Source organism: Ciconia boyciana, chromosome 8 (genome assembly GCF_034638445.1).
Source record: "Ciconia boyciana chromosome 8, ASM3463844v1, whole genome shotgun sequence".
In the NCBI taxonomy this organism is placed as follows: domain Eukaryota; kingdom Metazoa; phylum Chordata; class Aves; order Ciconiiformes; family Ciconiidae; genus Ciconia; species Ciconia boyciana.
The window spans coordinates 28,748,699-29,025,790 of NC_132941.1; the positions used below are offsets into that span (position 1 = coordinate 28,748,699).

At 48.3% G+C, this 277,092-nt stretch overlaps 13 protein-coding genes and 1 non-coding gene across 20 annotated transcripts; 6 read left to right on the plus strand and 8 right to left on the minus strand.

The window, feature by feature from the left end:
• Positions 1-5,819: 5,819 nt before the first annotated feature.
• MICU1 (mitochondrial calcium uptake 1) lies at positions 5,820-116,950 on the plus strand. Of its 2 annotated transcripts, XM_072869636.1 has the most exons (14): positions 5,820-5,902; positions 7,035-7,125; positions 18,444-18,605; positions 33,643-33,826; positions 40,760-40,922; positions 50,585-50,628; positions 63,945-64,010; positions 65,220-65,334; positions 76,115-76,197; positions 81,221-81,418; positions 100,176-100,313; positions 106,564-106,672; positions 114,594-114,683; positions 116,731-116,950. In XM_072869636.1, exons 3-14 carry the CDS (start codon positions 18,445-18,447, stop codon positions 116,889-116,891), a joined length of 1,512 nt encoding a protein of 503 aa, XP_072725737.1. In that variant the 5' UTR covers positions 5,820-5,902; positions 7,035-7,125; position 18,444; the 3' UTR covers positions 116,892-116,950. The 2 variants fall into 2 exon arrangements, with proteins under 2 accessions (XP_072725737.1, XP_072725738.1); XM_072869637.1 differs by lacking the exon at positions 63,945-64,010.
• A 1,422-nt stretch (positions 116,951-118,372) lies between these two features.
• DNAJB12 (DnaJ heat shock protein family (Hsp40) member B12) lies at positions 118,373-139,311 on the plus strand. Of its 3 annotated transcripts, none has more exons than XM_072870119.1 (9): positions 118,373-118,559; positions 123,009-123,183; positions 124,668-124,813; positions 127,945-128,130; positions 130,142-130,221; positions 131,406-131,515; positions 134,657-134,829; positions 135,854-136,005; positions 137,355-139,311. In XM_072870119.1, exons 1-8 carry the CDS (start codon positions 118,388-118,390, stop codon positions 135,973-135,975), a joined length of 1,164 nt encoding a protein of 387 aa, XP_072726220.1. In that variant the 5' UTR covers positions 118,373-118,387; the 3' UTR covers positions 135,976-136,005; positions 137,355-139,311. The 3 variants fall into 3 exon arrangements, with proteins under 3 accessions (XP_072726220.1, XP_072726222.1, XP_072726223.1); XM_072870121.1 differs by lacking the exon at positions 118,373-118,559 and adding an exon at positions 118,893-119,047 and having other exon boundaries at positions 137,355-139,310; XM_072870122.1 differs by lacking the exon at positions 118,373-118,559 and adding an exon at positions 119,263-122,412.
• A 2,993-nt stretch (positions 139,312-142,304) lies between these two features.
• DDIT4 (DNA damage inducible transcript 4) lies at positions 142,305-143,848 on the minus strand. Its single transcript, XM_072871225.1, has 2 exons — positions 143,732-143,848; positions 142,305-143,460 (listed from the first exon to the last, which is right to left on the minus strand). Exons 1-2 carry the CDS (start codon positions 143,826-143,828, stop codon positions 142,985-142,987), a joined length of 573 nt encoding a protein of 190 aa, XP_072727326.1. The 5' UTR covers positions 143,829-143,848; the 3' UTR covers positions 142,305-142,984.
• Positions 143,849-149,614: 5,766 nt separating this feature from the next.
• Positions 149,615-156,666, minus strand: ANAPC16 (anaphase promoting complex subunit 16). Of its 2 annotated transcripts, none has more exons than XM_072869721.1 (4): positions 155,979-156,161; positions 154,654-154,811; positions 152,395-152,469; positions 149,615-150,530 (listed from the first exon to the last, which is right to left on the minus strand). In XM_072869721.1, the coding sequence occupies exons 2-4, from the start codon at positions 154,793-154,795 to the stop codon at positions 150,415-150,417; spliced, it is 333 nt and encodes a 110-aa protein (XP_072725822.1). In that variant the 5' UTR covers positions 154,796-154,811; positions 155,979-156,161; the 3' UTR covers positions 149,615-150,414. The 2 variants fall into 2 exon arrangements, with proteins under 2 accessions (XP_072725822.1, XP_072725821.1); XM_072869720.1 differs by lacking the exon at positions 155,979-156,161 and adding an exon at positions 156,532-156,666 and having other exon boundaries at positions 149,622-150,530.
• Positions 156,280-195,013, plus strand: ASCC1 (activating signal cointegrator 1 complex subunit 1). 2 transcript variants are annotated; one of them, XM_072869718.1, is made up of 11 exons: positions 156,284-156,415; positions 158,437-158,558; positions 159,801-159,900; positions 160,831-160,928; positions 162,368-162,546; positions 169,813-169,949; positions 172,192-172,311; positions 176,266-176,390; positions 178,273-178,352; positions 194,383-194,424; positions 194,556-195,013. In XM_072869718.1, the coding sequence occupies exons 2-11, from the start codon at positions 158,450-158,452 to the stop codon at positions 194,724-194,726; spliced, it is 1,161 nt and encodes a 386-aa protein (XP_072725819.1). In that variant the 5' UTR covers positions 156,284-156,415; positions 158,437-158,449; the 3' UTR covers positions 194,727-195,013. The 2 variants fall into 2 exon arrangements, with proteins under 2 accessions (XP_072725820.1, XP_072725819.1); XM_072869719.1 differs by lacking the exons at positions 194,383-194,424; positions 194,556-195,013 and adding an exon at positions 192,320-193,042 and having other exon boundaries at positions 156,280-156,415.
• Positions 195,014-198,245: 3,232 nt separating this feature from the next.
• Positions 198,246-204,162, plus strand: SPOCK2 (SPARC (osteonectin), cwcv and kazal like domains proteoglycan 2). The gene is made up of 10 exons (XM_072871247.1): positions 198,246-198,603; positions 201,210-201,255; positions 201,551-201,665; positions 201,760-201,862; positions 201,946-202,054; positions 202,132-202,251; positions 202,337-202,555; positions 203,233-203,295; positions 203,427-203,564; positions 203,650-204,162. The coding sequence occupies exons 1-10, from the start codon at positions 198,373-198,375 to the stop codon at positions 203,793-203,795; spliced, it is 1,290 nt and encodes a 429-aa protein (XP_072727348.1). The 5' UTR covers positions 198,246-198,372; the 3' UTR covers positions 203,796-204,162.
• Positions 204,163-205,233: 1,071 nt separating this feature from the next.
• TYSND1 (trypsin like peroxisomal matrix peptidase 1) lies at positions 205,234-207,478 on the minus strand. 2 transcript variants are annotated; one of them, XM_072870125.1, is made up of 4 exons: positions 206,281-207,474; positions 206,033-206,166; positions 205,768-205,953; positions 205,234-205,674 (listed from the first exon to the last, which is right to left on the minus strand). In XM_072870125.1, the coding sequence occupies exons 1-4, from the start codon at positions 207,384-207,386 to the stop codon at positions 205,463-205,465; spliced, it is 1,638 nt and encodes a 545-aa protein (XP_072726226.1). In that variant the 5' UTR covers positions 207,387-207,474; the 3' UTR covers positions 205,234-205,462. The 2 variants fall into 2 exon arrangements, with proteins under 2 accessions (XP_072726226.1, XP_072726227.1); XM_072870126.1 differs by lacking the exon at positions 205,768-205,953 and having other exon boundaries at positions 206,281-207,478.
• A 1,238-nt stretch (positions 207,479-208,716) lies between these two features.
• Positions 208,717-214,648, minus strand: SAR1A (secretion associated Ras related GTPase 1A). The gene is made up of 7 exons (XM_072870127.1): positions 214,544-214,648; positions 213,956-214,030; positions 212,554-212,673; positions 211,940-212,005; positions 211,205-211,308; positions 210,576-210,707; positions 208,717-209,845 (listed from the first exon to the last, which is right to left on the minus strand). Exons 2-7 carry the CDS (start codon positions 214,011-214,013, stop codon positions 209,729-209,731), a joined length of 597 nt encoding a protein of 198 aa, XP_072726228.1. The 5' UTR covers positions 214,014-214,030; positions 214,544-214,648; the 3' UTR covers positions 208,717-209,728.
• Positions 214,649-214,948: 300 nt separating this feature from the next.
• PPA1 (inorganic pyrophosphatase 1) lies at positions 214,949-226,488 on the minus strand. Its single transcript, XM_072871042.1, has 11 exons — positions 226,368-226,488; positions 226,118-226,182; positions 223,226-223,279; positions 222,660-222,779; positions 220,585-220,671; positions 220,148-220,274; positions 219,499-219,626; positions 217,878-217,963; positions 217,582-217,651; positions 216,404-216,443; positions 214,949-215,287 (listed from the first exon to the last, which is right to left on the minus strand). Exons 1-11 carry the CDS (start codon positions 226,429-226,431, stop codon positions 215,256-215,258), a joined length of 873 nt encoding a protein of 290 aa, XP_072727143.1. The 5' UTR covers positions 226,432-226,488; the 3' UTR covers positions 214,949-215,255.
• A 783-nt stretch (positions 226,489-227,271) lies between these two features.
• NPFFR1 (neuropeptide FF receptor 1) lies at positions 227,272-231,507 on the minus strand. The gene is given in 5 exon segments (XM_072870958.1): positions 227,272-228,073; positions 228,423-228,522; positions 229,382-229,678; positions 231,284-231,383; positions 231,385-231,507. Coding segments are annotated over 5 exon segments (1,422 nt in total).
• A 1,470-nt stretch (positions 231,508-232,977) lies between these two features.
• Positions 232,978-241,127, minus strand: LRRC20 (leucine rich repeat containing 20). Its single transcript, XM_072870739.1, has 4 exons — positions 241,046-241,127; positions 239,757-239,906; positions 237,925-238,092; positions 232,978-233,129 (listed from the first exon to the last, which is right to left on the minus strand). The coding sequence occupies exons 1-4, from the start codon at positions 241,125-241,127 to the stop codon at positions 232,978-232,980; spliced, it is 552 nt and encodes a 183-aa protein (XP_072726840.1).
• Positions 241,128-241,794: 667 nt separating this feature from the next.
• TRNAE-UUC (transfer RNA glutamic acid (anticodon UUC)) lies at positions 241,795-241,866 on the minus strand. Its single transcript has one exon. It is a non-coding gene; the product is annotated as a tRNA-Glu (tRNA).
• Positions 241,867-241,973: 107 nt separating this feature from the next.
• Positions 241,974-245,475, plus strand: EIF4EBP2 (eukaryotic translation initiation factor 4E binding protein 2). The gene is made up of 3 exons (XM_072870740.1): positions 241,974-242,152; positions 242,863-243,039; positions 243,123-245,475. The coding sequence occupies exons 1-3, from the start codon at positions 242,014-242,016 to the stop codon at positions 243,152-243,154; spliced, it is 348 nt and encodes a 115-aa protein (XP_072726841.1). The 5' UTR covers positions 241,974-242,013; the 3' UTR covers positions 243,155-245,475.
• A 4,573-nt stretch (positions 245,476-250,048) lies between these two features.
• PALD1 (phosphatase domain containing paladin 1) lies at positions 250,049-272,307 on the plus strand. Its single transcript, XM_072871185.1, has 20 exons — positions 250,049-250,182; positions 257,729-257,926; positions 258,067-258,169; positions 258,355-258,534; positions 258,608-258,772; positions 258,912-259,072; positions 259,230-259,305; positions 259,973-260,121; positions 260,207-260,303; positions 260,410-260,514; positions 263,551-263,646; positions 263,843-263,977; positions 264,609-264,725; positions 264,811-264,990; positions 265,707-265,904; positions 266,233-266,373; positions 266,852-266,923; positions 267,098-267,238; positions 270,398-270,553; positions 271,982-272,307. Exons 2-20 carry the CDS (start codon positions 257,742-257,744, stop codon positions 272,129-272,131), a joined length of 2,607 nt encoding a protein of 868 aa, XP_072727286.1. The 5' UTR covers positions 250,049-250,182; positions 257,729-257,741; the 3' UTR covers positions 272,132-272,307.
• The last annotated feature ends 4,785 nt before the right edge of the window (positions 272,308-277,092 follow it).

Genomic DNA, 277,092 nt, shown 5'->3' on the forward strand with positions numbered 1-277,092 from the left:
AAGACACCAATGTTCCTGAGATGGGCAGGTGACAGCCAGTCCCGAGGGCACACAGCCTAAGTGCCTGCAAAGACAAATTTGGACGGAACCTTTGCTCAACCCCTGCTTGTGGTATTTCCCTCTCCTTCCACACTGAAAATTGACAGCAGGAGGAAAAATACTTTAAAATAAGGATTTTGTGCAGCACAGCCCTCTGCAATGACCCTGGGAGCGTCCACACTGGAAGATGCTCCTGCACACATCTCAGCTGAAGAGCCACCTCATGGACCACAGATGGGGCGTCCCTCTCCGGGGACATCAGTCTCTCCCTGGTATGGTTTGCAGCATCCCCCCACAATGGGATTAAGAGCCTCAAAATGGCAAAGCTGGGGTTAATGCAGCCCGGAGGAGCTGGAAAAGGGAGATTAGAAAGGCAGGAAAGGGGGAGGACGGAAGTCCCCAGGATGGGGAAGGTCCTGGGGAGGGCAGAGGATGCAGCCCCAGCAGTGCTTCGGGGCAGAGCCATCTCTTTGTGCCATAAACTACCCAAGTAGTTTTTTTTGGCTGGATGAGCAGAGATGCATTTGGGACGAGCCCGAGCCCTTGCTGCCCTCCCGTAGGGTTTCCTATGGGGGCTTGGTGCCAGCAGCTCCAGGGGACGGCAGGGATGCGCACATACAGCAGACCCTGGGCTGCTGGACCTGCCCCAACCACTCTCTCCTATTCCCTACTCCTCCAGCCATTCAGATTATATATTTAGATATTTATTTCTATTTAAAGAGGAGCTGGAAGTGCTCACCTGAAGTCATATTTTAGGCAGAGTTTAAACATTTCCAGGGAGTATTTGACAGAGGTGGGGGAAGACAGGCTGCGAGCAAAGGCTGAGTGCGGCAGAAAGGCCAATAATTCATTAGCAAACCTGTGCTGAGCATGTCGGCACTCATTACAGTGCATAGAAATGGGAATTAAGCACGAGCCCTGAGATCAGTGCCCTGTGCAATTAAAGGAGCCAGCAGGGAACAGCTTCCCAAGAGTGCAGGGGCCAAAAGGGGAGAGGATATCAGCACCAAAATGAAACCCCATCTTTTTAGGTCAAATAGCTCCCGGTACCCTGCTAGAAGCATCTTCCTCTCGAGTTTACAAAAGTAAACCAAAGCTGTGCTGAGACAGCACGTGGGCATGTTCATGTTGCTAGAAGGACTCTTCCCCCCCACCCTGAAGACACAAATAGTCCCATGGGAAGCCATAGAAAGAGACCAGATAAAATAACCGTTTCCCTGTTGTGCAGCCCAGAGGCTGATAAATGGCCACAGGATGAGCTGGAGCCTCCCCGTCCTCCCAGCAAAAAAAGCAATGATAAAATGCTGCTGGTCCTCCTTGCTTTTTCTTGGCAAGGTTTTTTCCAGCACAGATGCACTCCAGGCATCAGAGTAAGGCGGACGATACCTGCGCCTTCCCTTTGCTGTGTGCAGAGCAATAAAAGGAAAAACAGGTATTTAATGAGGCCTTCTCCTGGTGCTTATAATCAGAATATTGGAAAGCTGCTCCCAAGAAGAATTGATGGGGAAAAGCATGCCAGTGTTCGCAATTAATATTATTGCCATGGGAAAGACTGAAGTGGAAAACTAAAGCCTCAAACCCCCATCAACCATCCCGACACTGCCGATGGAGGCATGTTTGCTGTTCTCCTGCAAATAAAACACTGACTTAAGAGAAAGCGAGTGTGTGATAAGCCACAGGCAAACCCAACACTTTGGCTCAGATCTGAGCAAGCCCCAAAGTGCTTGGATTAAATAAGCTTGCTAGGAACAAAAAACCCCAAAGGGTCTCAGTCCACAGGCTCATCACTTTCTTTGTGTTATTTAAATTAGGATTTACCCTATTTTATTCCTATAGATGTCCAGGGCTGTGATACTTGCAAAATCCTGCATGCGGAGGTCGATGCATGTGCAAAATCCTGCAGGTGCATCGGGCATGGGTGGATGGGGAAATTCAGGAGGATACTGGGTCCAAGTGCATCTTATCCTCTTTATTTAGAGGAAAGGTTGGGGCTTTCAGACTAATGCAGATAACACAGCACAGCCCTGAGATAGGGGGGCAGAGTCTACCTGCTGATAAAGGAATGACGCTGGCCATTTTCTGTAAGCTGAGCACTGCAACGGCTGCTTGTGGAGCAATAGGATATGATGGAGAAATGTACCTGGGCTAGGCAGGATGATGGTCCATGTCCCATTGCAGGACCTTGGCCATAAACCCTGAATTACCCGAACACGCCAGCATTTGCTCGCTGCGGTATGTTCTCCTCCCATCTCCTTTCGGGGTCCGGCCAGACCTCTGCGTACCGCTGCACCCCAGCCCCGCAGCGACACCTCCAAGTCTCTGGCATCACCTTAAGCCTTGCCAAAAGGTTAATCCTAGAAATCCCTGCAGCATTTTCACTGCAGGAGGGCAGTGGCAGGATTCAGCAGCCTCCTGTGTTCCTGAAGAGCAATTGCTCTCTATTTATGCCTCCGGAAAATGTATTTTTTAATGGGGGGTTCATTAAAGCCTGAAGAGAGCCAACCTAACAGGCATGTGGAAGCAACTAAAATTAAAATACCTAAAATTAGCCTCCCCAGCAGCGAATCCTCCCTCTGATCTAGATGCCAAGGCGCACATGACCCAGGCGTGCCTTTCTCATTTTCCCTTCCCGGTGCCATCCAATTCCTGAGCTGCCAGGCATGGCCACAGGAGCCGACGTCCCTACCCACAACCCCATAAAAAATAGCATCCCTCCACCAGGTTTGCTGGGGTCCCTCCCTTGGTTCAAAAATCAGCCTCCAAGTTTACACTTTGGGACTGTCCCATCTGAGAGATGGCTAAAAAATATGATGTTCCCCTGTTGCCGTGGGAACCATTTGAGACAGGGACTCCCAGGCATTGCTCTGTCCTGGGAGAGCAACACTTATTCCCCCAAATACCGGTCGTTGATGACACCTGGCTGCATTTATTTTCGAGGCGTCTCATTTCCTTCCCAGCTCCTTTGCCATCCAAAAAAGTCCCTTTCGGGTGAGGTGCTCAGGCATGCGCTTTCCTGATGGTTAAATCTTATTAGTGCATGAGATTAATTGAAATCACAGCACTGCTGGGCTGGCGTGATGCCCTTGGTGCTGCTTTCCTCTCCGATGAATTGTGCATGGAAAGGTTTATCGCGTTTTGTGTCTCTGGGCAGCACCCATCACTGACAGCAGGTGGGTGCTGTGGGAGGGATGCGCTTCTGCTGGACCCCCGTGTTGTTGCAGGGTCTCCCCGAGCCCGGACAAGCCCTGGGGCTTGCGGAGGCGTTTGACCCCCGGGGAGGTCCCTGCCCCACATGCGCAGGGGAAAGCCCCTGGAAAGATGAATAAAACCATTGCTGCTTTGCAGCCTGCTTCTTCTCAGAGGCAGGAGCGTTTGCTGTTGCCCTCATTCTCATAAAAAGGAGATGCCAAGTTCCCTGCAGTGCTAAAGCACCCCAAATAAGAAATTAAGGCATTTTCAAAGACAGGGTTGAAAGAGCAACACAAGCCTCACAGGGATTTTTGGAAGTCAGTTATTGATGTTGAAATCACCACCGGCCTGCAACAGCTGCTGCTCCACCGTAGCATCCCCTCTGCCCCCATGCCCCCTCCCAGCTCTGCAGCCAGTGCCGGTTTGGGCACTGGATTCAGGGAATGCAGGACGGGACGCTGCATCCAGGATCCAGGCATCTTCATATTCATTGGCAGAAGATGAAACCACTCTGGGGAGTGTTTCCATGTGAAAATGTGCTGCACATGTAATTTTCCTTCCTTTTCTCCTTTTCTTTTATCTTTTCTTTTCCTCTCTTTCTTTTCTTTTTTCTTTTCTTTTCTTTTCTTTTCTTTTCTTTTCTTTTCTTTTCTTTTCTTTTCTTTTCTTTTCTTTTCTTTTCTTTTCTTTTCTTTTCTCTTCTCTTCTCTTCTCTTCTCTTCTCTTCTCTTTTATTCTTCTTTTTTTTTCTTTTTTCTTCTTTCCTATTTTCTTTCTTCTTCTTTCCCTCCCTCCCTCCCTCCCTTCCCTCCTCCCTCCCTCCTTTCCTTCCTTCCTTCCTCTTTCTCTCTTTCCTCTTTCTCTCCTCTCATGATGCTTTTCTCCACCCAGGTTCCATGTCTGTGCATTCCAGGGGCAGGCAGCCCTTTCCATTTGGGGAGGAGCACTGCAGGCAGTATGAAGGACATGCTGTCACGGCAGCAGCAGGGCACAAATATCTTTTCTATCTTGATTAAGGAGAGGTTTTCCTACCTGTGGGCATTGTCCTGAGCCCTTCCCTGCCCTCCCCAGTACTGAAAAATTTGTGGTGGTGGGAGGTGTCAAGCTGGCAGCTCAGTGGAAATATTTCCCCTAGTGTTTTGTAAATATTATGGTCAATGGGAACGATAAAGCCTCCCATGAAGATTTTGTTTGTAAATTCGATAGGCTAGGGAGGAAACCCATGCAGAAATAGGAGGACATGGTTAATACTGCCTGGCCAGGCTTGCGGGCACAGATCAGAGGGTGAGGGATGGTTATAACAGGCCATGATTTCTATTTAATTGCTAATTCAGGCTGTGCCACGCTACAGCAGTGCTGGCTCTCCTCGCCATGGGTCTGGAGCTGAGCAACTGTCCTGGACCCCACAGAATGACCTGCTCACAAGATACATTTCTCATGAGATAATCCCTTTGGTTTTTAAAGTGAATTATCATTAGAAACACACAGAAATGCTCAACCAGGTATGCCAGGGGGAAAAAGAAAAAGCAAGCAAAAGCAGTTCAGTCCATATACTGCTAAGAAACTTGCAGTTTAAGTGATCGGCACCTGAAAAGTCAAGTTTTCTGCATTTCTACAGTGATGGAAGAGCTCCCTTTTCCTTCTCGTGGTGGGTTTGTAGATCTCATAGAACTTTTTTCAGTGCCAAGGGCACCTCCATCACCTGTCTGCTCCGGGTACAGATGTGGGTGAGCAGGAACCCCTCTGGCGTGTGAAGTGTTTGTCTGGAGGGAGAGAATTACTTATTCCAGAAATAAAACTGGGTAGATTTAGTAGGGTATGGCAGGAATAGCCGGGGCTTGCAGCCCTCTCAGACCCTATAGGGTCTAACCCTAACCCTAACCCTAACCCTAACCCTGACCGTAACCCTGACCCTAACCCTAAGACCTAAGTCCCAGCTTTAGCCCCAGGACATATTACGCTGGTGCCTTAAACCTACACATAGGTACCTCAGGCTCTGCATATAAACCCCTCAAACCCTGTGTATAGGCCCTTTCAGGCCCTGTTTATATAGGTTGCTCAGACCCTATATATACACACCCCTGAGACCCTTTTCAGGACCTATATATAAGCCCCTGACACCTTATATACAAGGCCCTCAGACCCTATATACAGGCCCTTCAGGCCCTATAGATATGCTCATCATACTCTATACAAAAGCCTTTCAGGACCTATATATATGGGCCCCAAGAGCCTATATACAGACCTTTCAGAACTTATATATAAGCTCCTGAGACCCCATATACAGATCTTTCAGGCCTTATATACAAGCCTCTCAGACCCTATATACAAGACCTATAGAAACGCTCCTCATACAGTATATACATGCATTTCAGGACCTATGCATGTAGGTCCCTGAGACCCCACACACAGGACTTTCAGGACCTGTATATAAGACCCTGAGACCCTACACAAGGGCGTTCCAGGACACGTATAGACGCCTCTCAGATCCCCCACACCGGCCCCTCGGACCCTACACGGCTCCAGGCCGCCACAGACGCCCCGCCCCTCCTGCGCCAGGCACCGCCCTGCTCCCCTCCCCCTTCCGTCGTGCCACCGCCCGCGGAAGCGCCGCTGTGGTGGGCGGGGCTTGTGTGCGCTCCGGAGGGGCGGCGGGGCTGGCGGCGGGGCTGAGGTGAGTGTGGTGTGGCCGGGCCGGGCCGGGCCGGGCGGGGACTCCTGCCCGCTCCCCCGCAGCCGTCGGCAAGAGCCCGGCCGGGCGTGGTGCCTCTGCTCGGGATGGCTCTTCCCTTCCCCGCGCCCCGGCGGGAGTGGGCTGTGGGCACGTAGGCGGGTGCTCACTGTGAAATGGGCTGAGGCGGGGGCCGGGCCCAGGGGCAGAGGGAGAGCAGCTGTCCGGGGAACCCGGGCTGTCCGGGTCACAGGGGGCTCGGGGTGCCGTGTTATGGCTTCTCCATCGCCCGGGCCCCTGCAGTAATACTGTAATTTCTTCTCTGTGAAATAAACCTTAGGGTCTGTGTCTCCATTATAGCGTTCAGCTTCTCCTGCTGGGAAAGCTGCAGGAGAAGGAAGGATCCCCTTCGGCGTGCCTGGGCCAAGGGGGGGCCTGCAAGGAGTGTTTTGGGGAGCTGTCATGCAGTGCGAGGTGTTGAGTCCCCTGCTCCCTGGTTTTGGTTTATTTTTCTTGTTGCTGTAGGGGATTGCTTACGGCATTGCCAGGGTTGTGTGAATTATTGCTGTGTGTTATAGCTAATGTCAAAGCAATTTTTCTTCATAGCGGTTTGTTAAACAGCTTTAACTTCACTAAATAGCCAGACTGTATTTGATGTGCAGTTTGTCTTTGGAAAAACCTTTAGGGTGAATTTGGGTTAGTGAACTACTGAGAGTATAGAAAGGCCTGATCTTTAACATTACATGATTTATATGTACCCTGTTTGCCTTTAGTTTAATGAGCCGCTTGGGAAAGGTAGTAAATCTGAGTCTGTTTAGTGGGGGCTGCTGACCAGGGGAGGAAGGTCAAACAGGGCAGGATTTTTTGAGGCTTTCTCTTCTGGAAACTTGAGTGCCAGCTTGGACTTGACTTAAAGTAAAGGCCTGGCTGGCTTTTTTTTTTTTTTTTTTCATCAGCTGCGTGACCATTTTTTCCTTTCTGGTTTTATTTGGCGGGCAGTCTGAGATGTAAGTACTGAGGTCGATATGTGTGAGCACTACTACGCAGAACATGACTGCCAGAAGGGAGACTGCGTGCAGCACATTGCTGGCAGCAGAGAGTTACAATCTTTATTATGTTTTTTTCTTGTTTTTAGAACACAGCCCTGCAATTGCTGAGAAATAATTCCCAGCATTCTTTGTGACGGCCTGACCTGCGAGCTGGGAGCAAATACGCTTGTGCTACAGGTAAGGATGGTATTGCTGCTTGCTGGGGTGTGCAACTCACAGCATAATGTGGCCCTGCTCTCAGGTACTTTTAACTCTGCTGAACTAATCATCTGGCTGATATTTACCCGTAAATCTGCCCTGTTTGGAACTATTCTTGTTCTGAAGTGTTCACCCAGGATTTTTCCTAAAGCTGTAGGAAAATAGATTGCCTTTTTGCAGTGTGAGAAGTTGTGCTGACTTTTCTGTTGGAAGGCTTGGGTAGTGCTGTGTGATTTGGAAGGAGGAGCAAAGCAGGCATGGGAGCAAGCTGTGGAAGAAGGCTGCTGCCTGGAGCTTCCTGTCAACCCAACCTCAGTTGTGCCATTTTCATAAAATATCACACCCAGACCCCCCCAAACCCAATGCAACTCACTGTTTCTATGCACTCAGTAAAAATGTATTTGAATATGGGGAGGTATCTTAAAAACAAACAAACAACCAAAACTAACGAAAGACGCTTAAACTATGCATGCTTGTCCATCAGGAGTAACAAAGCATTTCTTGGCCAATCCAAGGGTGCAAGGGAAATGTGTTCTAGCGTCATCACTGCCCACTTCTCTGGGACTCTAGAAGGGGGTCGAGGTGGGCACCAGTTTCATGCAGCAGCTTCTTTAGCCAATATAGCTGCTGCCAGAAGAGGGCATGGAGGGTCCTGTGGCTTATAACCACCCTCTCAAATTTTTTAGTATTCATTGGTACGTTAGAAAGAGTATAATGTGTGTATTCAGCAGTTTGTCTTAAGCTCATGTAACCCCTGTTCTTTGTTTAATTGTGGAAGCAGCTTGTTCTCCAAATGGCCCATTTTCTGCAGAAACTTTTGTGATATTCATTATGCTTCCTGAACTAAAGAAGTTGAAATTTCATGCTCTGGAGGAAAAAGAATGGTGTGCCTTGCTTATATCATTAATGTCTGCCTACTGGGGGCTCTCTGGAGCTCCCTGTGCCTTATTAGTCATTGTGTAACTTCTCTGTATAGGTTCCTGTTGTGCCTCTCAGGCTGAGAAGTCAGGTTCCCAGGTAAGCTTGCAGTAGTGTTTTCAGAGGAGATTGTACCATTGTCCTCAGGCAGTTTAACAGGACAAACTGCAAGACTTGCAAATCCTTTGAAGTCTCAGGAGGGCTTTGAAGCAGGAGCCCATAAGCATTACATTTTTCAGGTGATATTTGAGGGAGCCATCAGCTATCTTCAGATCTAGAATGTGGATACAACTGTTTTTGCATTTCTTGAGCAAAATAAGTTATGTAGTAGTCATGTTAGGTTTATTATAAAAACACGTTGCTGCATGCTATTCCATTTGCTGTGGTAACGCTTCTTGAAATGGACTGAGCTGGGATATAGAGATAGTTGTTTTATTCTTCCTAAGTTTCCAGTGGCCTTGCTGGTGTGCAGTATTTTAACACAGCGCAAGGCAGTAGGGCTGAGGATGCTTGTGACAATAGTAAAAAATGTATTTGTTAATTTTCCAGATGCTGTGCCTTCCTGCTGGGACATTGCCGGGGTGTTAGTAAAAACTTATTTTGGTGTAGATGTGACTTTGAGTGTGATGATGCTGTTTGAGATAATTCAGTAGGAAACAGTTACCCAGGGTTGTTGAGTATTGTAGCCAGCATTGTATGCCTTTGAGAAGAATATTTTGACTTTTTTTAAAGCAGATGATTTTGAGAAAGGTGTGTTGCAAATGGTATGGCTATCTCTTAATCAGGAGGATGGCTATATATCTCTTTAAGGTGATGTGTTTGACACTTTTAGTAACAAATGCAAGGACTCAGTAAAATCTAAGTCGAAATGCACTTTGTCTGCCTAAGCACATACCATCCGAAAGTCTTTGGCAGGGTTGTCCCTTAGTGAAAGTTTTAAGATACTATAAAACAGAAAAAATAGACAGCTTGACTGTTCAGATGATGCATTGTTCTACTGCAGCTTCTGTAGCATTATCTGAAAAGTCCTTGGCTAGTAAATTCTGGGTTATCTTTGCCTGCTACCTTCTCTGTGAGTGCAGTGACTATTTTTTTCCCCAAAGAAACCTGCCATGGAGTTTCTTTTCATGCATTCTGGATTTAACCTCTGTCAAGAGCAGCTTTTAATTGCAGTCCCACCATCGCTTGGAGCTGGCAGTACCGCCACGTGAAGAGATCTTCTTGTCTGGGGTGGCACTACTGTGGTTGTGGAGCAGGAGAAGGTTAAGTGGATCAAAGTGCTGATCCTTGTAACTGGGAATTTTGCGTAGCCAGGTGTGTAGAAATACACAGCCGGGGGCAGGCCAGCTACTCATGCTGGTTTATAATAGCTGTGAAGGTGTGGCCTTAAATGCTTTGCATAAACAGCCTTTGATTCATTACAGGGTTTCCTTTCTGTCCCTGCAGCCTGTGACAGCTTGTCACTCTTCCTCTACCCACCACAAAACAAATCAGTGGTGTAAAGTAATGGTTTTCAGATTTGTTTTTTTAAATAGAAAATAGTTGGCTTCTCTGGTGTGGAGGTTTCTTTTAAGTCTCCAGGGTCCCTGAATCTCAAAGTCTTGGGTTTTTCTGTTACTGTTAGAGTTTATAGTTCTTTGAAGTGAAACCCAAGATCCTCATGCAGACAGCAAGGAAGAAGATCATGGTTTGAGATGAGCAATGCTGCAGCTGACCTGTGCTTGAAACATGAGACCTGTGAATCCGTGTAGCTTCATAATTTGTAGTGTGTCAATCTGTGATGCAGACAGAGCCAACAGGGCAACATTGAAATCAGACCCAGTATCTGTATAGACTAGTTATGTTATGTACCACCACTTTAACATCTGTGTTTTCATTAGTTTGATGCAAACTTTCCATCTCTGCCATTTTTGCTTCAAGAGATAGAAGAGTAGTTGTATTTTTTTACTGAAATCTTAGCTGTGATCCAAACACAAGGAATATCTGCAAGAAATATGCCAGTTGATGTTAAAGAATACAGGAGGATTGTCACGGTCTTGGATGCTCTGTGTGCAGCTGCCCAGTGCGTGCACCAGGTATGTGCTTGCTGTATATTGGAGTTGGCTGGGAGTTTGCCCCTGCCTCTGTTAAGTGAAACCCTAACAGCACTGATATGCAGAGGTGTTTCTTTACACCTCTTCTTACAGTCTGTAACTATGGGTTACTATTTCCATTAATATAATCCCCCTTTTTTTTTTCTGTTGGCTGACGTTTTGGTGGACTGCGAAGTAAAACTCCTTCATCTGCTAATGGATATTTTGCTTTTTGGTTTTGTGGCTGCAGGGAGGGAGGTGGTGGGTGGTAGTAGTCAGGCACCGTGACTCATCTGGTCCTCTGCTTGGTGGGGCGTTTGCTCCAGATCAGCATGTGAGCACAGGCATGCTATCTGCCTGGCCACCTTGGATGGAGCCAAGTATTTGTTGCTGGCTTGTACATGCTGAAAGCGAGCTCCTCAGGTCGTGTTCTAAAACCACAAGGCACTAGCCAGGCTTATCTGTATCCTTTTTTCCCTCTGAAGTTCAAGTTAATGTGTTGCTGGAAAAGCAATGGCAGCAGCTGAGACTTGCTTTTCCTTTTTTTGGGGGAAACAGCGCTCTTCTCTTGAATTCCCATGAAATTGCCATCTGGTAGATGAAATGCAGATGCTGTAACTTTTTTGTTTGTTTCAGTAAGATTTTTATTTAAAATTTCTTTGGATATGTGCCATCAAAGTGTGGCTCTTTAGGCAGGAGAGGCATTTTCTAAAGAAGCCAAGTGGCTGTGGCTGGGGTAGGTGATGTTTCTGTTTAAAAGACAGAATGGGAAAGGAGGAAATAACTGTACAATGATATTCAAGTTCTTGGTGGGTTCACAAATCTTTTTCCTCCTAGTCAGAGAGGAAAAGTGGTATGGACTTGGCCATGTCAAATTCTGAAATGATTCTCTGCTGCCTACCTGCAAAAAAGAAACCTGTCTTTTTCTGGAGCTGGACATGTATCTGCAGATAACTCAAGTCTGTTGAATTGTCACCTTCACGGCCTAGAGAGGCTTTTGGTTTCTTAGCAGAATACTTAGGTTTTTTTCTTCCAGCATTATTTTCTTGTAAAACACATGTTTATTCATTAAGAATTAACACCAGTTTTCTTGGAGCCAAGGCATAAGCACCTTGTAAATCTACTTTAACTGCTCTAGGATTTTTTTGTTGCCAAATAAAATCAAATTTTGTTTGATTTTATTGCAAGGTACACGCTGTTGGCTGGAGAAAGGGCAGGAGCTTCAAGGAGGGTCTTTGTATTTGTGGTGTGAAAGTTAGGAATTTTCAGGAAGATCACATCCCATCTACACAGATTGTGCAAGGCAAGTTAACTCAGGTCATTAAGCAGCCATATTCCTGCTGACCATAACTTTCTACAGAAAAAGGCTGGAGTGTTATGTTTTCTACCCCTCTGTCAACAGTTCTCTGATACACCTTTGCTCTTCAAATCAGTGTCATTTTATTCCTCCTGCAAAAATTTCTCCACTCTGGTGCACCTGCTCTTGTGGCTGGTTTGCAAAGACAGCCTGATTATTTGGGAATAGTGATTGGAAAAAGAAAATTTCACATTGGACTGATTAAGGTAGAAGTAGCTCATGAAACAGGGTCATTATCCTTCATAAAGGATGAGGTAAGTTTTTTGTTTGGTTTTTGTTTTTACAGCTTCACTAGTTACCAACTGGCTTCTATGGAAATGCTTCTAAGGAGTTTGTCAGTGCTGGGTTTTACTAAAATATTTTATAGGTAGAAAAGCCCAAGGAATAGGCTGCATTTTGGGGGGAGGGGAAAGGCAAACTTTAACCAGGAAAAAGCAGCATTTAGCATCACAAGTCCTCTAGCAACTCAGCTAGCAGGTTAGATTTGGGGTTGCTGTTGAGCTTGCCAAGCGATGCTGCTTCTGCCATTTTAGTTGGCACCAAAGTCTTTATCCTAAATAGACTTTAAATGTTTGAAGGTGTGGGGGCAAAGATCTTTCCCCAGTGAGTACACATTCCTGTCTCCCTTTCAAGTTCCCAAGGGACCAAGACCAAGCTAGCTACTGACCTATACCCTTATAAATAATCCAGTTGCAATTACTAATAATGCTTTATTAAAGCTAAATCGAAAGTCTTGTGTGTGTCTTCACAACACATCGTATTCTCTACTTAGCACTGAAGATCAGTAAAATTATTTTGTCTTGTAGGTTTTAATCTAGGCTCTGTGCGGCAGTGTTTGGGGTTTGTGACTCTTCTCTGGCCAGTTTGCTTGAGTCTAAGGCAAAGCTCCTGTGGCAGCAGGCTTGGTAGAAATCAGCATGGGTGACTTGTACAGCCCAAGGACAGATGGTTATTTATTCTCTACAGTACTTGCTATCTCAGGATGATCTGCAGTTCCTAGCAGACTATTTGTTTGCAAGCAGTGAGAGCCCAGGTGTGGGCATGTGGAGCTTAAAAATAGGGGAGGGATTAGAGCAACTGATAGTAACAGAGAAACATACATTTTCCTTAATTTAAATATAGCTAATAATAAGGATGTATGCATTAAATTGAGGAGGAGAACACGTGTGTGTAAAAGTGGTAGTTTAACAAGCTGGATTCCAACTAGCCATGGTTTTTCTATTTTAATTTCACTTTGTGTCTTATGATGCTAAATTATCAATTTGTCAGAATAAGGCAACTTGTGAGATGAGGATGGCATAAATAATGGAGTCTTAATGGATATCATCCCAGTAAGTCATTATACTAAATAAGCTGCGTTAATGGCGAGGTGGTTGCAGAACACCAAAACATGTTGGTAGTGCAATATTAGACTGAATTTTTAAACACGTTATGAAATGCAATAGTATGGCTTTAATAGCAGCTGCATTCAGAGCAGAACAAAGTTTAATACTAAATCCTGACTATTTGAGAGATGGCACTGATTGTCCCCAAGGGGAGGACGAGTGATGGTTGGGTGTAGAAAGCTGCAGAGTTGGGAAGTGTGCAGTTTCAGGGCTGAGGATTTTAGGAAGAGGTGAACCCTTACTGCATTGGCAGTTAAAAAGAAATTGCCAGGCTATGGCTTAGGTTTCTGCTAAAGACCTGGCAGCGTGTTAGAGATTGATGATTCATAGGCTCTCCATCAATTTGAATCGTGCTGCGAAACAAATGTGGCTCCCCTCTCTAGCGAAATTCATGTGATCAGATATTTCCCCAATCTCATACCTGAGAAGAAATTACTTTTGCTGCTAGATTTCATTTTCCTTCTCGAAACTGATTTATGCGTCTTAGTAAGCTAATAACTTCAGTAATGTGAGTAATCCTTTATCTGAAAATTGCACTGGGTAAGGTGAAAATTTGGAGTTACAGGAGGGGAAAAGAGCAGGAGTGGTTTGGTCTCTCTTAGGGATGGGGAAAGGAGTGGATCCAGATGCCTCTGTAGCTGGAATCCACCTCTGGGCACTCTTTGTATGAATTACCCTTGTAGAAATCTCTCTTGCTAGTACCAGTTTGTAAATGGAATGTATGGACAACTGGGGGGACGAGAAGCCAAAATTAATAACTTAATTTTGGTGGAGGCAGGTTTGCTGAGAGTCCCCCGTCCCACCCGGTTTATGTATCTCAGGTTATTTTAAGTAGCTCTATATTAGTGTTGACAGTGAAACTTCTCTCCCAATTGCTTTGCCCTTTCCCTTGTGTCTTGACTCTTCCTTCCTGTTGATTTATTTGTTGTACTTTTTTCCCCATTGCAATTTTTCCTTCCCCTCTTCCCAATAATCCTCTTGAGAAGACAGAGGCAGGAGAGCTGGGAGCCGAGACCCCCATTCTGCTGCTGCTAGCTCTCTGATTCAGGGCACTCCACACCTTCTGAAGCTGATGTCGCTGGCTTTGGTGAGCAGGGATGAGGTATAACTGACAGTCGGGGCTGAGATGGAGATAGGTGAGGAATTTTCCTACAGCGGCTGCTGGGTCAGGATGTCTTGGTGTGCTCTGGCAATATCAAACTTTGCTTTTTAATAAACATATGGCTCCAGAAAGCTCTTTCAGTTCTTAGTGACCACATCTCAGCCAGTCCCTGCAGAAGTCTTTATGCCCTAAGCAGTGCCTCATAAATGCAAATCTTTTCTTGAGAAGATCTTAGTACATAACAATATTTTTCATTTAAATTTACAATTTACATTCTGTGCTAATGCGCAAGCTTACTGTGTCCTAGTAATTATTTTACTGCCTTCTTATTTGAGCAATTTTTAATCAGAGAAGGCTTCACAGGTACTTTTTATTTAAAGTGCCTGTGAACCCTTCTCTGATTAAAAATAAAACACCTATCAGCTTATTCAGTTACTGTTTTCCTGCTCGTGTGCTTGTGCCACCGAGGCCAGCTTTGACATCAAAAAGCTGCTTTAAGTGTGTTTCATCCTAAAAACTGAGGCTGTTCTGGATTGCCAAACAGGACTACAAAAAGTTCAGTGCTGGGGGGTACCCGAGTGTGAAGAAGTCCCTTTTGCCTGGGCTGGGCTACTTAGTGCTTTCAGTCTTGAAACCATCATCTAATTAGGGTGCTGGAAAAACAGGAGCAAGTCTTTTTGTTCTTTCTTTTGGTATCTGAAAAAGGATGCAAGAGAGATGGGATCTGCCAGTTCACTGAAAAATCCAGGGCTGGTCTGTCAATGCTCTGGATGTGGTGGGGGGAGAAGCAGAGAGCCTGTCTGAATTTCCTTGCAAAACAGGTTAGTGGACAGAGGATGATTGTTTGGGGAAATAAAACATCCACATCAAGCAAGAATGTATGTAACTTGAAATAATTTTCAATTTCTTCTTTTAAAACAATCTGGATGTCCTCGGTTTGAATGATGCCCATTGTGTCTTGGATCGGAAGTGGTACTTTCCTAATGGGTTTGTGGGTTTCCTGGATGTCGAAGACGGTAACGCTTTTAATGTTAAATTACAAATATATGAGGCTTTATGCTGTTCCCGCTTGCTGGTGGCATGTACCTGTAGAGCAGGGCCCTGAGTGCTTACCTGATGGCAGTGAGAGCAGTTGCAGCAGCTGGGGCAGAAACACAGCTTAAACCACGGAGCTGGAGCACAAAAACATGGTGCCGAAATGGACAGAGAGAACCAGGTACCACGATGGGTTGTCAGATCTCTTTTGGTGAGGGGATTGGGGTGAGGTGGATGTTTCTGTTGGGTTATGTTGTGTTTTTTGAACGTTTGGGCCTCAAGGAATGGGTTTTGTTGTAGCAGACAGTAAACAAAACTTTGGTTTTAAATCTTCAAGTCTGTCAGTTGATTCTTCTGCTTAAAAAAAAAAATACCTGTGTCTTGTGGCACAAATAAAAGCAGATATGTCATTCTTTTCGAGAAAAAAAAAAAAAGTGTTTCTTTTGTCCAAGGATATTGATACAACCTCTGAAAGTAACTGTAGAGCTGTTCCGAGCAAGAACTTAAGACTGGCTTATCTCTTAGAAACAAAAGTATGATCTACAGATTCCTTGTAGCAGTCTTGCTAGAACATCATAACCTTTTGCATTTGATCCTTATTTTCAGTATTTTAGAGTTGAGTTTTTTTCTCTGAGCTACTTTGTTGTATCTTGGAAAAAAAAAAATATAGCGTTAAATCATGCAAGAATTGAGGTTGTTTCTTATTGTAACCTGTAATCCCATCAGTTCTTGGGAGTTATATACTTTATCTCAGTTTTATTCCTTATTCTACTGCAGAATGTGGTGTTAAGCTTTTCATTGCTACAGTCAGGGCAAGATGCTTATTTTTAATCTTTTAAAAACTGAGCACCAGCTTTCTCGAGTGATCTTGACTTAAGTGCCTGGAGCTTTTAACAAAACATACCAAATAGTAAGGTATGGTGCATCTCTGCATATGGCGCTTTTGATTTAAAAAAAAAAAATTAATACATTATGAGAGATTGTAAAATTGCAGATGGAAAGCATGCAAAATATAGCTTCCAAAGTGGTTTTTTTGTTCTGAGGTAAGGATACTCTTTTATTTTAGGCTTATTATGGGAACTGCCAGCTTTCAGCTCTCTTGGGCAATTGCTACTAAGTGAGGACTGTCTGGGTGAACATCCCGGAACCATCAAGAATGGAGATTACTTGGACAAAGCAGATAATTTAGTGTTTCTTAGGGCTCAGACAGCGAAAACATTTATGCAGTACATTTATGCCAACAATCTGAAATGTTGTAAAAATCTCTTCAAGCTCAGAAGTAAGCACTGTGGGGCTTGATTTTCATTTTGACTGATTAAATGATACTGGCAACACTTCCCTTACCCATCACATCTTATGCATATAAAGCTGTAATTAGGACAGGGAACCCAAGTAAGGGCAACATTAGCTTCTTGGTGAAAATAACACTTGCAGATTTTTCTCTGCATATGTAACAGAAATTCATCCCTGGAGATGAAATGGGAACATGAGGTTTGTGTAGGATGGAAATAATTATAAATTTGAAATAAGAGCTGTTTTTCGTAACAAAAATCTTCTATTGTTCAGAGATGGAGAAGATTGGAGAATAGGCACTGTTGGCTGGCTGTATTCCATTAAAACTTTAAGCCTATTTATTTTTAAAGGAATAAACAAAATGGTAATGCTGACTGCAACTTGGTTTTTAATATGCGCACCGATGGATATAAGATGGATGCTGTTCAGCTGCACTAGCTGTGAGGAGCAGAATATGTGGGTTTTACCCATAAACTGGGGTGGCGAGGGATAGACACCCCGTGGCTTTGCCCTACCCATCAAGAGCAGTATTGCCACCTCTGTCCCAGCCTGCTGTCGCTTGCTGGTGTTCCATCCCATCTCGCTTGCCCCAGGACCATGCAAAAGCCTTAGATCTGATACAAAAAATCACTGATAAGGGATTTGGTAATGGCTTTTCATTATCTATGCTTTTCTTCTCCTTGCCACGTATTTCTTGATTGTACTGTGAAGTCTTCAGATGCATCTCCACCACCTCTTGCCTTAAAAGATACTGAACTCCGGCACTCAAAATTATCTGCTGAATATTTTACGTGTGTCTTCCCTCCTCCTTCCTCTCTTCCCCTCCCTACGTTCACATCACCAGTTTGTGTTATGAAATCCTGAGTGGTGTGTTGCTTTAATCGGTGGAAAAGGGCAGTAATACATTTAACTCTTTATAGCTGAAGTGGGATAACGTACCACACATGTAAGATGTGTTTGTGCAAAATGGTCCCAAGATTCTCATTGTTGGAAGTTAATGGTTTAGCAAAACAGCATGGTGACATCTTGTGTTGTAAAAGCAAACACAAAGCACTAGAAGTGACTTTTTTATTCTGTGGTTATTCACTAGCTGGGAATATTTGAATAGAACAGCAAAAATGGTGAACAAAAGGAAAAAATCAGGCCCCTGCTCCCTGTTCTTGACTTCCAATGTTTTTGCTGGCCTTGGGAGTTCTCTCTTTTACCATTCTGCTCCCAATTTCTTTTTTTTTGTTTAAGGCTCACCCCATGATTGGAAAACTGAATTTGCATCCATTAAAAATAAAACCTTTCTTCCATGAAAAGGTACAGCACCTTTTCAAAGGGAATGTTTACCCTTCACCTTCAATCTGGTGAGCTAGCAAAAATTGCTCTGTCTCCTGTAGCTGGTGTGTGTGATGAGGTGACATTTTTGCAGTTCAGATTTCTCCATTGTGATAATGTTTAGATTTGTAGCTCTGGTTTCCCAGTTGTCTCTGTACTGTTGTCTGTTTAACAGCATATGGATTGTATTTTACAAGTTTTGACACTCTGAAACTTGACTTATACTTGAATATAAATTGAAGTTGAATATAAATGTTTTTGCTCCAGGCTACCTAAAAAAGTGATTTAAGAACAGTAGGGTTTTCTTAAGGAAATTTAAAATGACTGGGTTGGGTTTTTGTTTGGTTGGTTTGCTTGTATTTAGTTTAATTTGCCTTTTAAAATCTAGCTGTGCCTTTCCCTCTGGCCAAATGGCTCTTATTTGCTGTAGTTGCTTGTAAGATCTACCTGCATCTTCCATGCCTTGGCACTTGAGCGGGAGTGTGCAAATATTTCCTGTTAATGAAGCGTGCTGGGGAAAGTCTGAAGAGGAATTTAGAAAATGCTGTAAGAGCAGCTGAGTAGGTAGTTGGGATGTGACAGTAAGGTGTGTCAGCCAGGTGTATGCCAATATGTAATACTCATAATTTGCTATTTATTATACAGGTTACATGCCTATTTCAGAACAGCTAATAAACATCTGTGACAGTTATTTTCTATAACTTTTCCTATTTTAGAAAAAATGCAAGGAAATATCTGGTTGAGAGTCAGCGTGAGAGTCCACAACTGAAAAATGTTTGTTACTTCACTAATGTGTTCTTCTTATTCGACAGGATGTTTCGCCTTCGATTTCTTCCCGTTGCAGCAGGACTGTCTGCTGTTTTGCGGCATTACCATGGGACAGCACATCACCCCAGGACCAGGCGTAGGCTCGTGGTGGTGGCTTTCATAGGGACAACTGCAGCAACAGCAAGTGCCAGATTCCTTTGGCAGAGGTATATATTGGGGGGGGGGGGGGGGGGGGTGTTGTTGTTGTTTTATTTTTTGCCTGAAACCTCATGCTACTTAACTTCTGTGGTAAGTACTGGCAGATGGGTTTAAGATCTGCAAAGGGTAACTGCTTGTCCTGCTTTTGCCACATGGAAGGAATGGCTCTTGCTGACTCCCTGTGGAGCTGCTTTGCTGCTGTCGGTAGCCAGAGAGGTGTGAAAAAGCTCAGGGCTGAAGGGTTTTCCTCTGTAGCCGTCCTATTTATGGGCTGTTTGCTCTTGGTGGGGTTTGCTGCCCAGCTGCCCCCTGTGTGGTGATGCTGCATGGGTCTGTGGTGGTGTGCAAAGAGAAATCTGTTGACTCTACCATCCCGGGTGAAAATGTTGTGCTTTGAGCTTCTGGGAGGGCTGCTAGGGACAGCACGCTTGGCTGGGGGATGCTACTCTGCTTTTCTTTGTGTTCTGCTGACTGCTTCACATAAAAAACATAGCAGAGGAGCAGAGGGGGACAGTCCATCTTTCGGTGGTAAGGTAGCTGCACACAAGACTCATGAGGTTTTTAAGGGCCAGAGTCTGAGCAATGAAGCTCAAAGCTTGTTTCCATAACTGTAAGGAGAAAGGGGATATTTGTGCTAGCCTGAGGTGACCCTCACTGAACCCTGGGACCATGACACATTTGAAATAAATCAAGGACTCCCTTCTCTTCCCTCAAAATGTGGAAGCAGTGTGGCACCAGCAGTGTCACTCAAGCTCATGGCTGCAATAAGAGTCTGAAAATAAGGTCTTTGCTGAAAACCCATCCTATTTCCATTCCAATATTTAGGTGATTTATTGGTGGCTCTCCTCTCACCTGCATTGTGGCTAGAAGGCTCTAGTTTTACTGTAACAGGAGGAAGATGATGGTAATTGTTCTGGCTGTTCCTAGAGCTGTCAAACATCTATGTCTGCTAAAAGGAGTTGCTCAGGCAGAGGAAGAACACAATGATCCAGCACAGTGTCATCTTATGCTGCATTTTGCTAATAATCTGCACTTACATAGTGCCTCTTTATGCACAGGACCTGAATGCCTCTGCAGGGATGGCCAGGATAACACCTCGTTTCAGGCAGGGGAGTGAGCAGGGGTTTTTTTCTCTTAAAACATCCTCGGTGATTGTAAAGTAGGTAGGACATCATGTCCTACGTAAAGCTGTCCGAAAGACACACAGAGTTAATACCTCTGTCTTGTAGCAGATTCACCCCTGCTTTTAACAACAGCCAAATTGTCAGTTGTTAGCTTTGCCTTTTATCAGGAGGAAGGTTCTTCCTGCAGTAAAGAGCTGCTAAGGGTATGCAGAGTGCTAGGTCTGGGGTGATTTCAGGGACTGATGTTTGGCTCCTGGAGTACTTTGCTGTTTTTTGGAGGCTGCTGGGCACTGTGGCCAGGCTTGACCTTGCTCTGCTGAGAGCGCTGATAGAAATCATATTAAAGGAGACAGCAGCCTCTTTGGTCTAGCGTGGTCTGTAATCTCCCCAGTCCTCATCAGTCTGGAGAGACTGGCTTGCTGTGGTTTTTATTTTTTATTTTTTTTTCTGTCCTTGCTCAGTCTCCTTTGTCTGTTATAAATTTGTAAAGCACTAAATAGAATTGTACAGATTTAAGTATTCCTTTCTTATATGAGCCATAAAATAAATCCACAATATCTGTAACTGTAAAATAAAAGTACATCCAGGCTTATGGTGTTATTTTAATTATTTGCATACAGCACTTGAATAAGAGGAGGAACAAAACTGATATGTTTGGTGTAGAAAATACTTCATACTGACATCTGTAGGAGTTTTAAACAGACTCTCAAATAGGCATTTTAAAATTGTGTTTAAATAAACGAGGGATGAGAAACTGCAAATTTCCTTTTGTCTTTCACAATATATAAATCAAGTGATTACTTGAGTTGAAGAATAAGCATAGGTGAATAAAAAATGTTTGTAATGACATCCTGGGTTATTCAGGTAGTTACATCCTGGGTTATTACAGTAAGTAGCAGTAAGTATAATACATGAGTTATAAAAGGTAAATATGCAATAAATGTAGCCAGGGCACAGGGATTGAATAAGCCAAGTGTCACTTAAAATGTAATTTATATACCACAGAGAGAAGTGTCCGTGTGCATCTGAGTATTTACACTTACTAGTAAGCAATTTTGATTTATTATACGTTGCAGCAGTATTTAAATGGGAAGCAGGTTAGGGAGGTCCTTTGTGTAACCAGTTCTGTTGGTGCAGTTAGTCTGTCATAGGGCTGACCTATAATGCTTGTTTTCCTTCAGTTAGTGAAGCAACTGTGCTTTTGTTGTGATATGAAACTCTCCTGTGCTGCACAGTTAGTCTCCAATGGGTCCAGCAGGTCCTAAGTGTGGCTCTCTTAGCATCGCAAAGAATTACTGTCCCTTTAATGGCAGATGACTCTTAAGAGGAATGTGTGCCTGCTAATATTCTGCTTAACCTTGGATGGTCTGTCAATGAAGCTGAGGCACTCCATTGCCCTTTGAGTAAGGAATGGAGTAAGGGATGCTCTCCTGCAGGCTGTCAGTGAAGTTTTCTTTTAAGAAGAGGGATGTCTCCCTCTTTTTGTTTTCTTATAATTATTTTTCTTTATAGTTAAGACATTAAAGATGTAAAATTGGGCTAGGTAGGTAAGAGTTGTTGCAGTGTTAGAGGAAGAGCAATAATAAAAGGAAAAGGGTGTTTGACTTGGATTTCTTTTTGTCATCTGCATAGAGCCTTGTGTAAATGCCCCAACTCTTCTCAACTGACATGTGGGAAGCAGCACTGCATCTCTTATCAATACTTAAAACCCCAACCTTTTTATTTCAAAACAGATTTCTTGTACTTCTGATGATGAGGAAACTTGCAAAAAGGGACTAATATGGTCGTGCCTGTATGTGAATTTACCGTTTCCGCTACTTAGCATGAAGACAGGACTTCTCAGCTGGTTTCTGACTGTCATGTGCAGCCTGAAACCAGTGTATTTCAGGTCGATTCTGTAGGATGTGCTTTGAGCAGCATCAGAAGCCAGTGCTGAGGTAAGGAAGCTCACACAAAGGTAGAGAAGTCAAGGATTGAAAAGATGTATATAAAAACCCCAGTGGTTGTATGATGCGAGATAGGAAAGACTTATTTTGTGTCTTCCTAAGATTGGAGGTGGGTTGATGGGTTCTTCACGTTTGATCTGCATCTGTGTGTAGTTTTCTGCATAGCTGTTCCTTGCAGGTGAGTGTTGGTCTTGTTGTCTTCACTGTCCTCCAGGAGCTCTTGCTGCCTGCTTTTGGTGGAATATATCTCATCTAAATAATTACAGGAGTAGCTAATTCTGCTCTCTTCTGCTGTGGTGAAGAATACGTCAGCAATGCAAATGACTGAGCTTAGAAGACTAATGAAGTTTACCCTTGTTAAGCAGTAACTTAAACCCTGAGGATTTCCATCTGGCAACAGAAGCAGTTGAGTATCTGGGCATTGGTATAAAGAACTGAATTAATTAATTGAAATAAATCTTGGTGCAGTCATTGGCTAATCTAAATGAGGTATTAATATATGAGAAGTACTGAACCTCACAGTTTGCAGCAAGTTTGTAAAAAATATTCTGTTACTGTTACTCGTGTAAAACTTGTATTCTCTATTTGTAGTTCCAAATACTGATTTAGTGTATTATTAAATGGCCACAGATACTTTTTTTATGTCACAAACCTTCCTGGCCCTGTCTGTGGGTGGTGGGCATGTGAAAGCACTTGAATTGGTGTTTCAGTGCTGAAGCTTGTCACTTAATCAACCTAATATTGAATGAAATAAGGGAGCAAGTGTACCTTTGGGGAGCACAGAAGGATCTCTGTAAGCAGAGTCCTACCAGTGCTGTTCCTGATCAACTGGTAGTATTTGGTTATGCTTAATTTCTTATCCTTTTGCAAATATATTAGCAGTAGGAATAAGAGCAAGACATCTGTGTTGCTCTGGAAGTTGGTTAACAAGGTCTTTGCTACTGGTATGTTTGTGTCTAACATTGTACTTGGTCTTATTTTGATGCATCCCCTTAGCCTTATTCTGTCCTCTTTTGGTTCTTGCCCCATCCTATGTGTAAGTTGAAGCAATTAAGATCAGGATACCCATCTCCCAGCCCTGACAGTATATTCTCACTCTGTTACAAGCTCTTCTTTTTCACCCTCCACTCCTCACCAGCAAGCTGAGCTGTTTTGGTGCTGGCTACCCCTACTGCAGATTTCATTCTGTCTCTACCATTTCTTCCTCTCTTCCTCCACCCTTTTTTCCTTTGGCCATCCTGTATCAAGTGCCCAGTTGCTTTACTGGAAGATCCTCTGTAGGAAAGACCCTTCGGCTTCCTTGCTTTGGTGACCTTCACTGCTTTTTGTGTTTGGCTTTTCTCCATCACCACTTCTGAAATTAATTTTGAAGCCTAGATCAGCCCTTGGCTAACTCTGTTTAAGAGTGCATTGCTTTTTTGCATCAGTGTCTTAGGGGCTTTAGAGTAATTTGCTTAGAGTACATTTTTAATGGAAGAATTACTGGAAATATCTTATGCCAGCTGAAACTGAGACTTTAAAAATCTTTGTTCTAGCAAAACAAAGGAAACCACATAAATCATAGTCAAGAGGGGAGAAACGCGTTTTATAGCTATAGATGTGTCAGATACTACTTAACCTGATGTCGGAGAGAAAAGATGAAAAATGTAGGTATTATCCATGTTACGTTATTTTTGAGAGCTCTGCTCCATTTTTTTTTAATTCTTTGAGAGGTGACAGACTTAAGAGACTATCCTTGGGATTGCTGTGCTGAGGGTTTTCTCCTAAGGCTTGAAGACACATTGATCTATGAGTGGTGTCTTGAAGGAGCACTGTGTCCTTTCAGGTGGCTTTTGGCTTCATATTATTTTTACCCATGAGCATCAGGGGAAGGAAAGAATCTGTTGCCAAGGAATGAGCCAAAGTCAAAACTGGAGTCAATTAGGAAAACATCTAAACTGCCCTGGGGGGAAGTAACCTCAGCTGACCTGCAGAGCTTAAAGCACAGGTATTTCCCTAAGCCTGCAGGGCCCTGGGGTTTGATCAGTGGATATTCATAATATCTTATTTAAATGTTGCATAGCAAATCAGAGCTAGGATTTGTGCAGAGAAGCCAGGTGGAAATGAAAGAAACTGCTTCCTGAGTCGTCTTGATTTGCTGCCACTTTACGGGGACTACACTGTGAATTCTCTGTCTCTTAACAGGATAAGTGTTGTTTGAACCCAGGGTCTTCAATGTCACTGGAAACGGCAGTTTTAAATCTTTTTTTAAAAATACGGATGCCCTCTGGTGGCCAAGTTCATGCCTGCTTCCTCCCCTTTGCACCGAATAACTAAAAATACCTGCTCACCTTGCCCTCATCCCCAAGAGCATGTTGGCCATCTCGAAAGCAACATCTCTCCAAGAAGTCACATCGTTTGGGAATGGAGTAGGGGAAATGACTTCCTGGCTCAATAGAGGAAGCGCAGAAGCTGTAATTATCACTTAGTTTTGATTAGTTCCTGATTTGGAAGTAAAGTGCCAATGCAGTCATTGAGTGTCACCCCTCTAGGGTCTAGTGTCATCATGGCTGTCACTTTCTTAGGATGTTCAGTGTCCACCACCACCTGATGGCCTAGCTGCCTTCTGGGCTGTGCTGAAAGTTGGATCTGCAGGGAGGAAGCAAGGGAGAAAACTAGGGATGGGCATAATGTTCATTAATTAAGGCTTTAAAACAGAAGTTAGCCTAACCTTGGGGTTTTTTATAGCTTTTTACTTTGGCAAACTTCTACAGCTTCAGCTGTCTCCTGCAGTTGGCTGCTGCTGAGACTTGCTGGTGGAAGCTATATGCTCTTTTTTTTTTTTTGGTGTCTAGACCACATGGGATCATGTATTATTGCTGCTGGTGGAGCCAGCTGAAGAGAACAAAATGCTTGTGAGGTTGAGGAGGCTTTGTTTAATGTGACACAGCCCATCTGTTTTCAGTCTGACAGAATGGCTGAGGTCCTGGCTGGGAAAGGACTAATGTGATTAAATACCCTAGAGTTTATGTTAGAGCAGAACAATTTTTAACTGGTATTAATATAGGCATAGCAGGGAATTGCTCCCTCCTTGACTTGCAGCTGAATTGGTTGGGGCTTTTAACCCAAGAGCATGAGACCAAATTCTCAGAAGCATGCAGCTGTGTAAATGCATCCCAGGCTGGAGAGCAAAAAATGGTGCCAGCAATGACCTTCTCTCTTCTTCCAGTTGTGAACAGCAGTATGGCCTGAAAGCTGTGATGTTGGACATGTCTCTGACCTCCCGTGATCTTCCTCTGCTGTCTGCTTTTACCTAAAAACCAAGTTTCATGGGAATTAAGAAATCTGAAGGGATCTCGTTTCCCCCACAAGGGATCTTGTAGTCCATGTACCTTTTCCCATAAGTCAATTAAAGGTTTCACACTCCTTTGGGTACCCAAAGCAAGATGATGTTCCCTGCATTTAAACAACTCTGTCTTGCATGTTCCACCTGTGAGAGTAGGTGGTCAGATGCTCGGAGCACTCTTCCTTTCTTCTTCCCCACTGACCTGCTCAAGTTCCTATCTATTTCTAGATAATTATTTTATATAACTTTAGTCCGCTAGCAACACCACTTATTGTAGCTCTACATTTGCTCTCTTGTGTTCTCATGTCCTCAATGGAAATGAAGATCGATTGAGTCGCACAGTCAGGTAGACAAACACTGCTTGTTGGGAGCCTATAAAATGCTCTGGTGTGGAAACACCTGCTTTGCTCTATGCATGTGAATAGGCTCACCCATTTCTTATTGCCTTGCAGGACTGAGCCTGTAGTTTGCACGACAAAACCAGATGCTGCAGTGATTAATATTGTAGCACATCTTCACTTAATGGCTTCTTACGTTATTGCAGATGGTCTGGGGAAGGGAACAGATGCTCATGAGAATTCATGTTCCTTCCCTGCCAGGTAACTGGGTGCTGGGGCTGCTCTCTCTTAAAAGTTCTTCTCGATGCTTAATTATAGATACAGGCTAGTTAAACTAGATGGAGAATAGTGTGTTTTGGAATAATGAACTCGTGTTCACATTTTATATTAGTATAGAGACCTGATTTGTCTGTCCTTACAGAGAAACTAAATATTTTCAAGGAACTTGGAGAAAATAAATATTGGAAGTCACAATTCGCCTGAGTTTTTCTTTAGTTGACATTTGATGTGTATAACATCACATATACACGCTTGATGTGTGTAACATGCCTGGTAAGTGAATAGTGCTTCAGTGCAAATTAACTCCTTGATTGCTGAAGGTGCAAGTAGACATAATACAGATAACTTCCTAGCATTACTGCTTGCCTTGGCTAAGCTCTGCTTGAGCTAGAGCTTATCTCCTGCTGCTTCAGTGGAAAGAGCCCACTCAATTTTGATTTTTTAGAAACCATTGGGGGAAGAGAATCTGTAAATCAGGGAAATTGTTAATTATCTGTACTGTGAACAAGGCTCTATGTTATTCTCAGCCTCAGTGTATGCTAGTGCCTACTTTCAGCCATTTCTTGGTTTTGTTATTAGGCTACAGAGCTTTCCAGCTTGTTCCTCTACCAGGAACACAGCCTATGATCAATTTACTCCTTTATCTCAGTCCGGGAGGAGTAAGCTCTCTGACTCTGAAAAACTTACCTTACTAAATATTTAATTTGTGGCTTTTGATTGGGTAGGATTTAGAGAAAAAAGATGCTAAAAAAGCTGAAGAGCTTGAGCACAGTAGCAAGGAGGGCTGCATCAGTGCCAACCAGGAGCATTATTTAATATTTAGACTTGATTTGAGATTCCTGTACTTGAACATACAAGGTTTGCATTTGACCTTAAGACTGCGACGATTCACTGGGAGTTATGATCAACTGACGATCCACTAAAGCACAAGGGGGCTTTCACAGGCATTAATGTCTAGTATGGATGAAACTAGTCATGTAAACACATCTGTGTTTGTGCCTAGATGTTCCCCTCGCTTTTTGGCTGTCTTGATGGGTATTGTGTGCTTGCTTGTGCTTAGCTTACCGAGCAAGTGAGACCATAATTTCTAGTGCTACCTGAATATTTACTGATAGATATCAGGGGACCCAGGGACTTTATCCTCTAGCTCATTAATAAAAGAGGTGGTGTAGGGCCAGGAACTTACCCTTGTCAGGGCTTGGGAGAAGCTTAGCCACTTGTTGATGATCAAATGCTCATATTTTGAAGCATGTTACTAACCATGCTACTAACCATTGAATGTTTCGTGTTGATTTTTGTGTTGCTCTAGCTTACTAATCACAATATCATTTAGTGGCAAGTGGACTAATACAGTGTGAGAACTTGCATCTATTAAGTGAATGCTACTGCAGTTATCAATAACACTGGTAATTTCATCAAGAAATGACATCTATTTAGCATAAGACTTATTTTCCATAAGGCCTTGTTGACTGTCATGAAATTCTTCTTTACCCTCCTTTAATTAGAAAGCCTAGATCATCTTGTCTCCTCTGTCCAACATCAGTCTTTGTCTAAATAAGAGGTCTGTGATAACACCTATTGCCCTGCTTTACACTTTTTAAATATTAATAGCAATGAGTTCAGGCTTACTGAATACCAACAGCAGCTGGGCAGAGAGTCTCAGACAACTCTTATTAAAACTAAACCTCAGACTTCTGCGAAAAGTTTTATAAAGACTTGAGTAGAAAATACATCTTTATAGTGTTGCTGTGTTATATAGACCTTCACTACGTTCAAGTGGAGAGAGTCTGTCTGTGTTCTCTCTTGAGAAGATCAGGATATATAGAATACAAAGCATTGTAAGCAGAGTAAGCGTTCACTTGGAAATATATAGTTCTGTCACTTCCAGTAACATGGTAAACAATCTCAATTTATTACATGCTCCTTGGTTTTTTTTGATAACTCAAACAATAAAAAGATCATGTTCTCTTGGTCATTGCCTCTTCCTTGGGTGCTTCTGTGTCCTTTATCAATTTTCTACAGTACTAGCTTTCAATTTATATGGATTACATTTAACTTTATCTTCCCATCTTTTCTTTTTCCTTGTTTCTACAAGGATGGTTTCTTCTGAACTAAAGTTGTGAGTTTTTTCACTTGTATTTTTTAGCAGTTATGGCATCCTTCTCACTCTTGGGTATAAGCTTTGAATACCCAATATTCAAATATACCAATCTTCAGCAGTTGGTAGTTGTCATCCTAAGTCAGACTTATTTGTATCCGTTGGTCTGGCTCATAATTTCAAACCGATAAAGCCAGGCTCATACAAACCTGCCAGTATTGTAAAAAATAATAATAAAACAAGGGGAAAAAGATTACTTTCTGTGTTTGAGGCACCTTAAAAAGGTTGTAGCATCAGAGGCTCTGCTTTGCCTCCCTTACTCTTGCAACCTAAGGTATTTTTTTCTTGAAAACAAACACTGGTGAGTGACAGTGGTGAAGGGTGATGAGCTTTCTGTCTTTTGGGGGGACAAGGGATAGAGAATGGGATGCCAGCTGTCATCTTACTGGGTTCATGTGGTCCATGTGGTCATCCTACCTTGTGCTTCTTGCTATCTCTGCCAGCCTCACTGTTCTATTTGGTTACCTTCCCTTTCTGTACAGTCTGCATGCCCAGAAGCAGATACAAGGGGAGTTGTAGCAGTGACTGAAAGCAAATGCCGTTTTCTTGGGGGGGAAAAAAGAAGCTATCGAGCCTGTCAGCCTTCAAAAGTACAGTTCGGATTAAGAGAAGTTCAAGTGAGCAGCGTGCTTGGGAGGTGAGGAGCACAGGCTTGTGGCTCTGTGTATGGCGGATGTTAACAGAGTTGTGGCTGCATGCATCTGTCAGGGCTGTGGCTTGGGGATATGGTCCTGTACCCCACTTGGGGTGAGCTCTGTTTGGCAATGTAAGCAGCGTTTCCTGGATTAAGAAATTAACAGATTTATACTTTACAAGCATATAAGGGTAATGTCAGTAGGGTGCCTCCAGCATGTGTCATTGGGGTTGACAACCTTCATGAAGCAATTATTTTCCTCTGCAGACTATCGGTGAGTCATCTCTAAGGAGCGTCATGTTATCCCACATGACCCAAGTTAGCTGGTAAGACTGACCTAAAACTATTCAGGTTCGTCTTCTTCAGAGTACTCCATTTCAAGCAGCTTGAAGCAGATGTCCTCACGCTCTGGCCTGTCCATCTGCACCCACGTGCTGGTGCCAATGCCTGAACTGGGCTGCGTCAGAGGCGAGTGGGAGGGAGCGTGAGAAATCAGCTAGTCTGCTGCTGAGGCAGGTCTGGGTGCCTCCAAACTAGTCCTGACAGGCAGCTGTCTTGCCTATTTTTAGCAATTTGCTGGTGATAGAGAGAGCAGTGATGGAATAAATTCTCCCTGGCAGCTGATTCCAGTGTTCCCCTGTCAACATTAAACGCTTTCTGTGTATGTATATGTATGTATGCACAGGATTCTCCTTCTTTCCCTGGTGTATAAGTCTCTTCCCTTATGATGTCCTTAAGCACATGTCCTGTGTCTTGTCCTGTCCTTGCTGGACCAAGAGAACAGTCCTGCAGCAACTGTTTTATATATGTTACAGTTATCTCACCTTCCTCTTTTCCATCTTTCTTACAGTAATCTGACTTATTTAGGTCAGTTTTTCCCACAGTGTGTTCTAGACCCTTAACCATTCCTGCTGCTCCCTGTCGGATCTTCTCTGGTTGGATCAGCTCTTCTTGAAGTGCACTGTCAGTAGCTGAAGGCGCTTTCTGCAGGGACGTTCCTGCTGTTGGCTGGGGTGGAAGGAAGGACATGCACATCTCTGACTATGCCACGGTCTCCTTATGTTCTTGGACCTATTTTAGGCTATGGCTGGTATCCAGAGCTGTCTCTTCAATCTAATTGCTCGCATTCATTTCTAGAATCTGTCTTAATTTTGGTGTGTTCGTTGCAGTTCTTGCCACAAATTCATTGTGCTCATTTACGTCAGTGTCATGTACTGTGAAAGATGAGGAAGGAAGCAAAGTAGTAAAAAGTCCTGTGAGTGGCATGACATCCTGAAAAATTGGGCTGTGGATCTTCATAATTTCTGGTTAATTTCATATTAAAGTTCCAGGTAACTAATTTAGTTGCTGAACATGGTTGAGCTGAGGATGAGACAGAGCTCCTCACTTATAATACTCCCCATTCCTGGAGGTTACCTATTCTTATGAACATTGTGTCCAAGCTTGCTTTTGCATTTCAATATAAAGACCTGAAGTTTTAAGTGACTTTTAAACCTCACTTGGGTGTCTCCAGGTGTTTACATGCAAGGGGAGTGGCAACTCTATTCAATTGAAGAACACATCTGTCAGGCAGGATTCCTCTCTCCAGCTTTTTTGTTTGGTGGCAAGGTCTTTGCTGACTCCTGAGTGCCCAGCTTCTTGTTAGACCTCCTATGTTTCCTTCTGAGATTAAATAGCATCTGATAGCTAAGTACTTTTCTACTGTCTTCAGGATTACAATAACTGAGGACTGTTATCTCTGGCACAAAGCTTTGTTGTTTTAGCACACTGTTCTGCTTCTCTCTCAAAGAAGAAGAAAAATACTTTTAAGTGACGGATTGTGATTTCTTTAATTGGAAAACCTGCAACTGTGGACTATCTTGCCAATGCCTGGTGTGAGTCCAGGGATCCTTACTGGATGTATGTCCTATGGTTGCATGTGTTTGCCTTTCTCAAAGAACGATTTGCTAAGTGGCAATTTAGCATTGAGTAGCATTGAGTCCTCTGTGGTAGCTGGGTGGTTTTCTTTAGGGATGATGAACCTAATCTTATGCTTGATTGTTGGCTTTCTCCAAGGATTAAAAGAAGAGTTTAAGTAGGTAGGGAATAAGGTCTTTGCCTCAAATTGAATTCACTGGGGGGAAAAAAAACCCTGAAGAGTCTGGGAGGGTTGAATCTTGGCAGCTAGGATCTGGGGCAGGCACGCTCCATGGAGAGAGGCTGGCAGCTAGTCTTGGCACACAGTGAAGGGAGTCTTTGTATTTTCATTTCCCTTTTGTGCAGAAGCTGTAGCAACAGGCATGCCACTGGAAAGTCAGTCTCATCAAAAAAGGAGAGGGAGAGTCTTCCCTTGCTGATGGCAGTCCATCAGGGTGGATATTTCTGGAGCTATGGGGTTTTTCCAGCTTTACTCTAACATCTGCACTGAAAGACTGCTTTATGTGGGTGCAGTATGGAAGTTGCAGGGGATGGAAGCCAAGAATTTCAGCAGAGGATGGTTGTGCAGGATGTAAAATACACAGACCAGTAGGTGTACATAGAGAGCGGATCATTCAGTGGTTAATTCAGTGAGTAGTTTGGACCGTGGCCTGAAGGTGAGCAATAGCAGGTACTGTTTAAAACCTTGTTTGCTAAGCAGACTACAACTTCTGCTTTTATTCTCATAGCCCATTTTGCTTGTATGCTGGGAAGGTGATCTAACTGTAGAGCAGAGTTAATTACCTAGATAAACTAGAGGGGTGGAAAAAAGCTGACTGTATTCAAACAGCCAACATCTGTATCGCTGTAGCCAACTGGCTTGACGGCATGATGGATTGAAGGAATGCGTAGGATTTGCTGAAAATGTTTGATTTTGAATTTCTTTTATCCTTTCCCTGGTTTGCTAGCTGTCAGTCAAGCATTACAGGAGCAAATCTTCACTGATACAGCTATTCTCTGGCATGTTTCATACAGACTAGCTTGGTTGTGTAGATAAGCAATCAATTTTCTACTGCTTTTTTGTCCCCAGGCCTTTCTCCCAAGAGGTTCTCTCAGAGCTACTTGAGACTGGTGTCCTGCCTACACAAGGGCTTTCCTTGTCAGTGCTGCTGTTGTAGCCTCAGCTGGCAACAGCTTATTCTAGCAAACCGTGTATTGGCCAAAACCACAACTCCGCAAGGATGTGTCAGTGCTGATTAAACTTTCAGGAAAGGCTTCAGGAGAGGTGCCAGCGTGGACTTCATGCTCAAAGAGACAGATCAGCTGCCTGGCTCTTCTGGGGAGATAATTTCCCTATCTTAAGATGCTTGTGGAAGACTCAGGTTTGGATCCTGTCTTGGAAAGTTTGGTTCAGGGGAAGTCTTAAAGGTGGTGGTTTGCTATAAGACTTAAATATATTGGCAGGTAAAGGCTCAGGACCTTTTCAGAAAGGGACAGCTGGCATGTTAGACTCCATTTTGCATGAAAAGGCTTGGCGAGTACTGCTCTTCACCAAGCATTTGTGTATTTTATTAAATCAAACCCTTGTAATGGAGTTGTATTCTGTCCTAGCGTGGACTAGAAACCTCTGAACTGTTTTAACCCAGCCGTAGTGCCATGGGTTATCACATTTCAAAGCAATGCTGGGAACTTGGTGGTGGTTGTTCAAGTGCTTTCAGTAGTTTGCTGAAGTAGTTATCACAATATGAACAAAAGTTAATTTGCTTTTGTCATGATTCGCTCTACTATTAAGTATGCTCTTTGAGAGTTTATTCTAGAATAATAAAGTTTTTGCTTCCTGCCAGTACTGTGGAAGGATTTGAGTTCTTTAGCCCTTCCCCACTTATCCAGTATGTTGACTGTTAGTGAATTATTGGATGTTGGTAAGGAGTGAGTTGTCTTTTATTTCGGAAGCATTTAAATTAATTGAAGGAGCACCTACCCTCATTTCTTCTCTTTGGAAGATGATGCGCTGAGATTGCTGCAAAGCAGTGTATTGCTGGGGAGACAGGCACAGACTCTTCTCTGTTAATTTTGCATTCCACATCTGTGTTTTCCAGGAAACTGGTAGGATGAAATATGCATAGCCTTTTGCTTAGAGCTTGGAAGACTTAAAAAATCTTGGTTTGTTTTTGTTTTTCTCCCAAGGCAACCTTTCTTGAATAAACTCATGCAGCTGTAAATGAACACGTTCACAGTTACAGGGAGTACCAAAGTACCAGCCTTCATCTGAAAGCTGCTGGCTAGTGAGCGGCACCTAACTGTGTGCGAGCCCTGTACCCTGTTATTAGTCCAAAATAAATCACCAGGAATGCAAAGTAAAGGTGGCTCCGCTCAAGTTACAGGCAGGCTAGGATGTTTGCCTGAGCTGTTTGGGTCTTTTACAAAGAGAAATAATTTGGTAAAACTGTTTGCTTTGTTGCTTGTGACAGGTTAACATATCCTTAGAGATTATAATTTCACTGGTGTTAATGTGGTCTAAGCTCTGTCTGGTTATAAACCGCTTTACAGGTACAGCGTAGGAAAGCCATAGCATTGTTTGGCTTATGGATTTATCCCGCTTTTTATTTAACCACCCTATTGCCAGTTGCAATTCTGTGAGTTGCTCACGGCTTAGACTGAGCAATTTTGAGTATTGAGTCTTGGTCTACAAACAGGGTTGCTGAAGATCTTTGTATTTGAACAGCAAGGGACAGGGGTCCTTTGCTCTGCCAGAGTTGTATTTCCAGCTTGAGGATAAACAACTCCAGTTTTTGTTGTCACAAATCCTGTAGCACTGGAGTTTAGAAGAGTCATTGGTGGAAGAGGGAAATAAAACAGCCTGTCACCTGCTGGAGATAGAAAATAAATCAGTTGAGCTGAAACAAAGGCTATTCTTTCTGAATCTTGCAGTGCTGATGGTAAAACACATTTCTGTCACTTTATATAATCTTTTTTGGGGCAGCGGGGGTGGAATTAGCAGTAGAGGAGGTATGGTATGCCCTTCCCAATCTTTCTTGCATGTGTAGTTTTTGGGAGAGGGTATGATAATTCACTGAGTGATTTGCTCTGGTGTTCTTGGACTGGGAAAACTTACTGTGATTATTAGTTTGGTTTTTGGGGTGGGGGGGTGGAAATTTGATTACAGCAGGGAAAAGCACACAATATTCCAAGGAGACTGATCACTTCTTTGCTTTTGCTTTGCAGTCCTCCATGCTGAACTGTAAGAAGTGTTTCATTCAGGGAGAGCCTTGCAGGGCCATCTTTGTAGCCCTAGGACTCCTCTCAATAATTTCCTAAACCGGTGTTTTCTTTTCCCTTATACAGGGCCTACGCAGAAGACTCGTCCTCTGTAAAACACGATCCGAGGACAGAGCCAAACGAGAAGGTGAAGCATGAGGAGGAGGAGGAGAGCAGTGGCAGTGAGGGTAGAAAGGCTGTTGCATCAGGTGACGAGGAGGCTCAGCCGGAAGGGAAGAAGAAGAAGCGTTCTGGGTTCAGGGACCGTAAGGTACAAAACTTGGGTGTGTTACACCTGCAGCCGTTGCACTGCAGTGGAAAAAGGGGAAAACTTGCAGAACATTTTATTCAGGTTGTGGTAAAGCACGTGTGTGGAGCCTGGCTTTTGCTCTGTACTTGTCTTCATTTCCTAAGGGACCTTACTGTTTTGGGAACCTACTTTCTTGGCATGCTACCTTGACTTTCTTTAGGTTGAAACTTTTTTACTTGGAAGGCACAGTACACTGGTCCTCTGAAATGGAGATCTCTCTTCCCATCTCCAGTTGGATGTCCAAAAAGTGGCTTGCTGAGAAGTTGAGGCTCCTGCCTTGATGGCTGTTAGGATGGTGCATGCAAAGTAGAGAATCAGTGCAAAAGCTTTAAAACCATCTAGGGCATCCAGCATATGTGTGTCTGTGAGTCCTTCCTTTTGCCCGTTTGCCTGTGAACATACACAGTGTATGTAGGAAGAAGTAGAGGATGTGTGGAAGGCAGAGTTATAGGAAAGGTGTACTTTAATTTTTCCTTTAATTATTCCTGGTCAACGTAGTTGTTGAAATACAGCCTCCCTCCCTATTGATGGTTAGTCGTGTGTCTCTCTTGATGCTTATGCCCATTTAATTTTCCTATCAGGCACATTTTCAAGAGGAGGAAAGCTTGAGTAATAAACTATATTGTCAACGTGTGACCTGCTGTTCACTGTTGGGCAATCCTGAGAGCTTTGGGCTCCTCAGAACTGTCTGACAGCCAGTTTGGTACTATCTGTAACCGCTGTTATTACAAGATGTGTGATTTGGTCTGATGGAGAGTCCTGTAACTGAGAGATGGCAGGCAGCAGTATTTTATTTTTTAAACCTGTCTGGATGTCGGTTTTATTGGGCTGTGTTTGATGATTTAATATCTTTGCAGTGCCAAAGAGGAGAATGGGAGTATATGCTCTTCACAATTCCTTTCTGTATGATTTGCTTCTGATAATTATTTTTAAGTTTGTATCCTGGAGGCTGCATCTCATTAGCTGTTAAATTGTGGATAGTCGTATACAGTGGCTTAACAGCTTTTCATAAATAATTAAGAGCTCTTTCGTTTGAAGTTGCTGAATCATATTCTGTTCTTGGTTAGAGTACATTACACAACTTGACATTTCAAGTGCCTTGTGGTAATTGAGGCTCCAAACTCTCCCTGTTGTTACATGCTGGTGGCAGCTCAGTGAAGTTATGTTGTAAGATACTATGCTGAGATATTCAGAATTGTCCAGGAATGTGGGTTCTTGGCTTCTGCTAATTTTCTTGGCAACTGGGTGTCAGGCACTCTGACAGTTTCAGCAAAACTTCAATTCTTGCCAGTACCACTCAAGAAAAACGGGTTATTTTTTCTAGTGTCAGCAGATGGAGGCAGGTTGCAAAGAGCAAAGAAACAGTTCACCTTCATCCACACTCTTATTTTTAAAAATGAACTTTTGTTGATACAGCAAATGTAATGATTGATTTTTGTCTTATGTGGCTGGTTGCTTCTGGCTAGGGAAGCCAGAAAACATTTGTTTGCAAGTGAGGACTTTTATTCCAGTTGTTAGGAGACGTGCCTATGTTGACCAGCTCTTTCCTTCCCATACTCGGCAGGGAGGAATGCGGCCACACTTTCCAAATAAGATTCAAGCCAGGCACGGAGGGTGCCCAAGAGGTCTGGGGGGAACAACGTGCAGTCTGGATCCGTTCTCAGTCCATGGCCTGCCTTCCTTCTACAGTGCTTGACTCAGGAGTGGCAATTTCAGCAGGAAGAGCACTGTTGAAAACAGACCTCACTATATCTTTGCCAACATAAGCCCTTTTCTCTTCAGCCTTAAGATGGAGTGTACCTTCTGTGACTTGAATGCCAGTGTTGCTTTTGCTTTGTGTAATGCAGGATATAATGGGTAGTCTCCCAGGTGCCAGGTTCCGTGTTTATATTTGAACGGCTCGATTGCGGGCTTGGCATTTGATCAGCAGTTGCCCTAGTGAGTCATCTCAGGCTGTATGTTTGAATGTTTCTAGCTCAGATGACAGAGGAAGGTGTGCCCAACTCCTGACTCAAAATCAGGGCTGCTCCCAGGATGTGCTGCTCCCCTAATCAGTTGGGTAGCACCTAGGGAATTCCTGACTCTTCTGTATGTTTTTTTAAAAAAACAAACACCAAAACCCACAGTAAAAACCCTTTCCAACTCTTCTCATAATTAATTGAATATAGTGTAGGATTTTCCTTGAGAAAAAAATTAAGCTTAATTGAACGTGTTTAACACTTGTTTGTTATCCCAATGTTGCTTTTAATGAAGTTGATGATTAACGATGAAATAATAAATTAGGCAAGGCATTGCTATTTTGGGTAGTGATTCAGTGAAGAGGAATTTGAAACGTAAATCACTTGGCATCTGCTGGGGCTGGGATCGTGTGTGGCTGGTTCCAGGCCATGTGTTGTCTTGCAACCTATGCAATGTATAGGTCCTGACTGCATAAGGGAGGAAAAGAAAAGGTTCTGTGAGTGCTTTTACAGTTCGAAGGCTAATGAGCGGTAATACATGATGCGAGTGGGCTGACATGTTAATTAATTTGCTAAAAGAGTTTGCATGCAGCATTGGGACTGCTTTATCAAGATCTGCTTGTAGTGTTTGCTGGGTCCTGCAGGTATGCTGCCTTAGGAGTGTGAGTTGTGCTAAGACTTGGTTTTAGTGTGCATTACAGTAGGAAACCCAAAGAAAATGAATTCTAAGTAATTTACCCTGCTAAGATGTGTGTGGTGGAGCTGGACTGCCAGAGTTCCTGTTCTGGCACACGGTCAGGGAGGCCCTGGTGATGCTCTGGAAGTGAATTGGGATGTTAATTTAGAGCTTTATTTTCATGTCTGCACAGGATTTAATTTTTTTTCCTTTTAACCTGAAGCTTAGCATAAACGTTGACTGTCTCAACAGCAGCTTCACTCTTGTAGAGCAATAGGGATTACTTGCTCATCTTTCTCCTCCAGTACCTACTCTATTAATAAATGCCAAACGACTTTTTCCTTTTGGTGACGTAATATCTTTCTGGAGGCTCCTGATTACATGAGGCTGCAGTTCTGGGGGTGAGATGAGAGTTTTTGGTTGGTGTCCACTGCATCTTGGACTGGTGTGTACTGGGGGGGAACGCAACTGCCTGGGTGTGTGCTTTGCCAGGAAAGTATTTTTGAAGTATTTCATAGGCGAGAGGTTGTGGGATGAGAGACTTGTCTGGGCTGGTTTTATGTCCAGATTGTTTAGAAGTAGTGTAAAAACCTCACAAATGGTGGTGTGCACACCCAAATACATACACATGCACTTTTTATCTCTGCATTTGTATAGAGAGATCAGGGCACCCATATTATTGCCCACTTTGTGTTTAGCACCCAGTCTTGAATAAGTGAGTTGTTCCTGTTTGTAGGGTCTCAGCTGTTCCTTTCTTGATCTGGCTTCGTGTTCAAGCCAGTCTTGAAGTTTAGAAGGATGGGTTGTACCATGTTTGTTAGTTTTTGCCAGCTGATTAGATCATGTTAGCAAAAATGAGGTAACTGTGAGTTCAGCTGCGGGCAAAAGGGAAGATGTGTTGCTGCATTTGCTGACTTCTTATAGGGAAGTTTGAGGAAGAAGTGTGATTTCAGTTGTGATGAAAACAGCCTGTGAGATGCTAAACAAGTGTTTTAAATTCTGCTTTTTTGGTCTAGGCTGTGAGTTATTCAAGGTGGTTGTTCCTCATTTTTCAGGAATATATTTGTCCTGAAAATTGTGGGGTTTGTGTATGTCACAGCTAATTTCTGGAACTCAAAAGGTTGCAAATAATTAAAGCTAACAGTAGCTTCCCATAAAAGTTTGAGCAGTTCCACATAATCACATTCCCTTCTGGATTTGAAACTCAAATCACTTAACAGGTAATACCCATTCCTCATACTGCAGTGGGCTTAGAGGGGCTGCTTTGAGCTTTCGTGGAGATGGTAGGTCAGCTTAGCTGTCTTCGTCCATACATGGCAAACTGTGTCAGAAGAAGATGGTCATTAAAAATCCTTAACTGCCCATTTTGCTGTCTGATGCTGCTCTGAGACCTAATGCAAAAGGAGACTATCAGCTCCCCACCTGCTGCACCCTTAGGTCCTGTCTTTGCAAGGGCGTTCAGCTGCTTTTGTTGGAGGAGGGAAAGCCCCAAACGTCTCTTATATTTCTCATGAAACCACAGACTGCATGTGGACCAACCTCTGGGTTTGCAGATCTGTGGGGAGTTGTTGTGTTGCATGCTGAGACACGAGACCTCTTTTTAGCCTGTATTGTCATTAGGCTTTTGTGAGCCACGCCACATTGCTTTGGGAGCTGTACATGGCTTTTGAGTAACAGATGACCCTCCCTGCTCTAGAGCTGCGTATTCAAAATTGCATCCTCTTGAGTGTCTGGCAGTCATCTGAGGAAGCTTTTCATTTTGCAGTGTGTGTGGATAGAAAGCAGGATGGTAAATGATCTAGGAAAGGGCCACGTACTAAATGGACAGGTTGCTTCTGTTGCAAGGGATGATCGTGGTGGACTTGAAGGTGCAGCCTGGATCTGAATGTGGTGTTTGAAAATTGCTGTTCCCAAAGTCAAAGCAAAATGTAGACTGATTAACATCAATAAAGCTGGGGCCTTGAGGATCACACTGAGCTTGGGATAAGAAAAAGTTGGCAGTGAAGTTGCTGGAGCGGTAAGGAGGATTCCTGGTAGAGATGTCAGGCGAGGAACAACGGCAATGCCCGTACTCCAAAAATGAGAAGAAAAGTACCTGACAGCAACAGGCCTGTCAGTAGCACCTTAGTAAGATCTTAAAACAGATACAGAGGAAAAATCCATTGCAGATGTGAATTTGAATGGGATGCACCATGGTTTTGCTGGCAGAAATGTCAAGACTAATGTTTGTGGTGCAGCAGCGGAGTTCTTTAGTAAAAGAGATGCAACTTGCCTAGCTGGGTTGAAGGAAAGCATTTGATAGTACCTTGCAAGACATTATTCCACCAGCTTGGAAAATCAGGAGTGATGTAAAGCCTCAGGCAGACAAGTGTTTTAGCTAGAAAGCAGGCTGTGTTGAAAGGGTGTCATGGATGGAAGGGAGCTGTTGGTTGTGATCTACGGTGTCTGCTCTTGGCTCCAGTCCTGGGCTTGACACTGTAGCTGGTTTTAGCTGCCTTGCTTGAATGTAGAAGTACTTAACTATGTTTTTTGGCTGATCATGTTGAGTGGGGTGTATTCATAATGAGATCAGGTAATGCTACAGAAACGTGTGAGGTATGGGCCTGCAATCACAAGTCAAAAGATTGCTTTGGCATAACAAGTTACCACCTGCCAGGTGGGAGCTGTAGACAAAGGCATATTGCAGCTTTGCAGCTGGAAAGAGCTGGGAAAGTGCGTATTGTTGTTTACTGTGGTTCAGCTGATAGACAGCGACTTGTAACTTTGCAATAAAACAATTGCTTTTGATACAATGGCTTTATCTTTGGAGAACCTTGTGGACTGAAGCAATAAAAATGGGACGAAGTTTGATTCTAGGTGCAAAGGCTAGTGACAAAAGTGAGTAGTGACAAAGATTTTCTTCTATGCAGGTGGCTACAGGAAAGAGGGAGCTGGTTGTATCGGTTGATGCAAGGACACTTCTGTGTTCCTGATGGGCTTGATTATAAAAAAAGTTATGGTGATGCGAAGAAGAATAGGGAGAATGCTTCAGATAATGTCAAAGCCATATCAGTGGGACCTTCTGCTGCATGTTGCTTGTCCCCTGGTAGCATTTGCCAGAGAGCTGAGCTGGAACAAGTGTGGAGGAGAGAGGCTCTGTTTTCCCTAGCTACTTTACCCAAGCCTGGGTTGGGGGATTAAAAGCCAAAGGCTTTGTTTTATCCTAGAAATATGAAAAATTAGAGAGGGTGTTTTCTTTCTGAGAAACATCAGAGTGGAGAAGTTGTTCGAGTTAAAGGACAAGGCTGAAACAGGACCAAAGCCATAAATGATCTATAGATGCCTTGGCAGTACCTTTGATCTTGCCTGTTCTCTTCCAGCAGATCATTGGTTGATGGTGGTTTTTTTTTTCCTCCTGTGGCTCTTGGCCAGAAGTACTAAAGGTTTCAAGTATATTATGGGCTGTTAAACATGGTGTATAATGCAGGAATGAAAAGGTCAACTAAGAAGGAAAGTTTTCTGCTCTAATACATAATGAAGTGTAGCTCTTTGTGCCTTTTTCCTCCCTTGTGGCCTTATGTTGTGATTTTTGTTTATAAAGGCTTTCCGATCTCTTTGATTAATTCTGTGTGTTGGGGAAAACAGTTCTAGGTACAAAATAATCGCTACTGGCAGAGTTAGCAAGTGGCAGATTGGTGGGGAGAAGAGGACTGAGTAAAGAATGTTTCTGCAGAATTTTGTCTATGTGATAAAAAAGAGGAAAAAATGAGGTTGTGTGACTGAGCAACCAGCTGTGGCTCCAAGTAGTTTTTTCCAAGACTTGGCTTGAAAGTAAAGGTTTCTCCCAGCTCTCCAAGACTTTTCTTTTACTTCATTTATTAATCATAAATCAGACACTTCAACACTGTGATTAAAATGTTGAGCTGCTTTAGATTCACCCATGTGATACTAGTGCTTTTTTATGTTTGTGTTTAAAAGTGCTTTCAGGGATTTTGTTAATTTATTTTTTCTCTGTCATCATGAAGAGTCAAAATTTACCAATAGTGAAGACTTTTAGTGTTCTTAATTCTGGGGCATCAGGTGTTGATACTTCCAATTTTCCTGGTAGTTCAAAGGCTGAGGATAGGAAGGATTTTGACCCTTTCAGCACTATTTCTTTAATGGATTTTGTTGCTGCACACAGCTTTGTCATGTGGCAAAACCTTCAGAGGACTAGGGTGCTAATGTAGGTGTTGGGGGAGGAACTGTGCACACCTAATGCCAGTTAAATTTTATTTCCAGGTGATGGAATATGAGAACAGGATCAGAGCCTACTCCACGCCAGACAAAATCTTCAGATACTTTGCCACTTTGAAAGTCATAAATGAGCACGGTGAATCGGAGGTTTTTATGACACCGCAGGATTTCGTGAGATCGATAACACCTAATGAAAAACAACCAGAAAGTAAGTGATGTGTATGTAGTAATTGGAGAAACTAATACAGTCAAGGGGAATAAACTCTCCAGTATCTGCTTACCTGATGTTTATATTTCCCATCAAACAGTTTTGTTGGGTATTGTCTGTCTTATGTTGAGAGGTACAGCACAAAAAGGGGGTTGCTGTCTGATTAGGGTGCTGCCACAGTCAACACAAGTGCTGTTCTCAACCCACGCATTATGGCAATGCAGCGATGTGCAGAAGGGTAACAGAGATCTAACAAATGCAGGAGCGAGGCAGAAAGCTGCCAGTGCAGCTGTGCAGGAGCCATGCTGGTCTCTCCAGCAGAGCCTGCAACGTGTCTGTGCCAGCTTGAACCCGGCTGACTGGCAGCAGCACAGTGGTGACAAATAACTGTGGTCATTCAGGTTCAGAACTGTTGGTCGCAGTATGCTTCTTGGGAGCTCTGAACCTGGGATTGCTAGGGCTAGAAAGCACCTCCTGAAGCTATCTATTCCATCTCCATGCTCCAAACCCAAAATTAGTCTCATCCCTTCCATGTTGCCTGAAGCGTTATTGCAGCATAGTAGATCTCGTTGGTATGAGCCCTTGAAGAGCAGATGAGACGACTTTCTTGTGTATTTACTAGTGAAAGATTACCTTCAACTGAAACACTTTAAGAACTGTTCATAAACCTTCAAAAGGAAGATGCTTTGACAAGGAAAACCTTAGCACTAAAGCGGTCCAGGCAGCCCTGTGTGCCTGGCTGAGCTGTGATGCTGCTGGCCAGGGTGGGACTTGCCTCTGCTGGCTTTGAATTCCCTGTGGATTGCAGGGAAGCATGTCAGCTGTGGTACCTGTGGGGGTCTGGCAGGCAACAGGCGGGAGAGCAGATGCTGTTTTTTTCTGGTCTGGAAAGCTGTGACCTGAGCATTTGGTAAGAGGTTGGTTTTTGTGGGGTGGCAGGAGGATTTTGCCTGTCTTCTGTTTTGGAGGAGATGTGTGTTTTGGGTGAGACATGGGAAATTGGGTTTCTTGGTCTCCCACAGTGTATCTCAAATAATGAAACAGGCTCTTGTCAAATTAAAACTCCTTTTCTCTCTGCAGGCATTAATGAAGAACCTCAGCCCTCAAATGTTAACTTCTTGAGAGTGTGGTTTCTGTACAAACTGTGAGACTGTTTTGATGTCCTACGTGACAGCTGCTAAATAAATACCATTATGCTAGTGCTTAGAAAACAACAATATGAAGTGTGTGCAGGAGGGAAGGAAAAATGATCCTGACATTAGTGTTAAAAGCATATTGGTGAATTGATGTTTAGGTTTTCATCAAGTCCTGAAAATGGCTGTAGTTTTTGTATGGATCACATGGTTCCATCTTGAGTGAAGTAGTTTGAGCAATAAACAGAAGATAATGTTCACAGATGCTGAAACTGTGTGTGCTATCTTATATATCTAAAGTTCCTTCAATTAGTAATTTGAAAAGCAGTAGCACCTGGTTGAATGCAAGTCTTCCCATGTAAGTCTTTTTTTTTTGTCAGCCAGCTTAAAAATAGAAAACATCCTATGTTTAATTTCAACACATCTGATTCTCTTTTACTTCTTCCATGCAATATATGTGCTTGGTGCATTTTTAAAGTGTGCACAGAAAATAGGTGGAAGAGTGCTCAGAAAACACCTACTTTGGAGACAAGCGAAGGTGACTAATGGGAAATAATTTGTCAGTCTTAGCAACTAACTTTACACTGTAACTATTATTATCCTGGCTAGGTGAGCAGCTTAAATGGTGCCATGAAGCCTGTTGTGCCTTTAAGCGTCTGCAAATCCTGCCAGTTGGTGACACAAAGCAGCCTATAAGGGAAGAAAATTGCCTTAGTGATACTTACAGGTGCTCTTGCAAAGTGGAATGAGATGGAAATTGAGTTTTGGCTGCTCATCAGCAGACAAAGTAGGAGTGGGGGCATCTTCTACCTTGTTGGTTTGAAAATCTGTCTTGAGGACCATGGTGGTCGTGGACTTGCTTCTAGACAAAGCTGCTACTAGGATGGTTGTTCCTTATGCGTGCTGTACATAATGACAATCATGGTAAATTTTTTTTCAATACATAATGAACAGTAGAAGAGTAAAATGCTTAATGCTACGGTGAAGTCAAACCAGCCATAACCTTGTTCCCAAATGTTTTAAAAGTTGGTAGTAAAAAAAAAAAAAAGTGTGATATTAAAACCAGACATTAAAGACTAAGACTGCTACCTGCTGGCCATTTTATTTCTGTACTTTACATCTGTTTGGTATTTCTGACTCATAGGATAATCTAGATTATAGATTAGTAGGGAAATGCCGGGGCTGCTTTCCCCCTTAGTCATGACCCGGGTGTGCGCTCTGCCAGGGCTGGAGCATCCTGCCTTTGTCACAGGGAGCTTCTTCCTTCGGGTAGTGACGTAGCCCTGAGCGCTCCTTGGAAATGTCCTTCAGGTAGTGATGTAGCCCGCTGTAATCATACTAGCTAGGTAGGTTAATGCTTGAACTGAATTATGGATTACTTTCTGCAGGCCCACTGACCCAAGGTTTTCTATGAGTGGTATTTGTTGATAGGTTTGTGTGGCGAAGCAATCACCTTCTGGTCCTGTGAATTAATATGGTTCTTCATAAGCAGTCCAAGACATGAGCAGGGCCCAGCATGCTCTGAATGCTCAAGATGCTGTTCATAATTTCAGTGAGTAACTTCTTGTTAATGTGTCTGCTATTTTATGGAGAGGAAATACTGTGGAATATAAGTGATATGGAGTAATGAGGTATCTAAGTCCCTGTTGTATTTATTTTTAAACCACTAGTCTACTGCGAGGTATCATATGCCTGATTCATTTTTATGGATTACACAGGGGAAAGTTTGATTTATTATCAATAAAGCATCAACTGAATTCTAGCCTGCGTTTTGCTATCTTGGGGAAAATGAATGCCAATTCATTAACTCCTGTAGATTGCGTTCTCTTAATAGTTCAGTAAAACTTTCTGCTGTAGCTTTCCCAAGCAGGCAAGCTGTGCTTAAGGTGTGACACACTCTTGCTGAGCTTGGAAGTGTCTGTCAGAATAAGCTAAGGAATGGCATTAAACTTGGAAGCTGCTTTAAAAAAAAAAAAAAAAAGGATGAAAAATTCTTTATGTGCTATCTGGAAAGTCCAAGCACCAACAGAAGCGTGGGCAGTGATATCTACTCTCTGCAGTCCTGTGTTGTTTTTTCCTCCCACCTCCTCTGGTACCCAAGAGGTAGTTTGTCTCCAAGGCTGGATGAACGGCGATGGCTGCTTCGTACCTGGTGCTTACTTGGTAACCCAGCCCCAAACCAGCTGAAAATACTACCTCTCAGTCTCTGATGGGAAGGGTAAGGGTTTGCAAAAAACCCATTTTAGATGTTGCAGCTCTTCGAAGACAGCATGGGCTTTTGCTGAAAAAGGTGTATAAAGCCATGACACTTCACAGGAGCCGTAACTGTGCCTGATACTTGCAGGTCATTGCTGCCACTTTCTCTGTAGTCCTACATGAATGTTTCCGAGTGCTTGGACCTGCTTGGTGGTGGCCTGCCAAGTCCTCCTCCCTTTCCTAGCCCCTAAGTTTCCTCCATTTCCCCAAGTTTCTCTGTTTCCATTCTGCATTGATTGTGTTCTTGGGGGAAGCGAGTGCTTTGGGGCATCCTGGACTAAAAAGGACCTGTGGCATACTAAGCCAGTACCAGGGTTTTTTTGGGCCTTTGTAGTAAAGATTAAAAGAAGTAAAAAAAGGCTTCATATCTCATCACAGCACGCTGTAACGGAGACAGGTTACACCTAAACCAGTCTTGCTCTTCAATCCCAGTGTTAACCTCCCTGGTTAACCCAAACTCCTGCCGCATAAAAGATGCTTTTCAAGATTCATCATGCTCTGCAGCAGCTCAAATATCTGAAGTATTGGAAATGCCCTGGAAGGTGGGGGTTTTTCTTTGTGTGTGTGTAAGAAAGCATGAACATGCTATTGAAGCTCAGCCAAAAGCAGCAGCTGTGCCCCTGCAGCCTCTGCGCGCAGGACAGCATCAGAGGAAAGGAGCTGTGAAGGACGGAGCCGATGTCTGGTGACTTGATCAGACCATATAGCTTGATTCTTGGTTTTTAAATGTTGGGTTTTTTTATCTCTGGACTTCATGACCAGCTGAGCACCAGCTGGGTTCTGGAATGTTGCAGTGCTTGAGTGATTATTTGTTATTTTGAGTTAAGTTTGTAAAATATGTATCTGATCTTCTGTAAAACCAGCAGTCATGAGCTGTGACAAGCACTCACCTGGTCTGGTGGGGTGGGAGAGGACTCCCTAGGCTTGTACAGATCCCTAAAGTTGCACAAAGTGTTCCACTGGGATATTTAAGACCCAGAAGGAAACTAGAGATGCTGAACTTGTCTTCTGGGTTTTGATGGGGACTTATTTCTTTGTTCTCCCCCAAATATATCTGCTGGAGAGGCCTTCAGGGAAAGGGTGTGAGTAAGAAGGGGAGGTAACTTGGTGGTTATCTTCCAGAACCAGGAGGGTGAATAGTTGTGGGGGTTTTTCTGTGAAAATGTCATTGCTAAGCAAGGATCATCTTTGATATGATCATGCCTGAGATGAGACTCCAGGAACCTAGCCAAGGAGGAGTGAGAGATGTGTTTATGTGCATATTTATGTGATAGTCATCAGAAGAAACAAATAATTGGGGCTTCCAGTATAGATGACAGATTGGTATGGCTGATCTGTTGTGTTATGAATGCACATCTCGTAGAGGGACTGACTTGCCTGTTGGAGGAGAGGGAGACAGATGAGAGCAAAGTAGTTCCTTGGACAAAATTATTCTGGACTTTAACACAAACCTGCAAGTGTTGACCCCTGAGAAATCTCAGGCAGCTTGCTGTTTGCTTGCAGATTTCATTTTAAATTCAGGGGAAAATACTCATACAAAAATCAGAAGCTGGGTTACAGTTCTGGAGTGGGAAACTTGGTCCAGCATTTTCTCCTCCCATAATGTAGCATGTTGCATGCATGGTTAGCAGGCTCTTCAGTCTTGGTAATTAGCCCTTTTGCTAATCTACTTGCAAGGAAAAGAGTCCATGTTATATATCAAGCAATGGGAAAGGAAAAGCAGATGATGACTAAATGTTACCCAAATAATGTGGAAAAATATGACAAGAATATAAAGACTGGAAGGAGTTGAAAAGGTTTTTCCATCAGTGGAAAACTGCTGGCCTCCCAGGGGAAATCATGATGGTTTCTAATTGATCTCAACTTTGTTCTTGGCATAATATAATCATTCTTTTGGAAGCCTGTTTGTTACATATTTTTTAAAACTGCAATCTATAATCTGCTGCCCATGCCTTTTTTACAGGATATCATGAAGAGCTTAGTAATTGTTTAGATATTTAGCAAGTGTGGTAATTAGCTAGCTTTGAGCAAATCTGTGGCATGTATGTTGTTGTTAATCAATAGAAATACAATAAGCATTCGACTTTAGGTTTGATTAGAGCTGAATGAGAGTAACAGCAGATTATTCTGTTTTTTGCCTTTACATAAATAATTCCTTCTCCATTAAAACATCCTCCCCAGCCCCAAAAGAAAGAAGTAAAAACAGAGAATATGGTTCTCCTGTTGAACGCCCTCTTTTCCCCATTGTGGCAGGCAGTGAGTGTAGGTAATTTTGATTTATTTTGAAACATTTTTATTTTTAGAGTGCTGTGAATGTACAATCACATAAATAAGAGTGGGGGCCTTTATTCTTAGTATTGGTCAGTAAGTGGTGTCAGTCTAATCTGATCTAATCTTTTAGTGATGCTACTTTCTTAGCTACCCCACGGCAGTGCTGCTGTTTCTTTTGGTCCCCTGATGGTACTTTAGGTGGTATCAGAATTTGTAGGAGTAATACACAGTGGTACTTAAAGATGACAAGCAAGGTGGCTGTGGTGAGCAAATTTGGAAATTGCTGCAGGTCACCATTGGTGCTGCTCAAGGTGAGCAGCTGGTGCAGGACCCTCAGCTGGGTGAGCAAAAGAGGCTTCGATAATCCAGATGTGTAGTGAAAGGTGAGGTGTTGTACAGTGTTTCATGCAAATTAAAGGCGTATTGTGGGGCAGGTCATGATGAAAGCTTTGGGTTTGTTTGAGCAGAAACAAACACCAAAGCCCAGCTGCTCTGGGTTGTCACTATGCAACCTGGAGTAGCTGTGGTGGACATTGTGCTGCCTTCGGTCCCGGGGAGGCTTCGTGAAGCAGCCAGGTATCCTCCTGAAACGACTTTTGGATTTCATTGCTGTCTCTCTTGAAGGAAATCCTTTAATCTATTTCTGGGAGAATGGTATTTTGGCCCCTGCTTTTCAGTTAAAGGTAGAAAAGCTCTTTTTTTTATTGTTAAGCATGCCTATTAGCTTGTGTTCCTGCAGCTTGTCAGCAATAGCCCAGCCAGGGGATATTTGTTTCATGAGCGTATCACTTACAGACAATCCTGTGGTAGCTTTAACTTAGCATGCTGCCTTTTGAGTAACGGAGATGTAATAACTAACATTCTTTCCTTTCCTTGTTCAGATGTGATTGTCCTCATTCATGCAGTATTTCCATTAGCTCTCCAGCCTGTGCAAATGCTGAATTCCTATTGTAATGTCTTGGAGGAAAAACGTTTTGGGGTTTTTATGTAATGTAAAGGAAGAAGAACACAGGCATCAGGCAACAGTCCCTCTTTTTTCTTGGTTTCCTTTTGTCAACTTTTAAGATTAAAGACTTGTGGAAAAACACATAGCTAAGTCCATAGAAAAGCAAATAAACTGTATTGAAAAAAGGAAAACATATTGAGTAAAACTGTATGCCTTGAACATATAAATGCCCTTTTTCAGCTTTTGAATTGGCTTATTCTGTCGGGAGCTATGGTAAGGGGAATTTTATAGAGGGACTTAAGCGTGCAGCTTAGTTAATGCAGCAGAGCAGAGAGGATACTGTTGTGCATGGGCTGGGAGAAAGGGCAAGCATAAAACACTGATGTGAACCAATGTGCTTGTGCTTGCAATAGGTAGTGCTGTCTTCCATGGCGTGCTGATACAGTGACATGAAAAAAGGCAGCAGCACAACTGACAAATTTTTGTGCTGCACTTTCATATAAATGTCTCTCCCTGATCTCAGTGACATGCATAAACCAGGGTTATATACTTCTCATCAGATGTGATTGGGTCAAAGGAGGCTGACATGATATAGGTAATGATAACTACATTTCTGTAACAGCTATGGTGCTGTAAGCAGTTTCTTCAGCGAATAATGAAATGCTCAGAGCTCTTAAGCTTGAGGACAGACCTGGCAGCTTCTACACCTAGCATAAGGGTTTGGATGCTGTTACAGAAAAGCTAGGTGTATCTCAAAGTCGATTGCTCTGTCCTGCGCAGGACAGAAGTTACCCAGATGTTTTGTTTTCCTGTGTCTTTTCGTTACATGCCATAGCAATTGAGGAAACACATGGAAATAAACATCTCTGTGCTTAGGTGAATGCAGCTGGACCAAACCCCAGTCCAGAGGCAAATTACCCTATATTCAAAACTCCTGATTTCACCAGTGTGTTTTTCTTTCGTTGACTCCGTCACTATTGTAATCTATTGCTGTTAACTCTTGTGCTTTTTAGTCCCCTCCAGTCATACCCAACTTCACCTCCCCTTTTCCCTACCTCATGTTACATCTGTGGAGAGCACAAGGTTTATATTATTAGCTTTTTCCTTTAACATAAGTGCTGGTATTCTGCCTTTTTAGGTGTCATTTGATTGTTTTAAATAACTTTTCTGTATGTACATACAAACTTGTATAATAATTATTAATTATTTACTATATTTAGATATATAATATATACATACTATTTCTTTTATATATTTATATATAAAAGAAAACAGTTGTTAGTTCATCTTCTTCTTGCTGTTCATCTGCATGAGCATCCATTCATTTTGGGTCTTCTTTGAAATCTGTTTGCTTTCCCAATAGTAGTGTCCAGTTGGGGGAATTGCCATTAAGACATACTTTCACTTGCTATTTTTAACCTGTGTCCTTTTTTAGCTTTCCATGAGTATCTGTGTAACGTTGGGCTGTATAGCACTATTTCCTGGCATGGGAACAGGAGGTGTGCTTGAGAAATGATACTATTGCAACACATGGACATAGAGCTAAGCTTGTCTTAGCAGTTAGCATCCAGATGGATGGTCAGGGGTGAGCTCCAACCAGATAATGTGTCTCTGGTAAAATAAGCACATTTATTAAATGAATCCTGCCTCTAAATGTGACAATACTTAATGTACTGCTTTTATACCCACAACTTTGAGGAGGACAACATTATTCATAAGATGGTTAAAGTCTGAAAATGTGTATGAATATGCAATTTTCACTCTATTGTCAGGCACACAAAATAGTGAGAAGGTGCTTTCTGGCTTGAATATTCACAAATCCAGAAAGCCTCTGATAATTGCCTTGACCTTTGAAATTGGGGATGGAGGAGTTTTAGCTGCTTTGGTCCAGAAGGGTTGAGGGGGTCATCCTGGAGTGATTAATAACTCAATTTTCTGCACTGTAACCATTACAAACCTTTCCAGTAGATGGGAAAGGGTTTATCATCCTCCTTCATAAGCATATGACGCAGCAGGCATGGGAGAGGTTTATTTTGGTTTTTTCCATCTTTTTTCTAATTTAAATTGGAATGAGGATGTGATAATTATCATAAACAGTGGCAGAAAATGCATGGGACGTAGCTCTGCTGAGGGAGTTTTATTCTTCAGAGAACCAAAAATCAGCCCATGCTCTCCTGAATTACTGGAAGTGCTCGCTTTGAGTTCTGCTTAATCTTTTCTCAGGGTGCATCTTCCCACCTTTGGATTGCAAAGCTCAGATAATTAATCTTCCTCAATATTTTTGTCATGTTGCTTATATGTGCATTCATCAGTGTACGTATAGCCTGTTGGGCATTGCGGATTAGATTGAGAGCTCTGTGCCTTTACGTCTGCAAATGCTGGGATTTTTTTCCCCCCTCTTCAGGATAGAAAAAACATTTTGTAATGGTATGAGAGATTGAATTTACTAGTGTAAATAACCCCTCTCCCTGGCTTTCTCCAAAATACCCTTCAAGCACTTACCTTCTTATGAATGCAGCTACAGCTGATTTCCTTTAAAACCTATTTATGAGCAATTTTGTACTAAAGTTTGAACAAGTTTTGGATTTATTTGGGGATAACCCAGTTAATTATGGGAACAGTTCTTTGTTTTCCCATTTGTGAGCCAGTCAAAAGGTGGTGTAAGAAACAAAATAAGGGTGTTATGAATATGCACGAATAGGGGGCATCACAGGCGAAATATTTGTCTGGTAATAGTGCAGAAATCTTCTGCTTTGGGATGGATGTTTCAGGCTTTTGAGAGATGCTGGCAACTGTGCTCCTATTGTCCCTGCTAGAAGGAGGTTTTCTTCTGTGATGCCTTGAGTTTGTTGTCTTTCATGATCAAAATACAAAGTACAAAATGCATGAATCCCAAAAAATTTTCCTTCTCTGTCCTTATACTTTCTTCTGATGTTATTCAGACAGTGCATTTTACTTTGTAATCCCCAGTCGAACAAAAAACCCAAGAAATTATTACTTTTACACTCTAAGAGCATATTTTTTGAAGTATCTCTTTTTTTTTTTTTCTCTTTCAGACCTGGGCCTGGATCAGTTTATAGTGAAACGCTATGATGGGAAGGTGAGTGCATTAGACTATTAAGTGTATTATTCAATGGCTTTTTTTTAACCTAGATTCCTTTAGTTATTACCTGCATGTGGGTGTAAGTTAAATGAAATATTTGAAGTATTCTCTTCTGAGCTTTTTGTTGTTTAGTAGCATTGCAGTACTTTTTACTTAATGACAGTGAATGAGAATTTTTTTTTTTTTAAAGGGGTGTTAATGTTTGCAGACAAAATATTACCTCTTCTTATATACTGCTAGGCCAGGAAATGATAGGTTGTAATCACGTTTTCTTGCTGCTTCTTTATGACTGTGAGAGCTGGATAAGCTACACTGTTTTGGGGAAAACTCACTTGACCTTTCCCTTCCAGACTCATCTCCAGATTCCTAAAGGAAGGAGACACTCTCGTGTTTTTATCTGCATCCTGAGCATGTATTTCCCCCCTTAGCAAACACCCTTACTCCATTCCCCTTTTGAACCCTAGGTCCTTCCTACAGTAGTACATGACTGTTCTGGATATTTGTGCTGTCATGATACGTGTTGGTAAAATGTTGAGCATGCTCTGATCTAGTTTTGTCTGCCTGCGTAAGTGGAGCCGTGCAGTATCCTACCTGTTGTTATGCAAATCAGAGACCCAATTAACAGCACCGTAAATCCCACCAGTATGGAGGAATACCGTAAAGGCAGCTCTGGCCCTAGGACTAGCAACTCATATCGACTTCTTGATGCAGATAACTGCAGGTTAGTTAATTTTCCATCATATCACCATGGGCACAGAATGGTAATCCAGCTTTTAGCTATATTTTCATTTCACCTGCATTATCTGAAAGTAAAGCTTCTGTTTTTTCCAAAGGGAAGTCAGCATCTGAGCCCTTCCTTGCTGGGTGATGTACCTGACACAGTGTCACGCGTTTCCAGAAAGCCTCGACACTGGAAAAAATGCTTTTAAAGCTTTATATAAACACAGTGTGGGCTGTACACATGCAGTTCCCTGTCTTGTTTTGTGTTTAGTAGGGAAAGGTGAAGACAGAAGGTGATCGAATACCTGGGGTCCCTGTCATCAGCAGTGTACAAGTGTTCTGGTTACCCAGGCAGCAGAGTGAGATTTTGCTTGAAAACAGACAATTGGAAGTACTATTTTGGTAGTTAGTTTTGATGCATAAAACTACAAAGCATGTTGTGAACACTTGTTTTCATCTCCCCCTGCCACAAACCCAATGTCTGCTTTTCATGATTAAAAAAAAAAAAAACAAACCACAAACAAAAATGTACATACATTCTTTGCAAAATATCAAATGTTTCTCCCTCTGGTTTATGACAGTCTATTTTGCATCTGCTCACTTTCATAATTTTGTCTTGTCAAGCTATCACACTCATCCCTTAGGCTTTACATGTACAAGATTTGTTTGTAGGGAAGAAATGCTCAATCCCACATTATTTTTGCTAATCATTCCTCTGCTCCTGAGCACTCTGCAGTCGGTTCCTATCACATTGGATAAAGGATCCAAAGGCAATCCTTTTGCTGAACTTAATTTTCTGTTCCTCTGCCCCTCAGCACTGAGGGCTTGAATTGCACCGCATTTGGATGTGATGGACACAGTCACCACACCAGGGGTGTTGAAAACTCGCATTTGGTGTTTGAGGTACCATGCTCGACTGTGCATCATCATCCATGCTCTTAGGATCTTGCATTCAGCGTGGCGAATATCTATGCTGGCTGAAGGGTGGAGAACAGATAGCCTTTGCCTTACGCACTAACCACCTTTTGCTCTGACCTGTAGCAGAGTGAAATTGCTTTTTATATAACTTCGAGATGTCGGTGCTGCACTTGGATGTCTACGTCCTGTGGTCTGGATAATCTGAAAGTGAGGCAGTAGATTTAGGGTACTGCAATGGACTTTTCTTCATTGTTATCTTCTTCTGGGACCTATTTTTTCCACAGTTTAATAACACCCTAGAAGCAGTTTGCTCTGTTGAAAATGAAGAAATAGAGGTTCTTGTTTGCTTGGCTGTCTGCTTTAAGACACCTTGGGACTGGCTAAATCTGGCTGTCGCTATTAGGGTAGTGGTAATGTCCAGGTGAGAGGATAATTTGAGGACAGTATAAAAATTCAAGGAGAGTATAAAATAAGCTGGCCTTGGCTCTCCCCGACAGTAGATTGATCTGTCTGATAGCATCTTGGCCTCATTTTATTGCTTACTTTGGGTTTCAGTTCAAAAAACAACACTGTCTTTACTCAAGCACCAACTGAGGTGCTACAGAGCTGACCTTACTCATTCAAGTTTCACTTGCATAGTAGCACCCAAAGGATAAAACCCATCTCTGCTTCCTTGCCTGTTTCTGACTACGTATTCCTCTTGGGTTATCAAAGCATCCTCTACCTGGAGACGACTTTCTGGTGCTTTCCCTTTGTGCGTTGGCAGAGCTGATGAGCTCAAGCAGAAGGGTAAGAGGTCCATCGTTCCCCTAAGCATCCTTACGAATGTCACGCAGAGGTAATGGGACTCGTGGTACAGGCATGCGCTCAAAAAGTAATAGGCCTGTTCACTGGAAATTTCCTCTTCATTTTTAAGGTGAAAGGAGTTTGTGAGCAGTCAGACACAAGCAAGCTGTGGTACTGAAAAGTACTGACAATCTGCAGGCTAGATCCTGGCTGAAGAGTAGAAAAGAGAATTAATTTTAGTTCCAAGCAAAGATGTATACCCAGGGTGGCATACAAGTAATGATTTAGAAGGAGATTCAGTTAAAAGAATAGAACCAGCTGTGCAGTCAGTTGCATTTTAATTACATATTACAGGACAATGTTTAAAGTATTGGTGTGAATTTTGAGCATGTATGTTTGAGATGTAAATGCTACACCATTAGTAAGCAGATGTATGGTCTGCCCTTTCCCAGAACCAATTTTATTTACATAAAACTACCATCTAAACAACTAATCGGCTGCCGTGTGGTGGTCGGGACTGATCTTGCCACAGGATTTTGTGGAGTGATGTGCCTCTGTATTGTAATTGTGTTGGGTTTCTGAAGCATCTTGCTGTGCAGGTGATTGAATGCTGTGGTGCGAGGACAATACCTGCTTTTTTTTCTTCTTCCTGCCCCTCCTTCTTCCTAGTGATAATTTATAGAGTTGATGGAGAGGGAGGTAAATGTTACTGCCTTATTAATGGGAACAATGCTCTTGTAATTTGAGCCTAAATGCTTTTTCTTCACTCATTGTGAGACCAAAAACCCTGGAGACATTCATCCAGTAAAAACCCTTGGTCAGATCTGTTTGCCAACATGAAATCATACTTTTCTTTGACCTGCTGCTGGGCTGAGTGTGTAGGGAGGCAACTCTGTCCCTGGCTCCGTTTTTGTCTAAGTGTGGTGGTTTTTCCCCCAGGGAAGCAAGCTCTGGAAAGTAGAGGAAAAAAGGCATTGATTACTATTCATTCAGAGTAGAAAAAAAATTAATCAGTCTGCAGACATTTCAAAGTGTTCATATTGAACCTGAAAAAAAGGCTGATGTGAGAATAGACACAGTCTAATGTGTAGCTCAGGGTGCTGTGGCATGAAGGTGTCCAGACCACAACTGTTCATCTGTTCCATTTCCACTGTGTCTCTTTCCTCTTGCATTTTGGTGGTAGGAAAGCAAATGCTTTTTTAACCTGTCTGTAGGAGAAATATCTCATATTGTCCCTTCTCTCATCCTGCCATCTTGAAAAGCATGCCTCTGGTTAGGAGGAGTGAAGTCCTATTTAATTTAAGATGTGCTGTTCCCCTGCTGCATAATGTTTGTTAGGGCTTAAGAAAGGCTGCTTTTGAGAGTGGTGTGGAGATGTTCTTTGTACATCTGATTTTCAAACTGAGGCATTATGCTGTTTCATCGCTTGCTGCTCGCATCTTCCTTAGCAAGATGATAGTGATGAATAAGCTCTCACTAAGTAGAAGTATATATCTTAGCACATGTAATGTGGTATAAGCTTCATTAATGTTACATGAGTTGTAATACAGATTTTGTTTAAAATTTTCTTTTTTCATGCCCACTGTGTTTACTTGATGGGATTCTTTTGGCTTATGCATTAATGATTGACAAGCTTAATCTCTCAAAGAAAAAAAGAAGCAGTGCTGTTAGTGATGTTCCTATAAAGTGTGAGCTGCACATCCACCTTGTTCAGAGCATAATCAGGCCCTGTCACCTGGGTCCTTTGGTGTGGTGCCTGTCCTGGTGAGCCACTGCAGGGGAGCTCCCAGGTGTCCCGCAGCTGAGCTTTCAGCAGTGCAGCCTGGTGTAAAGGTGGGAGCAGAGCCAGAAAATGGATATGGTGGGTGCACAGCATAGATCCGTCTTTGTGCGGTTGGGTGTTCACAACAAAGGCAAGCTGTAGTGCTTTTAAGAGACCTCTAGCCTAATTAGGGAAAGAAAAAACCTAGATGGCTTATTAGTTTAATACAGAATACACTTGACTTGCTCTTTTTGTTCTCCAGTGGGGAAAATTTCTTGCTACTGCTTAATATGAACAAAAGCCTTTGAGCTACCAGCAACAGCTTACCCTCCTGCTACTGTTGCTGCAGTAAGTAATTATAGAGGCTTTCAATGCTATCTAATTAAATTTATGAATTAAGTATTTCCTGCCAGCATTTATATTTACATCTCTAGATGTTTTGGGATGCCTGAGAGTAATGCAGAGCAATAGCAAAATGAAAAGAAAAATACTCCAGATGGTTTATGTGCCTTTTCCTTGCAGGGTATTGTCCCTCTCTGGTTAGCAAGAAGTCAGTCCCTACCAGAGGCAGTAGGGTTGCTTGTGGCCAGGAGGGTCTGCAGACATTCAGTTCCAGTCCTCATCACTTCACAAAAGGAAAGGCAGTTTGTACCTAAGCATGCCCACGTGTTCTGGCTACTAACTTAACATTACAGGTTTGTTTTCTGTTTTATCCTGGCAATTTGTTCAAAACTACATGTGCTTTTTTGTTGGCTTCTTTCATGTCCTCCAGTGAGCTTGAAGTGTAAGAAGGGAAGAATCAGGTAAGGGCCAGGAAAATATCTGAAACTCACTTCTGCTGTATAATGCAGGCTTATATCATGGACCAGTAGAATGATTAGCTTAAGCTACACTTATCTGCTAAGGCCCTGTAACTGGAGGTGTGTATCCATTAAAGAGCAGCTGCTGGGACTCAGCTCAGGAGGAAGATTTCTTGCCAGATGATTTGAAGAGCATCTCAGGAGTGCAGGAGCGTGAAAAAATGTGCTCAGGAAGGATCCCCATGAAAAGGACTTGGAGGTAGATGGACCATCCGTAGTACATGCTTTTCTGGTGGATTGAAGGATCTTGCTGCCACGTTTGAAAGGGGGGGAAAAGGGGTCCTTTATTCATTAGCCTGAATTTCTGGGGTCCTTTGCTTTGTGTAAGAGCTAAGGCTGGAGCATAAGATTTCCACCAGAGTGGTGTAAGGTGCCGTAGACCCAAGCTTGCAGCAAGCGAGACAAGCTCAAAGTCCTGCTGTCATTCAAGAGTCAAACATTGGATCAGAGCTCTGAGCTGCTGTGATCTTTAAGTGCCTCTGAAACCTTCATTCAAGAGGAGGATGCGACTCTAAATGATACCTTAACAAAAGCAAGCTATTGCAATTCAGTAAATAGTGTAAAGCGCATGTGCAGTTGATTTACTGAACCCATTAACTGAGAAGGATACTCAGTACTTTCTCTAGCTTAGACACAATGAAAACAGGTGAGGAGTCTTCTAAATCCAATTGTATGAGGTCCTGCCAATGTCTGTTGTAAGAGTTTGAAATAAATGAGTCCCCAGCGTCAGCAGTTTGAACTGTTGAGTCTAGGTTATGGCTTGCTTGGCGATACCTTGAAGCATTCAGCTATATCCTGGTCCATAATCCGTGTAGAACATCTCTGTCTAATTTCAGATTTCCTGCTTTAAATTCCTTCAGCTTCTGATCTTAGTGCAGGTAGTTTTTTACATAATAACAAGGAGGCATCTTCTTACTTACATTCATCTACACAAAAGTTCCTCTGCCATCCCCAAAAGTGTCCTCACAAACTGGAGGGAGATAATTCTTGCCTGGGACCTTTTGTGGAACAAGCAGAGATGCAGTTTATTGCAGATAATCAGCAAATCTGAGCTGAGGTGACATGATTTTTCTCTTCTTGACTTTCTTTGACACCAATGTCTGTGTTTGTGGGTTTCTTTGCTCGCTAGCTTTCTCCTCCCAGCCAAACTTGGTCCTCCCATTTGCTCTGGTTAGCAGTTTTGAGTTACTTCCGTGTTCCTCACCGCTTTTTCATGCATGTGGTTCACTGGGACCTGTGCGGACACTGAACTGCAGTTTCTTCTCTTGGCTTGTTTTTAATAAAAATTTCATCAAAGAAAATGCTTAGTTGCTTCTAACACAGGTAAATGCATGGTGCACCAACATCCTGGTGGACACCTGGGTTGCTTTACGTCCATGTACAGAACATACTTCATCCTTTCCTACGTCCTCTACCAAACGTTCGTGGCATATTTCAATTTTGACAGAGCTCTACGTGCTGTTATCTTTTTGTACCACTAATTCTGTTGCTTTTTTTTCACAGGGCTAGTTTGGCAGATAGTACTAAAATGCTCTGGTTGCTGTATGTCCTCTTTTATTCTGATTTTTAGGTACCCAGTGGATGTTTCTTCCAGCTACTAATATCGCTGATACTTGTGTCTTTATTCTAATTATGGTTTGGTTTTTTGGTGTAACCAAGCATTCCCTCATTTTCTTCCCTTTTCTAACCTTCTCCCCTTCCACCAGGATTTCTGGCAGGTACAAAGCAGACAGCATGTGCTTTGATTAGTTTGTGCTTCAGACCTCATAATATGCACTTTTCATGTAAAAGGGACAGTGTACGCTCACCCCTTCTCCCCGTTCCTTTAATAAATAATCCTGAATCCTCTCCTTGATCCTCAGCGTAAAGGATTTATTTCAGAATACTTGATAATTTGGCCTGTTAAGAGTACAGTCCTCAGGGTAACTGTTAATATGTGGCTTTATTAATGGGAACATCTTTGAGCAAAGCTCAAATGTGTATCTCTGTCCTCCTATTTTCACAGTGTCTTTTGAGGCTTCTGACTCATTTTGCAGCTTGATGAGACTGCGATAGAGCTGGCTCTGTTGGAAAATTACATTTTCCGCTCAAGGCCACAACGTTAGTTTTATTCTGTGAGAAAGGACAGCTGTTTCGCTGGCCAAATGCCATGGGGAAACATCATGTATTTGGATGTGTGTAAGTTTGGGGAGGGTTATTTATGCAAACTTTCTTGAGGTTTTCAAGTTACAGAACTGTGTAGGGTGAACTTTATTAAATAATATTTTAGGAATAATATATTTTGATGCTATAGTTCATAAGATGGTTTCTAGGAAAAGGAACTAGAAAGTAGAAGGAAGTTAATTTAGTATTAGTAAGTAAAGAGGGAAATGTACTCCAAATGCTTTGTTTGCCTGGTAGCTTTGTGATGTTAATGAAATCCATAGGGGAAGTTAGCAAAAAATAAGCAGCTTTGTGACAAAGTGCCCTTTTTGTGGGTGTATGCAGTCTTTTAATCAGGAAGTGGTTTATGGGGTCATTTTTGGCTTTAATTTATTTGATAGTTTTGCTGGCATTAGATTAATGCTTAATAGTTAAGGGATACAAAACTGAGCTCTGAAAACTGTCCTTGGGTAATGTGGAGTTAGTAGGGAGAAGGGGAAAGGGGAGAGGGAAGGAGGATGGATCGAGCAGGATGGGAGGGAATGTTTTAGGAGATGCTTGACCACACTGACTACAGAAGGAGGGCAGGTCTGGATGGGAGAAGCAGGTGAAGAAGAAAGGAGGAGTGAGAAAGTGGAAGGGAATGGCAAGATTTTTAGTTGTATCTTAATTTGGTTCCTTAAACCATCTGTGAGTGTGATTACAATCTCTAATTAAATGATTATGTGCAGTTTTTCCCCAAACCCCGTTCTCATTTGGTGAGTGATTAGTACTGAGTGTGTGGCCCCAACCTCATTGTCTGAGCCAATGCTTAACACTTGCTTTCTATACAGAATTATTATTTTCCTTGTGTACTTTCACATTGGAATTTTTATCGGAGAAAACAGGCAGTGTGCATTATCAACATAATGAATTCATCTTGGTAATGTGGGCTGAGATGAGGGAAAGCGGTATCCCAATTTCCATCTGCAGACCTAAACAGCCATTTAAATTCAAAGGTGTCAAAAGTCAACTAATTTTAGAAGCATGATTTGGGACATCAAGGACCTAATTTTAATCTTCCCCCATAAAATTCCCATGATGAATGCTGCTGTGGTCCTATAGGTTGTGTTTTCATTACCCTACAGAGGACCGAAACGGCACAGCGGAGGGAAGCAGAAGTGTAGACTGTCCCTTTTCAGAGGCATTTCCTATTTGCTTTTCCAGCAGGGGTTTCTCCCTTGCATGAGTGGGTCTGCTGCCTGCGAAGGGTCGGGAAAGTCTGTGTCATTTTTTTTTTCTTGGTTGTACAGAATGCTGGCCTTGCGTTTCAGGTGCCGTTTGTTTTAAAGGTGATGAATATTTACAGCCTTGCTGGAAGGAGGGAATGCAGATTTCTCTTTCCAGTCTCAGGAGACCACCTATAGTAATAATTGCTGCCTAATTTTTGATTCTCTGTACGTGTCCAAATTCAAATTCAGAGGGAAAGAGTATGCAGAACACCTTCATCCATATCCAGCTCTGTATTTTTGTCAACCTGTGTATATATACAGATAAAATAACCCCCAAATCAAAGGTTTTAAAAACCTCTTTATTAAAATATACTCCTGAAAGGTCATAAGCTGCAGTATTTATCTACCAGCAGTAAATTTTAAGCATTTACCTATGCTAACACTCACCCACCACGATTTGCCATGCAGAATCTGTTTGTGTTTGCCTGTGTTAGTATGTAGACTTCATAGTAAATTATCTAGAGCCACTAGGAATGATACTGTAAACTTTCCACTGCAAAAAGAGGTTTGAGTTTCAGAAAGTTCTTGTGCTGTTTCTATCACAACCATAAACACTTTTCTTATTTAGTGATGTATAAACAAGTGATATAAAAAATCCTATGCGGCGCATCTAAAATGACTTATTTTGCATCCACGTTATAAAGCTAGCCTGAAAAAAACTAAATTCCTCCACTCTCCCCCAAGTCCTTGTTTGGCTTTGTTTCACAGTGTGGAGGGACCTCCCCTGCCTCTCTTTCCCTAAAGTGCTTTTGAACATCTGGGCTGAAAGACTCAATTTTTAAATCTGATTCTGAAAGCCTTTTTATTTCTTTATTTCAGTTTTCTTAATGTAGGTAGTGAGGTGCCAACAAGAGTTGTCATTAAACCTCTAAATACATGGCTTAGGTTCTTTGAAGTTTATATCTTAAAAAAAATGAACAAAAATTTAAAATCTCCCTCATTTCAGAGCCTCCAGTTCAGCATTTTGATGGAGACAGAGTTCAAAGCATTAATATTTTTAGTTACCATAGCAGGCTGCATTGCCTGCAGTTCTCACTGGCATTTCTTAAGGGTTTTCCCTTATCCATCTTGTGTGATAGACTAATACAGAGCATCTGCTTCAAACACATTAGTCAGCAAATGTCTCTGTATATATTTCCCCAGACTTTCAACAGCTCTGCTTGGGGAAGAGCTGTAGTAGTCTGTGCCAGCACGATGCTGTCCTGCAGGCTCTGCTGGACCAGGCAAATAGGAGCCACCTCGCTGCACATTAAAATGTTGCATAGTGCTAATGAGATGGCAGATGCCAGCTAATATTCCTAAAGATGTCAAACAATACGCGTGATAGGTGCTAAAGAGTGTTTAAAATGCATTAATTAAATGGATTGTCCAATAAATTTTACAAAAAGATTTGTTTTCCTATCCTTAGACGGATTCATAATAACTTTTTATTTATAGGGGTGCTGCCTACTGATTTAAGCCCAAGGTATCAAGCCGTGTGCGAGCAGGACTAATCACGCATCATGTCTATGCGTACTGCTTAATGTTATGTGCATAAGTACTAATGTAGGGGATTCTTCTCTTGTTAGAGAGATTTCAATTGTAAAGAGACATGTATCTCAAAATTGCAATAATATGGAGGGTCATCTTTACCTTCTAAAGCCAGAAAACTCAGAAACAAGGAAAGAAATTGTCTGTATTAGGCAAACTTGCAACACAAATTTTTTTGGAAACTTCTACTGTGGAAAAGAGAATATTTCTTTTTAACACTGAACATAAGGCATTTGAACTTATTTTCCTGTATGTCTACGGCTAACCATAAAAGACAGACGTTAATAGATGTCTTTTAAATGGTTTGCATAGCTGAAGGTGGTCAGTTGGGACTGAAAGAGAATTGCTTTGCAGCAAGGTGACTTAACTGTTTTGAAACACTCATGGTTTTGTATTTGCTTACACAATATGGGTAACCTTAAAGTATTTCTTTTAAAAAGGAACAAACTGAGTATGATGACATTTGTCAATAAAAGATGGTTATGGTTCATCTAAAATTCCCTACTAATATACAAAATTACTTTCTGGTTCTGGAGAAATACTCATTATCTTGCATGCACGTTGATATTTATTTTGTTGTTGTTTTGGAAGGCATAAGTCACTGTCGAGTGGTCACATAAGGCTGATAAATTCCTGAAGCTTTGGTGTATATAAGTACAATGGTGATGTGAAACATAAACAAGTTGTGTGAATAAATGTGCTGAAAGTGTGTTTTCTCCTCCAGATTGAAACACAGACTTTTGACTCTTAAGTGACTTACCAGGAATGTGTTCTGCCCAAAGTGGCAAATTAAATGCTGCTCATTAGGTAGTTTCTGAAATGCAAAATGTAGTGGAGCTGCAAGGATTTAGCTGACAAGGCTTTTCTAAATGTGCGTTAAGAATGCAGGCAAACACCAGCGCTGCACCTTGTGTTCGTCTCTGCCTTTGCAGAGAGGGGATCCCTTAATTTGCAGAAATACATCTTTCTTTCAGGTTTGCATAATTAAGTATTAATATGTTTCACTCTTCACTCAGCACTGGGAAAACAATTTTTAAATCCAAAATAAAGGTCATGTTTGGCAAGGAATGGAAGGAGTGGGTTTTTTTCACTGAAATCCTTTGTACCTGGGAGCTGTACCATGTAGTTGGCTCGAGGGAGGCTCCAGCAATAGATCAGTTTTGGGATAGAATATGTGAAGTTCATGCTATCTCTTTGGGTGCTTTGCTTGCTTGCAGCCAGCCTGTAACACAGGTCTGGGGAGTTGCCTGCATATGGCATGCAACTTGGTTTTCTACAGCACACGGATCTGGGGGGGAGGTTGGTCACTGTTATTGGTATGTTCAACCCATGTTCTGGTGCTGTTTGTTGGGCTTGGAGCCTGAGTTGGAAAGGGCAAACCAAGCTTTGTATTTTGAAATTCAATTACATTATTTTTTTTACCTGTCATCGATGTCTGGTATTGTAAGATAATCTGCCTGAATGCCTGTGAAAGGTTTTATTTCACTGAGACTGGACTGGTGGCTTTTCACTGAACTTACATAGCCATGCTTGTGCTGAAAGTAATGGTACATTTGGATTTCTCTGCCTTTTTACATGTTAATTTGGATGCTTGCTCATTTGTGTGCTTGTTTAATATGAATCTACTGCTTGATTGAAAATACCTCATACTTGTAAACTGTTTCCTGTGGCTTGCTCACTTGTGAATGCTCAGTTTTGAATGTTTTTCGGGCGTGCTGAATGATCTTAATTACTGTAGTTTTGGGAATGGATTTAACATAGAAAAAAATTATTAAATGGAAGACATTCATCTGTTTTAACTGAGCACTTTGAGAATGAGTTTGTGTTCAGATACAGAAGGGTGTGAAATGTGAAAGTTCTGAAATTGTGTGTATAACTAATTCGTGAAGATGACATATCTCTAAAAGAGGATGGAGGCTTGGAAAGGGGTTTCTCCCTACATTTTCTGATCCCATGCATTACCTTTCTGGCTAGAAGGGATGGTATAGTATGCTGGAAGGAAAGTAGGATGTGGAAAAGAAACTTGAGCTCTGTAGACAGTGGTTTTAGGTGTTAGTGAGGACTGACTTTGGGTTTCTTCACCTTGAACTTTGAGGGATTGCAGCAGGCCATGTTATGCTTTGTAAAGTAGGTAGATTGATTCTTTTATTTTATTTTATTCTTTTTTCCTGGGGATTATAATATAATTCTGTAGAATACAATGTTTAATAGTGGGGAACAACACCTGAGAAGGATGCTTTCAGCCTTTCCTGTAGTGGGGCGAGCTTCCTACGTACTTTGTGGAAAGCAAACACGCAGCTTCGCAGTGAGCCAGAAGAAAATAAATGGAAGAGTTGTAGATTTTTTTTTTTTTAACTTCTGTGCTCCTACTGCTGAGAGCCTGAAAATCTTATTCATCAGGTCAGTTGTTATTGTAGCAACTTAGCTGTGTGGTTTTTTCTCTCTATTAAGATCAGTGGGAGAAATTCCCTTTCCTGTTAGCTGCAGGCAGGCTGGGCACCATAGTGACAGCATATGTTCCCCTTCCCCAGGTTTCTGACAAGTAGATGCTTGTTTAAAATAAATAAATAAAAATTTGTACTTTGTTTGCTCAAAGTAAGATGCAAATGAGTAAATGCTTCTCCCTCCCATCTGTCTAAACCTTTGTATTTCAGAGAGCAATTAATATCTTTTTTTATTGTTAGTCTATGGATGTGATTTTCAGCTTATGAGGAATAGTTTGAGCTGTTTGCTGACTATGAATTTTAGGTGCAGAAAAGAAACCTATAAAAATTAATAAACTGACCTCTGGAACTTTTTCACGGGATCCTTCAAGCGGGTAAAGCATGCTGCTAATAGCTAGTTTATGATAAAAGCTGCTGAGGAAGGGGCAATAAATCACACAAGCAGGTGAGATGTTGCTGGCAACACCACTGGCAGCAATCACAGAAAACTGCTTTCTCCACAAATCCTGCCTTCAGTTTAAAGGAAAACCAGACATGGTTTACTTGTCCTTAACGTAAGCATCAGTGTAATTTTGCTTCAGATCCATTTTAATGGGAAGGGAAGCAAAAGCATTTTTTTCAGTACATAATACTTCAACCTGGTATTCCGTAAGCATAAATAGCGCTTATCTTGCATGAAATGAATGCCTTTAGCATGTTGTCTGTTGTTAGTGATTCACCTCTTACTAAATTCCTGATGCTCTCCAGATGGTAAAGGACGAGTTATGGGGAAGAGTTTTATTTGATCAGTAGAGCTGAACTTATTTTTTTTCCTGAAAACTGTATTTTTTTGTGATCTATATGATTATTTTTGTCTCTTTTCTTGTGGTTTCCGAGCCAGATACGGGTTAAATTTTCATCTAAATTATTAGCTGAGCTCATCCCCACTCTGCAGCCACATACAATGGTGAGTTCTCTCAAAAAAACCCCTGAGGTGGATGAGAGACATCAGCTGCAGACAGTGGGTCTGACCCAGAGAGGCTATGTGCTAACTCTTGCTGGGATGTCTACTCAGGCTTCTTAGCGGCACCCAGTCAAAGCAACGACCTGGTTGCTTCAAAACTTTCTTGCTCTTTGCAAGTCTAACCGTTCAACTTGATGTTATGTTTTGCCTGCTTATTTTATTGTTGGTTAACCAGTTTTCTTTCCTTTGTCTTGTATATGATGGGATCTCCGCTAGACAGAGGTAACGGTGGGGGACAGTTGTGTAGCTGGACCCTCGTGTGGTGGTGTTTGTCAGCGGTTTTTTCCTAAAACCGTTCCTAAATTGAGCCTTGCTTTCACCATGCTTCTGAGCTTGCATGACCTGGTTTCTGTGGAATAATCTCATCCACGCCTACTCTCCTTTATATTAATTTAATTTTTTTCTGTGTGTGTGTGTGCCGCCTCCTGCTATGTTCTTAAAATGGGTCACCAGTGTGGATTTCCTAACAGTTTTATGGATCCTTTTCAGTCTTTGAAGCTTCAGCAGATCAAAGGGACTTGGATTTTTAACTTACTAAGGGAGATTAGCTGATAAAACACATGGTATTTTCTATTAAAACAAGTTGTTGAAAAAGAACTGGAGCAAGAGATTGAGATTGGTATTGGTCCTGGTCCTCCTAGTGAGCTTGCTAAACACACTCCTGAATTGTGTGCTTCGGTTAACTACACATTTTTTATAACTTTGATCATACTTTATATTCATGTGATATAGTTCTTTCTTGATTGCTGCCACAACAGAGAAAACTGAAGTGCTATTAGTGAAATATAATAATTACCTGTTTGAATCCTCTATTAAAAATCTGGTTTTCATAATCTGATTGTCAGATTCAGACAGTATTAGGCAAAATGGACATAGTTTTATTTATCTGTATTTCAGCTAGGCTAAAACAACTAATTATTGTTGTGCAATTCCTTACCCCTGATTTGAGATGGGGAAGCACTGACCTTTGCAGAGCATTTCTGACAGATTTGAAGGCTGGAAAAGGTCCACTGAATATGAATGGAGATACTAGGGGCGTGTGTATGTGGAATGGCTTGTTGGTGGTAACGATACAAATAAAGCCTTCTGTGTCTCCATTTAATAAACTGCTTTATTTTCTCTTTTTGGGGTGCGGGTTGGATGAATAAATAGAAATTATCCCAGGAGAGAGAGAAGTTTGCTGATGAAGACAGCATATTTTATGCACTTGGAGAATGTGGACTCATTTCTTTTTCCGACTACATCTTCCTCACAACAGTCCTTTCCAGTAAGTACGGGGTTTTTTTCTCTGCAGTTACTTCTTTTTTAATGTTTTGAAGGTTTACAAGCAATGAGTTTGCTATTGTTGTCTACATACATTTCCCTAAAAGGAACTCTTGATTCCTTGAAACTCGAGCTGAGTGAATAATTGCTCTTGCTTCATCTGGTTTAGTCTTAACTTCAAGTGGTTCAGAAAGATAAGTGATGACTTCTGAAGACTTATTTTAAAATGTGGCAAAATTTTTTTTTAATTAGTCTTGACCTGCTGTTCAAAACTGTAAATGGAGATGTGTTGTTAAGTTGTGTTCATATGTTATTCTTGTGTTTGAATGAATATTGCTTTCCAGCTCTTCACTGGTTACTGTTCAAACTCTCTTCTCCAGCTGTATTTTCACTTTGGTAAGCTCAGGCTTGTGCGTGATGTAATCCACTGAGGAGACAAGTTAAGCTGTTTACATTTCAACAAGTATCATTAGATACCTTCTGTCTTTTCACCCTGCTGCACTTGACTAGCATTTGTGATATTTCTGTGATCTGCTAATCTGTTCCAGCAGAATCTTCTGCACTCGAAGTGCTGGCACTTAAAAGTTTGCTTTGTTGGCAAGAAACAGTGAAACTGAAGTCTTTGGTTCTGTGAAACGGCACTTCTAGACTTTCTTCATGGGGGAAAGCAAGCTCAAAACCTCATTTGCAGAGCTTCTCTAGCCGCTTGGAAGGTGCTGCATCACAAACAGGAAAGTCAGCAGAAATTGCAGTTATTTTTCAGCCCCATTAGAAAATGTGGGGTAATGGGGAATATGCCACTGTCCAAATGAACTTGAGACATTTTGGTTTTAGACTTTCAAAAAACAAACAAAAAAAAGAGAAAGAAAACTTGGCCATCTGATCTTGTAAGTATCTGTTTCATGATGACCTGATTACAGGAATTAAAAAGCTGGACTCTTCCCAGTTTACTGTAGACCCCCCATTGCTACCTGCTCTGTGCTGTTCAGGGAGTCAGCTGGGTAATTCTCACTGATGTTTTGTAAAAGCAACAGGTGCTTTATTTTTTTGCCTGTGTTCTTGCATGCTGTAACATGGACAAATTAAAGAGGCAGCTCTTAATTTACTGTGGATCTATTACTGGGGAGAAGCACTGTTCAAGGTCTTGTTTGTTGTCAAATGGATGTGATGGGGGGAAGATGTGTGTGACCTTCACATTGTGAAAACAAACACTGAGAGATAAAGCTAGTTCAAGCCAGGCAATTTGTTTTATGATTTTAATCCGCTTTTTTGTTTGAGTCTCAGAACTGACTCTCTTAAGGCTTTTGCTGTTCCTTTCTTATAGTCTGTGCTGAAATTATCTAAGATATTTTCACTTGTGTAGCAAGGGCTTTTCATCTGAGTCTCCACAGATGACAATGAACACTCAAACCCATAGTATTGCATTACTGAATGTGCTTTAGAAAACGCTTGTGCCCTTGGCTTTATGGCTGTGCTGGTTGGCGAACAACCCCCTAATCAAGTATGCAGGGCGCAAAATTAACTTCATGTGCTTGCACAGGCAGCCATAAGAGAAATTGTTCTTGCTTTGGTTCCTTTGTTGTGAGAATAAAAGAAAAGGGACCACCTTGTGTTAGAGTAGCAGCCAGCCTTGTTTTGGAGGACTACGCGGGAGGGAGGGTTTTTTTTCCTCTTGTTCTTGGGCTTTTAAATGTGTTTGCAATTACTGGCAAATCAGACTAACAAGAGAAGAGAGAATTGTGTGGTGTGTGCTTTGAGGAACGATGTGAAGGGTGGGCAATGCAGGAGCTTTCAAAAAGGAAAAATAAAAAAAGAGAAAAAAAGTGTTCCAGGACTTTTAGGCTGACTTTTAGGTATTTTGGGAGTTTGCTGAATGGTTATTGAAGATGGAGAGATGTCTCTGGAGCTTCTGTCAAACAGTGATTCTCCAGAAGAAGAGTTTTGGTTTAAATTTTAAAGCATTTGCTTTTATAAAAAAATAAAACTCCCAAACAAACCTTGCCCTGTGGCTAGATAGAAAATTCGCTGTTATGCCATGCTGGTTTACTTTCCTACTAGTAAACAGGAATCCAGTAGTTTCTTGCAGGAATCCAGTAGTTTCTTTTTTTTTTTCCCCTGAAAATAAATAAAATAGAATGAGGAAGGTACATCTTAAACCTGACAGTTCAATATTGGTTTTCTCACTGTGTTGTTTAAATCACCCAAACATTATGAAGATATCTGGACAAGAGCTAGCTGTAGATTAAATCAAATAGCTAAAAGCCACTAAATGTTGAGAAAGGAAGGTGGTGTATTGAGCACTAAAGCAGGATAATCAGAAGGGGAGTGTGAGATCAGGTCTGGGGGTAAGAAGCAGGAGGGAGAGGTACTCCTCTGCTGTGCTCAGAAGTGATGGGGAGAGATCAGTCGTGGTCTGGTCTGGCTTATTGAACTCAAAACTGATGAATGATAACCTCTGAAAACAAGAAACCTGAAAGCCTTTGTGTATTGTGGTCCTCAGGAGGGTTGTGCCCAGCAAGTCTGCTGAGATGGCTCCTGCCCATCTCCCTGGCTCTACCAAAAGCACTGCTGGGCTTTGAGAGTGCTTCCCAAAGCTTTTTATTTAATTTGTCTTTGCAGTTTCAGCTTCAGTTCACTTCAGTTATATTATCTGAAATGCAGACTGAGGCAGCTGCTGGGGAGGGAGAGGAGGAGAAGAGGACTGAAGGCTTGATCTGTATGTTGCTTGCAGAGAGCTGTTTGCATATTGCACAGAAAATGAAGTCTGTCACCATATTTTATTTACAAGTGATTTCTTGCTCTAGCACTGTCTGTTCTTGTCAGTTGCTGTGTCTCTGTGAAAATGTATTTTTAAAACAACTAATAAAGTAGTATTTAACTGCTTCAGAAAGTCATCCTTCTATTAAAGGCAATGAGAGCTGAGTGGCCTTGAGGATACCCCATGGTTCTGGTTGCTTCAGCTGCTCCATGTGTTTTGGGGCAGAGGTGGAAAGACAAGTAAAGTACAGGCTAAGCAAAATGTTGGGATTTCCCCTGCGTTCTTCAAATGTTATAGGGAAGCAATGTCTTTGCTTTCTTAAACATAAGAGGTTTATGCTTTTGGACTTGCAGAACAGGTGGAGAAAGGGGAGAAAGAGCTTCTCCATCACCAGCAACTGCAATTTCAGAGCAAACATGGTCCATTGTGCAGGCGTGCTAATGCCTACTTGATTAATGGATACTGAAGGGAGCTGGACATTAAAATAATAAGTCGGTGTTGTTTCCATAATTGGACTGTCACTGTGTCTGGATTTACTCCTCCTGGAAGGAGGATTAAACAGTGTTGGCTCAAGCCAAACGAATCATTCTCTTGCCAGGGCTCTTGTAGCAGACCCGCAGCTCCTTCTTCCATCTCGTGTGGGCTCTTTCTAGGGCAGTGTGCTGCCATCCCTTATGGGTGCTCTCACCTGGGATAGATTGACCTTGTTTTTTATTTTTTCCCCTGTGTAGAAAATAAATCCCAAATCATCTAGCTCTGGAAATTATTTTCTGGCTGGATCTCGAGTGCTGCACAGGTCCCTGCAATAGAGGTGGTGTGGCATGTTCTCCTGCACCGCTGCATGCAGGCAGCGTGATCTCTGGGGTCTGTTTGTGCTGTGGTCACTTTGAATATGTATTGCTGGCTGACACGAATGTCCTCAGCCTCCTCCCTGCCATGAGTGAGATCACCACCATACTGGCAGTGTTTTAATCCTGCAAAGCAGCACTAAGTGCCATAGGGCTCATTTCTACAAGAAAAGGAGATACAAGGTTGCTTTGAGTTTATAGGAATATTTTTGTTTGTGGTCCTATTCATGCTAATTTTATCTTTACTCTAAACTTTCAAGACCCTCTGTTTACCTACATGCATATATGTGGGTCTGTGTCATCTGCACTATGTGGTGCAGGGATGCTTTCAATACTTCTCTGCCGGCCCAGTCACTGCTGCGTGGGATTTCCAAGATGTGTCTGAGCAGCACAGAGATCCCCTCCCAAGGGATGTCCCAACTTTTGAACGTAAGCCTGGTTGCTTCACGTCAGACCGAGAGCGCTCTGGCTCAGTGTCCCACTTCTGCCATGGGCTGCTAGCTGTGCTGAAGGACAGGAGGACAGAAACGGGACAGAATGCTCGCAATTGGTGGCAATTGGCGCTTGAACACTCCATTTTGAAAACTGATGCTGGGGCGTGGGAGCCTCTACCAGCCTCTCCGCCTGCAGTCTTCACTTGGTCTTTCTCTGTTCATCTCTTCATCCCTTGCATTTGCATAGTGCGATGGGCTGATGGATCTCCACCAACCTCCTGTATCACAGAGGGCAGTAAATTTGCGGTGGGGAAGGACTATTCTGTGTGCAGCACCTCTTAGCCTGATTGAGAAGTTACAGAAATTTACTCATTATTTCTATAGAAGTGGGAAATAGAGTAATTTTGTGTTGCTCATAGCAATATCCTAGAACCTGCAGAGGTTTGAGGTGTCCTCTTTCCTTGGGGGTTCCTGGGAGAGCGCAGCTTCTAATGACCTTTGTCTGGAGCTGCCATTTCCACATCTTGTTTCCAGGTCCTTATTTTGGAGAGGCATTTAAGAGGGAATCTTGATTTCCAGCAATGATCTGTGAGTCATGTGGTAACTGATGAGAAGTTGTTGAAAGGTGAGTCTTGTACTCCAGCCGAGGTGCTGTCACATTCTCTCAAGTCTCTGAAACTGAGGCATATGTTTGTCATTGACATTAAAATCAAAATACATAATTTGGTGTCAAAATTACATGGTCTCTTTAACAAGCAAAATAGAAAAGTGAAACAGCAATAATTTTTTTCTTTAATTGATTTTTTTAATTGATTAAATAGAAGAAATGTTAAAAATAGGGTCCCCTGGGACATCACTCTAAGGAAGAGCGTACTGCACGCTTGGCGTGCATTTCTGTATCTGAAGGTGGCACGTTCTCATGGTACAGCTTTCCAAAGGGTGGATCGGAGCATCCATTCACGTGACACATCCTTTAGCTGTTCCTTACGCATGTGTCCGATCTATATGTTTCTGTACAAGACGACAGTTTATTTGTGATTTTACCTGTCAACTGTACTAGTTAACCCCTTCTTTGCTTTCTTGTTGGGCACCTCTCACTGTCTCTGGTGGCAACATGGGCATGTGCAGCTCAGTAGCTTTGAAGCTTGGTCCTCAAGTAGGGCTTGAATCCATGTGCCTGAGTTCAGACATGTGAACCACTAGTGTGGATTTAGAGTGAGGAGCTAACAAAACCTTCGTTTCTCTTGGTCTAGGTTGTTTAGGGCTTTTCTAACTATTAGTAGTCGTGGTATTTTTACTTTGCATGATGGCAGGTTCCTTATCAGCCACTTCCTACCCTTTTCCCCGTGTGTGGAGCTGCACTGGTGAGCCAGGTGTGACAGTTCAGCCAACGTGATCCAGCTCATGCTGTTGGGAAATAACACCTACCCCAAACATGTGCCTGTAATAGAAATAGGGTGTACTTCTGCCAGGTATAAAAGACATGTTTTCCACTCGTGAAAGCGGCCTTGTGTTTTAGATTTTAACTGGAATTTGAAAATAAAATGAAAACTTGATTTTCTGGGTGCTAGACTGCTTTACAGCTTCAGTCAGTATTTTAGTGGGATTGGTATGCTTAGGTTTTAAAAAGATGCATTTGTATTACTTCAGAGGTAATTCTGATTCTTCCTTGTGATAAGAAATAACTCTTAGCTATTTAAAGATATTTTACCTTTAGAACCAATGATATTGTGGCTAAGTCTCCATGCAGTGGTCTAGGTTATTTTAGCTGCCTGTTATTTACATTTCTGGATTGATTAACATAAAAAAAGTTGGTGGGATTTGGATTCATTTTCTGAAATAGTGGAATGATTTGAAAGGAAAATATCTGCAATGTTAGGACATTTTCATGTTTTGGGTTCTCTCTCCTCCCTCCCCCCATTTATTGCAGCTGAAGCTCAGCCATCTATATTCTATGGATAATTGCTTCCCTATAAGCTGTAACTCTGTTCTCAAAAAAATATTACAGCATTTGGAGATGCATTATGTGAAAGTGCATAATCTAGCTCTTCCCCATTACCAGTGCAGTCGCTTACAATGAACTAGATACCAGTGCTGGACTGCTGGCTGCGGTCTTGTAAGGATGAGATTGTCTATGACCCTGTTTCTTTCCTTCAGACAAAATGTTCCAAATCAAACACGTACAGAAAAATTTCTCGGCTAAAATACCGCTGTGCGGAGTCAGACAGAATAATGGCTATGCTGATTCATGTAACTTAAGGGGTGGGGGAGGAATCTTGATTAATCTTTGGCTCGAGGAATAAGGTAAGCTTTTGTAATGTTGTGGCCTGAAAAAAGGAAAAGAAAAAATAGTAAAGCTGCAAGACTTGAAGAGCCATTTCTCTAGATGAAAATCTGTCTCTACCTTAGGAGGACTGTGTTCATTTTGGATTGATTATGAAGATTTTTTTCAGCTTCAGGGTACTATGGCCTTTGTACATATATTTTTAATTTTGGGATAGATGGGGAAGAGGCAATCATAGGTTATTTAACTCCTAATGACTAATTTTTCTTCAAGTAACTCCCCAGCTGAATTCATGATCTTTCGTCCCATGTTGGAGTTGCTTGGAGAGTTACTAGGCTTCAGGATGAATATTGAAGTCCTGAGCTGCTTTGTGTTTAGATTCAGACGAAGAAATTTTCAACTACATCTGAAAGGAGCAATGTTTATTTTCCAAAAGTGTGTTCAAAATATTTTTCCTAAAAAGCAGTACCTCCTCTTGAGGTGGATGCTCTACAGACACTTAATTTTTTTGACTGGAGCCATGTAGTGCATGAGTTGCAAGAGGAATCAGCAGGAAGACCTTGTTGAGAGGTATCTCCAAGTGTGGAGCATTGTGTTTGGGGGAAAGAGAAGATCGAATGAGCACAAAAATAGTAAAATGTGGCCTTTCTCATCAGTGAGAATTTATTGTCTTTCAGAGTGCATTGCTTCTGATGAGAGTAAATGGCAATAAAAAGCAATTGAGTGCTGCAAATTGGTCCATTGAATAATTCAAAATAGTTAAAAATTACATAATTGGCTTAAAGATGCCTAATCAACCCATATAATGCCTCAGAGGTTCCCTGGGGCTTTATATGGATGGATCGGGTGGATTTTTCAGTGTGGTCAGTGCTGCTGCTCGTCAGCTGTTTGGTGGAGGTTACTCATCTTTGTAATGCTACTGTGTGTGGTTTTTGGTTTTCTTATTGCCTTTCTGTTCCCAAATATTTGATTTGAACAAATGGGTCAAGAAAAATGTTGATTGCCCTTTGCACTAACTCCCAGGCTAGTTGAAAAAGCAACTTGGTGTGTAGAGCTGGAGCTATGCATCTACAGCATAATTTCAACCTGATCTTTCTAGATATATGTGCATATATCTTAAAGCAGGGAATAGGTAACTCATGAATTGGTATTGGTGTGGGCTCCAGTACCATGTTTTCATTTGTGTTAATGATTTGGAGGAATCATTAGGGAGTTGTTGTATCCTCCTGAACACCTAAAGACTAGAAATAAAGCTGGAAAAGAAACTGCGGCTGCTCTGACCAGTTCCTGACTTGTTGCCCAAGGGAAATTAGTTGCAATGAAAAAATCTTGATTCTGAATAATGTCAAAAAGTATGGTGAGGAGTTAGGTCAAAATCAGAGCAAGCTGGAAATGCAGCTCAGCACTTGAGGAAATCCAGAAATGGTTTTCCCTTGTAAAGACAGGCATTGTGCCGTATTAAAAGCAAACAGTCGTTTAAATGGTTTTGGTAACTATTGCAGGAGGAATATTGCATTCATTTGAGGCATCTTAATTAAGGAGGCAGTGGGGAAATTTAGAGAAGCTGCAGTTGAGAATGGTGAAATTGGGGAGCATAATAAAAGGGGGGGGGGGGAGGCTAAGTTTAGCTAGGCAAACCAGTATCTGCTGCTTTTATGGTCTGCAAGTTTCTGAAGTACAAGAGGAAGAGAAATGGAGGTTGCACAGGCTGATGTAACCACGAGTAATGGGGCAGGGTGTGCAAGGGGGCTTAGCTGCCATCAGAATGACTCTTCCCCAATAAATCCTGGTCAGAAACATCATGCCCAAGAGGTGAGGCAGAAATCATCTCACTCAGGACTAATAAATTCAGGCTGCCCGGAGATCAGGGACATACATCTTAATGAACATTTCTTCCTGAGCAGGAACAGGATGAGCTAATTGTCTTTAGTGCCCTCTGGTTTCCCTGGCTCGGATTCACGTTTGTTGGATTTAAGTGTCGTTACAAGTAATTGGAGTTAGATACGCAGATCAGAGGAAGAAACGGGCTTTGTTGCTTATCAGCTAAAGAAATGAAATAATTAAATTTGCCAATTTAAAGACACTTTCCCTCCTTGTCCTTAGAAAATACTGACCCTGCAGATTTTTGATGCTGAACTGTTCATTTTAATTTTGCAAGTGATGGTCTCCTCTGGGGCTTTGATAAACTGCACTTGAAAATGTGTGTTTAGAGAAGGGAAAGGAAGGAAACGGCCTTTGCGAGGGGTAAGTTAAGTACCTTGCTTTCTCTGTTCACCCTCTGTCTGCGCGAATGGGACATGGAATTACATTTTTCCTTAAAGAAAGGGGGCAGGGGGGACCAAACACCAACTTGTAACAAGGGGTAACAAATTTTCCAATCTCAGAATATACATCGTTGTACCCTGGCAGGGAAAATGGAGGAAGAAAGATGAGATGTGTTAATTGCTCTTTTTCTAGCTTCTTGTAACTCGATTAGAGCTTTGTATAGTCCCCTATTTCCTCATAGAGGAAACAACTCTTTTGCTAGATTTTGGGGCTAATAAGGGCAAATTGCATCCAGGCTTTCAATGCAGTACATGCAATTAAAGTGAATAAAACTGGATGTGTTATTTAAACAATAGGAGGGTAGTTGGAAGGTGCTTAATATTGTTGCTCTCAAGGAAACGGGGAATTAATCACTGGAAATGATGCATGGATACAGAGGAGGCTTTTTGTATAAATCTCTTAATTAGATTGCATCGTTGAAAAGATTATGAGGTTGGTGTTGGGGACGACTGGTCCACCTGAGTACATCTCAGCTGACGCTGAAATAACGAGGGATGGAGAGCAAAGGTCTCCCCATCCCAGCAGGCAGGACAGAAGTTGGGTAGAGGCATCGCTTCTGCTGCAGGGTTGTGTATGAAATAACACACCACGTGCTGCTGGTGATTGCCATGGTTATAGGAGATATCGTTTATGCACGTGGTGTTTGGAATTTAAAGCGTGATAATTGGCACGAGGAAATTGGAAATCCAGAGATGGTAACAGCAGGACTGTATGTGCTGTATATATCAAGTGGCTAGTGACAGGCCGTTCCTGCCATCGAGTTTAATGTTGTCATACATCTGTTTAAGGCACAAAGTGACTGGAAAAAGTGATCTCATTAACATGTTTGCTGAATCTTTTAGTGATGAAGTGCTACAGTTTATTATAGCAAGGGGAAAACACGATGTAAAAGTCTCCTGGCCCTAAATTGAAGCTGTAGCTAATGTACAAAATCCAGTTCAGTTAATTCCATATTAATTTCCTTTTGTTTGAGTGATTCCTCTTTGCGCTCCCCCTCCCACCCCCATCTGGGAGATGCCTTAATGCAGAACGCTGGTTGCAGAAACTCATTACTTTTTGAGCATCTGCAAGAAATATTAAAAGTTGATTGCAACAGATGAGGTTAAAGGGGGATGAGCCTCACCAGTGATCCACATCCTGCTGCCAGATTTGGGTGGGGAAGAGCCATCTTCAGAACAAAAAAAGGGGCTAAGTTTTAAATGGTCATTTAAGATGACAACCTAAGCACTAATTATAGCCTGGAGGATTCCTTAGAAATCCCAGCAAACACCAAAATTCCTGTAGGTGGTATGTATTTGAAAGTAGCAGAGCAAGATAAATTCTCATATATTAGCTTAATTCGGAAAAAAATTGTGGCACTATGTTGTAGCTTTAAATGATAATGGGTTACAGAGCCCAAAATGGAAACATACTGAAATTCTTTGGTGGGATGCAGGGGAAAGAGCGTGGTTTTGCTGTGATGGGTGGTTGTGAAGCAATGCTTTTGCAGAGTTCTGGCTAAATAAACCATGACAACATAGACTAAATGCAATGAAAAATAAGGTACCACACTGTCTTGGGTGCATCTCAGCTGGTAAGCTCCAGCTCGTGTGTTATCTCAATATCTTAACTGGACTGAGACAGAGCTGGTAATGACTTGTTTAAATTTGCACAGTGAGACAAGAGCTGAGTCTGGAAGAGAATTACCCAAAGTCCAGGTCTGCTTCTCATCCACCAGCTGCTTCACAAAGCACAGAGTTCTCTGCAGTGCCAGAGGACCATCCTCTGCCCAAATTGGTGTTATACTGTACGGAGCAGGCTGGAGCTCTTGCTACAGTGTCATTTTCTGTTGATTGTCATTAGAAATATCAGATGGTGTCTTGGTTTTGTGCTTTTTCTATCTGTAAATGGAATAAGTTTTGTTCAAGAAACATCTCCTCCGCCCAACCTCCTTGTTGAGACCTTTGGTGAAAGGAGCACCATGAAGCTCGTAGCTAGAGATTCCCGAGAGCTGCGTTTTCTTCTTAAAATTGCAAGAATTATGGAAAATTGTTTTTGGATAGAGTCATTTTGAACTTGTGCATTTTTTAAATTGAGCTTTTGTATCTTTAACTGGTCTTTGTTTTTTATTGTGTGTTTGGTTTTTTTTTATGTAGCTCCCCAGAGGAATTTCGAAATCGCCTTTAAGATGTTTGATCTGAATGGTGATGGCGAGGTGGACATGGAAGAGTTTGAGCAGGCAAGTTGAATGACAGGTTGACTTCTTAATGCTATGGCATCTTAGTCATAAGTGCAGCACTCCTCTACGATGTTACTGTGATTTATATTTGTGGTTACTGCTGGTTGACGTCTTTTCCTTCTGTGCTCAGCTGTTGCCTCACTGCCTGCTTTTTTTTGTTTGGTTTTGTTTTTTTTTTCCCCTGGGTATTTCAAGTCATAATTTTTCATTCAACCAGGACAACTGTAAGTATAAACTCCGATTTCCTGTGACTTTGTCATGAAGGTATCTTTACAAGATGTCACCTCCAAAGTAGATAAAGAATTTTTTTCACTGTACTGGTATCATAGGATTTTGATCCTGCTTTCTCCCACAGCTTTTATTGCATTCCTTAATTTTGTTTGTCTTCAGAGGACAACCAAGGCGAGTCTGCTTCAAAGAAGAATTTATCCATTAATTTCAATGTAATCTAAAAACGTGTTTGAGAATGTATTTCATTAGTTTCTTTCCCCTACTTCTTACACTTCATCAGCAAGGAGTTTGATGCAGACTTTTTAATGAGCTTAGCCTGCATGTTTGATGCTGGTGAGGTCCTCCTATGAGCTATGGTTTGTGATTGTGTTAGAGTGAGAATAGATTCAAGACTTGAGCTGTCAGTGGGGAAAACATCTGACCTCCTCAGGCAGAATTGTATGGTTTTCTTGCCTTTGTAGAAAACAGCCTTAAGGCTTTGGAAACTCATAAACACTCTGAAGTCGCTGTATATTAGCAAAGCTCCGTGTGTGTGCTACTTGTGAAAGGAAAAGTGAATGGGTTTGCAAAGAAGGGAACTGGCCGGTTGGATGAGGAATCACTACCTCTGTTATCAAAGAACAAGGTAGAGGAGATACATGACTAATCTACCTAATATTCATGTGGCCCCTGGCACTTCTTCTGTGACCCCACATCCCTCAGGGCTGTATGTTTCATGGGCAAGTGGAAGCTGCTGCTTCTGGGCAAAGGAAGTGACACTCTGGTCAAAAAAATAACCTGCCCTTGTGGTGTTCTTTTTTAATGTTGGAGGACACACGTGTTTGGAGATGGTGAAAAGCTGTGTACTGATATCTGAGAACAAAGCAGCCCTGAATAATCTAGTTAGAAATTCTTACTCATTGGTTGATCGAATAATTAGTCCACTTCAGAATAGTTTGTAAGAGGTCATGTTTGGGGCACTTGCTATAAATGGGAAGAACTAGTGGCGAAGCAGGTCTGTTAAATTAATTCCCCCCCTTCTAATCTTTTGCTGTCATCCTCTTTAAATTATTACTTGTGGACATGATGTCATTATTATGAGTTTGCTCCAGAGCTGTGTAATATATCTGGTTAACTGTACATCTTTAAATGCAAATTTTGGACTAGCAGGAGAATGGGAGTATATTTATCTCCAATATGATATCCCTTCACGTGACAGTTTGTAACGTAAATCCAGGAGTTTATTCATTTTCCTTCAAGTGCAAATTTGAATACACTGCTGTGTCCAGGTTATTGTGCTGTTTGGCACTGCATTCCTACAAACTACTGATTTTAGCTATGAAAAATTCCAAGTTTCCTATTTTCCCAAGTAAAAAATACTGCTCTTCCTTCTATTTGCATAGTGCATGAATATAGCACTCCACTGCAGCTATCTGATAAAATGCCTTTTGAATTGTTAAATATTACAGTAGTTACTAATGTTCTAGATTGAAATCAATTATGGAGATAAATGAATTTAAGAAAAGTAGAGAATGGTTAGCCACCTACTAAAAATGCAGTGATGCCGAGGTACTAACACAGGTGTCATGTTTGACTTTTTTATTAGACGTGTAAACTAACAGAATGTTTCTTGAGGATGAATGTTTCAGAAGCACTATGAAGATGAAAGCACAAAATTGAATTAAATTATTTCAAATCATCCAATAGGCAAAGGGAAGTTATATGTGCATTAAGTCACATAAAAATCCTTAGGAAGAGGGACATATTTTTAAGCTTGTTACATGCATCACTGCCTCTATATAAAGGAGTAAAATTCCTGGTTAGCATCAGAGTATTGTGGTGAAGGCTGGTCTTTCAGAGCTTTCAAGTCAGAGGGTGAAGGAGCTGTTTTGGAAAGTGAGAAGAAGCTGACAATATCTTTGTAGATATCACTACAACTGATTTGCTGGACTTTGCAAACAGAATTAAAGCAAAGGGAGGCACACATATAACATTGTACACATATAACACACACAATAATTTATATGATAAATACTCTTTTTTCACTCTTTATGGAAATGCCTCAGTAAGAGCATGAAGGATGGCAGGGTTTGCAGATCTGTACCATAAACATCTTACCTGGCAGGGGCAGCTGGACCTGGCCCTTCCAGGGTAATATACTACTAGAGGTGGAATAAGTTTAAAAGAGCAACATCATTTTGGGGAGAATGGGTAGAAAAAGAAGGGAAAGGAAAGGGTCACCACAGAAGCATTGTACCATCACCACACTGGCTGTGAGCAGGTGGGAATTACTTTCTTACTCCTTTTTCACATATTATCTTTGGAGACAGCCAACAGCAGGTCTCTTCTCATTAATGTCTGACAAACCTTAAGAGTATTCATCAAGAAAGAAAATGACTTGTTGTAATTTAGCTAATATGTGAGTAACTCGGAGGCTTTAACTACCTAATAAGAAAATACTGAATTTCTTCAGGCCTCTAATTTTTTTTCCACTTGATGCATGTGGTTAGTGCATAGTGCTAAATAGTTTGCTGCCTGCATCAGTATCATCTTCAACTTTTCATCTTTCAGCATGTAAATCGTTAGTTTACTCTTCTATTTTTAATTAAAAAGCCAGATGAAAAGCAGTAAACTCTCAGGCAGTGTTACTTGTGGTTTCTCTTCAAACCATTAACTATTTTCATTGATTTCTTTTTTTTTTTCTCTTGACTGGTGCAAAAGATGAAACATCGCACACACTTAGGCTGAAATACGTACAAAACACAGTGAAGCATCTTTGTGCTTCCCATCCTCATATGATCAATGAGCTGTGGGGGCAGACAGCACTGGTTGGGCTGGAGGACAACTTCTTGCAGTGGTTCCCTGCCTTTCTGGGTATTAGAAGGATTACCAGAAATAGGGACCAGCTGAATAATTTTGGCTTCAATTCCCACAGATGGATTTTCAAACTGTCTGATACTTATTATAGATGGGGAGAGAAGAGGGGTGTAGGATGCCTTATAAATAACACCTGGGTAAAGATGCTCTCAGACTGCAGTGTGGTAAACACTTGCTTCTGCAGAAACAGGGGCAGCTTTCCAAGCTGGTCATAAACTGCATTGCTTCAGACAGTTTATAAATATTTGCCTCCAAAATGTGCATGCAGAGCTCGCAGTTAGTGGAGCACAAAGCAAAATAAGGAGTTGCTATTTACAGTGCAAAAATCCTTCCTCACATCACAGTGCGTATTTCAAAGAAAAAAAAACCCAAACCTTTCTTCTGTATTTTTTTTTTCCTCTGACTTGGTTTTCCTTGTAGTGGAAGAATAGCCAGTAGTCTGTGGTTCGGAGGCAACGTTTCAAGTGAGGTGAGCCCAGCAGTGATACTTGGCGTCCTCCTCCAGAGCAGCCCCTTTGGGGTTGTTCCAGCACTCACTCTGTTGTTAGGAAAAAAACTGAACACTCCGTATACCATGATAACGAGGTTCTGGTGTCCTTTTGACAGCTGGAGCTGTTGGCAGCTGTTCTTCTTCCTCCCTTCCAACTTGTGTCAGCAGGAGGAAGAGGCTGAAAGCAACGCAGTGGTGTTTGCTGGAGCTTCGGGAAGCCTGTGCTGTTGAGGCTGAGTGCTGGGCAGCACGTCGGGTGGCTTATGTTCCCCTCCTTTCTCACATTTGTCCTTAATATGAATCCTCTGCCTTGTTGGAAGAGATGGGCTATTATGCAGAGAATAACCCTGGCTTCTCATATCACTGTGATAGTCATTCAGATGGGCGAGTGTTGGGAAGGGGTAGTGGGATACTTGGGGATGGAGAGAGGAGGCGAGTGTGCATTTGGCTTGGCTGCCCCCTTAAATTAGCACAGGACCCTTAAACTATTGGATTTTTCAGGCTGTCGCATCCTTCAAGTTCAACCTTTTGCCATATTATAGGGGGTAGGGAAGTTGTCCTGCACATCCTTGTCCTGTTCTGTAGCATCCACTCAAGATGAGCGGTGCCTTCAGGAAGGTATGGGGCGCTGCTGAGAGCTCAGGGGAGGAGGAGGATGCTGTTTGCCAGCATGGCTTGTTAAAAACATTGAGAAATTGCTGTTATAACGTGTGCTTTCACACTTGCCTGTCTTCATGCAAATATCCCGGTCTGCTGGTAACTCAGGTACTTCTGCATTACTTGTTATTCTGCTGGCGCTGCCTCTGGGGTTGTATTTGGGCTGATGCAGCCTGCAGTACTTTTGGAGAGCCCTTTGCTCTGGGTGGGTCAGCCCCTCCCTGGAGCTCAGCTTGCTGCATAGCACAAGGGATGGAGGAGCTTCTAGCCATGGCAGAGAGCGGCAGGCAGCAAGGAGGGCATGCCCTTGGGTAGAAAACCCCTGATTTTGTGCACAAGGCAAAAGGAAACACGATGTGAGCTAACTGGGGTTGGTGTGAACTAACAAGGATGGTCAGTAAATAGGAGTGGAAGCTCCATAACATGTGCAGGCTTTTTTCTTCCCCACGGTTGCCTCAGCTTTCTCTTCTCCTGCGACTTCACTGGGAACAAGCTGCTTTCTGCTGACCAGGCGTAGGATCAGTGCTAAAATGCTTATCTGCAAACTGGGTGAATTGTTTCTTAAAACTCATTTTAAGCATTTTACACTCTTCTTTCTTTGAAGAAGACTGAAAAAAACAAAGCCTAAGTTCAGCCAAATTTTTGAATTTTCATGTCTTTTAAGAATTATTTCGGGGAAAAAAAAAATAGAGGATGACACGTCTGAGCCTGTAGTACTTTGTACTGACACTTGACTAACATGAGTCCCAGTGGTGTTTTTGATGCTAACATCCTTTGGCTTAATTTTAGGTCCAGAGCATCATTCGCTCCCAAACCAGCATGGGTATGCGCCACAGAGACCGGTCTACAACGGGGAACACCCTGAAAACTGGCTTCAGCTCTGCGCTGACAACATACTTCTTTGGGGCAGATCTGAAGGGGAAGCTGACCATCTCCCACTTCCTTGACTTCCAGCGCAAACTGCAGCACGATATTCTGAAGCTCGAGGTTTGGGTTATTTTTTACGTATGGTGGTGAGGGCAGTGCAGCATGAACAGTGCTGCATGATATGGTTTCTGGAGGAAGAACCAAAAGCATGGGAGGGGTTTGGAGGGACTTACTATGGCTGTGGTTCATAGCACTCACAGATCAAACCTGTTGTTGAATTTCTGATGAGCATTTTTGTGCCTGTGGCACTCCCCAGGAACATATCCAGCTTTTGTCAGTAGCCGCTCTTGTGGAGTTGCAGCAGCAGCCAGCACATCCTGGGTGCGTATCCCTCCACGTGGTGCTTACCTTGTCAATGCCTTGGCACAGCCGATGGAGATGATTAGGAGATGCTTTAGAAAAAGACAAAAGATTTTGTGAGCAGTCTGTTGCTACCTTCCGAAGGAAGGTTTGTCTCATTCCTGGTGAGCAAGCTGTGCCCTGAAGGACCAGGGTTCATAACCATCCCAAAACTCTTCATCTCTGCTTTTGTCCCCACCTTCTTGTTTGCCTCACTATTCTGAATATTGTGGCTGTGTAAGTGTTCAAGCCTTGTGTGAATCCTGTTAAATAGGTGGTCTCTGTTATGTGATCTCCATTGTTCACTCTTGGGTTAACGTGCGTTATAAGAAATATCCATATATTCAGACCCTTCAATTGAATTGAAGGTCTCCTTTTTTCTTTGCATTACCAGGAGTTAACAGCAGCTCCCAATCTCCCTCCTCTTAGTCACACAGCCAGAATTTAAGCATCAAGTTTCAAAATTTGGTTCTTTTGACTAAAGCGAGTACAAGAATAGCAATGGGGATCTCTCTGGTCTGTGTCTCAGCTCCAAAGTTGAGCTGACTCAAAAATGGTACCCTTCTCTGGAGCAGCCTCAAGGGTTTGACCTGGCTTGAGCAAAGCCAGGCTTTTATTTGCATCAGAAATGAAGATTTTGTGCATAAGAAGATTAACCCACAACCATAACCTGTTAAGACAACAGTATTCGGAGCTCGCTACTGCTTCAGTCTGATGTGTGCATGTCCGCATGCTCAGGTTGTGAGATCCAGCTAATGGACAGCATTTTATTAAGTTCCTATTAAGTCAGTCGTTGCGAACTTAACCTGAATTTATTCCCTTTTTTATTTGGAGTTTTACAAATCTAAGTAAGAAACTGACCCAAAGACTAATTTTTTGTTGAAGGTAATTGTCCAGTTTGCTGATTTCATTTAACTGGTCATTAAAGTGGGTGGTGTGACCCTACATTTGCAGGGGGAATAGTTTGGTTGAAGAAAATGTTCTTCATGAAGTGGAAAGTGTCAGTTCCTCAGTGCCTCTACAATTGAAAATGAATGCAATACTTTTTAAGGTTAAGAAACATAAGCTGCAACTCAAATGCAAAGGGAAGAGAAATAGAGGTGGTTATATCCTTGTTTGCCGTCCTGCTCTGGTTTCCCACTGCCACGTTTGTTCCAGGGACAGGCAACGAGGAGGCACTGAAGTGTTATTCCTGACCCTGTGCTAGAGTCCTCCACGGGTCCCCACTTACCTCATTAAGAAGCAATGGGGTTTTTTTCAGTTTCATGGTACTTGTTCTTCTTTTCCTCCTGCAACAGTTTAGTATTAATTTAGTCTTTAGTGATTTCAGTCAATGGTATGTCTTTCTGGTGAATGTTAATTGCCTTTCTAACAAGTTATTAATTGGGGACAGTACAAGATATGTGTGTCTTGGTAACTTAATGAATATCATAAATGCATCATTACTGAATTCCTGATGGCACCCTTGAGCACAGTACCATGCTGTGCTTAGCATTTTTGATACTCGTTTTAACTGAAAAATTGACCTGTGCAAAGGTAACAGTTCTGTTCTGCCCAACTTAATTTTTTCCTGAGTTCATGATACTGATTTTTCTGTTCATAGTTCTCATCGATTTAGGCAATACAGGCCTATTTCTGTCCTCAGCATTATGTAATGTGGCCTCTCTCCTCTTCTGCTTTTCTCTCTTTTGACGTGATCTTCCACCTTTTCTCCTTGCTTCACATTTGATGTGTTCATGGTTAAGCAGCTTTTCACACAAGTGTCTAGTGAGTTTGCATTGCTCCTTTTCCAGGGAGTGCTCTAATCAACTCAGCCATTTAAAAAACATGGTAATTCAGAGAAGAGACATCCCTCAAGTATTTACCTTGATCCATGCAAATCAGAAGAACATAAGAAGTGGCGCTAGGAAATACTGTACTACAGGTAACTTGTGTAGCTGATTTTTAACGGCTTCCCTTGTTTTATGTGTCTGTTTGGGTAATGAGCCTGTGAACATAGTGGTCCCTCATCAGCCTCGTGCTTGACTGCCCATGTGGGTCATCTCTGGATCCTTCTCTTGGCGTGGCTAGTGTTACCAGTGGACAAGAAGGAGCAGAAAAGAGCTGGTGGCAGATCTGCCAGTGGCTTAGCTGAATTCTTGTACCCTCATCTACTCATCCCTGGCTGGCTTAGCAAAATTAGTACATGGACTGAAGCTGGGATGTTAATTTGAAAACCAGTTTTTGTTCATGCTCGGTGTCTGAACTCCAGAAAAGGCTTTGGGGAAATGCACTGTCAGCAGGTCTGAAGAATAATTCCTGGGGCTGGTGCAGCCCCTGAGTGACATGGTGCCTCTGGTCTCAAACTGGGATGCTTGCTTTCTCTCTTCCAAAAGATATCTACTTTAAGTAAGACCTTTTTTAAAGCTGTTTTCCTTTTGGCTTAGGATCCAGGCATATCTGCAGTTAATACACTTGAGAGCTGGTTTCTTCTGCTGACTGTGAGGGTGGAACAATAGTTTCTGACCATCTGAACCCACGTTCCTCTTACTGATTTTTGGTTCATTTTTTTTCTTACCAAAATATTAATGCGTATTTCTTGATAAGATCGCGCAGAAACTTTCTCAGAGGAATTAGATCAGACAAAGCCCTGAACATTGCAATGTTCCTTGTGGCTGAAGTGCTGACAGTGTGTTTAAGTAACCTGGTGTTTTCTTCTTCCCTTCTGCTTAGTTTTTTGACGAAAGTACATTTTCCATCATTTTACGGAAACTCAGCAATCAGCTCCGTTGCTGGAAGGGAAGGATGAGAGAAGTAACCACAGCCAGAGGAAGAGGAGAAGCTTTTCATGGCTTATTACAACTTTTTGTGGTTTGGCTACTTTGAGGAAGCTGTGGCCTCCTTGTTGCGTTGCGGGGTGGCCCTGGCTTAGCTAAGGCTGAGCCCTGGGAACCAACGCACTGAATGGGGCAGTCTCCTGGCAAAAGTCCTCACCGTTTTCTTACTGCATTCATGCTGCCTTGGATTAGCGCCTATGGAAGGACTTCCTTTCTTCTTGTTGCTTAGTGTGGCAAACAGTGACGAGTTTGTCTGGACAGGCTCTGCAGCTATAATGTGTCCTGTTAGGACAGGCAGTATTGGGCTCAAACGGTGCTGCTTTTTTTGAGTGGAAGTATTCTGCGAGTTAGGAAGATGAATAGGACTTGACATCATTGTTTATGCTGTTTCTGCTTGTTAGTGTCTGTCCTAGATATTCCTGTGTCCTTGGTGGACCAAGAGGAGTCCCAGCCAGCCCGTGGTTCTCTTCCAGCCTAAATTTTTCTATGAATCTGTAAGTGTATGTAGAAAAGTTGTGTTAGCCCTTTGTTCTCCACATTTGTGTCACCCCTGAAAGGCAACCCAAAACCTGCTAATAGCAGTGATTTAATCTCCGTATTTAGTCATTTTTTATTTCCCCAGGTCTCTTTCTGCCAGCAGTGGGATATGTGCCTATGGTGTAAGACCTTAGTAAAGAGGGTTTTTTTCGGTTTGCCTGCAGTGAAATTTCTATAGCACATTGTTTCCCTGACAGTTACTTACAGAGGGCATTTGCTCTCATCTGAATGGGTGAAGCAGGTACTAATCCAGCTCTACGCCTTCTAGGTGTGGGGCTGTCTTCCTGGCGGGAGATGCCACAGCTGGAGAGGTAAGGTTGTGCTTGCACGACTTTGAGCAACCCCACGTCTCAGTCTGGTGTGATCTGGGGTCTATGCTTTGAAGTGGTGGGATGCAGCGTCCCATGGAGGAGCTTGCCAGATAGGTTGAAGAGTCAGATCGTTGTGCAGATGTGTATCCTTATGCTTAAACGTAGGGATCTTTGCAGATTGTTGTTTACCCAGGGATGTGCCAATAGCGGTCCCTCCCAAGCAAAAGGTCTTCCAAGCGCTGGAGCGAAGAGAAGTAAAATGGGATTCTGTGAGAATATGGCAAAGGTACCACACGTCATTGCTGCCGTCTGGAAAAATCACACAGTGTCTGTTCTGTGGCAGGTGATGTGAGAGTACCTTCTTTACCCTGGAAACTCCTGTTTTCATGACCAATGCCGATACGATTGCTGCTTGGTTTGGTTTTCATGAAGAAGGGGTGATGGATGCTCTTCCATCTGCACATATCTTGTTAGAAAGTCCTAGATCTTTATGGATCTCAAGCCTGTCTTAATGTATATTCTGGTTTCAGAAACCATTTCTAATGCTTTGCGATCTGGTTTTAGGGTAGTAACTTGAGTCCGTAAGTGCCTTTCTGTTCTGAGTCCCAGTGCTGGGGTAGTTGGTATCTAAGTAATCCTGTACCAAGTATTAAAAACTAGTGTGTTGTTACCAGCTTACTCAAGATTTTTTGGGTTCTGCCTTGTTTTTATCTGGGCTTGCAGACCAATACAGATTTTCAGTGATTTGTTAACATAGGCAACAAAGTTTGCAGTAGAGAGCTGCATATCTTTGTATCTGCTGCAGTGATTTAGGTGAAAGAAAAGAGTAACTTAAATAAATTGTTTTGACTGTTCTGAAAAACGAAGTCTGGCAGTGTCAGATTGGCTAAGCTTTGTAAGGAAGGGCCCAAAACTTGGACTTTTTGGAGGTCAATTTGGTATTGAACTTATACGAGATGTTTTTATTTTAAGTCACCCTTATGGCAGTCTCTGTCATGGTTAGCTGTGTTGTCTCACCAAGTTGTCCTTTCCTGCTGATTTGCTCACCGACAGCTTCACTGCTGGCCTGGCCACTGTGGGAACAATGATGGGGGATGTAAAGTTTTCCCTTTTATCTTATGAATTCCTCCTTCTCTGCGTCCTGTAATGGGTTTTGTATACTTACATAGTTTTGTCAGTTCTATATCTAGTTCTGTATCTTCTGTATCTTCTCCTTTAGTCCCCTACTTGCTTTGTCTTCCTTACATATGAAAAGCCAAACCAGCACTTGTGAAGTTGTCTCTTTAATGGGGCAATTAATGGCAGATACAAAATTTGCTTGGGTTCTTCGTTAGTGATTTCCTGACCTGGTTGGCAGCACTTATCCGAGGTGTCTGTCACTGTGGCATCTCTGATGTGCAAACGTATTAAGGAACGGTTTGAGTCACCTGGGATGCACCAGTGAGGCTGTGGTATGAGGTATTAAAAGATACACTTTGAAACCATTCAGTATGCCATGGTGAAGGACGGGAGGACAGGCTGATCGTTAAACATAGAAAGCCTAAATTGTGCCTCATGGGTCCTCTGTTTATCCCAGAGGATGAGCGATTCAGTGGGAGGGTGAGGGGGGGATGCAGCATCAGGAGGACCCAGGCTCAGTAACGTGTGCCGCATGCCTTGAGAGCTCCTGCCCTGGGGACCACAAGCGCTGTAGCTGGGTCATGAGCAGTGGGAGGGAGGCAGTCCAAGCCCTGAGGGTGGTGAAGGGCAAACAATGGCTGCTGTGAGAGGCAACAGGTAAAGCACAGAATTAGAGCAGGGAGAAGAATATTAATAAGCTGAAAATACAATTAAAAAGCAGCTGCTTTTTAGGCAACCAAAGAAAAACCTGGAGCAGCTTGGCTTTTACGTTTGTGTTCTGGTGTGTTGCCTAGGAGCTTCTTCTCTGCTCAGACAACAGACCAAATGTGTGCTTATGGACTGCCTGTGCAGCTGCAGGTTGGATGCTATGGAGCCGAGAGACATGGGAGACGTCGGTGGAGGATCAGATCTGTTTACCGAGGGGAGACCTCCTGCGGTGATTCTCTGCTACCCAGTTGTCCCTTTGTGCTATTACATACCAAATTCAGCCTGAGCCTTTTTCTCTTGGTCAATCCCAGCTGGCAGAGGCATATTGGGAATGAAGGGGTGAGCGGATGGGATGTCTTGGAGATGATACCTGTCTCTATCAGAGTCTGAGAGCACACGCTCTGGGTCTGCGTCGCTATTGTCATCCCCTGACTCTAGCTTCAAGGTATGAAACAGCTCTTGAAGGGAAGAGGAACTTGACAACAAGGCTTTTCCCCCCGAGAAGTCCTTACTAGAGTCAGGGGTGGACAAAGCCATGATGGGTTTACTGCCAAGGAGACTTATTCCCACAGATCTATCTACTCCCTCTTCTGTGTTTAATGTGTTAGAAGTTTTAGGGAATAGAAATAAGGCTGATGACTCTGACTTTGATGGATAGCCATGAAGGTGTTGTGGATGACAGAATTTTGCAACATCTCCAATTAAAAATGGGATCATCTGACCACCATGAATAGTTTCATGTCAGGGAACTCTGTAGTTAAGGAGTCACAGCCCAGCGTATACATATGTAAGCTGGGAATTTCTAGGTAGGCAGTTGAAATGATTTGGATAGCTTATCATGTTTTTGATGGCATTCAGAGCTTCTGGCAGCCTGCTTTTGCCTTGGCATGTGAATGGAAAGGGTCATGTGAAGATTTCAGGTTGACCATACTGTCTCAGTTAGGGTTTGGAGAAAAGCTGGCGTTCAGTTTTTGTCCAGTGTTGGCCAAAGACTTGGTAAGAATTCAGAGTGGGATGTTAGTATGGAAAAAAAAATCTGGAAAGTAGGAATAAGTTACGAGGCCATGGCATGAGCAACTTAAAGGAAAGACAGAAGGGAGATACAACTGTCTCAGTAAACATGAGAAGTCACTATAAAGAAGACTGAGGCAAGTAATTTTCATCAATCAGTAATGGCAGAGCAGGTAATGAAAGGCTTAAGTGTGCACCAGGGAAAGTTTAGTTTAAATACAAGACAGGTTGAATTTCAGTCCCTTTTTTCATTAAGAAGGGAGAGTGCCGGTGGGTGAGTGGTTCACTGTCACAGGTGAGGTACTGAAAGCTGTGTTTCGTGCCTCTATCGGAAGATGCCGTAAACACTATTCCTTCCTAATTCCTGCTCAGTACAGGCTGCAAAAGCAAGTGAGGAAATCATCTGTGCCAGAGAAATCAAACCCTTCCAGTGCCTTACCCTGAAAGGTGGAGGAAGAGTCAGGTATCAGCTGTGGGGTGGTGTAGGGGGGCTGAGGATCATAAGAGCACATCAAGCATGTGCATGTCAGCTGTGAAATGCTTGGTGAGACATCCTAGGGGTGCTAACCGGTGTGCTTCAAGGAGTGATGGGTGCACTGGCCCCTGGGCTCTGCTTCAGTCAACTCTGTACTCAGCCTATGTGAGAAGAGGAAGACTGTGTCTGGCTGTGTAGTCGTCGTCAGCATACTTGTCAAATTAAAATCAAGTAAACACACTCAGGCAGCCACTTTTTAAATTGTATCTTAGCTGTAACTTGGGTCCGCTCCATCAGCAGTGACAAGTGAGCAGTTGCAGTGCTACGACTGGCACTGACACGCTGAGGTTAAGGGCAGTGACACGAAGCAGGTACCCAGCGTCAAGCTGAGAACATCCCGTGGTCAGCAGACCGAAATAGCCAGCAGTTCAGAAGCATGCCAGCAAAGCTGGCATGGGTGTGACAATACATGTGCATTGAGGTGCTGCAGCTGCTTGTGAGCACTGCTGGGACATTGCTCAAACACACAGGAGCAGCTTTGCCATCGCCTCATTTGGGATGGGTGCTTCATGGACTGATGAAAGCAACCATTGCAATGCCTAATGAGAAAACACCCACTATGGTATATGCTGCTGATTTGCTTGTATTTGAACCGGGTGACTTAAATGTGGTTGATGCAGCGGCTCTGCAGGGGAAGCCATTTGAAGATTTTATTGGTATTTCTGTTTATTGCATCGTTAGTAGCAGTAGAGGGTTTTGCTCTGTAACAACGGGCTCCTTTGGTTTATGAAGTGTGTGTAAATCCACTCCTGAGCTCCCACAGTGCAGCACACTGAGCCCTGCGCTCATGCAGGCAGCAGAGCCTTTTGTAGGACCCCTGCAAATAAAATCTCAACAGTGGTATTTTGGTTAATTACGTTGCCATGAGAGTGTGTGTGGAGATTTGTATCACCAAGTCCATAAAGTAGAAGGGATAAGCTAGTTAGCATAGATGCTTTTTGTTTGTGTGTGCACAATTCAGTTAACCAAGAGCCAGGTAGTCCCAAAAGTTGATGGGCAAGAGGCCAGGGACATCTGCGTGAACATGTTGGGACTGCAGTCGTATGGCTGCATTAGGTGGGTGACGTACCTGGGCGTGTAAGCCCCATACAGAGGAAGACTTTGAACCAATGCTAGCTCATGCCTGGCAAGCTTAGCACACGCACGGGATTTCGTGCTTGTGGTGGTTTTGTGCTGTTAGCGAGGTGGGAAAGGCAGGAACCATTTCGGAAGCTTCTGCAGCTTTGTTTTGTTATTGCGGAGCTGTTGCTGAGGCGTTTGCTATCTCCCAGTTAGCTGTCAGAAATCAAAGCAGATGTTTAGGGCTGCGTGTTTTCCATCTTCCTGTGGACCCTCAAGTACAGTGACTGTGGGAGTGTGGGCAATGTGTTTTATTACTCCCAAAACCCAAAATGTTTATCACCCAATGGGTTTGCTGTGCTTCCTTGGGTGAGAATGTCAGCCAGCTTAAGCACAACCCAAAGTAAATACAAATTGAGTGCTGCACGATAACAGCATGCTAAAATCACTGGTTGGGAAGTTTCCAGTGAGCCATTCTTGTAGTAGGTATCTGACTTCTGCTTTGTCCTGCTACATGAACAAAGGCTTTAGTCCTCTTGCTCTTTTTTCCCCTTTCAAGCTCCGAAGACAGACCTGTTCTGCACCTCCACGTGTTGCTGTCTGTGCTTCAGCTCCTGATTTTGCTTCTGTTGGTGCATTAAGGACATGGGAGCAGGATGCAGGCACTCCCTTTTCCCTTCTAGGCTGAATCAAACTGCTGCCAATTTGTTTTGGTTGGCAAATTGAGTGCCAAGGTCAAGCAGAAACAGCGTAAACTCTAACAGGCAGTACAAGAGCTATATTTCTTAATAAAATTGTGTATATAAGTTCCATGGAGATTTTTATTTGTGTTTTTCAGAGTAACGGTTTGGCTCTGGTACTTGTGGCTCTGCTGTCCTGTGGGTATCCCTGCAGGGGTGCTGGTAACTCATACTGCTTCTGAACTTTGCTCTTTTTCTCATTCAGTGAGTGTATAGGATGGAAAAGCTGCTCTGTTCCTTGTGCTGAGGTACCAGGAGCATTGTCAAGGGCAGGAATGGCAGTAATGGAGCCAGGTCTGGTGAGCAGCAGTGGGAGGGGGCTGCTCATCTCTTCCCCCTCTCCATCCTGGTAGTCAGGAGAGTGCTTCCCTTTATCAGACGTTTCCTTTCCCCTTACTATTACTGATTCCTCTCCTTTATGTTTCCTTCCTTTCATTCCTCCACAGCATGAAATTTCAAAATGCAAATCTCTTCAGAGCTGGCAAGAAGTTATTTTGATTCATGAGGATGAATTTCAGGTGCGGCCATCTTTACATAACCTTTTTTAATTGCTCATTAAAGTGTAACAAGTTGCTGGTGATTGGAATTAATTTTTTCACCTTGCAGGTAGTGGTAGCATGCCAAGGTCAATGAAACCTCAAAAGCATCTATCAAACACCTGGTCTGCTGGGATTGCACTGCTGCTGACAGATGTACCTTTTTAACCTGGCTGCTATATATTCACTTAAGCTGCTCTTGGAGAGCAGAGGGAATGTGTGAACAGGGAAAGCATTTGGAAGATTGGGTTTTTCTTGTGTGAAAATAGCTCCCTTTTCTTTCATATGTTTTCTTTTAAGATAAAAAAGAGAAGCAAGCTGCTGCTGGTAGCATTGGGAGTGTTTTTCCTGACCTGATCCAGCCATACAACCCATGCTTGAGTCCAGGGAATCAGGTAGGGGAGGGAGTTAATGGGCAGTTAAATAATTTGGATGCTCTGGCTAGTTTTACAAGGCTCAGAAGTGGTTTCCAGACCTGAGGACTTCATGGTGCTGTCTGCCCATCCCCGGTGGAGCAGGGACCACCATCAGCAGTAGGCAGTGTGCCAGCTCGGTGCAGCCAGTGTTGCAGCATGCCAGGGCAGGAGCTGCTGCAGTGCTGCAGGCAGGGAGCCTCTCAGCCTGCTCCAGGGATTGGAAGTGTGTTGTGGTGGTCGTAGTTTGCTTCTCTGTACAGGTTATCCAGCTCTGGACCGACTTTCTTGGGCAGCCTGGGTTTGTGCTGCCCGGCATTGCCAGGGTGATGCCCAGAACAGCTTGTGCACGATGGTTCAGGCTGGGTTTGGCATTTCCTCCTCTGCATCGTCCTCATTTGCATTTCTCCCACTGTTGGTAGCTCTGATAATCTTTAGAGTTGTTTCTTTGACTGTTTTTTACCAAATAATGTAATTGGTCCTATCCAGTAGCTCTTTACAGGCTGCCAGCACAGTATGTCGGGCTGTATCTGGAGCAGGCTGGGTTTCACCTTGCAAAACCCAGTGTTTTAGATCCATGTGCACTGAAACCTTTCAGCATAACTAACAACAACAACAACAAATTAATATTTTGAAACTTTTGATCTTTCCAAATAAAAAATTGTTAGAAACTTTTGTCTTGCTTTCGTTGCAATAATTTGGTGCCTGTGCAAACACTAGAGCTTACTCCCAAATAGATTAATTTTTTTTGGATGGAGGTGGTTGGTGGGGTTTAGGAAGATGTACACATTTTTTGTATGTACACAACACCCCCCCCCCTTTTTTTTTCTTCCTCTGTCACAGTTGTATATGCAACTTGACAAGAGATCCTGGCAGCCTGCTTCTCTGGAACAGTAAACAGAGCCAGTGCTGCAGTAGTTTGCAGATAAATAATGTATTACAGCCTGTCAAATAAAGCTTTGAGCAAATACCACTTTAAGGGGTCATATATTGTGAATCTGAATATTACCCTACAAATCATTATTTCCCAGGCCCTTTTGATTCCTTATTTTGCACACCGCAGCTCTTGGAACAGGTCACCTTTTTCAAGTACCCCTAAACCTGACAGAATTAGTATTAGCAATATTTCTGCTATTGGTGTTTGTTTAGCCAGCATAAATAAGCTCAAAAATCATCCCTCAACACTTTTCTATCCATCCAAAAGTCCTTGTAGATTTTTTTTTTTGCGATCTCAATTGGAAATAAGAAGTGGTGCGCACATGTTTATATTTTAGATGCTTGCTGTGAGATTTTAGGGAATACATAGTTGGTTTGATTGGTTTTTAGGAGAAGCCTTCCTAGAAATTTAAGAGCCTGTTAAAATATAGCTAGGGTTTTTGCTAATATAAGTGTTTAAAGAGGATAGAAATTATATTGCTGGGACGCCTGGTTTGCAGTTAGTTTGAAGTTCAAGAATATCTACATCAAATTTACAGAAGATAGGTTTAGGAGTATTTCCAAAAAATAAAAACCTAATAAGTTGAAGATGCTGATTCTTGCACAGCAGAATTACTATGCTTTGTGGTATCTGTGTTTAATATCCCTTTTAAAACTGTGATTTTACCATGTTTCATATTCTTTCAATGGTGTTTATAGACTAGCAAGGCCATGCAGTAACTCTTGAATAAGCCCGTGCACTGATAGGTATGGGCATAATTGCAGAAAAAGCAGTGCAGGGTATTGCTTCTTCCATGTAGCTCAGCAGTTGGTACTTCCATTGCAGGATAAGTCCGGGGAATATCGATTCAAGTCCCAAAGCACAGACTGAGCTGATTTGCTCATCCCATCACCCCAGGGCTGCATTAAGGGTTGCACCATAGAGGTAATTGGCAAACAGCATGGGAGGTGCCACTGCTTTTTCTTTTGGTGTTGCTTTAGGAAAAGTCTGAGCTGTGTTTTTCATTGTGCTGCATCGCGTTACAGCTGGGTGTTTCCCCCTCATGTCGATGGGCTTCGAGGCCCTCGCTGGTTTGGGTTGATCTTAAACGCTGTTTGAACCTATGCCGAGTGCAGCCACTGGAAGGGCATGATGGTTATTTTAGCAATCTTCTTCAGCAAACAAAGCAAGCAAAATAAAATAAGCCACCGTTCAGTGTACAGACCAAAAATGTGATGCCAGGTTAGGAAGGAGAAGAAATCCCATTTTTCAAGTGTGAGGTTTTTACACCCCTTTGTGGTTGTACGGTGATGCTAAGCCCTCTCTGAGGGTTTTGGTGCTCTGGTATCCCTCCCTGGGCAATTGCAGAGCTGGTGTTGCTCTCTTGGGTGTAGTTCAGTCTGGTGGCAGCAATGACAATACACTGCTCCCTGGTTTTTAAGCAGTTTTTTATACTTGCAGTCTCCGATTAGGTGGGGTTTCAGCACTGGGGTTTTAGGTAGAAATTTCCCATGTTAATGCTATTCGTTGTGACAAATCGAATGAGGAGGGAGGAGAGTCAGCTGAAATAGAGAGTCTTCCCCTGAGGAGTGTCTGGTACCCAAGCTTGACCTTTTTCTGAAGGAGGGATGTCCTGGGGATGAGTTAAAATTTCATCTTACACTTTCTTTCTGAAACAGTGCCGTGTCTCAGCTGAAGCCGCATGTCCTGCCACACTGAGCCTGAACTGGGAGGGGCAGTTCAGCCCTTACCCCGTGACGTACGGCATGCCAGGGCTGCAGGTCTGTGCTCATAGAGGCACAATGCTGTTTTACCCTAAACCTTCGGTTTAAATGACTTTTCCTGGTTTCCCCATTGTTTCTCAGATTGGAAATTTACGAGGTGGATGGTCTGAGTCCACGGTGGCATTTGCAATGTTGCATCTCCACGGTTAAGGAGGACCCAGAGGCGGTCCTCCTGCCTGTGCCAGATGGCTTCTTAGCTGTCAGAGATGCTTTATTTCCCAGCAATGAGCCTTGCAGCTGGTGGTGGCAGGAGGAGAGATGAAAGGTAACCACTGTCTATGTTTAACTTAAAGTTCTAGCGATTGATTTTTTTTTTTTTTCTTTTTAAATCAAGATGTTTCTTGTGGTGGTGTGTCTGAATTGGTTCAGGCTGGATGCTTCTCAGAAGCTGGCATTTGATTTCCCACAGGAGAAGGTGGATTGAGCTAGTGGGGAAAAAAAAGAGTGAAGTCTGGAAGCAGAAGGATTATGGGTCTCTTGTTTTATGGTTGATCCTTGTATTGCCTTTCTATGAAGTTATGCAATGAAGGGGATGTGGAAGCAGAGAAAATTGTCTATTTGCCTTCTGCTCTCCTCATGTGATCAAGCCTTTCCTCCATGCATTGAAGAAAAGAGAGTGAGGTTATTTATTCAGAAAACTAAGCTAGAAGGAAGTTTACCCATATTTCAGCTTATAGAGGAACATGAAGTTGTTCATCCTGTCTGATGGGGCTTTTTGGGGTGTGGATGGGAGTATTTAACACATGTTTAAGATCATGGGTAGTCTTTTAAATGATCGTAGAAAGTATCCTAATGTGGTGTATGGACTGGCTACTGGGACTGGGCTACTGAAGCTGGGTCAAGTTGGCAGTGGGAGAGTCAAGTCCTGTGCCCCATTTCTCCTGCCTTCTTACCCTCCCATAAACATCTTTGATTTCCTTGCACATCATGTTGGCTTTTAATGAATTTCAAAATACTCCCTATTATATTTTAGGCTAATTTCTTCAGCATCTCAGGCGTCCTGGCTTGCGGGAAGAACACTGGAGAGTGTTACATTTAATTATTTACTGTATCCTTGTTGGTGTGTGGATGCGGAATCCGCTGCTGGCACCAAGTGGCTGCGGGTGGAAGCTGCTCCAGAGGTGTTGGACTCGCCGGCCATCTGTGGTGTGTGCGTAGATTTTGAGGCTGCAGTTCGGAGGGGGTTAGGACCCCCTTATTCCCAGTTTCCCCAGTGGTGGGTGTCACGCACCGGAGCCACTCCATCCTGTGCTGGCTGGTGCCCTGCGATGCCGGCTGAGCGATTGCCTTGGCTGTGCTTTGCCTTTGAAATACGAAAGGGATATATCAAAGGGAAAAAGGCTGTCAGAGGACTCGTTTGCTTGTAATAATCCCATCTTTGTGGGTTCCCCACCCCCCCAAGTGACTGGAAAAATAACCTGTACAGTAACATCACATGCATGAAGGCAAAGGATCATGATTACCTGGGAAAGGACACTATTTTTCTTGCCTTTTCAAATACCTGGGGGATTTTAACACTTCACACTGTTCATAGACTGTGTATTGAGTACCAAAAGAAAAATTACTGTAGGCTTTGCATCCTCCTTCATTCTCAAGTAGAGACAACTGGTGAGCTGTGTTTGGTTGGCTAGAAGACATGCAAGAAGGCAGGAGAGCACAGATGTGGCACCTCTGCTTCCAGACAGGGAGGGGGGAAAGGGGGTGTCAGGGGTAGCTGGTTTCTTTTTTTTTTTTTTTAAAAGCTGAAATCAAGGTTTTTCCACTCTCAAATCATTTGAAGCCAAGTTTCTTTATGAATAAACACAATTGCTAACATATTGGAAAAAATAGGCAGAATTCTCTCACCAAAATTTTTCTTTTTCTGCATCGTCTTTAAATGACATCTGCCACTCATCCCTTCTGTAATCAATTTAAATGTATCTGACACTAGCTTGGAGGCAAGTTTTGAACTTTCTTTACCCATCACCATGATTTCATTGCTTTTTCTCAGTTCAGTGGTGATTATATTTGAATTTGGAAACTGGTTGACCAGCTTTCGCTTGCCAGCAGCTTTTTAGGCTGGCCTTTGCAATGAACACCTCTGTGTGCCTGTGTATGGGAGAGCATAATGCTTGGCTGCCAGGAATTGACTTTGGGCATCTGTGAGTGTTTCGGTTTAATGTTAGAGGTGTTCATTTTAAAGTGAGATAAACCCAGAATAATTCCATGGTTTTCAGGCTTTCTTATTTCTTGTGAATAATATTTGTATCGCGTTTTGACTCATCACTGCACCTGATGACCACCTGCAGAAATTAAAAGTTGAAACCAGTTCGGAGCCCACTGGGAGGGGGAATGAGTTGGTTTATTCACAGGGTCTCAGAATGATTTTGTACTTTAAATATATTTGTATAAATAAGTTATTTTAGTTCCTTCATCTTAGATTTGTTTTATCTTTATTTTGTCCTTTAACACAAACTCCCAACTGTGCAATAAATCAAAAGACTAAAGCTCTTTCATCTCATGCAGTGGGTCTGCTGCAGGTGAGGCTCTTGCTACTGCTGTGATCAAGACTCGGGCTATGGCAGTAGAATGGGCGCTCTACTTTATTTTCAATAAATTTTGCAAGATGCCAAAAATACCACAAGCATCAACATGTTAATTGTGCTCCATGTTTTCATACTTCTGCTCAGAACTGGTGAGATCCTCATATTTGAATATTTGAGTTATTTTTAACAGACGCTGTGGAAAGGTTTTCCTCCAGAAGGGCTTTCCCCGCCTGCCTTGGCTCATGTCTTTGACAGCCGATGCAATAGCACTTGTTGATTTTTATATTCCCTGTAGTACAGAAGAATCCCCGGTGCCCGGTCTAGACCAGATTGCCCAAACCCAGAGTCTACGTGTTTTGCTACACCTCTGTCCATCCTTTCCTTGCATGAGTGATGATTGAAAGCGTTCCAGTAGTACCTGCCGGGAAACTTCTGGGCCAGTACACTTTGTTTTCGTAACATAAAAGGATTAGCGGGTGCTAAGTGGCATCAGGCAACCTCTTGGAGGAAAAATTTGTCGTGTGGCTATTTAGACATATCATCCAGCTGCAGCTTCCCACCAAGGAAGTCCCTAAAACCCTGAGGACCAGAAGCTGCAAAGGTGAATCACAGGAGGAATAAGCATTTTTCCCCATTGCTTATTCTGTAGCTATAAACATTTAGTAATAGGTGCCACTAAATAAGATAACTTAGTTTATCGGTTTTCAATAGTGACATTTGAGATGCAGAAGTTAGTTTGCACTGAATTTTACAAGTAATCCTGCTTAAGGTGTGCTTGTCTGCCTTTCTCCCAGCTGCATGGCTGCAAACATTGATTGCAAGTTACAGCGTTATTCTTAATGTACCAACTTTCCCCAGGTAATCCTTTAAACTGTAGGTGTGTTTCATAGTCTTTTATTTGGGAAAGCCCGAGTGAGGGGAGCTGAAGGGCTTGCTGAGACCCTTTGCAGCAGCAGTGGGCCAATTGCTTTGAACATCTTGGGGTCATGGCTGAAAATGGGAAAGAAAGAGGAAAGCTGGGCTGAAACGGTGTGTTTCATCATTTTGCTCCTGTTAAGACTTCTTCAGCGTGGTGTTTGGGGAATAATCCTTCTTTCTTATCTTAAAGTTGACATGAAAAGGCTTTGTGTGAGACACATCAGGAGAAAAATGAAGATGATAAGTTTTTTTAATTTTTCCTTTCTAGTCTTTTTTGCATCTGGTAATGCAAACCTGACTGCTATCTGAATGCTTATTTACAAAAAAACTGTGATGAATTGGCCCTTTTTTCTTTCCCCATCTGCAAGACTGCAGGGAGGTGAGCTGCTTCTGTTACCCCGTGGAGCTGCACAATGCCCGCTCCTTAATGCAGGGTGGGGGGAGAGGACTGGTGGGCTTTTAGATACTGACTCAAGACTTTTCTAAGCATATTCACCACTTACGAGGTTGATTTGAGATAGTTGGATCTGCTTCTGATCTTTTAATAAAAGATGCTGTCTCATGCTTTGCTAAAACTTGGGATATTTGAACATGGTTGGTAGAAAAATACTGGTTTGTGTCTTTTGGGCTGAAATTAGGAATATTATAGTAGAAGAAAGCATCGGTGCTGCTTTTGAAACAGTACTGACTGCGAAGTTTTGTGTCTCTTGGGTATTGTAAAACTTCTTCGTATTCTTCAAACATGGAAGAAAGGACTATCTCTGCTTTTTAATGAAGAACAGATACTTTGCCTCCAAATGAGTTTTCCCCGCCTTTCCCCAGCACATGAGAAAGGGAGAGGCCAGTGTTTTGCATTGTGAGTAAACCCCAGTGTCTATATTGGACGACAGTAAAAAGTGCCATCTTTTTTCTCCGATACTGCGTGGGCCACTCAAGTGAAAGCACAAGGTGCTAAGAAGCTGAATTTGTCCACTTGGGAGCTGCCTCCTGCCAGCGTAGTCCATCCAAACCCCTCCAGCCCTGGCATTTCATGCATTTCAAATGCAGTAGGAATTACTTGGTGCCCCACTGGGGAAAAGCAGCAAAAGTCTGGCCGATATGCTAATAACTAAAAAATATTTACCCCCAACTTGGCATTAGCATGGAAATTGTAGTAGCTCATTTGCACACAGCCTAGTTGTTACATAGCATAACTAAAAAGCGTATATATTAAAAGCGTATATAGCCAGCCATGTCTGTAGCTGTGCCTACACATGAATCGAAAGCAAGGCTGGTGGATCTGCCAGCTTTCATCTCCCCACCTTGATCTCAGTCGGGTGCCTTGCTGGCTTTTGTGTTAGCTGTGTAATTAAGCACAGAAGAGCGGTTGAGGCAGAAATGGTTAACTCACTGAGCAATGTGGTACTGAGTTGTTCTGTAGGAGTTTAAAAATTAATTTTGTTGTTAAATGTCATCATCTGGCTTGCGATCAGCTATAGTGTAGGTCATATGTTTTCTGATAAATAAAGGAAATCAAATAAGGGATCCTGAATGCTGACATCTGTGAAACCAAAGTTAGTTTAAGTCTGACGTTAATGTTTCTAGAGCCACAAAGAGGTGGGAGGAAGAAAGGAAAAGATGAAATCTGCATTATTTATCTAGCAGAGATGTGGTGCTCAAACCCAGCACCTTCCCAAGTCAGGAAAATTGCCCTTCCCTTCTCCCCTGCAGCAAAAGCCAGGAGAACATAAACGAGTGCTGGAGAGATGGATTAATGGAGAAGAGCTTTCTCTGCTGAAAGGCTTGTGGGGAGTTCTGCAGGGGCCTCACAGCAGCGTTTGTAAGAGTCTTGAAGGGGCTTAGGACAAGAACGTTCTGGGACTGGGGAAGGTGAGGTCTGGAGATGTCCATGAACCTTCCCTTGCTGAATCCATTTCTACAGGGCTTGGAGCAGAGAAGAGCTGCAATGAGACTTAGTTTTTGCAAGATTTTTCTTTCCTGGTTTACTAACCACCCGCCTTTATAGCAATCATGGAACTGCTCCTACATATACTTCTTTTGAGGCATACACTTGCATGTTAGCTCAGTCCTGTGCAGATTTTTGATCAATCAGAAGAAAATGTCACTGCAGCAGCCAAATTCTTTGGATTCTTATTCAGTCGTCCAAGCTGGAAGTGCCTGTGAAGAATACCTTAGTATTTGTTCTTGGTTTTCACCCCTTCGGAGATTTGTGGACACTAGCTTGGTTTCAAGTTAAGGTAATCATCCTGCCTTTTCAAGTCCAGCTCTACAAATGCTGTCCCCCTGAGAGATAAAGCTAGGAGGATGAGATACAAAGACTTCTTCCAGAGGTTGTCCAAGAAATAGCACATAGGGAAAATGTTGACTTATTGATAGAGACAGCCTTGGGGGAAGCGAATATTCAAATGAGTTAGGATTTCCTTCAGCAGTGTTTCCTGAAATGTTCATTTTTTTCTACAGTGCCTTGTTACACCCTTCCCCTGGACAGAGCTTTCTGCTGCACAGCCTTGTTTTCATCTCCCCCCCCCTTTTTTTTTTCCCCACTTCCAGTTTGAGCGTCATGACCCGGTGGAGGGGCGGATCACGGAGCGGCAGTTCGGCAGCATGTTGCTGGCCTACAGCGGGGTGCAGTCCAAGAAGCTCACTGTCATGCTGAAGCAGCTCAAGAAGCACTTCCAGGACGGAGAGGTCAGTGGCATTGGTGGCACACTTGGAAAGTTGTGGTGGGGGCAGCTGTCCAGCACCATGCTGAGAAATGAGTAAGCAATCTCCATCTTTTTAAGAAAAGCACCTGCACCTTGTTAAGCAGTGTGGGGAGACACACTGACTTTGCAGATGATAAATACTTTGCCAGCAGGAGGGAGATGGAAAAGGTGGGAGTGCAGTGGTCAGTGTCCAGATCAGGGTGTAGGTTTGTCCCTAACAAAATGGATGCTGTAATTTTCAAAATTTAAATTTGCTGAATGGCACCCTGGGTCTGGAGCCAGAATAAACGTTGAAGACATGTTCCTAGTTACTGGCTCGCCCTTGGATTAATTAGCTGCTGTGACTGGGCAGTTTATTATTTAGTTATGAACTTATGTGAGAAATTATTTTAATTACTCATGATTTAGAGAGGAATAAGGTTGCAGATCCTACACTCGTTAATATAGTGAGAGACCTTGGAATAACACATCCATACTGAAAGGATGTGCTTTATCAGGTAAGGCAAGTATGGGCTGCTAAATTACTTCAGTATTAGAATTTTACATCTGCTTCTATAAAGATGGATTGTTCTTTTAACTAGGTTATAAACAAGTGATTCATCAAAATGAGAATGGATGGAAAGTCTTTGGCTGCATATTGGGTTGGTCTGATTGGTTTAGAGCTGTTTCCTCCTGACATCAGAACTGGCATTTATTTCTTAACTGGCTTAGATGCAAAGTGTGTTATAAAACACAAGTGTGTGTGTCTAGTCCTTTTTTGCCCCTTTTTGGTGCCTTAGCTGGACTCCTGTGATGTCCAGGAATCCTCGGTTCATGTGAAGCCACTCCAGTGACTTTTTTTTTTCTCCCATTTTCTCCCTCTTTCACTGGTGCTGGAGGAGAATTTGGGCATACTGAAGCAGCAGGGCATGTAGACTAATAGGTCTCTATTAACTGCAAATAATATCAAAAAGTTAAAAACTGAAGGAAACCGTAAGCGAGCCAAAAGGCCATTATCAGAGTTGTGTTCCTGCCAGAGGAGCCACGGTACCTGCAGCTTCTTGTGACCTCAGGGTACCAGAAAGAGCGTTTTTTGCAGATTCCCTCGTGTTTTGTAGGGAAATAGGCTCAATATTTAATAGGCTGTTATCAGTAGATGGTGTCAACGTGTCATCGGAGCTGAGATGTGTTGCTTGTTAATATTTGGAAATCTCACTTCTCCAGTTCTTTGTCACCAGCTCAAATAAGCCGACCATTGATGTTTCCAAGGTTGCGTCCGTTTATTTGATCTTCGAGTGAGACGCTGCAGATTTGGCTTTTCCAATACCTCTGCTCCCCTTGAGTTTTAACACAAATCTTCTGATTTCTCATGGAAAAAATACTTAATGGTGATGTGTGTCTAACAGAAAATATTAGCTCTGTTGTTGACATTCCCAAACTGTTGGTTCTTTTGCTGTGATTTGGGGTTTTTTTTAATATATATACACGCACACATATTATTGAACAGTAGCTGGGTGTATGAGAAATTAGGCAGAGGGGAGTTATTTTGGAAGGTTTCTTACAGCAGATGTTTTCTTCTTTTCATGTGTAAGCCAAGACCCTGACATCTGTGGCAGAGGAAGAACTTTTTGGTTTTACCTTGTTCCTCATCCCCAAATCAGCCAGATTGTGTTTCTATTTGCAGATAACCGCATTCAGAGCAAGTCTTTTTTCTTTCTTTATGCCAAGGACTTCCAAGGAGAGAAATTGGGGAATAGCACAAAAAAATGACATTTGCAAGAAACAGAATTGGTGGAAAACACATGATTCCTTAGACCGGGGGGAATGAAACACCCAGAATCCTAAAACGACACGGCCTCTCTGTTAACAAGTACAAGATATTTAATGTTTTAAGGAGATGTAAAGGATGTAAGAAGTGCCAGCCACTTTGCACTGCAGGCAGAGAAGCCTTTTTTGCAGCCAGGGCAGCTCAAAGTCAGTGCTTATGCAGAGCAAGAGAAATCAGGCACTGAATTCCTCCACTTCAGCAGGTTTTAGCTCATGGAGAATCCAACCTGATGCCTAACTTTGTGTTGTCTTGTATACAAGAGAACCTTCTCTTGAAAGTTTGTAGGGTTCTTTTTTCCCCTGGGGTATTTTAGAAGACCATATCCCTTGCAGATTTGTGTGCAGCATAAATACACTTATGTACTTTTATTGGATCACCCTGGTGCAGCTGTCAGTGTTTTTACATAGCTTAAATTTCCCCATCTCTTTAGAAACAGGACTGCTGTGACCAGTATCACATTAACAGCCTTTCGATCTTTCTGGATAACTTATTCAGGGATGTGCTTGCAAAGTTTTCTTTGTAAATGAATGGAGTTTTAAGCCAGAGAGCGTTCTCCTACTTGAAACTGCAGAAGCTCAATGCTGGCGTTGCTTCTTCCTCTGCGTTTGTAACCCAGACGTTTGCAGAGCAAGCAGCTGCTTCTGTCGGGCTCTACTTTACTCCCATCGTATAAAAAGGGAGTGGAGCCGGTGCTATCCACTGCTCTCCCTTTGGCTCCCAGACCTCAAAGAGACTTTAAAGCCACTCAGCCACTTCATTTATCCTACAGTACTTTCCAGTCGCTGAACACCTTGTAGGTCAGAGTGGTTTATGATGCAAACATGTTTTGCAGGAAGAATTTTTCTCCAAATCCCTTCTTTTCACAGTTCACTAGCCTACTTCTAGTAGGCTTTATCTGCACAGTTTATCTGCACGTAGTATCGTTATCTGCACAGTTTACTAAACTGCTGTAACTCCGCTCTATGCCGAAAGCAGTAGGGGCTTTGACTTGCTATTGCTGTCCCAAGAAAGTGGGAGTAAAGTAATTTTAATAGCGTGATGCCAAAAGGGGAATGGCAGTAATTGTACCAAACCTACCTGGCAAGCTTTACCTTGGAAATGCAATTTACCTTGTGAGTTACCAATTTCTTATGAAATCAGCCAATCATCATCATCATTGTCTGATGCAGTTACCTTTTCTGCACAAAGCAACCCTGGCAGCCTCCGAAATGTTAAAGCTCTGATTTTAATCTAACCTTCAGCCATTTTCCAACATTGTTATTATACATTCCTGCTTTTGGGAATGGCATGTTTTCTTGTGTTAACTGATAATCTGCTTTCACTTTTATTTTTCTTGAGGAAAAATCCCATTTTACCCTGGATACGTGAACTCCTCTGCATATTCAGCAGAGCTGCCACACTCTTTGTTCAAAATTGCTTATGATCCTACCCCTTGAGTTATACTTACACAGCTGCTTTTCTCCTAGTAAAAAGGACTTGAGTTGTCATTAGTATTTACAAGCAGGGTATTTTGTTTATGTCTCCCTAACTGCTAGAAAACCAAGCTGACTTGTCAGAAACTAGTGATTCAAGTCATGTTCTACACGTGCTTTGGGGGCTGTGTAGCATATTTTTCTGTTGAGATGGCAGAGGGTAGGAGCAAGATGTAATTCTGCCCGGCTGAAACCTGGGTTCCTAGGTGAAAGCCCTGACTTTCGCAGAAGGTATTTGAGCTGTCGTAAGATGCATGTTGCAAGCAAATAGGTGTTTCTGGAGTCTGCCTGCTCATGTATTGCTAGGATTACTTAAATGATGAAAGGATTCAGACTTATGAATCAACAGCTAGATCTACCAATGCCTTGAAAGAAGTGATCATCCAGATGCAATAATTGCTACCCTAGTGCTCTCCAGATATGCAGTTTCTTGTGATTCCAAATTAACACAAGCCTGTATTATATAATGGAAACATCTATTGGTCTTTCAATGGAAACGTGAATAAGTTACGAAGAGCTGAGGAGCACTGACAAACACATTGACAGGGAACAGATAAAGTCCCATACTCAGACCTTCTGACTGATGAAGGTGTTCATTCATCTGTTGACTTGTCGGTGCAAGCCTGAGGCTGTCCCAGTCTCTGATTTTATTTTTATTTTGGTAGCTGGAAAGGAGTTAATGCTGATGCCAGCCTCAACTATAGGATTCATCAATAAAATATTAAATTTTATAATACTGACAGAATTGTTGCTACAGAGATTCAGTATCTCTGTCCACATGAAAGCCCAGATTTGTAGGATACCCCCGTATGTCATTGTTTTTGCTTTTTCAGCTGGTGAGAGGGCCACAAGTTTACGTATGTAGGCATATAAACCTTCCCCGTTACCTGCTGAAGCGATAGCAACTGCAGTGTCGGTACTAAACAAGGGGCTATTTTGCACAGACAGCAATGCTGTTTGGCCTTGACATCTGCCATTTTGTGGTGGAAAATTCCAGGAAAATGCAAAGTTGGGGCTCTCTGCTTAGAATAGCTGCTGGGATGACTTGCAGCCACTACTGGAAACCTCAGATATCCCAAACAGAGCAGGTAAAACACAGCACAGTGTCTTCTGGTGGCCTGAAAGTGGCCTCACACCTCCTGGTTCGTGCTGGCTTTCCACATTTTCAGTGCTCTGCTCCCAGGCAGGAGCATGTCAGTCAGGAAACACATAGCAGGGAGGCGTCCGGATGGGTATCTGAATTGCAAAGATCTTTTCTCCTCTAGATCTGTTGTACAAAACAGAGGAATCTTTGCAGTACTTCCTGCAGAAGTACCTGATTCCTGATTTATTTGATTTTTTTTTTTTTTTTGCTAGGACAGTATTTTATTTAATTCTGCCATACATCTTTTAGCATGCCGCTTGGGAAGCAGAGCAGGTATACATTCAAAGAAAGCTCCCTGTAAGGTAACTGGGAATTTTTTTCAGATCTGTTGTCCATGTGTGCATTTTGCTATCTCATTCTTTTTGGTCTGGATCCGTAAATCCAGGGCTGACAAAGCCTACTGTTGCATTTGTTGGTGTGCACACTGTGCAACGTATGTCAGCAGTGCATTGCCACATACTCAGTTACAGTGAAGGCAGGAACAAGCTGCAAATTTTCTGTAATTCTGCTTACAATTCTAGAGGCACTATGCCTGTATGAGAAGATTGTAAAAAATGTGCTTTTTCTTTCAAAAAAAGATAGGTGGCTTCTTCCCTGATTAGAAGTTGTTGGGAAGAGTTTGAGAAAGGTCACAACAGATCGTATGAATTTATATTTGATAGTACCCGCTGAACATGTGCTCTTCTATCCAGCTTTTCCCAACTGTTACGCAGTTGGGATTTTTAGTATCTTGTTATATCAGTCTGTCGTGCTAGACAGGATAGGAGGAGCCTGAAGCTGAACTCTTGACAAGCTGATTTATCTCCTCCAGAGAGGAAGGCTGAGTGGTTATTGTTGTGGTGGTGATTTACCTCCTCCATTGGCTCCAGGCCGTGGTGCGGGAGTTTGGAGGCTGCAGCTTTTGTCCCAGCACTGATGCTGGCGCTGAACAGATTGATAAAATCGGGTGGTGTATAGTGTAACTGGGTGGGGGTCCTGGACCTGTGCTTGTTGGCAGCCGTTCTCCTGGTGGGCTCCTTGCCAGTCAGATCAGTGCAGAGAGGAGCATGTCACTTATCCCCTGCCTGCCCATCAGCTGTGCTGTGATGCAGTAGTGCCAGCGCTGGGGGATCTCAGGATGCATTTCCATGACTATCCGGGTGCTTGGCTGTAGGTGCTCACCGAGCACACGCTCGCCTGTCCCAGGGTGAGCCAAGCCTTGGGCGACTGTGCCGGTAAGTAGAGCAGACAGCGATCCAGCCCCATAGCCATCCTGCCACCAGCAGCAAAGCTAATTGGGGCACATATATACATGCTGTGGTTTGCAGTGTCACCTTCTGTGACACTGGGTAAGACATGGATCCCCCCAGGGATCCCTCAATCTCTTGGGAGAGACCGTGCAGCACTTGAACTATTTCATTACTGTCATTTCAAGTGTGCAGGCTTGAAAAAAATATATAAATGAACCTGCTTGCAGTGGTCTCCTGCATCCCAACCACAGGCTCATGGTGCGTCCACTCATCTGGGCAAGAGCTGGCTGCGGAGCAAGGGCCAGAGAAATGCTTTTCAGTCTCTGCCACTGCTGACCGTGCATGGGGAAGTCCCTTCCCATCACACTACTGGTGGGGCTGGGAGGGGAGCAGAGGTGGTTAACAAAAGTACAGGTTGCAACCCATATCTGCAGGTGCCAAGGTAGGAGTGTTTTGAGTGTGCTTTTGAATTCCCCTCTGGCTACCGCTTTGGGTTGATGAGTCACTCTGTTGTTCATAATCCAGGTAGTGTCACCATCTCCTTTTCCCATCACTGTAAGACCGTCTTTTCTCTGTCTTAGGGGCTGACGTTTGAGGAGGTGGAGAACTTCTTCACTTTTCTGAAGAACATAAATGACGTGGACACAGCTTTGAGCTTCTACCACATGGCTGGAGCTTCACTTGATAAAGGTATTAAAACTTGCGAGACAGACAGGCGCTGAAAGCTTGAGGGAGTGAGACTCATGCTTTGAAGTTAGGAAGATGTCGAACGAGCCCATGCTGACAGGTTAAAAATGTACTGAAATCACAGTTCCTCCCTGTAATGAGAGGTTTAACTTGCTACGTCCATGGATAAAGAGGGATTTCAGGTTTTATACTTCCCCAATTTTAGATACAGAGGGGAAAAAAAGGCTGAAATGTATAGTCTGAATAGATTAGGAAGTGGTGATTTCATGGTGACTGATTAGTAAGCGGTGATATCATGGTGATATCTTCAGCAGGACCATTCAGGCCTGATGCGTGCAGAGGCAAGATGACCTAGTGAGTATATCATGGGCTCTGGGACCAGAGCACAAGCACACCAGTATTTCTTCTTCATCCCTGTCTTCTGGAGTGAGGATTCTTCTCCTTTCACAAAGTACTTGAAAAATTATTGTTGGCAAAGACAAGCGGTATTATAAGAAGTATTATTGCAAACTGTATCTTCTGTAGAGGTCTCAGTGATTGACGTTGCAGAGGCACTAACCAGCAGTGGAGCTGGTGGTAGGAACATTTCAACCCTTGTTTTGTCTCAGCTTTGCTTAAAAATGAGAGGCTTTGCTTAGAAATAAGAGCTGTGTGGCCGGATGCTGCATTTCTGATCTGAAATCCAAGTAATGGCAAGCACCTTTGGAGCTCCCAGGCATAGTGGAGGGAAGGAGAGGGGAGCACTGGAACCCCACTGAGGTCCCAGACTGAGCATTAAAGTCTGTCCAGAGGAGGCTCTCTTCAGATAACCCACAGTCCAGAGGCTGTATGTGGCTGGAGGAGCTGGCTGAATAAACTTCAGAGCTAGCGTTTCCTGGGGATCTTGGCAATAGTGTGGTTTATTGATCAGACCAATCCATATCCTCCTTCATCTCATCATGTTTTTCCTTTTCTGAGCTAATCCATATCAGTTATGTTCTCAGATAAGTTCTCAGATTTGACACACTGATTTTTTAAAAAAAAAAAAAAGTCCAACTCTCTGCTCTGCTGCCAGGATCTGTTACAAGTGTGTGCTTTTCTTTTCTAGATCTTTTTTTAAGAGTTGGTTTTTTAAAAGACTTAGACCGGGAATCTAAAAAAAATGATGGCAAACTCATTAAAAGTTTTTTAGGCTAAGTGGAAACTCTTGTCTACTAGAAAGTTAAAGCTGATGTATTTAGGCAGCTGCAAAATTAAATGTTTTGGAAGTAAGCTACTCTTCCAACCACTGCTGTTGTGGGAATATTATGACATTAATAGGTTTCTGGGCAGTGGAGCTACAAAGGGAGTCAAACATGTCACATCTCTTCTTGCATGTGTCAGCAGCCCTCCTTGTCTTTGATTTTTTTGGGGGAAATCATCTGTACCCTTTGTTTTAGATCACTGTTATCTTAATACTTAAAGTTAAAAGAACCTGATAGGATTTTTTTTCATTTAGTAGTAAAAATATGAAGTACAGATGTGCTGCTACTGCGCAGAACCCTTTCTGCAGCATCCCACGAGGAGATAATAGCCCAGTGAATCCAATTTACTCAGTGTCTACAGTAAATTAGCAATTGCCCAGTCATGGAATAAGTATTTGTGGAGTATTTAGGCCCACGCGCAGCTGGTAAATCAGTGTGATTGCTGTTTAATTATGTGTGATTAATAAGCTTGTGCTGGAGCCACGGCCATTGAGCTGGGAGTCCTTTGGCTGGAATAAGAAACCTTGGGGAGGCTTGGTGGTGTGCAGGGCATGGCTTCCAACTGCTCGCGGGCTGGACTGTCCCTGGACCCCTGTCCCTGCCTGCAGCGTCCCGGCTGTCGGGAGACATTTCCTCAGGCTCGGACAGAAGAGGAGGGTTATCCTGCAAATCCCCTCTTTGCATGTGTCTGGTAGCTGACACGAATCACCCCTCACATCCTTCTGTGCTGCTCAACCCAGAGATGCTCCCGTGTATCTGGCAGGAGGCATGAAGAGAGCATTTTGCTGTGGTCATTGCATTTTGTGTGCAATGAAGGTGCAAAGCAAGCTGCAGCGATACGATACACCTGGGTTTTGCAGCAGGGATCTGTGTGGTCCCATGCCTAAACTGTCTATGCGTTACCCGTTTCCATATATGTGTGCTCCCATGCCTAAATTATCCGTGCATTACCCGTTACCATGTGCGTGCACTCCAAGTCTGGATATTGCACCCACAAATCATATAAGCAATAAATGGGGTGTACTCTTCCAAAAGCCAAGCTTTCACAAGGTTGCTTATTAAAAACCAACAAATGTAAAAATTACTCATCTCATGGGGAGGAGGAAGAGGATAGTTTATGTATCAAATAAATTGCTGCTAACCTAATGCAGCAAACTTTATTATAATTTTAGAAGGGCCGTTTAAAATTTAAGAGGAAAAAAAAAATGGATGGCAGCAAACAGCCATAGCTTGACAACCTGTTTTCTGTGTTGAATTAAAGTAGCCTCTTCTTCTAAAAAGGATCGTAAACCTGTATTTTAATGACGCATAGAATAACACACAGATTATTTGTTAGTCCATCTTTCATTTTACCTGAAGCATAATAGCCATCATTCTCTTAAATCATAATCATTACTGAGAAAACTTCCTCAGCCTGGGCTTACAGCTGGCAGCAGGACAGGAGCTGAATTCATTGCTTATTCCCCTTTCAAGGCGAGGGTGTGAATTGCACTTTTTTTTTTTTTGGCACAGTCCGCGGCCAGACTTTCCAAAGAGCCGTTCTGCTAGCGCTGGCAGAGTGCCATGGTGTAACTCCTTTGTGTTTTAGAGCGAGGCACAGATGCACTTTGCTAGAGATAGGCCAAAGCAAGGGGAGACAGCTGAGCCCGTCGCTCATTCCAGTGGCTGGGCCAGCGCAGAGCGGGGCTGGAGCCCAGGAGGGGTTAATGGAAGATTGTTTTATTTGAAGTATGGAGCTTGAAATGGCTGCAGACTTGACAGGGAATTTGGAAGGAGGCAGAGGTGAGTTTTGAGTGCAGCATGTATTTGTCATTGAATTGCTGCTTGCTTTAATCTGCCTTCAGAGATGGATGAAAGAAGTCAGTCCCCCATGGAGGCACAGCTCAGATCACTCCTCTGGAGTAATGGCATGTAGTCAATGCTGGTAGTTGGGTGGGGAGGACTTCTGTAGGGTAGATGAGAATGGCAGGGATCTCTAGAGACCCTGTAGTCCAACAGGGTCACCTACAGCAACTTGCCCAGGGCCACCTACAGTCAGGTTTTGGATATCTCCAAGGATGGAGATGCCACAGCCTCTCTGAGCGTGTAAGAAAGTCTGGATGAGTATTTGCAATAATTTGTGAGAAGGAGAAGAGTCGAACGATGAAATCTGGTGTCCTGCAGAGGCAAGTCAGGGTCACAGGTTGTCACTTTTGCTGCCCTCACACCAGTACATTGATGTGTATGCATGTGTGCGTCCTGATGGAGCAGGACCGTGGAAGTGCTTGGCACCATGTCCTCAAGTAGGAGGGGTCTGGAGCTTGCCTGCCCTTTGGTTTTAGTATATGCACAATTACGGTGCAGTGTTTGCTGAGCACTGATGCAACGAGTTGTTAGGCAAAGCTCCATCACAGCAGAGGATGCCTGTCCACAAGGGTTTAAGAAATCAGCTCGGTAACCCTGAGGACAAGCTCTCCGTAGATCAACAGCCCCTGGAACGTGCTGGATACCTTTCAATTTAGAAACTGCTTTCTGTGTTGGAATCTCCTTTCTTATTTATGACTGCGAATATTACATAAACAGTGGATCGGCTCTGCCTTTGGTCTGGTAGCTCCGCTTTTTTCCCAGAGGTGTGGTCTCCATGACTTTCTGTCATGCTCCCTTTGATGTCAAAACTGTTTCTACTCAGCTGCAGGGCTGCAGCCTCGCATTTTGAGAAGAAAAATAAAAATGTGCTGTACCACAGGATTGCATAAGGTTTGTACATCTCTCTTCCGGATGGATATTCCAGTACATACATGTGCAAATGATTTGAAAAAAGTTAAATAGATTTTTACTAGCTATATTGTCAATGATGGCATCCAGCATTTCCAACTGGGATGCTTAAAATGAAACGTGCGTATCAACGTGAGACCCTACGTAGCCTGATTTCTGGGAGCCCAAATTACATGTGTCTTGCCTCTGCAGCCTGGGACTGCCCAGCCCTGCTCCCATCACTGTGGGTGCTGTTTGGGAAATGAAGGCAGCAGCCCAGCTGCCCATTATTTTGGCCAAATGTGTGATTAATTTCAAGATGGAGGAAAAAAAGTGGAGTTTGCTATCTGGCTAGGCTCTTGCCCATAGAAAAGCCCTGTTTGTAAGCACTTGGTGAGGCATTACTCATGGTGCGGTTCTGGGAATTAGAGTGGAAAAAAAAAAGATAACTGTGTCAGATGCTAAATTTGCATAAAATAACTCAGATGGCTCATTAAAGGAACCAGTGGGAGACACTAACACTTGAAATTTCAAAAGCTGCATAGCTTTTCAACATACAAATGTTGAACTCATTTTCGGTGGTATAAAATCCAGGAGACTTTCCTGTGTAGAGATGGATGCTGCCATCCCAAACCCCCAAATCTGGACAAGCTTTGTTTTAGGAGATGTTTCCCCAGGCAGTACCTATTTCATTTTGCTAAATGGTAAAGAAATGATTCTGCGTGGTTTACTTCAATTTTACTTGCCTCACCGAGATACCCTGTAGTCTGGAGCGTGTGTGTCGAAGTGGAAAGCAGAGACACTTTCCCCTTCTTTATGACCCCTTAAAAAACAACAAAATAGTTACCGAGCACAGCACAGTCACGCAGCCCCTGTGAAATAACATTTTTGCAGAATTTTTGCATCAAGCAAGAACAATGCGATGGAGGTGACACTTGCGCAGTTGGATTAGTAAGAGAGAAAGCAGTAACCAGCAGCTGTAAGTACAAATTACAGCTGGTAAAACTGCAGCCATGAAAAATAAGCACACGTTGAAGAGGAGGAAGGGACCAGGCAATACCCTGTAGAGATGGAAGGAGGGGGGTGAAAACTCAGCAGAAAAGCATGACTTTTAATTAAAGAAATAATTCTAACCTTTTTTTTCCCCATATAAGGCTATAGCAAATAAATCCTTCAGTAGGGTACTTGGGGCACCAGGAGGAAAGGATGATATCAAAGCTTTGTTGAGCAACTTTAAAGATTGATGTTTAAAAGGAGTTAAATGAAATTCGGTGTTGCTGTCTGAGGAAATACAGATTTGCTTTTGCTGTCTGAAGGTCTGGGTCTTGGGTAAGAGATGTCTTACAGTGCTTAAAACCTCTGCCATTGCCAAAGTTGAGGTGTTTTAAAGTTCCTCCCCAGCAGAAGGACTTTTTGGGGAAAAATAAGTGGAGAAATAAGTTTAGATAAACTCTTTCTTTTACCTAAACCTCCTCTTCTTCCTTGAGCTTTACACATGTTACTGAAGTCCCCCAGCAGCGTGCGTGGCAGGTAGAAGTTACAGCGCGTGTTTTGCAGCTGGCTGGAGCCAGGACTGTATTTAGGGAATGAGCATTGCCTAACTGGGGAGGAGAAAGGCGCCTTTTACAAAGGCATATTTAAAATCCAGAGACAGGGCATTGATCTTGGTAAAAAGGACTATGCCATCCACCGTTCAGCTCTGGAGTTTGCTGCTACTTCGTGTTCATGGCGTTTGATCAAAGAGGACCTATAAATACTGCATTGTACCTGTGCAGTTTATAGTCACCTCCTCTGCTTTGGGGTATGTGTGATGCTGGCCATCAGTCTCTCCCACTTGGATCAAGGGGGAAAGCTCAAGGCAGCTTTGTAATTTAATTTGTGAGTGTTTGATGTCAGTGTGAGCTAACTAAATGGTGGGCCGTTAAAAGCCGTTTTTGGAGGGCTGCTGTCATCTAATGTGCCCACTCACTTGTGTTGCAGTTCGTTCATTCGATCGTGTTGCTTCTTGCTGGTTAATTTGTGTGTATTCAGAAGAAGAGAGCCAAAAGGAAAGGGATACATGGACATGGTGGCTGTCCCTGCGCTTAAAACGTGAATTCCCTCCTTTATTTTGCTATCCTGGTTTTCTTGAGAGCTATGCTACATGCATGGTGCGGTATATTCTGCAGCCTGGTTGGTGTGGGTGGGCTGGGAGAGATGTGCAGTCTCCCCATGGCTCGGTTGGCAAGGTTCGGGCGTAAGGCCTGGGAACAAAATTAATTCAAGTTTTCTTTAATGATTACATTGCCTCTGCCCTCCCCAAAGCAGGCTCTGGCTGCCAGGAGGACACGCACAGAAGCAGTGGCCATATCCTGACTTACGGTGACAGAACTGAAACATAGAGTAATAACTGCAGGCCAGAGCTACATCTCTCATGTAGGAAAGGATTTTAACTCAAAAAGAATAATTACAGGGAAACAGCGGGTGCCCACTTGAAATTATATATATTTTAATCTACCTTCTGTCCAATTTCAGTTTTCTCCTGCATTATTTAGTAAAAGGAGGGATTTTATAGGGGAAAAGGACCCAATGGTGGCTGTGGATTCCTCCCTGAAAACCCCAAACCTCACGTAGGGGAGCAGAAATGGGGTGGAAGGAACCAATAATCTGAATGTTCATGAAAAAAAAAATCCTATTAGAAACATTTTATGCGGTTTCTAATTAATCTGGTTACAGTTGGGTGCTTATTTTTTCCTTTCTGACACACAACTCTTCAAAATTTCTGAAGGGCCAGTAGCTCTGCAAAGGGACCAGAGTGCATGAACCTAGAAGGATTCTGTGGATGAAAGCAGAGGCTTTTTTTGGTTTTAGTCTGATTGTGTGTCACACCACTTCCCTGTTTTGCCTTGCTGAAGGGGAGGTCTGCAGCTAGATGTTCATACCAGTTGCTGTGGGCTCACTGCCACAGTGCAAAGTCTCTCCGGACGGGGTTTCCTCGAGTCAGACTTTGTAGGGAAGCGATTTAACGTAAAATATGCTCACATTCATGCAAAGCCTTTCCGTTTTATTGAGTATCTGGAAGGGAGCAGGGTGTTTCAGCCCCGACAAACAGTAACAACTGAGCTGCTCTTACCTCCCCTCCTTCCTTCAATTAGCAGCTGTCAAAGGGAGACTAGAGGGCAGCCAGATGCACATGAATACATGTAGGGAAACAGCTAAACCAACCCAGTGAGGGGTTTTTTTCCCTTTATGCAGCAAGATCTACTGCATAACCCTGACAGATTGATAGCTCTATGGATTGCTCTTTTCTAGAGGTGTGAATAAAACTACCACTTCCTTCTTTGCTGATGAGCTCAGCTGCCAGTTTGGGGGGGGGAGTGAAATAATTCGTTACAACTTTTTATTTTATTGCAAGGTGAACCTTGTCTGCTCCCTGCAGAGCCTGTCACAGGGAGAGAGTGGATGGGTTCATTCTGCAATTATTGACCCTTGGTTGCTTAACAGGAAAATCAGTTTTTATTATTCCCAGCCTGTTGGAATAGTTGCTTCATACGGTATCATCTTTGCAACCCTGTCAGAAGGAGCTGCCTTGTTGATCAAACCTGTCAGGAGAGGTTTCCCACCTCGTGTTTGCTGTAGTGCTGACACTTCTTCCGATTTTGTAACCAAAGGGTGGGGGAAAACATCTCATCTCTGTTTTTAATGTTTATCTTGAACACAGAGGTATCAGCATGTCGGTGCTCACCAGCAGCCTCTCCACACCCAGTGCAGTGTTGCAGTAGGAAGGTGAAGGCTTTGAGGAGCCTGGTTTTGAGGCATGCGTTGAACGGGCTGGGGATGAAGCTTATTTCAAGCCTCTTTGAACATGACACGTTCTCGTAAAGGCAGTTTTCCGTGGAGGAATAAGTGTCTTCCACTTCTCTGCCTGCGTTCGCTGTAGTTGGCAGATCACGACATCTAGCTAACCTTGTGTCCTCACTCTGTTGCAGTGACAATGCAGCAAGTGGCCAGGACGGTGGCCAAGGTGGAGCTCTCCGACCATGTGTGCGACGTGGTGTTTGCACTCTTCGACTGCGATGGTGAGTGACCCCAACCTTGCCCTGTTCTTCTCAGCCAGGCTGGATGAGAGTCAATCCAGGGAAAAAATGCCAGCCATGAAAGCTTGCCTTGGCCTTGGCTCTTCTTGCCGTGCTACCATCCATTTGTTGACTGTGCATCTGTACTGATGCGCCTGCCCTTCTAGGAAGGGTATCTGATGGTACCCAGCTTCTCAGATGTTGATCTTAAAGCACTGGCTGCAAGTATTTGGCATGCACAGCTTGCTACACAGCTTCCCCCCCCCCAACTCTATTTTGTTTAACAAAATTAGCTATTGTGCTCCAGTGTTGGAAACGAGCCTATCTGGTACTTTGTTATCTCCAAAGTCCTGGACAAATATCAGCTTGCTTAATTAATGGCAGCTCTGTGCCCTGCTGGGAAGCTCATTGCTTTGCTGGCCTGCAGAGGATGCAAGTGTTTTGGGGTAGCTTGTTGCCACACTGAAGCAGTCTCAGGTTGATTTAATGAGAATTAGTGGAGTCTCTGCCACCAGGGGATGATGGCAGCAATTCAGACTTGGAAAGTAGCAATATTCTGCATTTGCCCAAAACTATCAAGCCAAAAACAGAGACCTTGCTGGCGCCCTGCTTGTCCAGCACAGTCACCAGGATCTGGCAGCTCTGAGCAGCAGCAGTGATGCATAAATAGACAGTTGTTTGCTTTCTGATATAAATATGAACATGAAAAAAATATATTTATTTTCTTCCTTGTTGTCCCTCTTGGTTTCAGCCCCACCTACTTCTTTGCATGTTTCTAAGGTTGCATCTCTTGTTTTATTTTTCTCTGTGCTTCAGTGCCACTTCCTGATACAATCCTCAAGCCATATGATCAGACTGGAGATTAGAGTGAACTGAAGCGTAGCCGAATATTCTCCATTTGCATCCTCTCATAGGAGAATTGGCTAAATATTTTGATAGCAAACCTTTGGGGGGGAAAGACTGTGGTTGCCAGAGGAGTCCCTGTAAGGAAGGAATCAAGTGGAAATGCAGGCGCAGACTTTTTTTGTGTGTGTGTGTGTGTTTTCACTCCATTAGTGTTTATAGACATTACCATGCACACATCAAAAACCTGGAGCACTGGAGGGAATTTTACTCACCCCTTGATAGTTTGCTGGAATTTTGCTGCCCAGATTTGCATTCAGATGTAAGGCAGGAAAAAAAGCTCTCAGATGAAAAAACTCGTTCATGAAATGTAACAACGTGGTTCCCTGTATCAGCTAGAGAGATCATCTCTCCTTTGATCTGGGGAACTGATGGCACTGGCGGGTTTATTTCTTGAGGGCTGATGTCCCTCATATTTCTTCTGTGCCCAAAGGTGGGTTGCTTTCCTGTGCTGCTCCCCAGAAGCTAAAATCAGTGGTATCAGCTGTGCACCATAGGCAGGGGAGCAAAACTGGCCACGGGATACATGTGGCATCGTGGCAGAAGGCATCAACCCCTCAGCAGACAGGCGTCAGGCTGTTGGTCGTGCTGTGGCTTGCTGCTGTCCTCTCTGATCAACCAGCACTCTAAATAAAAATCCCAGAGGTTTTAATTTTGGTAGTTAAGCAACTACGAAATAAAATTTGCCTCAATTTACTATAATCTTATTGTTAACATAAATTTAGTTGACATAATTCTCAATAACCTCACTAGATTACTTTAATGAATCCTCCCTTCTACTCCATTAAGAAAAATCTGTGCTCTGTTACCTTGTGCTCCCATAATTTCCTAAATCACTTAGTGGAGTTTTCTGTGGGTGCATGGGCATTTGCTTTGCATTTGCTTTTCTGTCTTCAAGCCCCAGCGCTCCAGGCCCTGCAAGATGTGGCAGTGCCAGGCTAAGCAGGGCAGTGTCTGTAGGGTTGGGATTTAAATGCTGTGGTTCAGCAACCCTTGCTCAGCAGGATATTTTGGGAGGTTGAAGCCAAACGTGATTCCAGTCTCTGCAAGAAATGACACTTTGGCTGCTGCCCTTTAAAGTTAGTGTATGCGGGGAGGAGGTTGTTGGTGGGTTTTAGGGTTTCTAATTTTTTTTTTCTTCTCACAGGGAATGGCGAGCTGAGCAACAAGGAGTTTGTTGCCATAATGAAGCAGCGCCTTATGAGAGGCTTGGAGAAGCCCAAGGACATGGGCTTTACCCGACTCATGCGGGCAATGTGGAAATGCGCCCAGGAGACGGCGTGGGACTTCACCATGCCCAAGCAGTAGTGGGGTTGGGGAGGAGCACACAGATTCCCTATCTCAGCCCTGCCACCACCACCTGCGGGTGAGCAGTGCTGCTCTGGACACCTGCAGGGTGGCACCATGCTCTGGCGAGCCCAGACTGTTCCTAACAGGAGATTTTTGTAAATCGAAGTTAGAAATCAAAGCCTGTTGTATTTGCAGCTTCTGCTTGCCACTGGCCCCTTAATATTCCTCTCTCTCTCAGGAAAAAGAAATGGACTTTTCTTACTGCTACCACCTCTGCGTCGTGATACACCCTGCCTGCAGAGCTGGGCATCGAGCAAGCCGGTGGGGCTGCACCCAAATAATTTTTATTTAATGTTATTGCAAAATGACATGGGGTTTATTTTAATTCTTAGATTGCTCCTAAGAAAGAAGCTGTGGGATTCCTGGATAGATCATACTGGTGGGACCTAGGAGCAGAGGCTGGAGCAGCCAGGTGGTGAGAGCACCCCAGGATTTCAGTTGGACAAATGCTCTGTGCTCCCCCAGACTGTTGGGGTGTGGAGGGGCTGCTTGAGCTGAGGTGCTGCCTCTGGTGTAAGTGCAGTTAAAAATAGTGGAGCAACTGTCTCTCCTGCCCATCCTGCCTTGCATAAGCAAGCCGTTGCAGGAGGTCTCTAATTATTTTTTTTAAATGGGGAGCCCTCTCTGTGGGGAATTGCCGTTCTGTAACGGGAACGGGCTGAAAGGTGTTATTTGCTGAGTGCTGTCCTCTCTGTAAAGTGTCGTGTAAAGAAGTTGCTCACAACAACATGGCTCATGGCTCATCACTTTTGATTGCTTCAGGTCTTCACCTAAGGCTGGTGGTGAGTCACTGGAGATGGGGCGTTTTGGAAGGGGGAGAAAAAAACGTGATGATTTTCCAGAGTTGGAAAGACAAAGCCTAGAAGTGCTGGAAAGGCCAGAGCTGCTGTGTTTGCTGTCCCACATTGCCAGCTGGCCCCAGGCAAGTGGTCTGGTTTGGTAAGCACTCTGCCACGGCCTCTGCGTTGCAGAGAAGAGCACTCTCTGTGGCTGTTTAAAGGACAGCCACGAGCTCCAGGCTTTGAGGGGATAAAACACTTCTAAAATATTTTCATACTGGGATACTGACCCTGCTATTGGGGATCCCTCTCCCCTGCCGGTTCAGGTGTTGGTCCCTGCACTGTCACACACTACATTGAGCAGCGATCATGCTGGGGTGCAGGTTTTGCCCATTCTGCCTGCAGGGATGGTTGTTCTTGCTGCCTGTCCTGCCTGCTCCCCACAAGCCCCCAGTCAGCTGTGCAGCCTCCTCGGAAATGTCAAATTTTCTCTTTTGGAATAAAATGAAGCCTGTTGCATCCCCGGTAGCACTGAATCTATCTCACGGCCTCTGCTGCGAAAGCCGAGATCACTGCCTGGCATGTCTTAATTGCAGAGCGCTGTTCCCCTGAGAGCAGCCTTATCTCTCGCTGGTGCTGCTCTTGTGCGACCGTCTCCTCCCTTCAGCCCTCTCCATGCACAGCTGCTTAAAAAGGCAGGCAACTTTAAAAGGAGAAGGAGTCCTGGCTGACGGAACTCCCCACGGGGTTTTATCCTCCCGTCCCACGCTCCCCTCTGACACCCCTACGTGCAGGATAGCTCCGGGCTCGGCCCCGGCGGGTGCCCACAGGGATTTTCCTTCCAGCGGTAGGTCGCGTTTTCCCTTCTTCCAGGGCCGGGACCTCCCGGGAGGGGTTTTCCCGTGGTCAGCGGTGTCCGTTCTTCCCCGCGCCGGGCCCGGACCCCCCTCGCAGCCCCCACCGGCAGCCAGAAGAAGGGGAAGGGAGTCTGCCGCCAGCAGGGCCGCTCCCCTGCGCGGTGGGAGCGGGACGGGGCGGCCTCCCCCGGTCCTCCCGGGGCGCTGGGGGGTCCGCGGCCCCCGGCCCCGCCCCACCCCCCGGCCCCGCCTCGCTGCCGCGCCAGGGCGGGCGGGGCGCCCGTGACGCCATCAGGCCGCGCGCGGCCCCGCCCCCCGCCCGCCCGCCCGGCCGCCGCCGCCGCCATGGAGTCGAACAGGGACGAGGCGGAGCGGTGCATCGGCATCGCGCTGGCCGCCGCCAAAGCCAACCAGCCCGACAAGGCCCGCCGGTTCCTGGAGAAGGCGCAGCGCTTGTACCCCTCGCCGCGGGTCCGCGGTGAGCGCCGGGGCCGGGGGGCGGGAGGGGGGGCGCTGGGGAGCGGGGCCTGCGCCGCCGCGCCTGACCTCTCACCCGCAACGCGCATGCGCTATGCGCCCTGCGGGGGGGGGGCCGCGCCGCGCGGGGCACGCCGGGCAGGCGAGTCCGCGACGGGGGGGAGGCGGGGGGCGCGCGGCCACTCCCAGCGGGCTTTGCGGCGACCTGGCCCCGCCCCCACGGGGGTCTCTGCGGGGGCCGGGTGTCTGCCGTCGGTGTCCCCCACCGCCGGGGAGGCGGGGCTGCCCCGGGGGGTCGCGGTGCCTCCCGGGCGTGCTGTGTGCCGGCTGTAACCTGCGACCGTGGCGTGTGTCCCCCCGGCGCCGTGCCTCGTCAACTCGCGGCCCTCAGTCGTTACCGAGGGCGGGCGCGGGGATGTGCGGAGAGGGCTTGTGTCCAGGGAGGAGGGCGGGAGGAGCTGAGCCAGGAGCTGAGCGCGGTGGTCTTCGCGCCTCCCTGAACTCTCGCTGCTTTTGTACCCCTCGCCCGCGGGCGGCCTGTGGGGCCGCGGTCTCGGCTGCTCGTGGGAGCATCGCTGCGAGGATGTCGCTGTGGGGAGAGAAGGGGCTTGGCAAGGCGGAAAAGAAGTTCTTGGTGGGGCTGCAGAAAGCCTCCCTCCTCTCCTCTTCCTCTCCTGTTCTCTCCTGTCTTGGCGTTTGGGCTGTCCTGCTGCTCCGGCCCTCCCGCAGAGGTGCACCCACGCTGGCCCTGGGCATAGCTGCAGAATCCCTTCCTCGAGCACCTCAGCCCGGGGAGCGGTGGGCAGCGGTTTCACGCGCTTTGCAGGCAGGCAGACTTTGTTTGAGCTTATGTGCCCTAGCACGCTCGCTTTCCCTGGCTCTTCCGCTCAGCAAGTGCTGCTTCTCGTTTCGTACACCCCCATCGATTACCACAGCACAGCTACTGCAGTTCATTTCAGTGTGCATGAAAAATAGTCTTCCTTCTTGAAGATCTTCTGCCAGTTTTATGGGTTTTGAGGAACAATCTCATTTCCTGGAAGCTTTATGGCGTACGTAATTCATGTGTTACTAAAGCAACTGGGAAGTGGTTAGTAGAAGCAGCCAAAGACAATTATTTCTCCGTGTGTTCTTACGTTGCAGAAGTTTTTGTAAAGGGCTGTAGATGTATTTTTTTTTTCCTTTTTTACTTTGGCAGACCTTATCTGAGTTTTGATTCTTCATCTGTGTTTTGCAGCTTGTCTGTCCTGCGGAGAGCCCAAGGCCTCCTGTAATCCTCTTTTGGGTTGCACGAGGCCTCTTCCCGTTGCCTCAAACACAGTGTGTCAGCCTGTCGTATATGTGGTGTGGTTTTCCTTCCCATTCAGAGTTTATACTTTTGCGAAATTACTGAGTAGGAAAAGTGACTTTTGGAGGAAAAAGCGTGGCATAGCACAGAGAAAGGCCCACCCTGACAAGGATTGCTCTTCCTGAGGAGCTCTGCTAGGGCGTGCACCAGAAAAGCAGATCTGGATGACAGCAAGCATCAGTTTGCAATGTAAAGCAGTCATGTTTTGCTCTAATCCTATGGCCTGGGACAGCCAGAATAAAAGGTGGGATTTCTACTGTTAGAGAACTGGAGCATAGGGGAGGAAAGCAGAGGAAAGGGGGGCAGCGGGGGGCAGCAGAGCAGGTTAATGTTAAATACAGTGTGCTAATTTGTGGCCAGACCCAACCAAGCTGCTGGTACAAGTTTCATGTCTGAGCTGCCGTCCCAGGACCCTTCGCTTGATGTCCTGCTGGTTGCTCACCAGTGCACTGGGTCTGTAGTTGGGAAACATTGCCAAAGATCCCGCGGTTACACAGTGGTCACTGAGTCTTTACGTAGTTCATGTGCCCCTGGAAAATCTCTTCTCTTTCTCATGAGTTACGTTGGGTTTGGCAACAATCAGCGACGTGGACCTTGCGCAGCTGGCGCTTCAAACTCTGACCCTGGCTGGGTCCTATGGTTGTTGTCACAGGATCAGCAAAGAGTTTTGCAAGGGGATTTCAGCAAAAATCTTCTCCTGCGTAAACGCAGCCAGGCACGCTGGTATAGACAAAGTCCCACTGGCCACCTTTAAGTGGGAGCTTTGGAAAAATTAGCAGAAGTTGAAAAAATGTTGGCTAATAAGTGGGGAAAAGTGATCCATAGCACATGCTTGGTGGGGAGCTGAGTTGGCAGAACTGAAAACTAATTCAGCAGTCTCTGCTTCAGTAGTTTATGAATTTATGCTGTGCTGTGACTGCACGGAGGACCAGTGTGGCTTTGGGGTGCAGAAGCAATAGGACTGGGGCTGTAGAGCAAAACAGGACTGAGCTGTGGCCATACGTGCACTTCTGTGGTTGGTTTTGGGAATCGCACTACCAAAAATCTCTTGGCAAGCTGTAGGGAACTGAGCCCAAAGCAGCAAGAGTGGAGTGGGTGGAGGGACAGCCTCACGAGACAAGGTTTAAAAGCACCTGGTGGTTTGCTCCAGGTTTGGAAGGAACAAAAGCAAAGGCTATAGTTTTGTGAACACTCTAGTGGTGTAAATATGGGTGAGGGAAGGATTTATTTTTCTGAAAGCCGAAATCTGTGAAGCCCCCAAGCTCAAAAGCTCATCATCCAGTGAGTTACTGCTCGTTAGCCTGCTGTCATTTTTATCCTTCGTCCTGTAACAATTGCCTGTATTGGCTATTGGATTACGGAGCGGTTTTTTCTTGCCCCTACAAGCTCTGCGGGGCAGATAGGATATCTTGGCTCATCTCTTGGCCTGCAAGCGTTGTTTGCGCTTGCATAAAGAACGTGATACCCCCATAGTGCAAGGTCTGTAATGTGCAATCTGCAGGAGGAGATGAAACGTCCTCAGTTCTAGGCTCTGGATCAAGGACTGCAAGCTTGTCGAGTTACCGATGCCTTTGTAAATAACGTTGTCTGGTTTTAATTGTATTACATATGCCTATTCTCTTTAATGGGGATGCAGTATATAAACTTCAGAAACTACAGGCATGAAGAGATCCGTCTGATATTTGGTTGAAAAAAGACAAAAATAGTTTAAAAAGATGGCACTATCCAGCTGCCAGGGAAATGCATGATGGAAAGATACTTCTGTGCTTGGAGGAGTCTCACTGGGTTTCACAGTGTTGTCATCTGTGTGGTTAGGCCAGGCCTGAATGTTTGTCCCCTCTTGGCTGAAAAGGACAGAGGACAGTGTCTGAGCCTTGCAAGGAGGAGGTGATAGTCTGCAGCAGTTTACCCAATATGCACGTGCACTCCACTTAAGGGAACCTGAATTTATGCAATTCATATTCGGTAATTGAGAGAGAAGATGGTTTTCACAGCTTCTCCAACACGCATCAAATACGTAGGTAAGACAGCACAAGAGAACAAAGCATCCTTCTGACTCGTGTTACGGGTCCTATCGTGCTGCCAGCAATCAGTGCTGCAGTTCTCTGTCCCTGAAAGAGGAGTGTCGCCGTGTGACTGGCATCCCACGGTATTATTTTCTAATCTCTTTAAAGATACGGCATTGCCACATAATTTACCCAGCACAGTAGACTCTCAAAGGCAGGAGATAAAGAAGAATAATATGATTTATAATATGCTAGAGAACAAACATGGAAATGCTTTGCTATTAAGGAGAGACGTGGGAAAAAAAGGAGAGGACAGGGATGCCGCTTTGGTGATCCGCTGTGGCTCCTGGACTGTCCGGCTGGTTGGCCTGGGATTTTGGTGGAGGTTGTGTGCGTTGGGAGAAGCAGGCAATATCTACAGCAGTAGCCCTCACATCTGGGCAAGAAGCAGCAGGAGCTCAAGGGTTGGGTGAAAAGGTGAGGGTCTTTCTGATGAAGGGTGGGGGGTCTTAGAGCGGAGGCAGAGATGAAGAGGGGTCTCGTTATAGGAGAGTGGGAGAGCTTGGTGGTCTCAACTTTTTTTTTTTCTTTTCATCTTTTTCTCATTTTAGTTCTGCTTGAATCACTCAACAAGAACGAGCAATCAGCCAATGGCCAGTCCCAATCCAGGGAGTCCACAAATCCCCAGTTCAAGAAAATGAGTGGAGATTTCCCGTCGGCCAACGGAGAGGCTGGTGGGGAGGCCCCCAAGGGCTACACTCAGGACCAGGTGGATGCAGTGAAGAGGTGTGTGCACAGCTCTCCATGGCTTCAGCTCACAGTTTGAGTTTATCATGCGATGCCAGTCTGTTTTTCCAATGTTTTAAAGATGTAATGATGGAACATGAAGGAGGAAGGCAGAAAGAGTAGGTACAGTTGGAAAATAACTCATGTTCTGTGCCATGTAAGGAGATCTGGTCAGCTTTGAGCCATATTGAGTGGCTTTTAATTCACTAGATGTTTAAAAAGATATCTAAGAGGATTTATAGCTTCAGCAGCCCTGGGAGGCAGCTGGGTTGGGTCTACAAGGGATGAGATTTTTTTCCCCAAAGGCATGTACGAGGGCTAGAACTGTAGGCACATAGGCCTTCCTCCAGGCTGAGGTCCAAAGAGGCATTTTGTATGCATTCATCTCATGTACTTCACATTAATGTTTGCTTTAGTGTTACTCAATAATACTGTGAAAAATCCCATGTGGTCCTGAGATCGTGTAGGTGGAAGTCATGGCTCATAGCTTGCAGTAGGCAGCCCTCCTGCTCAAAGCTTTGCTCTAGTAGCAAGTGGCAGGGCACATCCTTCTTCCTCTCTCTTGATGATATTCTGCTCATCATCCTCTCTCCCTTAGAGCCCAATAAAGTAGAAATCCACCGCAGGATGCTTCATTCTGTTAGCATGATACACTTCTAAAGCTTCTGCTGGAAAGTCCCAGGACATGTTTATCCAGTCACCTGTTTTCCCAACCCTGTTTCAAGCTGTTCTTATTCCTTTCTACCATTTGCAAATACTGGAAGTTGAAGGACTGAACTGCAGGCACAGTCACTTGGTAAAACTTTGTTTAAGGTTATGGTCATGGTCTGAATTGTGCAAGAACTCTGGCTAATGGACTTATGGGGATGCTTGCTACGTCACCCATTTCTCCAAAAACCCATCCTGCTGTATTCTGTCTCATCGAAGTCATGTGAGAAGGAGGAACCATTGCTGGGCTGCGAGTGTACCCAGAACGAGCTGGACTGCTCACACAGGCCTGGGCAGCTCCCTCCTTCTTCCTCTAGAATTCAGCTGATGTTATTTTTAGGTCTGTGAATTAACTGAGTCTGAGGAGAGGGAGGAAAAAAGCCAATAGCCCAGCTATCCTTCAGATCTTGGCCTTCCATTTGTAGTCCCTCCCAAATAGCCTCCAAAATATGAGCATGATGAATCTGAAGTTTATTTGCCAATCACATTCTTCAGCGGTGGATATCATTGCCTGAGGGAGAAGCCCTTCTACCTCTACTGGCCTGACTTGTTCTGTGAGAGTGTTTGTGTGCTAGTGATGCAGGCACAGCGGGAATGAGTCTGTGAAAAAAATTGGGTCACCCTCTGAGGAATTAGAGCTGAGTAAACCAGAGTTCAGTGAACAACATCGATCGAAACTGTGATGCGTGAGGTGTTGCTGAGTTGACATATTCAATGCAAAGTGGTTTTCACAGCTGAAACTAACTGTCCGTGTTTTCTTCCCTCTCTACTGGCAGGGTAAAGCAATGCAAAGATTACTATGAAATTCTGGGAGTAAACAGAGAAGCTTCTGATGAGGACCTGAAAAAGGCTTACCGGAAACTTGCACTGAAATTTCACCCAGATAAGAACCACGCACCAGGGGCTACAGAGGCATTTAAAGGTAAAGAACATTTCCAACTTTGTGATTTGCCCTCAACTATCAGCAATGGTGCTGAGTTGGGCTAGCAAGGACTCTTAAAAACAACCTCACGAGTCAGGTGGAGTGAAATAAAGCTCTTAGTAAAGTTGTATCTCTTCTTCTGAGCTGGTTGTATTATGAACAAAGTATTAAGCTTAAAATAATAAACACAGGTTCGCATGAACAGGCTTCACCTCTGCTGGTCGGACAAGGAGAAGCCTTCCTTCCCTTCCTCTTAGCAGCCCTTCCTGTGTGTTGCTCTAGCCTCCTGCCACGCTGCTCAGGAGGAAATTCCATTGGGATGTTAACCATCGTTTTTTTTAGAGAGATGCAGGAGCATTCACCTAGCAGGGAGAAGCTCCAAGTCCTGCAGCCGTCCAGCACGGGGCAGGTGCTGGGGTGCACCCCTGTCTACTGACAAATCCATTAGAAACCCAGTAAGTTGTGCAGTACCAGAGGCAGCCCTTGGGTTCACGAATCCCTCACAGGAAACATTGCTGGGCAGGCCCAGTGGCAGGAAACTCAGTCTTCTTCAGAACTGGTATTTAGACTCTTCCACTCATTCAGCATTTTGGGCAACCAGTAAGCCTTCAGGTTTCTAAGCAAGCACTCAGTACCTGACAGTTGCGAAAAGCTGTGGATGGAATTGGTGGATAGAAACCCCAGGTGAAAATTCCTAGGGTGAAACTGCCCCAGCCATACAGCTGAACCCAGCCAGAAGTCAAAAAAGGTCACCAGGAGCTTCAGTTCTGCTGTAAAGAGCCTGATTCTCAGGACCTCTCTCCAAATGCAGCAGGGATGTTGCCCAGGTAATAAGATACCTTAAAACTGGAGTAATTTTCCAAGAGAAATGCTATTGCTTGGAACATATAACCCCATTTTCCTTTGCAAGCTGTGGAAGTTTGATTATTATTGTTGAGCTAAACGGAGAACTTCTTGATGCCAGTTGTACAGCACTGATTTTGCAGTGTTAAGCCATTTAAATACTGTGGTCTGATTCTAGCCATCTTGGGAGTGAAATACGTGAGACTTCTGAGGGAACAAGGCTAGCCTGACATGAGTGTATTGTTACAGTATTCGGGTAAGCTTCTAGTAGACATGAATTCAGCAGTAAAAGTCTTATGTAAGGTTTGTTCAAGTCTTTTAAGACTTAAATCCATAACTGATAAGTGTGTTGCTGTTAGCAAATAACGAGCTGACTCCCAGCTACTTGGGAGAGCCTGTTTTAGTATGGGGCCCAGATTAAAGAGTGAGCATCTGCAGACATCTATCTACGCCGCATGTGCAGTAAGCCGCTGTTTGATAGTTTATCCTTCAGTCCTTGCTAAGTGGCGAAAGGCAGGTTTCTTCACCTGTAATCTTAAATAATGATGTTTGCTGAAGGCTTTGACAAGAGTTACATGCCAGAAGTCGTGCGTTAAGCAAGGTGCCCTTTATCCTCCACTGCAGAGCTGTCTGCTCTTAGGTTATCTCTCCTCCAAGCCTTGCCTCGTTGGCTCGCCCGTCCTTCAGCCCCCGAGCTGAGCTCCTAGTTTGCAGGGCTCGCTGAAGTCCAGCTGTTTGGTTCCAGAGGGTGAAGGGGGAAATGTGCACTGCTATGAGGATTTTGGTTAATTTTTTCTTACCTTGATGTATTAGCTGAAGTCTTGGCATTCATCTTCCCAGTGACAGCTGATAAAGCGTTACGTCTTGTCCTGAGACCTTGTTTCAGTCCATAGTTGCAGCTGGCTGCAGTCTGTCTTGTAGCAGATTTGCATCACTACCTTTGGCTGATGTTGGAAAAAGTGTTGAACCTGGCTACTTTGAGCTAGAATCCTGGTGTGGAATGAGGTGTTTCTTGGGCTTTGTTAGCAGAAAGTTAGACAATGAACAGAACCCTGAACTGCTCCATTTTTGTTGCTTAACCGCACAGTTTGAAAGAAAAAGATAATATGCTGAGAGTCAGTCCTTGTTGTCCGGCTTCCTTGCCTGGTTGTAGAAATGTTTGCTCCTTGTGCACTAATTATAACCAAGAAGGAGAACAAGTGTATTGACATTACATCCTCCATGCTCCAAATTTCTAGTCCAAGAAGAAACTGTACACCTCGATCTGACTACCAGGAAAATGTTGAATCTTGGAGTTAATCTCCAAAAGGCATGTATCTCCCTTTTCTATCACTTCTGCCCCTGCCTCTTATATACCAGGCAACTACTGCCATGAACATTTTTGCCTCCTTGCAACACAGGGAGGAGAGAGGATAGGCTCTGCAGTCACGTAGGGAGGCCCTTGGGTAGGTTGGTACAGAGGGGAAGTGGTAAGCTGGAACACATTGAGAGAGAAGTACAGAAATAGGAGGGTGGCACGCAGACGTTCCAGTAGAAAGGCTCAAACGTGCTGAGGTTGGAAGGAGAGTGACGTGGGGAACTGGCAGGGGTTTAGTTCCAGTACATTTCCACCATCACAGGCACTGGTTAACAGTCCTTGAGATTATGCACCTTACTTCTGGATGTGGAAATTTTGAAATTCATAGCTGATAGACATGAATTCTAGCCAATGTTTCCTTACTAGCTTTTATGGGAGGTTTTAAAGTCTCTTTCAGTGATCTAGCCCATATTTACATTCTTTGCAGTTCTGGTTTTAGGCTATAGCATTGAATGCCCTTAATGCCACTTTTGAATAAAATTTGTCAACTAAAACTGTATTTTCCTATACAGTTGCTTATGGCTGAAGGATTTGGGCATTAGTTGTTGTAAAGAAATAACAAGTTGAATTAAGTGAAACGTGTAGCTGCTCTACTACCAGTATTTCCTTCACAATTCATAGTTTCATTCATCTGAGAGGGTTTCTCTAGGGACATATACCAAATTCATACCAGTCATATCATAACTTCTTCATTTGAATTAATTAAGGCCTTTTTCATTGAGTCCCTTGGTGTGGTTTCCTTCTGTCTGTGTTTGCCAGAGAAGCATGCCAGGTACTAGTGCTGCGCCGCTGAAGTAGCCTGTTGAAAAGACGTGGGTAGTTGAGATTCTCATTTGTGTAATGAGAAAGGCGAGTCCTGGCAGTTTGCAGGGCTAAATGTATTATCTGTAGAAGAAAGCAGCTAATTGCTTCCTTATTGTCAATATTTCAGCCATTGGTAATGCATACGCGGTATTGAGCAACCCAGAGAAGAGGAAGCAATATGACCAGTTTGGAGATGAGAAACTCAACCCTGCTCGGCACGGACACAGTCACTCGGACTTCCACCGCGGGTTTGAGGCAGACATTTCCCCCGAGGACCTCTTCAACATGTTTTTTGGTGGTGGTTTTCCTTCTAGTAAGCATGTTAAACCTTAATCTCTTGAATGGGACCCGATCCTTTTGACAGAGCAACAATGCAGTAGTGATTTATTTGGCCGTGCAAGGATTGCTGAGTTTGATGAGAGAGAGTTCTCCTTCACACATCCCCTAAACACCTAGAGTTTTCTAAATTGGTCAGATGGGTACTTGGAGAACTCATCATCCATCAGGTAATACCATCAGAGCTGGAGTTCTTCCCAACTTCAGGTATTTGGTTGCATGCTGGCAACATTAGCTGTTATTAGGTTGGGTTGAATGTTAGAACAAAAATTACTTGTTTTAAGGCTAGTTGTAAAAATAATCCTATTTTGAAGAAAGCTTTTCTGCCTGGTGGTTTTAGAAGTTAAGTCTTCTCATCAGAACAAACTCTGGTAATGCCTGGGCCTTGTTCTTGATCTGTATCTTCTCTGCCACACAGCTGAAGCAGTTTCTCTGAGATCAGTGTCCACTTCCTTCTTTCTACTGTGTCCCATAAAAAAGAGGAAAGTGTTATTTCTAGAGCATAATTTAAACCTCCTGAATTGAAAATAAATCTGTATCCTGTCTATCCACAGTGCTCATCGTGGTTTGGGTAGCAGGAAAGAACCAAGTGACTGTTCCTTCACTTGATTGGTTCTGATCAAAAAGACACAGATTTAATATAAGGATAAGGGTATTTTAGAAGACTCCATTGTATTTGCTCTAGTCATATTTGACTGGCAATGGAGGCAGTGGTCATTTGACCTCTGTGGACCAACTTGGAAAAATAAATATTTTTGTTTCAATTGAGAAGATTTACTCTGGTAGCTCTTTCCTATCTGGTATGCAAGAATTAACACACTAACATCAAGTACTTGCAGAGGCATCTTGAAGCCTTTTTGCAGCATTCACGCTCTGCCTGTCAGAGAGGTAAAGCTACTCCAGTAAAAACAGCACGTTGCTATTTTAGCTCAGTCTTTTTTTCCTTTCCTCGCTGTCCCAAGAGAATTCAGGACCGCTTTCTCAGCTGGTCTCCCTTTTCCGCTGTTGTTTTGACATTTAAAACAAGACATGGAAGAGCTCTGTTTTTAGGGTCGAAAAACTACCAAAATTACTTATTTTTGTAATTGGTTTTAATCTAAAGTAAATTAAATTAGGAGCAAGGAGGCCTGTACAAGATGTTCTCTCTACATAGCTGACCCTGCTTTGAGCAGGAGGTTGGACCTCCTGAGATCACTTCCAACCTGAATTTTCATATGATGCTACAAAATCCTATAGATGGATCTCTGTGCCCACCACTAGTTTGCCTTCAGACATAACTGCTCAGTACACCTTAGGAATACTCCTTTTTCAGCTGTGGCTTATATAGCTCATTTTGTAAATGTTGGGTTCAGGTGATGAATGCAATTTTTTTGTATGAATTCTGCTATCCGTCTCCTGTGGAGTCCCATACCCATTTTGCCCCATCTCTGTCAAGACAGCATGATAGAGTGGCTTGAGTCAGGGGCTTCGGCCATGTGGCCTGCCAACCAAAACCATGGACATGCACCTTGTGCACTGGGACATATGCAGGGACCTTGGGAACAGCCCAAGTGTGCCAAATCACCATTTCACTGAGACATCCCGGCTCCAGCCTGGAAGCAGCCCAGCCGGGCAGATGTGCTGTCCTTCTTCCAGCTCTGAACTGGCTGGCATGCTGCTGGCTACATGAAGTAGGCTGAACTGAGAGTGGTGGTAACGGCAGACCTGATCTGAGTGTGAGCACAACATGGATTCCTTTACAATCTCTATGTCCTTATATCTTTGCTGAGTGCGGCCCGAACCAAAGAAACAGATCAAGCCCATTCTGACAGTGTTCAAAGTTAAAATTCCTGAATTTGCTGTTGTCAGCACCCAGTCTACTTTTTCCTACTGTGTTTTTATTGGTGAGGCTGATGTGGAACATGGCTACCTTTTGTGGTTCCTTCCTGGCCAGCCAGCACTGTCTTTCTTACCCTGACTTTTGTGTAACAGTTTTCTTTTGCCTATAGGTAATGTTCACGTATACAGCAATGGCAGGATGCGATATACCTACCATCAGAGGCAGGACAGACGAGAACATCAGGGTGATGTAAGTGGAGACAGGCGGGGGGGCTGGAGGTCTAAAGGTTTTTCCAATACATGAATTGCGATCTAGTTGGTGTGGCTGTCTTGTGAAACAGTCCTGCTCATTTCCACCCCCCTGAACGGAAAGCTGGAGTAATGGGAAGTGAACTGCCTTCAGAATTAAACACCAAGTTGCAGTTTAATTTACTGGTGGTTGTTCTCCCGGGACTCTGATAGCTGTCGTCCAGTGGGGAAAACGCTGGTGTGTCTTGAAACAGTGCCGCCTTGAAATAAGATCGCACCAGTAAAGTGTACCTGTCTACCACAGAATAAGCATTTCCTTTCTGATTTAATTCTGTAATTTCAAAAGGTAAATCCACTTTTCAGATCATATGGATACTCATGGCTCCTCCCAACATAAACTCATTCTCCCTTTTATTCCAGTATTGAAGATGGGGTGTTTCTAATCTGTGATGCTTAATTAACCAAGGAAGACACTTAATTAACCAAGGAAGACACAAGGAAGACAGTAGCATGAGCTATTTTTATGTTTTCCCATCACAGAAAATCTAAGTATATCTCCAGCACTCCAAGCCCTCTGGTCTAGAGAAGTGGGAATGAGGGACTTACTATTTAAGAGTCCAGGGCTATGTATTGAAGATTACTGTTTTCTGGGGATAGCCAATTATATTTTTTAAAAACAAACAAACAAGAACTTCCTGAATATTTTTTCTCAGGCTTAAAGGGGAAAGTGTGCTGTGCTGGAACTGGAGGGAGCTCAGGAGATGAGGTAGAGGGGGAATTACTTTCATCTGACACTGAAGAGGGGAGAAGGCTTTGCATAAAACCAGTTCTGCTCACTAGCACAAGCAGGACAGAAACCACATATGCTCTAGAAAAACAAAATATGGGCATGAGGCTTTTGAAATTCACTCACAAGGTTCCCCCTGCCAGTCCCCTCTGCCCTTTGTCACATCCAGAGAAGGGGCAGTGGGTTTGGACCTTCAGAGTCACACTGCCCTTTCTGGAGGGGAACTGTGGGCTGCTGGGTTCCCCTCAGTTATTTTGGGGTGCCTCCTAAGCCAAATGCCTGCAAAAAGCAGGAGAATCAAGATTGTGTTAGGGCTGGGAGGGAGGGAGAGCAATGCTATGGGATCCTTGCATACAAGTGTATGGGTGGTGCTCCAGTGTGTGTTTCTGTTCCTTCAGGGTGGCCTTGGGTTGTTTGTCCAGCTGATGCCTATCCTCATCCTGATCATTGTGTCTGCTCTCAGCCAGATGATGGTCTCCAGCCCACCCTACAGTTTGAGCCAGAGGCCGTTAGTACCCGTTACTCTAAAACTTATCCAGCTGGGGAGGGGGCTGGGTTCTGGAGGGCAGGGTGGTGTGACGGGGTAGGGATTTAGGCTCTCTGTTTTTCCTGCCTTTTTGAGGTTTTTTTGCTTTGTCTCATCACACCGTTGCCCTTGCTGCCAGATGTCTCACACATCAGTGAAGGCCACCTGGTTCTCAAACAGGTCTTGAGATGGAAGGTGTGGGGAAGGTTGGAGGGTGCTCGCTTGCCTAAGGGAGGATGTTCTTTGACAGGGACCTTCTACAGCCCATACCCGCAGCTGGGTGTGTCTGTCCTAGAAAGGGACAGATGAAATGACTTTGAGAGACTGTAGCTCAGCACCGAGATCCCATATGCAGAATGAATTGAGATGTAGAGTTAAATTGGGGTGTGAAAAACAAAAGCCAGATCTGTTCATTAAAGCCTCAGTTTATGCCTAGTACAAAGCAATGGAGGAAGAGAAGGAATAAAGACACTCCTGTAGAGTAAGAGACACTCCCAGAGAAATCCCATTTTTGAACTCTAATCTTGCTGTGAAATAGCTATGGCCAGACATTTACTATGCAAAAGTGAAGCTGTTTCATTCTGGATCCTGTGGAAATATCCCAATCTGCTCACTTGGCTGACAAATGAAATGAGTCTTTATTCTTACTCACTTTGCAGTGCCAACAAAGAATGGGAAGACAGGCTTGATTTCTGGCTGCTTGCATCATTCTTGACAAAAGCTTAGTGTATTTTCAGTGGAAGTTCCTTATGTGTGTTTAAAGAGGGTAGACTGGATTACAGCCGGTGGGCCCTGTTTAGTTTCACAGGTGACAACATTTGCCATTGATGATGTTAAATACTGTAAAACCCAGCTTAGCTTTCAGGTCCAAGGTAAAGACTATGGCATTAGTGCTTGGAACCGAAAGATGGAGCAGTTTTGAAGAGGGCACAGTTAAGGGTTATTCTGAGAGGCTAAAGGGTATTGAGATGTGATTTCTGCAGTTGATATTAGGACTATAAAATGAAGCATTATATATGTATACCAGTTTGGTTTATACTGGTGAAGAGGCGGTTTATGGGGCGAGAAGACATTCAGTGGAGGACAGCTTTTAAGTGGGCAGGGCTTTGCTTCCAGCCTTGTCAGCTGTCAGAGAAAAGCCATCCCTGAGCCCCAGGTGTTTCTCTGCTGCTTGGTTCCCTATCCCCTGTGCTGTGTCTGTCTCTGTGTGCTCGGGTAGCAGCAAGCAAACCGATTTCCAAGTTAGTATTTGGACAGGAGCAGCAAATGAGCTGATCCAGTCCTCCGTCATCCTTCCTGAGTGACCAAGGCACTTCAAATGAAATTAGCTCAGGAGCAGAAGGCTGCTGTGCCAGCAGGCGGTGCTGCTCGCTCGCTCGCTCGTGCAGGCAGCCAGGCCCTTTTCGCTGCCTGATGTAAAGGGAAATGCTGTGCTTGGCTGTCGTTTGGCAGAAAGCTGGAGCTCACTGTACTGAACTCAGTGAGCAGGAGGCGAGAAGCTTTTGAACCTGGTGAGGTTTTAATGGCACACGGAGGTTTTAATGCCACTTCTTGACAGTGAAGCTGTCACTGAGAAAGGCAGAGTCCTAAACAACCATTTGTCACTCCGTTGCCTTTGTAAATCTCTTCCAAAAACTAGCTTTCTGCCGAAAGACCTGTCTAGTTGTGGGCCTGTCTGTGCCAGCCTGCTCTTCAGTAACACCTCATCAAATTTGCCTGACTTAATTGCATGTCTGACTTCAGGTGGCAGGTTTCTTGCACCAGGTCCTGCCCTTATTTTCATGCTTTACACTCAAGCATGCTGCTGAAGCTCTGTGAGGTTAAATACTCCTCCTTTGAGGGCACACTTTGTATCCTCCGTAGTTCATCTTTATACAGAAGAGGAACATGAACTTTGGGAGAGCTTAGGGCTCTGTCTTGACAAGTAAAATAGTGAGCTGAGCTTCTTCCAGACTGCATCTCTGCCAGCAGGCACTGCTGGAGATGCGTTAGCCTTTGTCTTGAAAAATGCCAAGAGAGCTTTTTGGTCATGTTCAGTCTATCCGGTTACCTACCACTCATCCCTGAGTGCTGGACCTTGATGAAATGTGCAGGAGTCTTTGAATCACTCCTGTAAACCCTGATAACAGACTGAAGGGCGAGCCGGATGAGTTAATGTTTGTATCTGTCTTAAGAATCAGACGTGCTTTTAATGCAGCAGCCAGCTGGTATTTATTATGGGAAATTTTGGGCACATCTCCAGATGGAGCTGTTCCTGATGAATCCAGTGTCTGGGCACAGGTCCTGTGTTACAGCTTGCAAACACGCCCTAGTGAGTATCTCTAGGTTTTCTGGAGCGTTCAGGAAAATAAGTACAGGGCTCTGTCTGAAATGCAAATCCATGGGGGTAGGGTAAGAATAGATTTCCTTCTAGAAAGTGCTTTCTGTACTAGTCAGTGCAGGCTTGAGTGCAGAGCGGGTCTAATTTTGTTCTTGCAGCAACAGTGTTCATTGCAGCATGTGATGTGGTAGAGGAAGCTGACGCTCTTGGGGTTAGCAGATATCTTAACAGAGGGGACTGGGTTTGACCGACAGGCAGCCTTGCTTGAGCAAGGCAGGGTTGCTGGGGAGCTGTGATAGCCAGCCCCTGCTCTGCCCTCACTTCAGCGCTGCCATGCTCCTCTGCGCAGGCGCTCTTCTGCCTTGCTGGCTGCTCTCACCCTGCACTGCACAAGCATCAGCCTCTGAGCTTTGTAACCATCCTTGGGGCTCACCGCCAAAAACAGATGATGGTGTTGTCAGCAAGGAAATTGCAGAAAGATTTAATTAGTGCTGAAAATTCTAATGAACACTTTATTTTAAGTGGGTTTAGGCTTTGGGCAATCTGCCTCAGAGTTATGTCTATATTCAGAGCTCTGCCCACCTAGCTAGAGGCCTGGCAGGTTTTCTCTCCCTGTGTTGGTATTTCATTTCCATCAGAAATGCTTCTCCTTTCCAAACCTTCAAGTCTGTGGATGCATAGGAGTGATGTATGTTTTCAGCGGTTTGGTATCGTGGCATGCTGTGCATTATAAAGAGCTGGGAGCTTTTTGCTCTGCCCTTGAAGCGTGTCCTACGCTGTTCTGACTCTTCTCCCTGAACTAGGTCCGTGGGTCACATACACAGGAGAGTGACAGAGCACTTGAAAGTCGTCTACTACGTATCCGAGAACTTTGCAGATGAATACACAGGCACAAACCTGAAAAATGTTGAAAGGAGCGTGGAGGATGACTATATTGCAAACCTTCGAAATAACTGCTGGAAAGAGAAGCAGCAGAGTGAGTAGTGTGGGGTCAGGAGCAGAATGTCTTGGCTGCTGCATGAGGTCAGCTTCAGAAAGGTCCTTTACTGGGGACTGAGTTATGCTAAAGTTATACTTTAACATGGTGCGCGCACATTTCCTGTGTTATTGGCCTTTTTTTCTATCTGTGACTTCGTGACAAATCCAGTATGTGTGGTTTTTTTGTTTTGGTTTGGTTTTTAATGCTGCTGTAGAACTGGTCAGGCAGGAGTTGTGCCCCAGAGGTTCCCTGCCGTGTCAGTAGGATATCTCTGATTTCCAGTGGAGGGGGAAGGTTGCAGCCATGTCATTTTCAGGAGGCCCCTGATAGTTCTGTGTAATATTTTAGTTGTTCGAGGACCATGTCTGAAAGTCTGCTGCCTGTGGTGTCCTCGATCCCTCATCCCATCCCTGCTCAGAAGGCTGCGGTGGCAGCACTGACATCGCCTTGCGTGCTGTTGAAGGCACTCAGCGTTAGGAGGGACAGCTACCCAGCCAGACAGCGTGAGAGATGATCTGGCCATCTAGCCATGCAGCAGAGTGTGGCGAGGGCAGCAAACTGTTTGCCAAGTCCCAGGGGTGACCTGACTTCTGCCTGCCCGTTCCCAGCAGGTGATGATCACAGCTCTTGGAGCAGTGGCTGGGGTAGGATTTGAGCACCTGGGACGCAGGAGGGGCTGTTAGAGCCCCCAGTGGTGCCAAATGAGGCCGATGCACCGAGCTCTGAGCCTCTTCTTCCCTGTGCTGCTGGGGTAACTTTTGTGTAGGCTGCCTCCTGGGACTAGAGGCAGGTCCTGTCAGGTTCCTAAGGCTTTCCCTGGGATGGGTGAGCTGTCAGCAGATGTTACGCCCATCCTGTCCTAAAGGGCACGGTGCATTTCCTCAGCCTCATCCTGTGCTTCAGCTAGCCTTGAAGAATTCGAGGTGCCTCCTGTTCCCAGCAGAGCCTGTGGTGGGACATGGCCTGGCAGGTGGGTCTTCTTCCACATCGCATTCGTAACGCTGGGCTCTTCCCTTTGCAGAGGAAGGCTTGTTGTACCGGGCACGCTACTTCGGAGACTCAGATCTGTACCAGCGAGCACAGAAGATGGGCACCCCCAGCTGTAGCAGACTGTCAGACGTTCAAGCCTCTCTGCACGGATAGTCACCACCTGCCTGCTCAGCAGAGGTCTAGGTACGAGCTGGTGATGCTTCCCCTGGCAGTGGAGCAGGGCACGATAGTGCTTTTCATACCTAACTTAAATCTGTTTGAGACACAGATCTTCATGAGTCTCCTCTGGATGCACACACATCACGGGAGGAAGCAACCCCTCCGTCAAGTGTACACTTGTTAATTGGGAAATTGATTTTGTTTAGTTTGCATGTCGGCACCCTCAGCTCTCTCCAAGCTTCCTGTTTTCTCTGGCACTGTCGGTGTTGGGTCTCTAGGAACAGAGCAAAAGCCTCGGGTGTGTTGACAACTAAGCTGAGGTCTTGTCAACTGCGCATTCGATACAGCGGCTGTGCACGCCTCAGCTGGTTGGAAGTTTTTTACCAGCCATGGCAGCCAGCTGCCACGTTTTAATGAACCTTTTTTTGGTTGCTTTATTGTCTGTTTTACCGAAAAAGCTGTTATCCCCTGGCACTTGAAGCAATATGATGACGGGGAATGGACTCCTACCAAACAGATGTTCCTTGCCCCCCCGTTGCCTTCCCATGACACTCGGGGAGAACAAAGCAAATGGCCAGAGTTCACAGCAGGTTGTAGAAGTAACTTACTGTGTTAAACTGGAAATCAAAGTAAAAACAGCTGAGGGGGAGTCTGGAAGACGCGGGGGGTGGAGAGCCTGAATTAAGGCGAGCCCAGATAGCACGTGTGAGACTGGGTGTGCTGGGTCACGGGAGAACTGCACGAAAATAATGAAAAAAAAATGGCACGGAGTTTGGAGCCCTTTTTCTGCTTAATTATCTGGGCTGATTTCACCTACCAGATACTGCAAACATACAGGTCCCTCCTACTACAAAATTATTTGAAAACAGGGTTTCTATAGAAAATAAATCGGAGTTGAAGCTCACATCAGTGTTAGTTGTACGGACACCATTTAGGCTTGCAAGGACTTCTTGGGGACGTTGGACATCTAGCTGCTTGATTTGTAGACACAAGTAAGGAGGTTTAGCAGGGGAGTTTTTGTTTGGATTTTATTTTCCTTGGCAAAGGGAGCGCGTCTGAAAGTTTGGCCCTTAAAGCAAATCCTCTGGGTCGCATTCGGCTTTTTTTTTGGATGTATCCTGTTTTTGGAACCATTCTTATCTTGATACGCCCTCTCTCTTGTTTTGATAACTGCACCTCTTCTTTCACGATAGACTAGCATTAATTACCTGCTTTTCTTTAATTCCCTCTCTGTACCCATGGTCAGGCCTGCTATGGATTGAAATAGTGCGACAAGAAGCTGCCGCCTGTAATGTGGGGGGGAGGGGGGAAGGGGGAGGTACGGTGACATGCGATTGTCCGGAGACTAACACAGCTACCGCTTTTGTTCCCAGACTCTTGAAATGCCTGAAGACTTTTGGTGAAGTGCACTGAGCCAAGGTGACAGACACTTGACATTTAAAAGAACCAGACGTTATCTTAAAAATGGAATTGGAGAATTAGCAACGCACAACTGCCCTCTTTCTTCTCTCTGCCTGTCTCCGCCGTTCGACCTACGTCTCAGGCAGCGATTAGGACAGGAAATCAAGCTGCCCGTCTTCCTCCTTCCTTTCCGACACCGCTAGCGTGCGACAGTCTCGTTGCTCCTGGGATCCCACAACCCCGAGAACAGACATGTAGAGTGTAAAATAACACAAACTAACTGCAGAAGCCATGAAGCAGAAGGAGACCCTTCGCGACTGCGCTGGTCACTGCCGACGGAGAGAGAAATTTGCCAATTTGGTGATAAAAGAAAACTTTAGAAAAAAGAGTCGAAAATATAATCTATTTAGAATTAATTTATAGCTGTATATATGTTGTACTTTTAAACTATGCAGGGGTTGGATGATTAAATTATTTTGTTTTCTGCCCGGTTTGGTAAACAGGGAAGCAGGAAGTCTCTTCCTGGGGTGTCTCGCTCTGCAGCGTTTTCCTGCCTGACACACTAAAACAAGAATCACTTTGCAGTTACTGTATTTCGCTTTCTGGAGGACAGTGGCGTTCTGTGGCTTGGGATGTCAATACCTGCCTTTTGGGTTTTAATAAAAGGAATTCCGAATCTGTAGGGGGTAACAAAGAAAGGGGGGAAACTGTCCAGATTTGTGGTGTGGTTTTGCAGCGTTGGCAGAAGCTGCAGCTGGTCAGCTGAGCCCCAGCATTGCACTCGGGGACGGGAAGGATTGTCCTGGATGGTTTTTGCTCATCACTCATTGGGTTTATTTGTGCACGTAACTTCTTTTTTTGCAGAGTCTGCTTTAATTTTGCCTCGTAATCAGCGTGCAGCATTCATTCTGTAAAGAGGGCTTTCCACAAGCCATCTCCCTTTGTTGGGTTTTTTTTGGTGTGTCCTACACTTGGGGTTCCTCGCCCACCAGCACTCCCGTTTGCAACGTGGCCGTGGCCTTGACACTCTAATGTTTCCTAGAGGACACCTGTAAAATACTGCTAATTCATAAGAAACAGAGCTTTCTGTTGCTTCTGTTGAAAGAAGTTTTGTCAGGGGAGATGGGAGGGTGCACCTGATCTCTCCTCGGACCCTGCCTGGGCTCTGCAGTGCGTCTCTCACGCAATCGCCGTTGGGCAGGACCGGCATTAGGGCGGCGGGAGGGCACTCAAGGTTAGGAGCCATCTCTTTGAAGCAAAACCGGCACAAGCGGAGCTACCTCCTGTGGAATAAACTGGATTATTTTTTTTTTTTGGTACTCTGCAGTTCATTTTTGTCTAAAGACATTTCCAGTAAGAACCGTTCCCCAACACCCTCAGGGGAATGAATCAAAAGCATGGTGGCTCCCGGGTGGGGTGGCAGGGGCTAGAAGAGGTGAGGGGTAAGGGGGTTTTATGTCTTTATTGTTAGGAATCCATGTGCTCTGTCTTTGGCTATTTATTTATTTTGCAAAATATCAGCCCTCCCATTAGCTGCAAGCCTTATTCTCCCACAGTCCACAACTTGGACCTGATTTTAAAGGGTTTTTTCCTTTTTTTTTTTTTTTAATGATTCTTCCACCTTTGGAAGGAACTGGGTGGAAGTAATGGCATTTGGAAATAGCTCTCAATAGAGGCACAGGCTAGCTGGCACGAAGAGATCATGGGGAGGGGGTTAAATGAAAATCATGTTTGCAAAAGGTGCTGTCTTGCACAACGGCATTCCTTGCCCAGAGCCTGCCCGCCAAAACCTTTTGATTTTTTTTTTTTCCAAGTAGATACCCATGGATAATAACGAGCAAGAAGGTGTAGATCCTAACGGATGCTCACAGAGGCTGTATCTCTCGATTTAGAATTAATTATACAATTGTACATCTATAAATAAATGTTTATAACATGAAAGGCTCTGGCTGTGTTGGTGTCCTGTGGATCCTTTCCCCAGCCAGCTCTAGTTTTACAGCTCCTTCTTCGCACCACCTTCCTCGCATCCGCACAGGCGCTCGGTAGATGAAATTCAGTGTCTTTGCTGTCCCGGCACGGCCCTGCGGCTGAGAGCTCCAGTGCTGCAGGGGCCTCCCGGGTGTGGGAGAGGGAAGGACGGGGAGAAGATGGAGAGGAGGTGGTGCCTCCTGACGTCCACCCTTGGTGGCAAGGTGACGGCAACAGGACGTCTTTGCGTCAAACTAGTTCCACTGGGATGCTCCCAGCAGGGTGCCTTGTGCCAGGGGGCCGTGCCTTCCTCCCATCCCATTGAAGTGCCGCTGTTAGCCGGGTCCCTTGTGTCCCCTGGCTGAGCTCTTTTGGGGGATGCTTTATGCTCATCCCAGAATGCCACCATCCTGGCAGCATCATCCCAGCGTTTTAAGGTGCCTGCCGGCACTCCCTCATCCCCAGCCCCACGGACCAAAGGGCTGGAGGTGGGGGGTTTTTTTGGTTTGGGGTTTTTTTTCCCCTTTTCCTTTTTTTTCCCCTTCTCTCAGAGGCCGGGGTCATGTCACTTCCACTTCTCAGCGCCGCGTTCCCAGCAGCGGTGGTGAGTCAGCCCCACCGGCCTCTCGCAATGCCCATCCCAGCACACCGGCTGGGAGAGTCCAGCATGACCCAACACGGCTGCCAGGCAAAATCCCCGGTGCCACCAGCACAGACCCTGCTCCCTTTTTTTTTTTCTTTTTTCTTTTTTTTTTTTTTCTTTTTTTTAATTCTGCATTCAGATGCATCCATGCCCCCGTTTTGGGGAGTGGTTTGGCTGCATTTCAGGTCATTCCCAGCCCAGAGCAATGGGAGATGCGCTGCATTTTGGTGTGCTGGTCCCTGCCCGCTCACCAAAGGTGCGGGTGATTTGAGCTGCCCATCAGCTCCTTCCCACTTGGCAGCTCATTAGCCCGGGATTTTAATTGGAGCAGGCACCAAAGGCAGGGAGGCAGCAGGGGAAGGCAGCTGCCCCATGAGCATCCTCCTCCAGCAGTTAGGGAGTGAAGGGGACCCTGCTTCTTCACACCACCATTTTTGGCAGCAAAACATGAGGGTTTAGTGTTACCCTGGGATTTAAATCCTTGTTTGCCTTATTGCTGCTGATGCCCCAACAATCTCCCTTTCCCTGCGACCGTGATGGCACCTGGGAGCCCCGGGCCAATGCTGATGCCACAAATAGCCCCACTGGTGCCTCCCAGGTCCCAAAATATCCCTCTGCCTGCCTCCTGCCCCAGGAGAGGCTAAATACAGCCTCGCTGGAAGCTCCTGGCACCTTCCAGGGAACTGCCAAACCCATGGGGACCTTGACATTGCCCCAGATTTGTCATGGAAAGGCCATTTTGCTATAAATAGAAGCAAAGCTTCACCTGCCATCGCTCATGGCTGGGGCTGTGACCATGGGGTGTTTTCAGGGGCACATGGACCCGCATGGAGGGTTTTGCTGGATAACCCCCACCCCAGCAAAGAGGCTGTTCTGTCACTCCGCGTTTACTTTTGAGAGGTTTGGTGGGTTTGTTTAGTTTTCTTGGCAGTTTCTGCAAAGCCCTGGTTATTCCTTGTAATAATAATTTAAAAAAACATGATGCAGAGTCCCTCGCCCACCCTCGGAAAGGCTGGCAGGGGACAAGCTGGGGCCATGCTGCTGCTGGCAGCACAGCAAAACACGGGGTGATCCCCTCCACAAGCTTAGGAGCTCAGCATATAAAAATACATATATTTATGGACCTATATATATAGCTTCAAGACACAATATGTCTCAGCAGGGGATGACTGCATGGCCCAAGCCACACCACCAGTGTCACTGCCATCACAGCACCGTAAATCTCTCACCACAGCTGGGAAGCAACATGCCCTTTCCATCCCATGCTGGCAGTGCCAAAACCCTCTCCTCTCATCATTGTGCCAAAAAAAGGGGGTTGGACTTTCCTTTCCAGCCCCTTCAGTGGCTCCTGGGCTGGTTTGACAGTGGTTTTGCCACCGGACAACCCCCAGGGCACCATGGCACCTGACGCCAGCACAAGGATGTCCCTCATGCCAGGGGGGAAGCATGGTCCAGCATGTGACCCTCTGAGAAACACCCCAGCCCCCAAAATTTTAGGAGACCCCCCCCCCTTGCACAATGTGGCTTTGTAAAGGTGCATTTCCAGCTGTACCCACCTGGTGCTGCTTGTTGCTCTGATTTACATGGGTGAGCAACCTCAGCTCCAAACACTCCAGTTGTGGGCTGTCCTTTTCAGAAAGGACTTTTTGGTGAAAGTTTTCATCAAAAAGTCAGTATCTGTCCACAGGAGGGGAAAAAAAAAAGCCACAAAACCACAAAAACCCCAACAACAGAAGCTCAAGCCAGAACAAACTTGCATTTGAATGGAAATTTTTTTTCCAGGCTGGTTTTATCCCCCACACCTTCCACTGGGCTCTTCATTTGCCAAGCAGCTTAATTACATGTTAGTGAAAGCCTTTTCTCTGAGTGGCTCTAATTGCAGGCTTGGGTAATTGGTCTCATTTTTGCAGAGTGTGTTTGGAGCTGGGGAGCACTCCCCCTGGCAGGTGTGACCCTCCCCATTTCCCTCCCTCACAATTTTAACCAATTCCCCTGTTTTTTTCCCCAAACTCCCCCTGTAGCTCCCCAGGAGGAGCAGCAGCCCCTTGCTGCACACTCCTCCCCAGGGCATAGGCAGGCACCTGGCCAGCTCAGGGGCCTGACTCAGCTGCCCTTGAGTCACAGCCCCACAGCCTGCAATTAGGAGCAGGCACAGCAGGATTCCCCCCCATTCCCAGAACCTTCAGCTCTCACCACAGGGGCTGCCATGCCAGGGAAAGGCTTCCCAAGGATGCCAGCAGGGATTTCAGACCAGCCAGGAGCAGTTGCATCATCCCTCTCTGGCCCCAAGTGACAACAGGGAGACAGCAGGTTATCAATTAAGACAGCTTTTATTAGAAAAGTAAAAAAACCCACCCCAACACAATTGCATAGGAAGTCTTGCACTTGAACATCAAGTGTACGAGTGTAAACTGTAACCAATGAAGCACCCACAGCGTGGCACGGCAAGGGGTCCTGCCCTCTGTCCCCGCGTCACCTCACACGTCCCTCTCCCACCACTCTTTCCTCTCGTGATCAAAGACACAATGCAATTTCGGACCCCCCTCCTGCCTTACCGGGAGCCCATGCAGAGCCGCCCAGGTGCCAGCAGTGAGGTTTTGTCTTCAATCCAAACCTAAAGCCCAGCCATCACACACTCCCACACACACCCTCCCCCAGAAACCCCATTGATTACAATCCTTGTTACAAAAAAACCAAGATTAATGAGCCAACAGGAGACCATCTGCCCCCCAGCAGCCCTGCTGCCGCATCACCACAATCATCCCACAATCATTGACAGTGTGAAGCGACCTCCGCCTGCGTCCTGGTCCACTCCACATAAGGGATGCCCCAGCACAGGCAGGCACCCCACAGGGACCTCCGCCTGCCCAAACTACTTCCACCTACAGCCCTACTCCAGCCTAACCTAAACTACAGCAGCTGCCAGGAGCCGCCATGCTCTAACCAGCTCTTCCAAAGCACTTGGGTAAGTCATTTCTCCAGCAGAGCCCATCAGCACTCCTCTATGAGCAGCTGCTCAGAGCTGTACAGCTTCTTCTTGATGACCCTGAAGCCTGTGCTCAGCTTCAGTGGCGTGAAAGCTGGCCCCGAGGTGAAGAGTCCCTGGATCTTGGGCCAAAGGCGGGAGTCCAGCCGGAGCACCAGGGTGAGCTGGAAGGTGGGCACCACAGCGGGGTCCACGGCGATGTGCCCCACATCGTGGCAGGCCTTGCCGTGCTCCACACAGAGGTCAAGGAGGGCCCCACGCAGCCCGCAGGGCTCGCTGCAGGCCAGGCGCAGCAGCTCCACCCTCACCTGCGCCAGGAGCTGGGCCGGCATGAGGAGCCGGGAGCAGCGCTTGGCACCCAGCGGGGCTCTGCCCAGCGTGGCCTGGACCAGGTCCATCAGGTTGGCACACAGCAGCTCATCCTCAGGGTCGTGCAGCAGGTCCAGGTCCGGCAGCGAGGCCCCCTCAGCGTACTCGGCATCTGCAGAGGGGACAGGAGGCAGGTCAGCACCGGGCCCGCGGGGAGGGGGGGCTGCGGCACTGCTTGGGGTCTCACAGTTGTGGGGGGACATCGAGCCCAGGGGTCGGGGGCATAACTGGGGCACAGGGGCTTGGCACAGCACCCCCACAGCCACCCGGCAGCCCCTGAGGAACCCCCCTCCATCCCTCAGAGGGACCGCGGGCACCTCAGGGATGTCCCCTGTCCCTCAGGAACCCCGGGGCGGGGCCTCCCCCCGGGAGCCCCCACTCACCTCCCTCCGAGCCGGAGGCGCTGCCCAGCGACTCGCAGTCGGAGGTCTCCAGGCAGCCCCGCTCGCCGCCCGCCAGCCGCTCCCACAGCCCCGGCATGGCCCCACCGCCTCCGCCGCCCGCTCTGCTCCGCCAGCCGCCGGCCGCCCGGCTTATATAGGGGCGGCGCGGCAGGCCGCGCCCCTCCAGTGCACGCCCGCCAATGGGAGCGCGGGGCACGTCCGCGGCGTCTCTCCTGCCCGGTGACAGCGGGAGGCCCCGCCCCCTGCCCTTCCCCCGCTCGGCCCCGCTCGGCTCCGCTCGGCCCCGACCGGCCCCGGCCCGGGCCCTGCAAACGGCGCCGCGGGTTGCATCAGGAGGGCCGGGCCGGGCTGGTGCAATCCGCCTGCCGCTCTCGGCAGCGCCCGCCGGGCTTCCCCCGCCGCCTGCCACCCCCTCAGGGCCTGGGCCTCACCGCCCGGGCACTGCCTCAGGGCCTGGGCCTCAGCCCCAGCCCCCGCCTCAGGGCCTGAGCCTCAGCCCTGCGCACCCCCTCAAAGCCTGGCTTGGGCCGCGGCCTCAGCACGGCCCCCACCTCAGCGCCCAGCCTGGGCCTGGGTCTCACCCCAGGCACCCCCAGGGCCAGACCCCATCCCAGGCCTTACCGCTTGGCCTCAGAGACGTTCTGGTGGGGACGGCAGCGGCAAGGGGGACACATGCCACGACCGGTTTGTGCCCTGTCCCCGCCATTCCCTGACCCCTCTCTGGGTGGTGAAACGGGCCCCGACTGGCACAAAACCAGATGGCAGGTGAGGGGGCCGGGAGGGTTTTCGAATGTCTTGTTTTTAACGTGCCCGCTGATCTCCCTCGTCTTGCAGGCGGTGTTTGCATGGTGAGCACCAGCGGAGCCTGATCCCGCCGCGAGCGGCAGAGGCAGCCCAGGCATGGGATGCGGCTGACTCGTGTTCGCTGCTGCCCTGCTTCAGGTTGTAAACCAAACCCAGAGCCCGGGGTGCTGTGGGTGATCAGGGTGCCAGTGCCCCACTAGCCAGCGTTGTCTGGGTTTCTTAAGAAAATAAGGGCTGTTGGAGTGAAATGTGTTAAAAATCAGAGGGTGCTGAGGGCAGGGCCGTGGCCAGGCTGGATTTTGTTCAGTGCCAGGCTGGGGGTAACCCCCATCTGCCTCCCCCAGTGGTCCCATAAAACAGGGGTGAGACGCTATCCTCCCCCGAGCCTTCTGCTCGGGAAGCGTTTGTCCCCCCTGCAGGTCCGTGCGTGCCTGCCCCTGCGTACATGACCTTTCCAAAGCCAGACCCTGAGGAGCGGGGAGCCCAAGTCCCATTAACTGGCGATAAAGGGCTTTGTTTGTCCTCCCGCCGTGCTGCCTGCGGCTTTATCGGAGGAGCTGAGCACGCTCTGAAGTCACTCCAGGAGCTATCTTGGGTACTGTCCTTCCTGAGCAGAGATTGATAACAGCCTGGTGGTAAACACGGTGGAGAGCAAATGCCCGCCGGGAGTGAGGGGGACAGGCCCCCTGTGCCGGCGTTGCACCCACCGCCTGTGACCTCTGCAGTGGGGGGGACAGGGGCAAATTCTCACACCCAAGAGCTGCGGGGCAGTGGGTGCGGAGGGTCTGGGCACCCCACCAGCAGCTGTAGCGGTGGGGAAATTGCTTTTTAGGTGTCAAAGGAGAAGCGGAGCTTGAATCCATTGCTGTTTCAGAAGCGGAGGTCCAAGCCGGGGGAGTGGGTAGTATCCCAGGGAGCAGTGGGGCGGAGGGGATGTGCGGGGAGTTGGGAACATACCCTGGCTTGCGCCCATGGCATACAGGGCTACTGCTCTGCTTTTTGGGACAAAAAATGAACAAACCCCAACCCTAGCTGTTAAAAGTATACACCAATATTTGCACACTCACCATGCAATACAGGGAAATATGCGCACACATGCTTGGAAACAGTTGGATGGTGCTTGGGATCCTGTTTTTAACAAAATCTAGCTCGTGGGTTTTTTCTCCCCACAACCACCAAGGCATTGGTATGAATGTTCGCTGGGTGAGGCTGAAAATAGATGAGGAACTGCTGGCTTTGGGGTCAAAACGGGGAAAACAGCAAATAAATGAAAAAGAGGTAAAGGACCACAGGGAAGGCGCCTTGCTAAAAATAAGCTTGATTCTGAAGGCAAGCATAAATATTTTTCTGTCTTTGCCATAACATCGCCTGGTAGGCAGGGGAGCAAGCAGCCTCTGGTGTGACGGCAAGTTTTAAAGTGACACGTAATTTTTGATCTCTGAAATAAAATAATCCTAATGTGATGCTATGCGCTCACGCTTCTGCTGGGAAGGGAGGCATTGCGGGGCTTGCAGCTTGTTTTCCTTCCCAAAGGAGACCGCGACCTGGGCTGCTCTTCTGCAGCAGAGCCTCTAGAAATGGTTTGGGGCTAGAAAGCAAAGTTTTAACTACAGTATGAGCAATCCCTGCGCTTCCCTTTCCCGGGTACTGCTGCTGGCGTAAACCCAGTGTGATTTTTGTGGCTGAGCAGCGTGTCTTTCCCCCCAACCTGCTGTCCTTTCTGGGGAGAGCAGAGGGGACTTCAGGATGATGGATGAAACTTTCTGGACAGCCTGTTGCCAGCCAGCTGTGCCTTGTGGGACACCCCCACCCCCGATGAGATTTGCTTGATCACTCCGATTTCCAGGCTGGCTGGCTTTGCAAAGGGTTAAGCGGGAGTCGGCGGGGGCGGCTGGCGTTGGAGAGGGTCCTGGCTGGGCCCCTGCCCGGGATGTGCTGAGCTCAGCGGTTTTGCAGGCCTGCAGGGGGAGGGGGCTGGGGAGGAGGAGGAGGAGGAGGAGGAGGAGGAGGAAGGGAGGAGATGGGGGGCGCCCTCAGTGAGTGCCTCGGAGCACGGCGGGTGCAAACTGTGCCCCACGTATGCTGGGGGGAGAAAATTCTTACCCCATGGGGTGGCTGCCGCTGCCCATGGTGTAGTCCCCGTCTTCACATTGGTTCCCAGCAGCTCCGTGGCCCAAAAAGCCACGTTTAGGTAGATTTACAAGTTATTTCGGCATGCGATCACCAGCTGGGGTTGGCACAGAGGCCGGCGTGATCCTCTGTGTCAAAGCATTCACATGGGGAATGTAACAAAGGGGCTGAGCTGGGGGGAGGCTGTGGCTTTTGGGGTGTTCTCTAAGTGCCTGCAGGGTGGGTGTCCTCTGTGCTGTCTCTGGCCCCGTCCTTGGTCACCAGGTCCCTGGTTGTGGCAGAGGGTGACGGGCACGTGAGGGGTGACCCCATGCATTCTCCGCCACTGCGCCAAGCCCGTGGCCGGCTCTTAACAGGCGAGCTGAAGGCTGTGGGCTGGGTGGGATGCTGTGGCAGGTCCCGGCGTGCCACTGGCCGGGCAGGTCTCCACCGCAGCCAAACTTTTCGGGCCTGTCTCTCACCCCCAGGACAAGCAGCTGCAGGCAGCCTGCCTGCCCGCGACGTGCGGGAGTCGGGCAGAGAAACAAGGAACGTGCGTCCGAGGAGGACGGTGGATGAGTTTTGGCAGCTGAGATGCCGAGTGCCAGGTTGGCACCGTGCCGTTTGCAGGGTGGGGGCTGTGAAATTGATCTCCCCTTAGATGCTTCTGCCCCATCCCAGGCAAAAGCTGGGAGCCGGTGTTTTGGGGGGGCTGCCAGGGTGCTGCCCCACACTCCCGCATCCTCGGTGGGGGGAGAGGCCCTCCCCAGCTGGGTGTTTTGGCCGGGCGGCAAGGCAAGCGCGTGCCTTGGCGCCGTCCCCAGGGCTGGGGCCACGGCCAGCAGCACGAGGAGCTGGGGAGGGGAGGCGCGAGCGGGGCCTGCGCGCCGGTACATAACGTTCTGCTGCGAGCACCCACAGGAAAACCAACCAGCAGCTCTGAACGGGGCTCTTTGTTCAGCTTTTTTTTTTATTTTCCCTCCCCGCATCAACTTTTGCTCGCACTTGACAGGCTCCCTTCCCCCTGCCGCTCCGCTCCCAGCTGCAGCTTCCAAATAGCCCCGGAGCTGCTCGCCAAGCCCCTGGTGATGCTGCAGAGACCCCTGAGGTGAGGGGAAACGGTGCTTCAAAAGCCCAAGGAGGAATAGTTACTGCTGGCTCTGCCTCACAGATCTTCAAAGTAGAAATAGGGCAGCTGGGGAGTTTCCAGCTACCAGGGAAAACCTGCGTTTGGAGGAGGGGGAGTGCAGGAGGTTTTTTAATTTTACCATGCAGCAATCCCTCCGGTTTTCGCTGCCTTACATAAAGTGTTTACTGAGCGGGAGGAGGGAACGACCAACAACATGTTTTTGCATTTGTAGTACTGTACAGGGTGAACTTTTCACTTCCTCTCAATGGCTCTCACACATGTGTCTATTTTGGTGCTGGGTGCACATACAAACAAGCCATGTACGGCACGGAGCCGGGGCCGTTCCCTGCTCCTGCTCTGTCCAGCCGCGAGCCCAGCATGCCGCTGAGAAACGGCTGGAAAACAAGGAATGGGAGAAGAGCGGGGGGGGGGGGGCTGCCCCGGGGAAATCTCAGCCCTGCCATGTTTCGGACCCTTTGGCATGCGCTGGGCTTGTGGGGAGATCTGGGCAATGCTTAGGCACAGCATCCTGTCAGCAGAGCCACAGGCGCCGATCCCCCTGGTGTCCCTGGAGGGCTGGCAGAGTGGAAAAGTTTCCCGTCGAGCAGTAAAAAGGAAAGGCTCTTTCTGCATCTGATTACGCGAGTTGCAGCACGTAGGGTCGGGGAGTGGGTGGGACTCGGTGCGAGCGAGGGGGGTTCAGGGCACTGCTGCATGGTCGGTGGCAGAAGGTGCACGGCTCCGTTCCTAAACCCCATGATGCTGTCTTGATATGGGGGTATTTTTGGCAAGTTTGGCCAAGGTAAGTTTAGGTGGTTGGAGTAAGCAGGATTAAAAATAGATGATGTAAAACAAACAAACAAGCTGATGACTGAAACGCTCCCTTCTTTTCAAAATAACCCCATCTGGGATGGAGTTTTAATACTGAATACCATCACGTTTAAAGTGATACTGGCCGAGGACCCGCTCACTGTGCAGGAGGCCCCCGCAGAGCAGGGGCTGGCAGCCCTCCAGGACCGGGGAGGAGGTTTTCCGGGCCATGCACAGGGGAGGCGGCGTGGGACACGTCTCAGCTGAGCTGTAGCCTTATGTGAGAATGCCCGTCCACAGTTTCAGAAACCGCACAGTGAATTTCCACGGGTGCGAAGCTGCAACTGGGGCTTTATCTGGAGATCTGGGCTGGCTTTTGGGCAATGTGTGGCTCTGGATCACAAAAAGCTGACTCTGATACTAGAACTAATTTATAAACAGAAACAAACACAGAACATGTCTGCATACTTTTTCCCCTTAAACTAACACAAATTGCTGGTGATATAACTAAGACGGGGATGGATCCAAATTAATCTGTTTCAATCCAGATGTGGCTGGACTGAAACAGTGAGTAAAAATAAAATCGTCTCATAAATAAGATGTTGAAAATGGAAGAATTAGACATCTGGAGCAGTAAGTCGTACAATTGCTTAAATACAGGACTGAGCCTATCCCCCTGCTGGCTAGCAAAAACATGGCATTAAGGCTCTAATCAATGGAAAATTAACATGTTGAAATGGTTATGCCAGAAAATGGAAATCCAGGTCCCCTGAAGAACAGAAGTGAAGTACAAATGAAAAACAAGATTATTAAAATGGATGGATTTAAATAAGGGTTCTCTGCTGGCAGAGTTAAACCAGGATTAAAATCTGATTTAAGTCAATCCACTTTTGAGCGTAAAGCAAGTGTGGTTTAGCTCCTCTCAGAGGTTTTTTTAAAATTGAACGTAAGTTGACCATCATAATAGCCAAGCTGCCTCCGAGCTTCATTAAACCTCCTGTTACCTACGAAACAGCTGATTGTTTCTTTCATCAGACCTTCCCATACCAAGCTTTGAAAAGATAAATGGTTTCAGACAAAATTATTTTATTATCACAGAGCAATCTAATCTATAATAAAGAAGAAAAAAAATTTCAGGGTATTAAAGATACAGCTTCTGCATTAGAGAGCAGTGTCCTACCTGCACTCGCTGTGCAGACACAAGAGAAACAGAAATTAAGAGACAATTTGGTGATACATGAGGTACCTCTGGAGAAGGCGTCACCGCTTGCCCCCTCTCAACTGAACCAGGACAGTTCTTGTCGTGTTCATCCCCCAGAACAATGGCTAGGGCTGAAGAATGTTTCTGGCAGGGCGTCCTACCTCTGCTCTGCAGAGGCCCAGCTTGAGCGGCAAAGATGCAGGTTTCCTGGCCCGCAGATCACCCAGCCCTTCGGCCACGCACCAGAGAAAGGCCAGGCTGAGTTACTGGGTTGCTTTCCCCGCCACCACACTGTAAGTCTTCCCTCCTCTGTAAACAATAAGGTGATTCTCCGAGTTCTGTAAAACTGATCCTACCTTCTAAGTTACAGAAACTGAGCCCTGCCAGCCTGTAACGCTGCAGATGACTTAAAGAATCCTGTCATTTCCATTTACTGGCAGCTTTATGGGGGATCCCCACTTAACTCAACTCTCTACTTAAAAAAAAAAAAAAAAAAAGCCCAGTCCTGCCGTTGCAGCTGTCAGCATCCTGATAAATGGGGGTGTGTTTTGAAGCCAGGCCAGAGAATGTTTTTCTTCTGCTCCCTGACAGCAGCGATCCAGAACACACTCAGCCCGAGGAGGGAGTGAATCCCAGGAGCTGCTCTATTGGCTTGTACCTCCACTCATCTGCCTCCAGCTCTTCCACCAGACCGGCTAGTTTTTCCATCCGTGCGACTTGTTGATCTGCGAGAAGTTCAAAGGTAACTGTGGTTTGCAATGACAGCGCAATTAAACCTTTCAATTAGATGCAAATTCCCAGCTGTCAATGGGAAAAGAGTAGAATAAAACCCACCAAGCCAATTTGAATACAAACCCACTCTTACATGACACCCTGTGCAAATGGCGAGACTTCGCCAGATCACAGGAGAAAGCAGGGACAGGCTTTTCTGCCTCGTCCAGTGCTGAATGTGTATTTACTGATCCCTGCCTGTGCCGTGTAAATTCAAGTCCTAACAGGGAAACACGAGGCCGATTAGTGTATGGGGGTGAAAACAGGATGAAGCTCATTTCTTTAGCATAAATATTTATAGTGCAAAAGAACAGAGAAGTTCAGAGCTTGGTCAGCCCACAGTAGAGCTGGGTGCAGCACAAGGAACTCCTCATTTTAATGAAGATCCTTTGAGGAGAACCTGGACGACTGTAGCAGAAAGGCTCTGCAGTCAGAGCATGCTAATGACACAAAGGTCCCCGCGGAGAGACAGGGTGCCTCCCTGGGGATCCCCAAGACAACTTGTTCCCCTCAGCTTTATTTAAAACCAGTTATGCGTCGGGCACGCAGGCTCCATTTTCAAATAAATTAGCTGCAGTGGGTACAGAGATAGGAATAGCCCTCCTTTTGACTCTGCTGGAAGTTTAACAGCGGAGCAGCCTCTTGGAAAAACAGCCCAGTACGAGCCGACTTACTAGCTAGAGGCATAACACAAAACGTGCGCTATTTATGCTGACTGCAGCAGTGGGTGCTTTTAAGAGGGACTGTTCTCACTCCACCTCCTGCAACCGAGTGCTTTTGGGAACTGTCAAACAAACAAGCCAAAAAATGATGACCTCTATCTTTTTTTTAAGCCTTTCCCCTTTCTTACAGTGAGGCAACCGGTGCTCCACAAACCAGTTTCAAAGTCTCGTGCTTATCAGGGTGCCAGTCTGTGCAGCAGCCCCTGGTAGCTACAGCTGCAGTAGCACTGGAGCTGTGGAAACAATGACTCTGAAGTTCAGCTTTGCTTTTCGGTTCAGAAATACAGGATCACGGCCTTGCAAGCTGCTGCACGCCCCAAGATCTCCTCCCAACAACCCTTGCCGGCAGAGGACAGGAAACCTCTCTGGTCTGAGACAACACATGGAAGTAACCCATTCTAGCTGACAAGAGGCAGAGACGAGAAAGGATGTGACCCTTAAGCAGCAGATGTGATCTGGTGCTGAGCTCTGCCCAACGTCTTGAGAATGAAAGCTGCCATGCAGTCAAGCCCAGCGTTCAGTTACAGACACCTGGGCAGCAGGTGAAGGCCCCAGGAGGGAAGCAGAAGTTCAAACAAGACATAAGGCTCTTTCTTGGGGAGGTGGGGAGTGGAGTCAGCCTGTCATGCCAGGCCAGGCACCTGCGTGTCCATCTTCTGAGCACTTTTGGAAACCTCGCTTGACCCTGTCAGTGTCACGAGGGCTCAGCAGAGAAACAAAGGTGGAATCAAGCGTCTCTTCGCCCGAGGCCAAAGAGACAGTCAGCACTGGGCCAAGAGCAGAGCGTGGGCGTTTCCTGCCCATAACCTCCTCTTCTGGCCTCACCTCTCCTGAAGGCAGCGCAGCACACAGCGATGGAAAAACAAGCTTCGAAAGGCACAGCCTGTTCCCACCCAGGCTGTGTGGGTTCCCGTCGCTTTGCATAGGGCTTGCAAAAGGACTCGATGATGGTCTGACTTAGCGTTAATTCGCCAACTTAAAAGGCTATTCTGCTTTTTTGTGGTCGGTACCTGAGAACGTCAGCCTTTTCTCCACGCTCCCTTGCCATCTTCCCCGATCAACATGCAGTTAAAACAGACAGCGCTTCAGTGCTTACCGTGTTTCACTTGCTTTAACGTAGATGCAACCTGATAGCTGAACACAGATTCACAGAGGAATCTTTCAGAGCCATCTATAAACAGAAAAAGGGAGGTGGTTTAGTCTGAGAGTTTTAAGACTGAGCAGCCTTAACTGAGTGCCGCCAACCTTCTGTTTTTATGTTTGAGGTGTGGGTTTCCCCACTTGACTCGTTCCAACACTTTCCCTTCCCCCGAGCGTGCAGCACTCTGGTTTCTGGCCTGTACAGCCCTGCGCTCAAATCCTGTGCGGGGCTTTGGCCGGCTCCCGGTGCTGCTGGGGAATGGCTGTGCTACCTGGGAGACATCCTGGCTGATATTCTGTTACATCCCCTCTGTCAAGCAATTTTAGTCCATTTTAAATAGAATGGTAAGCTATGGAGAAGTCAGCTAATATTATGGCAATCTCCGATTCCCTCAGGGCTTAGACACTTACGTCCTTATAATGCTTTATGATTTCCCACAGGCTTAGACCATAACCCTGCATAAAGGATTTCAAATAATGTGTATCTTGTCATCTAAATCAGTAATTGATCACACAACTGTCTCTGAAATAGAGCAATCTGGAATACATAGCTAATTGTGTGCCAAGTACTGACATAGTTTATACTACTTCCTTCTAAAAAAAAACCCAAACCAAAAACCTAAGGGTTTATTTAAAAACAAGCGAGATAGTTCAAGTAACAATAAAAATCCGTCAATTAGTGGGGATTTTTGAAGGGGAAACTGGTATGCAGCTACCCCATTAGCACCTGCCTGATGAAAGAATGGGTGTATCACCTTTTATCTCAGAAATTAAAAAGCTAACTTAAAGCTTCCTGTGACAGGGACAGTGTTTAGTTGTTGCTGCCACCCAGAGCAGATGAACTGCCATGTTACTGGTAGACAGGTCAGCCCAAAGCAAAATCAAGTGAAAGCTCCATGCTGTAAAAACAAGGAAGAGAAGCAATTTTAAAGACTAAGGGTAGAAACAGACCCCTGGGCCTGAAAAACCTAACCCGAAGCTGAACCCAAGGGAAGAGTTGGAGTTTCGCCGTGCTCAGAGCATCCTCTCACAAGCTGTTGAATGCTGTGGTGGTCCTGCACCGTGCTCTTTCCAAACATACTCTTCCCTCTCCTCCAACTCCCCAGGCTGGCCATCGTGCCGAGTGGCTCTCAGGAGGAACAGCTGTCTGTCTATTTGGTAACACGAAGTGCTTCATTATTTTAATTTGTTTTGAGGGCTTGTTAAGTTCTATGAGCAAGCCTTTAGTCATAATTACTTCAATAGACTGGCATATGGGCTCTAATGTGTAATAAAAAACAGTCCTTAAATGACGTAGCGATCAGTTCCCAGCTGCCCTGCGCTGCCGTGTTTGTCTCTACCGGAATGCAGTCACTTCTGAGCTGCAGGGCCACCCCGATGAACTTCAGGCTCACGCAGTCAAGTCTGCGACATGGTGACACAGGAAGTTCAAGAAGAGCAGACAGACAGACCTTGGCTTAACCCTGTCATCTGGAGGACCTGCCCTTCCTCCCTCACCCAGAGCATGGGCAGGGACGTGCAGCTGCGACGTGCCTGGGTCCTCCTTCAGGCAACCCCAACAAAGGGGGTGGCAGGGCTCAGGCACCCAAACACAAAACACTGCGCTAGATCAGAGCCCTGGCCCTCTCCAGGCGGCCCTGGAGAAACACCCCGATACAAGTGAGCCCAAAAGAGGAATGTGTTCAGCCTTGAAGGATTAAGAGAGGTCTAGTCCTGATTTATCCTCTCGCAGACCTCTGCGGCAAGGTTTCAACTTAGGTCAAGGGCAAAAGCAAGCCTTATGTTTCCTGGCCAGCAGGGATACAAGCTGCCTCCTGTACTAGCCCAGTCAAATCCAACCCCAGAATGCGTTTTGCCAAGAAAAATACTCCTGCCTCAGCTATCTTTACAGTAATTCCTGCCCAACATCAAAGGATTAGCTAACAATGAGCAATTAACACCGTCATGTTCCCTTTCAGGTAGATCGCTTCCTCGTCTGAAGTGTTGTCATAGAGCTAAAAAACAGGTGACTGCCAGAAAAATCACTTCCTCATGAACAACTGGTGGGAGGGCTGGGGCTGCTCGGGACCTACCCGAGCCCTGGTGCTTCCTTCCTCCCTCCAGCTTTTGCCAGCTAACGTCCGAAAAGGCAGCAGGGTGCCAAGCTTGGCAACTCCCTTGCAGGGCTGCCTGCACACCAGGAGGAGCGGGGAAGGAAAAGGGTGGGAGCAATCACCTTCCAGCATCTCCCCAGCTCCTTTGGGGTAAGTGAAGAGGGCTTTTCGGGGCGGCGCCAGGTCTGAAACGCTGAACCCTGATCCTGTTACAGAGCTGCCGCTGACTCCGCCAGCTGAAGAGGATGAGGAAGAGGCTGCCATTTCACCCCGTCCCAGCCTGAAAGAACAAAAAGGCAGCAGAGTTAGGAAGGGCGTCTCGGAGTTTCCCAGGGCGCAAAGCCAGCGACTTGTACACGTATCTGACAGCAGATGAAGGCAGCGAGGTCCAGGAAGAGCCAGTGAGCACAGCTTTGAGCTGCCGCCCCCGCTCCATGGCTCTGCAGCCTCAAAGTGCTGGTGGTTTGAGGCTGCCCTGCATGCGTGGGAGAGGCTGCCTGCGCCCAGTGCGGGGACGGGTGCAGTTAGCTGTCGCACCACGTGGTGGCACCCAGAAACTGAAGGTAACCCATGCTCTGACCCCTCGGACAAGGGGGCCTGGGAATTCAGCAGGATGATCGAAGCGTGCATAAAAATAACCTGGCACCAGTCGCTGGCCTGAATTCACTAGCCTTCAGCTGCCTGGCACTTTTCCCGCTCCCCAGGGTCATAAAAAGACTTTTTTTTTTTTTCTTTTTTTTTTTGCCTTGTTTCCAGGAGCACAAACATGGAAAAAGTCCTGCTGCCTCACAAAACCTGGAAGCCCGCAGGACTGCCAGTTCCAGTGCCGCATCCTGCACAAAGCCACACTGTGCCTAATTTGCAGCAACGGCTCTCTGCGCTGCTCCAGATGTGCTTTTGCTTTTAAAATACTGCACTTAACCTAAAACAGCAAGGGCTGAGCATCTGTCTGCCTGTACAGCACAAGCCCATTCACCTCTTGTGTACCCTTTTCTCAGCCTTGTTTTTAAGAGGCATTGGCTGTACATTTGTCATGATGGAGTACATAAAACTTGTCACATACCTGATAGTAAAAAAGCTGTCACTTGGCACTTAAAAGTGACAGCACTTGCTACTCCTCCAAACCCCTTATAAGCACTTCCCAATTATCCTGCCTATTATCTATTATCCTATTTAATACACTTCTGCAGACTCTTTAGGCTATGCACACAGCGCCTTTGGAAAGCACTTAAGGTTTTAGTGGAGAAAATGAGTTTTTAAAAGGCTGTCACTACTAGGAATTGCATGTTCATTCATAGTTAAGCTCAAGGTTGTTTCATAACTGCATATAACACAAAACAGCAGCTCGCAAGAGGCTGGGGGCTTACAGGCTGTGAAGGAAAATGCCTAGATAAAAGAAACCTTTAATATGGCTATGATACATCCAATAACACCTTCTTCAACAAACCTGGACAGGCCCAGCTCCCTGCTCACGAGGGAAGCGAGATGACGCTTTGCACTGAAATGATGCCAATGTGGCCTCGCAAGACCGGCGGGCTCCTAGATATAGCTGCAGGGTTTTTATTTTAAATAGGCTGAGGCAAACACAAAGGAGGGGGACAGCAGGCCAGGACGATGTCTGCCCCTCCCACCGGTGGCGCCGGCCATCTTGTGAGGAGGGAGAAGAGGTGGGGCTGCCAGCACTGCGCATGCGCCCGGGCGCCTCTTGCCCACACCCCCGCCGACGGGCGGGCAGCAGCCTCGGTAGCGCCAGGGCTCCTGCGTGGCGTGGCGTGGCGTGGCGTGCCCCACCCATGCGCATGCGCACCACTGCCCCGGGCTCCGCCTCTCCCCGCCCTTTCGCGCCATGGCCCCTCCCTGACTTCCGTAGCGACCTGCTTCGCGGTGAGTGAGGCAGCCGGCGCCAGCCTCTCCCCCCGCTCCCGTTCAGCCGAGCGCCCTTCTCCTCCCGGGCCGCCGCCCTCCCGCTCCCGGGGCGCGCCGGCCCTTCCGAACCTCACCTGGGCGCCCGCACGGCTTCGCGCAGGCGGCGCGCGTGATCGCGCTCGCGGTGCATGCTGGGGCGGGCGGGCGCGCGCGCGCGGCCCCTTCCTACTTCCGGTGGGGGGCCGGTAACCGTTGGCAACGGCCGCGGTGGCTGTTCCGCCGGGCCTGAGGCGAGCGGCCGCCCCTCGCAGTGCCGCGGGCTGGAGCGGGAGATCCTGCTGCTCCCGGGGCCTTCCTCAGGCCTTTAAACCTAGCGGTGCCTTAAAGGCCGGCGTAACGGGGGACGCTTGCTCGGTGTGGGCGGCAGTGGTGAGGCCCGGCAAGGCTGTTGTGCCCTGGCTGCTGCTCACCCTGCGTCTCCTGCAGGAGCCTGGCCTAATCCTGCACCCGGGCTGCGATCCCAGCTGGAGCCTGGCCTAATCCTGCGGCCCCGGCTGCTTTGTGTCTCCCCTCTCACACCACTGCAGCGTTGCTCTTCCTGCGTGCGTGTAGAGGCGAGGCCCCTATCAGGCATTGCTAGTGTGGTGGGGTGTGGATGCTCATGAGTGTTTAAAAGTCCTGTGTCAGGAAATTGTGGCACCAGCTCTGCAATTCAAAAAAGAAAAAGCAAGCCTGAGTGGCAACAAAAAAACCCAACAACAGTGTGTTTTTTCATGGTTTATTCTGTCTTCCCCTGTGTATGGTTCATGTCTGCACTTCTTTCCTTGAACTATGGGAATGCCTTTTTATTTAAACGTAAGGTCAGGTGGTTATAAGTCGTTTCAGAAGGTGGGGCTTTAATTGAGGGGAAAAGCATTAACCTTCTGAACCTGATGTCACTCCATATAATAAATCCAGTTTAAGATAAATTCATCTTCAAAGGCAAGCTCTTCATTTTTTCCTGTCAGGTTCTGTTGTGGCAGACAGGTAAACCTTCTGATGAAGGTGAATTTTTTTTGGTGGAGACTTTGTTTTCTAAGTAACAGAAATTTCTGTTTTAAAAACAGGGCACACTGAGATATCCAATGTTAACAATTTCAGTGAATGTTGAAATTTAAGTACTGAAGCTGTGAAGTCTCTGACAGATGCCTGCCAGTTCTTCAGATTGCCCTGTTGCTTTGGCACCATTAAATGTTCTCCACTGTAAAAAGTTTAACTTGGTGCCCCATGTTTCTAATATCGTTTGGAATAATGCAGGGTAGCGTAAGACTTTTATGCATATGCCTCAAACTTACCACGGTGGTCTGAGGTGGAGGTGTAATCGCCGGCCAGTGCCAACCCCTTGGGGTGCTTTGTTCCCCTTCCCCAGCTGCCTCCTGAGCGGATCCAGGGAACTGGGTTTGCTTTTGAAAAGCTCCTTAGGCCTTTAAGAAACTAGTGGAGGATGGCAGGTATTTTGAGAGAGGTCAGTGTTGTAGGGGATTCCTTGCAAGAGGCTGGAATCTCTTTGGTCTGCAGCTATGGAAAATAACAAGGTGAAACTGTTCAGAATCCTGAACGGTGCTAAAACGGCACTTTGACTGAGGCCGCAGTGAGTTTTAGCTAAAACCTGTGAGTTTCAGGAAGAGCGGTGATCAGTTGCTGACCTCCTTGCAGGGGCAAAAAACCTGATGCTTCATTACGTATCTTACATTGCTTAAATTTCCCATTTTTGCTTTACGAGTGTGCTTTACGAGCTGACAAAGAGTATACTTGTAAGTTCTCATAAAATTAGTCTTTGCACAAGTGACATAAGGTTTGAGAAGGTACTGCTTTTCTGAAATTTCTCATATATACATATAGGAGGAGTTATTGCTCTTCTGGAGGTACAGACCTCGCTCCTTACTGCTGAGCCCTTCAGAGCTCCCCTGATGCCTCTTACAAATTATCCACGAGGAAACATAGAAATTTACCTTTCCTTGGCATAAGTTAGCAAAGCTCTCTTTTTTTTTTTGCATTAGGAGGAGAGGCAGGATGGATGTTCTGCGGCCCACCCTGATAAGGATTGGGGGACGAGTATACAGGAAGAATCTAATTCAAGAGCAGGCCTACGAGCATGAGGAGGAGGAGGACTTCTGTGCAGGTAGAGAGTGCTGTGCGAGGGCTGACCGTGGGGCTGTCAGGACATGCTACAGGTGAAAGCATCGACACTGGGGACCTAGGGAGCTCTTGGTATTCTCTCTGATGTCTTTATGTGCTCAAGGACCTGCCTGTGCCATGGAGTGAGGTGTTCAAGAGGGATAAAAATGCTTTGTGTTGGTCCCTGATGATCTTGCTGACCAAAGAGTAGATATAATTCCGGTTACCTAATGTGGGTTTGGGTGACGGTGCTGCTGTCAGTTTGCTTGCTGGCCATGAAAGATCTCCAGTAAAAGGGGAAAACAAATGAGCTCTGTAGATCTGTTTTCCCCAGGTTCCTGAAGCGCCTTTCTTTTTGGTAATGTGATTATTTGCAGATATGGCAGGAGTGGAAGCTGCTCACTAAAGATCCTCTGTCCTTGCAATGTTTGCCCCTTGAAGAATTGGCCTCTTACAATGTGGCTTTTGGAACGTGTTACCTATTTTGGGGGCAAAATTCTTCCTGTTCTGATGTATTTTACTTTATCTTTCTGCCTGTATGTTTGTTGTAGTTCTGCAGGAGTTGTGGGCACAGAAAAGCTCAGCTGTTATTTCTCAAATGGAAAGGGTTGTGGCTGTTGTGTCCTGTTTCTCCCTCCACCCTGCCTTTCAGCAGATTGAACAAAGCTTTAATAAGCTGCTTGCCACCCAAATTCGTCCCTGTATGTGTTGGAGAGGAGATAGAAACCATGGCCTCTTTCTGGAAGTCATGTTTGGTCCTAACAGGCATGACTGAATGGCCCATGGATGAAAAGTGCATCTATTCCTCCGTGCCGCGGGTGTGAGAATTTCTCTGTTTTCCAAAACACTGTATCTTAACCCTTGAACCAAACCTATCCTCACCTTTTATTTGTATTTTTCTGCAACTTTAAATTCCTGCTCAGGTCTCTGAATGGGCTGGTGGCTTCCACCCTGCCAGGAGAAGAGGCTGTTCCCACTGGGTAATTGCACAACTTCCAGCTGAGAGAAAACCTGGGCTGTAACTGCTGCTTTCCTATACCTCCTAGCCCGGCAGATTTAGAAGCAGTCATTAAGTTTTCCAGAGCTGGTAGTAAGGTGAAATAAAAAGCAGTTAGCCGCAATGGAGAAGAGTCCGTTTCTTCCTTTATTTAACCTTGGGAGAAGACGGTTGTGAGACTCTTGTCCTACATAAAGTACTGCCAGACTTTACAGAGGTTGTACAAGGTCTGTTGTTTTTTTCTGGTAGGCCCTGGTGACTGCACAGACGAACCCTGTGATGCCTTTGTGGTGGAAGAGACTGAGAAAGGCTTCCAGTGCAGAGTGGAGGTTCCCAGCCCCTTATACAAGTGAGCCTATGTGTTTCTGGTTTATTTGAGTTGCCACTGGCTGGGGAAGTGGTAGAGTGCAGAATATTTTCTTTTGAGATCAGGGTAAGCGCCAGATCTCCGAAATGTATTCCGTTTCGTGGATGTGGATTTTTGGCGTTTGGGAAGGGAAAATTGGCAATGCCTTTCTAGTGCAGTTGGGCCACGCTTGACTCCTAGCCTTCCCTGTGACAGAGAGAGCAGGTGGTGCTTTCTTGCTGGCAGGAGAGTTTTTGAGCATCCCTTCCCTTGAACATAAAAGCGTCAGGGAGGATGGGAGAAGGGGAGGAAGAACAGGCGAGCAGCCTGGCAGGGGGAGTTTGTGAAAGCTTTGAGAGAAAGCACACACAGCAGGAATTGACTATCGACTCCAGTGTGATGTTTACTGGGAAGTCTGTAGTGTTCAAAGCTTTATCTAGTTATTTTTGACAGTTTTATTGGTTGAATAGTTTTACTGAAATGTAGAGAAGGAAATTGTTCTGTTTTGTGTTTGGATGCTGGCAAATGACTACCTTGAGCAAAGCAAAAAGCAGAAAAAGAGCCCTTAGTTCTTTGTCAGCTGGGGTAGTGGGAAAAAGGGATAACCCAGCTGACAAGTAAGCTATGGCAGGATGTACTGGGCAGAGCTGTCATGGACCGACTGACTTATTTTAGCTTAAGCCAGTTGTGAGCCACAGCTCAACATCATCCCGTGCTCTGAGGTTGGTCACGCACGGAGTCCCAGGAGAAGCCTCTGTGCCTGGACCGGGTCCTGCGCGTGAGGCTGAGTGTGTGCATCCCTCTAGCATGGAGATACCAAATCTGGGGGGACCCAGCTGCCTGTGCATGGTTAATCTGCTGGCTGGGCACACTTGATGGAGAGTGGCCCGGCGATGCTGTGTGAGTGACTCTCTTGCACTTTTATGCCTCCAGGTACATCATTGGGAAGAAAGGGGAAACCAAGAAGAGACTAGAAACAGAGACTCGAACCTCCATCAGCATTCCTAAGCCTGGAGTGGAAGGAGAAATTGGTGAGCTTTAACATGCACAAAATGGGTGTTCTCTCATCAGCGCTTGCACAGACACAGTTTGAGTGGGGAGAGGGCATAAGCAGTGTTTTTCCTTTAATTCCTGCTTCTGACATGGCTCTGACTCAATTTATGGCCCTTGGAAAATCACTTCACTTTTCTCCTGAGTTTATTTTCCCTGTCTATAGATCCTTATAAAGTTTTTTTGGGGAAAAAAAAAATCTATTTTAAGTCTATGAATAATCTCACTGAAGTAACTTCTGGGCCTTAAATGACTGGCTTGAGGACTTTGGGACTGAATCTGGTGGGGGTTTTATTGTTGTTTTGTTTTTAAATTAATACAATTTTCATTAATAACGAGCTGTAATATACATCCAGGGAAAATATCATGTTGTATATTTATGCATGATATAAACTTCAGCATCTGCTATAATATGAGAAGTGTTTTGATGACGTTGCTGCCTTTCTGGTGTTGTCACTTGATCCTGATAGTGACAGCAGGCTTTCTTGTACCGTATGTTTCTTCTCATCACTTCCAGTGACTTAAAAAGAAAGGAGGTGTTGCTCATGAGGGCTGGCCTGTGCAGGTTTCTGCCTGAGTGGATATCCAGAGGGCCCCTTACGCACGCTCTGGTGATAATTGGCACGGTGTACAGTTACGTTCGTGACAGAGTTGTGAGGAGTAAGTGACAGGGGGATCCAACTGTCATGCTGCACAGGAACATGGTAGTACTTCTCAAGAAGTGGGTCTTGACTTCTTCCTGAGAACCGTGAAGGACTATTAGGAAGGTTGAGAGATGTTGAAAACATGTAATAATAATAAGCCAAGGTAATTTTGCTCCTTGCAGTTCTTTCCTTTCAAGCTCAAGTGTTCTCTGCTTGGTGCCTTGAAGTGCATGCACAAATGATATAGGCCATCTTGATCTTTGAAAGATTTTCTTTTCCTTTTCACTTTGACTGCCTTTATGAAAACTTGAAATAATGCCCTAGAAATCTGAAGAGCTGCTGAAGTGATAGGCTCTTAGTTATTGTTTTTTAGGCACTCAGAGCTGACTTTCTTGAGAGCAGAGGGATACTTTTGATGGCATCATCCTGTCTTTACAGAGAAAAGCACAGCCGTGTCAGGCATTTTAAGTCAAGTGGGGAGTCTGGCGAGATTTCTCTGTGCATGGTTGGAGGTTTTAATTCCTATCGCTTCTTCAGTGAGCCTGGGGCTAACAGTAGACAGGTGCTGTTGTGCAGGTTTTTCTAATTCCCTCCTGGCATCTCCTGGATGAAATATTCTTACCTTCCCAATATCCTCCAATATTGATATTTTAAAGTGCATGGATAAATATCGTGTAAAATAATTCAATTACTCTTTATTTTGCATGGGCATGGGTGTCAGTAGTCTCACTGTAGCTTCATGGAAACCAGACAGGTACTGCTTTGTTTCCTTGTAGTGATTACAGGGCAGCATCGCAGCGGTGTCATCTCTGCCCGAACGCGGATTGATGTTCTCCTGGATAGCTTCCGTAAGAAGCAGCCCTTCACACACTTCCTGTCCTTCGCTCTCAACCAGCCCGCCATCCAGGAGAAGTTCCTGCAGTTCAAGGAGGAAGTGTTGGAGAAATGCTCAAAGGTAAGGATTCGCGTGAGAATTAAAATCAAGTGGAAGCCCTTCAGCAGAGTGCCATTTCATTTATTGAGATAGCTTTTTGGTGTTTACCTTGAAGGCCTTATTCTATTCTATTTCCTAGGAATGTATTTTTAACAGGCCTTTTACTTAAGTTGGTGGATCTGCTGTGAATTTGTTGAGTGCTGTTGTGAAATCTTCTGGAAAGTGGAATGGCTTACTTAGTAAATTGTTAGTAAAATATTTTGTTCTCCTTAGAGATTTTCCTAGGTGGGAGGATATCTAAGGTTCAAAAGAGGGTTGGTGGGTTTTTTGGTGGGGTTTTTTTTGTTGTTTCTAATAGGAAAGCCACTCAATAATGTAGTGGACCTTTCTACATTTTATACAATTTCTACATAACCATGAAACCAGGCAGGAATTCACAAGTTTGCTACTGCTTCTATTTCACTTTTCGTTTGGTTACTGACAGCAAAGGAAGATGGGTGTCATTACCGGAGCTGAGCAAGAAATGACTTGGTAGCACATGCCATCCTGCAAGTCTAATGGCTTCCCTTCTTCCTCATGAGACTCTGTGCTGACAGTCCCTCCTCCTTGCCTTCATATCTTACACTGAGAGCAGCAGCAAAGAGTTAGGCACAGGGAAGTGGGGAACGGAATGAGGTGAAAGCTGTGTATTCCCTGGTTTATTTTAGCGTGCTTCTAGTTTGGCAGAAGTGGTATGTCAGTGCACAGGGCCAGGCTGAGGAGAGGGAGTGATATTATTAAATTGCCATGTCCTCTGAGTGCTGGGAGGACATCTCCAGGCAAGAGAGAAGAGTTCCTCTTTGTGGCCGCTGCAGGTTAGATTGCATACACGCAGAAGGGTTTTGTGGGCTGATATTATTACCTTGATGTCCGTCACTTCCGCTTCTGCCTTTCAAAGGCAAAAATATAATCTTGCAGATAGCACAGCTGAAGAAGTTTACTTTTCTATGTCTTCATGCTGTGGGTGTGAATTATCTGATATCTGGGGAGATGGGAATTCTTGCTCAAGTTTTCGTGGTCACTTGCATATCAATTGTCTCATCTCTAAGAGCAGAACTGAGCTGGCTTTGCAGTCTTGTATTTTCTGGCAGTTCTGATTTAAGTCCCTCTTCTCCACCCAGCTGCCTATTTCAGTGACATCTTAGGAGTTTTCTATCACTCGGGTTTCCACCTGATGTTAAGTACAACTGAAATTGGCCAATAGATCCAGGGATTAGCAACCAGTGCAATGCTATGAGCACCCTTTCCTCAGGCTAGGAAGGTATCACTGTCTTGATCGTCTATCCCCATTAGCCAGCAGCAGCTATCTTTAATAAAGCTTACCTTTATTAAAGGAAAGCCCTGAAGACAGGGGAATGGAAACAGCCTGAGAAAGTGTTAGCTGGACAGAGAGTGTTGGACCTTGGGCTCGCATCAGTGGTGGCCTGGCTCCCTCTGTTGGTTTCTAGTTCCAGTCCTTGTGGGGGGACACACCAAAGTTACAGGGAGAGAAGCAGCTCTTCGGGGGGCTGGTAACATCAGCATGAGGCGCTGGTAGTGGCTGTTCAAGCTGTTGGCCCTGGATTGAGACCACTGCTTTCAGTCTGGTGTTTCTCTTGACGTTTATCCCCTTCTAACTGGGCTTATGGCTGTGACAGTCCTTTCACTTGATCTCCCTTAACCTGTCAGTCCTTTCAGACATGGCTGGCCCTGCTCTGCTTGAAGTCTTGGCATCCCGGACTCCATTTATCTGATCCTCCTCCTCCCTCTAGCTGTCTGCCAGCAGGTCCTGTGGATCTCTCTTGTCCTTCCCCATGGACAGCAAACCCAGATCTGCCTGCTGCGCAGGACAGTAACCTCAGTCTCATGCCATACATCTTGCCGGGTTCTGGCTTCCAGGCTGTCTTGGTGTTAGGTGAATCCTTTCAGTGTCACATCTCTATGATGTGACCTCTTTTATCTTTGCAGCTAATGCTGTCGTCCATGCTCTCATCCTGTGTTCTTATTCCTGGAACACTCTGGCCTCACACAGGACTCGCTCTTCTCCTTGTAGAGCACTCATTTTTCCTGCCTGCTGCTTCGGTCACATCTCTGCAGCCCTCCATTGGCACAGCCTCTGCTGGTGATCTTACTTGCTCTCCAGACCCCTCCTGATCTGTCTGTGTCACATTGTTTGTCTCTTGCATGCTTGTAAGTATCAGTTTGCATCCCTGGCTAGATAGGGAGGTCTGCCATCCACTTAGGAACATTCTCATAAATTTATCTTGGGGCTTTCCCCAGTGTTGTCAGTTACATTCAGATGGAGCTGCCTGGGAACACCTGCAGACCTTTGTGTGCTTCTTGTCCTAGAAAGCTGCAGAAACCCAAGCTTGGTCAGAGGAGTGCTGAGACCACTGCTGACCAGGCTAGCCATGTTAATTTTTCCTCCTCTTGCCTTACCTTCTGTCTCTCCCACGGTGTTTTTGTTCTTTGTCTGGACGGCACTGAGTCCTGTGAGGCTCTGCTTCACGGGTAGGGATCCTGCAGCATGGACATGCACGTGGGAACACATTTCAGCCTAACAGCTACTTCTGGCTTTCAGTAACCTCGGACTTGAACTGTACTCAGAACCAGCACCCAGGCATGAATCCTCCTAATACGAGTAATAGCAATTCTCCGAGAAAGTGCAGCACTCAAGACATAGCGTGCCTTGTGCTGCTGCCAAGTCATCAAGGTGCTTTCAGGAATCTCCCAAAATGGTGGCAGCTGAAGCTGCCTTACAGTAGGACTCGTCTATATGGGTGCAGGCAGAAGGTCTGGGGCTGTTGTTCCTGCTCTCTATACTGCATGGGCACAAGGTGCTCTGGCCTGGGAGCTGCAGCATCATGTTAGCACTGCTCAGTGCCCTGTGCCAAGAGGCCTGAAATGTTCCTGGTACTGCTTACATCAGCTCTAGAGTTTCCATTTTTAGTTTGAAATGTGAAATTCTGTCAGTAGCAGGTATTTGGGGGTTTGCATATGTTAGCCTAGGAATATATGGTGCTTTATTTTTCTGCCCTTCCTTCTCCTGGTATTAGCAAAAGGGTTTCTAGATATATTGCTGCCTGTTAGTTCAAGGAGTATATTGCAGCCTCGTATGTGTCTCAATCACTCCGCCAGCCGGTAATGCCACTCTAATACCACTTTATCTCACAGCAGGGTCTGCTAGAAAGCACATCAGTAATGAAAAACAGTAATTCAAAACGGTGCCTCACAGAGCAATAAGAGAGCGTATAGATTTGTTCAAAGCAACAGGATTTCTCAGGATACTTGGAGAAATCTGAATAGGTTTCAGTGACAGAAGTGGCGCACTTCTCTTCCTGTTGCAATTTGCTGGTGCGAAACATTGCAGAATTAGGTAAGCTTCAGTCTTTGAATGAAGCTCAGATAACAGCAAGGAAGGGAAGGGACCAGGTGTGAGTGTGTGAGGATTTCTTCTGGCCATTGAGCATTTTTGAGTGACTCTCTTTCTCTCTGAAGCAGTTACCATGACAACCATTCATTTCTATTTTATAGCATAGGTGGGTATATGCTTTCTAACTTTTTTTTTTTCATCTTTAAGACCTTTTTTAAGATGAACCTTGTGATGACATATGGAATACTTCAGGTGTCATTCACGCTATTGTATGGTCAGGGCAGCCAGACAGTAAAGCAAGGCCGAGAGGAGACTCTTTTGAGGCTAATTTAATATAAATGCGGGGAGGTGGCTCACCTGGGCAGGCTTATTACTGATGTGGTGCAGTGGGAGTTCTGGATGACTGGATGACCTTGGAAGTCTCCTTGCACAGTCATGTAGGTGTCAGAGTGAGGAGGACTGAAGTGTCTGTCTGAGTATGCAGGTGGAAAAGGGAAGAGACTTCGCAGTAATATTGCCATGGAAAATCACAGTTGGGTCTTTCAGAGCTGTGCAAACGCAGCATTTGCAGTCTTAACAGGCTGCAGATGTAGCACGGAAAAGAAATATGATTGCTGTAATATATGGCAACCTGTAAATATCAAACATTGCTAATGAGATATTATATCTCAGAGTGGAAGGGACAGAAAATGGGCGGGGTTTTTCAGCCTGTAGCTCTTCAGTCAGTTCTGAGGAAATCTTGTTTTTCTGGCTTGCGCCTTTGTTTGTGGATCAGGGTGGGAGAGGACGTATAGCTGGCATGCAGTATCCTGCTATTAAGAAAAAAAAACAAGAACATGAAGCTGTCTGCAAATATTGGAAGCTCTTAAGACAGTAGAGGGGATGCAGCCAGGGAAGAAGAGCTAAGGTGTTTGATCTTTTGCCTTGTCATGTAGAAGGCCTGAAGTGTGTTGTGGTCTATGGTTTCCCTACTACAAGGCCTTAGATTTGGAGGAAGGATGTGTTTGGGCCTTGCGAAGAGAGGTGAACACTCCAGATAAAACCCTTTCTGTGCTCCTTCTAAAGGAGGAGAGCAAAGGTAGAAGTCTAAGTAGCAGGAGGGAGGAAAAAAATGAATTTTTAAGGCTGAGTGAAAATGAGTTGTTTTTTTGACCATGTCAGGGCAGTGTCAGGGAGAGGCATAAGCTAAAATGGACAGTCATCACATATGGATGATGTGTAAAGGGGATATTCTTCCTGTCTCTCAGTACATCCTTAGAGAACCTGAGTTTGAACAGTAAATTTTTAGAGAGACGATAGAGTCTGTTTTATGTGTTTGTATCTGCCAGTGAGTTCCTGCAAATAACGCTTCTTTCAGATTCCCGTGTAGAATATGGGGATTCCCTGCTGCGACACCTTGCCTCCCCTAATCTGGTGGTCTGCTTTCATTAGGGCTGGAAGCCACCACTTGCCACAAGCCACTGCTACTTGTGCTATGAGGAGTGCCCACCTTCCGCTGCATGGGGGAGGAAATGTGAAAGAGGAGCTTGTTGCCGAGAGGCACTCAGAGAGCATGGCTTAGATCCTGGTGGATCCCTTGGGTAGGTTCCTTAGGTATTTGGAAGATGTCCATAAAGCCCCAGAATTATTGACAGGATCACGCCTCTTGGGCTCATTCTCCCTGGATGAGAACGTGATTTTTCCTTAGCAGTAGTTATGAACGCATATTTCTAGGCTCTGCATTGCTGTTGTCTGGCCCTGCTGGTCAGGTTGCAGAGGGCTCATACCACTGGACAGGGTGGCTTCCTGTGAGGTAATGCAGTGGTTGCTGATAGCATATCATAATCTGGGATTAGAATAAGTGGGTTCAAGCTTTTTTGCATCTTGTCGAGCAGCATCCAGCCATGAAGGGGTGCTAAGACTTCCGCAGAAACACTGCCTGTTCCAGGGAGAGCTACCTCTGATGTAGCATCTATTTTATGTGTGGGAGAAGTGGGATCTGCTGGCCTGTGAAAGAGTAGGGGTGTAAGCAGGGTTTTTAGGAGCTGTCTGAAATACTAGGGAGTAAACCAGGAAGATTATTTAGGTCTTGGCCTGCTCACTGTGCACTGCTCTTCCCTGCTAATCTCCCCAGCAGTGGTAGTGTGGCTTGTGGAGGTGATGTGCCATCACTTTGTCAGCTATCAGCCCACACTCAGGTGTTGGAAAGCTCGGGGAAAAATGCTGCTTTTGGGGCAGGTTGATGTTTAACGGTACAAATTGTGCTGGGGCAGAAAATGAGGGTAGGGCTTTTTGCTTTCCGGCCTGCGAACTACTTTCTTGTTACTGTACATCATCTGTGCGCACTGTGGGAGTGACATCGGCTGGTTGTCCATGGCAAGGATAAATCAAACTTTCTCCCAGTTTCTGTTACCCGAGCTATTGTTTTGTGATGGGCCAAATATCCTCTGCCTGTGGATACCATTGGAGAAAAAAGGCTGACGGAGAGAAATCATGTCCTGTCATGCATGTTAACAGCAGTATGAATTAAAGGAAGCTGAAAGCCTTTTACCACAGAGAGGGTAAGGTGGGGAGAAGTGAGATGGAGCTGTCCCTCTTTCCTCTGCTCCTGGTGTGCCTGAAATAGTTAGTCTGTGCTTGTTTCAGGTTGCTGCACAGTGCTGAGGTTTGCAGCCTGCTTTGCCACTACTAGCATGGTATGATCTGGGGTTTCAGTCAGCAATAAAGTAATTAGCAGCAGTGGAAGGTATGTACGTGCTCTCTCTCTTCTGGGGACCACCATGCTTTGCCAGCCTGCAACTGCTGAAGCAAGCCCCTGGCCTCTGTCTTGCAGGCTAGCTCGTCTTTAGTCCACCCCATAAGCACCTCTGTAAAGAAGAGTAAGGATGTTGTCATTAGACATGGAAAATGCTGAGTGAGATGTGGGACATTAAACTGATGGGCTGAGATACTGCAGTGTTTAAACATCTGAAAGGTTTTATTTCAAACTCTGAAGCACAGCTAGAAACTTCAAAGCTGTCATTCTCAGTCAGTGGATTTTCTTCAGACAGAGAAAGGCTTCAGTGGCCTGGCAAGTGGTGTTGGCTTCTTCTGGAGTTAAAAGTGGAGGTTATTTAATGTGCTGATGGGAAATGGCCACTAAGTAGAAATAATTGTTTTAATATGGGTGTGTTAACCATCCTCGAGGTATTTTTATAAATATCCTAGAACAAAAGAGCATGTTTTTCAGAGCTGAATGTAACCACTGCTCCACCTGGGAACAGTTCTTCCCCAGCAACAACACGTAACTCTTCTTATAAAGGGAATTTAAACTTAATTCATCTCGGCAAACTATAGGGCACATGGGAACAAGAAAAATGTAATTATCAGAGCTGGTATTAGCTGTGCTTGTGTTGTGAGGTGCAACCTGTGTTTAGACAGGATTTTGAGACCATTTAGAGTCTGTCACTACAGCTGGTTCCAGCTTTATTGCACAAAAAATGGACTTAAGTTTTAAATCTGTGCTGACTTGTGTTGAGTTTGTTGCTGATGGCAGCTGCCACTTTGACAGCTGTGGAAGTCTCCTTGAAATCCCGTGCGAGTGAGTGCTGCTGTTTCTGGGTCCTGAGTTAGAGCCTGTTGTAACGAGCTTCCAGGCTGCCGTTCAACAGCTCCAATGAAAAGGCAGGCAGGGAGCGTGCATGCAGTGGGGGGCTGCGTCTCGTCTGCCAGGCTGAGCTCACTTGCTCGCAAAGACTGTGAAATTGTTACTCATTTCAACTTCAAGTCACTACCAGCCCGACCAGTGATGCAGAGATAAAAGGTTTGATGCCAGTGATTTGGTACCTGTTCTCTGGGGAATTTATCCCTCTGATGGAGGGGGGTGTGTGTGTGGATGAGATAAGACACCTATATATGACTGATTGACTGATTTGTAGGATCACGGGGTCAGCAGTAGCCTATTCCAGAACCCTGCAAAGCTTCACCTGACTCTTGGGACTCTGGTACTTCTGAACGAGCAAGAGATCCAGAAAGCGTGTGACCTCCTACAGCGATGCAAAGAGGACTTTGTGGAGTAAGTGATAAAAAAGGGATGTCATCACCAAGGGCATGAGTGGGGGAAAAGCAGTAAGCTGTCTTTGACAAGGGACAGCGAAGAGAAAAGCAGCTCAATAGTCTATCTTAACTCTAGAAATTTAGAAAAAGGCTGAAACGTTTCAAATGGGAGCAGTAGAAATCACCAAGCAGTCACAAAGAGTCTAACAGCATTGTGCAGCTCAGCTCAAACCCTCAGGATTCTGTGAAAATCTGCTCTACTAATTTTTTTTTTCCTCACATGCATCCCTGTTGTTTTTGTGTGAGCAATTTTTGCTGTTGTCCCCTGCCTGCTGCAGAGGGAAGGACGAGCTCTGTTACCATCGCGCATTGCCTGCAGTGGGCTCTGGCACGCTGCTTCCCTCCTGCCTCAGAGCAGATGCTGAGGTGTCCTTGACATGCATTTCTTGATGTGGGGAGCTGCGTGCAGGGAAGCCAGCATGAGCTGTGTGAGTAATCAGTCTGAAACGTTCGGTGCTGCTCCAGGACCGGGGCTTTCTTGCTGCCTGTTAACACCGAGCTGCAGATGTTAGGGCTTTAACTGTAAATGTGGTTGAATGACACTGTAATTAGCTTATCTCTGTTCAGCTTAGAAATTGGAGATGGCCTGAGGGATTGGTTTATTTATTTATTTCTGCAAAGCCTTTTACATATAGAGCACGGAACCTTGATTTTTATTTATTTATTTATTTATTTATTTATTGCCTCGGTGCATGAAGAATTAGCCACGCTCTGCCAGCTAATATCTGTGGGAATTAATGCATGGCCAAAATTCATACCTCTGCCTTTAAAATGACATCTCCAATTGTTCAGCTGTTGAACAGAAATGCAAGTGTGTTTCCAGGGGAAGGCTCTGCCTGCAGTATTTGGAAGGTGCCAGCTTCCTCATAAGTGGATTGAATTGAGGCAGACAAAATCTCTACCCTCCATTTCCTTCAGGGGCAGGGAAATCAACACTTGAATGTAACCTTTAGGTTATTTCCCCTGCCATACCCAAACAAATATACTTTGAAAATTAATTTAGGCCCTCTTCCACCCAGGTAAACCTTCATTAGTGATCATTTACTTTTCTAAATGCAGGCAGTGCCATGTGAAGGTGATGTGCCCTTTTTGACCCTTTTTAGAATACATGGCCTCAAATGCTCTCAGTCTCATGTGTATGACAGTGTACTTCTGCTGTTTTCTTCCCAGTAAACATACCGGAAGGGGAAATTTTGCTCTCCTTATTCCACCTGGGAAGCTTTGCCGAGAATCTCAAAAGCAGTCTCTAGGGCAGGCTGAACAGAAGTGAACAAGGTTAGAGCAAAGTCACACTCACATTGTTAACTCGTGTTTATTACTTCTGCCTGCCCAGACACTCCCTGTACTTTCCATGAGACCTCGGCGTTAAATGAGACAACAGCACTTACTCACAGGGAGCTTTTGCTGTGGCACCCTGCCTCCCTGTGATGTTCTGGTGGTAAAGGCAAGGAGGCGGCATGTTTGGAAGCTGGTACACTTCACAGTGCGTTTGCAGGTGTGGGAGTGCATATTATATCCTGCACTCATTTTTGGTTTTGCCTTCCTGCAAGAGTAGCTGGAGCTGACTTTAAAACAGCTCTATTTACTTCCAGCATTTGTAAGTGGATGTTGAAATATACTTAAAACTGCATTCTGTATCGAGTACTTTTCCCAGCGTGAATCAGCGAGCTGGAGACTCTGTGTCACGATCGCTCTCTTCACAGGGAAGGCAGGAGCTTCTCTGGAATGAGAAGTTGTACCATTTCATTGCTGATGGGTTTTCTGAAATGTAAATGGAGATCTCCACGTTGAGATGGCCTGCGAACACTGACAAGTTGACTTAATGTGTGTCTAAAACACTGAATGTATGAATTTAAATGTTTTTACAGTATTTCTTGAGATTATGAGACAATAGCAGCTGTAGCCTTTCAAGTTTTAGAAATTAGGGAGCCTTTTTTGTGTTTGGGTTTTTTCAGTGCAACCAACCTGAAAGATATGGGAAAGAGAAGAACTCAATGGAGTTCACTGCCCCATACAGTCTATATGACATTTAAGTCCTGCTTAACCTCAAATTTGTGTTTAACTCTAGCAAAAAATGTATTTTATATCGCTCCCTTAGTAAAACCAAGTATTTAGTGTGTGCATGAGGAGTACTATGCATTGTATTGCAAAAGCAGGTGTGATGTTTTGCTTTTTAACATAAGGGATTTCTTATATTTTAGGCAAATTGCTGGAGGCAAGCCCCTGACCGTGGAGGTGGCAGGAGTGGAGTACATGAACGATGACCCTGCCATGACGGATGTCCTTTATGCCAAAGTCCACATGAAGGATGGCTCGGACAGGTGAGTTCCCCATGCTCCTTTCTTTCATTCCTCCTTGATGTGCTGCGGCAGCAGTAGCGGTGCGCCAGAGAAACCCTCTGCCATCTGAAGCTGGTGGGTACTGCTAGCAGTCCTTGGGCCAGCAGTCAGGAAGGTGAAGTCATTCTTGCTTCCTAAACCAGTTAAGGCAGTGATGTGTTTGCTCTTTAAATCAGTCACTGGTGGTGCGGCTGAAAGATGTCATTTGTTTCTGTAGCAGTCTGTCAGATTGAATAATGGTGTCATGGCTCGTGTGGTAATAAGATGGCCAAGGAGATACTCCTGAGATGACTTAGAAGGCAGGACAACTTGGCCTTTGCTGTCTAGGTCCCAACCTGCAATCCAGATTAATCTGGACAGCCTGGCATATCCTGCAGCACTTCATTATTCTTAAAACCCAGTTACACCAGAAGGTCCTCAGAAAAGCATGACTCGGTTACAGAGTTGGTTCTTCTGTCTGTAAGCAGCCTGGAACAGGAGCTGCGTGTGAAATGTCTGTCTTCTGAGCTGCTGGTGTGAAATCTCGAAGCCTGGTTGGTGTCAGCTTGTGTGTTTGTGCTGTTTGCCACCTCTGTTGGCTTTACCTCTACAAACAGCACTGCCCGGGATGTGGTGGTGTCTGGACAACCTTCTTCCATCTCATTTTTGACAAGTGCATCACCAGTGGCAGCACCGTCTTTTTTCTTAGTGCTTTCTGGAAGACTGGGGAAACAGAAGAGCTGTTGTACTCCATGCTGCTGGTTGTGAGATGGGTGTGGAAGGGTGTAGGGGAGTAGCCAAAAGAGCTTTAGTCTACTCTCTCTGAGCCTTAGCCTTCTCTTTTTCTGGCAGTGGTGCCCTTTTGTGTCTGTTCCCCTTGCTAGAGGACAGCAGGAGCTAGCAGGGGAGCACGGATCAGTGCAGCTGGAGGAGGGAGGCTGTGAGCAGGGACTGGCTCAGGGAAAAAAGGACATGTTCTGGTATCTCCTTTCCTCAAGGGCTGACGAGACAAGGAAGGCCCCCTGCTTAAAACTGCACTTTGGAGTCTGTGTTGAAGTAAGACATCGGAAGTGGGATAAGGAAATGGGTGGGAAAATGAAAATGTAAGAATTGCTGGGAGGCAGTAGGAATTGAAATCTTTTCCTCTTCTCGGCTCTTCTACTTTGAATTCTGTCCTACCCTGAAAGAGGTGAGGTAAAACAAACAGAGCGGGTGGAGAACCAGGACAAGCTAGAGATCAGCCAGAAGACAGCAGAGAAGTGCAGGGAGAAACAAGGCAGAAGCACTCAGAAAGATGAGACGGAGGCAGATGCTGGATGACCCAAATGTCCTTTGGTGGGTTTGTTGCACAAAGCATCCGAACTGTCAGCTCTGAGAGCTGAGGTATGGGCCTCTTTTCTCCTGAGTCACCGAGCTCTGGATCATCTCTGAGGTGCAGTGCTTGCAAGTCTGCTTGCATCTGAAAATAAGCCTGAGACCTGAGGTAGAGAAATCCTGTAGAGCGTAAGTAGAGCCTAAAGTGAGGCAGTGATGTCTGCCTGCATCTGGAGACAGCTTGAATTGTTGGTACTAGCACCATGGTCTGCTTTGGATGCCAGCTGTATCTGTTTTGCTGAGAACCCACTTAGCCATAATGCTAGCAGAAAATGCTAATGTGTGTTAGGGGTGGCAGAGCTGATTTTGGCAGGGGAGAGAAATGAGGTCTTCAAATCCACCTTGCCTTGAAACTGAAAACGACCCCCACCCGCCCCCCTGAGAAAGGGTTGATGTCTCCTCTGTACTTCACAGAGATCTATTAGCTGAGGTTTTGACCAAACCCAGATCTTGTGCTTTGCATGGCACCTGGAGGCTGCCAGACTTATGTTCTGCAAAACCTTTTTTGCTTTTTGCATAGCAGTGTGCTCAGAGAGGGCCAAGCGATTTTAAGTTTTTATCCTTGGCCCAGGCCGGTCCTGCCTTCACCTGCAAATTAATTCATCTGGCACTTCTCCCCTAATATAGTTCCTTAACTGTTAGCAAGCATCCAGAAACCATTTAGCTTTGCAGAGGGAAAAGAAGATATTTTTGTGTTGATGGAGAGCAGTGAAAACTTCTTTTGCTTCGAGTTTCCAGCAGATACAGTGTTGGACAGTGATTATAAAGAGGGGACAAATGGTGATTCCTCCAGAAAACTCTGCTTCGTTTTCTGGTCTGCTGGATGGATCATTGCTGAGCAGCTCCATGCACCTCTTCCCTGCTAAAACCTGCTGTGCTTTGCTCAGGGAAATGGGGAAATCAGGTAGAAAGTAGAGTTTCTCAGCTGCAAGGCCAATACTAGAGGAGAGCGGCAGCCATGTGGTTTGCTGTGCTGGATCAGACTGCTGCAGCCCACGTTTAAGAGAGGTGTGTGCCTTCCTGTCTCATGTAAGATGTCTTGCTAGCTCTGTGTAGTTCCTGGCATGGCTGAGGGGTGGAGTTCCTTCCTGATCTTTGGATGATCTTGATCAGCTTAAGCTATAAAGATGGAGATTTGATTTACCCTGATTTAGCTTGCATAACTGCAGACAGATTAGGGGTTGGCAAGCCCTTCTGCACATATAATGGCTCAGACCGAGAGAGGGATCATGCTCTGATGCTTCCCACATGGCAAATAATTTCCATTATAATTCATTCTAATTTGTTTTATTTCCTTGATTAACTTTATAACGTAATAAAGCACCATTTTCACTTGAGCTATTCTCTGTTAATTTGTTTTAGTATTGTCTGTAATGATATTCATTTAATCTTTGTCATTGCTAATTTTAAAAATCGCTGATGTAAAGCCAGAAAGTGGTAGAAAACCATGACAATTGGTAGTTTGAGAGTCTTGAAATCGTCACATGGGGGCTGGCAGCCCACGAGGGCTAGTACAAAACCAGTGGTGGGGTAGGAGCTGGCATCTGGAGCGTGGCAGCCCCGGGCTCTGGGGGCCAGCCTCAGAGAGGCCATGCTCTGCCTCTCCCACTGCTGCTGAGATGCCAAAGTGGTGGGACCTGGTGGAGCAGAAAGCTGTCTAATGCCTTGGACATGGTGAGAGCAGCCCGAATTCTTCTGCATAGAGTAATATCCTCTTGCCTTGTTTTCAGGGACAGGAAGCTCTTGTTCTAGCACATCCTTGCTGCTTTTGGTAAGGCTCAGGCACTGCAAAAATTTTGTGGGGGACAGCAGCAGTCTGGAAATTCCTTCAGCTCTTTAGACGTAGGATACATAAGCGCATTGCTCTGATCACCTGCCTGCTCCTGCTGCCTATCCTAGGACAGATCTGCCTGCAGATCCCAGCAGCCACAGCCACTTTCATCCCTGACCAAGGCCAGACAAGAAGGTAGCAGTAAGTCCTTTGATTCTGCTTGCTCAGTAGCTCCAAAGCTGGAGCATTCACCAGGATGTGCTGTCTGGGTTTGTGCCTTCTGTCACCACGTTCTGGGCTCTGCCAGAAATTAAGCCCAGCAACTGGGTTGCTTATTTGGGACAGAGAGGGTTTGAGATCTGGCCTGGTGCGCCATACAGATCACAGTCCCTGAGCAGAGCAGGTCCTCCAGGAGTCAAGGTGCCTAAGCCCCCCTGGGGGTCTGCAGATTTTAGCATTTGTAAGGAGAGTCACATTGTGTTCCCTGGCAGTAGAAAGATGTATCCTTCAAGTCCCAATAACATCTGTCACTGCGAACGAGCTCTCTGCTATGCTAAATCTGCCCTTCTTCGTGGCATATTTGCAGCAGAGGATCGAGGAAGCTTTGCGAAACAGCCAGAACTTTTTGTGTTAGGGTTGAATCCTGATGGCTCTGTTCGCTTTCTATCAGAGACTAGCTCCCTTTCCCCGTGTGTGTGCAGAGACTTCATTTCACACATGCTCTCCTCCCTGGCTAAAAAGCAAAAAGCTGCCAATGCAGGGGTTTCTCCTTGGTTTACACTCCTCTGTTCTTTCTGGTTTTGCCTTTCCAGATTGCAGCTGATTGCTGATCAACTGGTGGAAAGGTTTGTGGCCTCTGGCCTGATGCTTAAAGAATGGGATAGGGTGAAACTGCATGCTACAGTCATGAACACTCTCTTCAGGAAAGATCCAAGTGGTACGTATCCCTCATACTTACTGATAAATGCATTTAAAGTAGTACCTCTGAATGGGAAATGCTTTTGTTGGCTTTTATGTTTCTTTTTAAAAATTATCTGATTTTTTTTAATCTCAAAACTACCTACAAGTTGTGGGGGGATGTCACTAAATAAAACCCAGAAGAAAATGAAAAAGCAATCAGCAGAGCTGGAGGAGGTAGGCATGCTTTGAGCACTTTCTGGATCTTTTCTAAGATTCTGTGTCATAGCTTCAGAAAAACTATCCCCCAGTAGCACTCATAAGATCTGGGCCAGAGGGGAATGCATTCAAGTACCATGTGAGGTCTTGGGCTCTCTGTGCCCCAACACTAGTTTGAAATTCAGTAACAACTTGATGTGCTGTGCTGACCTTTAAACAAGATGAAAACGTGATCCTCTTTGGTCAAGTTAAAGATTGCCTGTTGGTTTAGGAATGCGATTCCAGTGTCATTCTTGTTAAATCAGATTCAGACAGCTACGAGGCTGAATATGAGCTATTATTGAGCGTATATAGTGTCTGCTGTCTCTGCCAAAAGATTGTCTGCTCTAGCAGTCTGTAGCATCATTCTTATCACATTACTTTATAAAGCAGCCTCAGATGCATTGTGTTTAGGGAGGGGCAGTATTTTACAGCCTTGTTCTCCGTGTGCAAACATGCATATGCTCTGGCACTGGTGTGGTTTGCAAGCCTTAACAGCATTGCACTAAAGCTTTTTGTAGCTTTCTCTGGCGTAGTGGCCTCTGTGCAATGCCAATAGGTTTATGTCGAGTATTCTCCAGTTACTGCCTCTGTGACTCTCTGTATGGACAGTGATAACAGCAGATGGTTTGTGTTACGGTTTTCTGTGTACCCAGCGGCAGACTTTGGGGATGAGTGCTACTAAAGTCAGATAAGCGTACTCAGGCGGTAGAAACCCTGAAAAGATGGGGCTTAGCTCTCAAATTGAGCCCTGAAAATTGGTGAAGATGTAAGCCCAAAGTGCTGATGTGGCTCTCTGTTAGGGGAGGCACACGGGCAGCTGCATCTGGCATTATGAGTCTATATTCTGAACAACCCCATGAGGCATGTGAGGCATTCAGACACAATGGTGAGAGCATTACACAGATAGCCATAGAAGTTGCTTTATATTCAATACAGGATTTGAATAGTGTGCTAGGTGTGAGTGGGACTTCATAGTTAATGCTGGAGATGAAAAAGAAATATTGAATATATTCACTGACTGAGGCAGAGGTTCTGTGGAAAGAACAGATCATGTACAGATTATATAAAAATCCAGATGTGCTCTGGGGAAATGGATCTACGATGTAGGCATTTGGCAGTTGCTATAGGCCTAGGTTGCTGTTCTTAATGTCTGTGTGTGTGGCTGTGTGCCCACCCCGCAGAAGCATACACACCGCATGTATGTGCTTCCCGGAGCAGGCAGCAGAGGTTTGTATAGGTGCTGTCCAGATCATGCCTGGCATTGTGCTCACATGCTCAGTCTGGTATTTGGTGCTGTTCCAGGTGATGCAAGCGCTCGCAGTGCTGACTCTCACCCTGGCAGGATGTGGGATTAAAGTCAGCCAGAGAGAAGCAGATGTGTTGCACTGAGCCATCAGCCCTACAGAATCACCCTAGCAGTAGCTGTGATTTAGGGTCTTTCCTCCAAGTGACGTAGGTGATCCTGATAAAGGCACCAATTCCTGTGCATTCAGCCTTGTTCTCTTTAAAACCAAGTGGAAGTGTTTTTGCACTAAGAACTGGGCAAAGATGTTTTATTAGCTGGCAGCTGACTTTGGGGAGGGAGAGAGTGGGGGGTAAAGTACAGCACACACAGTTCTCCCATCTGAAGCTCATTCTGGTGGTGGCTTTTCTCTCTACAGCTGAAGAGCGAAACAGTACAATGACTGGTAAATCATCTTTCAAGGAACGGGAGTCGTTTAATGGCAGAAATATCCTCAAGGTCAGTATGAAACAGTTAGGGAAATTGAGCCAGCTGTGGGTGTTGTATAGCCAAAAGAGGTTGAAACACCTCTGCTTTTGTCTTAGGCTTATGAGATCTCCTGGGGGATGGGGGGAATCTGTTTAGAAAATAAACAATCCAGATCACTCGTAATTGGGAGCATTACAGTATTTAACAGAAGCGTTCCTAAAGCTGGTGAGGCTCAGATCAGGAGTATGTAGCACGAATGCTAAGTGGGTGTTCGTGTTGTCGTTTACTTTGCTCATGTTTTACCCTGGAGACTCAGGCTCGCGTCGATTCTCAGCCCACCAGAAAAGAGTACTTTGTTGCTCTTGTTCTACTCACTCATATATATTTATGAAACTAAAACTGACTGCCATTTCACTTACTCTTTTCTTCTTTTTTTTTTTTTAATCCCTGCTATTGATTTGCATGGGTTTGCTCCAGAAAAATAGGAGATAGTGGGAGGGAGTCCCACCAGCCGGGATCTGAGGGGTTTGGCAGTTATCAGAGGGTAGGAAGCAAGATCCCTCAGACCGTGGAGGTGGGTAAGGCTTGAAGGGGAGCATCCTGCATCCTCCCAGGCTTTGCTCGCCGGGCTTGAGACTGCAGGCAGCCTCTGCTGCTCATCCAGATGGCAGTGTCAGACTGATGCTGTGGTGCTTGGCCCCTGCAACTGTCCAGAGAGAAAAGACAAGCACAGAGAAGTAGAAATGGAAAACAAAACCGAGCTGTAATAAAATCTGCAGTCCTTATTGTGTGAGGGGATTTGTTGCAGGTAGCTATGATAAGAGGGAGATGGGACAATGCATGAATACGTTTGGGAACTGACAGAAGATATTCTGGCAACAAAGAGACATGAGAGAAGATGCAGGCTGGGTGGGAGTTGGACATCCCAGAAGGACTTTAGGGCACCAGAGGAGGGAAAGGGTGCATTTTATTTGTGTTTACAGTTTTGCTGTATAATATATTAGGCACTGGATGCATGGGGATCTGAAGGCAGGGAGTGGAACTGATTGATCTCCCCTGTGCAGAGGACAAACAAAAGGACAAAATTAGGTTAAGCTCTCATTGTCCTCAAACGGTCTGTGCAAGCACAGTGTCATGACTCAGCATCGCCACATGTTGAGTGTTCGGTGTGAGACTGCAGTATTGCAAACTGAAGCAGGAAAGCCACAGACGTCGTCCTTTTCTTTATGTGATGCGCGAGTTTTGATTAGCTCCTGGTGTCTGAGAGCTAGGCTCCAGAAAGGGAAGGTGGTACGTGTCGGGAGCCCTGAGTGCCTGCAAGGACTCAGCTTTCAAGGCGTGTGCCCACGTTTCACTTTGCCCTTTGCTCCTTTAGCTTGCGTCTGTTAAATTTGTTCTCAGACTTTAGAGAGACATAAAATCAAACCGTCAGTCTTCTTTAATGCTCCTCATCCGAAAACATTTACGATTTGGAAGGCATTAACGATGCTCCCTCTACTGGTCACACCATTTGTGGACCGCACTGCGGGGTCTGAGGATCTGTGGGTCTGGTGGTGTGCAGTGCTAAGAAATGCAACTGCCTTACCTCAGATGGCTACTTCTTATTCTTGCTGCTCTCTGAAATATGAGCCGATGCATTTTTAAAACTCCTAATTGATTTTGTACTGACGTAGCCAGAAGACCTGCTGGGTGTTTGGACTGTTGATAGTTACTTCAAAGCATGTCTTACCACAAGAAATGTCATCTTTCGCCTCCACCTCCACTACATTTCCTAACCTGCTCGCTTCGTATTTCCCTTTGGTCTCCCACGTGCCTGCAGCAGAACGCCCGTTGGCATTAATTAATTACATGAGTCATAAATAGCTCCAGGCTTCTTACCAGAGGAGCCCAGCCTCAGCCAGCCACTGATGCATTCTAGCATGACCTTGCAAGGATGCGCCAATTCCCTCCCAGCCCCCTTTTAGATACATTATTTATCTTCTGCTCAGGAAGGCTGCCCTCTTGCAAAGTGGCTTCATTAACTTTTGCAATAGGATCTAAACGACGGGCTGTTAATGAATATGGCTGCAGTTAGGCAGGATGGCTTGTGGGCGCTGTCCCCTTGTAGGTAGAGCAGTGTGCTGTGCGTGTGTTTCCAGGAGGTGGGACTCTGCGATAGCTGTGTTGGCTGGCAGTGTTCCTACTTGGAAAGCCGACAAAGCACGGCTACTGGTAGGAGGGCATCAAGTCGGCAAACTTGGGTTTTGTCGCTCTCGTTCCCGTTGTGCAGCTGCGACTGGTGCTGTCGGGCCAAAGGCTTTGCCCAGTGGAGGGCAGGACCTGAGCTATCAGAGCACAGAGCACGATGGGGATGCCTTGGTTCTGCTGTTCTAGTCTGAGGTTCTGCTGTTCCAGTCTGAGGCTCCCCCATGGTCAGAGCTGGTGTGTGTGTGTGTGTGTGCAGATGCGCTGGCAGCGCATGTTTGCTGATAGCATGCCTGCGTTACCCCAGGCTCCAGCTGGTATTTTGCTTTCAGCAGAACTAATCGGAATTTTATTTAATAATCCTTTGTTCTACTCGTTCCACAGAGTTAAACATACACTCCTATTTGTGCTAATAAATGGTTGTGCAGGCCGGTACCTTCCCACACTGCTCAGAAAATAGATCCTGTAGGATGAGTTGCGTTTGGGAGTTTAAATTACTTCTGTCTTGAAGAATATCCATGAAAAAGGCTCCCTGGCCTAGCTGGTGCTGAAAGCCCAAGGGAGTGTATGCCCCAACAGCTGAGTGATTTGTGTCTCCCACGAAAGTGCTAGACGCTTTAGCATTGTGCTTGTCTAGTCTAGTCCCAAGAAGCTGGGGATGCTTTATGAACCGCTTCATATGGAGCAATATGTATTTATTCTAGGGTGGCTAGTGGCTAGCTGATTGACTCCTTTGAACGTCCAAGTCACATACCAACATCTTGCTCCAGTCGGAAACAACATGGATCATCTCTTGGAGAGCGGAGGGAAGGGGCAGCAATTCACAGCTGAAAGACAACGGCAGCTCCTTCCCTGTGAGAGAAGGGTCAGGCTGGGTGGGCAGCCAGGCCTCAGGGAGATGCCAGTTTGGCAGCCCCTCTGCCTCGCCTCCTCCTGTGTCCTCCCAGGCGGTGGCTGTGTGCCCTGCGTCGCAGCTGGCCAAGTGGTACAGCCCTGGCACAGTGGCAGCTGGGGCAGCTGCCTGCATCTCCGGAGATGAGGCTTGGCTGCCTCCGGGCTTTTATTTATTTTGCTTAGTGAAAAAACTAAGGCTGTGGTGAATAAATAAAAATGCAAAGAAATGTGAAGGTACCGCCTGGCCAAAATTTTCTATTACACTTTTAAAGGAAAGGAAGGCTTACAGTAGGAAGAAATCCACCTGGACTCTTACTGGGTTAAAATGGAATGATTTTTTACTTGAGGTCTGAGGAGTAAAAGGGTGGTCTTTGCCACATTCAAACAGGAGGGAAGCAAATTTTGAGCACAGAAAAAGATGAACCCTGCTGCTTGGCACAGATCTGTGCATCAACAGCTTACAAGATTAAATATTGAGGGAACAGCTACTGAGGTAGAACAGTGGAAGGCTGCACATCTTATGTCTTAGGGCATTAGGGGATACTTTAAGCTGGGATGCAAGACTGGGAACTGGATCAGTCGAGGCAGTGACACATGCCATCATGACCTGGTCCAGCAGTGGGAGCACAGCGCCCAGGCTGCAGAACTGCTCTGGGAGGGCTTCTAGGTCAGACAAGGTGTAATTCAATGAGGCTCCTTCTCTTTTGAAGCCTGCCTACAGGGTATTAAATTATGGGACTGTATCTGCTTTCACTTGTAGCAGGGGGAAAGTACATTTACTGACTGATATACCAGGGCTAGCGGAGAGCCGATCATAGCAAACAAATCTGGTAGTGTTCTCTGTTATCGTTTTTATCTTGCTGGGTGAGAATAGTGCAGTGGCTGTGGTGTGCAGTAGTTCAGGTTAAGACATTTGATGCAGTGCCATATAGAGAGATACAATGAAAAAGAAAAATCTTGTCCTGGATAAACCCCCTAACCCCTCAAAATACCCCAAACCCACCAAGCGCTAAACAAATTAATATCTGCTCCTGTGTAGAGCCACTGTTACCAGCTCTGCTTGCAGATGAGGAGTGCTTTTGTGTTCTGCAGCCATCGGTACCCAGGCCTTTTCTGTGTAACTTTCATTAGTGAATTTAAGGAGACAGAGTCCTTTCCTGGTGTATTTTTAAGCTGAGGTGAAATCAAAGGGCCAAAGAACCCACGTTAGGTGAGATCAAGACTGCCCGGTGTTCGGCAAGGGTAAGAACATCTTGTTATCCTCAGTGAGGTGATAAAGGTGATATATCCAAAGTCAGACTGGCAACTGGAACAAGTGCCTAACGGGAGGTGGCTGCTTGGAAAGTTTAGAGTTAAAAATACCAAACAAAAATCCGCTGGGGTGAGAACAGACTGAATGAGAGATTGTGGTGCAACATCACTGTATCAGAAATAAGCCAGTGCTTTCCTCGCCTCGGTTTTACAGAAGAATCAAAAGCAGAAATGAAAGGCTGTAATGCCGCTTTGCAGAGGAGAGGATTTTTGCCTTCAGTTCTGATCCTGCCATTACTGAGGGATACTGAAGCGATCGAGGGGGCTCAGCAGTGCACAATTAGAGCAACAGTGGGATGGGAGGATGTGGCAGTTGAGCAGATGAGACTGGAGATCCATGTTTGTATGATCTTGGGGGAAAAAAGGAGATAAAATTGGGGTTGCCATGAAAATGCTTTCCTACGGATGATATTCTTCAGGAAAAAAAAAGGCTTATTCACATTATTTGCATTTGGTGAAACGGGAATCTGAAGTGGCATTTGAAAAATCAGACTAGACAATAGAGGGAAGGTATCTTTGTTGGAGTGTTTGGGCCTTGGAGCAGAGCAACGAGGCGGCGTTGGAGGTATTGAGAGGAGGCTGAGACACCACACTGAGGAGAACACAGTGCAGGAAGTGCAGAAGGTTTGTGCTAACTTGCCTGCATGTGACAGAGATCCGTTTGGTGACCTTACCTTAAAGGGGAGAAGCCTCTTTTTTTTTTTTTTCAGAGGTGCTCAGCACCTGTCTGACTTAATTTTAGCAGGAACCGTGAGTGCTGCAAGAGGGAGGATTTGCTGAGAGGGTTATAAAGTTTCTGAATCCCCTTGCCCCTTCCGGGCAGGGCTGTCTGCGGTGTGCCATAGGAAAGCAAAGCTGTGTGCTGCTCTGTGCCCCCTGGCACTGCCGCAGTCCCTTCCCTTCCAGCCCAGCAGCTCAGCTGTTTTGGAGGTGCTGTGGGTGCCTCTGGCTTTAGAGGTCATGCTGTGTGTGTCCCTCTGCCTCCCACCCAGTGGGCATCCCGCCTCCTCATTTCCCCGAGACCGCTGTTCTGCCACCAGCCAGCCGAGACAGCATCACCTCTTTGATCTTAAGAGGACAATTTTTCTCGGTGGAGCTGGCAGGGGTTGAATTACAGCGGTGCCTTAATAGAAGACAGGGACCCAGCACATTAAGTGCAAAAAAAAGAAAGAACACATTGATTAGCAAAAGTAGGCAGATATCCCAAAGGTGCCGTGACCCTTCTGCCAGATAATTTCCTCGGTCTGTCTGAATTAATTTACTGGCTCTGTAGCTGGGCTCCCCCTCTTAGTGGTTTGGTGAGCGTAGCGAGTAGGTCACATTGATGGGAGCTCCTTGTCCTAGTATTCCTGGATGCATCTCAAGCCTCCTGGCATCTCTGCAGCAAAGCCGAAGCCCAGCTCTTAAAAACTGTTGCTGCCTTTGCTATAATAGGTAGTACTAGGAGCCACGGGGATGAGGCTTCTTTGGAGAAACGCAGTACTTGATCATTAATTTCCTTAAATAAGTTGTACTGTAAATCCTTCATGGTTGAGGTGTAGCAGGGTCTGGGAAGTTAGCGGAGCCTTTAATGTGCTGGAGGTTTTTTTTATTCTTGCCTGAAAGATGTGCAAAAATCCAGGAATCTCCAAATGTCCCACTTGTATTTGTTTCTTAGTTTGCAGAATGCCTTTCACCATAGCAACTAGGTTTGATTTCCTCAAGCGCATGAATTTTAACAGATTTGTGGCGAGGGGGGGAATGGACCCAAAACCCTGAGCTAAAGCAAAGGTTTTGCAGTATGGCCAGTAGCAGGAGCATCTCTAGATTTGGCTTGTGAAGGAGGGGGACTCTGGAGGGAGAGGATCTCAGCTGAACAAAGGCTTGCATCTGGCCCCAAATAGTTTTATTTGCAAGAAATCAGACCTGACAGATTAATTTAGACTATTGCTGAATGTCATGCTCCCCACTGCTGCATCACCCTCTGGCAGCTGAGGTGGCTTTGCTGCAGTTTTATGAGGAGCTGAGGTTTTGCATGGCAGCAGTCAGAGGAGAAGGATCAGCTGCTTCCATGTTTGCAGAGCTCAGCTGGAAACCTCGTACTCTTCCCACCCGTGGAGGTCATGAGGGCATTATGGACTGTATGAAGCATGCTTCTCTTAGGGTCTGCAGATGAAAACCAGCTGGGGAGAGGCAGGAAAATTGCACACATTAGTAGGAGGGAACAGAGCTCCAAATGATCTTGAGAAATCAGGCAGAAACAAATGGGCTGCTGCAAACAAGGGCAGGTCCAGGATGGAGCAGTGGCATCGGTGCAGGATGGAGAACTGCCTCGATACCGGCCCCATGGACCAGGGTTTGGGTTATGGGGGACTGCTCCAGAGCACAAGCCACCTGAGTGAGTCTGTGGAAATAAAAGAAAGAGGCAAATGTCTGTAAAGTAAACCGCTGACTATGCTTAGCACTCAGCCCCCAGCTGAAGTACTTGTCCAGTTTTGGGCACCATGGATGGGTGCAAAGAGCCCAGAAGCAACAATAAGATAATCGGAGGGCTAGACAATGTCTGCGAGCTGAGACTGAAAGACTTAGAGTTGTTTTGAGGCTAATAAAGGTAAGGAGGATGACAACAGATAGGAAAAACTCTTTAAGCATGTGAAAGCTTTTGCCAGTAGTGGATACTCTATCCTCCATGCTCTGATGGTAAGGCGAGAAATAATGGGCTTAAGTTGCAGCAAGAGGTTCGAAGTGTTGGGAAGATCTTTGTAATGGGAAGGATAATGAAGCACTCCCCTAGAGGAGCAGGAGCAATGGGGATCTTGGTTCTTCAGAGGGAGCAGAGACGTTAGTCCAGGATCTGCCAGCAATGAGCTTTTTCTGCCTCGGGGAATGAGAGGACGGTGGAGTCAATGACCTCTTTTGGTCCTTTCTTCAGCCTTTTGCTTTATGATTACTGTGCGAGATATATGCAAAACACCCATGAGATGGCATTTGCGAACATACCAAAAGCTTCTTGGCATTTATGTGGCATTTACTTTGGCTCAGTAAAATAATATAAAAATGAAACCTCCCATCTTATACGCCTAGGATCTTTCTCCCCAAACTCCATATGTGCTTCTTGCTCTTATATTGGTGGTACTTTTCCACATAGAGATGGTTATATTGTTATTGCTTTCTGAGGGATGGCACCGGTGATTTAATTGGAAGGGCTGTTCCTGTGTCATGAGGAGATACCCCTGACTTGCATCCCGTGTTGGGCTTGTGCCTAACCCAAGATGCTTGCTTGTCTGTAATTTCAGGTCTTGGTGGTTCATGGCAAAGCTTGCGGATATAAATGACTCGAGTAGTAGCAAGCTGAAAGTGAACAATAAAGGAGTTAGTGCTTTGCTTATGATACAGATCAGCTGCACTACCAAAAGGTAGGCCGCTGGGACTTTTATGGCCAGATCTTCTCCCTCCTGAAGTCTGCATGCTTTATTCTTCCTAAGGAAAATGAGGTGAAAGGGCCTCTGCTGCCATCTTTTAAAACCTGCCAGAGGTTGAAAGAAAATGAGAGGGGAAGGGGTGTTCCTCACGTTGTCTGGGTGGAAGGACTCGATGCTATATTGGTGATGGAGAGACACTCCAGAGCCAGCTGCACACTTGCAGAACAAAACAAACAATCCGCGTACGCCCACTGAGCTTTGTGGCTGATGCTTGGAGGCCTTGGCGCAGGCAGCGTGCTCATGGTGACGGCCCAGATGATGACTGCTTTCTCTCTCTGCCCTTCCTAACCCTCGCTTCCGCCCTTGCCTTGTGACTCTGCATGATGTCTTAATGTTGTAACACCTGTGCAGTAATGGAAGGTGCTGGATGCCTGGCCAGCGATCCTTTAAAAAGCCATGAAAAGGAAGCAGTTGCTAATTTGGAGGAGAGGTGGGGACTGCCGGGAAGAGCCGCCTCTCTGGATGGGTGCCTGTCTACCTGCTTTTCCTACACTTCTTGTGCATTATTGCTGGCAAGCTTCCAAACACAATTAAACCTCTGACAGATAATCATTGGCGGAGTGGTGTCCAGAGTGAATAATACAGGAATCAGATACTTCTTTTTTGGCACCAAACTGTTTCAGAAAATGTATTTTGAAAGTTGAAAATAGAAGAAAAAAATCTGTTAATTGAACAAACTCCTCAGATCTTGACACATTGCCCGTTTGTGTTTCATCTTCAGGGAGCCACCAGGGGATTTGGTTTGGGGTTTGTCTGTCGTAGCTTGGGGGAGTTTAGGTCACAAATGGAAAGGGATTTGGTGCATTTCTCAGGACGAGGAAGAAGGAGCTGTGCCAGCACGTACTGTAGCCTGGGAACTGGGGCAGCTTCTGCCCTTTTGTGCTGTGGAGGTAACAGCCTTCTGTGGACCACTGGGGTGGTCAACAGGGAGGTGTTGGTAGCATAAATCCACAAAGCTGAAACGGGGCACAGGCAGGCTGGCCCTTGAGGTCTCTCTTTTACCAACAGCTTTCCATTGCTGAACTGTGTTCACAAGTCAGCCTGCTGAGGAGTGACAGAGGTGCTCCTCAGACCTGAGAGGCCCTGACAGGTCTGTGTGGGAGGTCGCAGGAGTAAGGCGCGTTAAGCAGGTAGGTGGGATCCCAAAAGCAGGGTTGGAGGCTGTGGTTCGTGCAGCAAAGGAGGTTAATCAGAAGAGCTCCGATGGATAGAGTTTGCTGGATTACAGTGGACTCTTCTTAGAGTCCATCAGTGTTTCTGAGTGTTACTTTCACATTTCTAAATCTTTTTTTTTTTTAATTTTTAATCCATCAATGTTTTTTGCCATCAGTAACTTTTCCTCTATCAATCCTTTTTGTTTAATGCTGGTATCAGCCCTGTAACACAGCAGTTTGCTGAAGAGTCGTCGCCTTCCCTGCTGTAGCTGGCATGGGTACTGCAGTTGTGCTTTAGCCAGATGATTTGGAAAAGCGATTGTTCTGTGCTCTTCTGCAGTGTTTTCTGTCCCAAGCTGTGGACGCGTAATACAAACCTTAATTCAAATGTATAATCCCTTATGAGATGTAAAAATAGCCTGATGTTTATTTGGGCAAGTCACAGCCCATGGTCTGATCCTGTCTGGGTCCCTCCCCTCCCTTGTAGTGTAAGATAGTGCAAGAAGGGTTTGGGGGGTTGTGCTCTGCTGTGAGTACCGCTGGGAATGTCCAGGGGAGGGTGCAGAGAATCTGAAAACAAACAGGTTTCATTGCTCCACGTTGAGGCATCTCTTCAGAAATGCCGCTTAATTTTTCTCCATGCTTGTCATCGGGTGCCTGGGATTTTGTTTGCTTCTTCCCTTCCCCAAAGGGACAACAGCACCGTAGCATGCTGGTTTCCCACGGAAAGCAACCTCCCGTCCCTCCCGGCTTTCTGAGTTCATTTACCGCTGCTCCCGATCAGGACACGCTGGGGGTAGTGGCTGCTGGCGGGCGAGCTGGTGACTGTTGTCACTGTGTGCAGAACAGATGAAGCTGTAAAGCCTGCGGCTCCTCTGAAGCTTGAGTTTAATCTGCTGGTTTGAGCTCTCTTCGCACTGCTGTCTGCTGCTGGACCCTGATTCCTGGCATGATCTTGCATGGCCACAGCACCGGGTTGCCTGTCAAAGGTGATCCTCCTGCCCGTGTTCTCCCGTGGAGGCAGAGACAAGTGGTACTCAGCCTGTCCGCGTGCCCTCCTGGAAGGGATCTTTTGGTGGATAAACACCTTCAACCTGGGTGAAACAGAGGAGAAGGGATTGCTGGCATCCCGTCCTCAATGTGGACTGCGCAGCAGGAATGACAGTGAGCTCATCCGCAACTCATTCCCGGAGCTGCAAGCCTCTTCCTTCCTGCGTCTCAGAAGTTGCTAATTTCTGTTCTCATTCCAGATATGGAAAATGGGACCCCCCCTCAGCTCCCCGCTGAGGGCAGCCGGGTTTCTTAGGCTGATTGGTCACAGGCTAATGACATTACATGCCTCTGCTCGCCCGCAGCGCTGATTCACCCGGGACAGTTTTGTACTGTTAATCTATAATACCCCTACCCTAAGGCACTGCTTTCTGTGGCTGGAGTTCACAACAAAGTGAGCTCCCCACAGATTTGGGGGGGGGGGGGGGGTGTATGCATTTTATCCTGTGATAATGCTGTTCTTTGGTGGTAGTTTTTAATTGCAAGGCATTGCAGTGAATCGTTGTTCCCTTGGCATTTCTGATCACTGAGGCTCTCAGCAGAGCTGCTTGGACTTTTTATTAATTCAGGATGGGTCCTTTTTGGCTGACTACTGTAGACAACGTAAAGCTTTAAAAACTGATCAATAATCCTGATGGTAGCAGCAAAATCCAGGCCAGGCGGCGTGAGTGCAAGCCAGAGATTACGTGAAGGAAGTTTTAAATACCTCTTACTCCCTTCCCATGTCTGGACTTATTTTGTCCTCCTGCTGCCCAGTGCCTCTCCAGGCAAATCTATTAATATTTCTCATGCTTGTTGAGCCCGTGACAGGTGATTTAAAAGCACCAGTTTGTGTTGGCATCTCCGCTCTTCATAACTGGAGCTGAAACGCATTGCTGCTGTCCTTACATGGATTAGTGCTGTGATTTATTGCTGTTGTTTCCAGGTTTGAACACAAAGGTGCTGTCTCATTCTGGGAGGGTTGTCTGCGGGAATCGAGCCCCCGAGGATGGCCGCTTGACAAATACCCGCGCTCTGGAACACAACATCATTTAGACACGTTTTAACTGCTTCATCGAGGAATCATCCTCCTTTGCATTTGTTTCTACAGTGCTTCGGTAAAACCTAATTTACAGGCTTAGGCAAAAGGGGGAAAAAATGCGGAAAGGAGGCATCCCGGTTTTGATCTGTTGCTCTGCCTTTGATAAGGAAGTTGTGGTTTGGGGGCTGAAGTTTGTACTAGCATTTTTGGCTCAGGCTTGCAAGGAGTGAGCGGTTTGATGTGTGATTCTTTCTCTTCCAAAACAAGTCTTCAGCCTCTGTCTTCCTTCAGAAAATGATTGTCGCACCCCAAGGGAGCCCTGCTGTGTAATTTGCGGGTAATAGAGAGGAACGGACCTCAGAGGAAGAAGGGTTTCCAGCATCTGAACAGAATTGTCTTAAATGAGAGAAATTGGGGTGTTAGGAATGACAGGCGTGCTGCTGGCTTTTCCTGGCTCAGAATAAGTGACTTTGGGGGAGAAATGGAGAAGAGCTTGCCTTCTGGGAGCTACTGCAGGGCTGCCTGCCTTTCATCGTTCCCTGCACGGTTGTGTCCTTAACCCAGCCTCCCAGAAGGGAGAGGGAGAAGGAGGAGCGTTTGCACTTGTGGGCCTATGGTAGTTTGCAGGCTGATATGGGTTATCTATGGACCAGTACGCTCCCTCTCTCGGGGGCTCATGGCTTTCGGGAAAGGCGGCGTGGCTGCAGTCCCTGCCATCCCCTGCAGGTCTAGGATACTACTCCCAGGAGGATGCTGTGCTGCTCTCTAGGCACCTGCTTCCTCCCCGTGGGAGATGCCATGTCCTAGACATCCTTGCTGAGTGATTTCTGAGCCTTTGGCTGTGGTTTGAAAGGCAGGGAACATCTCTGGCATGTTTGCTTAGAGGTGCGGGGTCTGGGGTTAAAAGTTAACAATACTCTTTCCTTATTTGGTGCTAATTTAATTTGGGAAGGCAGCAGGGAGACAGAGGGCACTTAATCTGGTAAGTGCTATTCCCTTGATGGGAGTTAGTAGCTTGCACAGCGTGCGTGGGGTTGACTTCGTAAGCTGACCTTTACCTCCATCAAGTTCATTTTCATTTATAATATTAAAAAAAAAAAAAATCCCAACCCCCAACCTCTTATTTATTCTTTAGGCAGCGCGGATATAAATCCTTCAGCATGTTTGGATTTATAGAATTACTGTGCTTTTGCTGAGCCTCACGTCCCACTCCAATCAAATGACACGGCTTTCGGTAACCGTGCGGGTGATTGCGTTTTTCCTCCCCCTGCCTCCCTTCTAGCTGCTCCTGATCCACGCCTCCTCGTGCTCCCTGCAGCCTTTTTGGGGAAGGGTGGGCCCTTGGCACCCATGGGAAGGGACAGGAGGGGGACTAGGCAAGTCTTAGGGTTATCAGCATTTGTGCATGAAGCGTAATAACCTCCAGGTATCATCTTTCTTGGCCCAGAATAAAAAAAATGCTAAAATGTTTTTATAGGAGGCATTTCCTCAGCTGTGCTACAGGCCTCCTCCGAAACCGGAGCGTTTCCGTGGTGGCTGGGGAGAGGGGAGAGATATAAATATATTTCTCAGCTCTGCTTGGCTTCTCCCCAAGATAAATAGAAGTGAAAGTCGAAAGTAGAGGCTTGGCCTTCTGAAATCTTTTCCCGAGCCCCCGGGGACCCAAGCGCAGGATGCTTTTGTGACGGTAAGCCAGCTCCCGGTGTTTTGGGGGTCTCAGAGGATGATGTTTGAGGAGCCTCTCTCCCACTGCCCGAGGCAGGTCTCAGCCATACGGTGGCTCGGCTGTGATCCCCACGCCTGGCGTCCTGTAGCTTCTGTTGTGGGAAGCCTCAGGGAGCAAAGAAGCATCAGTGAGAAGCCAGCTTGAAACAAGAGCAGAAAAAAATGTCTCTGGTTGTCCTCTAAATCTTGTAGCATGTTTACTCTCAGAAAGTACAGCTACATTACCAAAAATCAATAGTTCTAGCAGCGTTCTCCCTGGGAAACACACACACGCTCGGACACACGAGAGGTGGTAGGTCTTAAAAAAGCCAAGGGAGTACAAAGTGCTTTGGTACAAGGGTTTTGCTTCACTTTTAGCAGTGTACAAATGGAGGGCCCTTGACCTGGGCAGTGTCTTCTGGGACTTTCTGATTGTCTTTCTGGTCCAATGTGCCTGAGGCTGTGCGAGGCAAGAGGGTTGGAGGGAGGGTTTGTCTCATTAACTAATTTTTGCTTTGAAATACGTGTGTTTTGTACAAAAAACAGGTCATGGTGTGCAGAGATAATATAAACAAGTATTTGAAAGACTCTTCCTTTCACTGTTTTGTGTAAAGGTTTGACTTCCAGGGCTGCTGAAGGGACCAGCACATTCCAGCGTTTCGTTTGTTTTCTTCATGTTTGCAAATACTTCATTCTACAGGAATAAATGCATCTCATCCCCCTTCTCTTTTAAAAAAATCCTTTTCAAATTGTAGTATCTCCTTGCTTACCAGCGCACCTACCGCTCCCTCCGTTAGGAATGGAGAGAAATGAGTTCAATTTTTCCTGGGTGGAGAGTGCTTTGTGAAGGAAAGGAGTGTCGATATGAATGACCATTTTGACAGAGTCGGGTGTTAAGGTTTGGGGTGAGCGGGCACGCTGGCAGCAAGCACTGCAGCAAGCCCTGGAGAGCTGGAAATCATCCTTCCCTCTCGGATCAGCCAAAACAAAAAGAGAAAGGAGACCAACCCCTTTTTACTACCATATCTTATTAATGAGACATTTTATCCTAAGTCCTCTAACATGAACTACGCAGGCTTTTGGGAACATAATTAATCTTTAATTGTATAAATCTTTAATTGTATAAAATGGAGTTTGTATGGCTGTAGTAATTTCTCTTCTCTCTTTTCCTCCTCTCCCTGTTTGAGACGCTCCCTTAGCACAACTTCTTTTCAACAGGGTGCCCTGCTTTAGGGCAGCGGCCGCATGGAGCTGCACACACAGTGTCCCTTGAAGCCAGGCTGCTGCACTGGGGCCTCTTGCTGGGACAGGGACCTGCGTGACCCCCGTGGCGGGGTGCCTGGCTCCTGCCGAGTACGTGCTCAGAAGAACTGGCAGCAAGTTGCGGCTTAATATGAGTCTGAGTGATTAGCAGCAAATTACTTCGGGCCCTGTGCAAAGTAAGTCCTTGTGCCAGGGTCTTAAGGGACAAGCGTCACCCCAAAGGCAGGATGAGCTGCAGGGAGGTGCAGGTGAGCCGGAGGCTGCCCACTGCCTCTCCTAGGCAGGCACGCTGTGACTAAATGGTCTGCTGCAAAGAAACCCAGTTCTTCGTGGCATTTGTGCTAACCCAGGTGCTTTTTGCAGAAGCAGCTTGAGGGTTAACTGCCTGTGCTGCCACGCAGGCAGGTCCGGGGAGGAGGAGGTGGTCCCTGGCAGGTGGGCTGCTGGCAGCAAGAACTCTGCAGCATGTCTGACTGCAGCTGCAGCCATTTCAAACCAAAGCAGGGGCTTAGCAATCGCTGAGAGCTGGCTTGGCACGCATAAATACCCCTTCTCTTCAGAGGTGCCGTTCTGCCGTTCTGTGTGTCAATGGGGAATTGCTGGCCTCAGCCAAATCCTGAGTGGAGAGTTGTCTGGGTGAGCTGGCAGTCTGGAGCAGGGGCTGGATTCATCACGGTGCCTGGCGTCTGGTCTGCAACCCACATACCTTGGTGGTGCTCCCTGGCTGAAGCCCTACTTGCTCTGCCCTGAAGATGGGCAGGGAATCACTTTCTCTAAGTCACTTTCACTTTGTGGAGGAGTGACAGCGAAACCAGGAATTGTCCTGAAAGCAACCTAGCTGGTTCCCTTGCAAAAAGGGGTATTTGCAAAGTAGAATACCCTTGGGAGAACCAACAAAAGAGCAGTCCTGCCCAAATCAGTGCCAGGCAGAGCCAAATGCCTTTTTGGAGGAGGAGAAGTGCAGCCTTTCAGATGCTGACTAGGTATTTGGGGTTTCGATCATTCACTGTATGGAGGAATTGATGCACCACTGGCTCTAGGAGGAGGTGTTGTAATTAATGCGTCAGCCTTCGCTGGCCCTTGCATTCATGCCTTCTGTAATGGCAGGAAAGGGTGCAACTGTCTTGAGCCAGTGCCTGCAGGGACAGATAGAAAATTCAATAGCAGACAGATGGAATGGACATTTCAGAGATCTCCACGTGGGGAGATGTCACTGCTCAGGCCCTCAGTGACTCATAGTGCTCCCATTAAGCGGAGTTTTGAAATTAGCGTCTCCACCGAAGAGCTTTTCCTAAGGCACGACTGATGTTTCCAGGTAGAGCAATTTCCTGCGTCTTAATGGAACGGGAGGAGCACTTTGTGCTTGGACATGATGCCTTTCCAGCAATATTGCTCAACTTCCCCATAAGAAATTGTGATGCCATTTTTTTGGTCTGCTTCGTACATTGGATTAATCAGCAGAGGCACGCCCTCTGGGTCCCAGAGTTGGCTTGCTTTCATTAATTTGCACTCAAATCTTTGCCGAACAAAGAAGGATTTGTCCAACAAAGCGGGGTCAGTGCTGGGATGAAGAGCCTTGCGCTTCTAGCCTGCTAGTTTGAATTAGGACTGAGCCGTAACTGTAAATCTTACGTCCTGTGGCCTGGATTGGTAAAAATGTCCTGGCCTCAATCCTTGCTTCTGCAGAGCCTGTGACCTCAAGAGCCACCCCGAGGTGGTGGCCTTTGGGGCGGTGAATAGCCTCCCCAAGCTCCCTAGATGAGACACAGAAAGCAAGGTAGGGAAGGTTTGAACAACTGCTGCTGTAGATAAAGTGGTGTTCATTTCATACTGTTTGCTTTAAAGGCTAAGTGCAGTCTCTAGGGGGAAAAATAATTTAAAGAATAGTTTCATTAAAGGAAAAACAAGTCTATGAGTAGAGGCTTTTTGCAGGGCCGGCTCTTGTGAGAGATCCGTGGACCAGCTGCAGGCTGCATTCCTCTAGGTGCCCCTCAAATGTTTTTTCTCCTCTCTTTCAGCTCTTCGAGAACTTCTGCTTCGGAGAGGTGCAGCTGGACTCGGTGCGTCTTTCCCAGAGGTTCTCCTCGGACGCCTCTGGCTACTATGCGACGTCTGGGCAGCTGACCTTCTCCTGAAGTCGCAACGCAGCTGCCGCAGTGGGTCCGCTCATTGGTGGAATGTGTTTTTACAGGACATGAATTTTGAACAGGAACCCAGGAACGCCAAGCAGGGATGTCCTGTGACTCCTCAAAAGCACATTGGAGCTGGGAACCATGGCATTTCCCACAGCTTTTCCTACACGTATTGCCTGCCCTCCCTTCAGGGGAACCGGAGTCCTTCCACCTCCTTTCCCTATTGGTAACCAAAATGTCACAAAGTTGCCTGTTTGATGTCCATCGCCTGTTTGTTTTCGAAGAAAACAACTAGAAAAACTGGTGCAGGTGGCTTTTGGGGAATCACTGATGTTTAAGCATGGCTTTGTTTCAGAAGAAGGAAGTTTGTTCTTAAAAAAAGTATTTAAAATCCAAGAGAGCTCCCCGGAGCATGATTTAATGATATTGAGGTCAGGCATTGCTTGGATCTCCAGCAGCGTGCCTGTGTGATGTAGATCTCCAAATAAATTAATTCCCTTCAAAAGCAAAGTGTTTATCTCCTGTTGCATTGATAGTTTCTGTAATTAAACTTCCAGCACACAACTATGTTAATAAGAAAGCATTTATGGTAAGAGCTCTTTCTGGTGACCATTTCGGAGTGTGTCAAAAAACATACGCCTTGTAGGTGGTTTCTCCGTTAAAAGATGAGCAAAACTCTTTGATACCATTGTGAATCCTTCAGAGATCTGAAGACGACTGTTTTTTCTTGTAAATCTCCCTGTTCGGTAAGAATAGCGACACAGGCTTTCAACTTGCCTGAGGATGAATGCTTTGAAAAATGGAAGATGCTGGTGTTTAGTTGTTTTGCAACAAACTGGCGGGGCAGCAGCTGCTGCTGCCCATTCCTAGTTGCTGCATGAATGTGGAATTGCGCTGTCATCGAGGCAGAGAGCGTGTTAGCCAGGGACAGGGCTGCTCCAGCAGCACCCGCTTGTATGAGTGATCATTTTTAGGAGGTTTTCATCCCGTTTCCTCCCTCCCGAAGTGAGCTGGCTGTGTGGCTGTGGTCTGACTGCATGCACAAACAGCAGTGGGAGGTGGTCAGGATTCGGGGTGGCTTTTTTTTTTTCCCCCAAATACCTTGGTTGTATTTCCAAGACCAAATTGCCAATCTCTGCTTGCAAGCCTGCCTACCAGGAAATCAAGTCAGCTGTGGTTTTGCTGGTTGCCCTTTACTCTGGAGTCTGCGCTTGTACCCAATTACAACCGTTGGGCTTTTTGTCTCTCCTTTTCCTTGCATCTGAACGCCTTTGTGTTCTCCAAGTGGAGGAGGAAGGGCCACCTTCAAAACCATTCGCTCGGTGAGCAGAGCACCGGTGCGCTCGCTAGCAGCCCGATGCAGGGAGATGCGGAGAGCACTTAACACCGGTTGCTGTCATCTGTCTGCCAGCCTGAAGAGGTACTTGGCAAATCTCCTCAGCTGCCCAAAGAACAGACCTGGGAGCTGCTTGCACAGCTGCCAGCCGTGCTGCCTGCTGCAGGAAGGGGAGATGCACCTCGGAAAGCTTCTGACTGCTGGGTTTTTAACAACCCTCACCAAGCAGCTGAGCACTACAGGACATGGGGTGCTGTTTGCACTCTGGTTTTCCTTAATAGGGCATTGGTGGCATTTCTGTCACACCTGCTTTCCTCCATTGTCACCTAATACTGGCAATTCTGATTTCTTCTTCTTCATTGAGGTGGACTTATAGTCTTCCCACCTCCCTAACACAAGAGTAGCTTTGACCTTGCAAACAGCATCTTAGCATGGCGGCAAACACAGCTTTTCTACAAAGAAGGGCCGGCCGATCTGAGGATATTCCTCCACTTCCCACTAATGTAGACATGTCTTAATGACAATTACTTCTGTGACCGTTTGGAAGTTGGTTGAATTTCGGTGGTAAGTGGCTTATCCCACTGCTCTAGCCTGGCACGGCTAAATTCGTTTCACGCTTCTGTCCCCAGCAGAATTAAGGGTTCTGGTCTGTTCCTCTCATGCGTGGAGTCGTAGGTTAGGCTGTGATCCAGCAAACTGTTGTGCATGTACTTAAATTTACACCTCGCTTGATCCCCTTGTATAATGTTAAGCACGCACGTGAGTCTGGTCGAGTGGCAGCTCCGCTTTGCCAGTAGCGCTTTTGAAACGAAAGTGCTTATTATACAAATGAGAGGGGCAGAGTTGGGTGTTGTATCCCCTGACCCTTACGCAAGGGAGCTACTCATGTACATAAAACACACCTACTGCTTTTCAGGGGATCGTGGCCAGAAGAATATGGATTTACCATGGATGGTACGATGGATTTACCAAGGATTTTCCCTTTTCTATCATTATTCATAAATATAATTAGAACAGTTTCATACTGAGCATGATAAAACTGTGTTTTATGCATGGTCCTGCACTGATGAATTGAAATCCCGTTAGACCAGGCAGTGCTACGGGTTTGCAAGATACAACCTGATACTTTAGAACTTGCCTAATACTTGTTAAAATTGAAATCTGCAGCTCTGCTTCTTTCCCCCACCTAGGCTGTGTTGGAGGCTGGCTTCCCCGCTTGCAGATCCCCGTGTCCTTATTGCGCAGAGGAAGAAGAAAGTTGTTTTATGCCGTTGTTTTGCTCGGCAGCAAGCCTCACTGGAGCCCAGGTCAGGAGTGCGGCTCATCATTAACCGTAAAGTTGAAAATAACACCGTTTTCTTAAACGCGGCACCTGGAAGCTGTATTTCCAATTGCAGCAGTCATGCTTAGGGTCAGCATTGCTGCTTCAGGGGCAACGTGTGCACCTGCTGTGGGCCGTAGCTGCTGCTTTTCCTGTAAGGAAGTGTTTTCTCTCCATGCCAAGCATCCTCGCAGGGAGAATAAAAGCCATGTGTGTTGCTGGGAGCTCCCTGGCTGCAGCTGCGAAGGAGCAGTGGGGGCGCGGAGCCCCGCACCCCCGCTGCTCCTTTGCAGCTGCAGCTGGGGTGAGTTGTCACCGTCCTTCCGGAGATGTCCCTGCAAGCAGCTTTGTGCCCACCCTGCCTGCCTGCCTTCCCCCGGCTGAGGGGAGGGGAAAACCCAAAAGCAGTGGTCCGAAACCCGCTCTGCTCCTCGGCCTTCCTTGGGGCAGGGGTGGACGTCTTCCCCAGAGCCCCAAAATGCTGTGCTGGGGTGGCCGAGGGACGGGGGCATCGCAGGGACAGGGGTTGGAGCATGGGGGATGGCAGGGACAGAGGATAAAGGATGGGGACAGGGGTTCGAAGATGAGGGATAGGGATACAGGGTAGGGGTTTGGTGAGGATGGAGGGTGAGGGCTGGAGGGTAGGGGCACGGCAGGGGTGGGGGCACCACAGGGATGGGGATTGTAGGATGGAGCACAGCAAGGACAGGGGATGCAGGATCGGGGGACAGGATGGGGACAGGGGACGTGGAATGGGGGGTGCAGGATGGGGACAGGGCAGGGTCAGGAGGTGTGGGATGGGGACATAGTAGGGACTGGGAATGTAGGACGGGGGAGGCGGGATGGGGATGTGGCAGGGATGGGGACATGGTAGAGACCAGGGATGCGGGATGAGGGGTGCAGGATGGGGGTGTGGCAGGGACAGGGGATGCGGGACGGGGACAAAGTATGGACCAGGGGTGCGGGATGCGGGACGGGGACAGGGCAGGGACCGGGGCTGCGGCCGGGCCGTGCCGGCGGCTCCCCCGCCCCGGTGCCGGCGCGCAGGTGCGGCGGGCGCGGCGGAGGCCCCGCCCCGGCCCTCCCGCCGGTGCCGCCCGGTGCCGCCCCGCGGCCGCACTCGCCGCCGGCGCCTCCCCGTGCGCACCGCTCCGCTCCGCTCCGCTCCGCACCGCGCCGCTCCCGCCGCGCCGCCCGCTCCCCCCGGCGCTGCGGCAGCATGCGGGGCTGCGGCGGGCGCCGCGCCCTGCTGGCCCTGCTGGCCCTGCTGGCCCTGCTCCTACCCGCCGCCGCCGCCGGCCCCGGGCCCGCCGCCGGCCCCGCCACCGGCCCCGGCCCCGGCCCCGGCGCGGCGGGGGAGAGCCCCGGCAATTTCATGGAGGACGAGCAATGGCTCTCCTCCATCTCCCAGTACGGCGGCAGGATCAAGCACTGGAACCGCTTCCGAGACGTGAGTCCGCGCCGGCAGCGGGGCGGGGGGGGGGGGGCGGGACGCGCCGCCGGGCACCGGGAGCCCCCTCCCCGCCCTCCCCGCCCCGCCGCTGCGGCTGCCGCAGCACGACCCTCCCCCGGCACCGGCACGGGCTCCCCGCTCCATCGCAGGCTGCCGGGGATGCTCGGTGCTGCCCGCATCCCGCTGCCACCCGCCGCGGCCGTGGGCGGCTGCCGGCCCCGGTACCCGGGGGATGCTCCCGGCTTCGGCAGCGCCAGCGCCAAGGCCAGTGTGCCCATCGCCGCCCTGCCCGATGCCACCATGCCCGATGCCGCCGTGCCCATTGCCGCCGTGCCCATCGCCAAAGCTGGCGTGACTGATGCCAAGGCCAGCATGGCCAGGGCTTGACGCCAAAGCCAACCTCACCAGGGACCTGGTGGTGCTGTCTCTGCACCCTCTCCCCGTGCGCCGCATCAGGGCCCAGGCAGAGGCACAGGCAGGCCCTGCCTGCCCTTTGCAGGCAGCGGGGAGGGCTGCGCGGCGGCCTCAGCCCCTCAGTGACAGCTCGGCGCAGCTCGGGGGGCACCGGCGTCTTCCCGGACTCCTGCTCCCCTGAGCCCTGCAGGGTGCCGCAGCAGGGGCCGGCCCTGGCTCGGAAGGGTGGTGGTCCCTGAGGACGGGGGGGACACAAGGCGGAGAGGGCGAGGATGAGGATGCGGAGGCTGCTGGAGCAATGGGAGGTGACCTGGCACGTTCAGCTTGGGATCCAATAACCCCTTGCTTTTACACAGCCCTTAATAACGGCCTCAGTGGCATTTAGTTCAAATCCTTAATTTTATGGGGCAGTCGAGGATTTTTTCCTGGGCTCATTTTACACCCCTGCACCCATGTTACCCCCAGGTCTTGTCCTCCAGGGCGGGGGCAGGGTGCTGCATCCCCATCTGGGGCTGTCTGGGGGACCTGCGGCAGCCGAGCGGGCAGGGGGCACACGCCAAGCTGCCCCCTCACCCCGAGCCGGCCCCTCTGGTCTTTGTTCAGATGCGCACTCGGGTTCACCTTGGCAGCAAGGATGTGCCTCCGGAAGGTGTGCCCTGCCGTGGGCAGGGCGGGGGGCAGCGCCAACTCCCAAATAAACCAGTTAGGGAGACGGAGCACGGGCGAGGGTGCAAGGGACGGGTAAAGGCCTCCCCGGAGACCCCCGCCAGCAGCATACCTGGCTGGCCAAGGCCAGCGCTGGGCACCTGGGACCTCGGCTGGATGTGGATGCTCAAGGGGGAGCACGTGTGGACGTGCCCCTGCCATGCTGGGCATCCCCGGGGGGGTTTGGGGCTGAGAGACCCCCATCCCCGGGTGATATCAGCACGTGGGGGGCCTGCCCGGCTGTGCCACCGCCACCAGGGCTGCCGGCCCAGGGGGGCTGCAGCCCTGCCAGCAGTTAGCGCAGATTAATAAGCAAATGCTGAGGATTTGAGGGTTTTTCGGCCCAGCAGTGCCAGTGGGGGGAGCGCAACCCACCGTGCGGCAGGGAGGAGGCCGGCGGCCGTGCCAAAAGCCGCGCCGCAGGGAGCTGCCGGGCGCCGCAGTGTTAGTAATCACGGCACGGGAACGCAGGCTATCGATTGCGGTGCAAACATCGCCACGCTGGAGCGAGACATCCCCTCCAGAGCTGCCTCCTGCGCCTCTGCTTCAAGCTGCCATCCAAAACCCTGCCCACCCTCCCCAGGGTGGTAGCGATGCTTATTATCACAAAACCCACCCCAGAGCATCCCACGGGGCGAGCGATGCTGTCTGCTGGGAGGGTTTGAGTCCCCATCGCTCCCCCCACCCCCGGGATGCTTTTGAGGCCCCAGGGGAGCAGCTCTGCCTCCCCAAGCAGTGACATCCATCTTAGCCTGCTCCCTCCAGGCTCATTATTGAAAAACCGGGGTGGCAGCACAAGGACCATCACCCCATGAGGATCCTGGCCGGGTGTCACTGGGCTCCTGGGGGCTTCCTGCCATCCCCCATCCCTATTTCCACCCCCCCCGTCCCTCCCTGCTCCCTGCCTTTCCCAGTTGGCCAAGGGGTGATGGGGAAAGGTTTTATCTTGCATAAAGGCTCTTCAGGATTACAGGTCGAGAGACAGAGGCTGGGTAGCATCTTGGTGGTGGGTGCCGGTGGCATCTAGGGCTGATGATGGGAGCATTGGGCAGCTCAGAAAGTCAGGGTGCCCAGTTGACACAGGGTGCCTGTCACCATGGGCTGAGGCTGGGAGCAGGGGGCTTTGGGCTGCCCTGGGGCTGACGGTGAGCACTCTCGCTTTCTCTTTCTCTCTCTTTCGGTGTCGGCCGGGCTCGTCTCACCGCTGCGCTGCCAGGAGGTGGAGGTGAGCGTTGAGGGGCTGCTGATGCTGCCTTGCCCTGGTGGCAGCCTACTTTGGGGAGGAGGCTGCTCTCCACCCCTGCTTGCCCCGCTCCCGGCATGGGGGGGTCCCGGGGGGGGTGTGTGTGTATGCGTGTGTGTGATGCACGTGTGTGCAGGGGGAGCCTCTCCGGGCCAGTGACCCCAAGCGGGATGGTGGCATGCCTGGCCTGGTGTCACCTCTCCCGCCGCCTGCACTGATCCAGGCTCTCCCCCCTTTGCAGGACGACTACATCAAGAGCTGGGAGGACAACCAGCCCGGGGATGAAGGTACCACTGGGACGGAGCTGGGATGGGCTTGGGATGGGGCACAGGGCGCTCGGTGACAGTCGGCATGGAGGGGGGACACTTTCTGCCTGCACCTCCTGGGCTTTTCCCTTCCGGCTGGGAGCAGCAGCAGGGCCGGTGCGTGCCGGGAAGCGGCAGCTGGTGCCGAGGCAGCCACCCAGCTGCAGCCTGAATGGCGCTTTGTGCTGGGCCAGCTGGCAGCCAGCGCTGTCGGGGCTCCCCCGGGGGGTCCCTGCCTGCCCCCCGGCCTGCCCCGGCCCCTCTCTTCCCCCCCCAGCCCTGGACACCACCAAGGACCCCTGCCAGAAGGTGAAGTGCAGCCGGCACAAGGTGTGCGTGGCACAGGGCTACCAGCGCGCCATGTGCATCAGCCGCAAGAAGCTGGAGCACAGGTAGGAGGGCGGCGGGGCCAGGGCAGAGCCAGTGGCAGGGGGATGCCGAGCTGGGGGCTCAGCACCATCCCCCCGCCTCTCTCGCCCCGCACAGGATCAAGCTGCCGGGCGCCAAGGGGCATGGGGGCTGCAAGCCCTGCCATGCTGCCCCGCTCGCTGCCGTCTGCGGCTCCGACGGCCACACCTACAGCTCGGCGGTAAGGATGGTGGCACCTCGCTGGGAGGAGGGGGACACTGTGCCGTGTCCTCCCCCTGCCGACTTCCCGCTGCCGCCCCGCAGTGCAAGCTGGAGCAGCAGGCATGCCTGGCCAGCAAGCAGCTGACGGTGCGGTGCGAGGGGCAGTGCCCCTGCCCGACCCCGCACGGCCCCGCCGGCGATGGCAAGCGAGGTGAGCAGGACGGGGGGCACCAGGGGGCTGTCCCTGAGCCCTGCCTGGCCTGACGCCACTCCTCCGGACCCCCCCAGAGCCATGCACCGGGCAGGACCTGGCTGACCTGGGCGACCGCCTGCGTGACTGGTTCCAGCTCCTGCGGGAGAATGCCAAGCAGAACGGCTCTGGTGGCCTCCCCGCCAGCCCCACCACTGGTACGTGTCCCCACCGTGTGGGCAGGGGGCACTGGCCGCTGTCCCCGGGGGGCTGGGCAGCCATGGGTCGCATCCTGCTCCGCAGCACTGGAGAGGAGCGTGGCAGCCAGCTGCAAGGAGGCAGTGGGGTGGATGTTCGCCCGGCTGGACACGAGCGGGGATCTCTTCCTGGAGGCGGCCGAGCTGGCCGCCATCAACCTGGACAAGTACGAGGTGTGCATCCGCGCCTTCTTCAACTCCTGCGACACCTCCAAGGACGGCCGCGTCTCTGCCCCCGAGTGGTGCTTCTGCTTCTGGAGGGAAAGTGCGTCGCGCCGGGGCGGGGGGGTGCATGCCTGGGGGACGGTGCTGTGGGGACGGGCGTTGTACACCAGGGGTTGGAGGGATGCATGCCATGGGGTTGGGGTCATGCACACCATGGGGGCCACGGGGAATCCATACTGTGGGGTTGGGGTAGAGGGAGGATGATTGCCATGGGAGGATGTACACCATGGGATCGGGGGGCAGGGGATGCAAACCATGGGGGGATGCAGGCCATGGGATGCACATCATGGGGTTGGGGTGGGATGCACACCGTTGCAGGGGGATGCATGCCATAGGATTGGGGGGGCTGCACACTGTGGGGTCATGGGGAACACATGCTGTGAGGTCGGGGGGGCTGCACACTGCGGGGACATGGGGAACACATGCTGTGGGGTCGGGGTGGCTGCACACTGCAGGGGAGTAGCGGGTGTGCACACTGTGGGGTCGTGGGGAAGCACACCATGGGTTGGGGGATGCACACCATGGCAGATGCATGCTGCAGGGTCTGGGGGGGGGGGGGATGCACACCACGGGGTCAGGGGGCTGCACATCATAGGGCCGGGGGATGCACACCATGGGGGAAGGCGTGCTGCAGCACTTGGGGGTGTGTGCCATGGGGTCAGGGGATGCCTGCCATGGGGAGCTGCATGCCTGCCCTAAGAGCAGTGTCTGCTGCAGAGCCACCCTGTCTCAGGGAGCTGGAGAAGATTCAGATCCAAGAAGCATCCAAAAAAAAGCCGGGTGAGTTGGGGTCCCGGGGTCCCTGTCCCCTGGCAGGGCCCTGCACAGGATGAGGATGGGGAAGCTCTGTGGGGGTGTCTCGCACTGCACGTGTTTGGGGGGGGCTGGGGGGGATCATTGCTTCCCCACAGGCACCTTCATCCCCAGCTGCGACGAGGACGGGTACTACCGGCGGGCACAGTGTGAGCCAGGTGGCGGGGAGTGCTGGTGCGTGGACCAGCACGGCGTCGAGCTGACGGGCACCCGCAGCCACGGCAGCCCTGACTGTGGTGAGCGCAGGGGGGAGCCCCCTGCCCCGGGGATGGGGGTCGCAGCCCCGGGACCCGGCCGCGAGCCTCTGCCCTCACCCCGCAGAGGAGGCAGCGGGCTTTTCGGGCGACTTCGGGAGCAGTGTGGGCTGGGAGGATGAGGAGGAGAAGGAGCCGGAGGAGGCGGGCGAGGAAGCCGAGGAAGAGGAGGGCGAAGCAGGCGAGGGCGATGATGGCGGCTACATCTGGTAGAGGAGCAGGAGAGCCCAGCGAGTGGCACGGTCGGGCGGCAGCCCCCCAGCCGGGGGTCCCCGTGACCCCCCTGCTGCCAGCATGGCATGGGATGGGTGCATACCCCCCAGCCCTGCACGGGACAGGGCGTCGGGGTGCTCGCCTGGGGAGGGGGCGAGTGGGGCGGGCGGCCACGCTTGTGCGAATTCGAGCTTTTGTTTTGGGTAGAGCCTTGTAGGCTTAGTGTGCTGCTGCGTGGTCTTCAACCGGGCAAACGGCGCTAATAAAAGTGGGAAAAAAAGGAGAAAAAAAATCCAAAACAAAAAAAAAGAAAACCCCAAACACCAAACCATAAAATCCCCAGAGATAAGCTGCCCTGCCTCCCTCCATCCCCCCCCCCCTCCCCGTGCTGTGCTTGCGTGGCCGCCCCGGCCCCCGGCGTTGTGTAGCGGCTGTGAAATAAATACCCCGTGCTGTGTCAAACGCTCGCCCGCCTGTTCCTCCCCACCCCGACACCCCCATGCCCCACCTGCACCCGCCGGCCCTGCACAGGGTGCTGGGGGTCACCCCTGTGGGGGCATTCCCTCAGCAGAGGACAGGGATGCTGGCAGTGCCCTGCTGCTGCCTCTAGGGGAGGGGGACGACACGAGTCGGGGGGCAGGTAGGGGGGTGTCCCCCCACCAGTGCCTCTGGGTTTGGGCCCCCACACTCAACTTACATGGGTCTGGAGCTGACACATTCTCCCCCCCGCCATAGGTCCCAGCTCCCAGTATGCCCCCCCCATCAGCCCCTGACCCTCCCCAGGAACCCAAACTAATTCCCCCTGAACCCCCCGGATCCTCAGCGTAGCAGGACACAGACCTGACAGCCCCTCCCCATTTCTAAGCAGGACCCTGACCCCACACTCCCCCAGCCAGGACCCCAATCCAGCCCATCCCTTACAGGACACCCCACCTCCCCCAATCCAACCCACACCCCAGCCAGGACCAGGCACAACCTCCCCACCAGCCTGACCCTCCCCAGGACCCCAACCAGACCTCATCTGCCACCCCTCCCCAGCCTGCCCAAAGACCTTGACATCAACCCTGCCCCTGCCTTGCCCCAGGCCCATTGTTCCCTGCACCCTCCAACCCCCCCCATCGTGACCCAGAGCACCCCTTCTGCCCCATGACCCACCCCAGCCCTTGACAAGGACCCCATCCTCAAACCTCCTCTGACCCCCCCCGCCCAAATCATTCTGCAGGTGCCTCCCATGTGCGGGCTCATCCCCAAACCAGCTTTCAGACACCCCCATATCCCGGGGCGGGGGGGGGGGGGGGGGCACAGAGCCTCCTGCCCAGGGAGGGGCTAGTGCCCACCACCCACATCCCACACATGCAAGGAAGAGGTGCACCCACTGCCCCCCGCCACCCACTCGCCACGCCAGCCACTCAGCACCACGGGACACCACGGCCTCAACTCACAGCATTTAAGGCTCCAGGGAGAAAACAAAGTAAAACAAAACAACCCCCCCAATTTGGGGGTGCCAGCAGCTGGCGAAGGCACTGCACCATGTTCCCCCCCCACACCCCAGGACGCCCACCCTCCACCGGCCCTGCGGGGTCCCGGTGCTCGGCCCTGACACCACCAGGGCCAAAGAGGGGGAGGTGGCAGCACCGTCCCCGACACAAGCCCCCCAGGACGGGAGGTCAGAGCTTGCTGGGGGGTCCTGGCTGCCGCTGGAGCCGCCATGCCGCCCGCACTCCCTTGCCTGCTTGGTTGAGCACGGTGAAGGCACTGGGGTCGCCGGTGCGGCGGTAGCGCGTGACAGGGGGCTGCAGGACGGTGATGGGGACACAGAAGTTGAGGTGGGGATAGGTGGCCCCTGCGCCGGTGTCCCGGGTGTTGCTGGCCACGATCCCTGGTGGGGAGAGGAGCATCACCCATGTCACCGGGGCTGGCTGGGGGACACCCATGGGAACCCCCCCCACACCCGCGGGGGCCCCCAGCTTACCCAGGAGGCGTCCGCTGCGGGAGGAGACGAGGGGGCCACCGCTGGAGCCCCCGTGGACGGCACAGGTGGTCTGCAGCATGACGGGGCGCCCGGCCACCGCCACCACGGCCGAGAGGACCCCCGCCGTCACCGAGGGGCCGCACGCCCGCCCCAGCGCCCCAAAGCCCACCACGCTCACCTCCTCTCCTGGGGTGGGGGGGAGGCAGGAGGTGGGCGCAAGGCGGGGGTGGCACCGCCCCCTCCCCCCCGCCCCCCAGCCGCTTACCTGGGAGGAAGGTGTCCGCCAGGCACGGGGGGACGAAGCCCGGCACGCTCTGCTCCAGCTCGACCACCGCCACGTCGAAGGGGGACGACTCCTCGGTGGCGAACACCACGCGCCCCCCGAGGACGGCGGCAGCCCTAAGGACACGGCACACGAGACGTCACGGCGGGGGCACCCGGGGCGGGGGACCCACGCCGGGGCGGGGGACCCCACAGGCCGGGGCGGGGGACCCCACAGGCCGGGGCACTCACCGGCCGGGGCCGGGCACCGGCGTCGCGCGGAGCGGGCCGCCCGCCTCCAGCACGTGCCGGCAGGTGAGGAGCAGCCGGGGGCCCAGCAGCACCCCCGAGCCCCAGGCCGCCCCGCACTCCACCAGCGCCGCCCCGCGCTCCACCAGCGCCGCCCCGCGCTCCACCAGCGCCGCCCCGCGCTCCACCAGCGCCGCCCAGGCCAGGGCCTCCTGCCCGCCTCCCGCCCGCGGCGCGCCCGCCCGCCCCGGCACCGGCGGCACCGCGACGCCGGCTTCGCCCAGCACGGCGGCGCTGCTGCGCAGGATGGCGGCGAGGGAGCAGAGCAGGGTGAGCCCGACCCACTCGGCGCCCTTCCAGCAGAAGGCGGCGGCGATGACGGCCACCAAGCGGGGCCCGGCGGGCGAGCGCAGGAAGGCGCCGCCGCCCTCGGTGCCGGGCAGGCAGCGCGCGTCGGTCAGGATGAGGGCGTTCTCCTCGCCGGCCAGGTTGCTCACCACCCCGCTGCTCAGCGTGTTGAGGAAGAGGTCGGGGCAGAGGGCGCCGAAGGGCGAGCCGCAGGCCAGCAGCCCCTCGCCCTTGCGCAGGCAGCCGGCGCCCGCCCGGGCCGCCCAGCCGCCCGCGGGGGAGTCGAGCCCGGGCACCCGCAGCCAGGCGAACCAGTGCAGGGCCCGCGGGTCGCCCCCCGCCTCCTCCCCGCCGAAGCGCCACTGCTCCGCCCGGCCGAAGGCCCGCGCCAGCGCCCGCCGGAAGGCGCCGCAGGGCACCAGCGCCAGGAGCCGGGCCTCGTGCTGCCGCAAGCCGCCGGCCGCGCTCCGCGGTGCGGCCGGGGCGTCGAGGCCGAGGGCCGGGGCGCGGGTCCCCGCCGGGGGCTGCAGGACGAGGACGCGCGGGCAGGGCCGGAGGGCGTCGGGCGGCAGGGCGCGGGGCCGCGCCCAGGCAGCGGGGCCGTCCCGCAGGAAGGGGGCGAAGACGGCGCCCTGGCACAGCACCAGCCCGGGGCCGCGGCTCAGGACCACGCCGCTGCAGCTGCAGGGGCCGGCGGCCGGCTCGGGGGCGCCGGGCGGGCCGGAGACGCTGACCACGCAGCAGGCCTGCTCCTCCGCCATGGCGGCGGCGGCGGCGGCAGCGGGGCGGGCTGCGTGCGGGGCAGCCCGCGGGCAGCGCCGGGGGCGGGGCGGTGCGATGCGACGCGACGCGACGCAGCGACGCGACGCCACGCCACGCCACACAACGCAGCCACACAACGCAGCCCCTCGCCCGCGCCGCTCCCCGCCGGCCCCGCCTCTCCCCCGCCCCCCTCGCCCATTGGCTGCGGCGGCGGGGCGGGGCTCGGACGTGGCGGTGCCGCCCCGCCCCGGTGTCCGCTCAGCGGCGGCCGCGCAGGCGGCAGCGCCCGGGGCGGGGAAGGGCAAGCGGGCGGGGGCCGGTCCCCTCTCGGCCCTGAGCCTCGCCTCCGCCCCCTGCCACAGCAGCGGCCGCCCGCCCCCGGCCCACAGCCCGTTTATCCACCGCTGAGCCACTACCGGCTGCAGGCCGGGCCTTGGCATCCTTTCCGCTGCCCCCAGCTCGGCCCGCTGACGGGTCCAGCTCGCCTTGCTTCACTGACACGTTTGCTCCCTCCTTTCCCGAGGAGCAGGAGGCGTAGTTTGCAAAAGCAGGCCCCCTCCTCTGTAGGCTCAATGTCTGGCACTCGAGTTTCGGGACGGAGAAGCGTCTGTTCTGCAGACCTGCTTGTCCACAGCGTAAAGGAGCAGCAAAGCTACATCTTCCCTCGGAACAGTGGTACCAGGACTTGCAGAATCCCTTTTAGGGAGCCAAAACTCCCAGGAATGTTGGGAGTAAGCAGGAGCCAGCGTTTAAGCTACCCCCACAGCCCCCTCCTCACTGCGCAGGCGCTGCAGGCCTCGGCACGGGGTCGTTACACCAAGAACGAAGCCTCTGCTCACTCCTGTGAGCTACGAGCTTTGCCTCCTTACTAGCCCGGAGGCAAGCAAGTTTTCCATCCTGCCTCAGTTTCCCTTACCAGCAGCCCTGCCCTCCTTCACCTTTCTCCAAGGAAACACCTCTCCCGGTCTGCACAAGACGTGTGGCCATTTTGTGGCACGCTCCATTTTTGCACAGGCTCCACTCCGCCTAGGTGCAGACTCGTCCTAAAGCTGCATCACCTGCCAAAGCATCGACGTAAATACTCACTGCTTCTCTGGGGAGAGGTTAAAGGTGGTTTGTTGCCTGGGCCCAGCGTATAAATCGATATCAAGCGCTTGTTGCTACCAGCGAGGGAGTAGGCTGCCTGAGGAAGAAGACTCGGCAACAGTGAGCTTGTTCTTTCCGCTTGCATTTTGTTTTTTCCCCCACGGACGGCTACGCCAGGCACCTGTGCTCGACTGCCAAAGGGCAGCGCAGCCAACGCTAGGTTAAACTGAGGATCGCTACCCCTTCGGAGGAGAAAGACATGTCTTTATTTAACTGAAAATGAGTGCTAGACAGTAATGAAACTTCAGACAAAAAATCCGTCGAGTATAAAAGAAACTGGTTTAGTCTACATTAATAACCTCATGATATGCAAATGTCAAACACTTCCATGCTACGACAACCAAAACAGCTTCGTGGTTCTCACTGTGACGGCGCAGCGAGAGGATTCGACGTCCTCCACCAAGGGCTCGGTGTGGAGCTCGGCCCGGCTGCGGAGGAACCAGGCGGTGCGCTCGGGCAGCCCGTCCCACCAGGAGCGAGCGCCGGTCACCGCATCCAAACACCTAAACCAGGTGTGCTCGCGGTGCCCCTCTCCAACTAAAAAAATCCCTGTAAACTAAAGAAGCTCAGATTGCACACGTCAGTCCCAACGGCACCCTCTTCGTCGTCGGACAGCGTGACACAGCACAGCCACCCTACAGCTCAGTTAAGCCCAAATGCTATGTTTATTGAGGACTTCTAATATTGTGATACCTTGGTTCAGTAATTTGTGAAATATCTAAATATCGTTAAATATATTTTTAAAAAACCCTAACCAGACTCTGGACTAAACAAGATGAATGTTAAACTAAAAAGTTAGAAGGGACGCTGTTTACATTAACACTTTCTTTAAAAAATATAATTGCTTTTTCTTTTCCTTTTTTTTTTTAAGTCAATTAACCACAGTGGTGAGACGTGCTCTCTTTTTCAGCTGTTACAGTGCAGTGTGCAGCGTTTTACTTCCCAGATCACACCAGCCCCGCTGTAACCAAACTGAAAGGGACAACTTGCACCCGCGTGCAGAACAGTGCTGTCTCCCCGTCACGTGGAAAAGAGTTGTGTCACCACTGTGCGATAGGGCAGCCAAAAACCAGGAGTCTCTTGGTCAATGCCAGTATGCGGGTGGAAAGCCTTCCGTGTTCTAATAGAGAAGTCCACAGGAAGCTGTGAACAGGATCAGTCCAGAGGAGTAAAACTCTTTATGTCCGTCCAAGTATCAGTCAATGTACTGCGATAGCCAACGGAAGCCTTCGCCATAGCCTTGCCTCTTCAGCACGCTGCACATGAACACCTCCATGGGACGTGCGTTCAGGTCTTTCAGTGGCACGTTTCCCTAGGGAAATCCAAAGAGAAGTCAGAACCGCACCCCTGCCGCCCTCCAGGAAGCGGCAACCCAGTCACCACCGTCTAGGGAAACCCCTTGTCCAGGGAAACCCCTCTCGGCCCAGGGGATTTCCCCCCTCTGCTGCACACCGGCTCCTTCGCGAGAGGGAGCTGCCCACGGGACTTTCGGAGCCAGCAGTGTGGGAGAACGGGCGTTAGAAACACTGAAGCAAACCATTTTCGAGACACAGTCTGATGTACCGGCGATACTTGGCAGTGCGATACAAGAAGCAATCATCACCGTGTGGATAAGCTAGCACCACGAGTAGTCTTGCACTGTTTTACTACTGTCACCCAGCATTTCCACTCAATCCTCTCTAATTGTACTGTTTTTAAACACTGAAAAAATGATTAGATGGGTAACTGGACAGAAATGCAGAGTAACGAAACCAGAAGGGCCAGACAATGTGTTAAAATACCAGCTTGACACCTAACTCCTGAATGGTTGTAGAGATACCGTGTTTTGCACAATTCTGTCAGTTTCAAAACCTGCCCAAGGGCGTCATTATTATTATTATTATTACTATTATTATTATTAAAGACTCAACTCAGTCAATATTGTGGACAAATTCACACCTCAATTAGTTTACAGGCAGAGGCTTGTTCTGCAGTGAAACACGCAATTTGAAACAAGCAACTCCCTTGCTTGCGGACGATCCAAGATTTGGATGCCTCCCTACCTTTCCCGTGGTCTGTCCATAGAGCCCAAAGATCTCCCGCAGTTTCTCCTCACTGATGGCCTCCGGTCTGTCGATTTTGTTACCCAAGATAAGGATTGGCACATTGGATATTGTTTCATCTGTCATTAGCGCCTGCATGCAAGATGGAAGAAGAGTTAAGCAGAGGCAGAAAAAACATTCATCATTTGAAGAAAATATTTTTGTTTAAGCTCTGTGACCAACAAGGGCTATTTTTTGGTGCTACAGTACTCCTGCGGAAGAGGAGTCTCTCTGGAAAGGTTTCTCAGAGGAAGCTCCTATCTAAACCCATGGGCCATTCCAGAACTTCTTCAAAGGTCGCTCAAGAGCCTACGGTGACCCACAGTAAGGGCATCCAGGCTTCTCCAGCTCTGGGAGAGTATACTTATAAATCCATACTGATCCGGTCCCTGCATAAAGTAACGTGCAAATTCCTGTAAGCACATGCTTTGGACACCACATCGCTGGTGTAAAAGGCGCATGGGAAGTGCAAATCCAAAGCACGAGACTCTCAAAATGCGCTGTGCACACATTCCAGCCCAAGAAGAACATTATTTATAATTTAGCTATTCAGAGGTCTTGGGGAAGGAAAAAAAAAAAAGTATATTTACATTAAGCTCAACTTTGGATTCCATAAGACGCGAGTGATCTGCGCAGTCCACCAGGAAGACGATCCCATTGATGGCCGGCAGGTAGTTCTTCCAGACCCGGCGAGCTGGAACACAGAAACAACAAACACCGCCCTGTGAAAACGCTACCTGAAGCAACGGGAAAACTACACCCAAAAGCAGGAGCCACCCTCTTCGTTATGATTTCCTCAAGGCGGTGTAAGACCTTCTGGTGAAGGCACAGGCAGTTCGGAGAGCCAGTTACGCTCTCTCTGCTTTCATAAGTAACACCAAGGCTGCCTTTTTAGCCAGGGTGTCTTTCTTCCAATAGTTTTGTGTATTAAAAAAAAAAGGCAGAAAAACTTTGCTTAGAACTTCTAGAAAGTCTAAAAAAAAATTCAGGAATTATTCAAAAGAATAAGCCTATGACATTCAAGTCTTCCATGGCTAAAAATATTTCAGGGCAGCAGAGCATGAACTGGCAGCATTTTTTTCCGAACTGCCAGAATTAAGCAGACGTATTGAACCACTGAAACAACTGGTATCCTAGAGCCAGGAGGTTATTCCCACATATTGCTCCATAAACAACTTCAGGCAACAAATAATTAGGTATTCCTAATTGCTATCCCTTTCCAGTATCACTTTTCGGCAGATTTTTCTTAAGGTGGCTGGAGAACATCACAGAAATCGGAAAGTTAACCTCATCTGGTGCCTCCCACTCGGCAACTTCACTTTTACCTTGTTCATGTCCACCCAGATCAAAAGTTGTAAAGGTCATTCCAGCAATCGTCAGCTCCTCTGATGCTGAAAAGTAAAAACACAGGCTGTGTGTGTTGCCGGAAAATAAAGAAGCTGTCACAGCCAGAATTTCTTGGGGACGCGTGTTAATGTCACACACGCTCCTCATATACGATATCCTCTAGAATTCAGGAATTCCCTGAACTTCCTGTAGAATTCAACCAGTGAAATGGAGTCGTTTCACAAAATCACCAGCAGGAGACAATAATTTCTCCTACCTCCCCACTTAAGCACAAGCTTATTAACCTGCATTATTATACTTTATTACACTTTTCAATAGAAACCCATGCCCTCCCCAAGACAGGCACGTCTTATTAATTGAACCACACCAGTTCTCGGGCTCTCCATTTTATATTTGAGAGGAAAATGCAAATCCCCTTCAGCTCGGGCAACCAATGCGCAGCTGTAACCTCAGATGCAGTTTTAAGACTCTTGAAGTCTGTCACCCCAGTGCAGAGCTATCGCTGAGGCATCTTGTGACACCGTGTCCCCAAAATTACAAAGGAAAAACCCACACCACGAGGCAGGCGGGGCTCAGTCGCTGGCAGACTTACTGGGATGTAGTGTGGGGACATGCTGACCCAGCCTGTCGTCTTTGAGCATGTGCAGCAAAGTGGTTTTGCCTGCATTATCCAAGCCCAGGAACACAAGTTTTCCAGACTTCTTGTACAAACCTGGAAGGAAAACAAGCAAGAAAAACTCCAGCAGGCTTATCTCGGCACATGAGCAGAAATGCTGCGACGCTTGCTGCTGTTTGTATACGAACCCCTCTCCCAGAGCTATACTGCCACCTGTGCATTTACAGTACTTCCAGCACGGACACAGAATAGCAGGGAAAAAACAGTAGAGCTTGAACTGGCTTCTACCAAGGCAAAGCAAGGTAATGTCTACAACAACAGACATTTTTGAAGCTCATATTTCTACAGTAATGTATTCTTTTCTCAGATACATCCTAGCAGAAGAGTGTGCAACAAAGTATTACTTATGTGCGATGGGTTATAGATCAATCTGTCACCCCAAAGGGGTATTTAAATCCGAGAACTGAATAAACTCATAAAAGATAGCAGCAAGTTGTTGAAGTGCAAAGCATGAAACAACCATAATTTTCTTTAGATAAACTGATTTTTTTTCCCACTTCCAGGTATGCATCTGCCGCAGGAAAGTTCCCTTAGGTTTCCAACAGGACTTCTTCTCATCCCTCCCTGCCCCTCGTGAGGCGCTCCAGACAGAGAGCACCCCATCCTCCAGCAAGGACCTCCGCTGGAATTCACGACTCTGGCAGGAGGCGCTTCGCCATCGCCCGCACCTCAGGAAAGGGCTGCTCGTGCCGCAGTGAAGCAGCCAGCCCAGCTGCACAGGTCACCCAAGACTGGGCAATATTTTGGCCAGCACCTCCGCAAAGAGCCTTCAACCCACATCACGCTGGGAGCATTAGTCAGCGGCCAGCAGCTCCCCCAGGCACACCACGATGGGTTATAGGAAGCAAGCATTTGAGGAGAAGCAAGCCAGCCAGCTGCAGCAGCGAGAAATAAGGGCGAGCTGTGGCAGAGCTGGTGAGCTCGGATACCAGGAGGAGGATGAGGAGGAGGAGGAGGAGGGGGTTCCCTCCCTGGCTAGACAGCCTGTCTCCTCGGGGCAGGGTGCTGGGCTAAACGGGCCCTCAGCATCAGCCCAGCTGCTCTTGCGCTTCTAAACAGCAAGACAAAGATTTAGCGGGAGCCAAACACCTCCAGATCACTCTCAAAGTTCCTCCTCCTAGTGTAAAAAGACCTTTATTGATTTGCAGCTTTCTCGCCAGACTTTATACTAGTCAGAGCTATCGCACACCCCAAAAGAGATGTGCGCCAATCGCCAACTTTTAAGTGATCGTGGCAACCGGCACAAGCCAAACTGACCCAAGGGCAGCTCCTGCAGCCCGAGCGGAGCTGTTTCAGAGCTAACGTAAGGCGGCATTACCTAGGAACTGCAGCACGCTGCTGAAGCCGTTGTAGATCCATTCGAAAATGAAAGACATCGCTGAAGATTAATCGCCTGCGGGGACAGAACCAAAACCAGCGTCACAAGCGTCAGTGCCTGATGGGGGCCGGCTGCACGCCCCCCGCCCCCGCGGGATGCCGCCGCTCAGGAGCCGGTCCCGCTCCCCTCCCGGCCGGCCGGCCCGCCGAGCGCAGCCGAGCAGGGGGAGAGGCGTTTCGCCGGGAGGTGGCTAACCCCCCCGGGCGAGCTGCCCTCCCGCCCGGCCGCGGCAGCGGGCAGGGGAGGCGCCGGCCGCCGGACCCCCCCGCGCAGCGACGCCCCGCCGTCGCCTCAGCGGCGCGACCCCCCCAACCCCGGCTCCGGGCGGCCGCTAGGACCGCGGCGGGAGGGCGGCGAGGGGGCGGCGGGGGGAGGCGGCCCCGGCCGCGGCCTCAAGGGCGGGCGGCGCGGCCTAGCCCCCGCCCCCACCCTGCCTGCGTGTCACCCCCGCCCGGCCCCGCGCCCGGCCCGGCCCCCGCGGCCCCGCTCGCCCCCCGCGGGGCCCGGCTGGCCCCCGCCGCCGCTCACCCCCGGCTGCCCCCGGGCCGCCGCGCCACCGACTCCCCTCCGCGGCAGCCGCCAGCTCCCCGCCGGAAATACGTCGCGCCGCGCGCCCCGCCCACTTCCGCCCCGGCGGCTTCGCCGCGCTGGCTCCCTACGTCGGCCGTGCGTCTGACGCCACGCCGGCGCGCGGCCGCGCCTGGGCTCCGCAGGTTCGAGACCGCCCCCCCCGGCGCCGGCACGGCCCGGGTTCGGGGCCGCCCCCCGGCGGGTCCGGTCGCCCCACGTCACCGTCCCCTCTTCGAGGGACACAATACCGCATGACCCAATAAACCCTCCCCTAATCCCCCCCAACCCACCCGTCAAGGGCCGCAGTTCACCCCTGGGCTCCAGGGCTTCATGACAGGGAGGGAAAGGAGCAGCCCCACAGAGTTCAGTTTCAGTAGTTTTTATTTATAGCATCCATACACGTACCGGGCGAGTGATCTTCTGTTGCGATTTACAACGTATGCTGTACGACCACGCACAAGCAGGGTGTTTTGATTTTATAAGTTATGTCTTCTAGCCTCCACAAGACCTCGATGCAGCAAACACGTCACTGCTAGATACGTAATTCTAATCAGCAAAGTTGCAGGCAAGGTCTTCTTGTCGACACTGAAACTATTTTTCTGGTCTACTCCTGCATGTGGCAACTCCTCAGTGGGAAGGACACAGCTGTTTCACCACCCATCTTCAGGCCTCAGTTCTTCTGGTAGTAGAACCACTTGTCAACTGTGTGGGGCAGAAAAAAAAAAAAGGAGGGGGTTAGTCCTCTGTTAGCCATCTACTTATTAAGTAGTCATAAGGCACTGCACGTGTCACCTCCAGCGCAGGGGCTTCCTCCCGCCCTTGTCAACACCACCACCACACACCCAACAGGTTCTTGTGTAGCCCTGTTTGCATGTATTTTTTTTTTCCTGAAGAAGTCACCCTCACTCACTCTACACAACTCAGTTCAGGCGAGGACAGCAAGCCAGAGCCAGCTCGGCTTCCCTCTGGCTCAGCTGACTCAGGGAGGTAAAGTCATTTTACCTCCACCTCCCACACCCACACGGAAGACATCAATTTCTTTGCAGGTTTATTACCCATGAAGAGATTGGAAACGACAGCCTAGCTCCTCTTTCTGCCACACGGCCGTGGGTGTCATGTCAACACTGTCATTAGCTCGCACTTGCCCTCGGGCCTTGTCCCTGCCACAGCAACGTCCAGACATTGTGTGCAAGGTGCCCATCGCCACCTCACACAGAAAGAAAAGACGACAGCTGAGCAAGGATTCCTCCCACAGCCGTTGTTTTCTTACAGAGTCATGTCCTGAGGCATCAAGAGGCTCGTTACCAGCTCCCAGCAGACACTTGTTCAGTGACAGATCTCTGATCAGCAGGCTCAGTAGCAACTGAAGCACGGAACACACAACTGATTTCTGCTCTGCACAGACAGGGAGTAATTCCCTTCCTCAGCTCGCCTGCGCTGAGGATACTGGTGAAACCCCTGTTTTGGAGGAACTAAAACCGCTCTCCTGCTATCACTGCACTTCAGTCGTCTGCAGTGCTGCTCTTTCAGGACCTTCTATAAATCTAATCTCTTCTGGAGCAAACTATGGCACCTCAGGTCTCCTACTTACCACTCATTTACCTGCCTCGTGTACCCAAACAAGGAAATAAGGCAACAACAGAAGTCATTCAGGAACTAAACAGCATTACTGACACAAGTTAGGTCCAGCAAGGTCCATTTCTCCTAGCGCTAGAGCCGTACCTAGCTGTCAGTTAAGACCCTCATTTTCCTATTGCTAATTCCTTTGAGGAAGCCTCCACTCTGCACTGGAACATAAACGTGGGTTGTGAGACTTACCTTCGGGTGGGATTGGGTTGGCAGCTTCACACGGTGGTGCCTGAAACAAGAAGTGTATTAGCAGATAGCAACTGCTGACAGAGGTTGACCTTAGGCCTGAAGCTCACTAGACATCATTGAGAGCTGGATGAGTCTTCACTGAGCACAGTTTAAGATCTAAGCAGTGTAAATTAGTCTGTGGCAGCCAGTGCTGGTCAGCTGGGAGGGAATAAATGAGCTCATGTGCGGCGTGAGTCCTGTCATCCCCACAGCCTCCTCATTCCGTACGTGTCCTACATGCCAGAGATGCTCTGCTCTAAGCACAGGCTGCAGTGCCATCTGCTTCTCACCACAAGCAGTTACCGCTCCAGCGTCTATACAGTTGCAGGCAGCCTGCTTTTTTTAAACCTACAACGTGATGGTGGAATAGAAATACAAAGGACTCTCGAAAAACTTCTCTGAAGAGCTTTCACCCAATGTTGAGCAACCAAAGACCGACAAGGGTCCCTAGCTGGTGACACATCCTCCACGAGGGTTGCACTTTCAAAAACATATGAAGTAATTTGGATAACACCAGAGGATAACAAGCCTTTTTAAAACCAAGACAATGATAGAAGGCTATGGAAAGACTCTGGTTTCCAGTCACATTTCCATACACTGAGGCAACATTTGCATTTTGATGTTCCTGCCCCATTCTTCTATAACCCCTTTCAAGTTGCCAACAACAATACTTCACAAGCCCCAGGAGATGCACTTAAGTCCTGAAACTGTAGGGCTACTACACTGGGAACTTCAAGCTTTTAATTGCAAAGGATGTCAGCTCCCTGGCTGCAAGGGTCTCAGAAATTAGACTTTCTCTTCTCAAAGGGTGACCTGTGCTGTGAAGCTCTTGGAAGGCCAAACACTCTCTGAACAGCTGACAGCCAAGCTACAGTTCAGAAGTTTAGCCCTTCATGCAAACTCTGTTTTGGATTCCATCTCCCAGATGACTAAGGGCAAGGAGAAGCTTCCGGAGGAATGTCTGGCTTGCTCTGCACCCATCCTATTTAACCAGAAACAGGTGCTGTGTTCAGTCATCCGAAAAATTCTGAGTGTACAATGTGCTATTCACACAGTGAGGGCAGTTTATGGTACCACACAAATTGTATCGTTTTGCCTGACGCTGATGTCGGGGGTAGCACACTCAGATCTGTACTTACGGCATCCACAGTAGCTTTTGCACACTCTTGACTACAGCAGAAAGGGCTGTCAGACACCGTCAGATTTGTGCTAGAAAAGAAAGGTCGCTTGTGAGAACGTGAAAGCCAAGTCTCTCCCCCAAGAGTATTAAAGAATGGAATATTAAGAATCGCTGTTATAGTTGCCAAGTTGAAGGGGAAGGCCTGCGGAGACAGCCAGCAGCTAACAGAAAGCATGGCACCACTCACGAAAGGAAGTTTCAGGGTTATTTGTTTAGGGGAGAGGAATGCGCACAGTACCACAAATATTAACCTACCAGTTGATCTCCCCTCCGTCAGTTTTCTTCGCTATTAAAGCTTTCCAGTGTTCATGAGTGCTTTTGATTACGTTCACCGCAAAATCCTGAAGTTGACGATGAGAACAAACATCATGTTATGTGTAAGTACTAGGCCATTTTCTCCAGACTATCGGTTACATGGAACAAGAAGCCAGTATTTATAGGCTGATTTTAGATAGTTTCTGACTCTGAAAAGGACTCAGAGAGACCCCTTCCATTGCTGCGCCTTTCAGGAACAACAGCAACCTCCCAGTGCACAACAGCTGAACAACAGGGATTTTATTATAACACCAATTGTTTTACTTTCAAGATGGGAGGATACAGCAAGGTCACCTAGTGAGCTTGAAGCCAAAAGAAACTGAACACAGATATTCTAGTCTCGGGCCACTGCTATATTATAAAAGCATCTCCACCCCGCTGCTCCTCCCACTCGGTTTGTCTTTGGCAGCTAGTTGATGCTGATCTATCTGCGAGCTTTCTTCCACTCCAGGCAAATCATTCAGCTGCTATGCAGATCAAGAGGAAGAGACACACACCTAATCTAGCTTTGCAACTATTTAAAAATGCATCTGCTTCCAAGCATATCACAGCTTTTGTCCTTAAAAAAAGTAGTATATGCATTAAACTGTCAGGTGGAGAAGAAAGCACACAATTCTTTGTTAGCATGAACATCAGCAATAAATATCCTGGTTTGATACCACACAGAGCCAAATAAAACACTGCAGGAACACGTGTGAGGTTCTTTGTCCCTACTTTCCGCCTTGGCGTTGATTCCAGTTTCACCCATCTTGAAGGGCAGTGAGACATCCCAGCCCACCCAACCTAGTGCTGTGCTACAGTCGAAAGGGACAAGTCCACTCCCGCGTGACTTCCGTTTTTCCCCCCTTACCCTTTCCTTCCCACATCAGGCTTTGCAGGCCCTCTCCTTCACCAACCTCCTGCACCAACTCTGGGGCTCTGGGAGTTGAGTCACCTCACTAACCCACTCACGGCACACCAGGACTGGCAGGAGGGAGGGTGCAGAAGCAGGATTTCTCCCATTCAGGAGCAGTAAGATATCTGACCCAACCCAGAGAAGAGGCAGAGGAATAATGCTGCCAGGCAGAGCCTTACTCAAAGGGCGTGAGGGAACACTTCACGCCTGAAGGAAGCAGCATTTTAACTCCTGAGCAGTCAACTTGTAACAGGCTGCAGTGGAGCAAAGCCAGTGAGCAAGGGAGGCAAAGGGTGATGTCAAGCACCCTTTGCTCCAGAGCAGGAGCAAATAAACCTGGTGTTTTCCATCCTGGTTCTGACATGGAGGCTCCCAGCCCTGAAGTGATCCCACATGAATGTCATCTAGAAGAAAAAACTGATAATATCCAACAGCAGCCAGGTTATAACCCCACACTTTTTATCCTAGTATTGCTGCAAGAACCAGGCTGGAAACAAGCAGAATGGTAGGCTAGAAAAACAGCAGGAAGGATGAAGTCAGTTATCAGTAGCCCCGTAGAAACCCATTCTCTCAGCGACTACTCATTTGTGTCCCCATGCACCCTGAGCTCAGGTTTTGGACAGCATGCTTTTGCACGCTCACAGTAATGAAGAAAGGTGATCCTACCTTGTCTTTAAATTCACCATTAAAAGCAAACTGGTTTTCTGGCTTTCCATCAGGTACTTTGTATCTTCTGAACCAGTCCACTGTAGCTTCTAAGTATCCAGGTTTCATCCTTCTGACATCATTGATATCTAGCCATGGAGAAAAGGTTTGTTAGCCAGATATAGTAACAGAAGTTACTTAGCTACTACCCTGCTCTTCTGAGCTGTCCCTCTTTCAGCACCTCCTCAAGTAGCCTTAGCAACATTGCAGACAGGTTACAGTAAAGACACAGAGTGGATATCTGCATAGGAAAGCTAGTGTTTCACCTTCACAGTATATCCTGATTGCTCCCAGGAGCATGGACACATTTAAATAGCTTTGATTAGAGACTTACTGTACAACCCCTTTCCTTCCACTCAGAGGACAGGCTCTACAGCCTCCCTCTTCTTCAAGAAGCCAGGATGTGCAGAGGACTGACAATTTGGGACAAACAGCAGTAAGAAGTTTGCTACAGGACTGATAACATCCTATTCTGCTGTCCTTCCAGTATCACATCTGATGAATATTGTGGCACAGAAGGATCAAGTCCGTGTCCTGACCTGAAAGCTTCCTGCAGGCTCTCAATGGAGAAAGGGAAGTACTAAGCCTGCTCCTCCCTCCTGTAACTTACCATTATAGTTGTCTGCTTCAGGGTCTTCAACATTGATAGCAATTATCTTCCAGTCTGTCTCTCCCTCATCAATCAGTGCCAGCGTGCCCAGCACCTTCACTTTGATGACTTCTCCTCGAGAGCAGACCTGCAAGGACGAAGACCTTGTTATCTGTACTGATGCATCCAAGGAACGCACAACAGGAGACTGTGCAAGCTGTGAACATTCAGCAAGCAGTCGGGTACCACAAAATTAGCTATCGCTTATCAGCGGTTCACGAGCCCTGGCTCACAAGGCTCATGCTGCAAGATCTCATCAACAATCTCCAGAGGCACTGGAGGGAAACATCACATTCTTAAGGTAGAGGAGGTAGGAACTGAATAATGTCTCTGGATAATTTACTTCAGAGACATTAATTACACGTTTCAAAAGACAGTTACCCTTTAGAACGCATTACCTTGCTTCCAATTTCGCACACATCAATTGGATCGTTATCTCCACAGCAGCCAGTATTTTCATCTTTGTGACCTGGGTCTTCCCAAGTCTGCAAAAAAACCCCCCCACACAAATAAGAACTCTCAGGTTTCAAGAGGAAACAAAAAGCAGGTTTATTTCAGGCATGCAATTGCCTCGAAGATACAGATGATGGCCCACTTCACACTTGCTTTCAGGTCTAGTGGTTGGGCTACTATTTCACTTGTGCCTGCAAATGCAGTTTGAATCCAAATTAAAAGGTCTTATCTTGCCACGGGTAAGCTGCTCCCTCCCACTGACAAACCTCTTTTCAACTACTTTCCAGACTTCCTCCTCCGTTCCACAGCTGCATAAAGGTGAAGTTCACATCTATAAAGAACACTCATTGATTTGGCTGCCTGCCTGTTCCTCTCCCTATTCATTTCTTAACAGAAGTTTCCTGAACTCCAGATAGCAGTCCAAAAGAGATGGAAGACAGACAGGGTGTATTGTTTCCTTTTAATTAAACAATTAAAGACACATTGTTGCACTAGAGCAGAGACAAGAATGCGGAGTCCCATACCCTGTGCTACCCAGTGTCCTAGTGCATCTCACCTAAAGCAGTGAGTATACGTTGAACAAGAGGACTCCATAAGGCACTTGAGCTATGCCTCCAAAAATAATAGCTGCTGTTTTAACACGCTTCTAATCAGAAGCGAAAGGACACCATGCCCACTTGCATCATAAGGAGCATCTACCTCTAAGGTTGTTGAGATATAAAAAGAAGGAATGCTCTTCCCAAATCTCTGCATGCCAGGACATGACTAGTGTAGTCAAGACCTCGTGATGCATCCAGAGCATTCAGGAAGATGTACTGAAACCTGGGTGATGCTGAAGGACTCTTCACAATCGCTACTGCTCTTCTCTACAAGGAAGTGTTAAAGTTTGGTCCCTTGCCCTTAATGCATAAACATCTTTGATCCACTAACACATGACTGAGTGAAGGCTTCAAAAGCCATGTATGTACAAAGAAACTAGCTCCAGAATCCATCTGAGTAGAAAACAATTCAACTTCAAAACACTGTCTTAAGCCACTTGGAGAAAACACTCGACATGCACTGCTATCAAGACTAGAATTACAAAATTCAGTGCGTTTCCCTGTGAACTGTCACTGACAATTTATTTCTCTAAAGGAAACTCAAACCTTCGAGAACATCAGAGGCAAACAGCCTTGCTCAAAGTTCCTCTTTGTCTAGCAGTCACCAGCCAGTTAAGAGCATGTGTCCAGGTGTCACCATCTGTCTGTCCCTCCTTGCCAGCTGTTTCAGAGTAACAGCTCTGTCTGTGCAGCTGCAGATGTCTGCCTCACACAGTCTCTGGACTTCTGAGTGCCTTTGTGCCACTCAGATCCAACGCTGAGAACAGGGCATCTACTACCATCCAACAGCTCAATACATTAGTCTAGCTGTGTAGACCTGAACAATAAGAGGGACAGAAATGGGAAAGATACAGTCTTCAGATCTATTCAGATTTTCATCGTCCACATCCAAAGTGTAAAACAATCAGCTAATTCACTGCAAGAAGAATCTTCTGTATAGATTCAGCCTAAGGGCCGTACACCAAGATCCTGTACCATTAGCTTAAAACTTTAGCTCTTTATGCCTCACCAGGCAGGAACTGAGGGCATTGCATTGCCAGATGCCCAGCTCCTCATGTAGCGACAGCTTCCTTCATCCAAAGACAAGGGCCTGCTAGCTACTGTCCAACCAAACTGCCAAGCAGCCAAGGAGAAGAGCAACATAGCAGGTACCTCACTAGCAGCAGCTGCTCATCCTCAGATGGCTTGTTTACAGCATTAGCTACAAGCCTACCTCTCGAGATTTCTACTTAAAAGTACCCCTGCTTTCCTGGCAGGTTCTCTTCATTAGCAAGATTATATATGCAGCTGCAAGTGCTGTGTTCCAGATCAGACTCTCAGCTGACCTTTTGCTCATTAATACAGTGGTAGTCAGAGACACACACAGGTATCCTCCCTCCACCCCACCAGAAAGGATGGGCCACTGAGGCAAGTTACAGTACCTGTGGGATAGCACCGTAATTCCAGATATAACCCTTATGGGGAAACACGTTAGCTACATAGCGGAGTTTTCCTTTCTTCACATCTTGCTTAATTGGGTTTAAGGGATCCTTTGTTGCAATCTGAAAGAAAAGTTACATAAATCTCTCTATTTTGCTAAGAAAAAACAAGCAATTTTTTTTTTAATGAAGCTGGTTGCTAACTGACCAGCCAAGAGACCAGGAGCTGGCCCTGAAGCCAACAGCAGATATTGGGCAACTCCATTTCCTGTGGCATTGCCATCTCCTGGGATATAGTTTTCAACAGACTTACAACTGTCAGAACCACATGGGGTTGAGAGCCATAAGATTCTGCTTCAATCAGAAGCCACAGAAGAATACTAAGTTATTGCAACTTCTTCAAGTCTCAGCCTCCATACTAGACCTCTAGCATTAAGCAAGTATTTACACGAGAAGTTAGAAACCACTCCGATTCAGGAGGTGGAACTGAGAAGGAGAGAATCAGTAAAGCCAAAGATTAATAGACTAGTCAGCTCAAGCACTTAAGCTAGGAACTGTAATATAGTTACCTCCATTTTAGCATTTGTCCACCGAGGTACTTCCACAACCATGTTGAACACATTCTAAAGAAAGCAAAATATCAATGAATGGGAAGGAATCTCAAGACCACACTTTAAACTAGGGAACACAAATAAGTAAGCAAGAAAACCAGCCAGTTCACATGAAAACCATAACTTTTTTCTGTTTTTTTCCAGTGCCAATTTTGATACAGTTGATAGAAGTCCCATAGTCCAGTCAGTCACATGTCATCACTGAAAGTTGAATCCCATGAAAGCCAGATTAAGGTTACCCACACATGCTCCATCAGTTGCCACCTATGAACGCCTCCATCATGTTCCCAGATTACAGAATAGCAGGTTTAAATGAATCGAAGACAGCTGCATACAAACTATCTCGGGCATAACAAAATTAGGTTTTAGGCATATTTATTAAATATAAAGCACTTAATGCTACAGCAAGAGCCACCCTGGCAATTTAGGAGAGACAAGGCTTGTAGGAATAAGCCATCTACTTAGTAATGTGGGTACCTATGTACTATCCTGAATGATCAAGAACATCACTCCCAAATATTCTAGTCCATCTTGAAGTACGGAGAGATGCCTGAGCTTCCTCCCTCCAAGCCAACAGACATTGTTAGCAGCACAGTGCAAGGATAAAGATGTGGGGGAGAAACGTAGAACCACATTTTGCAGTATCTAGTTTACAGGTGACACTTGAAAACATCTCCTGTTGACTCCAGCTAGGCTGAGAGGACTCTTGAGAGTTCAATGTCAGAGAGGACTCTTCAAGAAAACAAGCTTTTCCATGCTTGAACCTTAACATTTGCTGTTTGAAGAAATTACGGCTTTTAACAAAAAGTCAAACCTTGCTCCCTAGCATCGACAAGGTTTCTAATGCCCAGGTTAAGCAGTATTAGCATTGCAAAATCCCTTGCACCTGTACTGCCCCATAATTAGATTGCTATTGTGCAACACGTGCTGTTACATCACTGACTTTGCCCACACCCTTCCCTACCAGAAGTTTAATACATACCCTTAATTGCAGGGGGTCACTGCTTATTTGCAATTTGAAAGTAAAACGGTCTATACTATTTTTATTTATAAGTAACTTGAGGAAAGGAATGAGGCAATCAGAACTGGCTAGGCAGGGTGCTTACAGCTTTGCAGGCAAGGAAAGATGACTTGGGGGTGCATCTTTGTTAGGCTTGCAGTTTCCCCACAGTCCAACTGACAGATCTGCCTTGGTCTAAGACACCCAGTGAGCAGCCCAAGGTCATTCCTTCACAATGCCAAGACACACAGGTACAGATAAGGTCAGCACATCCCAGCCCTAGACTGAAAAAAACACCCTGCAATCCTCTCAGTGTCTTAGAAGTCTAAGGATAAAGATCAAGGAGCCCAGACAGAGTAAGGCAACCTTTTTTCTGCAAGCTGGGCTCCCTACCATAGCTGGTAATGAACCCGTTAAGTAACGAGTAAAATCTCTGTAGAGAGGCACTCCAGGAACAGAAAGAGGTCTAATGTCATCAGCACTATTGTGTAACTTCAGGGACTGCGACCTTCAGTGATACTTGCTTCTCTTTAATGACTTGGCACGGAGATGCTGGCAAGCAGCACTAAGCGCCTGAAGGCACACCAGAAGTCCAGTTTCCCTTGTTAATCATTACCAGTCCGTGGAAACCCTCCTCACCCCTATACTCAGTCCCCTGCTCTTCCCTCCCATTCTGCGAGCATCTGCAAAGCATAGCATTATCCGGATTTTCCTTGTCTGAGTTACCTTTCAGACACCTGCTTTTGGAAAGTGCTTTCCCAGTCGGCCACAGAAACTGCTTCACCACTGTCCTTGATGACTACAATCCCTCTTTTTCCTTCTGAGCAGGCAAAAGCCACCTCAGACTTCCCAGAGCATATTCTGACAACACCTGCACCTCAAAGCTGAATCAGCTACTTTTTAGAGGTTCACCTCTCAATTCTGCATACTCTTTTCCTTTCCCATAACCACTCTCCACCTCCAAATTACACCTCTGTCACAAACATTAGAACAGTTCATCCACTGCATTTCTCAAGCTGCACAGTTTTTTAGTACGTGTTAAAAGAAGAAATGAGCTACAAAGGTAAGGAACACAGTGAGAGAGCCCGAGTTAGCACTGAAAAAGCATTCAGTAAAAACTGAAGCACAGCTGTTTTGGTTTCCTAGAGCTGGGGCATTTTAGACAGTGATTCAGAACAGCCTAATTTGACTAACTGCTAGCTGCTGGAAGGATGCAAAAGCCGTGCATCACTGCATGCGGCAGGTTCCCCAGCTGCACTTTTGGTGAGGCAAGAGGTCCCCAGGAGCTGGTACAACAAGAATCTAACATCCTCACCTCCTGTTCAGCAGCTGATTATACTGCAGGCATAAAGGGGCCTCACTGCAGTCAAAACGGAAGCCTGAAATATCATGCAGCCTGAGCATATGCCTCCATAGGAATGGATGTAGGTATTTAGCTAAACATAAAACTGCTTCTTTTAACCCAAAACGCTTTTATGTGACCTCATAAGCAAGTTCAAGACAACCACTGGTATCTCAGATACAAATATGAGAATGAGATCATCCATTCTCTTCTCCTGTATCACTCTACCTGAGGCCAAGACTGCAAGGGAAGGGCACCGATTCTTTGCAAAATCTGGCGATGCTTCCTCTAGGGTGCTCCTGCTGAGAAGCAACGAAAGGAACTGAAAGCCTCCCTCGGGTATTTCAGGCCTGCAGGACCGCACCCCCTGAGAAGCACTGGCAAAATACTCAGCCCCTGGGCCCAGAGCTCCAGCGGTTGCTCTTGTCACCGGCCCCAAGCAACGGGGCCACACCAGCCACCTAGCTAGGTGGTTCTTGCTCCCCGCAAGACAGCCGGCCCCTCTCACCTTGCCGGCGTCCGCGTAGATGGGGATATCGTGGAAGGGAGAGATGTAGCGCCCGGCGGCATCCTCTGCAAGGCAAGGGGGACGAGTCAGGCCCTGCCTGAGGGGACGCCTCAGGTGAGGGGCGGGAAGGGGGGTGCGCACCTCAGGCCGTGGGGGCTCCCCCAGCGCCTCCAGAGGAGCTCGGACCCCCAACCCCCGGGCTGGGAGGATGAGGGGAAGGAAGAGGAGAAGGAAGGCGGTAGACACTCACTGAAGAAGAGCCGGTACTCCAGGCTGTGAGGCGCGGCGCGCTCTTCCACGCTGTAGCCGGCCATCGTGCCGCACGCAGCTCGCCGGCTACCGCACTGCGCAGGCGCGACTCGCCATGCCCCCCTCCGACCAAGGGGTTGGGCACTGCGCAGGCGCCAAACTCACTCCTCCTGCCCCGCCCCGCGCCACGCGGCCGCGCGCCCCCGCCCCACCCCGCCCCCGGCGGGGCGGGGGCGCGCGGCCGCGTGGCGCGGGGCGGGCAGCAGGGCCTGGGGTGTTCGTGCGCGGCGTGGACTGGTCCAACATGGGCACGATAGCGTGGTGTGGCATGGCCCAGCACAGCATGGTGTGGCCTGTCGTGGCCACAACAGTGTGGTATGGCTTGGTCCAGCACAGCATGGCGTGGTCCAGCATGGCCACAGCAGTACGGTGTGGCATGGTCCAGCACAGCGTGGTGGGGTCCAGCATGGCCACAGCAGTATGGTTTGGCATGGTCCAGCATGGCCATGACAGCACGGTGTGTCATGGTTGAGCACAGCGTGGTGTGGTCTAGCAAAGGACTGCATGGTTCTCCATGGTGTAGCCAAGCATGGCACGGGATGGCCTGTTTGCACACCTTCTCCCCCACCGCTCCCTGTGCTCCCCAGCCCCATGCCCTGGCCGGGGCTGGGTAAAGGGGGTGCTGGCAGGGCACAGGGGCCCATGGTGCTGGGGGACTTGGCTGGTGGTCCCCCCTCTGCCCCTCATCCGGGGCGGCACTGCTGGGGGGAGCGGAGGAGCCAAGGCAGGGACATGGCATCAGCAGGATGCACCTTTATTTCGGTGACTCATGGCCCACGACGTGGCAATCCCCGTTCCCCACCCCACAAGCCCTTGGTCCAGAGGTGCCCGGTGGCCGCGGCTGCTCAGCTGTCCCATGCGGGGACGCCGGCGCGGCGCAGGGCCAATGGCCCTGACTCGGAGGCGGGTGGCGAGTCACTGGCCCGTGCCTGGGCGAAGATACGGTTGCGGGCGCCGAAGAGGATCCCACGTCCGTGGCTCCTGGGGGCGTAGGGCCTGCGATGGCAATGGCGGTGGGGCGAGCAGAAGGGGGCCCTGAAGGCCTCTTGGAAGCCCCGTCGGAAGTTCTCGTTGAAGTAGCCGTAGATGATTGGGTTGGCACTGCTGTTAAAGAAGGCCAACCAGTGGGCGAAGGGGAAGACGTAGGCGGTGACCAGGCGGAGCTGGCCCTCGCTCAGCCGCCCATAGTCCGTCAACAGCATCAGCGTCCAGAGGGGCAGCCAGGAGAGGGTGAAGAAGAGAGCAACGATGATGAGCATGTTGATGACCTTGGCCTTCCTCCGGGAGACCCTCCTCCCCTCCGGCTCCTCTCGGCCACGGGCAGGTGCTGTCGACTTGAAGAGCTTGAAGGCGATGCGGGCATACATGACGACAATGAGGGCGAGTGGGGCCACGTAGATGTGGGAGAAGAGGACAGTGGTGTAGATCTTCCTCATCCCCGTCTCAGGCCAGGCCTCCCAACAGGAGTAGAGGGGGTAGGAGTTGTTGTAGGTGTCCACCATGAAGTGGTGCTCCTCCCTGGTGACAGTCAGGGTGATGGCGGCAGGGCACATGATGAGCAGGGCCAGCACCCAGATGATGGCAATGGTCACCAGGGCTTTCCTCAGCGTCAGCTTCTGCCGGAAGGGGTGGACGATGCAGCGAAACCTGTGGGAGGGCAGATGGTGGTGGCTTTGGGCAGCTGGTGGGATGTCCCTGGGGAAGGCGAGCGGCCAGGACCCGGAGGTGGGAAGGAAGGGTAAGGTGGGTTGCTCTTTACGTATGGCTTTTGGTGGCAGAGATAGGTTGGGATTTCTCCAGCTTTGGTGTTTTCAGCCCAAGGTGGGGAAGGACACCTTGCTGGGATGCCCCGTGGACAGCTTTGTGGTCCTCCTGGAGAGCTGGGACACCCTCCTGACATCTCCAGGAGCTTTCCCGTGACGGAAACCACATGGGACACCCAAACATGCTGGGGGTGGCTTGGTCCCCATGTCCCCACATCCCCGCACCAACATACCTCTCCACGGCGATGGCCACCAGTGTGAAAACTGAGGCGGAGACAGACATGCCCTGCACCAGGCCGCTCATTTTGCACATGGTGTTGTCAAAGGGCCAACCTGCGAGGGGACACCACAGAGGTTGTAGGTGCCTTTGACTTGGCCAGGCCCATTGGCAGCTCCCTCTAGATGTCCCCATCCACCATGTCGTTGCTGGGGGATGCTAAATCCTGCTCCTAAGGGGGGGCTGGATTTTTGGCTCATACAGAGATGGCCTTTAGTACTGCAAATGCTTGGAGAAAACCCCCCAAACTGGTAAAAAAGATGCATATTACACTTCTTAGAAACTCAAGGAGCATGGTGTTTTTCATTTCTCCTGCCCTTACGCAGGGCTGTAGCTGTTATCACAGGGACTGACCTTGGAATCCTTGATCAGAAGGGCTTTCATCTTGTTTCTTGACCCCTGCTAAGGCGTTGGCAATAAATAAATCGCACCCCGTAATAAATAAATACAGACTCTGCCCCATGCCCTGGCTACCACTTTGGCTAAACTTTGCCAACCATGCCAATGCTGCACTTTATCTTTGGAAAGGTCAACGGGCAGAGCTGAGCCAGCATGGGGAGAAGATCGATGCAAGAAGAGGAGGGTTTTTTTCAGTGCTGCTTGACGGAGAACAGCTGAACTTTAAATAAATATGTAAATGTAGCATTAAGGTCATACTTATTTTGCCAAAAAATGTCCAAAACCTAAAAAAACAAAAAAAGGACTTTCCCTCTAAAATAGTAGGTCTATGTGAAATTATACCTTTCATCAGATGTGGTTGAGTGGCCACCACCTGCTCTCCTCATCCTCAGGAAAAAAAAGCAGCCACAGGCAGGAGATTTGGGGGTGGCCTCATGTGTGGGGGGCAGAAGGTGGGTGATGTTCCCCACCAATGGTTCCCCACCAATGGGTTCTCTCCCCAGCTGCCCTGCTCACCCGTGATGAGGTTGTCCACCAAGGTAGTGGGCATGCAGAAGATGCCCACCAGCAGGTCGCTGATGGCCAGGTTGAGGATGAACATGTTGGTGACCGTCCGCATCTGGCGGTTCTTCACCACGATGAAGCACACCAGGATGTTGCCGATCATGCACATGAGGAAGATGAAGGTGTAGGCCAGGATGAACATGGCAGCCACGGGGGAGGAGTGCTGGTAGTATGCCGAGAAGGTGTAGTTCTCCCTCAGGAGGTGGCTCTTGCTTGCAGTGGAGTTGGGCCAGCTGCTGTTGGAAGGGCCTGGGGAAGGGAAGGCAGGAAAACGAAGCTGGAAGTAAAGCGATTATTCCCTTCATTTCTTAATGCCCTTGGAGGTGGGTTTTCATATTTATACCAGTGCCCAGCCTGGCTGGGACGTGTCCTGCTGGGATCATCTCAGTGGCCCAACAAGTCTCCTCCTCATTGGGTTACGCAGCCCAAGGTACCGCAGCACCTCGGCTGAATTATTATATCATTATTATTTTATATCATTATTTTAATGAGGATTTAAAGCAGCCCAGAAGACATCCTGTTCTCATGGGATTTTTTTAGGGATGATGCAAGGAAGAGAAATCCATGTCCTGACACCGCAGTGCTCCAGCCATGCAGGAGCTGTGTCTGTGCGGTCCCTGGCATGGCCAGCCTGGGAGCATCCCTGTTCCCGGGTGTCTGCTGCTGCTTTTCCTTGAGCTTCCAAGGTTTGCAATTTGAGATCCCCTAAAATCTTCTTCTCCCCAGCAAAGCTGTAGTACCCAAGGGAGGTGGGCTGGGGAAGAGAAGACCCTGCCCTCCCCTTACATATAAAGCAATAATTATACAAAATTATGATAATTATCTGGGACCCTGAAAGCTTCTGATGGAGGGTGGAATGGCATTTTGTTGCTACAGATTTAACAGGGGGAGCAGGTCTGTGTAGCACCCGCCCTCGGGTTTCCCCAGCTTTACGCAGGCAGGGACGCAGGAGGATGCCGGGTGCAGGTAGGAGCTGCCTGCAGCGGTGACGGGACTTACTCCGGGCAAACCCAGGCTGCAATTTTAAGGCAGAAAAAGGCATATTTTTGCTTTAAGGCTCAGCCTAACTGCCTGCAGGTCAGCCCTGTTCTGCGAAAGCACTGCAAAGCTGCTGCATGGTGGGTGGCCGTATCATCCCCCCATGCCCGTGCCAGTGCTGAGCTCTCCAGCCAAGATGCTTTTCCCAGCTGCCGGGACCACCGGCTTCCCTGAGGCTCCGGCACGCAGGGAGGCCCTGCCCGGTCTCTGTACCCCTGCCCTGGGTGCAGGATTCGGCCAACACGCTTCCAGCAGGGCTTCAGAAAGGTGCCGGGGGGTTTGCAGGCACGGGAGAAGGAGCCTCTGGGAGAGGCGAGGAAGCAGGCAGGGCTGCTGGGGCAAGATGCTCTGGCCGGTCAGCATCAGGTGCACCCACACAAAGAGGCTTCGTTAGCAGAAGCGATAGCAAAGACTGTAATGAGATTGCCTGAAACCTGCAGTATTAAGCCCAAAACTTTGCTGGACTTTATCTGTTTGGACTGCAATGTCTTGCAGCATTAGTGGGCAGTGGGTGTCCTATGGATGAGGAATCACAGGCGGTTTCAAAAGCGAGGTGGAAGACGAGGAAAGAAAAATAAGGGGCTGCCAAGTGCCCGGGTCGGTGCCGGATGGATGGAGGGAGGCTTCCTCCGTTTATCTCGGACGCGGTGACAAGGGGCTGCGGGGACCGGCCGGTTGGGCGATGGGCCACCCGCCTCCCTGCCTGGCCGTGGGAAAGCACGGCAGGGAAAAGCTGGGCTGGTGGAATAGGGGTCTGGGGGCGGCTGGACACCTTTTTTTGGGGTAAAATAAAATAAATCAGGTCTCGGTACTCACCTCCGCCGGCCCGGCCCGGCTCCGGGGGCTGCATCTCTGGCATGCGGGCAGGGGCTGGTCTGCCGCCGGGGGAGGGGGGGAGTTTGTCCCCGTCCCTCCCCCGGTCCCCCCGCTCGGGGCTGAGCCCCGGTGCCGGTACCGCGGTGCCGCCGCGCCGGTTGCGGCTGCTCGCCGGCTGCAGCGGAGAGGGGAGGGGCGGCGGGGGGACAGCCTCCCATCGCCATGGATACCGGGGTACCCGCACGCACCCCCCACGCCTGAGGCAGCGCGGGGGGGACAGTCCACGGGAGGCAGGGAGAGCGCCGGAGCAGGTCTGCTCCCCAGGGAGGGTTGGGTCCCCCTTGCCACCCCTGAGGTCCCCACGCTGATGCGGGCACTTGGTGCCTCTCTCTCCTCCAGCTGACGGCCAGCGTCCCCAGCAGCGCTCCTGCCCATCCCAGGGGGAGAAACACAGTGGGAGCCCCAACACGAGTGGGGAGGACCCCCGTCCTCCACCCCATGTAAATCACCCATGCGGTGGGGAAAAGCAGCACGGTCCTTAGGGATGCTGGTCCTGGCGCAAAGCTGCTCTGCTCTACTCCAGCTCCTCCACCATTGCCAACATCAACAAACCCCCTTTTACCATGGTCTTTTACCAAAGTTTGGCTTTGGCAACTCTAGAAGTCAAATATTACCAGGATTAACCCTTCCTGCCTGCCCCCAGCCATCCTCCAGCACGGGGAAGCTTAAAAACACGAAGGAGCAAACACAGGAGATGTTTCAACAAGGCATTTTGAGATAACAGCTGCGATTTCTGCCAGGAGTTTTTTTGCAGGCAGCCAGCTGCCAAGGGACACCAGTGTGCCTAGCAGTAGCCTCCCTGCCACCAAGGAGCCACCCTCCCTGGGCCATATCCTGAGCCCCACAGCCCATTTCTTCCTTGGAAAGAAAGCAGCATGACTTGAAGACCCGCACCACCTAGGAGGTGGGCACATGCTTCTGGGGACACCCATGGGGTGAGCAGTGTGTGGGGACCTGCTGGCACTGGGTTGCTTTGATTTCCACAATGAAAAAGCATGGGGAAAAAAATTTATCTGGGAAAATCCAGAGTAATAGTGCTCAGGTCTGGGCAGAATCCAGCCGGAGGCATCAGACCAAGCTGCAGCAAGCACCCATGGGGATTTGCAAAGGGGCTTCTTTAAGGAGAAGAAAACTGATAACTCATAAATTTAGCAAATACAAAAAAACCCCCCACACTTAAAAGGAAAACATTTAATCAGGCATTTGGCACATTGCCATATCAGCAATTCAAGGGAGAACCCTTACAGCCGCAGGGATGTCACCCACCGTCCTGGCCCTGGACCAGGGCAGCAGATGCTACCTATCACCGGCCAGGTGGGAGGGATGCGGCTGAGCATCCAACTCCCTCAATCTTACCCAAACCTTGCACTGCACGCATCACAGCTCCATTTCCTCCCCAAGCGCTGGCAAAACACAAAGCAGGAGATTCCCCGGCTCTGGAGCTGGCAGAGCCATCCCTTTACAGAGGAGCCCCGCTGCTTGCTTTTTATTACGGAAGAAAAAAAGAGAGGGACTGGCTGCCTTGCTGCGGGTTTGGTATAGAAATAGCGGCGTAGCAGGGACTGACCTAAGCCAAACCACTCTCGCAGGCAGTCACCCCTCGGGAGAGCTCGCCTAGGCACCCCGAGACCCTCTCAGGCTTTGGGGACAGGCTCCTCCGGTGACAGCAGCAGGTCAAAGGGGACGAGGGGCCGGACCAGCAGCCGCACCTCGGGGTTGACGGGGTTCGCTCGCAGGTTGAGGCTCCGCAGCGATGCCATGGTGGCCAGCTTCTCCACTGGCACCTCTGCAAAAGAGAGCGCTGAGGTGAGCACCCAGCCTGGCATCAGCTGCAGAGGAATTCAGAGCAGCAGAGGGAGTGAAAGCTGTGGTAAGATGGGCAGCCCAGAGCAAACCCCGCTCCTGCTGGTCTCCAGGCTTTTATCAAACCAGAAACATAATGAAATATTAAATTATACGACTACTCAAGCAAATGTCTTGGCAAGATGCAAACACCATGATATTAAATGTGGACACTGCCCTACAGTTCTCCCAGTCCTAAAAAAAACCCTGCTGGGGTGCTAAACTGGTAATCAAAGACTTATTCCCTTATTTTATTCCCAGTGTTGCAATGCCCAGGAGCCCTCACCAGGCTAATGGGAGAGCACATGCTCCTTGCCCTTGTTGGACAGGCTGCAAAATGGCTCTCGGCCATCTCCAGGCACCCTCCTATTTTGCAATTTCCATGAATTCAGATGTTTTCTTTCAGAAAGAGTTTCTAAAGGAAACCCTTTTTACATGGGGAAAAAAAAAAAAAGTACCTTAACCTGCAGCTCTCTGGATGGTCTCAATGATAATCCACTGAGCACAGAGGAATGAGACCAATACAAAAACCTAACCATTAAGATCATTAAAAGATTATAGTTTCAGCTTATTGTTACAAATCACAATATTTTGGGCTTGAAAAGCCCACCTGCCTGAGTTTACCAAGAACAATTTATTTTTAATTTGGCCACCAAAACAACAAGAGCCTTTTATATCTCCAGCTCTGGTTTCTTCTGCCAATACTTGGAGCAGAATTGCGATGTTGTAATTATAGCTGGGCAGGTGATTGTGTGATTTTTAAACCATGAAACTTATTTTATGCTGGAAAAAGACTCAAACACCTTGCAGGCTTTTTCTTTCCCCTCCAGAGAGCAGTGCTATTTTCTGTAATACACATATTTCTTAGCAGCTCATCAGGCTGAGCTTTACATGGATTTTTTAAATACCTCTTCTCTATGGTGGATTTATATTCACCACCACTCCTCCTGTATCATTTTGCTTTTTTTTTTTCCCTTGAGGCACAAAAATCAATTTTTTTGATAGATCTTCCTGTTTTAATGATCTTCTAAGGCTATGCAGAGTGATAAACCTCCACTAGGTTTAAATTTAGCGAGTTAAGGAAAGTATTTTAGGGAGCAAGCCTTGCCCAAAGTGGGAACGGCCCAGCTCTTCAGCTTAATTCAAGGTAAGGAGCAGTGACTCACCCCCAGCATGAAGCGACAGGCAAGGCATGCAATGCAGCCTATAGCTATACGGCTGCGCCGTGGGAGCCACAAACTCCTCTATAAGCAACCCGAAGCATCACTTGCCAGCTCCCCAATGGATAAGGCACTCGTGTTTGAGCCTGAATTATTCATGCTGGCTTCACCAGTTAAGCAAAAAAGGGAAAAAAAGGTTTTTTCATAATTAAAGCAAACAGTAGTTTTATCAGATCAGAATATGATAATAAGTGAGTGAAAAACCTAGCTCCTTCAGATGAAAGGGCTGCCAAGGTATCAGGAGGCATCCAAGGAGAGGGATATTAAAGGGCTGCCGAGGCATCTGAGGAGCTGGGTAATGAACACTAACAACCCCGAAGGTCTTGCAGCCACCTACGGCTGCAAATTGAAGGCAGAAGGACCCTGCTCCGCTCAGCAGAGCTGCTTCCCTGTCACATTTCGGCATTACCCGCATCCTTTGTTGGCCACCAGCTCCTGCCAGCCTCCTCCAAACCTGCTGATGGAAACCCACTCGCTGGCTCTTCTGCAGCTATTAACAAAGACGCATTTTCCATGCCATCACCCCAAATTAAGAGTGGCTCTCTCTGATGCTCAGGAGGAGAAAATCAGCCACACTTGCCCCCAGCAGCAACCTGCCCAGCCTTGCTAGTGGTCTCCAGCATCCCCTTTGCTGTCTCAACATCTTCTACGTTAAACCATTAATCAAGGAATAAGGGAAAAAGAAACTGAAGCCTCAGGCACTAAAAAGCCCCATGGACTTGGGAGCTGAAAATGCTAATTTGATATCACTCTAATTAGCAGGGAAAGAGTTAAAAGCAGTGACATTAATATATACATAATTACACTCCACAGTTAAGAGCTCATTGAGATGAAAAGGGCAGTTCCTGGCACTGAATGTCTCCTTTCAGAGCACACAGACTCCAGGCAGGCATTAATTAATCTCCTTTTACTCCTGTTTCCCTTTAACTGGAAAACATTAACTACTATCTCCAGTTCGATATGTCTTGGTAGGTGACTCAGCCCTCTTTCAGCAGGAGCTTTTAATCTGGTTTGTAGCCCTGCTATCAGCTCCTTCAGCACCCCTGAGAGGGCAGAGGAGGACAGGCAGGGCTGGGAATAGCACATGGCTGCAGCAGCAGCAACAAAACCCAGACCATCCGCAACCTTCCTGCTGCTGAAGAAAGCCCCAGTCCTTCTCCAAACTCCATCTCCCATACATGGTCTGTGAAGCATTTTTCTCTTGCCTACCAGTCTTTTACCTGGAGCGGGGTCCTCAACTTGTTATTGGGCTAAGCAGTGCAACCTGGGTCCCAAATTATAAAAGGCAGCAAAATACAGCTTTTGCATGACTGGGGAAGCTCCTTCTTGTGCTGAGCTGGCTGGAGGTGTGCAGGCACTGCTGGAGAACAGCACCTGGATGAACTTTCAGATCCCTCAAGAGCTTCTCCAAGGATGTGCCAGCTGCTGCTCATGAGACCCTGCTGCCAAAACAGGGTCCTCAGCCAGCTATAGTGGGTGAGTTGTATACGCATGCAGGGAGGGAAAGAGAAGATGCCATCTCCTACAGCCTGGCCTAAGATCTCCTGGGGTGAAATGAGTGTGAAGGGCTCAAATCCTACTTGGCTGTTAAGGAAAAACAACATTTGTGCCAGTTAAGTTCAAGCTGATGGGCTCTCCTTAACTCTCCTTCCCCTGTTGTGCCAGGCTAGTGTGGGAGGAAAAGGTATATATAAACACAAGCTCATAAATAATATATAAAACTGCAAATAAAAATGCATATATATATAAATGCCAACTTGTGTATAGATAATTGGCACCAAGGCTCATCCCACAGCCTGGCTGCAAGCTCCCAGTGTGCTGTGCCTGAGAAGAGCAGGGAGCTCGATCCTTGTGCTAGCTCAGTGCTGAGCAAACTCAGGCTTGATGGCAATCCAAGAGGTTTCACCATGGTCCCAGAAGGTGAAACTGGGGAGGAGATGCTTTTCCTTGGATGTGAAGGACTTGCTGCAGCTCTTGGGGTGCTCTGGTCCCTGGGAGGCCATCATGCGAATGAGCCCAGGAGGTACTGGGGAAGGTACCCAGGAGCGATGCAATTACCCAAACTTTTGTTTCCTTGGCAAAAATTGGCTGCAACACCCCTGCTTTCTAATCTCTACCTCTTCCCTTTCCAGAAAATGCATAAAATAGGTGAATCTTACCTATTTCTGCAGCCAGAGAGCATTGTGCTCATTTCCAAGATATGTCCCTGAACATTTTAGCTTGAAATTGTTAATTTCTACCCTGTCATTATTTTTCTGGAGTCTGATAACAGCAGCTGAGGGGAGCCTGGCGGGAGGTGACCAAACCTGGCAGCTGGGTTTTCTAGCTGCCCTCTCCCTCAGGATTAATCCAGCTGGGTACAACCCTTGATGCATCCTTTCCTCTCTGCACTTAAGCAGGGAAAAAAGCAACAAAAAGCTGTATTCCCTCCCTGCAGCAGCCTGCTTGCACAAAATGCGAAGGAAATGTGAAGTTTGGAGACCTCAGCTCCTGCATCAAGTCTGTTGAAGTTGGCCAATTAAGCTCAAAAAGCGATGGAGGGAACTAAGAGTGAGACAGCTCCCTCTAGAAGGCGGGAGAGAAAAAAAGGGGTGAGGAAAGACCACATCTTTTGCTGGCTGTCACGGAAGCAGTATTTAATGTCTTGTGCTTCTACAGGCATGGCCAGGGAGCAGCTGATGCTGTTAATAAAACTTGTGTTGCAGGGAGCAGCTTTCCCAGCAGCAGCTGAAGCCATCCCAGATAAAAGAGCAAAATTGAGTGGACTTGATATTCGCCTCCCTGGGGATCGGTGTGGGCTGTGGGATGCTCCAGCCTGGGCTCTTTGAAAGCTCGCTCCTGAATAAATCCCCTTTTATCTACGTGCAACAGCTGCCCCTTTTGCCCAGCTTTTGGGGACTCCAAAGCCTTCAGCTTTGCGCATGAAAGATTTTTCTCTGACTGCAGAGTTGGGGGATGAGCGCCTCTTACCATTCCTTTAATTTAACTTTTTTTAGGGGATTTTGTAGTGTTATGGCTCCTACTTGCTCTGGGAAATGTTCAGGTGGGCTTGTGCCCTTACTTTGCCTGGCAGCAAGCATCCCAGCCCAGCATCCTTGGGGCTGGGTTCTGCAGTCAGGTCTATTTTTTTAATGAAATCTGGTGATTTTGAGTCACTGCGGGAGCCGCCTTTGAGAGCCCTATCCCAGTGCGGTGAATAGGGTGGCTTGGTTCTCCCTGTGACTGCAACAGCTTCGCCCCAGGAGTCAGCACAAGCATTGGCAAAAGCAAGCGGATAACAAGGCTCTGTCTATTTAGCATCTCCCCTGCACCTGTGTGCCCTTCCTCCTGCCAAATTCATGCTCCTTTTGCTGGATCACTAGGCCATCCCTCGGCCTGGCTGCATCCGCAGGGGATAGTGGACCACTCAAGCCAGCATCCCTCCCTGTCCAGGGATATGGATTGGCATCTCTGCTGGGAAGTGCACTTGCCCCAGGGTGATGCTCATCCTCGCCTCCAGCGGGAAAAGGTCCGTCTCACCTGCAATCTCGTTCTCTTCCAGGTCAATGGTCTCCAGGGTGGCGACGGTGGCCAGGGGCTCAGGGAAATGCCGAAACCTGTTGCGGGAGAGGTTGATGGCTCGGAGGTGCAGCAGGGAGGTGACCTCCTCAGGCAGGCGGTGCAGGTAGTTGCCTGCCAGGTTGAGCTCTGCAGTTTGGGGAAGAGAGGAGAGAGGTAATGGGATGGGGGGGGGAAGATGGAAAAATAATTAATGCGCAGCTTAATTTACAGCCTCTGTCCCCCATGGGCTACCAGGTCCAGTAATGGGATTCCAACTCTGAAAATGGGGTTTTTTTGCTCATCTCCATGGTTTGCCATCATAATTTTGCCTGCTGTGAATACCGCTTTTAGGAGCAATATGTTTCTTGGCTTTCTCAGGCTTTCCTAATGAAACCCGTGCAGCATTTTGCAAGCAGGGGCTGTAAAAATAAGCAATATTTCTTAGTGAAGTTGGTGCAATTCCCCCCCATGGACACTCGTCATGGCTTAAGGCTAGTTTTCTATCTTCATGTGCCTGAACACCTTCTGAGGTATAAACAGAGTGGTGGAAGAAATGTATTTATATGTCAAAAATATCTATTCTATGGAGTTTAACCCTCTGTGATGCTATCCCCCTGACACCAGAAATGAGCTCCTGTGGGGCCAGGAGTAGCACTCCTGCATGAAAGGCCATTAGCCATGGGAACAGGAACCCAAATCCTGCTGCCCCAGTGCCCTTCTCCCGTGACACAGGGCTTTCTGCTCTATAAATACCCATGCAAGCTGCCCTGCCCCTGCTAATACCTGGTATTTATAGGTCCTGCCTTATTCAGGCTGGTGCAAGGCTGTCCCCAGCCCCAGGGCATCTCTCCTCTGCAACAGCCCTGCTGAGGCCCAGCATGTTCATCACAAGAGTGATTTGTTCACTGGCAGAGCAAAGCCCTTGCTGGGAGATGAGACCTTTTGCCTCGGGGCTCACCATGCTGTCTAGAAAATTAGCATTGATTTCCTTTGCTTGATGCTTCTTTTCTCCAGCCTAGGGGAGTTTTCATGGATGATGTTCCAGCTCCCGTACAACATGGGAAGCTTCCCCAGATACCCACCACGGCAGCACTTGTGCAGTACATTGTATGAGCGAAATATTTGCTTTTAAAAGCTGCCAGAGCCCTGGGTGCTGCTGCAGGCAGGCAAAGCCCCGGTGCAATCCCTAGCATTCAAAACCACAGTGCTGGATGCTCCGGATGCTTTAGCATGTTGTAGCAGGTTAGCTTCTGGCTGCTTTTGCTGGGCTCTGCAGAGATGTGTCCCCATGGCACCAGCCATGCACTGATGACTGTCCATGTCTCCTGCAGTGAGTGGAGGAGTGAGCAACTATCACTGTCACATGATGGGGGCTAATTAGCCAGCAGCAAGCCAGCATGCCGTCTGCAGCCTGAAATGCCCCATCTCTGCCATGCACCATTATGCCCAGGCTGCCTTTCCTGTCCTCTTTCATCCCTCGCCCCATCCTCGGAGGGAGATGGAGGATGATTAGCGACCCTGCAGCAGCCTGGCCACTGCTGAGAGTGGCTGGAGGTGGCAGGGCATGAGTTTGGGAGGGTGGGTGAGAGCAAAACTAGTGCCCTCTTCCTGCAAGGGCCAGAAAGGAGAAGGGAAAATGGATTTTTGGGGGGCTGAACTAGTGCTTGGAATGAGGTGTGAGCGCAGAGGAGCAAAAACCGTGGTGGGGAAACTCTCTGGTGCTGTGGTCTGTCTGCAGCAGCCTGGGGGCTCTTTGCTGGGCCCCGGGGGTTTGGAAGTGGCTGTTGCAAAGCGGTGGGGCTGTCCCTTACCTCTCAGCTGGCTGAAGGTCGTGACGAATCGGCTGGTGAGGGACTTCAGCTCGTTGTTTGCCAGGGAAATGTGGTGGATTCCCTCGGTGACACTCCTCATGGCTTTGTAGATGCCAACGGGGAAGGTCATCAGCTTGCAGTTGGCCAGATCTGCCCCCAGAGAGACCCAGGCACCTTATAATGTACCCAAGCTGGGATGGAGCAACGCTTTCCATCTTGTTTTCCACCCGTTAATGCTCGATTTGCCTGCCTGGGTGCTGCCACCCGTGGATGCTGTAATGTCCCCGCCATACTCTTCTCCATTGCAGGGATCTTTGCAATCACCTCCACAAGCACCAATAGTTTGTTCCCATCAGCAATGAATGCTAAGGCTGTTCTGCCTTAGGTGTGTTCAACCCTAAATCACATTGCGTTTACCTCCATGCCACAATGTCCTTCTGCAAACCCTCAGCCAGCATGTCCATGTCTAATAACTTCAGTAATCACCCTTCCCTATGTCCCTAACCACCTGGGGAAGGTTGGGGGGACACTTCTTCCACTGCTGATGGAGATGGAGTAGGGCTTTCCCTGGGCATGCTCCTGGCTGGATTTCTCATGGTGATGGGCACACAGCAGGGAGGGAAGAGGATTTGTCTGTGCTTCTCACCTGTTGGCATTTTTGTTTCTGTGTTTCCCCTCCTGGGAAATGCCAGGGCATGGAAACCCTGTATCCCAGCCCCGTGATGCCCATCCAGGCTCTGCCCCCTCCCCAAAGCCATGGCGGGGGCTGCACAAGCTCGGTCCTCCCCTGCTTATCGTCTTGCTCAGGAGGACGTCAAGAGGCTGAGCGATGAAGCTCTGACTCTCAGCATGCACTGGTTTATACCCCAGGGCCGGGACTCCAGCACGAATGAAACTGGGCGGCTTTCATCTCTCTCTTTGGATGAACTGCATGTGGGTCTTGGATATTAGCTAGAAACAGGGAAATTGCAGAAAAACACAAATCTGAGAAGGCAATGCGGGGAAAGGTCTGGCTTCTGCCATCGCTTGCAAAGGGGGACTTTATCCCTGGGCCATGTCCCATGGGATTATGTGCCGTCGCTGGGAACCCACTCAAACTTTGGGAAGGCTGAGAGCGCTTTGGGGGAGCCTTTCCCTTCCCCAGGGCTGCAGGAGCCTCGGGAGCAGCACCCAGAGTGGGGGCTGACAGCTTTTTTTAGACCATGGCAGCAAAAAATAGAGCCCTGCTCCCGGACACCTGATCCTTCTCCGGGCCCCGAGCGGGAGCCGAGCCGGAGCGCCAGGCTTACCAAGGGAATCTGTTTTGTTCTCCACCGTGTCGTTCACCTTCCTGGCCACCCGGGCCACCGCCTCGCCCATCCTCTTCTGCATGCGGGCGCCTGGTCCCGCTGGGGACGTGCTTCGGCCGGGGGGATCCACGGCTGGAGGGAGAAACCAGCCGCTCCAGCCTCTCGGGAAAGGGATGCTAAAAATAACTGGCAGGATCAGTGTTCCCAGGGGAGGGAGGGAGGGAGGCTGTGCTGGGGCTGGCATGGCCCTCAGGGAGCAAGATTCCCAGCTTTCCAGGATGGTATGTTTGAGATATGGGGATACATCCCCTTTCCTGGTCTGGGATATGGGGATGCATCCCCTTTCCTGGTATGGGAAATGGGGATATATCCCCTTTCCTGGTATGGGATGCGGGGATGCATCCCTTTTCCTGGTGATCTGGGGCTGGCGTTGCCCTCAGGGCACAGGATTCCCAACTTTCCGAGTTGGTACTTTGGGATATGGGGATGGTGTAGGATTCCCTTCCTCGGTGATCTGGGGATGGTGTAGGCCTTGAGGGATGGGATTCCCAATTTTTTGGGTTGGTACATTTGGAATATGGGGATGCGTCCGCTTTCCTGGTGACTTTAATCAGCTTGTCCCCTTTCCTGGTGACTTTGATCAGCCCGGCTCAGCCAAAATGTTTTGGCAGAAGGCTCCCCGGCCACGACCACCCGCCTGCACGGGGCGTCCCGGCGGGGGAGGGGACCCCCCCGCCCCCAAAACGCTCTTCCCACGCCGGGAGTCGAACCCGGGCCGCCTGGGTGAAAGCCAGGAATCCTCACCGCTAGACCACGTGGGAGGGCGCGGGCAGCGCCGCCCGCCCCCGCGCCTGCCCCCTGCCGGCGGCGGGCGGAGCGCGGTTGCGCGGCGGCGGCGGGGGGGGCGATGGGAGGCGGGGGGCGGCGCCCGCTCCGCGCCGCCTCCGCGGGGACAATAGCGCGGGGCCATGTCGTCCGCCGGCGGCCGCCAGCCCAGCCAGAGCCGGGCCATCCCCACCCGCACCGTGGCCCTCAGCGACGCGGCGCAGCTCCCCCCGGACTACTGCACCACCCCCGGCGGCACCCTCTTCTCCACCACCCCGGGAGGTAAGCGCCGGGGCGGACGGGGCCTGCGGGGCGGCGGCCGCGGGGCCGCGCCGGGGGAGCGCTCCTGCCGCCCGCCCGCCTCTCTAAACGCCGCCTATCGCGCCCATATCGCGTCTCTGTATCGCGTATATATAGCGCCTGCCGCCGGTTGTCCTTAAAGCAAGCGCTTTGAGCAGGGTTTATTATTTTTCGGGGGCATAACGGGGGGCGCGGAGGGTCCCGGCGGGGGCGGGAGCTGGCCCCCGGCATGGGGTGGCAGCCGGCCCCAGTGGGATGTGGGCAGCGAGGGCTGGGGAGCTCTGCCCCGTCCCGCTTTGGCACCCCGGGGTCGGAGCATCCCTCGTCCCCAGGCGGGGGAGAGGGACAGAGGGGACGTTTCGGGGTGCTGCGTCCGCCGGCAGCCCCGGGATGCGTTCCCACCCCTGCCGCGAGTTCGCCAGGCCTCTGCGCCGGGACGGCAGTGAGCGCCCGGGGCAGCCGGTACCCAGGTGCTGCCGCGGGTGTTTGTCCAGCGCCGAATTATCGCCCGCCGTGCCCAGATAAGAGCGGGCAGAGCGGCGGCGGGGGCGCGCACCCCCCCTGCCCTCCCCGCCTATCCTTGGGCTGTGGCGGGAATCCTTGGCCAGGGCGCCCGTCCTGCCGGGAGGCTCCTTCTGCAAACAAGCGCTGCTGGGCTGGATCCCCCCCATCCTCCTCTCATTCCCCCCCAGGCACCCGGATCATCTATGACCGCAAGTTCCTCCTGGACCGCCGCAACTCCCCCATGGCCCAGACCCCGCCTTGTCACCTCCCCAATATTCCCGGCGTCACCAGCCCCGGCTCGGCCGGCGAGGAGCCCAAAGCGGACACCAACAACCTGAACCACCAGGAGGGGAAGTCATCCATGGGTAAGGGACCCTCAGGGAGGGGTGGCGGGATTTGGGGTGGGGAGTGACCCCCCCCTAACGCTTCTCCCCTTGTCTCTCGCCAGGGGACGACGCTCAGTTCGAGATGGATATCTGAGCGGGAACCACGGAGCGGCAGCAACTCCCCAGACCTGTGCACACCCCATTCGGCTTAGCAGGATCCGTCCCAGCGAGGCAGAGGCGGCAGCGGTCCCTGTTGGCATCCCCCTGCCCGCCCGCCTACCCCTCTCTCTTTCTGGAGAGCGCGGCTCTGGCTTCTCCCCCTTTGTAGGTGACCGGTCCCAGCATGTGCTGGATGGAGCATCCCTTCTGGATCCGGCCCTATTCCTCCTCCTCCGCCCGCCAGCAGCCTGATCTCCACTGGGCTTCTTTTTAAAACATCCCTTTGCCTCTTCTGCCGCCTCATGCTCCCCCCCGCAAAAAACCCCCTCCTGTTACCCCAAACCTCCCGTTGCTGGCAGCTTGGTGGTCTGGAGCTGCATCACCCCCTTTGCCCCTTCTGCCGGAAAATTGTGGGCAGCCTCTCGGGATGAGGGGGAAAGTGTCACGCCTAAAAGCGAGCACCCACCTGCACCCTGGGGTGGGGTTTTTTTCATTTCCCCCAGGACCTGCTGGCATTCAGTGGAGGACAACTTTGGCAGCGCATTCCCTTCAGTGCTCTGGGTGCCTACATTTTTCTCCTACCCAGATTTCTTCTGTCTCAGCCCTTCGACGCGGGGCTACGTCCCCGACCCACCAGCCAGGACTCAGAGCAACGTAGCCATATGTTACAAAAAACCCCTTGCTTTTATTTTTTTGGTACTAAACAGGGGCACTTTACCGGCAATGCTTCTTTTTTTTGGGCTGGGGACGAGCGCCTCTGGGAAAGTGCTTTCTAGTGCTTTTTTTTTTTTTTTCAATCCCCCCCTTTAAAATGTGAATAATACAGGAGTGAAATCCCTCAGCGCCGTTGGATGTCTCAGGAATAGCTGGGTGCCCGGGGGGGATGCAGGGTGAGGTGCTGCAGGGATGTAGTGCTGCGGCTGGAAGTATTGCGGCTGCACCCAGGGTGCTTCGGTTGCAGGCTGCTGGCGTCGGTACCGTCCTCCGCTTGCTTTTTGCGCTGGGGCTTCCCCCAGCCGGGTCATGCTGCCGTGGATAAAGGATTTCTGTGTTAAACTCCCCGCCGCCGGCACCTTTGCCAACCTGGCACGTCGTGGCCATCCTGCCTGTGCCTGGCATCTTGAAATCCCTCAGAGATGGGATTATTTTTTTTCTCCTCTCTTGGTGCAACTCTTGCCTTGAAGAGCAGTGTTTGGTGAGGGCGTGCGTGGCGGGGGATGCCATGGCAGTGCTGTCTTCTGCCGCCTGAGCCTGCCAGCCCCCCTGTTGTTTTTTTTTTACTGCCTGTTGGGAGCTGTCAAGAGCTGTGCAACCTTCTCAAGTGCCATTTTATCAGCCCCCACCTGAGTGCCTGCTCCATCCATCCTCCCTCGGGTTGTTTTGCCCCGGTAGCCAGCCCCGGGGACCCATCGCCTGCCGGGGCAGTTGCTCCTCACGCCAGGGACAGGTATGCCCCACACTGGCATCAGTGCTGCAGGCTTTGTGCACTTTCCGTCCAGTAATTTATTTCTCTAGGTATGTTTGGCGCAGGTCGGCACGGCGGCTGGTTGCGAGTTCCCATCTTCCACCTGCTTTTCTCGTGAGGGGAGGGCTTCCGCTCGTTTTGGGCGAAAAAGCAAAAAACCCCAAGGGAATGGGGTGTGTCTCCCATCCTTTCCCTTGCATGGGTAGCGCTCGGTGGGATGCGACGTGAACGTGTAGCCGGCCATCATAGGCGCGTGACTGAGTGAGTGCAAGTAGAAATATGTATATGCGTGTGGGTGGGTGGTGATAAGACACACACAAATATATATATTATATATAAATAAATATATTTTCCTTAAAGCGAAGATCCTAGGAGGTCTGTTAGGCCCTCGGATCGAGGGAGCGGCAGGGACATGGGGCGAGGACATCCTTTGCAGAGCGGGGACAGCCACTGCAGATGCAGGGACCCGGTGCCCTTGGCACAGCGACTCGTTTTGGGAAACCTGCTCTCCAAGCCAAAAAAAAAAAAAAAAGAAAATATCTGAGGACAGCTTAACTTATGGACAGGAGCCGGAGGGAAACCACTTTTTTTTTTCTAAACACCCCCTTTCCCAACCTCCTTTCGTCTCCGTTCCCCATCCCAGCGACTTTCTCCTGGTTCTCTTTTATAACCGGGCTCGGGGCTGAAGAGCAGGGAGGGAGTGCCTGGCCTTGCCGGGGCAGCTCCTCTGCTAGTCAGGGTATAGATTTGGGATTTTTTACCGTCTCTTCAAGCAGGTGTTTCGGAGGAGAAAAGCTCTCGCCAGTGGTTGCTGTTACAGTGAGATCAATAAAGATCTTGGTTCTATTAAATTGAGGTGCTGGAGGTTTCTTCTGACCATGACTCGGGGTGCACGGGGGATTTTCCCTTCCTTTCAGAGCAGATGCTGCCTGGGCTTCACCCTGCCTTGCGGGTCAACCCTCCTTCCTATGTATTTTAGCTTTTTTTTTCCCCTCCCAAATTCTTTAGGTGAGTTGCTTTCCAAATTTCCAATTTGGAAAAAAGCGGATCCAGGCCAAGGACAGTAAATCAGGAGCGAGCCCCCGCCTCTTGCTGGGCGTAACTCAGTGTTACGAAGAGCAGGGGATGATCAAACCCAGAACTAACAGCCAAGGGTTAAGGGGGGACTCGATTGCAAAATTTCCTGTACAGAAAACCCTGATTTTACCATAGAAAGGTCTCCCACGTACAGATTTCTGAAAATTGGTCATTTATCCTGCACCATTAGGTGCAAAAACCTATATAGACCCGGGCATCAAACTAGAGAGGTGCCAAAGAAAGCCCTGCTTGGTACATGTCCAAGCCAGACTCCAAACGTGCAAATAAACCCCTGAACTTAAGCTAAGCTTAAATTGCAAACCCCCAGCAATTTCCCACATTGCTGCTAAATGCATGTTTGTATCAGCCTGGGGGTACCCCCCCGGGTGACCCCTTCCAGCTGATGCTGAAAGGAGCATACGCCAGTACACAGTGCCCGTCCCTGCCTTGCAAGTGCTGGGCAAGTTCCCGAAACACTAGCTGTGCTGCTAAGGCCATCACGTAAACTGGGTTTTAGCTGCTGGGGGCTGCAAAGCTGTTGCAAAGCCAAAACAGCAAGACAACAGTCTTGCAAATCAGTGCTGGCCAAGGAGAGCAGGTGGGTATGAGTGTGGGGGTACAGCCACCCCCACCCGGGCTCATCTTTGAGGGCCCTGGTGGACCTTAACAGCCCTGAGCAGCCTCACCTGGCGTCCCCCCATGCCCAGGAGCACATTTAAGCCCAGCCCCTGGCCTGGCTGCATCCCTCAGCCCATGCTGTAGTCTTGGCTGCCCCGACTGTGCTGCTTCTGGAGGGGCCCAGCCCAGGCTTGTGCCCTTGCAGGGGGCTGTGCTGATGCAGATGTGTTGCCAGAAATTGTCCTGGTCCAGGACAACTGTCGTTTTAATTATATATATATATATATATTTAAGTTTTTCACCAAGTACAGTGATGGCAGCCTTTTTTTATACCATCCATGCTGTCTGGGGGGGGGGCGAGCAGCAAAAGCCTTTTCCCCCCTAGTAGGAAGGGTGCTGCGGGGTGGGTGGGAGCAGGGCATCCCCTCCCTCCGGCTGCAGCAGCCAGATCCTTGGGGCCCCCAATTTTTGTGAGTGTCTCAGCAAACTACCAGCAACCCCCCATGGTGCTGTAACACCCCTGAAAGTGCATCACTTTGGGATGCAGACCCCGCGTGTGAAATACCACAGCGGCACGACGCATTCCCGAACTGCCCATGGCCGTTCGGGTCCCACGGGTGAAGCCTGGAGGGCAGCACCAAGGGTGCCACTGACCTGGGTTTGGGGGGGCCCCTTGTGCACCCTGGCTTGGCCATACCCAGTGTGGTCCTGCCGTGACCTCCCGTGGATGCGGGTGCATATTGCAGCAGCAATGCCTCTGCTCCGCTGGGAGCCTGGGGAAGGGCTGTCACTTTGCACTGTTACCCGGGTTATTATTAAATTATGAGTATTAAATTATCTTTATTGCTATACTCTTGCTTCTTGCGCTCCTCTCCAGCCTGATCCCGAGTAAAAAAGTGGGATGTGGGAGGAGGGGTGGGAAGGCAGCAAGGAAACCCCTTCCTTCGGAGCAGGCACTGCTGCTGGTGCAGAGTGTGTGTGTTGTACAGCTGCTCCCTCCTGCAGTTTCTCCCCAAATTCTGGCTCTGCAGGTTGTTTCTCACCTGAAGTCTCTATTAAGGGGGTACCTAAAGCCTGTTGGGGCAAAAAAAATCTGGAGGAAAGCTGTGTTGCTTGGAAACAGGCAGCAAGGCTTTTTAAGAAATAAAAGAAAATAAAGATAAGACATTTTTTCTTCCACCACTGAATGGGAGTGGTGGATCGTGGGTTGCTCTTTTTTAATTCTGAAATGTTAGCGAATTTTGCAGTGTGTGTATGGAGAAGAGAAGCAAGATGAAAAAAATGCTGATGAGGCATTTGGGAGCTCCCTCTTCTGGGTTTGGCTTTGCCCATGCGATGCCAAGCTTAGGGGAGTGACAACTGTTTTCCTCCTGAATTTTTGGGTGAGTTTTTTTTTTTCAATCCTGTCTTACAAAGCCCCTGCAGTGAGGTGCATGTGCATGGGGAGCCCTGGCTTTTGGTGTGCTCCTTAGGGCAGGGGGAATTTCTAGATGCTGATTTGGGAGCTAAAAATGGAGAATTTAAAAAAAAAAAGGTAAAATTTCAATCTAGGACTGAAGCTCTTCATGATAGCGAGCTGTAAACAAACTAAACCAGGGTAATTTCACATGCAGCAGGGTGAATGAAACCTTGGTTGGATTTATAGCTCGATTTGAGTTTTAAACTGGAGTAGTTGCCATCTGCGTGTGCAACTGCTGGGGTCTGTCCTGTGGCATCCGACTGTAAAATTCAGCAGAGCGGCTCAGAAAAGGATATTTAGGCTGAGCTGAAGGCCGGGAGCCTGGCTAGTATCTAGGATCCCGATTAACAAACTTTCCAGCCCTGCTTTCCAGCCGTTACCATTTTCGGACTGCCTCCGGGCTCCGTTTACATTCCTGGCTCTCCTTCCCAGTGCCGGTGAATGTGTTAATGCCATTTTTCTCTTTTTCCTTCAGCCTGTTGGTGTCCTATAAACATTTATTTTGGTAGTGCCTCCTGGAGCAGCACAGCAGCCGTGGACGGTGTTGAGTGCGAGCAAGGCTGTAGCGCTGGGGCGTTGGGGGTCTCTGAGAGAGGTGGGGCTGGGGTCCTCTTAGATGGGGCCCTCTGAGGGCTCAGAGGTCAACCCAAATGAAATGGGGGAAGGCAGCTAGGAGCTGAAGGAATTGGGTTTTAATGGATTAGCTAAAATAGCATCTTTCTGTGGCAGCAGAATAAGTGCAGTGCCTGTTGGCAATGAGGGAAGCCTGAAGTCATCTCATGGCGTTACTCTGTTCTGTGAGGGAAACCAGCAGAAGATGAGCAGACCTCAGTGCTGGCACTGCTGGTACTGGCAGAGCCGTCGCAGGAACCCACCATGGTGCCTGTACGTGCTGGGGAGCAGTCGGGGGGGCAGCAGCCTTATTTCCCCAGGTGTCTGAGTGGCCCAAGCAAGGAGGGATTGCTCTGAGACTTGGGAGCCTGGAGCTACCCTGATGTTTCAGAGGACACCTCCAGGTCTACACCCTCTCCACCATGCCCTGAAGGCCTTCGGCAAGGTGGGAAGACCAAGCATGGAGGCTGTGCAGATGGCTTGCTTTTAGGCCAGGCTGCTGTAAGCAGCTGTGTTTGGGTCTGTGAAAGGGATGCTATGTATCCAGCTCCACTTAGGGCAGCTGCTTCCCACTGTACCTGTGGTTAAGAGCCCTGGGACCTGCCTGTCCAACAACGTGGAGGAGACGAGATGTGCTGAGGCTGGGCGGGGGGCGGGGGGGGGTGTCCATCTCCAGCAGGCTGCGAGGAGGCTTAAAATTAGCAGAAAGCACAGATTCCTCTGTAAGCTTCAGCTCTCGCCCTGCTTTTAAAAGTGTTGCTGAGGGCTTGCAGGAGCGAGTGCTGGACCTTTACTTTCCCCATGTGAGTTTTGAGGAGCGATCCCCCTTGGCATGATAAAGCAGGGGGGCAGGGGCTCCCTGCAGGCTCTTTCACACCAGTCCCAGCCTGGATCCAGCAGCATCCCTCGCCCCCATCGCACACATCCCTCCCTCCTCTTCCATTTCTGGGAAGGAAAAGGGCATTTTGGCTTTGAGAGGTGCTGGCAGTGCCTTGATGCTCCCAAAACTGCTGTTGTCCTTCTGAACCTGGCTGGGGTGGTGGCATCTGTCGGTCCCTGTCTGTCCCAGGGGGTTGACACCAGGAGGGGATGTGAAGGATCAGTGTGGTTGGGGGATGCTGTCTGCTGGGGGTCCCTGAGGGGGTGGGTGCTGTGGCTGGGGGCTGCTGCATGCCAGGGGTCCCCAAGGGGATGGGTGCTGCATGCCATGGTGTCCCCGAGGGGATGGGTGTTGTCTGGGGGATGCAGTGTGCTGTGGGGTCCCTGAGGGGGAAGATGCTGTGGCTGGGGGCTGCTGTCTGCCAGGAGACCCCCTCAGGGATGGGTGCCGCGGCTGGGGGATGTATGTGCCATGGGGCCCCTGAGAGTATGGGTGCTGCATGCCAGGGGAGTCCCCAAGGGGATGGGTGCTGTGGCTGGGGGATGCTGCATGCCAGGGGGTCTCCGGAGCGATGGATGCCGCATGCCAGGGCGTCCCTGAGGGGGCCGGTGCTGTGGCCGGGGGTCCCCGCGGGGCTGGGGGGTGCAACGCGCTAGGGCACCACGGCAGGGCGGGCCCGGGGGGATGTCCCGGGGCGGGGGCCGGTGCTCGGCAGCCGGCGGGCGCGGCGTGGGGCCGAGCGGCAGCGCTGCCCCTCCTCCGGCTCCGCCTCCGCTTCCTCCCCCCGCCGAGGCTCCGGCGGTCGGGGCGGCCGCGGGGCTGCGCTCCCGCCACCCCGCTCCCGCCGCCCCCATGGGGCGCCCGACGGCGCGGCCAGCCCGGCGCGGGAGCTGAGCCCGGAGCCGCCGCCAGGTACCGCATCCCCCCCGCCCCGGGACCGGGACCGGGCATCCCCCCCGCCCCGGGACCGGGCATCCGCCCCGGGACCGGGCATCCCCCCCGGGGCCGGCTCCCCTGCTCATCCCCTCCCCGGGGGGGTGGTGGGGGGTGTGTGGTCGTTTCCCAGCCGGGTGCGTTGGGCAGGGGATGGAGGGGCAAGGCTCGGCCGTGGGGTCCCAGCTTGGAGCCGGGCGGCACCTCGGGGGGTGCCCCCACACCTCCCAGCGCCACCCCGGGGGGGCGGTTTGCGGCCAGCCCCCCGGTTGTGAGAGGAAGGCAGGTGCCGCTGCTGGGAGCAGCCTTCCTCCCGCTGGGCCTGGGGTGCTTGTTGGGCAGGGGTCCCCTCGCCGCAGAGCCAAGGTGGGGGGGCGATGGGGGGAAGCTTTGTTTTGCCCCAGGAACACAAACCCCACAGCGTGGGCATGAGGTGCCCAAACCCTGGTGAGGAGGGTTTATCCGCAGCCAACGCTGTGCTTCAAACCTCTGGAAAATAGATGGGTAACTAGTTTTGAGGCCCAGCATCCGCCCCGCGGCATCCTCCCAGCTCTTGTGCCTTTGCAGTCCCGTTTCCTATTTAAAAAGGGCTTTTCTCTCTCTCTTGCTGCCTGGAAGCCAGCCCTGCAGGAGGCTGACCCAGGCGAAGAGCCCAGTGTGGCCGTCTGCTGGTGCCAGCCGTGCCCGCTGCGGCCGGAGTGCCTCAAAGTGAGTTTTGGGGTTTGCATCCCTGAGCTGCCTCCCTTACACTCCCAAAAGCCATCTGGGGAGCAGGCTGTGAAATGGGGAGCTGTGGGATGGCTCCCTGTCGGAGGATGAAGATGGAGGAGGAAGAGGAGTGGATGTAACCACAGTCCCTTCCCTGCTCGGGGACCATCCCAGTCTGGGGTTTGGCTCCTTAGCCTCCTGTTTGAGGAGCACAGGAGGAGCACGAAACCTGGGATCACTCAGTGATGGGTTTCCCACTGGCATGTTAGTGCAGGGTACATCGGAGAGCCCGGTGGGCTCCCACCACTGTGTAGGACGGGGTCACCTCGGCTGCCATATTGCCTGGGCAGAGCCGGGACATGGAGGATGCCCTAGGAGGACAGACTGCCTGCTCTCGCTGAGCTCCTGCTCAGCATCTGTAGCTGTTGGGGCTGAAAACTTCCAGAAACTGTGTCCAGGCTGGGTTTCCTTTGGCTGCCGGACTTTTCCGGACCCCTACCTCTAACCTTTCCCCGGTGCATCACTCCTCGTAGCGCTGGGGGGGTGAACACCACCTCTCTTCCCCACAGCACTGAGGACTGTGGCACTCGTGATATCCCAAGCTGTGTCCTGGTCGTTACCCTGCTGGGTGGGGGGGGGCAGCAGGTTTTGGGGTGGCCGTGCTGGGAACGTGCAGGCATTGCCTGGGGAGGGAGCAGGCAGGCAGGCAGTGGTGGTGGGACATTTCCTTCCTGGAAGGCAGGAAGTGATTATGTCTTTGCACGAATGACACGGAGCCTAAAAATAACTGGCAGGTCTGTTGTGAGCAAATACCCCCTGGGATTTGCTTGATTTTTGCTTTATTTAAGAGCAGGGTGGGGGAGAAAGAGAGCCTGGGAGAGCTCGCTCTGCACGCTACCGCATGCAAAACCACCAAGCGTGCAAAGGCGCGCGTGACGACGGGTGCAGGCGCACATAAGGTGCTGCTTGTGTTGCAAAAGGTGTGGTCTGCAGCAGCCCGGCTTTGAAAAGCAGCCCCGTGGAAATGGAGCCGTCCCGTTGCTCCGCCAGCCTTCCCTGTCGGGAGGGGAGCCGGTGGTTAGCTATGAATAGCACAAAATCATAGCCCTCGCCTTCCCAAAACGCCCTGGCTGGGCTTCTCGTGGCGCTGAGCCTCCCGGGGTTGGGAGAGGGGTGCTGCGCCATGGGTGCCCCCCTGGAGTCCCCATCCTCGGGGACCCCCCGACTGCTGGCCTGCGCGGGGTTACGCCACAAAACTTCCTGGGGGGAGGAGGTGGAAATGGCACAGGGTGAAAAATTTGGTGGAGTGGGTTTGGGCGTGGGGCCGTGGCGCTTCCTGGTGAGTCGGGGAGTCTTTGGTGTCGGAGGAAAGCTCTTCCGCAGGACAGTCGTCTCTTTGGAGATGTCCCCGGCCTTTATCTCCACCCTTTATGGCTTTTTTTTCTTTGCACTATTGAAAAGGAACTCTTCAGTAAGCATGCTCGCAGACCTTGAAACTGCAGGCAGTGAGCTGCCTGCACAACCAGCAGCGCTGGCGCTTGCAAATTAGGGCTTTGTTCCTCTTTCCATTGATGCTCATTGATAAAACCCCTCACTTAAACATCAGGCAGCCTGAGCATCTCCTGCATGTCTGTGAGCTGCCTCTCGCCTGTTGGCCCTGCAAAGCAGCACCCCAGGGACTGGCGTGATGTGTGGGGGGACCTGCCAGGGGTCTTTAAAAAAGGCAGTAAAGGAGTTTTTTGGAGAGGAGACGGTGTGTGCAGTAGCTGCTCATCCAAAGGGCATCCTGCACCTGGGCTGCTGTGAGCCATTACAGGTGGGCTCTGGTGCAAAGTCGAGGTGGCTCAGCCAAAAAAGCCCTGTTTGTTTTGTATCCTGCTAATGAGATACTCACATTTATCTCTTCATTCCTCCTGTGCATCGCCCAGGCTTTGCTTAGTGAGGAAGGTTTGACACTGCTGATTCATAATTCACTGTAAACCAGGTTTGGGAGCGGGGGCTGCAGCCTGGGTACTGCTCCTGGTACCTCCCAATGGGTACCAGCATCCTCCCCATCGGTGGCTGCCTCTGTGGTGGGGTGCAGTTGCACCCACATTTCTGGGGTGATACGCCTGGATGCCTTCTTTTTCTCCCCTCTCCCTGTCTCAAACAGCTTTCCCTGACTTCAGGGTAAGGACTTTTAAATCAAGTAACTAAAGGTGGGTTGGTCATGTGGAGGATGGGGATGTGGCGCTCGGTTTTCTGCCAAAAGGCAGGAGCGTGTTGGGGAGGGGGTGTGAAATGCCCAGTCCTCATTATCCCAGCACTCCTGCTTGGATTTGGGGGAAGGCATCCCACTGATGCTTTCCCCCCCTCCTGGCAGATGTTGGCAGTGGAGCACAGGGCATGCAGGGGATCAGCAGCACCGATCTCTGCCTGATTGAGAAATACCTCTGTACTTTCTAGGAAACAGTGCTTATTTAGTTATATTTTTGGCCGTCAGCACTGGCTCTCTGAGGAGCCTGGAGCCCATGAGAATGGAGGGAGGTTGCTTTTCTTGTTTAAAAATAATAACAACACAATCAAGGCTTGTAAAATCAGAGCTGTCTGCTGCAAAGGTGGCTTTCCAGAGCCTTTTACTCCCCATTGCAAAGCACTGTTGGGTTGGTTTAAGGCACTTTGGGTTGTGTTGCTTCCTTGTCTTATTTCACCCTTGCAGCTCAGTGGGCAAACGACACAATTAAAATAAACCACACCTTAATATGTTACTTCTCACCTTTCCTTTTTGTTTTATTATATTTTTTTAACAAGCCAAGCTGCTTCCTTCTGGCATCACCTGGAACAACAGGAGCCCGGTTCCCACACAGCCTCTGCTCCGGGATATCTCCTAACACACGCGGGCTCCCCTGGCAAAGGGCTTGCTGTTTGTGTGTTATCTTATTTTCACTGTTTTTTGAAAAAGAGGGTTAAAGAGCATGCTGGGGTGGGGGGCTCGGCTCCAGTGCTTCCTCCGGGGTTCGGTGATGCCCCTCCGGCAGCGCTGGAGCTTCCTGCCGGTTGCTGCGGTGTTTCCTGCCTCCCTGCTTGGGTCACCAGTGCCGGGTGCCCCCCAGTCCCTTGCGGATGCATCCCTGCCGGCTCGGTGCCAAAAAGCTGCTAGGGCTGCCCCGCGCCCAGAGGAGAGATGGATGTGTTAGGAGGATGCTGCAATTGCTGCTGCTTCCCAAAGGGCTTTGCATTTTATTTAAAAAACTAGAAAATAACATGGGGATGCATGGAGGGAGATTTATTTGATTTATTTCCTGCTGACAATGAAGTGGCCAGGCAAGTGCACGCTTCCTCCTCATCGCGGCGGCCAGGGCAGATGCATCCTGCAGCTGCAGCCCGGCCATCCCCCGCTATATTTAGTCCATTGTTTGCTCCGGCTTTGAGTCCTCGCCAGGTCCCTGGGCACGGGAATAACCCCCATGCTGGGCGGCGGGGGAGAGGAGCGGCTCGGGGAGGTGGAGGGCTGAGCACTGTACATCACCGTGACTTATGTGGGAGAGGCCGCAGAGCCTCTCGGGGTCATCTCTTGGGGTGCTCGAGCAGCATCCCGGTGCAGTCTGTGGCTTCTCCAGCATTCCCCATCCACCCTGGGCTCAGCAGGGCTGGTGGTGCTGGGAGAGGGTCTACAGGGGAAGGGAAGCACCTATACATTGCCCACCCGTAGGTTCCTCTTTCTCTTTAGGCAGCAGGAATAATTAACCGGCTGCTGCTGGAGCTTTGAATTCAAGCAAAACACCTGGAGAACAGTGCCGGTTTGTTTGGGCGGGATGCCCTCTTGCAGGGTGTTGGTCCTTTTTGCGGCTGGGGAGAAAATGGGCTCTTTGTTAACGAGCTACAGCCTCAGTTTGTCTTAGGCTTGGCTTTTAGGTCCCTGAGATTAGGGCTGCGAGTAAGGCGAGGGGATGAGCTGGCTGGGTGAGTATTTCTGGGGTTTGTCCCTGCGCCCCTCGCCCTGGGGAGGAGATGCAGGCAGGAGGCCAGGATGCTGTGCAAGGGGTTTTGTCTCTGCATCCTCTCTCTCCTAGAAAGGAAACCCCTAAATATGGCATCGTGCAAGGGAAGGGGTGCTCAAAACTGGCTTGCCCCAGCTGAAGGCTAATGCCATCATAAAACCCATGCGGACCACTTCCGAGCATCCTAACCTCTCATAGTGGCATGAAAATGGAGCAAAGCCCCACCAGCTCGGCTGATTTGTTTGAGAATAACTCAAATCTTAATGTGCCAGGCTGAGATGTCGGTTACAGTAGGGTTCTTTAAAATACAGGTAAAATAATAAAACTACTTTTTTTTAAGAGTAAGTTGCCTGCCTAGGCACCTGCTTAGTGTTTGCTAACTGTGTTCAACAAATGAGGAAAAATCCTGATATTTGGGCTAATCCAGAGCCCTTTGGTGGGCTCGTCCCTCCCAGGCTGGTCCCTGGGCTCCTGCCCCCTTTGGCTGGCCTGTGATGGTGGCTCCATTGCATCTCTTCTCGTCGCAGCCACCAGCTATATTTGGGAGGGTTTTCAGGCAAGATCATTTTATCTGGTTTCCTGGGATAGGGTTTTGCTTCCCCACCCATCCCATTTTGTGTCCCAGCTTGCAGGGAAGCCCCTTTTCCCATGGCTTTTTAGAGCAGTTCCTGTGGTTTGCCCAGAGCACCCATTTTGGGTAATTTCGGTACTTTTCTGGAAGATGCTTGGTTTTGGCTGCCCAGCTGAGGGGGGGAAAGAAGCTGAAATGTGATTTCCTCTCTGCATTCATTTTGTGCTTTGAAAGACCATTTCCAAATCTGCCTGGTGTCTTTTATGTCTGTTATTTGCCGGAGTGGTTCATGAGGCAAAAAACATATCTCTGGGGGATTTATGGTGAAGGTGGGTGACTGCGCTGGGGGGAGAAGGACGAAGGAAATACAGAAGCTGCCTGTGTCTGCCTGCAAGTTGGGGAGTGAGTCTCCATCCCCCAGCATAGGGGTGCTGGAGCAAACCCAGAGGGATTGGTACAGCTCATCGGGCTGCACCGGCTGCTTTTGAAAAGATGCACCGATTCTGAACAAAATAAGGGAAAAAAAAGCATCCTGGCTGAACGCCCCCCTCCTGCTTGCTGGCTGAGCTCTCCAAAGCCACGAGCGCCTGCTCTGAAACACTCAAAACCTCCCTATATATATATATTTTTTTTTTTGCTTTATTTTTGCCCCAACAGTGTTTATGTAAAAGAAAAGCATAAGGGGACTTGGAGAAATGGCACTGGCCTAAAACAGCTGTTTTGTTTTTTTTTCCTCCCCCTCTCTCGCATGTAAAAGAAACCAGGCTGCCTAATGGTGCAGAAAATTCACGGTACAGCAACAAGTTTTCTGCGGAGCAGGGAAGAAGAACGATGGGGAGGAGGGGAAAATCTGCGCCAGGGCATGGCCGTCTCAAAATAGCACATTTTCCAGAGGCTTTTCCCCCCCGTTGAAGCATTTGCAGCTGCTGGGGGCATCGCATTCCCTGGGATTGCAGTAAGGGTCTGATCCTGCACTGCTTGTATGGCAGCAGAAGCAGCTGCAAAAGCATTTGTAGGGCTGGGTTAAAGCCACCCCTGGTTTCCCAGTGCTGTGCATTGCTGCCGAGCAGATACCGTCCCCCTTTGGATGCTGCCAGGGTTATTCCCCATGCAGCATCAGTACAAAGGAGATTTTATTGGGGACCATCTCGGTAGGGGTGGGCAGAGTTTTTTTTTCCAGGCTACCCCCTTGCCATCTCTCGCTTCATTTGGTTACCAGGATCCAGCCCTGGCTGGCGCAGACAGTCGACGCATTGTCCTGGACCGGTCGAGTGTGGCAGGATGCTCCTGGCCGCCACCAGCCCCCCCGCCCCGGGCTGGCCCTTTTGCTTTCATCCTTGTGTAGGGATGAGCTCCCTGGGGATGGGAGGGGGTCTGCTTTCAGGGTCCCCCACCTGCCCTGGGGGAGAGGGTGCTCCTCCAGTATGGGAATAACCGGCTGCTTTAAAGGCAGCTTTCAGATTTGCTCATTAATAGCTGGACGAAATCCCTCATCCCACTGCCTCGAGGCTCCTGATGCCTCTGGTGCAATCAAGAGGGTTTCTCAGGAACCCCTTGCTTTCCTCCTTGCTGCCTCCCACAAATTCTGAGGCCGCAAAAGCATGTGCGGGCGATTCACAACCCCCCTGGCTCCTCCTCTGCTTGCACGTGTGTGCATGCAGACACGCGTGTGTGCATGCACATGCATGCACAGCCTGGACCAGGGAGCAGCCTCCTCAAGCCTCCCTCGCTGCTCCAGGCATGCTGGCAGCACCTAAATCCTAAATTACTAAATATTTAGTAAAATTTATTTGGTGTACAAGTGTTTTCCACCTGGGGAGGGACCCTGGTGTGGTTTACGGGTGCTGTGAAAGCGGAGGATGAGGTTAAGGGCTGTGCTGGGACAGGGAGCTGCTGGGTCCCTCTGCAGTGCCATCTGCTGACTCAGCAGATTTGGGGGGCTGGATCCAGCATTTTGCCTTTTTTCCTCTCCACTTCCCCAGCCCTGCTTTCAGCTGCTCTGGGTCTGGACCCTCCCTGATAGAGGGAGCTGCATGGCATGCAGGCAGAGAGGAAGAAAGCCCTTTGCAGGAGTGGGAGGGAAAGGATTGGGTTAGTGCTTCTTCCCAAATGGGCCTCTCCTCGCCGGCTGTCAGCGGAGGGGTGCTGTGCACCCGCCTGGATTTTCCCTTCCTAAAATGAGAGTGGCTGAAAAAGAAATTTCTCCTCCCCCTCCCTCTCTCCTTGTTTTCCCCACGGTCGCTGCCGCCTTCCCGTCCTGGCGCAGCTGCCTGCGGATTATGGGTACGACCGCCAGTGCGGCGCAGCAGGCAGTCTCGGCATCCCCCCTGGAGAGCGGGGTGCCAGGCAACGGCAGCATGGACGACCAGCACTCCCTCAGCATCCACTCCTTCCAGACCCTGGGGCTCCACAACAGCAAGGCCAAGTCTATCATCACCAACAAAGTGGCGCCCGTGGTCATCACGTAAGTCCTTGGCAGACTCTTGCATCCCCTTGCTGCTGTCTCCAGACCTCTGCGCCATCTTCCCTAAATATTGCTTTTTTTAAAACCTTTACCTATGCCACTATTTATTTCCTTTACCCACCTGCACATGGCTTTTGCAGGTACAACTGCAGGGAGGAGTTTCAGATCCACGATGACCTGCTGAAGGCCAACTACACAGTGGGACGCATTTCCGAGGCCACGCTGGAACACTACCTTGTGCAGGTGAGCATCGCCACCACCCCATGCCAAACTCATTTCAGCCTGGGGTTTGGGGACCTCAAGGTTTTTTGGGGCTAATTTTGAAGATCACCAAGAAAAAAAAACCACTTTTCTTCCCAGCTGGGTTCAAGCCTGCTTGCTCAAATCCACTTATTCCCCATCTTCTCTTTGTCCATCTTGTTTTCCAGGGGAAATATTTCATGGTCAGGGATGTGTACGGCAAATTAGACGTCTTGAACACTACTGGCAGCTGCGGCGCTCCCAATTTCCGACAAGCCAAAGGAGGTTATGCTGTGTTCGGCATGGGGCAACCCAGCCTCAACGGCTTCAAGCTTGTGCTGCAGAAGCTGCAGAGAGAGGGCCACAAGGTTGGTGGGAGGGTGGAAACTGGGGTGGAAAAAGGCAGGAGAGCTTTTGGGCAGCCTCTCCCCCTCTTCGCAGGAGTGTGTCTTCTTCTGTGTCCGCGAGGAGCCTGTGGTGTTCCTGCGATTGGAGGGGGACTTTGTGTCCTACACCCCCCGGGGCAAGGAGAACCTGCATGAGAACCTCCAGCTCCTGCAGCGAGGACTGCAGGCGGAGAGCCTGGAGCTGGCCATCCGCAAGGAGGTGAGGTGGGACAGAAGCGGGGGTCATCACCCCAGTGATAACAGGGCGCATGCATCCCCCCGGCTCAAAGATGAGCGGAGGTGTTGTTGGAGGTGGTGGGTGCCCTGTGGGTTTTGATGGTGGTCCCCATCTCTGCTAGATCCACGACTTCGCGCAGCTGAGTGAGAGCATCTACTACGTCTACGATGATATCGAGCGCTTGCGGGATGAGCCCCATGCTGTGCGGGTGCAGTGTGAGGAGGACATCCAGGTGACAGAGGAGGTCTACCGCAGACCTGTCTTCCTCCTGCCATCCTACAGGTGCTGCCCTTCCTCCTCCTTCTCATGCTTTGCTTTTGCAAGCTGGGCTGCCTTTCCTCTTGATACCCTCTTAAGCCACGTGTCCTCCACTGTGGCTGGGGACAAAGCCCTCCCACAGCCCTGTCCTCCTAACGAGGGCTGTCCCCGTGCCCGGCAGGTACCACCGGCTGCCCCTGCCCGCCGAGGGAGCCCCTTTGGAGGAGCAGTTCGATGCTTTCATCCACTTCCTCAGGGTGAGCTGAGCAAAAGCACCTGGTCCATGGGGCCACATTGGGTTGGGATTTGCTCCTGTGCCTCAGCAAGGGTGCCATGTCAGGGAGCGTGACTCCCTGAGAGCATCTTCTCCTGCTTTTGGCTTGACACTGCCCCTTAGAGGATGCATATGCCCATGGTTGTGTCCTGTTCCCATTGCTGTGGACCCTGCTGGAGAAGTCCATGTTGTCCAGCTGCTTGTCCCTATCCCTGTCTGAAGGTGACCATCCCTTGCCACCTCCCAGCATCCCTGCATAGGTGGCTCTTCCCTAAACGGGTTTGGGAGAAATGATCTGGATTTGTTGCAAAGACTTTCGATGGCAGGGCTTCTCTTTTTTTTTTTTTTTTTCTTTTTTTTTTTAGCCTGGGAGTTTTCATCTCAGTGGCTTGGGGACTGGTGGTGGGAATATGTCCCCTGGGGTGGACAGGCAACGTCCACCAGCGGCTGTGGAGGGCATGGGGACACAGTGGATGGACCACCCATTGTGCTGTCCTGGTCCATCTGTGCCATCCCCTGAGCAAAGGGGAGATGCTACCCACCCCTCTGCGCCTGGGCAGGGCCATCACCTCCACCCTGGCCATTGTGGTAGCAGACCTGGCTCTCCTGGATGCCCCTGTGGTCCCCATCCCTCTGTCCCTTCCTCCTAGGAGAGCCCCAGCCTGCTGCTGCAGGACCCCGGCAGACCCCCACCGGCGCTGCTCTTTGGCTGCCAGACTGGTGTGGGCAGGACCAACCTGGCCATGGCCATGGGCACACTCGTCCTCCACCACCACCGAGGAGCCACCCAGAAGCCCGAGTAAGTGGGGCAGCCCCTGGGGCTGGGGTGGGGGTGATGCCTGTGCTCCTGGATCTGGTTTGATCTCCCTCTTCTCCCACACCAGCCTCCCCCACCCGCCTAAAATGTCTCCCAGGGACAGGCTTCGGGTCATCCAGACCTTCATTGAGATGGTCCCCAAAGGCCAGCAGATAGTCGAGGAGGTAAGAGGGTGCTGGTGAAACCCCCAGTGAGGTGGATGGGAGGGGGCGAGGTTGGTCCCCCCCCATCTGGGGCTAGCTGAGCGGCTTTCTGCTTGCTCCTTGCAAGGTGGACAGTGCCATCGCCTCCTGTTCGGAGATGCATGACATGAAGGAAGCCATCTACGAGTATAAGAAGAAGCTGGAAGGGATCGGGGAGGACTATCAGATCCAGGTATGTTAATTAGAGGATTGCTCGGATGCAGGCCGCCTGCTCTCTGCAGGGTAATTTATCGAGCTGTTTTTGCATGGGGATGAGAAGAATGTAAATTCTGGAAATCCAAAGCTTCCTGTGAGCTGGAAATTTCCCAGGGACGTGAAACCTGGAAGGTTGTGGAGCTTTTCTTTCTTTTTTTTTTTTTTTTCCCCCCCAATTGTTTAAGAGCCATAAAATGGAGCAGGCTGGGATATGGGGGAAAGCTGTCTGGTTTGGGCTTCACCGCTGCTTCTGGTAGATGACCTTGGGGGCAAATAATATCCCATGCCCTGGTTTCGTCAGCTCTAAAATTGGAAAATCCGTACCAGCCTGGCTGGTAAAAGTCCTTGGGAGCTGGGAGGGATTGTTGCTTAGAGGTTTTCCTGCAAATATAGTCACTCAAGGTCAAGCTTTCCTATCTGTAGGATATTTTTTTTATTTTTTTTTTCCCCCCTTTGCTTTGAAAAGCCATCAGGGTGGCTTTCCCAACTGGAAAGCCATGATCTCCCTGTCCAGCCGGGGGACTCCTCACCAGGCGATGGATGGAGAGAGAATGCTCGGATGGAAACGCTGCTCTGATCCCAGCCTGTTTGAGATTAATTTTCCCATTTACATGCTGAATGCGGAGTGGAGGTGCCAGGGATGGTTGTAAAGGGCAATCTAAAAAACAAGTGCTGTGCAGCCAAAGCAAATAGGCTGGAGCAGAAAAGCACCATGAAAATTATTAAACAGGGGGAAAAGAAAGCATTTACTGGCACTTTTTTCGCGTTTAGTGCCAAATCCCAAATTGTACCCCCTTTTTAGGGTGGATTTGGGTATGTTTGGTGCTGCTCATGTGATGGCAGATACTCTCTTTTATAGCGGGGGAAGCTTGGGCACAGGGCAGGGGATTTTCCCACTGCCTTGAAGCCTTTCCCAGACTCTTTCCCCACTGAGGAAGGCTGCTCTATGTCATCCTCGACACCGGGGAAACAAACAGCCGGGGGACTGCCGTAAATTAGCGATGAGGAGTGTTTATTTGAAGTCTGCATGGAGTGAGAGCAGGTTTAAACAATGGCAAGGGGCCAGGAAAATGTGCTAGGTAGGGGGAGGATGAGGAGGGGAGAGGGGCTGATGCTTGGCCATCGAAAAAACAGCCTGGGCTTGGTAGGGCTGGAGGGGCTGCAGGTGGTACCGGGGGGCTTTGCTGGGTGAGCTGGCGGAGCCCCACTTGCTTTTGGGGAGAGGAAGGGCTTTTCTGGGTCCAGAGGAATGATCTCATGCTGGACTGTGGGTTTCTGCCCTGTCTTGGGGATAAAAGTGGAGATTTAAGTCCTCAAGCGATGGTGATGCAGGGGTAGGTGCAACCTGGCATGGGATGCTGAGCCGCAGCCAGACACCCGTGGCACCCAGCTCTCCATGGCTTAAATGTGAGCAGATCATCCCCCTTTTAATCAAAAGCCTATTTAAGGGGAATATTAAGAGACTTACCTTGGGTGAGAGTGCAGGGCTCATTTTTATTGCAGGAAATGCAAGCTCTTGTAGAGAAATGCCGCTCTGCCGGCAAACCCAGCACGGTTCCATCCTCGCAGGCTTTGTTTTGAGTTTCCAGAGCAAAGCCCACTGCCCTGCCTCTTGATAAATGACAGCAGGCTGGATTTCTCTTGCGAGGAACAAGTAAATATTCATGAGTCAACCGCGTAATGTCAGAGATGCGCAAGCCTGCTCGCCAAGCCCACCCCTGTACATATACAGCCTCACCTTATAGGATTTTCCATCGTGTCCTGGGCAGGGAGTCCTGATGGGCTCTCCAGGGATGCTCGCGGACCCCATGCTGGGTGCTCCTTTGCTGGTGCTGGCGTTGCAGGTTAATTTGTTGGATGGGATGCTCGGAAGTACAAACCCTGCCCCGAGGCAGCGTGGTGGTGGTTTCCGAATTATGGAAAATCCTGTGGGTTTGAGCTTGTGTCCCCAGGAGAAGATAGCTGTGCTGGGGCAAGTGCCTGGTTTGGGGAGGTAATGATGAAGATGGGGAGGAGGAGAGTTTGCTTCAAGCCAGCTACATAGGCATCGTGATGCTTCTGGGGATGAAGGGAAAGAGGAGACACTTGGAAATGGAGCATATTACAGGGCATGTGGCTTATGTCTCTAATTAATAAGCTTGTCTTGCTCTTAAGTTTGTCTAGCGTCACCCTTCATTTTGGGGTCTGCCACCCCCCATGAAATGCTGACCCTGCATTGGGTCTTGGGGGTCCTGCTGGGCTCTGAAGGCAGATGGGGGGTCCCCAAGAGGTCCCTGAGCATTCCTCGCATTACCCAGAGCATGGGTCTGTGAGGTGATGTCTCCGGCAGGCTCCCTGCATCCCTACCCGTGGCATCGCTGTCATGGGGACCTCTCTCCCCAGGGATGCTGCCATCTGAGCATCTTGGCTGAAGACCACGGAGGTGGCTGGGGTGGGGGCAGGACCTTGCATTAACCAACCCTGCTCCCCTTGGGTTCGAGTCTCCTGTTAGCATCTGGACTGTGTATCCCCCCCGGACAGCAACGCCCCTTGGGTCTGGTTGGAACCGCTCCCGGTGTGTCCTTGGGCTAAAGGGAAGGTTTTGTTTGAGCTGACATGCAAATTTATGTCTTTAAGCATCATTTAATATGGAAAACTTGAAACGTTTCATTTAAAGAAAAAAAAAGCGTAAAAAACTATTCCAGATTGGGTTTTGTAGTTCCACCCTCCCACCCCTCTGCCCCCTCCTTCTCGTTTGGAAGTGGTTTCTTTCCAAACAAACAGCTTGGTGAAGTTAGCATGAATACGCAAAAAACCTTCTGAGCGGCTTAAATGCTATTTCTGCCCGTCTTCCCCCCCAAAACCTGCTGCATAAAAAAATATTCCTCATGCTTGTTTGCTACTTGCTTGTCTCTCTTCTAAGCCAGCCACAAACAAGCGTGTGTAGGGCTTTTTCCCCAGCCTTCCGGCTTGCTCTGGGCTGCAGGACCGGTTGGCATTGGGCATCATGAATCCCACCTGCCTCTGCTTTCAGGGGAGCAGCACCAAAGAGTATTTCCTCCAGAGGACTTTGCAGAGCCTCGAACGCTATTTCTACTTGATTGCTTTCAACTCCTACCTTCATGAGCAGGTAACCCCCCGCCCCCAACCCAAAAACCCCTCCTTTGCTCTTTTTTTCGGCTTCCCCATGTAGTGGGAGGGAAGGGGTCTCCGCCTCTGAGGTTCCCAAGCAAATGCAGGCTTTTTCAGTGGGGTCATGGGTTGCGTCCGGGCAGGGGGTGTGAGCCCAGGCTGACAGCGCGTCCCCCCCGGCCCCCCGCCGGCAGTACCCCCTGGGCTTTGCCCTCAGCTTCAGCAGGTGGATGTGCCGGCACCCCGAGCTCTACCGGCTGCAGGCGGAGATGAACTTGTCGGAGCTCACCGTCACCGGGGACCTCGTCACCAAGGGGACACGAGTACTGGTGAGTACCTGTCCTGCATGTAGGGATCAGGCTGGCAGCTCCTTGTCGTCCCCTGGGAATGGCACCTTCCTGGGATGCTCGCCCTCAAAGAGGTTTGGTGGGGTGGGAGAAGTGAGGGGTTTCCCTATTGTAGGGCAGGTGCTGAGTCTTGGGGTCTCCAGGTCCATGTTGGGGTCTCTAGGTCCATGTCCTCCCTGCATCCTCGGCAAGGGTGGGCATTTGGCTAGAGACCCTCTGTGCACATGGGTGTGTCTGCCCCACAGACCTTGGGTACTGGGATGCTGGAGCACCCCATAACATGAGCCTGAGCTGGAAGACTAGCTGCAGCTTCACCTTTCTTGGTGCTCCTGGGTGGCTGTGGCAGGGGGAAGGAGGCCAGAGCTGTTGGTGGCTTGCTGCTGCTTTGACACGGCCTTACTGCAAGAAGAGCATCTCCCACCTTTGAAATGCAGCTGTGCAGCTTTGAGCCCTGGCTTGCTGGGGTTGGAAGGGTTTGGGGACTTCTCCTGAGCGGGGACCATGGGTGAGAGGTTGTGGTGTGCTGGGAACCCCGCTGCAAACCTGTGGGTAGAAGGGGGCAGCTGGGATGCTGGGAGGACACCCCTTTTGCCCAGGCTTTGCTCCACTGCAGGTGGCAGATGAGCGCTTCTGCCCGGATGTGCTGAGCACCACCAAGGAGATGAGCGTGGCCAACTTTCGACGGGTGCCCAAGATGCCAGTCTACGGGACGGCGCAGCCCAGCTCCAAGGTGAGGCGCATGCACCCTGCAGCGGGCAGGGTCGCCCACAATGGGCTCCCAGCCCTCCCATCACCCTTGCTGCCCCTTCCCCTAGACCCTGGGGAGCGTCCTGCGGTACCTGACAGATGCCAAGAGGAAGCACGCCCGCATCGTCTGGATCAGCCTCCGGGAAGAAGTGGTCCTGGAGGGGAATGAGCAGATCTATACGCTGCGGGAGCCTGGGCACCTGGAGGAGCTGATCCCTGTGCCTGGTGCCTCACCCCAGCAGCTGGAGGTGAGCTCCTGCCTGCCAGGGGATGCCAGGGGCAGCGAGGATTTCTGTCCATCCAGCAAGGGCTGATCTCCCGCTCCCAGGAGCACTCGTGGGTGATGTCCACAGGCTTTGGTAGTCCCTCACCCCCTGGAGCTGCTTGTTTTGGGGTTTTTTTCTTTTAGCAATGAGGGGCAGTGGTCGTATCGGGTGCCGTGCTTGGCTTGTGCCCTCCATGTCTGCTAGAGGCTGGGGACAGCCCAGCTGATGCAAAACCAGGTGGTTGACCCGCTCTTTATTGCACTGCAAAAATAAAGGAGTCCTCCTGACTTTGCTGTCACTGTGTAAGAGTTTGCAAAGGCAGAGCAAAGCGGAGATCCTCCCCTGAAGAATTTATAGTGTGGCTTGAAAGCGAGGGTAAAAGGCACCTGGGGAAAGGAGAGCAGATGTTCCCAGCTGGGTTTCCAGAGGAGATAGGCAGCGGAGGAGCTTGGCTGCCAGTAGCTGCGTGGAGGAGCTGCCCGGGGTGGTGGGAGATGATGCTCCTGAGGCTCCCATCAAGTATGGTGGGGACCATAGTCCTGGGCAGAGGTGGTAGCCAGGAGCTGGTGTGGGGTTTTGTGTTGGCTGTGGGGTGTTTGAGAGGGGTATTAGCCTGTATCTAAAAAAAAAAAAATTAAAATCCTGAAAAAAATTAAGACGAGCAGGTCTTATGGTGAGGGTTTCTCCATCCTCTGCAGAAACTAGAGGCTACCCTGAAGGGCGACCTGCTGAAGTGCCAGAAGTGGCTGGAGGTGTACCTGGAGGTGGAGAAGCAGATGAAGATGTTCAAGAGCTGCCTGACCACGCAGGAAATATTCAGCCAGCAGAAGAACATCTGCCAGGGGCTGACCTACTGCCGCATCCCCATCCCCGACTTCTGTGCTCCCAAGGAGCAGGTACCCTGGGGATGGGACGGTGCTGCCGCCTCCTTCCCAAGCCATCCCTGCTGCTGCGGGGTGAACGTCACTTGGGTGCTCGGTGCCACCCAGCCCCAGGACTATGGTGGTGTGCCCAGGCTCAGTGTGGGGTGCTTGCTGCGGCAGGCAGGGTCCCCCGGGTGCCTTCAGCCAGCCAGGGATGGAGGGAAGGCTGCTGGGCTGGATCCAGTGTGTGCAGCGAGGAGCTCAGGATTTTAGTCTGGAGGCTGCTGGACAAGGGGGATCCCATGGTGGGGAAGGGAGGTGGGCTGCACCCATAAAACCCCCCCGGCTTTGCTCCCGGCAGGACTTTGACCGGCTGCTGGAGGCGATGAAGAGCGCCCTGGCCGAGGACTCGCAGGCAGCCTTTGTGTTCAACTGCTCCAGCGGCCGGGGCAGGACCACCACGGCCATGGTCATCGCTGTCCTCACCCTCTGGCACTTCAAAGTGGGTACTGGGGTCTGCAGCTCTCCCTGGGGGTCAGACTGGAGCGGGGGCTGCTGGGGAAGCTCAGCACAGCCCACAGCAGCTGTGGCACAGCGGGAGGGTTGAAAGGAGTGTGGGGAGGGCTGGCGAGGGCCAGGATGGGCTGCAGGGGGTGGATGCCTGTATGGTGGCCTCTTGCTGTGCCTAGCCCCCAACAAGCTCCAGGAGAAGTGTGGGTGCATCCCTGGTTAGCCTTTACCCTGTTCCTGAGAGCTCCCACCCCAGGACGAAGGGTTAAGGGCAGGAGAGATGTGGCTCCCTCCTTGCAGAGCAGATGGTGGGGGTAAAATTGTGGTCTTCCCTGCATAGGCAGAGGGGAGGTGGAGGATGCCTGGGGTCCTGGTGGGTTGGGTTCGGGGCCTGCATTTCTGCTCAGCTGTTGGGCAGTGGGGACGGGGCACACAGCCCCTAACAGCCCGGCCCTCTCTGACTGCCCCAGGGCATCCCCGAGATGAGCGAGGAGGAAATTGTGAGCGTGCCTGACGCCAAGTACACCAAAGGGGAGTTCGAGGTGAGTCCTTGGGCCTGACTGTTTTAGGGGTCCTCCTCCAAGCCTGCTCCTTGCTACCTTAGCCACAGCTGCTTATTTGGAGGGGCCGGGTCCTCTCCCAGGCAGGGATGGAGCAGTGGGGTCGAGGTGAGGAGGCACGTGGTGAAGCCCGTGCTGCTTCTGCCCATGCTCCAGGTGGTGATGAAGGTGGTCCAGCTCCTGCCTGATGGTCACCGGATGAAGAAGGAGGTGGACATGGCCCTGGACACTGTCAGCGAGACCATGACACCCATGCACTACCACCTCCGAGAAATCATCATCTGCACCTACCGGCAGGTGAGCGGCACCTGCGTGCCCTCTTCCCCGTCGGCACGGGGTTGCCTCTGATCCCAGAGGGTGCAGCTGGGCTCCGGGACCAGCCCTGCTGAAGCTGGATGGTTTCTTGGGCTGAAGCTTTCTGCCATGCCACGGGAGAGGTGCAGGGCTCTTTTGGTCATGGTCACCCAGTGCTGTCCTGCATCCCACCCTGCATCCCGCCTGTCTGGCGCCATCCTGCATCCCACCCGTTGAGCGCCATCCCACACTATCCTGCATCTCACCCAGCATCCTGCCTGTCCGGCACTGTCCTGCATCCTGCACCATCCTGCATCCCACCCAGCATCCCGCATCCCATCCTGCACCGTCCTGCATCCCACCCAGCATCCCACCCATCCAGCACCATCCCACGCTATCCTGCATCCCACCCAGCATCCCGCCTGTCCGGCACCGTCCCACATCCCGCCCGTCCGGTGCTGCGCAGCCGGCAGAGGGCAGGGACGGTCCGTCCCGCTCTGCTCCAGCCCCGAAGGCTCCTCCGGCTCCTCTGAGCTCCGGAGGGCACCTATCCCTGCCCGGGCAGGAGGCATCCCGTGGGCCACAGCCCAGTTTTACGTCGGAGCTTCTGTGGAGCTGATGAAGGGGAGAAAGGATAATTTTTATTAGATTTGGGATTTTTTTAAGCTGTGCAACTACTTCATGGAGCCTCAGAAGGGCTGAGCTCGGGGCTTGGCATCGTCCCTGCCCGAGCTGGTTTGCACCACGTCCCTGCCAGTGATGCCTTGCTGCAGCTCTTGCCCACAGTTGCCATTGACCCTCATTTTCAATTAATGGCTATGAATGATTGCCTGGGGGAGGAAAAACCGAAGCATTTAATCACCCAGTAATGTCTGCTGCTCCCTGGGTGTTTGCCTTCTGGTTTATGGGGTCCTCTGTGTTTTTTTGGGGCTGGGAGAGAAAACCTGATCTCCACGGGATGAGCTGCTGGGGACTGAATATTTGCAGCAATAGCTACTGGGAAATTATTGGGGATAAGTAATTTTATTTTATTCCCCCTCTCCTTTATGCATTATGGGGAGGTGGCCACGTGGCCAGTGGGATGTCTCACCATGTGTGCTTTGCTGCAGAGCAAAAAAACTCCCGTGCTAAACAAGCGGCTGCCTACTTATGGATTTAATTAGGTTCTCTGGTGACCCCGAATGATCCCCCTGCCTTGCTGCTGACTCCTGCTCGCTGTGTCTATAGGCTAAGCCTTGGGGGTCCCAGGAGGAAGACCCCAGCAGAGCAGTGTCGCCAGGCTGCTCCTGGTGTGTTGTGGTTTTTTTTTTTTTTTCTGGAAGACAATTCCCGCGACCTCCTTGCCCCTCTTCCCAGCACTTGGCAGTCAGGACCGGCACGCGGGTGTTCCTGGGCCGTATCCTGTTTCCGGGCTGGCCATATCCAACTTGCCCTGGCAGCCTGGTGGGAATGCGAGATAAGGAGGGAGTCATCCGCTCCCCCCACACCCTCTGCCCTGGGAAGAGCCTTTTGTCGCTGCCTGCATCTTGCATTTTTCTCTCGGCTGCTCCATCTCTCCTGTTAGATTTGGCTGGGCTGGGGGGATGCACGTGCAAATGCTTTAATTTTTATTTGTATTTTTTTTCCCCCAGTGATGGGCAGCTTGAAGAAGAGAATTACGGGAATTGTATAGTCTAGTCATTGCCCTAATGGACTCTTAATTAAGCTGTGGTTAGTGTTTAGAGAAACATGGGGTTTGGGTGAACCAGCAGCCTCGTGGGATGGATGCTGTGCGCCTGGGGCTGACGCTGCTTTGCAGTTTTTGGAGCTTGCCAGGAGATGATTTGCAGGGTAAGGGCAAGCAGAAGGGAAGGAAAAGGTGCTCTGGTACTTGTGTTTGTTTGGTCCTACCCCTTCCCACCCCTAACTGGGAGGAAAAAATAGGAGAATATAAGAAAATAATAAATAATAGGATAAAAGATAAATAATAGGATAATAAAATGATAAATAATAGGACAATAAAATAAAAATTAAATAGGGTAATATAATAATATGATAAATAATGGGACACTATAATACAAAATAAATAGCATAATATAATAACATGATAAATAATAGGACACTATAATAAAAAATAAATAGGTTAATATGATAAATAATAGGATAATAGGATCTGCTCTCTGCAAATACTGGCACATAGGTGCAGAGGAGACTCCTCTTCCAAGGGCAGAACCGCTTGCCTGGTGCTGCCACGAATAGGGGTGCAAGTGGGTTGAACAAACCCCAATTTTCAAAGCCCATGGGTGGAAATGCCATGGCAACAAGCGGCTGGGGAAGGACCTAGAGAAACTGGAGCGGGCTTGTCCCTGAGGGCGGGTTGGTGCTGACACCGGAGCGAGGAATTGCTGCTCTTTGGGATGGTCTGCGGGGTTCACAGCAGGATTGACTGTGGGATCAGGGCTCTTACGCTGGGTGGCTGTTTATTCCTTTTTCATTAATTCCTAAAAGGGGCATCACTGCAGGGCTCATCTGTTCTTAAAATAACAGCTATAATAATAATATAAAAATAGGAGGTGTGATGGCCACCAGCCTCGGAGTGGGGTGCTCGGTGGCTGCCGTGGCCTCTCCTCCTCCAGTGGCGGAGGCTGAATCCAACCTGGAGATGCTGGAAAGGGACACGTTTTTCCCTGGGGAAATGCTTTGCAGTCCAGGAGCTCATGGTTTCGGCTATGCTTTGCACCTGGGCATCTATCCCTGGCTCCTGGGCACACCTCCCCCCCCATTTAGCAGTCCCTCATCTATTTTTGAGGTCTGCATGGAAAAGGGGAAGTTTTTATATGCTGGAAACCACAAGGTAATGAAAGCCTGGACTGCCAAGCCACAGCAGGAGCAGGCTGGAAGGATGTGCTTATTTTTGTCCCCAGAGTTGTCCTCCCTCCTCAGCTGGAGGCCAGGCAGGGGCTGCAGGCTGGGCTGGGCTCCTCGGGGGGCTCACGGGGTCAGAGGGCTGATGTGCAGCAGTATATGTGGTTTTTCCCTCGCGCAAGAGGTCTTCACGGGTCCTTCACCACCAAACTTCTCATGTGGGTTGGAGGACTGCGGATGAGGACTCGGTGCAGGAGCTGCCTCTTGGATGCTCTCCTGAAGCGGGTACCACTTCAGCCTGTTTCTTGCTTCTTCCAGGGCAAGTCGGGCAAGGAAGAGAGGGAGATGTGGACCCTGCAGCTGAGGAGCCTGCAGTACCTGGAGCGCTACATCTACCTGATCCTCTTCAACGCCTACCTGCATCTGGAGAAGAAGGACTCCTGGCAGCGGCCCTTCAGCCTCTGGATGCGCGAGGTGAGGCTTTCCCTGCCTAAGCCACCAGCAGGACCTCGCTCCAGGGCTCTGGGAAGCAGACACCCATTTTTATTTTACATGATTTTTGAATGGTGGGTGGGGACATTGTATCAGGTTCCTTCGCTCCGGGCAAGCTCCCATCTTGCCGGGCTGGTGGCTCTCAGGGAAAGCCAGGCAGGTTGCTGGAGATGGGTGGCATCCCACCGCATGGATGGGGTGCTCCCCCCACCCCAAACCTGCCCTTTCCTGAGTCTTACAGAGTTTTATTTTGATCTGCCAGTTGCGATTACAGCATCTGGGGGTGGGAGGCCACCAGCCAACCCCCCTGGGCCCTCCGCCTGGCTTGGTTATCTTGGCTGGCTCTCCTTGCACCCAAACCCACCTCTAGTCTCTTTGCAGCGTATTAAAAATACAATATCCTGGCCAAACAGGTTTGGGAAGTGAAAGGAAAGAATAATTAAAAGCAGCTCCGCTTTGCCTTGCCTGGCTGGGGCAGGCGGCGACGGGCATGCGGGTGCTGGCACCAGGCATCCAAGAGAATTGGGCGTCAGCTGAAAAAATGGAATAGGAAGTGGGTGAGACACCCCAAATTCTCCATATTTCCTGCTTTTTGTTATTTTTAATTATTTTTATTATGATGCAGAGATTAGTTTTTCTCTCCCCGGGTTTTCGGGGCGCGAAGCGGGCAGCGCCTGCCTTTGTGGGAAAAAACCTCGTCCCTTCACTTGCCTCCGCCAGCGCTGCTAATTCATATTGGCATGTTTGATCCGCTGGGCGGGAGATGAAAGTGGTGGCTGCCAGCTCCGCTCACCGTCCCCCCCTGCCCCATCTTGCTGGAAGGGACTGCGGTGAGGAAGGGGGGGATGACCGGTGCCCACCCCGGCACGGCATCCTGGTTATGCTGGTGTTTGCATTGCCCGGTGGCATGGGGGGAGGCGGTGCCTGGCGCTGCACCATCTTGTAGCGGAGACGTGTGATGCTTGTTGTTGGCAAGAATCTGGGGTTTAAATCTGGTGTTGGGTTTAAATCTTTAATGCATGGGTTTACATCTGCCCGCTGTCTCCCCGTTTGCTGGAGGAGGGGAAATACACCCAACCTGCGGATACAAGGAGCCTTTGACCCCAGAAGTGCCCCTTCCCGCTGCATAATCCCTGTGTTTTTAGCAAAAACAAGGTGCCATTGTAGCTTTTTGGCAGAAGGGTGCCAAAGCCAACAAACCCTGCGAAGGCTGACCCCAGCAGCGAGGAAGCGGCCTATGAAATGTATAAACCCTGGCTGGAGGAAAGCTGGGGGGGCTGTGGGAGTCGGGTGGGTTCCTGGATGCAGGGAGATGCTGGGACCTTCCCCGTGCATCTTCACCCAGGAGGTGGCAAAAGCATCCTAAGGGTGCTGGGGGGAGTTAAATCTCTCTTCTTCCTCTGCTTTCAGGTGGCGGCGGTGGCCGGGGTCTACGAGGTCCTGAACCAGCTGGGCTTCCCTGAGCTGGAGAGCCTGGAGGGCAAGCCCCTGTGCACGCTGCGGGGCCGCTGGCAGGCGCAGGGGGGCACCCCCCGCCCTTTCCGTGGGGACTTCGTGTAGGGTTGGGGCACGGGGGGCCCCCCCGCTGCTTTCTCCTGTGGGGGGAGAGGAAAAAGACTGTTTTCCCAAAAAATGGGGGTGTGGGGAGGGAGGGGTGAGCCCCGAAACTGCCTTAGAATGTGGGAATTTCTAGGGTTCTTTTGGATGCAATAAAAATACTGTAAATTAAAAATCAATCCTTTTTAGGCAGGCGCTTAATTGTGAGGGGGGTGTGATTTGAAAAGCAGCTCTGAAATGCTGGGATGCCATTGCCTGAATTTGATGGATGCACGGAATCACACCAGATTTTTCAAGACCATCCTCACTTTCTCCCTAAACCAGTGCAGCATACACACAAAAATATGTATATTTATATACACACACGTGTATATATATGCATAGATATACACATGTGTATGTATATTTGTGTATCTATGCACATATATATATACATAATATATATACACACATACAGATATATATATTTATGACTCCATGTGTGCATATATATGTATATCTGGAGCCATAAACACTTGTAGCCTGGATTAGGACTCTCAGAGATGCCAGTCACTGTAGACCTGGGTATTTTTAAGGTTTGGGCATCTTTGTTGGTTTTTCCCAACTTTTTTAGTTGTGGATGCAGCTGGGGGAAAGGCAGACATGGTGCCAGGTTTGGGGGTCCCTGCTGCCCCCCCCAGACCTGCCTTTTCAGTGCCAAGGTGATGCTGGGGGTGGTTTAGCTGCTCAGCAAAGAGTAGACTTAAAAGCATAAATAATGGGGGTGTGTGTGTGTTTTTGTTTGTGTTTTTTAGTGTTTTTTTTGTGGGTTTTTTTTGTGTGGGTTTTTTTTTTTTTTTTTTTTTTAGGAAAGGAGAAAGGTGGAAGAGTAAAAATAAAGTTAATCAAAACAAGATGCAAATGGGGGCTCCGATGCCCCCCCCCTTCCCTCGCAGCAGGGGGAGAGGAGCCTGGTGGCCGAGGTGGGGACGGGGAAGTCACTGGTACGGACAGGAGCCCGGATGGAGGGATGATAGAATAGGATGGGGAGCACAAAAGCAGGAGCACACGCTCCATCTGTCCCAGTGGCTGCTTTCATCTGCTGCCAGTGGTGGGAGGCGCAGGCAGCAGAAATTCAAAAGTAGAGGGTGGAAAGAAAAAATATCATTTTTTAATAGCAAGGGATGCTTTTTCTTAAACATTGGGATGGTTCTTGCTGTGACTGCGAGAGCCCTGATTCCCACGGGTCCCTTGTTCTTTTTGACTTAACCACACATTTTGGTTTTACTTTTTTTTTTTTTTTTTTTTTTTTAAATGCAGGAATACCTGCCTGAATATTTTGTCCCTTACCGGGTATTTCAGTGTTTGGATAATTTGCTGGTGATGTAGTAGGACAGTTGACTTAGCTATTTGCAAGAGGCTGTTGATGCTATTTTTTTCCTCTTCTTTTTCTTTTTAATGGAGTACATGGTCTCCATCTTCCCAGTACAGTACATCTCCATTTATTCTGCCTTACTAAAGAAATTACTTGTGGGCTCCTTTGCTTTCAGCCAGGCTGCAGACCCGTCCCCTTCTCCTGCCCCCTGATGCAACCCTTGGAAGTCCTGCCTAATAGTCCCGACTTAATTAGGCAGGGTTTTTAATTGCTTAGGAAATCTCAGCCCCTTTAATCTTGGTAATGAAGGCTGGAGCTTTGCATCACCTGGACCGGGGGGCTCAAAGGCTTCTTTCCGCTTTCCCACCTTCCTAACAAGCGATTTCCAATGCAGGGCAAAAGCAATTGCCTGGGAAAAAAAAAAAGCCTCGGGGATGGGAATGTGTTTGAACGTGAAAAATCAACCCTGCTGTATTTATTTCTTCTTTTCCCCAGGGGGGGAAAGGCAGAAACCTAGCTCTCTCTCCCAGATAATAAGTGAAACCCAGCTCTGAATGGGTTTTGGTGGGGGTTGTTTCAGCTAAAGATCTCATTGCAAGGCAGGGAGGAGCCCAGGAGGGATCCCAATGTGGGGGGAATGTCTGGGAGATGGGGCACAGCATCCTCAAGGGTGCTGGGTGACCTGGTCCCCATCAATTCTCCCATCCTGATTGCTGCAGTAAGTTGATATTCTGCAAATTCAGATCGTGGTTTCACTTCTTCCCATCGTTCCAACGAGCCGCGGTTGCAGCCATCGAGCTCTGTTGAGATATTTGGCCGTGCATCTCCATCCTGACCTGCAGGACTTTCTTACCCTTAACATCCTCCGCGGGCTCAGCACGTCCCCTCCGAGCTATGGTTTTGCTGCTCACCGGTGGCAAAAGGCTTGTGGGGTCACCAGGGGTGCCAGCACCGTGCTTGCCCCAGCTCTGCCGCTCAGCCCTGCCTGCCGAAACGGCGGCTCCAAGGAAAAGATCGGCAATTCTGAAAGCATTCAGCTGGAGACAAAGCAAACAGGAGCAGATATATCATATATTATATAGAGAGAATATAGAATAATTATAGAATGTATATTATTATATATACACTATATAGACTATATTGTATATAGTATACATTGTATATTATATATTGTGTATATATTGTCTAGTATATAGATTTATATGTTATATATAACATAATTACACAATAATATAAAATACACATTCTATAATTATTCTACATAATATAATGTATAATATATCTTCTATATGGCAATATATAGAATAATATATTCTATATAACACCTAGAACATAAATATAAAGAGATAGCAAAAAAGCAGCTATTGGTAAGATGAGGTTAATGAGCTGACCTCCAGCCTCATTGGGGTATATTCCCTGCCAGCAGCAGCACTTCAACCCAGGGAGGCTTCAGCAAGGGGGGGCTGCAGACAAAAATACTTACCAAAAAGAAACTTAAAGGGTGTTTTTATATTAAAAAAAAAAAAAGTTATTTTTCCATCGGCTGGGTCTGCTAGCTGACCTTTTCACTGCAAATCACTTAACATGTGGTTCAGGGAGTGAGACAAACCTTTACTTGTTTCACCTTTTTATTTGCTTCACCTCTTTATTAATCCTGACTCCTATTTACCCCATTTTTTCAGAGCCAGCTTTGCTCGGCTGAGGAAAGCCCATGGAAGGAGAATTCATTGATTGATTTCATTGATTTTCATGAAAACTGGTTTTCTGCAGGTTTCTGACACTCAGTTAACTGCATTATTCTATTTCTCTGCTCTCCCCATCTTCTTGTTCAGGACCTTGAGCACGGGAATACAGCCAAGGGGATCTGAGGTTATTTTGGGGCAGATAAATAGATATTTAAATCCCAGCCAGCAGTCCTAAGGGATTGATTTTGGAGCAGGAAACGCAGATCCCTGGCTGGTTTTCTGCTGTATCGGCCTGATGGTATAGCGTCCATCCATTTAGCAGATGGTATAACATCTCAGTGTTCATCCTGGGTCTGCATCTCGTTTCCATGGGGGCACACAGGGCACCCCTACAGCTCTGGGTATCAGCGCCCATTTTTTTGGCTTCGTTATATTTACAAGCCCTTTTTCCCAAACCTGCAGGCCCCCGGGAAAACAGGAAAGAGCCAGCTCTGCAGCCATGAGAGCCATGCCAGCTTTAGGGATGTGATGTCTGGGCTGCCTAAGGATGCGGAGCCAGGCTCCAAGGGCACCGTGTTACGGTGAGGCAAGGGGAGAAGCCACCACCTCCCGAAATCACCCAGCATCCTGCCATTGCACCCATGTTTGTACACACAGGCTGGGGTGGGTCATGGAAACTCTTAACGTTGTGTAAAACAAAATACCCACCCCTTATTCTGCCTATGGAAAAAGTTATTTGCGGCATTGAAAATGTTCTTTGTGGCAACAGCCCTGATGGAGCCTGAAAGAGATGAGATGCAGGGCTGGAGTTTTTTGAGAAGGGGACCACAGCTGCCTTAATAAATAGTGCTAGCAAGCCTTTTGCCTGTGCCAGAGCAAAAATATATATATTTTGTATATATTTATATATATATATTGCTGTAGGAGTGAATTTAAAGGCTGCCATGCCAAGAGAGCCTTGCCCATGTGCACCAGGCTGGACCACATCATTTTCCCAGAGAAATCAGGGTGCTGCATCCCCATCTGTGCCTCCCTCCCCGCAGGGCTGGGACCTGCAGCCTTAAGGGCACCTGTGCTGAGTGAGGGCACATTGCCCCCCGGTGGGACCTACCTTACACCCCTCCCTGGGAGCTGGAACCCAAAGCTGGGGGCACCAGCAGCCCCCCAATTTCTGCCTGCAGAGCAGCACAGCCTGCATTTCTCCCCACGCTGCTTGGGAAGCCTCGAGCACAGAGCACAGGAGAGTCGCTTGCTCCTGCACGCCAAAATACCCTGGATCATCATCAAAGGGGATTTTTTGGCCAGTTTGCGAGTCCAGCTCCATTGTCGTAAAAGTAGTGAGTGATTTTATTATTTTTTTTTCCCATTCCTTCTGGCTGCAGCGTGGGGGTAACGTGGCAACGGCAGCTTTTGTAGCCATGCTCTGCTACTGGCTAATGAGATTATTTTTCAAATGGATAAGCTTGTACGTATTAATTCTTCTATTTGCCTTCCTGTCCCTGAGGGTTTGGTGTACACTGACATACCATTTCCAGGTTTTTCTCTGCAGTAGATGTGCTGCACACATGCTTCTTTCTCATAGCAAAGGTCACAAATAAGGGTATAATTAAAAAACCCACCCGTATATAATGAGACATGGTGAACCTGTAACCATTGGCAGTGCTAAATGGTATTCGCTGTCCATACAGGGATAAAGGCTGTCTTAAATCCCTGTTAAAACTTATTTTAATATAAAACACTTATATAAAAAAAGCGGAAAACCTTTATGGAACTGAATAAAAGCCCTGTGACTTGATCTGTGGGAAGTGCCTCGTAAATGGAGGTACACCCTAATTCCTTGCACGTGCAAGGGCATCGGTGCTATGCAATGGGTACAGGCGTTTTTTCTCACTGCTCAGCCTTTGGGTTTGGATGGAGCTTGTTTC

Bases quoted from the DNA above. Each gene is read 5' to 3' on its own strand.
- MICU1 (XM_072869636.1), top strand. From the start codon at position 18,445: ATGTTTCGCCTTCGATTTCTTCCCGTTGCAGCAGGACTGTCTGCTGTT. The intron at 64,011-65,219 runs GTGAGTTCTCTC...ATGAATAAATAG, and splicing joins CTCTGCAGCCACATACAATG to AAATTATCCCAGGAGAGAGA. The intron at 114,684-116,730 runs GTGAGTGACCCC...TTCTTCTCACAG, and splicing joins TGCACTCTTCGACTGCGATG to GGAATGGCGAGCTGAGCAAC.
- DNAJB12 (XM_072870119.1), top strand. From the start codon at position 118,388: ATGCACAGCTGCTTAAAAAGGCAGGCAACTTTAAAAGGAGAAGGAGTC. The intron at 130,222-131,405 runs GTAAGTGGAGAC...CTGTTCCTTCAG, and splicing joins GACGAGAACATCAGGGTGAT to GGTGGCCTTGGGTTGTTTGT. The intron at 134,830-135,853 runs GTGAGTAGTGTG...TTCCCTTTGCAG, and splicing joins CTGGAAAGAGAAGCAGCAGA to AGGAAGGCTTGTTGTACCGG.
- DDIT4 (XM_072871225.1), bottom strand. From the start codon at position 143,828: ATGCCGGGGCTGTGGGAGCGGCTGGCGGGCGGCGAGCGGGGCTGCCTG. The intron at 143,461-143,731 runs GTGAGTGGGGGC...TCCCCTCTGCAG, and splicing joins CGCCTCCGGCTCGGAGGGAG to ATGCCGAGTACGCTGAGGGG.
- ANAPC16 (XM_072869720.1), bottom strand. From the start codon at position 156,587: ATGCACCGCGAGCGCGATCACGCGCGCCGCCTGCGCGAAGCCGTGCGG. The intron at 154,812-156,531 runs GTGAGGTTCGGA...TTGTTCTTTCAG, and splicing joins GAAGCCGTGCGGGCGCCCAG to GCTGGGACGGGGTGAAATGG. The intron at 150,531-152,394 runs GTAAGCACTGAA...AACTTCTCGCAG, and splicing joins GTTAAAGCAAGTGAAACACG to ATCAACAAGTCGCACGGATG.
- ASCC1 (XM_072869718.1), top strand. From the start codon at position 158,450: ATGGATGTTCTGCGGCCCACCCTGATAAGGATTGGGGGACGAGTATAC. The intron at 172,312-176,265 runs GTGAGTTCCCCA...TTGCCTTTCCAG, and splicing joins ATGAAGGATGGCTCGGACAG to ATTGCAGCTGATTGCTGATC. The intron at 178,353-194,382 runs GTCAGTATGAAA...CCTCTCTTTCAG, and splicing joins ATGGCAGAAATATCCTCAAG to CTCTTCGAGAACTTCTGCTT.
- SPOCK2 (XM_072871247.1), top strand. From the start codon at position 198,373: ATGCGGGGCTGCGGCGGGCGCCGCGCCCTGCTGGCCCTGCTGGCCCTG. The intron at 202,055-202,131 runs GTGAGCAGGACG...GGACCCCCCCAG, and splicing joins CGCCGGCGATGGCAAGCGAG to AGCCATGCACCGGGCAGGAC. The intron at 202,252-202,336 runs GTACGTGTCCCC...CCTGCTCCGCAG, and splicing joins CCCCGCCAGCCCCACCACTG to CACTGGAGAGGAGCGTGGCA.
- TYSND1 (XM_072870125.1), bottom strand. From the start codon at position 207,386: ATGGCGGAGGAGCAGGCCTGCTGCGTGGTCAGCGTCTCCGGCCCGCCC. The intron at 206,167-206,280 runs GTGAGTGCCCCG...CCGTGTCCTTAG, and splicing joins CCGGTGCCCGGCCCCGGCCG to GGCTGCCGCCGTCCTCGGGG. The intron at 205,954-206,032 runs GTAAGCGGCTGG...CCCCCACCCCAG, and splicing joins GGCGGACACCTTCCTCCCAG to GAGAGGAGGTGAGCGTGGTG.
- SAR1A (XM_072870127.1), bottom strand. From the start codon at position 214,013: ATGTCTTTCATTTTCGAATGGATCTACAACGGCTTCAGCAGCGTGCTG. The intron at 212,674-213,955 runs GTAATGCCGCCT...TTTTCCTTCCAG, and splicing joins CAGCGTGCTGCAGTTCCTAG to GTTTGTACAAGAAGTCTGGA. The intron at 209,846-210,575 runs GTAGGGAGGCAT...GGATTTCCCTAG, and splicing joins ATGGACAGACCACGGGAAAG to GGAAACGTGCCACTGAAAGA.
- PPA1 (XM_072871042.1), bottom strand. From the start codon at position 226,431: ATGGCCGGCTACAGCGTGGAAGAGCGCGCCGCGCCTCACAGCCTGGAG. The intron at 220,672-222,659 runs GTACTGTAACTT...GTTTTTTTGCAG, and splicing joins ATTACGGTGCTATCCCACAG to ACTTGGGAAGACCCAGGTCA. The intron at 217,964-219,498 runs GTAGGATCACCT...CGTCAACTTCAG, and splicing joins ATGGTGAATTTAAAGACAAG to GATTTTGCGGTGAACGTAAT.
- LRRC20 (XM_072870739.1), bottom strand. From the start codon at position 241,127: ATGCAGAAGAGGATGGGCGAGGCGGTGGCCCGGGTGGCCAGGAAGGTG. The intron at 239,907-241,045 runs GTAAGCCTGGCG...CTCTGGGGGCAG, and splicing joins GAACAAAACAGATTCCCTTG to ATCTGGCCAACTGCAAGCTG. The intron at 238,093-239,756 runs GTAAGGGACAGC...CCCAAACTGCAG, and splicing joins GACCTTCAGCCAGCTGAGAG to AGCTCAACCTGGCAGGCAAC.
- EIF4EBP2 (XM_072870740.1), top strand. From the start codon at position 242,014: ATGTCGTCCGCCGGCGGCCGCCAGCCCAGCCAGAGCCGGGCCATCCCC. The intron at 242,153-242,862 runs GTAAGCGCCGGG...ATTCCCCCCCAG, and splicing joins CTTCTCCACCACCCCGGGAG to GCACCCGGATCATCTATGAC. The intron at 243,040-243,122 runs GTAAGGGACCCT...GTCTCTCGCCAG, and splicing joins GGAGGGGAAGTCATCCATGG to GGGACGACGCTCAGTTCGAG.
- PALD1 (XM_072871185.1), top strand. From the start codon at position 257,742: ATGGGTACGACCGCCAGTGCGGCGCAGCAGGCAGTCTCGGCATCCCCC. The intron at 260,304-260,409 runs GTAAGAGGGTGC...GCTCCTTGCAAG, and splicing joins GCCAGCAGATAGTCGAGGAG to GTGGACAGTGCCATCGCCTC. The intron at 265,905-266,232 runs GTACCCTGGGGA...TGCTCCCGGCAG, and splicing joins TCTGTGCTCCCAAGGAGCAG to GACTTTGACCGGCTGCTGGA.